This window comes from Stegostoma tigrinum, chromosome 7, assembly GCF_030684315.1.
Source record: "Stegostoma tigrinum isolate sSteTig4 chromosome 7, sSteTig4.hap1, whole genome shotgun sequence".
In the NCBI taxonomy this organism is placed as follows: Eukaryota; Metazoa; Chordata; class Chondrichthyes; order Orectolobiformes; family Stegostomatidae; genus Stegostoma; species Stegostoma tigrinum.
This window is the reverse complement of record NC_081360.1, coordinates 70,696,369-70,954,402: the sequence shown is the minus strand read 5'-3', so window position 1 is coordinate 70,954,402 and position 258,034 is coordinate 70,696,369. Positions and strand designations below refer to the sequence as shown.

At 41.3% G+C, this 258,034-nt stretch overlaps 2 protein-coding genes across 5 annotated transcripts; one reads left to right on the top strand and one right to left on the bottom strand.

Annotated features, from left to right (window-relative positions):
- Nucleotides 1-22,291: 22,291 nt before the first annotated feature.
- LOC125454397 (solute carrier family 35 member F5-like) lies at nt 22,292-126,878 on the bottom strand. Of its 4 annotated transcripts, none has more exons than XR_007247984.2 (17): nt 126,768-126,878; nt 118,703-118,841; nt 114,972-115,106; nt 114,290-114,352; nt 113,441-113,513; nt 111,077-111,267; nt 107,087-107,168; nt 103,669-103,756; nt 103,426-103,487; nt 80,960-81,010; nt 75,796-75,900; nt 51,749-51,908; nt 50,484-50,574; nt 42,492-42,646; nt 31,379-31,470; nt 28,303-29,255; nt 22,292-22,666 (listed from the first exon to the last, which is right to left on the bottom strand). XR_007247984.2 is itself a non-coding variant. In XM_048535111.2 (17 exons), the coding sequence occupies exons 3-16, from the start codon at nt 118,832-118,834 to the stop codon at nt 31,386-31,388; spliced, it is 1,473 nt and encodes a 490-aa protein (XP_048391068.1). In that variant the 5' UTR covers nt 118,835-118,841; nt 123,292-123,394; nt 126,768-126,876; the 3' UTR covers nt 27,836-29,255; nt 31,379-31,385. The 4 variants fall into 4 exon arrangements, 3 of the variants coding, with proteins under 3 accessions (XP_048391068.1, XP_048391065.1, XP_048391066.1); XM_048535111.2 differs by lacking the exon at nt 22,292-22,666 and adding an exon at nt 123,292-123,394 and having other exon boundaries at nt 27,836-29,255; nt 126,768-126,876; XM_048535108.2 differs by lacking the exon at nt 22,292-22,666 and having other exon boundaries at nt 27,836-29,255.
- A 363-nt stretch (nt 126,879-127,241) lies between these two features.
- actr3 (actin related protein 3) lies at nt 127,242-185,891 on the top strand. Its single transcript, XM_048534315.2, has 12 exons — nt 127,242-127,427; nt 135,384-135,439; nt 145,130-145,254; nt 146,402-146,512; nt 156,878-156,973; nt 161,382-161,489; nt 173,639-173,782; nt 178,626-178,799; nt 178,908-179,000; nt 180,720-180,845; nt 182,542-182,625; nt 184,576-185,891. The coding sequence occupies exons 1-12, from the start codon at nt 127,384-127,386 to the stop codon at nt 184,669-184,671; spliced, it is 1,257 nt and encodes a 418-aa protein (XP_048390272.1). The 5' UTR covers nt 127,242-127,383; the 3' UTR covers nt 184,672-185,891.
- The last annotated feature ends 72,143 nt before the right edge of the window (nt 185,892-258,034 follow it).

Sequence of the window (258,034 nt, the reverse complement as noted above, 5' to 3'; positions counted from 1 at the left end):
TGACTCTCTTAAGTCATCAGCAACAGTTTCACTTTTAAAATTAGTAAGCGCATACAGAACTTGGGAGATTTCTGATACTTCTTTCAGAATTGCGACATGCTGTCCATTTGAAGCAATCATTTTATCAGGATAGAAGGATTATTAATAAATAGCAAACAATTCCATTATTTTAGACCCAGGAAAGTAGGATTTATGGATAATAAATCATATTTATTTTGTTGATGACAAAAATGTGATGAACTCTGAAACATTAAAGACACAAGAAAACAAAACTATTCATTTTGTAGAAATTAAACGTCACTAAATAACATTATCAATAATACAATAAAGATTTGATTTCAATTTAAAGGTTCAAATATAAATTTCTTGAATGTTAGTAAAACAAATTTGAAGCAACGTGCATGAATACTGACAATGTCAACATGCCGGCAGGCCTAACTAGTAACCAATTCTTACCATCTACTTTTAAAAGATTTGTTTCTTGTTGAAGGGTCTAGGCCCAAAACGTCAACCTTCCTGCTCCTCTGATGCTGCTTAGCCTGTTCTGTTCATCCAGCTCTACACCTTGGTATCTCTTCAACAAGAAACAGAGGGTTTTCAATGTGAATATTGTTGGGGTGGCACAGCAGTGAGTACTGCTGCCTCACAGCACGAGGGACCTGGGTTTGATTCCAACCTCGGGTGACTGTGTGGAGTTTGCATATTCTCTCTGAATCTGTGAGGGTTTTTTCTGGGTGCTCCAGATTCCCCCCATAGCCCAAAGTTGTGCAGATTAGGTGAATTGGTCATGCTGAATTGCCCAGAGTGTCCAAGGATCTGTTGCTATGGGGAATGTAAGATGACAGGGATAGGGTAGGGGGTGGGTCTGTGTGTCAGAGGGTCAGAGTGGACTCAATGGGCCAAATGACCTGCTTCCTCACTGTAGGAATTCTACGATGTACAATGCTGCTTGCACAAATAATATCCAAAGGCACACTTAGATTTTAAAGACCAAAGCTGTCATTAAGGTCAATTAAAAATCATTTTGGAACATTTTGGCTAAAGGCCTAATTATTTTGGAACTTATATAAGGAATAATCAGGCTACTATCCCTACGCTTATATTTGAGGCACTATGTCAAGTGAAATAGGCCTCCATTTAAAAAATATGTTGACCAATAGTCTAATGGAAGTGATATTGCAATTTATTGCAATGACAACTATAAATACAGACTGAAAACATAATGACAATTGGTTTTTATTATGTCCCCGTTGGTGACAAAATCAAATAGTCAAAATCACATTAGTTCAAGTTCAACACATTTTAAAATACTTATTTTGAGAAGGGCACCTACAACTTTTAAAATATTTATTTCAAAAGTATGCTTTATTCATAAAAATCATCTATTAGCACATACAAACATTCTAATTCATATCTGTGCAATATTTGCAGAGAGAAATAAAAGCAAACAAAACGCTGGAATTTTTTTATTTCTGGGATTCTCTACGTTCAAAAAATAAAGGCATTTCCTCCTTATGCAGGTAGCTATTTATGTTAATTTTGAGGCACCGACAGGGTCTAGTCACTGTTGTACTTCTAGTTGGTGGTCTTTCCCTGCCGCACCTTGGCAGAAGCTGCCCAAGATTTAGTGCCATGCTTAGCATGTAAACATGGACCTTGGAAAATGACAGTCTGCAACACTTGGCCAAGGTCAACATTTTATACTGGAAGACAGGATCTTTAAGCACACCAAAGAACGTCTTTCACCGAGTTGATGGCCCTCCAGGTGCAGTCAATGCTTGCCTCATTTTGTGTCCTGGGGGCAACAACCCATAGAGTACAGAGTTCCACGACGTCGAGCTGTTGGGGACAACAAAAACCATTGCATTTCTCACCGGGCCTGCTTTGCAAAAGCACATTCTAGAATGAGGTGAGTGATAGGCTCCTCCAAATCCCGCAGCCACTCTGAGGTTAACATGTGGTGGTGGAGAGAACCTGGGCGTGCATGAAGAATCCGACAAGCTGTGCCCACTCATCATTGGCCAAGTGACATCTTGGTGCTTGTTTGAAAGTCCTGGTTATGAGGTATTTTGCTAAATGACTTTGACAGTCTGATCAGGGAGCAACCCAAAAGGATTGGGGCTGTCCTTTTCATGCAGGGTCTAAGCACGCTATGTGCTGACCACTTCCTGATAAACTTGTGGTCAAGGAGTTTTCCTTTGTAAACTTTCCCATTGATGGAGAGGTGACATGGAATGGTCCAACTGCTGGGCGGGGAGACCAGGCCTATTTTTTGTAACACCAGCCACAGGAGGCATGATGGAACAGGGCTTTTGAGCTCATCCGCCCCGTCAGCTTTTCAGTTATTTTCTTGCTTATTTCTCTTTTTTATTTTACTCATCTGTTGAAGAGCTCAGTTGCAGTGAAGGCATTAGTGGCGGCAGGCAGGCCCAGCACAGGCTTGTGGTGTTGGTGTTGGTAGTGGTGGAGGTTAGTCTGTGCCCCTGGCAGCTTCTACATTCATGGGACAGTGTTAGAGCCGACTCCTGGCCGCATGCAGCAGAGGCGAGTTGGGGTTTCCTGCTGGTGCCTGGGTGCAGCTCAGATTCGTGGAGGTGGTGGCAGAGGCGGGCTTGGGCCCTGTATGAGACAACGGTGGCATCAGCAGTGGCTGCATTGGTGAGGTTGGCCCGAAGCAGACTCACGTTGGTGGTAAAGTTGAGTTTGGACAGCGCAGTACCCATTGGCTTTGACGAGGTCTGGCGAGGGCTCATAATGGTGAGGGAGTTGTTGGGGGTGAGATAGCATCAAAGAGTGGTGGCTTTTGTTCCTGTGGCCGTGGCACAGCGAAGGGGATTTGTGCCTGGCCATCAGGCCCATGGCCCATGGTATAGCTCTAACAAGAAGGGCTGTAAAGTTGGATATTTTTTCTTTAGTTCTTTATTTTTCAGCTTGTATATTCTATGTTTTAGTTTATTTTTTCTGTGTTGTAAGATGGTGTCGGAGAGCGATAACACTAAACAACACTTTTCACCATATTTTGTGAAAAAATACAAGTGATAATAAATAAAATCAATCAACTCAACCTACCAAGATCACGATTTGTGTGTAGAGATTCTATGCACAGCTGATGCAGCAACACACAAAGGTGGCCGTCAGGATAAGGGTGGCATTTGGTGTGTCCTTTTTGACCCTTATACAGAATTTTGTACATGGTGTCCCTTCAGGTGTGGTCAAGATTTGATCTCCAGTTGAAGTGGAAGACAGCTCAGGTGATTGCAGTGACATAGGTTTCAGCAACAGGCCAGCCCTGCTCCTCAAGAAGCAACACCGAAAGTATGTCACTACTGATGGCCAGCTTTTTACCCACAATGGAAAGGGAGGACTGGTCCAAATTGTCCAGTTTCTGCCACACCTTGGTGAAATGTTCCTCCCAAGTTCTGGCGCATATTCCTGGCTCTCCAAACCATATTCCGAGCACCTTTAGATGAAGAATCCTGACAGTGAAAAGGATCAGTTGGCCCAGTTCTCAAAGAACATAGCCTTGCTCTTGCCTCAATTTATCTTGGCTCACAAGGAGAATTCAAACCAGTTGCAGATTTTCATGAGTCTGCACACTGACAACAGATCCAAGCAGAAAACGGCATCGTTTTCACTGCCTGGAATAGTCACCTCTCTCACACTCACATTCTTCATGATGGACTTGGTGAAATGTTTCATGCAATACATAAACAAGGTAGGAGAGAGAGAGAAAACAGCCCTGCCAGATTCCAGTTCCGATCAGGAAGCTTTCTGATACCTGCCCATTGATTGAGACTGCACTAACAAAGATGGTGTAGTGCAGTCAGATCAAATGACAGATTCCCTCTGCAACGCACATTTTGAACAACACATCTCTCACGTTGCTGTGCGATATCCTGTCAAATGCCTTCTCCCGTCCAGGCTGATGAAGCAGGTGTCCATCCCTTTGTCTTGCACGTAGACAAGCGTATTCTTGAGTTACAACAGGCTCTCAGAAATTTTACTGCCCGGTACAGCACAGGTTTGGTCAAAGTGAATCACTGATCCCACAAATCACCTGACCCGGTTGGCAATGACCTTAGACAAGATTTTGTAATCTGTGAGACTGATTTCCTCCTTCTCCCCCTTCCACATGTAGATGAGGGTAACAATGCCCTTCCTCATGGATTAGCATACACTACCCACAAGAAGCATAACGTCCACAGACCTCCAGCAGGTCTCAGTCAATCAAGTTGCATAGAGCTGAGTATAGCTCAGCTGGTAAGCCATCACTTCTGGAAGTTCTACTCCTCTCAAAGAACCTGTGGGCCTTAGCCAGCTCCTTAAATTGTTCTTTTGCATTTTGTTATTCCAGTGATTGGAGCTCGTAATCCGGACTGCTGCTTCAAAGCATTTCAGAGGGAGTGCTCCACTGCTGTAAGCACTGTTGTCTGATAAGTACACTGAATGTATGAAATTGAGGCAATGATGTAAAATGTCATATTTCTTAGAATGGCATGGGACTTCTCTCTGGCATCTGGGTCGATATTTATTCCTCAACTAACAACACAAAAAAAGTTTATCTGGCAATTAACAATGTAGCTATTTGTGAAATCCTACTGCATGCAAATTCATTACTGCACTTCTGATGTCATCGCAGTGATTACACTTCACTTGTGATTTCTTGGCTGTAAAATCCTTTGGGACACTCTAAGATCATATGATGTAAATACAAATGTTTCTGGTTGTGTGTGGTATTTGCATGCAAAATGCTGCTTCTGCTACCAGGATTGATTCTAATCTCTACCGGTTTGGTGGGTCAAGACCTGCACAGACTGTATGGCATCCCTCATTGATACAATTGAAGAATACCATGAGAATTGTGCATTATCTGGCACATTGAATCAACCAGAGTCAAATAAATTTCTCCACTTTTTCTTTTCTTTAGTTTGTGTGACACACATATTGCACAATGATCTAGTTAGATCCATTCTAGTAGCTCAATTTGTCATCTTGCAACTAGAGCCAGTCTTTTTCACATCTTTGTCATCGTACAGATACTCACCTACATTTATTATCTTAGTTAAGTAGAATATCAAGTTAGTGCAGTTTCAAGAACTGCAAAGAGTACTCAATGTGAGATCAGACTAGTTCTTCAAACTAATTATGTTTCCAAAGATTATGCCTTATCTGTATTAGCTATGGCTTAAATGTCCTCCAAGACTAATAGTTATGTGTTTAAGTTCTATCCAGACACTTAGGCACACGTCTCCAGGCTGATATTCCCAGTGTAATAGTGAGTACACCATTAATATAGCAAATAGTTTAGCAGTTGATTTAAGTTAATAAGCTAATTGATTAGGTAGTTATCTCCTGTAGCACAGGGGTAGTGTTCCTACCTTTTAACTGGATGGGCCTCGGTTCAAGTCCCACCAGCTCCAGAGATGCATAAGAGGTTCCTGAACCAGTTCATCAGGAAAAAGAAATAAGATTGAGTACTTAATAAACTCTATCCAAAGGAAAGGTGTCTTAGTGAGATAGAAAACTAACTGCTTGGATTCAAATTGACATTGGCAGCAAAGAGCGTTTGCCTAAAGGTGAAGATCATAAACTAAGACCTCATTTCAGACAGAAGTTGTAATTGGATTTACTTGGAAGAAGAATGGCTGAAACTAAATGAAAAATGTCAGGATATGATTTCACACTGATGTTTGTGAAGCTGAACCTTACAAACAAAGGAAAAATGATGTGGCTATGTGGACATGGATTGTATCATTACCAAGAACAACTTACTATCACTTCCTACAAAGCAAGACAGACGTACAGTCAGTGGACTTGCAGAATTTTACAAAATAATTTGTTTCATTTCAATTAGTTTTGTTCAAGACTTGTTTAAAACTAATGAAAACAAAGAGTCTGTTATACTTGAGGTAACGGCCAATATTTATCCTTCCAACAACACCACTAAAAATAGATCGCTTGACCAATATGTTACTGTTTTTTGTGCATATGCTGGCTGCTCCTCCTATATTAGAACAGCGACTATGCTAATAAAATGCTTAATAGGCTGTAAAATATTTTGGGGTATCCAAAACATATAAAAACAATGTAGCTGCAGGCCTCACTTTCCTATCCATCAATCTATATACTTTATTTGCTCTATCTTCAAGGCCACATATGGCCACATTGATTAGGATGTTAAGAAGTCTGCAAATGACACCAAAATTGGAGGTATAGTGGATGGCTAAGAAGATCACCTCCCAGTACAATGGGATCTTGATCAGATGAGCCAAAGGGCTGAGGAGAGGCAGGTGGAGTTTAATTTAGATAAATGTGTGGTGCTGCGTTTTGGAAAGGCAAATTAGGGCAAGACTTATACACTTAACAGTGAGGTCCTGGGGAATGTTGCTGAACAAAGAGAACTTAGAATGCAGGTTTATATTCCGCAGGTATATAGGATAGTGAAGGCAGTGTTTGATACACCTGTCTTTGTTGGTCAGTGCATTGAGTGTAGGAGTTGGGAGATCATGTTGTGGCTGTATAGGAGATTGGTTAGATCACTATTGGAATACTATCTGTGATTCTGGTCTCCCTGGTATAGAATGATATTGTGAAACTTGAAAAGGTTCAGAATAGATTTACAAGGATGTTGCCAGGGTTGTAGGGTTTGAGCTATTGGGAGAGGCTGAATAGACTGGGGCTATTTTCCCCGAAGCATCAGAGACTGAGGGGTGATCTTATCAAGGTTTATAAAATAATGAGGGGCATGGATAGGTTAAACAGATGATGCTTTTCCCCAGGGTGGAGGAGTCCAAAACTAGAGGGCACAGTTTTAAGGAGAGAGGGGAAAGATTTAAAAAGGGCCGAAGGGGCAATGTTTTTTCACACAGAGGGTGGAGCGTGTATGGAATGAGCTGCCAGATGTAGTGGTAGAGGCTGGTACAATTAAAAGGCATTTGAATGGGTATGTGATGGGAAGGGTTTAGAGGAATAAGCGCCAAATGCTGGTAAATGGGACTGTATTTATACAGAATAGCTGGGGTTGGCATGGACAAGTTGGACTGAAGGGTCTGTTTCTGTGCTGTATATCTTTATGACTTTACAACTCTAACACAATTTTTATCTCTGCTCATTTGCTGTTGAAAACCTCATATATAATATATCTCGAAATCATATACCACACATAACTTGAGTTTATCTAAATTTCTGCTGCCAATATTCTACATACACCAAGTCCCATTTACCCAGCATGACTTACACTGGATCCCATTGCAGCAATGTTTCCATGCTAAAATTCCCATCCTTTTATGACTGTGCCCCTTCCTATTCTGTTATCATCATCTGAGATTCTCTTGTTCTAGTTCACTTGTATCCAAGAGTGTGATCACGAAGCTTACATGAAGCGTTTAAGTTATAAAGAAGCTTGAAGTTTTACATCTTATTTAGCATGATAATTCCTAACTGTGTGCAGGACAAGATTTCACATGAGGTTTCAGGATAGAGCCACCACCCAATAGTAATCTAATCATCTGACCTCAAGGTAGTTTTTCTTTGATGACTTAGACCCATTAACTTCTCCAGCTGTTTTACAATGCTCCTTATAACACATTTAGCTGATCAAGCATTTGGTCAAATGTCCACTATCTCTTAGCTTGGTGCCAAAAATTGTTTGGTAACACACCTGGGAAAAGTTTTACTGTGTTAAGTATACAATATAAATGGATGCTGTTGTTGTCGTCATGGGCTGAATCATGCCTACAATTATACATTAGACTCACAACCATCAGCCCTCAAAGTGCATGTGATGCTTTTCAGTTTCCTTTACCTCATCATTGCTTTGTGTCTCTTTGTGTTGGCAGCATTGTCCTCTTTCTTCTTCAAAGTGACACTGTGCTTATTTTTCTCTAATTCTCCATTACTTCCTGTATTTTGAAGCCTTTCTAACCGGTGTACACAGATATTATTCCCAATTCTCATAATCAGTTCAATACCCTGTTTTTATGCCCCACTTTGTTGTTTTACTGTTGTGGGATTGATTTCTGGACTTACGCTCAAAAGACTTGCTGGTTGTAAAGCTCTGTTCTCCCTCTAGCTATTTTTTAATGCTAGGACAGTGTAACTGGCAGCAACCATTAAAAAGAAATTCAATACCAAGTTAATAAAGTGCCCAAGAAATACAATAGACCATCTGAACACATATTTAAGTTCAGCCTTGCAGAGGATTCCAGTTACATTGCAAACCCAAACACTCTGAAATGGCATTTCTAAGATGTCTCACACTTCTTGTTTTCAGTGCATTAAGAAAACAGATTGAAACCTAACCCCATGGTTATATCAACATCCTTCTATTCATATCAGGCAGCAGCATAGCTTGAGCCTCCAAGTTAAGGGTCCCGACCTGAAACATCAACTTTCCTGTTCCTCCAATGCTGCCTACCCTGCTGTGTTCCTCCAGCTCAACACTGTCTAATCTCCATTCAAAAGTGGTCTAATTTGTTTGAGACAACCAAAAGAATCAGAACAATTCTAATACAAATGATGGATATTATTACCAGTTTTTCAATTAGCCTCTTTATTTAATACTTCCTTTTAGTGCCTGTGATGGATTGTTTCCTTCACTGACAAAGTTTTGAAAATATTCCATACTTTTCTGCAGCTCCATGGAGTTTCAGGCAGTTGGTTTATATATGAAAATAAGTGCTGCAGGTTGCAGTTGTGGGTGGATTGTCAAAAATGAGGACGGCTGCTGTTAACATGCTTTTTCCATTTAATTTCAATTCTTGCCTAATTATAGATGTTTTTCTAAAACCCTGTAAAAATGACTAAATAATGTGGGCAGCTATATAACTCAGAAAATCCAGATCTAAGGCACATACTTATATATTTGAACATAGGAATAGAAGTAGGCTATTGAGCACGCTCCTCCATTTAATGCAATTATGTCTAATCATTCATTATCTTTTACCCACACTTCAAATATACGCAAAAGACTGGAGTTTCCACAGCCATCTAGGGTGGAGAATTCCAAAGAGTCACCACATCCAGTGTAAAAATCAACTCTTCATCTCAGTCCCAAATGATATCAGCCGTCTTTTAACTTGAGCCCCCTTGTTCTAGATTCTCCAATCAGGGGAGACATCTTATCTGCATCTACGCTGTCCATCCCTTTAAGTATTTTATAGATTTCAATGATATCACATCTCATTCTTCAAAACCCAGAGAATACCTTCAAGAGAAGATCTTGCCATCCCAAACAGAAACCTGGTGAACCTTCTTTTTGCTCAGTCTTTGACAATAATATTTTTCCTAAGGTAGGGAGACTGAAACTACATGTAGTGTTTTAGGTGTGGTCTAACCAATTTCCTATACAATAGAAGCAGGGCTTCACTACTCCTGTACTCATCCTCTTGTGATAAAGGCTAACATTCCATTAAAATTCCTAATCACCAGCTGTACCTGTAGGTTAGCCTCCAGTGACTTATTGGTAAGGCCAATGAGGTCCCTTAGCACATCTACACGTTCCAACCTCTCATGATTGAAGAAATTATTTATTTATTTATTTCATTCACTCACGGGATATGTGTATTGCTGGCTGGGCCTGCATTATTGCCCACCCCTAGTGGCCCCTGAACAGGTTGTGCTGAACTTCACATTTTTCTCACATTATTTTCCATCTGCCATATTTTTGCTCAATCACCACGCGTGTGCAAATCCTCCTCAAAATGTTTTACCTTCTCCTCACAGCACACACCTTCTCGCTGGGCGTTATATATTTTGAAATATTAATTCTGATTCCCATATCCAAATCATCAAATGCGTTGTGAACAGCTAGGGCCCAAGCACTGATTTTTGTGGTAACCCACATAGTCACAGTCTGTCAAAGCAAAAATCATCCATTTATTCCTACCATTGGTTTTCTGTCTTCCAGCAACTCCTCAATCAATGCCAGTATATTACCTCCTACACCACGTGCTTTAAGTTTGTTAACTGCCTTCCTGTGGGAAACCTTTTCAAAAGCCATCCAAAAATGCATATATACTGTGACCATTGAGATTTCTTCTTCAACGTTATCCAATTTTTTTTTGTCAAACCATTTTCAATTTGAAAATCCACACTGACCATGCCCATACAAATCATTTTTATCCAGGGTCCATTTTTCACATAAATATGATTCATTCCAGCATTTTCCCTACTATTGATATAAAACTAATATATATGTAGTTTCCAGTATTTTCTCCTCCTTGTTCCTACATAACAGAGTGTCATTTGCAAGCTTCCAGTCTGCTGGATCTCTGGAATTGTGGAAGGTGATCACCAACACATTGACTATCTCTATAGCCAATTCCTTCTGCACTGGCTTGTAGAATATCAGGTCCCAGGGGCTTAATCCAGCGCCAGCCTATTCAGCCTCTCCCTACAGCACAAACCCTCCAACCTTGGCAACATTCTTGTAAAGCTTTTCTGAACTATTTCAAGTTTCACAACATCTTTCCTGTAGCAGGGAGATCAGAATTGCATACAGTATTCCAAAAGTGGCCTTACCAATGCCCTGTACTGCTGTAGCATGACCTCCCAACTCCTGTAATCAATGCACTGACCAATAAAGGCAAGCAAACCAAATGCCTTCTTCACTATCCTATCTACCTGCAAATCTACTTTCAATGAACTATGAACCTACACTCCAAGGTCTCTTTGTTCAGCAAAACTCCTCAGGACCTTACCATTATGCGTATAATTCCTGCCTGATTTGCCTTTCCAAAATGCAGCACCTCACATTTATCTAAATTAAACTCCACCTGCCACTCCTCAGCTCATTGGACCATCTGATCAATATCCCATTGTACTCTAAGTTAACCTTCTTTGCTGTCCATTATACCTCTAACTTTGATGTCATCTGTAAACTTACTAACCATACTTCCCTATGTTCACATTCAAATCATTTATATAAATGTCAAAAAGCCGTGGACCCAGCACCGATCTTTGTGGTACACCGCCGGTCACAGGTGTCCAATCTTAAAAGCAAGACTCCACCACAACCCTGTGTCTTCTACCCTGGCGCCAGTTCTGTATCTAAATGGCTAGTTGGCCCAGTATGTCAGTTTCAGACTCTCAATCTAACCTTGCTAAGTGGTCTATCACAAGGAACCTTGTCGACCATCTTTATAAATCCATATAGATCATGTCCACCGCTCTGACCTCATCAATCCTCTTCATTACTTCTTCAAAAAACTCAATCAAGTTAGTGAGACACGATTTCTCACACACAAAGCCATGTTGACTACCCTTAATCAGTCTATGCCTTTCCAAATACAGTAAATGCTGGCCCTCAGAATTCCCTCCAACAACATGCCCACCACGAAGGTCAGGCTCACCAGTCTATAGTTACATGGCTTTTTCTTACCACCTTTTAGATAGTGACATTATGTTAGCCAATCGCCAGTCTACCGACTCCTCACCTGTGGCTATCAATGTTACAAATATCTCACTGTTTTAAATCTGACCCCTTACCCTAAAACTATGACCACTCATTCTAGATTGTCTCACAAGGGGTAATATCTGCTCTGCATCTACATTGTCAATTCTCTTTAGCCTCTTGTGCATTTCAATTAGTTATGCTCATGCTTTTTAACTCTAATATCCTAGAGTATTCAGTTCTCACTCCTTATGACTGTGCAGCCTTGTTTTTATATTGGCATTTATATCATAACAACATAACTTGATTTATGCTTTTAGATTATCTATCTTATTGTGAATGCTATTGTGTAGATGAGCAGAGAGATCTTGGTGTCCATGTGCATAGATCCTTGAAAGTTGCCACCCAGGTTGACAGGGCTGTTAAGAAGGCATACAGTGTTTTAGCTTTTATTAATAGAGGGATCGAGTTCTGGAACCAAGAGGTTATGGTGAAGCTGTACAAAACTCTGGTGCGGCCGCACTTGGAGTATTGCATACAGTTCTGGTCACCGCATTATAAGGAGGATGCGGAAGCTTTGGAAAGGGTGCAGAGGAGATTTACTAGGATGTTGCCTGGTATGGAGGGAAGGTCTTACGAGGAAAGGCTGAGGGGCTTGAGGCTGTTTTCATTAGAGAGAAGAAGGTTGAGAGGTTACTTAATTGAGACATATAAAATAATAAGAGGGTTAGATAGGGTGGATAGGGAGAGCCTTTTTCCTAGGATGATGATGGTGAGCACGAGGGGGCATAGCTTTAAATTGAGGGGCGAAAGATATAGGACAGATGTCAGAGGTAGTTTCTTTACTCAGAGAGTACTAAGGGAATGGAATGCTTTGCCTGCAACGGTAGTAGATTCGCCAACTTTAGGTACATTTAAGTTGTCATTGGATAAGCATATGGACGTACATAGAATAGTGTAGGTTAGATGGGCTTGAGATCGGTATGACAGGTCGGCACAACATCGAGGGCCCAAGGGCCTGTACTGTGCTGTAATGTTCTATGTTCTATGTATTATAAGGCAGAGTACCCTTAACTTTGTCTTTTTGTCATCATCTGCAATGAACTAAACGTTCTGGATATTGCTTCTGTGATATGAGATTGTAAAGGTTACTGAATTATAGGTTCAAGGTTATAGTCAATGAAAGTGCAGAAACTACTTCATAAACAGAAATTACTACAGAAACTTGGTAGGCCTGGCAATTTCTGAGGAGCGAAAGCAGACTTAATATTTTGAGTTCATTGCTGTGTCTTTAGAATAGTTCTAAAGAAGTGTCATTGGAATCAAAATATTAACTCTCTTGAGATAGTATCAAACTTGCTGAGTTTCTTCAGCAATTTCTGATTTTGTTTCTTTTCAACATCTAAAATCTTCGTTTTTTTTGTTTTGCAGAAACAATTCATTACATTCTCAGAGAAAACTAAGCATAAAACAGTGAAATGCCTGCTATTTTGCTTCCATTTTAACTTGTTATAAGTTGCCCTTGTAATTGAAACATTTATAATTCATATCAGAAATAATGAGTTAAGGTAACTATTACAAAATTAAAATTTATACCACAATGAAGTTAATAGTAACTCTATTGCAAAATATGAAAATCTAATTCAAACATGTTTCAGAAACATACAAAATATAGAAGATACAACTTGCAAACAGGAGCAATTAGGGATAGCTGATAAATGCCTGAGGGAACAACAAACTCACCCAAAAATGAATAAAAACATGTAATTCAGTCCAATCAATCTATATCAGTTCTTACCATGAGGGCAAAGATACTTCAAATAAAATCTATAACTCTTTTGTGTCCAAAGTAACATTCTACCTCATAATAGTGGAACAAGGGGCAGTTTAATAGAAAAATAATATTTTCTGTTGCACAAGATTGACATAAGTGAACATTTGTAAAGTTTCACATAAAGCAACTGAAAGAAAAGAATAATCCAAAAGTAAGAACATTTTAAACTATTTTTATTTTAAGTCTGCTTAAAGCAATGCTCTATTGGTACATTTAATTCTTTGGCTGAAAATAACTGATCCACCTTTTAAAATTTACCTGAAGGCAAGAAAGCTTAATCCAATTGAAACCTTGTTCTGTCCTCCAGTGCTACATATTTTTTTTCTTGTGGAAATAGCGTAAGCAATGTTTAGATTCAAATAAATCATTAAGGGTTCTGATTCATATTTTAAACAAGATTGAAGTTTAAATTTTTGACAAAAATATCATTACTTTCAAGTAAAGACTGCACTTCAATTACCTAAATTCCACCTACAAGCATTTTCCAGTTTAAAAATGTCATTACGTCTATAAGTTTCTTTTCAATTAATGTAATGTTGCAGAGAAAAAAAAAATCAGTCAAATGGTCATAAGTAAATATTTGTGGATTTATTTAAGGCTTCAGAAGATTTTGTGCATTTTTAAAATTGTAGCTTCTAAGTTACAAAAACATATAATTCAGTATATTTTTGTGAAGTAATAACTTATTTTCACCCTTACCTGAGGGAAAAATTACACTGCACTGATCAATGAAAGTATTCATCTGGGAGTTTTCTTTTATTTCTTAGTTCCCTTTTAATTAGCATTCCATTAAACTGAATATCATTTTCATTGCTTTCTTATATTTTTGATTCTTTGGAGTGCAATAGAATGTTACTTGTTAAAAAAAAGGCACAGTTGGCATTGCTGCATCAGTTAGAGGGCTGCTCTTTCATGAACTAGAGAGAGAGAGAGAGACGATTGGTGGTGGTTTTCCTGAGGGTCACCACACCACAGACGAGGGGAGAGATTGAGAAGGACAGTCCTTCATGGTGACTTCAGACAGTGTGGGAATTGAACCCATGCTATTGGCAACACTGCATCACAATCCAGCAAACCAGCAATTTGTTCCTAGACCTCTGCCAAACCTACCCAAGTTCAGCCACAAGGACATGCATCAGAACATATGGACAAGGTACCTTTTAAGTTTCTCAATCTGCTTCAAGAGAAGCTGTCTGGGTCCACTTGCTCTCTGACCAGATAGTCCAGCTGGATGTAATGGAACATAAAATGTTTACTTCTCTAACACACGTGGGGCATATTTTCAGTGCAACATTCTTTTGTATATTAGGTTCATTTTTGTGGGGTTTCCATCCCGCTGTGGGAGTAAAACATAGTCAAGCTTTGGGCCTCCATGCATCCACAGGCAGCTACTTTAAATATGCGCGAATGAGAAGACCTGGCTTATAATGCATCAAGTTAAGTTGATTAAATAAGTACAGGTATATGTAATGCCAACAGTCTTTAAATTTGCAAAAAATTGGCCGATTTGGATTTTTTTTTCTTAAGAGGCTTTGGAGAGAATCACTGGAGTTGAAGAATAAGTTTCAAAATTCCTGTTCTTTTGCCTTAAGCCTGGAGTGAATGAGATTTATTGCTACTAATCTGAAGGCTTGTGAGTTCACTGCAACTTTTTAGCACACTACATTCAAACCAAGAGTATTGAAAAACAGTAGGATTGTTGTCGTGGGTGATTTTAACTTGCCCTGTATTGGCTGGGACTCACTTTGTGCAAGGGCCTTGATTGGGGCAGAATTTGTAAGGGCCATTCGGGAGGGTTGTATGACGCAGTATGTAGGCAGTCCAACTAGGGAAGGGGTTATACTGGATAAAAACTGAAAGAACTGTGAATGCTATAAATCAGAAACAAAAACAGATGTTGCTGGAAAAGCTCAGCAGGTCTGGCAGCAACTGTAAAGAGAAATCAGAGTTACTGCTTTGGGTCCGATGACCCTTCCTCAGAACTAGTTCTGAGCTTTTCCAGCAATGTCTGCTTTTGTAATATATTATACTGGACTTGATTTTGAGAAATGAGCCCAGCCAGGTGATTGAAGTTTCAGTGGGTGAGCATTTTGGTAGTCGTAACCATAATTGGAAGACATCTGGATATAAATTGTCCCATTGGGAACACCCAGCATGGGTTTATGAATGGTAGGTCATGTTTAACTAATTTGGTGGAATTCTTCGAGGACATTACTTGCATGGTGGACAATGGGGAACCTGTGGATGTGGTGTATCTGGATTTTCAGAAGGCATTTGAAAAGGTGCCACATCAAAGACTGCTACATAAGATAAAGTTGCACTGTATTACAGGTAATGTATTGGCATGGATAGAGGATTGGTTGACGAGTAGAAAGCAAAGAGGAGGGGTAAATGGGTGTTCTTCTGGTTGGCGGTCGGTGGCTAGTGGTGTGCCTCAGAGATCAGTGTTGGGACTGCAATTGTTTATAATTTACATAGATGATTTGAAGTTGGAGACTAAGTGCAGTGTGTCAAAATTTGCAGATGACACTAAGGTGAGTGGGAGAGCAAAGTGTGCAGATGACACAAAGTCTGCAGAGGGATATAGATAGTCTAAGTGAGTTGGAAAAGGTCTGGCAGATGGAATACAATGTTGATAAGTGTGAGGACATCCATTTTGGTAGGAATAACAGCAAAATGGACTATGTTTTAAATGGTTAAAAAAATTGCAGCACACTGCTGTGCAGAGGGACTTGGGTGTCCTTGTGCATGAATCGCTAAAAGTAGGATTGCAGGTGCAGCAGGTAATTAAAAAGGCAAATGGAATTTTGTCTGCCATTGCTAGAGGGATGGAGTAAAAAAACAGGGAGGCTATGCTGCAGCTGTATAGGGTCCTGGTGAGCTGGAGTACTGTGTGCAGATTTGGTGTCCTTACTTGAGGAGAGGTACACTAGCAGTGGAGGGGGTGCAGAGGAGATTCACTCGGTTGATTCCAGAGTTGGGAGGATTAGATTATGAGGACAGACTGCGTAGAATGTGATTATATTCACTGGAATTCAGAAGGATGAGGGGAGGTCTTATGGAAACATATAAGATTATGAAGGGAATAGATAAGGTGGAGGCAGGGAGGTTGTTTCTGCTAGCAGGTGAAACTAGGACCAGAGGGCATCACCTCAAAATAAAGGGAAGCAGATGTAGGACTGACATCAGGAGGAACTTCTTCACCCAAAAGGTTGTGAATTTGTGGAATTCCCTGCCCAGTGAAGCAGTTGAAGCTACCTCGCTGAATGTTTTTAAGGCAAGGTGAAATAAATTTTTGAACAGTAAACGAATAAAGGGTTATGGTGAGTGGGTAAATGGACTGAGTCTCAAAAAAAATCAGCCATGATCTTATTAAATGGGGGGCGGGGGGCAGGCTTGAGGGGCCAGATGGCCTACTCCTGCCCCTAGTTCTTATGTTCTTATAATTGTGAGTTTTAAGATACTCACGGATAGGGATAATGGCAATCCTCAAGTGAACTTGTTAAATTAGGAGAAGGCAAACTACAAAATTATTAGGCTGAAACTGGAGAATGTTGATTGGAGGCAGCTGTCCGAGGGTAAGTCTACTTTGGGCATGTGGAAGTATTTCAAACAGCAGTCAATAAGAGTTCAGGTGTGGCATGTTCCTATGAGAATGCAGGATAGGTATGGCAAGTCATGTGCACTTTGGACAACCAGGGATGTTATGATCTTGGTCAAAAAGAAAAGGCAAACATATGTAAGGTCGAGGAGGAATGGAACTTGTGAAACACCTGAAGTATCTAAGGAAAGTAGGAAAGAACTTAAGCAAGGAGTTAGAAGAGCTGAAATGTGTCAGGAAAAGTTGTTAGCAAATAGGATCAAGGAGAATCCCAAGGCTTTTTACACATATGTTAAAAGCAAGAGGGTAGCCATGGAAAGAGTTGACCCACTCAAGAACAAAGAAGAGAATCTACGTGTGGAGCCATAAGAGGTAGGTGAGGTCCTAAATGAACACCTTGTGTCAGTATTCACCAAAGAGCAGGAATTAGTGGAGGATGGGAGTGTCGAGTTTCTGAGCCAAGTTGCTGTTGAAAAGAAAGAGGTGCTGTGCATCTTAATAAGTGTTAAGATAGGGTCCTGATGGGATCTAATCCAAAATACTGAGAGGCAAGAGAACAAATTGTTGGAGCATTCACAGACATCTTTGCATCCTCTTCGCGCACAGGTGAGATTCCAAAAGACTAGAGAAAAGCCAATGCTGTCCCACTGTTTAAGAAGGGTTACAAGGATAATCCTGGAAATTACAGGCCTGTGACCCTCATGTCAGTGGTAGGGAAATTATTGGAAAAGATTCTCATGGGCAAGATCTATATACATTTAGAAGCAGATGGACTTATTAGCGATGGATAGCATGGTTTCGTGTGGAGAAGGTCATACCTCACTAACTTGATTGAGTTTTTTGAGGAGGTGAACAAGATGATTGATGAGGGAAAAGCAGATGTTGTCTGCATGGGCTTCAGCTACACTTTTGACAAGGTCCCTCACGAAACAAAAGGTACAAAAGGTGAGGTTGTATGGTATCAGGGGTCAGTTGGCAAGATAGATTCAGAACTGGCTTAATCATTGGAAGCAGAGGGTGACGGTGGAAGGATGTTTTGTTGTGCCCAGAAGTGTTCCATAGGGATCAGTGCGGGGACCTCTGCTGTTCATGGCCCACATAAATGATTTGGAGGAAAACGTAGCTGGTCTAATTAGTACATCTGCAGACAATACAAAGATTGATGGTGTTGCAGATAGCAAGGAAGATTGTCAGAGGATACAGCAAGATATAGATCAGTTGAAGGCATCGGCAGAAAAATGGCAGATGAAGTTTAATCTGGACAAATCTGAGGTGATGCATTTTGGAAGGTCAAGTATGGGTGGAAATTATACAGTGAATGGCAAAACCCTTAGGAGTATTGATAATGCAGAGGGATCTGGGTGTGCAGGTCCACAGATCACTGAAAGTGGCAGCACAGGTAGATAAGGTGGTTAAAAACAAATAGGCCTATGGCATGCTTGCCTTCATTGGAAGGGATATTGAGTACAAGGATAGCCAAGTTATGTGGCAGCTTTATAGAACTTTAGTTAGGCCACACTTGAAATATTGCATACGGTTGTGGTCACCACATTACCAGAACGATGTTGGTGCTTTGGAGAGGGAGCAGAAAAGATTTACCAGGATGTTGCCTGGTATGGAGGATTAAGCCATAAATAAAGGTTATTTAGACTGGATTTGTTTTCATTGGAATGCAGGAGATTGAGGGGCAACCTGAAAAGAAGTTTAAGACTATGAACGGCATGACTAGAGTGGAAAGCATGAGGTTTTTTCCCCATGATGGAAGGGTCGATTACTAGGGGGCACAGATCAAGACGTTAGGGGCAGAAGTTTAAAAGGGATGTGTGAGGCAAGATTTTCACACAGAGTGCGATCAGTGCCTGGACCACATTGCCAGAGGTGGTGGTGGAAGGAGACACATTAACAGCTTTCAAGAAACACCTGGATGAGTACATGAATAGGAAGGGAATAGAGGGATTCGGATCATGTAAGTGAAGACAGTTTTCATATGAAAGGGCAAAATGTGTCGGTGCAGGCTTGGAGGGCCGAAGGAACTGTTCCTGTACTGTATTGTTCTTTGTTCCTTGTAATATATAATAGAATACAACACAGGAACAGGGCCAACCAAGCCCACGCCAATTCATAGTCCTTATTTCAACTCACTAATTATTGTCCCTGTGCAGTGACTAGCCCTCTGTTTACTTCCATTCATGTCTCTGTCACTTATACCTTTAATGTTGCTAACATGTCTGCTTCTACGACCTTCATTGGCAGTGCATTTCAGGCACCCACAACCCTCTGAAAAATTATCCCCACACTTCTCCCTTAAACTTTGCTCTTTCACTTTGAACCTGTGCCCTCTTGTAGTTGAACTTTCCACCCTGGGAAAAAGCCTCTATCAATCTACTCTATCCATGCCTCAATTTTGTAGGCCTCTATAAGGTCACCCCCTCAGCTTCAGTGTGTAAACAGAGTTTATTCAGCCTCCCCTTATAGCTAAAACCCTCTAGACCAGGCAACATCCTGGTTTACCTTCTCTGCACCTTTTCCAAAGCATGCACGTCCTTCTGGATTTGTGGTGACCAGAACTGCATGCAATATTCCAAATACGCCCTAACTATAGTTAGATCTGTTTTCACACTGTAGGAATTCTATGACGACGACGATAACTTGCCAACTTTTATATTCTATGCCCCCGTCAATGAATGCAAGTGTACTGTATGCCTTCTTGACCACTTTATCCACGGGTATTGCCACTTTCAAGGATCTGAGGACCTATATGTGTGTATATGAATACTTGACTTGAGCTTTCCAGTATATATTTACTTACCTGAAGTTTTAATGGGAGAACGTGAGAGATTGAGTGCTAATAATTCTAATTCATTTTCAAGGTAAGTAATGTGTTGTTGTTCACTGTACCCAAGAAACAAACCAGATAAATAATTTATTCACAATATTTTTGCAATGAATAAAGATGTTGACTTTTAGTTTTTGATTTTAAATGGAATTTTAAGTAGAATAAATTCTGTAAGGTGTTGGGGTTAACTTTTACTTTAATTGTAAGATCCAGTCAATTCTAATTAAGGTTTTGGGAGAAAGCCAGTTTAAAAGATTCCCTCGTCCTGATTCATTACAAGACCACTGCAGGTACAAGTTTGTTTTCAGAAGGTCCAAGGAATTTACGAAATTTACTAGAATAAGTAGAAAATGCTCAATACTCAATGCAGTGGATTCAGTTGATGCACAACAAAATACTCACTTGTTGTTGTGGACGTATGACTCTGTTTAGTTCTGTCGACACTGTCCTGTCTCATCACCTTTTATGCACATTGGATTACTAAAACTCACAGCACACTAAACTTTGCTAAGCACAACTTCTCACAAAAAGAGTCACCCTAATCTCTTATTAGTTTGCCAACTCATTAGTGGCACGTAATTAATTTCAGACAGGCAGAATGTGCTCAATTCCTGATTGATTTCTTCAAAAGTGATCGCCATCTTACTGATATAATTTCCTCCCATCTCCTGACTTGTTCCTTGAAATGTCAATAATTTGTAGAATCACCATTTTTAAGACAGCTTTCCCCCCACCTTAGCTTATGAACTTCAGAAGTATCTAACAAGAAAATGAGGCTTCAAGGGAGTAATCTGTGCACCTGAAGGTGTGCAATGTTATCCACAAGTGATTTCATCTAAATATTTTTTCAAATTCCGAAGCTTATTGATATACTTTAATTAATGAACCATTTATTAAATAACCACTGTCACTTTCAAAAGATTATCCTGGCTTCTTGTTCTCTAAAGGAAAAAGAAGGAGTCACATTTGCAAGAGTCACACCTTATCACTATATTGAAATACATTAACACTGAGTTACACAAGTACCATTGGAAGATCCAAAAAAAAACAAAGCTCAAAACAGCAATACAAATTAATAAATGTAGTGTTGTTACACACTGAGTTACAAAATGAAGCCAAATCAAAAAAATACACAGAACTGTCTTTGCAATAACAAGTGCTTTACCTCAAAACATTTTCACATCTGTTAGCCTGAGTTTATATCAGCTTAAGCCATATAACGAAAATGTAAAGTTATAAACCCACAACTGAACTTTTGACCTGGCCAAAGAGCTATTCTAACCAGAATTAAACAGAATAGTAAAGTGGTTCCAAGTTTGATTAATTCAGTTAAAACTATGGAAAATTGCTCAACTCAAAAAATAACTTTCACATTGCTGTCTGCATGGAAACCACATTCCTTAGACATCCTTGCTGTTGAATTTGACTTGACAGTATAACATAAATTGTGCAATTTAGATGTCTCTTCATATCATTTAGTTAGATTTTGAACTTGTGGCACAGGGCTTTAAGTGTGAGTATGACTACGGTTATTGACTAACTTGCAAGCATTTTTAGAGTCATTACTCTTTAGAACCAGTATATGAGAGAGTTCCTGAGGAATGATGGAAATTTATTTGCATTGGGAGAGGTTTATGAGCAGAGTAAACAGTTTGTTTTCAGAGGAATCAGGAACTGATTATTTTAATACTTAGAAAAAAATCCCACAGCCTGAAAGTGGAGATAGTAAGAACTGCTGATGCTGGAGTCAGAGTTAACACAGTGTGGGGTAAAACACAGCAGGCCAGGCAGCATCAGAGGGACAGGAAAGCTGACGTTTCAGGTCGGGTCAGCTGTGTCTTACAGCTTGGAAGTAATTTTCTTTTGCAGTTTGTAGAATCATAGAATCTCTACTATGCGGAAAGAAATCATTTGGTCCATCGAGTCTGCACCAACCCTCCGAAGAGCATCCCGCCCAGACCCAGCCCACCCCAACCTAACACCACAACCATGGCTAACCCATCTAGCCTACACATCCTTGGATCCTACAGGGCAAATTACCATTGCCAATTCGTCTAACTTGCACATCTTTGGGAGGAAACCAAAACAGCCAGAGGGAACCCATGCAGGCACAGGACATGAAGACTGCACAGACAGTCACCCAAGATAATTGAACCTGAGACGCAGCAGTGTTAACCCATTGAGCCACGATACCATCTGATCTAGTTCAACTTAGATGTAATGAAACAGTTACTCTTAAAGAATAGAGTTAATTTGGAAAAGTTATGAAATGAATTTCCTCAGTTTAAGGGTTTTACTTGAAAGCTGCAGACCAGAAATCTTTGAGTAGAGCCATAAAGGGGTATTTGAAGTTGAGAAAGTCTAAACTCAGCTGTAAGACTAATAATAATAAAAAGTTATCAAACTCTCAAGACTGGGTATTGAAACTGATAAGTCAAATCTATAGTGACAATGGGAACTGCAGATGCTGGAGAATCCAATATAACAAAGTGTGGAGCTGGATGAACACAGCAGGCCAAGCAGCATCTCAGGAGCACAAAAGCTAACGTTTCGGGCCTAGACTCGCTCTGATGAAGGGTCTAGGCCCGAAACGTTAGCTTTTGTGCTCCTGAGATGCTGCTTGGCCTGCTGTGTTCATCCAGCTTCAGACTTTATTTCTAAGCCAAGATAGAGAAAGGAACTCCCCCTGGTGTTCGAGTCCTGTAAAGTGATGGTGTTGGAAAAGACAGGATTGTATTTTACTGTAGTTTGAAATATTTCAAATTGTGCTGTACATAAATCGCTTGCTTTAATGTATCTTAAGATTTCTATGTATAATAAATTTTGGTTGAAACCAAATCGGCAAAATTGCATGCTTGTGTTTCACTGAAAGACCATCTCGTCAAATTTTAAAAAAACAAAACATGATCTATAAGCCAAATTGAAGTCTGGGATCTGGGTTGCTTGGTAAGAGCATCAGTTGAGATTGTTACATCAGTCAAAATTTTCAGTCAAACCTTGGCCCTGAGAAACAGAAAAGGAATGGTGAGAAAATTCTGCCTTTGATACTAGCACAGTAATTGTTATAGTTATAAAGGGGAAACATTGGTGCTAATAAAAAGGGTATTATGACAATAAAGATGATACATATATATAGATGATAGCATATATTTGCTATTATGTCATCTCCAATGAGGAAACATTAGCACAAAATTAATAGTCTAAGCTCATTTTACTGAGGTGTAGAAGATTTAGCATATGAAGTGGGGGCAAGAAAAGTCATTCCACCTCTTCACATCCACTTATTAAATGGAGCGGACAAGCTAATTGTGATAACTCCTGCCTTGCTGACACCTTTGACTGCTTTCTTAGTCAAAAACCTATCTATATACACCTTCAAAATATTCAATGATCTCGCCTATGCCAACCTCTGTGGAAGAGAATTGCACAGACACATGATCCTCACAGAAAATGAATCTCATCTCCATCTTAAATGGGCAACCTCTTATTTTTAAATGGTGTCATCTAGTTCTAATCTCTGCCACAAGGGAACACAACCTATCAACATTAATTCAGTTAAGTACACTCAAGTTCTCAAAAACAGACATTGCTGGAAAAGCTCAGCAGGTCTGGCAGCATTTGTGGACAAATCATAACAGTTCTGAGGAAGGGTCACTGCACCCTAAATGTTAACTCTGAATTTTTCCTCACAGGTGCTGCTAGACCTGTTGAGCTTTTCCTGCACCTTATGTTTTTGCTCCTGATTTACATTCACAATTTTTTCGGTTTTTGTTGCAATCCTGTTTGGATATATATTCTTTTGGCATTGCTATGCAAAGAAATTTCAGGCAGATATAATATACACAGGTTATTGGGTGGACAATCTGCAAATTCAACACCATTAGTCAAGTAAGTGACCATTGCTGCAATTTCCACTGTCTATACTGGTCGTTTTTCTCAATTGTAGGCTTGTTGAGATGATGTGCTAATATCACAGTTTAAATATTCAAGACTACGTCTGCATAATTTTTTATTGAAGTTAGTTTTTTGAGTCATACCATTGTTCAATGAAGCTTGAAATGGTCTTCTCTTTAACTGTTTCTGCCTTCCTTTTATGCAGAGCTGTGTCTGATACACTGTGCCACTGCACTGCCCTCTAGTAACTAGATGAAGAACATTCTCTCTTTCCACCACAAGAATACTGTCAAATTAGCTTTGTCTTTTTTCAACAGTCAAGGACTTTTAATTGACCCCAGGGGGATGGGGAACAGATTGTAAGCTTTTGAGAAGATTGCAGTATTACTAAAAGAACTGATGGCAGAAGCACCGACCAATGAAAACATGACTGAGTGGCATGCCGGAAGAAGGCACCTAGTACAGTTGCAAAACTACATGTAACAAACTCAAGAACAGCATTTGATGAGCGAACTGTAATTGGAGAAGATAGCCTTGGCTATCAATAATGAAAGTATGCAGTAGATATTGCTTTGCTCAGATTCTCAGGCACAAGTTTGGGGAGGTCATCATGTTAAGGTTATACAGGACATTGATTAGACCTCGTCTGGTATCCCATTCTGGGGAGGGAAAGGGAAGGGAGGGAGAGGGAGGGGGAGAGGGAGAGGGAGAGAAAGGGGGGAGGGAGAGGGAGTGGAGGAGGGAGCAAGAGACAGCGCGAAAGAGAGAGAGAGAGAGAGAGAGAAGCGGGGGGGGGGGGGGGGGGGTTGGGGGGCAGAGAGCAGGGGTCCTAGAGTTGAGAATCAATGTTCAGTGGTGTATATTGAAGGCCAGAATTGTCCTCATGGTATGTATAAGCAGTATAAAACATGAAGAAACCTTGAAGCATATAATTTGTTGAGGACCAATTGGAATGGTCATGCAATTGAAGGATATAACTAAACTACAGGAAGCCCATGTGTGACCTCTAAAGATGTATAAAATGGCATGCTGTACAGACTCAAGTAGATGGGCACAATATGGCACAGCAATAGTTTACTAAACCTCTGAACCAGGAGGCTAAGGTTCAAGTCCCATCTGCTCTTGAAGCAATTCCAAACACTTGATTCGAAAATACCCATAAGGGAAAGCTCAGAAACTGTTTCTAAAGAAAGCGTCCATCCCAGATAATACTAGTCATTTTTGGAGGGAACTTAATGCATAATTGTATTTTCTGTAGTTTGCAATAGATTGGTGAATTGTGACAATACAGTAGAAAGAACCTCTCAGTGTTTAAATAGTATTGAACAACATTGTCTCTTCTAACTTACTTGCATTAAGTATATGCCCCTGACAAATGTGCTTTGGAAAAAATAATGCCAATAGAAAGAACCTCAATATATTAAATATTTCTGATTCCATTGTGCATAGCTTTCTTTATATAATTTGACACATAACCAATAATCCATTCTAATTAACAAAGTGTGGAGCTGGATGAACACAGCAGGCCAAGCAGCTTCTTGGGAGCACAAAAGCTGACGTTTCGGGCCTAGACCCTTCATCAGAAAAGGGGGATGGGAAGAGGATTGTGAAATAAACAGGAAGTGGGGGGGAGGCAGACCAAAGATGGATAGAGGGGAAGATAGGTGGAGAGGAGAGTATGGGTGGGGAGGTAGGGAGGGGATAGGTCAGTCCAGGGAAGATGGACAGGTCAAGGAGGCGGGATGAGGTGGTAGGTAGGGAATGGAGATGGGGCTTGAGGTTGGAGGAGGGGATAGGTGAGGGGAAGAACAGGTTAGGCAGGCAGAGATGAGCTGGGCTGGTTTTGGAATGCAGTGGGGGGAGGGGAGATTTTGAAGCTGGTGAAATCCACATTGATACCATTGGGCTGCAGGGTTCCCAAGCGGAATACGAGTTGCTGTTCCTGCAAACTATGAGTGCCATCATTATGGCACTGCAGAAGGCCCAGGATGGACATGTCGTCTAAGGAATGGGAGGGGTGTTGAAATGGTTCGCGACTGGGAGGTGCAGTTGTTTATTGCAAACCGAGCGTAGGTGTTCTGCAAGCCTGTCCCCGAGCTTTGGACTAGGGGGATTTTCTTTTGGTGGTTATTGTGGGGGCAGGGTGTGAGATGAGGTACAGGAAATGTGGGAGACACGGTCAAGGGTGTTCTCGACCACTGCGGGGGGCAAGTTGTGGCCTTTGAAGAACGAGGACGTCTGGAATGTACGGGAGTGGAATACCTCATCCTGGGAGCAGATGCGGTGGAGGCAAAGGAATTGGGAATAGGGGATAGGGGATGGAATTTTTGCAGGAAGGTGGGTGGGAGGAGGTGGGCGGGAGGAGGTGGGCTTGAAATGGACATTGGTTTGTAGGTGGTAGCTTGGAGATGGAGACAGGAAGGTGAGGGATGTGTTGGAGATGGTCCAGGTGAACTTAAGGTTGGGGTGGAAGGTGTTGGTGAAGTGGATGAACTGTTCGAGCTCTTCTTGGGAGCATGAGGCAGCGCCGATACCATCATCAATGTAACGGAGGAAGAGGTGGGGTTTAGGGCCAGTGTAGGTGCGAAAGAGGGAGTGTTCCATATAACCTACAAAGAGGCAGCCATAGCTTGGGCCCAAGTGGTACCCATGGCCACCCCCTTTGTCTGTAGGAAGTGGGAGGAATCGAAAGAGAAGTTGTTGAGGGTGAGGACGAGTTCGGCTAGGCGTATGAGTGTATCGGTGGACGGGGACTGGTCGGGTCTGCGGACAGGAAGAAGCGGAGGGCCTTTAGGCCATCTGCATGGGGAATGCAGGTGTATAGGGACTGGATGTCCAAGGCTAAAAAGAGGTATTGGGGACCGGGGAATTGGAAGTTCTGGAGAAGGTGGAGGACGTGGGTGGTGTCACAGACGCAGGTAGAAAGTTCTGGACCAAGGGGGAGAAAATGGAGTCCAGACAGGTGGAGATGAGTTCAGTGGGGCAGGAGCAGGTGGAGACAATAGGTCGGCCAGGGCAGGCGGGCATTGCATCCCAAAACCAACCCAGCTCGTCTGTGCCTGCCTAACCTGTTCTTCCTCTTACCTATCATCCCCCGACACATGTGTAAATGTAGTCTCTCTGGTGGTAGTATCACTGACAATGACACCTTGGTCAGCCGGCTGCCTCCATTAAGTGAACCAAAACAATACCAAAAAAACTTCTCTGGCTATTCCCTTGCATCCACCTGCAGCTCCTGACCATTCCATCACTGTTACCTCTTGTATCTCCTGTGTCCCCTTGCCACTCCCTCCACTGCTTCTCCTTGCTTATCCTCATACGCTCATCTTTTTCCTTCCTCAGCTCCTTCCCATGGCTCTTTGCTGCTTCCTTCACCAGTGGCTTGCTTCTGGATGGATGGCAGAGATTCAAGGGGAGAAACGAAAGCACAGGCAAGGAGCAATGGAATGGAGCAGAGGAAAAGTAGGCTGATGTGAGGAGAAGCAGCAAGGTATTGCATGGGGCCATGGCAAAAGCAAGGTTGGCAGATGAGGTTATACAACATATAATTATGTCATAAATGGCTGGAGAAACCATGCCTGTAGAAGCAGCTGCAGTAGGAGTTAGTCTTTTAAGTGAAATATAACACATTGAACACTGGAGAAAACAGAAGCTTCTTTACAGCAAGATCTTATACCATAAATCTACTGTTAATACTGCGCTAGAATCACAGAAATTTACAGCAGAGATGGAAGTCATTTTATTAAAAGAGGCCTTGCACTTAGTTCCACTTCTCTACAACTTTTTTGTAATCACGCAAGTTCCTCATCAAGTAAGTGTTTAACTCTGTTTTGAATTACCGATGCACCATCTTTTCAAGTAACCTGCCAGGTTCTGACAACTCTGGGAAAAGAAAATTACATTTCCCCTCTAGATCTTTTGCTTGTTATTCTAAATCAATGACCAGGCTATTGGCCCATATTAGAGGGAACATTTTATTTGATCCATTTACTTTAGTGAAATTTCTCATCATCCTGAAAATCTCTATTAGGTCACATCTTCATTTTCTCTGCTCTTAGGAGAAGAGTGTATTTTTCTCTGCACCTTAGAACACCTTCTTTTCACCTTTACAAAGGCCTTTAAAATATTCCTAATATACGTTGTCAAAATTATCCACAATGCTCAAGCTATGACTTAAACAGTGATTTATAATGTACCACTTCTAACAAAGTTAAACCACTGCTTGTGTCTCTTTACTAATAAGATATGTACAGAAAATATAGATATTCACAAACTGAAAACATTTCACAACAAATATTTATATTTCACTGGAATTTGCACTGAACTAACTCGTACAATGTACTAGTTTCACCAACATACAAATGCAAACACCTTACCAGAAGAATTATACAAGGTATTTTTGGGTTGAATGATGACTGGGGATTAAGTCCAATCCATAATTCTTTGCTAACTGCTAGGTGATTGCAGTCACTAAAATTTTGATCAACAAAATAGTATTTTACCCACAATGAACTAAAACCATATTTTTGTAAACCTATTCTACTTTGTATATGAATTAGCACTGAAACACTTGTTTGAAATACAGCATATCACTGATTGTTCTTTTTAAAAGAAACAACAAAACCTCAACTTTGAACCATTAAGTACAACACTCAACCATGAGTGAAAGCTGGTCATTATTTAAAAACAAAACTTCAGCACATCAGTAAATTTACATGATACGATTTAAAAAAAGGGTTACTTACTTGACTGTACTGAGTTCCTGAGAATCAAAGACAAATGGTGTACATAATAGTAGAAACACCATAATATGAACACATACGGAAATATATTTGACTAGTACAAGAATGCAGAAACTGCAGCTTCTCACAAACAATAAAATTGTGGTTTCCATTCATGTTTTAAAACCACCAACTCATGGAATTCAACATATATGAAAAAAATCTTACTTATTCTCATTCAAATTAAATGGACGTATTTGTGGAGATCAGAGATAGATTAATTTTGAAACATACAGTATTGAGAATACTGAAGTCTGAATCAGTCTTTTCAGAAAATATGGATTCTGCAGTGTATCCACTGTTTAACCAGGCAATTCAAAATACCTTAGTAATATTGTCCTTTGAACTGTGTTTCAAAGTTGTAAATTCTCTTTGCTTCTGTGAACATTAATTTGATATTTCCTCTTGGTTAGCTTAATAGGATGTGCACACAATACTAAAATTGGATTGGTTCTATATCAAAGTCATTTCTATTTTCCCCATAGGTGAGTCAATACAGCATTACTGATTTCATTTGTTGTACTTTAGATTTGTAGCTCTTCAGTATCAATGTTCGCTAGTATTTTCCAAAAATCTACAGATAGAATTATGATCCAAAAACAATTTATCCTCACATTCACAGAATAGTGTTCTATTTTCAAGTTGAATTGAAAGTTTGATACATTCAGTAAGGCAGATAGGTTGTGTTGAAAGCTGAGTTTTCCACAACAATCTCTAGTGAGATACTAGTAATTCTGCATTTTTTTTTGTAATCCACAGATGTTCCCAACATGTAGCATTTCTAAATGTATGCAGTGTCTTAAGAGAATTGAAATTTCCTGGATGGAACTTTTGAACAGGCACTGAAAGAATACGGATTCATCAGAACTTCAGGAGACTGTCTGAGTGAAAAAATACTCTGTGGATTTATCTTCGGTCTAGGGACAAAAACAATAAAAGGAAACAAATTGAATTTCTTTAACCTTGACAGAGAGATACAGGTATTCAAACTAACTTATATTCATATTTCACATATCAATAAATTTCTTAGGGCTTTGTACAACTATAAATAGAATGCAATTAATAAAAATAAAATATCAACTCAAAAAAATACATAACGCCTTTAGATTTTTTGTCACTTTTTATGCGCATTATCAGCTTGTAATGAAATAAAGGCCAACAGAACCTCCTGGAAATGCAATGAAGGAAAAACAAAACAGACATCAATACATTGAAAGTTAGGATGGGTTCGTTTCCTATTTACAAGATAAGTAGGGTTTTTTTTTTAAAGAGTAATCTCAGTTTCCCAACGTTTAGAACAGTTAGAAACATATTGCATTGTCATCCCAGTAATATGACTTACTTTAAAGATTTTACTGTGTAACCAACATTGTGTACAGCATGACCAAGATTTAAAAGTATAGGAGAGAAAAAGGAGATCATGAATCCGGAAGTACTAATAAAACGATGCCAGGAGTTAACACACTGAAGACAATAGTTGAAGGAAAAGTGAAACAGTTCCCGTTGTCCAGTTCTATTTTAGAAGTTAGACTTGAAAATACCTTAAAATTTGAACAATGAACATACTGAAAAAAACAAGCAGGCAGACAGAAATTAAATTTTACAAAATAAAGAATAACTATCATACGACAGTCAACAAGAGAAATTAGGAGATAAAATACAATTCTGTGCAAGGGGACTAAAATGGAATGAGGAATTGTCCACAAGATTTCAAACAAGGGTTTGTAGTAATTCTCTGTCTTGGGTATTTCATTTTGCTCTACCCAAAACAGAGAATTACTAAAAACCCTTGCCAGATATGGAAATAATAGGGATTGACAGAAAATCTAAACTTCCTATAAGGAAAATAAAGAGACGTAGGCAGGTGGATGCTACAGAGATAGGAGGAGGTTAGGCCATAGAATGACACACAAGCAATGTTTTAAATGTGCAAGCATTTAAAATTTAAAGAAATACATTGTATAAATATGTCATATATATGAAATAAATATATAACACAGAATGCAATGTGTGATGCTAGCTTGGAGATCAGTGGAATGCTTGGCAAAGGTAATCAAGTCATGGATGAGAGTTCCAGCCTAGATTAGATTAGATTCCCCACAGTGTGGAAACAGGCCTTTCGGCCTAACAAGTCCTCATCACCCCTTGAAACATCCCACCCAGACCCAGACCCATCCCCATCCCCTAGAACCCACACACCCCTGAACAATATGGGCAATTTAGCATGGCTGATCCACCTAGCCTGCTCATCTTTGGACGACGGGAGGAAACCGGAGCACCCGGAGGAAACCCACGCAGACACGGGGAGAATGTTCAAACTCCACACAGACAGTTGCCCCAGGCTGGAATTGAACCCAGGTCTCTGGTGCTGTGAGGTTGCAATGCTAACCACTGAGCCACCGTGCTGCCCCAATGAAGAGCTGAGGGAGGGCTGTGCTTTAAGTACTATGAAAAAAGTGCCAAGTAGAATTAATCATTTGAAAGAGCTTCATTGCTGTATTGAAAGCCACGGAGGCAATCAAGAGAAGTGGAGGCTGTGTTGAGAAAATTTGATCTGAGGAAAGTTGACAAATATGGTCTGGAGTCTTCATCAAATGTGTAGCTAGGTGAACTAATATAATTTACAACATATATAAATATACTAATATTATCATGCATTTCTTTAACAACTGAAATATTTCCAAATAAGATGGGGCAGAATTACAGCCATCTTAAAAATATGAAAGTGACATGCTGATCAAGGTTTAAAGCTGGTAGCTGCCCAAAGATCATCAGAAAAGGGCACAACTCACAGCAGCCTTAGGCATCTTCATATCGTTCTTGTCATTTTAAAATGCACAAATATGTAAAAAAGATAAAATTCAAAAGCAGCAACATGGAGATTTTCCTTCTGAAGTTGGATGAGGGTAATCTGCCCAAGGTAACTAAGCGTTACATATCTTCCATGGATATACAGGCATGGAATGGGTTTTCATATATTCAGGTAGTTAGCAATCTGCAAATGGTAAATATGTTAAGGTGCAGCAGTATAATCTCATACCTGTGCTTCAAGAACAACAACTAGTTCCTTCCTCCTGCGAAACACCATGCATTGGAATGAGGCTTTCACACTGCTCACTGTCGTCTGGAGTTCTGAAAAGAGATTATACTCATTTATTGATTAGTTGATTACTCTTTGTGCAGTAGAATCTGAGAAAGATTTGAAATTAGCAAGTTTTGAGAAGATTTGTAGCTCAGGTTGAGGTTCTGGATGTGAGTCTGCTCGCTGAGCTGGAAGGCTAGTTTTCAGACGTTTCGTCACCATTCTAGGTAACATCATCAGTGAGCCTCCGACGAAGCGCTGGTGTTATGTCCCGCTTTCTATTTATCTGTTCAGGTTTCCTTGGGTTGGTGATGACTTCACTAACAGATAAATAGAGAGCGGGACATAGCACCAGCGTTTCCTCGGAGGCTCACTGATGATGTTACCTAGAATAGTGATGAAACGTCTGAAAACTAAGCTTCCAGCTCAGCGAGCAAACTCACATCCAAAAGATTTGAAATGCTATTTGTTAAAAAGGAACACCAAAGCTAATATCAAGTTATAATATACGCTAGTCGTGGCAACAAAACAGTGAAGAAATAACAAAAAATGTTTGCTTCTCGGCATGCAAATAAGGAAAAGAAAATTTAAAATAACAAAGTGTGGAGCTGGATGAACACAGCAGGCCAAGCAGCATCTCAGGAGCACAAAACCTGACGTTTCAGGCCTAGACCCTTCATCAGAGAGGGGGATGGGGAGAGGGAACTGGAATAAATAGGGAGAGAGGGGGAGGCGGACCGAAGATGGAGAGAAAACAAGATAGGTAGAGAGGAGAGTATAGGTGAGGAGGTAGGGAGGGGATAGGTCAGTCCAGGGAAGACGGACAGTTCGAGGAGGTGGGATGAGGTGGTAGGTAGGAAATGGAGGTGCGGCTTGAGGTGGGAGGAAGGGATGGGTGAGAGGAAGAACAGGTTAGGGAAGCAGAGACAGGCTGGGCTGGTTTTGTGATGCAGTGGTGGAAGGGGAGATTTTGAAGCTTGTGAAGTTCACATTGAAACCATTGGGCTGCAGGGTTCCCAAGCGGAATATGAGTTGCTGTTCCTGCAACCTTCGGGTGGCATCATTGTGGCACTGCAGGAGGCCCATGATGGACATGTCGTCTGAGGAATGGGAGGGGGAGTTAAAATGGTTCGCGACTGGGAGGTGCAGTTGTTTGTTGTGAACCGAGCGGAGGTGTTCTGCAAAGCGGTCCCCAAGCCTCCGCTTGGTTCCCCCAATATAGAGAAAGCTACACCGGGTACAATGGATACAATATAACACATTGTCAGATGTGCAGGTGAACATCTGCTTGACATGAAGGTCATCTTGGGGCCTGGGATGGGGGTGAGCGAGGTGGTGTGGGGGCAAGTGTAGCACTTCCTGCGGTTGCAGGGGTAGGTGCCGGGTGTGGTGGGGTTGGAGGGGAGTGTGGAGCGGACAAGGGAGTCGCAGAGAGAGTGGTCTCTTCAGAAAGCAGACAGGGATGGGGATGGAAAAATAGCTTGGGTGGTGGGGTCGGATTGTAGATGGTGGAAGTGTCGGAGGATGATGTGTTGCATCCGGAGTTTGGTGGGCTGGTATGTGAGAATGAGAGGGATCCTCTGGGGGCGGCTGTTGTTGGGGGCGGGGTGTGAGGGATGTGCTGTGGGAAATGCGGGAGATGCAGTCAAGGGCGTTCTCGACCCCACCACCCAAGCTATTTTTCCATCCCCACCCTTGTCTGCCTTCTGGAGAGACCACTCTCTCCGTGACTCCCTTGTCCGCTCCACACTCCCCTCCAACCCCACCACACCTGGCACCTTCCCCTGCAACCGCAGGAAGTTCTACACTTGACCCCACACCTCCTCCCTCACCCCTATTCCAGGCCCCAAGATGACTTTCCGTATTAAGCAGAGGTTCACCTGCATATCTGCCAATGTGGTATACCGTATCCATTGTACCCGGTGTAGCATCCTCTACATTGGGGGAACCAAGCGGAGGCTTGGGGACCGCTTTGCAGAACACCTCCGCTCGGTTCGCAACAAACAACTGCACCTCCCAGTCGCGAACCATTTTAACTCCCCCTCCCATTCCTCAGATGACATGTCCATCATGGGCCTCCTGCAGTGCCATAATGATGCCACCCGAAGGTTGCAAGAACAGCAACTCATATTCCGCTTGGGAACCCTGCAGCCCAATGGTTTCAATGTGGACTTCACAAGCTTCAAAATCTCCCCTTCCACCACTGCATCACAAAACCAGCCCAGCTCGTCCCCTCCCCCCACTGCATCCCAAAAACAGCCCAACCTGTTCTTCTTCTCACCCATTCCTTCCTCCCACCTCAAGCCGCACCTCCATTTCCTACCTAACACCTCATCCCGCCTCCTTGACCTGTCAGTCTTCCCTGGACTGACCTATCCCCTCCCTACCTCCTCATCACCTAACTTGTTTTCTCTCCATCTTCGGTCCGCCTCCCCCTCTCTCCCTATTTATTCCAGAACCCTCTGCCCATCCCGCTCTCTGATGAAGGGTCTAGGCCCGAATCGTCCGCTTTTGTGCTCCTGAGATGCTGCTTGGCCTGCTGTGTTCATCCAGCTCCACACTTTGTTATCTTGGATTCTCCAGCATCTGCAGTTCCCATTGTCACCAAAAGAAAATTTAAACTTTGCTGTTGTTTAACAAGTTGTTAAACACATTTTCATATATTTCCATAGATTTAGGTTATGATGGTGATAGAACATTTGTGTACAAGGATAACCCCACAAGTCTTGTAAATTGAAATTACTTCAAGTAAAATTACATGTTAACAAATTGCAAACAAGCCTAACACGCTAAAAAGAAACAATATTAATTGGTATCACTTGGTAGCCCATTTTAGTCCTTAGAGTGATTAGTTAGAGGCACATGTTGTGCCATCATGGGGCTTTGCTTCTGGTGGCATCAATAAGAGGCAATTTTAGTGTGCCTGTTTTGACGTGAGTTCAAGTCAGTATTTCTAATGCATGAAATACAGCAATTAAGGTAACTAGGTAAACAGCTGTTTTTCCCTGTGACTTTTAGGAATGCTCAGTCATTCCTTCTAATTCTTTCTTTTGAAGATGTCAGCTTTTGCTGAGGTATTTGCCACATGTATTGTCTGCTCCCTAACTTAGTTTATCATACCTGGGGCTGGTTAGTGAACAACTTGGCCATGGTGGACATCACAACTATTATTGCCCATATGTGCATGCTGTTATAAATAACTTTTTATATTCTTTCACAGATTGCTGGCTAGAATTTACTGCTTGATCCTAATTTGTGATTGAGAAAATGATGATGAGCTGCCTTCATTACCTGCTGCAGGCAAGGTCAAAGGAGATTTAGTGAGTTGCAGTGCACTTTGTAAATGGTACAAAACTATGTTGACAATGTTGGGATTGAATACTGAAAGTGCGTGATAATGCACCAATCAAGCAAGCTCGTGGCTGGTATCAAACTTCTTGAGTGTTGTTGGAGCTACATCATCCAGCTAACTGGGGAGTATTCACACTCCTGATTTATGCCTAGGAAATGGTGTTCAGATTTTGATCCACTCTTGTAGCCATAGAATTTGTGTGTTTGCTCCAATTCTGGTCACTGGTAATCTCCAGGATGCCGGCAGTCGGAGATTCAGCAATGATAATGTCATTGAATGTCAAAGAGTGAAGGCTGGATTCTCTCTCGTGGAGATAGTCATTACCTGGCACAATATTATGTGCCACATTCAGCTCAAGTCTGAATGATGTCTAAGTCTTGCTGCACTTGGACACAGACTGCTTCAGTAGCTGAGGAATTATGAATGGTCATAGGGTCATACAGCATGGAGACAGAGCCTTTGGCCCAGCCAGTCCATGATGACCGTGTTTCCGAACTAAATGAATCCAACCTGCCTGTGTTTGACTCATATCCCTCCAAACCTTTCCAATTCATACATTTATTCAAATGTCTTTTAAACATTGTAACAGTGCCTGCATCCATCTTGGGCAATTCATTCCACACACTAACCACTCTCTGCATATAAAAATTGCTCCTCATGTCCTTTTTAAATCTTTCTCCTTAAAAATATGACATCTGGTTTTGAACTCATCCACTGTAAAGACCTTTACTATTCATCTTATCTATGCTCCTCATGATTTTACAAACCTCCTACTCTCCAGTGAACAAAATCCCAGCCTATCCAGCCAATTGTTATCATTCAAATCCTCCATTGTCAGCAAATCTTTTCCAAACCCTCTCCAGTTCATGAAATCCTTTCTATAACAGGGTCACCAGAAATGCACATACTAGTCCAGAAGAAGCAACACCAACATCCTGTACAACCTTAACATGATGTCCTAATTCCTATACTCAAGGTCTGAGCAGTGAATGCAAATGTGCTAAATGCCTTCTTAAGCAACGTGTCTACTTGTGTTGCAAATTTCAAAGAATTACGTACCTGAATCTCTAGGTCTCTCTGGTACTGAATATTATGCAATCATCAGATAAAGTCCACACTTCTGACCTTACAATGGAGGGAAGAAGCTCATTGATGAAACAGCTGCAGGCAGCTGGGCTGAGCTCATGGCCCTGAGGAACCCCTGCAAAGATGTCCTTTGACTGAGATGATTAGCCTCCAAAAACCACAACCGTATTTCCTTGTGCTGGTATGACTTCAACCAGCAGAGAATTTGCCCCTAAATTTCCACCAACTCCAGTTTTGCATGGGCTTCTTAATGCCACATGGTCAAATGCTGTCATGATAAAGGGCAGTCACTCTCACCTCTTGAGTTCAACTCTTTTGACTACTATTGAAACAAGATTGTAATAAGGTTCAGAGCTATGTGAATGTAAACCTAGAAATTAGTGAGCAGTTTATTGTTGAATAGGTGCCATTTAAAAGCCGATGACTGTTGATGACCCCGTTCATCACTTTACTAATGATTGAGAATAGACTGATGGGGTTGCAATTAATTTTTCTGTGGGTGATTTCTTTGCCTGGTGTCATGGCATCGGAACTTAATGTTGAAGACTCCAAGAAAATAAAACTACTGTTCTCCCAACTGTATGTTACTGCTGTGTGGGTCTGTTATGTCTGGGCAGCACATTCCAGGGATGATGATGACACACTCTCATGTAGAATGAACTACAATTTTGTAAGCATGGCTATAGTTTGGTCTTTACTCAACTAGTCTATGGTGCAGCAGTACTAAGTTTTGACAAAAAAACCCCCAGATGTTAGCAAGGAAGACTTTGCAAGGTTGAAAGGTCTGTATGTCAGGCAGATTAAGTCAGCAGTGGGATGGCCTATGACAAACTTCCTTCCCTGTTGTCAAATTTAGGCCCCTAAAGGGGGCATTTAATGCTTACTTTAGGACCTCATCCCATTGTTATTAGTGTTAATCCAATGGCAGACAGGTGACTTGTTATTTGGCAAGTACGACAAGGAAACCTGTGCCAGGTATTTGCAGGTTGTCCTTGCAGGATGTGGGTTATTCATTCAAAGGCATTTGCGGAGGAACAAGGATGCCAAAAGTCACCCACTTGATCTTGCTGCTGAGCCTTCCTTATGACACTTCTTTAGCCATTATTCACCTCTAACCTGGGATTCATTAACCATCCTGCATTTTATACAAGTGTCATACTTACAGAGATTATCACCTCCTTAAAAAAAACCTTTCAATAAATGAGTTCTTACCACTGGGGTTAGGCCCTCTGCTAGTCTATGAAATGCCTGAATAGTACAGGATACGATGGATTTTCCTGAAAAGAGGCTTCCAGATCTCTTGGAGGCTCACAAGCCAGCAGCAGAGATCCTGATCAGGTCTGAGATATTGCCTCTAGTGTCAGTACTAATTAGGAATAAAATCTGGGATGCTCAGATTTTTACTTGGCTTCATAGTAAACCATTGGGGCAACTGTAAAAATGTAGTTTTCCTTTACTGATTCTTTAATTTTAACTTCAAAATTCAAATGCACATCAAAGTACTTTGAAAAACTTATAGGGATCAACACTTCTGGCACAGCTTATTTTTACATTTTAGAGAAGTCAATTTAAAATCAATGAATAAATTCAAGACCATGCTGAAAGTAGACCAACTAGATTTACAGCAATGGTGACAAACCCTCTGGTTGACATGGGAATACATCTTCCTTCTTAATTAATTTAACAAAATTAATAAAGGAGATACGCAATTACATTTTGGAAGAGAAAAATGCAAATTACAAATCTAGGTCAAGTGTTTAATCACATCACTTAACCTTATGGTTAACCTCTCTCTTGGTAGGCTACGCATAACATTTCATTAAACAACACTCTGGAGTTTAATAAATGTGCTGCCCATTATGTTAGTTGGACAAGTAAAGTTATTCACTCTGCTATCAAGAGACAAAGGACTTTGCACAGCTTTTGTCATCTCACAGTTATTCTAGATGAATGATTCATTCAGGATGAATGATTCAATATGCTTTTCATCATCTGCTTCAGCTTGCACAAGATTGCAACTCTTGGTGGATTGCACCTAAAGGAAGATTTTTGTAGTTAATGTGTGCCAATCAGCTAAATCCTAACAGTACCAGTGCCACAAGCTTCTCCATTTGAGCAAAGGCAAAACAGGGAGGTCACATGCATGGCTTGAACAGTGGTGTAAAAAGAGAGGGGTTTAGATTTTTAGGACATTGGTATCATCTTTGGGCAAGGAGAAAGCTGTTCAGAGGAGATTGGCTTCGCCTGAGCAAAAAAGGACCTAATCTCCTGGATGAGAAAATAAACAACCTAGTGGGGTGGATTTAAACTTGTAAGGCAGGAGTAGGTTGACAAATGGACCTAGTTTTGGAGGGCAAAAAAGAAAAGACGGTGAATGGGGAAAAGGGAAGGAGGAGAGGATTCAGTGTTGACAGTGAACAAAGCAATAATCACCTTCAACGGGCAAGGAAGAAATAAAGGTAGGGTTAAATTGTAAGTAAGTATGTAAATACACAGAATGTAGAGAACAAAACTGGGATACTGGAAGCTGAAATTTCTCTAGGGGATATGATATGGTAGCATTGTCAAAAACGTAGCTCAAGCCCAGAACAGGACTGGAAACTTAACATCATGGGCTATAAGGTTTTAAGTAGAAACGGGGCAGGTAAAAGGGGAGGAGGTATAGAAGTTTTGGTCAAAGATAGTATCATTGGCATTGAATGAGATACAATTCCTAAATTAGAATCTAAATGGTTGAATGCAAGAAACAGGTAGGGACCAGTGACCTAGTTGTGTATTTATTATAGATCCCCAAATCGTGGGAAGCAGAAGACAGCATTTGCAGGCAGATTATAGAAACCTGCAGGACAAGTGATAGTAGTGATTTCAATTACCCTTGGGTAAACTGGGAAAAAGGTAGGGCACTAAAGTGGAAACATTCTTGCAATGTGTGGTGAATTTCTAGAACAGGACATTTCTAGTCCTACCAGAGAGAGGGCTGTGCTAAATCTGATCTAAGGAAATAGGGCAGGCTAAGGGAAGAACATTAAAGTTGGAGGATCCTTTGGGAAATAGTGATCATAACATAATAAGGTTCAACATTTCAGTTGGAAAAGGATAACAATTAGTCAATTATTAAGATTCCAGACCGGAAGAGGGCAGATTTTAAGGGTTTAGTAATTGAACTAGAGCACATTGATTGGAAACACATTTTGGTGGATAAAACAACAGATGAAAAATGGGAAAAATTGAAAAGGGAGATGGTTAGGATGCAAGCTAGGTATATGCCCCTGAGAAATAGATACAGGTTATTCAAATCTAGAACATCTCAGGTGACTTAGGATATTGATGAGAAAATATGGAACAGAAAGGAGACATATGATACATACTGGAATATTAATAGAAATAAAAATCAGGGAGAGTATCACAAATGAAGGAGAAAGATGCTAAGGCTGGAATAAGGCAGGCTGAGGCTAAGGCATGATGAAAGAAGGGCAAGGTGCGCTAAAACAAATATTTCAATATTCTTGAATCATATTAACAGTAAAGGATTAGTGAAGGATAGAGTGGGGCCCATAACAAACAAACAAGATAAACTACACACTGAAGCAAAGAATATAGCAGAGGTACTAAATGAACATTTTGCTTGTTTTTTCCAAATTAAAAGACAGTAACAATGGCCAAGTTGAAAACGTGGATGTTGAGTAACTGAACAGTAAAGTGATAGAGAAAGAAGAGGTGCTAAAAAAGGCTGGCAGCATTCCAAGTAGAGAAGTTGCCAGGCCTTGATAGGATGTATCCTAGACAGAAATTTTAAGGGAGAAAATTGTGGGGCTGTTAACAGAAATTTTCCAGGTCCTTTCAAAAACAGCATTAATTCTGGGGAACTAGAGGATCTTAAATGTGACAACGTTGTTTAAGAAAGGGACAAAGGGTAACCCGGGAAACTACAGACCTGCCAGCTTCACATCAATAGTGGTAAAACTGGTAAAAGCCATAATACAGGAAAGGGTACATATAGAGTTAGAAAAATAATTTACTAATAGACAGTCAACACAGCTTTGCCAAGGGCAAGTCATATCTGACAAACTTAACTGACTTTTTTTGATGAGTGTAGTGCTGTGGATGTTGTAATTTTGAATTTTCAAAAATAATTTGATATGGTGCCACATGGGAGGTTAGCAAGTTAAGACTGTGCCGTGATGGATTTCACAGGCTTCAAAATCTCCCCTTCCCCCACTGCATCCCAAAACCAGCCCAGCTCATCCCCGCCTCCCTAACCTGTTGTTCCTCTCACCTATTCCCTCCTCCCACTTCAAGCTGCACCTCTATTTCCTACCTACTAACCTCATCTCACCTCCTTGACCTGTCCGCCCTCCCCGGACTGGCCTATCTCCTCCCTATCTCCCCACCTATACTCTACTCTCCTCTCCACCTAGCTTCTCCTCCATCCATTTTTGGTCTGCCTCCCCCCTCTCTCCCTATTTATTTCAGAACCCTCTCCCCATCCCCCTCTCTGATGAAGGGTCTAGGCCCGAAGCATCAGCTTTTGTGCTCCTAAGATGCTGCTTGGCCTGCTGTGTTCATCTAGCTTCACACTTTGTTATCAAGGCTGTGCCGTGGCTCAGTCTCCCCTCAGCCTCACAGTGTCAGGGACCCAGGTTCGAATCTACCCTCAGTTGAGCATCTGTGTGGAGTTTGCACATTCTCCAGGTATCTGCTGGGTGCTCCAGTTCCCTCCCATAGTCCAAAGATGTGCAGGCTAAGTCAACTGGCTATACTAAATTGGCCTATAGTGTCCAAGGAGGTGCAGGCTAGGTGGATTATCAATGTGGAGTTAAGGCGATAAGGTGGAAGGCTGGGTCAGGATGGGGTGCTCTTCAGAGCGTTGGTGTAGATTCTATAGACTAAATGGCTTCCTTCCATGCTATTAGGATTCTACGAAATTAGAAATTTTTGGGATTGATGGGTCCTTGGCGGCATGGATTAGAAGTCACCTAAAAGACAGGAAATTGAGGGTAGGTATAGACGGGTATTTCTTAGATTGGAGATGTAGTGAAAACGGCGCTCCCGAGGGAAGCTTGCTTTTTATGATTATATAAATGCTTTGGAAAGGGGCATTGAAGGCAAAATCTCCAAATCTGAAGATGATAGGGAATTATGAGGATGACAATGATAGGGAATTATGAGGATGATGATGATAGGTAATTATGAGGATGACGATGTGCAATTTCAGAGGGACATTGACAAGTTGATCAAATGGACAGACATCTGGTAAATGAATTTCAATACAAAGAAATGTGAAGTAATGAATTTTAGTAGACGAAACATGGAGAGACAATACACGCTCAATGATACAACTTTGAGGGGAGTACAGGAGCAGTGGGACCTTAGGGTTCATGTTCACCATTCTCTGAAGGTGGCCAGACAAGTTGAAAAATTGTTAAAAAGGTTTATAGGATTCTTGTGTTTATAAATAGAGATGTATAAAAGTAAAGAAGTGATGCTACACCTCTACAAATCATTGGTCAGATGATATTTGGAGTATTGTCTTCAGTTCTGGGCACCTTATTCGAGGAAGGATGTTAAAGCCCTGGACAGAGTTCACAGGAGATTTACTAGAATAATAGCGAGAATGAAAGATTTTAGATTTTGAAAGAATTTAGATTTTGGGCTTATTTACTTTGGAGCAGAGAAGATTAAAAGGTGAGCTTGTTGAGGTGTTCAAAACCGAACAATTTTGACAGAATAAAGAAGGATGTTCTGTTTCGCCTAATTGGTATGCAAGACTGCTAGGAGAGAGATGAGGAGAAGCTTCTTTACTCAGAGAGTTCTTAGGATTTGGAAAGCATTGCCTGTGAGAGTAATGGAAGCGTATTCTATTAGAGGTTTCAGAAGAGAGCTGGATATATATTTGAAAGTCATGATGTTATACAGCTATGGAGATTGAACTGGAGAGTGGGACTATCTGGTAACTCAGGAGGCTGTATAGGCGTGATGGATTAAATGGCCTCCTGTCCTGTAAAATTGTATGATTCCATGATTCTAACAATGTGTTATGGCAGTAACATAAAACCATAAGGAACAGAAGTAAGTCAAATGGCTCCTTCAGCTTTCTCCACCATTTTAGAAGATCATGGGTGATTAGATCATGGTCTCAGTTCTATTATTCTGCCTTACCCTCATGATCCTGGACTGCTTTATAAATCAAAAACTGTTCTGAGATAATGGCAACTGCAGATGTTGGAGAATCCGAGATAACAAAGTGTGGAGCTAGATGAACACAGCAGGCCAAGCAGCATCTTAGGATCACAAATATATTCAATGTACTTTTATAAAACTCCAGTGCAGTCCAACATCACACCAGCAAAGTCCTATCAACACTGAATGAAGAAATTTCTCTAAACCTTGCATTTTCCTTTTAATAGCACAAAGTGAAATTTTTTATAGTTCTCTTACGTCCCAAAAAGTTTGTAAACATCATTTTTAATTGATAATATAAAACATGTTTGTGGCCATTAACAGCTAAAGCATGTATCAATGCAAAGAGCACTGCAACAGTATAACTCAGCACTTCTGGCTCCACATTGCTCTAAGTAATCTCTAATCTTCAATCAGTACTTGCAGTGTGCATAATATAAAAGAAGGCAGTACCTCTGAATGCGATGCTTCCTGCATATAAATGCAAATATCCGCCTAAGGCCGACCATTACTGGATCCCAGTTATTATAGTGACATAAAAGAGTTGCAATGAAGAAAGAGAGGAAGACTGGAACTGATCCTGCAAATAATAACCATGAAAACTCCACCTGACAAAAATAAACATAGAATTTCTGAAACAACATAACATTTTATTTAAATTTCATTGATGACATTTCAAAATATTTCCAATTTATAAAAAAAACTTAAATGGGGTCAAGGAAGAAGTTATAAGTCAAACTTATTTAATAGATGTTGCCAAGAAACATTTTACAGTATGATGATATGGGATTGTGTTGCTTTATTTCAGGATTAAAAACAACCCTTGTATAACATTAAAATATTTGTCATTGACTCCAACAATTATTGACAGTATCACCATATGCTCAATGAAGGCCAGCAGAACTTAAGGATTATATATATGGAGGTTATCATGATCAAACTAATGATAGGGATTCTGAGGGAACAGGTAGAGTCTATAGTATGAAAATAAACTATTTGGCCAAACTGATCTAAGCTTTTCTATCTGGCTCTAAAAGGAACTTTTCTGAGAAAGTGTCACTGGAACCGAAACATTACTTCTGCTTTCTCTCCACAGTTATTCCCAGACCTGGTGCGTTTTCTTTCCAGCAATTTCTGCTTTTGTTTCTGATTTCCACCTTCTGCAGTTCCTTTTCTCCAACCCCCCCAAAAAAAATATAGGTAGTTCTCCTGTAAAGCAACAGTTGTGTTTTTGTGTCGCCTCGTGCTATAGAAAATTTCTATAACCGTACAGCAGGAAGTTCGTGCTATCCAAACAGAATCCACTATTCATCACTCATGTTACAGCTAATTCATGATAACGAAACATGCGTTATAGCAGAATTACCTGTATTGAGAAGAGCCATAATGCATCACCATTTAGACTTGTGGGCAGAATAGTTCAGTTCTTACTCTGCAACAGAAGCTAGTTATTTGGTGACTATTTTGTAGACAAAGGTGGGACAACCTAATTGTTGGTAATAAAGTGTGAAGCTGGATGAACACAGCAGGCCAAGCAGCATCTCAGGAGCACAAAAGCTGACGTTTCGGGCCTAGACCCTTCTGAGATGCTGCTTGGCCTGCTGTGTTCATCCAGCTTCACACTTTATTATCTTGGATTCTCCAGCATCTGCAGTTCCCATTATCTCTGATACAACCTAACTGTTGGATTTTCTCTTGAATTATGAATTTGCCCTGACAACAGCATGATGAAAAGCTTTAACAAAATGTGCATTATTTTTCAGCAATACTCAAGTTCTGTCCGACAAAACAATGTTAAATTTGTTTTACTTTGCAATCTACAGACTTGTTAAAAGAATAATCAATTATCTTTCATTCAAAAGTAATGAAGCGGAAGGATATGGAAGCATTTGAAAAGAATAATGAGAATTTTAATATCTAAACCTGACTACATTTGCAACTAATGCAGGCCAGCAAGTACAGAGCTGATGGTGTAAGATAGGGCATGGGTAGTCTCTTGGATAGCCTCAAATTTATAGTAGGTAGAATACAGAACATCAGCCTGGAATAGTCCAAGGTTGTTTCAGTGAATTTGAGAAGTGCCCACATTGTATTCTTGTTGAAGAGTAGGTACAGCAACTAAAGGGAAATCAGTTCAAGTTTGGTATGGTAAAACTGCTAGAAACAGTTATCCAGGCCAGATTTCATAGTCACATTACGAAACATGGAAATGATTCAGAACAGTCAGCATGGATTGCTGAGATAATGGGAACTGCAGATGCTGGAGAATCCAAGATAACAAAGTGTGAAGCTGGATGAACACAGCAGGCCAAGCAGCATCCCAGGAGCACAAAAGCTGACGTTTCGGGCCTAGACCCTTCATCAGAGAGGGGGATGGGGAGAGAGTTCTGGAATAAATAGGGAGAGAGTGGGAGGCGGACCGAAGATGGAGAGAAAAGAAGATAGGTGGAGAGGAGAGTATAGGTGGGGAGGTAGGGAGGGGATACGTCAGTCCAGGGAAGACGGACAGGTCAAGGAGATGGGATGAGGTTAGTAGGTAGGAAATGGAGGTGCGGCTTGGGGTGGGAGGAAGGGATGGGTGAGAGGAACAACAGGTTGGGGAGGCAGAGACAGGCTGGGCTGGTTTTGGGATGCAGTGGGGGGAGGCGACGAGCTGGGCTGGTTGTGTGATGCAGTGGGGGGAGTGGACGAACTGGGCTGGTTTTGGGATGTGGTGGGGAAAGGGGAGATGGTGAATCTTGTGCGGTGGGGGAAGGGGATTCTTCAACATCTCCCCTTCCCCCACCTCATCCCAAAACCAGCCCAGTTCGTCCCCTCCCCCCACTGCATCACACAACCAGCCCAGCTCGTTCCCTCCCCTATTGCACCAAAACCAGGCCAGCCTGTCTCTCCCTCCCCAACCTGTGCTTCCTCTCACCCATCTCTTCCTCCCACCTCAAGCCGCACATCCATTTCCTACCTACTAACCTCATCCCGCCTCCTTGACTTGTCAGTCTTCCCTGGACTGACCTATCCCCTCCCTACCTCCCCACCTATACTCTCCTCTCCACCTATTTTCTTTTCTCTCCATCTTTGGTCCGCCTCCCCCTCTCTCCCTATTTATTCCAGAACCCTCTCCCCATCCCCCTCTCTGATGAAGGGTCTAGGCCCAAAACGTCAGCTTTTGTGCTCCTGAGATGGTGCTTGGCCTGCTGTGTTCATCCAGCTGCACACTTTGTGAGCACGGATTGCTGAAATTGTTTTTAAAACAAAGTAATAGAGAGGGCTGATGAGGGCAAGACTGGTGACGCGGTATACATGGACTGCTAAAAAGTTGTTCAATATCGTGTCACACAACAAAATCATGAAGAAATTATAAGTTATGGTACACAAGGGACAATAGTGCTGTGGAAACAAAATTGTTGAGATATAGGATACTAAGAGTAAAATTTAATGGTACTTTTGGACTGAAAGAATGATCTTGGCCTTGGTATACAGCGGACTATCTCAAAGTTTACAGAAAATAAAGCATGGGGGAGTGTAACCTGTGACAGAAGACAACTTGGAACTGTATTTTAAGAATGACAGTGCCTAATGGCTTTTTTTTAAAAAAGGCCTGATCAAAATGAACACAAGAAGACAGATGTGCTTTAATACAAGGCATATTTATTAGCTTAATCTAATTTAGGTATATGCAAACCTATGAGTTAATCTGTTAGCTTGAAATACTTTAGTCTTATTCAACAAGTTTCACTGTCTTCTGCCTGTCAGGGAGTCCTGTGGCAGCTGCTACTTGGAGTTCTAAACAGTTTCCTCAGTCCCAGTTTCGCAAGCCCCAGTCTGACGATGGAAGGTCCCCCACCATGGTCTCACAAACTCGAACCCCATGGTTAAAAGATTCCCCCAGCTGGGAAAAGTCTGTATTATTAATATTATTCTGATTCCAGTGCTTCTTGCTGTATAGCCATTCTGCATACAAGCATTCCCCTGTGCCTGATGCTCGCAGATGCTGCTGCAAAACAACCTGTTCCCAAGTCAAGGCAAGGCACTTGCGGTTACCTCCTCGCCAAAACAAGCTGCTTTTATATGAAGAGGTAGTAGGAACTGCCGATGCTGGAGATAACAAGGCATAGAGCTGGATGAACACAGCAAGCCAGGCAGCATCAGTGGAGCATGAAAGCTGACGTTTCAGCACTGGATGCTCCTTCAAAGAAGATTTGACAGACGTTTTCAAAATCATGTATGGGCTGAATAGAGCAGAACTGAAACATTTTCCTGTTTGTAAATGGATCGAGAACCAGAGTGTACAAATTGTTTTGCCAGAGAAGCAAATGTAAAGTGAGGAAAAAAAAGTGCTCTCAAAGAATGAACCAGGTTAACAGTAGAAAGTGATATCAGTAAGTGACTATTTTTCTTTATATAAAGAATTGGGCACTTACGATTTAGTCAACCTGAGATTGTTCATGTACTCATAAGCCAGTTTGAGTTCAGGATGTTTCTGATTATGCACAAGAAGGAAGATTGAAGATAGAAAAAGAATTTCAATCAACAGAACAGATCTAAAGACCTATGCCAAGTCAACCCAGTGTTGCAAACTGATGTCTGGAAGTGGATTGCCTGAAAAACACTGATTTTGTTTTTTAAGTATTATTACTCTTCTAGTTTTTGATAATTTAACAAGTTCTATTAAATTTGTATCAGGAGTGAATCTTGTAACTAATTAGGACTAACAAACATTTAGATTGGGTGTCTAAAACTTAATTTATAAATGTATTTAATTTAGAGCTTACAATTAAAGAGCAGCCCAAAATCTTAGAATATGGAGGTAGCTTCAGGGATCATGCGTGCACATGGTCAGAAGCTCATCTTCGATCAAATGTAATCCCTAAAGCTTACTCTTCAACCCGGGATCATAAACCCAATAGAAGGACAATTTCTGGATGCTGACTTCACATTGCAATGGGCTGGTGGCAAGTTCAGTGATTTAGCGAATCGGAGGGTTACAAGTAGGTGGAAGCTTCCCACACCTGAGAGTGGCACAGGCAGTTGACGGCCCTAATGCGGGCCTGCTGCTACCAAGAATTGACACGGCTCAATAAATCAGAAATCCAGAAGGCCAACAGCATACAGAAGGAACCAAACAGACAACTGAGGTGTCAAAATTTAACATTTAGAACAAAATCATTGAATTGTTCCTCTTAAATGAGCCATACAGCTACGCACTTATGTGTGCCAGACTGTTCAGTAGATTTCAAAGACTCAAATTGAAAATCACTTTCTGGCCATCCCCTGCTTCTTAATAAGCTTCTCAAGTTCTTGAATCTGTGACAATAGCAAGGAAACTGTTCAAATGGGGGAAGGATCAATAAGTTTGGTAAGTTTGGGAGATAACAGTCAGGTAGTTTGATTATGTTTTCAGCAGCTACAGGTGGAGATTTCAAACAATCCGTTCTTTCTCCACTGCTAGGGTTAAAAATATCTCCTTGTCACTGAAGCTAAACTTACTCCGGACGGAACTAGTAGTAACATGCAAGATCAATACAGCCAGAAATGGAGGTTCTGCTCAGTGGGATTCCAAGAGCTAGGTTAGAAATTAAGCCATAGTACCTTGTAAGCATCACCAAGAACACAAATAACAGGAGCAAAAATAGGCCATTTGGCCCATTGAGCCTATTCTGCCACTCAATAAAGTCATTAATCTGATTCTGGCCTCTACTTCACTTTTCTGCCGATCTCCCATAACCATCAACTCCTTGCAGGTCAAAAATCTATCTAATTCAGCCCTGAATATATTCAATATCCTGATCTTTATTGTTTGCAGGCAACAGCTCCTCAGAAATCACCTCAAATTTCAGTTTTAAGTGGGAAACCCTTTATTCTGAACTATATTTCCTTGTTCTAGATTTACCACAAAGAGAAATATCTTTCAGCAGCTAAACATCAAGCCCCGTCAGAATCTTATAATCTTCTGGATGTGAGTTTGCTCGCTGAGCTGGAAGGTTCGTTTTCAGACGTTTCGTCACCATTCTAGGTAACATCATCAGTGAGCCTCCGACGAAGCGCTGGTGTTATGTCCCGCTTTCTATTTATCTGGTTAGGTTTCCTTGGGTTGGTGATGTCATTTCCTGTTCTTTTTCTCAGGGGATGGTAGATTGGCTCCAAGCCAGAGAAAAAGAACAGGAAATGACATCACCAACCCAAGGAAACCTAACCAGATAAATAGAAAGCGGGACATAACACCAGCGCTTCGTCGGAGGCTCACTGATGATGTTACCTAGAATGGTGACGAAACGTCTGAAAACGAACCTTCCAGCTCAGCGAGCAAACTCACCTCCAGAACCTCAACCTGAGCTACAAATCTTCTCAAAACTCGCTCTTATAATCTTCAATAAGATCATATCTTGCCTTTAAAACTACAATAAGAAACAGGTCAATCCACTCAACTCCATCACAGGAATCAATCTTGTGAACTTTCTCTGAACTCCCTCTCATATTGCTGATTAAACAAGGATTTCAAAACTATATGCTGCAATGCAAGTACAGTCACATCAATACATTATGGAAGAAACTTCCCTAATTATACCGTATTTCCTTGCAACATTCTATTTGCCTTCTTATTTTTCTTATTTCTTGTTGAACCCATGTGCTAACATTTTGTGTTTCACGTATAAGGGCAGCTGGATCTCTCTATATAGAGAGAGACTAATAATGCTACAGTTAAAAATAATATCCCGTTTTTCACATGTTGCAAGTAGTGGATAACCTTACAGTTTTCCATATTCTACTACATCTGATAGTTCTGGAATCTGTAAAAAATGATCTAAATCCCTGTCAGCCTCTGTGCTAATCACTAAATAAAAACCAAAAGAATGGCAGAAACTATGTAAGTCAGAAACAAAAATCAGAAATTTCTGGAAAAGCTCAGTAGATCTGGCAGCATCTGTGGAGAGAAATTAGAGTTAACATTTCAGGTCCGGTGACCGTTCCTGAGAGTCTTTTGGAAATCCAAGTATAGTACACCTACTGGCCCTACATAAATTTATTTTGCTTGTTATAAACTCAAATAAACTGCAATAAAAACCATGCTGACTGTGTGATTGCATGATGATTTCCTAAATGCCCTCCTACTTTGACTTTCATCATGGATTCCAGTATATTTCCAAAGACAGATTTTGGCATAACTAGCCTATAGCTTTCTGCCAGCTGTCTTCGTCCTTTTTTTGAACAGGGGCATTATTTTCAAAGTATTCCAATCTGCCGGTAACTTTCTAGAATCTAGGGAACTTTGGAAGGTCACAACCAATGCATCTACTATTTTTGAACCAATTTTGACAACCAAGGATATGGGCCTTTAGGCCACTACTGACAGTCAACTACCTGGTCATCCAATTTCTCTTATGTGACCTGGTGCCATATATTTTAGAATACGCTCTTCTAAAGTATTGAAGGATGTTTTACAATGATGAAGGTTTCAAATTGTTGTCATTGTTATTTCCTATAGAACCAAGACATCTTATTCATACATTGAAATGAGGAAATTTAATATCTTTGAGCAGCAGTTCCAGAAAATAGAATTAGAACAGCAGTCCAATTCGAACTATATCATTCAGAATAATCCTTAGTTTCTAATTATCTAGCTGTGTGATTATCCAATTTTCACTTTAATCCGAGGTCCGTTGAGCTTTTACTTTAGTTATAAATCTCCCATGATGAACACAATCAAGATTATAGATATAACAGTTATCATAAAATTGTGCTAAAATGAAGATGTTCTCACTTTTAACTTAGATGCCCAGATATATATATCACAACCAAAACACAAAATGTTGGAGACACACAACAGCTCAGACAGCATCTGACCTACAATGACTCGCAACATTTTGTGTTTTCACTTCACGTGTATAGTGTTAACTTATTTTCCTGTAATGTGTACCTCATATTCTGGACAAAAATAAAAATTCTAGTTGTCAGTTGGTGCATTCATTTCCAGCTTTAATGAGTTGGAAAGCCATGCACTACAATATTCCTTTTCCTATTTCTAACCTTTCCAGGAATCTAATTCTCTATCGATCTGTTCTCCTGCATTCCTCCTTTGACCTATTAGCCTTCATACTCCCCTTTTCACAAGGATTTCAAAGCAAGTACTGGCAGGTGGTAAAATAATTAAATACGTCTTAGGAAGTCCTAATCTACTGGTTCTCAAATGTTTCCATGTCAGAGACTCTCCTATAATTATGCAAGCTCTGAAGGCCTTTGTGCAAAAATTGATATACCGAAGAACATTTGTTCGAACTGCCAAAAGAAATCATTGTTTTCTTCACAGCTGATAATTGCTAGTATACAGCAAAGGAACTCTGCATAAAATACTCAACACAGAAATAGAATCATTCAAGTCTTAGACAAGAAGCAATAATTTTTATAATTTAAAAAAGGCCCAATACTGCTTTCAAAAACTGGCTGAATTACCTTTCTCATATAAATGTCTGCTATCATGGAAAAAGGTATTGTGAGGCTTAACGCTAGCGTTCCAATCAGTGAAGATGTAAGGAAACAGCCCCTGAAAAATAAAAACAGTTCTAAATCTTTATTTTTAAAAAAAAGAACCGGCTAACTGCAAATCATTAATTCAATTAGTTCTAAATGTCAAAGATAATGTTCTAACTCGCTACAAATAGCCCATACATTGCTAGGGATATCCCATACATTGTAAAATTCTAAGTCCACAGGCTAAACTACACTATACAGATAAAATGCACGAAGGAATAATAGCTAAAAATCAACAATGTTTAATCAACTTCTGGACAAGTCTTAAAGATTTTCACACAGAATTATTTTGAAGCCTAATAATTGTTATTGGGGCATCCAATTTGGGCAGTGAACATTTCCACAAATTGAAATGAGACAAATGATCCACTGAGCTATCTTCATTTAATATTTGTTGTTATGAATGTTTGCAAACACCACTAGGAGAACTTGCTGTTTTTCTTGGATTACTCTCATTGGATTTCTAACATATACATGGACTTGTGAAACAGGTAGACTATACCTTGCTTTATTAATTTGAGTGATGAGATTTCCAAGCACATAGCAAGCCCTCATGACTGAGCCGAAACATGGCATCAAATTAAGTCCTAGAATAGGCCATGAACCACAAGTTTCTACTTCAGAAGAACAATACTAACCATTTGCCCGAGCTAACTGATCAGCAGCAACTGAAAGTCATAATTTGTGAAAACTGTCAAGTTAAATTCATATAAAATACACCAATGTGAACATAACAGAAAATCTACAAAGCATACTCTTAACTTTAACTGACCCACTTGCAAATCAAAAAGCAATTATCTATTTGTTAACATCAAAAGGAATTTGAGAGATTTGGACAGTTGCTGAAAAATTCAGGTCACAAAAGGGCAAACTTAGACTTCTTCATACATTCTGGTTGGGGTTGGATGAAACAGAAACAGAAGGGACAATGAGGCTAATTAGGAGATGTTAAATAGTGCAGATATGCAGTTCTTCATTGCACAATATCTACACCAACAAGGAGTTTAGCAGATTACAAACAGTGATCATCTTGGAGAAACAATATTTTGTTTTAACGTGAACTTTTATTCTGGCTGTTTGAAAATATTTGAGCAATTAGTAGATTAGCAACTTGACAGTTTGTATATGTAACCTATGGTTTTCCTTTAAAACTTACATTCCAATAATAAATTATATCATAATCATACCACAACCAGAGAAATTCAGAAAGCACTGTTCCTATAAGTCCATTAATAAGGATGTACATCCAAACAGTTTTGGTTGGAAATTCAAAAGCCTCAAATCCCGTATAATGAAGTAAGAAAAACCCAGGCCACAGCAGGAGGAGATTAAATAATCCCACGAACCCTAAAAATGGAAAACGAAAAGAAGTGAAATACAAAGTAATACTTAAAACAGAAACTAGCCAACAAGTGGTTTTAAAATATACTCATTACTCCTTTTAATAAGTTACAGTATCCGTCAGACTTTACATCTCAAAGTGTAAAGCCAATGATCCTATGGTCAGTGTTGAGCTGTGCCTGAGGGGAGTATGTTCCGTGTATAGGAGCAAGGATGGCTTTATTCAGCCTTTGAGAAATTTAGCGCTGCTTCAATTTTCACTGGGGAAGAGTAAAGCTGGGATGTGTGCAAATATTTCAAATCGATTATTCTACTGAGAAGGATAATTGCTGGTCTTACTTGGTCTGGCTTACATGTAACTCCAGACCCACAGCAACATGGTTGGCTCTTAACTGCCCCGTAAACCCTCAGTTCAAGGGCAATTAGAGACAGACAACAAATGTCCACTTATCAGGGACACCCACATCTCAAATATAAAATAATACTGCTGTCCCTTTTTACAGGTGGTCCTTTCAAGCACAGCACATTGGTATGGATGCTCAAGATTCATGGTTTTTCATCTGTGTAATAATTATACATTAGATAACAAAGATTTGTTACAGGCCCAATGAGTTCAAACATCCATTTTGAACTATCAGAGAAACATTCCAAGAATGATGAATTCCAGGTGCTAAAATTTGAATCTGAACAAAATACTCCATTTCGAAAACATACTGATTTTGCCATGTTTCAAATATTTCAAATTTTTCTTAAGTCGTATCTGATGGAACTTATGAAAATTGACTTGTAAGATAATGCATGCCCATGTGAAACCCTTTTAATTTCATGGATCTTATCACTACACAGGCATCCCATGTGGCGTTGGCTAAACACTTGTGGAAACTAGAAAAAGAATGTTTTTAAATTTAGTTTTCTTTTAAATGAAAGCAATGTCACATGAAGCAATGGAAATTTTTACAATCTCTAATAAGTTTATCTGCATTATTAATTCTATAATATAAGAAGTTTCTGAAGAAGAAAACATAAGGTGGGACTCAAATTAAAAAAACTGTTCTTATCAAAAATAGCGTGAATGCAAGAAATGAGGATTAGTATAGTCTAAGACGGATTATAGGTTATGCTAATAGAAAAGCACTTTCTTCCAAATCAAATCTAGCTAGTATGAAATTGGAAAATGGAGTTTAGTAGCAATCCTGCATAAAGAATGCAGTGAAGCATATTATTGCTTTCATTGTCGAGACTTAATTTATATATGGCAGGAAAAGATTATAATACATCAACAGAACACTGTTTCAGTACAGCAGTTTATTGCACAAACAGAAAAGAATCTTCTGATTGAACCTATGCATTTTGGAAAAGCAGGGAGATTGGGGAAAGTCACTGGACTAGTTTGATAAGATTCTTAGAATACAAGTGCCACAAACTAAAATAGTCATCTCTCAATAGAGGAAAATAAAACATAGAGGAAAATAAAACAAAGTAGGTTCTCTTGTACATAAAGTTGTAATTTCATGTTCTTGAGGTCATTTCAATAGCCAATTGTAGTTTAATAAAGCAAAACAGATATTTGTGAAGAGGTACTGATCAAAGTCTTCATACTGGCTCGTACAAAATTGGCACAACTGTAATTATGTAAAAGATGTACTTATTTTCTGCATGCTTCCTTTGATTGAATAGAAACCCACATGATGCAAATTTAAGATAACAAAGTGTGGAGCTGGATGAACACAGCAGGCCAAGCAGCATCTCAGGAGCACAAAAGCTGACGTTTTGGGCCGAGACACTTCATCAGAGAGGGGGATGGGGAGAGGGAATTGGAATAAATAGGAAGAGAGGGGGAGGCGGATCAAAGATGGAGAGAAAACAAGACAGGTAGAGAGGAGAGTATAGGTGAGGAGGTAGGGAGGGGATAGGTCAGTCCAGGGAAGATGGACAGGTCAAGGAGGCGGGATGAGGTGGTAGGTAGGAAATGGAAGTGCGGCTTGAGGTGGGACGAGGGAATAGGTGAGAGGAAGAACAGGTTAGGGAGGCGGGGACGAGCTGTGGGCTGGTTTTGGGATGCAGTGGGGGAAGGGGAGATTTTGAAGCTTGTGAAGTCCACATTGGGCTGCAGGGTTCCCAAGCGGAATACCAGTTGCTGTTCCTGCAACCTTCGTGTGGCATCATTGCGGCACTGCAGGTGGTCCATGATGGGCATGTCATCTGAGGAATGGGAGGGGGAGTTAAAATGGTTCGCGACTGGGATGTGTAGTTGTTTGTTGCGAACCTAGCGGAGGTGTTCTGCAAAGCGGTCCCCAAGCCTCCGCTTGGTTTTCCCAATGTGGGGGAAGCCACACCGGGTGCAATGGATACAATATACCACATTGGCAGATGTGCAGGTGAACATCTGCTTGATATGGAAGGTCATCTTGGGGCCTGGGATGGGGCTGAGGGAGGTGGTGTGGGGGCAAGTGTAGCACTTCCTGCGGTTGCAGGGGAAGGTGCCGGGTCTGGTGGGGTTGGAGGGGAGTGTGGAGCGGACAAGGGAGTTCTGGATGTGAGTTTGCTCCCTGAGCTGCAAGGTTAGTTTTCAGACGTTTCGTCACCATTCTAGGTAACATCATCAGTGAGCCTCCGACGAAGCGCTGGTGTTCTGTCCCACTTTCTATTTATCTGGTTAGGTTTCCTTGGGTTGGTGATGTCATTTCCTGCGTTGGTGATGTCATTCCCTGTTCTTTTTCTCAGGGGGTGGTAGATTAGCTAAAATCAATGCGTTTTTTGATGGAGTTCCGGTTGGCATGCCATGTTTCTAGGAATTCTCGTGCGTGTCTCTGTTTGGCTTGTCCTAGGACAAGGGAGTCGCGAAGAGAGTGGTTTCTCTGGAAGGCAGACAAGGGTGGGGATGGAAAAGTAGCTTGGGTGGCAGGGTCGGATTGTAGATGGCGGAAGTGTCGGAGGATGATACGTTGTATCCGGAGGTTGGTGGGGTGGTATGTGAGAATGAAGGGGATCCTCTGGGGGCAGTTGTGGCGGGGGCGGGGTGTGAGGGATGTGTTGCGGGAGAGGCGGTCAAGGGCATTCTCGACCACTGCAGGGGGGAAAAGTTGTGGTCCTTGAAGAATGTGGACATCTGGGATGTGCAGGAGTGGAATGCCTCATCCTGGAAGCAGATGTGGCGGAGGCGGAGGAATTGGGAATAGGGGATGGAATTTTTGCAGGAGGGTGGGTGGGAGGAGGTGTATTCTAGGTAGCTGTGGGAGTCAGTGGGCTTGAAATGGGCATGAGTTTCTAGCTGGTTACCTGAGATGGAGGCTGAGAGGTCCAGGAAGGTGAGGGATGTGTTGGAGATGGCCCAGGTGAACTTGGGGTTGGGGTGGAAGGTGTTGGTAAAGTGGATGAACTGTTTGAGCTCCTCTGGGGAGCAAAAGGCGGCGCCGATACAGTCATCAATGTAACAGAGGAAGAGGTGGGGTTTGGGGCCTGTGCAGGTGCGGAAGAGGGAATGTTCCACGTAACCGGATATCCATTTCAAGCCCACTGACTCCCACAGCGACCTAGAATACACCTCTTCCCACCCACCCTCCTGCAAAAATTCAATCCCCTATTCCCAATTCCTCCTCCTCCGCCGCATCTGGTCCCAGGATGAGGCATTCCACTCCTGCACATCCCAGTTGTCCACGTTCTTCAAGGACCGCAACTTTCCCCCCCGCAGTGGTCGAGAACGCCCTTGAGCGCGTCTCCCGCATTTCTCGCAACTCACCCCTCACACCCCGCCCCCGCCACAACCGCCCCAGAGTATTCCCCTCGTTCTCACATACCACCCCACCAACTTCCGGAGACAACGTATCATCCTCCGACACTTACGCCATCTACAATCCGACCCCACCACCAAAGCTATTTTTCCATCCCCACCCTTGTCTGCTTTTCGGAGAGACCACTCTCTCCGCGACTCCCTTGTCCGCTCCACACTCCCCTCCAACCCCACCACACCCGGCACCTTCCCCTGCAACTGCAGGAAGTGCTAGATTTGCCCCCTCACCTCCTCCCTCAACCCCATCCCAGGCTCCAAGATGACCTTCCATATCAAGCAGATGTTCACCTGCACATCTGCCAATGTGGTATATTGTATCCATTGCACCCGGTGTGGCTTCCTCCACATTGGGGAAACCAAGCGGAGGCTTGGGGACCGCTTTGCAGAACACCTCCGCTCGGTTCGCAACAAACAACTGCACCTCCCAGTCGTGAACCATTTCAACTCCCCCTCCCATTCCTCAGATGACATGTCCATGATGGGCCTCCTGCAGTGCCACAATGATGCCACCCGAAGGTTGCAGGAACAGCAACTCATATTCTGCTTGGGAACCCTGCAGCCCAATGGTATCAATGTGGACTTCACAAGCTTCAAAATCTCCCCTTTCATCAGTGCATCACAAAACCAGCCCAGCCTGTCTCTGCTTCCCTAACCTGTTCTTCCTCTCACCCATCCGTTCCTCCCACCTCAAGCCGCACCTCCATTTCCTACCTACCACCTCATCCCGCCTCCTTGACCTGTCCATCCTCCCTGGACTGACCTATCCCCTCCCTACCTCCTCACCTATACTCTCCTCTCTACCTACCTTGTTTTCTCTCCATCTTCGGTCCGCCTCCCCCTCTCTCCCTATTTATTCCAGTTCCCTCTCCCCATCCCCCTCTCTGATGAAGGGTCTAGGCCCGAAACGTCAGCTTTTGTGCTCCTGAGATGCTGCTTGGCCTGTTGTGTTCATCCAGCTCCACACTTCGTTATCTTGGATTCTCCAGCATCTGCAGTTCCCATTAACACTGATGCAAATTTAAATTGATTTGTCTCATAATCAGCAAGAATAGTTCATTTCCTGTTGACCTTATTCAATGTACTCTGTAGGACGGACAAGCAGCACACAAGACAACTGTAAGGCAAACTTTTTACACAGAGGGTGGTTCATGTGTGGAATGAATTGCCTGAGGAAGTGGTGAATATGAGTACAATTACAACGTTTAAAAGACATTTGGATAGATACAATGAATAGGAAAAGTTTGGAGGGATATGGGCCAGCAGCTGGCAGGTGGGACTAGTTTAGTCTGGGATTATGTTCAGCATGGACTGGTTGGGCCGAAGGGTGAGCTTCCATGATGTACATCTCTGACTCCATAACTAAATATTTTTCAAAGATCTAAAAATGTTAATCCACAATTAATTAGTCATCTAAATTGTTTAATTTCTAATTGCTGTACAAGACCATTATTCATTTCAAGTATACTTCTGAATTCTACTTCTAACAAAAAACAGGTAATTCTAAGTGGTCTTATGCCAAACAGGGTGCTTCATTATTCCATGATTATCAGTGTAGTAAATTTTGTAGCTAAGATAATAATGCTGTGTTAACCTGCAACATGAAAAGAACTAAAATGCAGCTCTTTCTAAAGTTATGTGCATTATAAATAATGTGCATATACACACACAATTCTATTCTTAAGAGGAGTTAAATGATTTCTTTACATTTCATATTTAGAGATCTTTGTGATCCAAAAATCCCATTAATTCAATTACAAAAATCAATTGTATCAAAGTTATTTACTCCAAAAGCATGCATACTTTTTTCATTGTAGATTCCACTCAACCTGAGACAGCGTGATTTTAAGACTCTTGCCCCAGTTTTATCATCCACCTCCAAATAAATGGGCTTATTGCAGCACGACAATAACATTAGTGAGATTCAAGATCATTTTAAATTATTCACTTCTGTTTCCATCCCTTGACATGATACTTCAATGCACCCTGCAGCTTAGGGAACATTATCTTTGAATGGACCAGATAACTATCTATATGCTTGATTAATAATTTAGTTACTATTAAGTTTTCCAGCTTACAGTGTTAACTACTCTCTTGGTAACCTATTTAGGGAAAAACTTTCTAATTTCAAATATTGTCTAAAGATAGTTATTAAGTAACCTATATAAATTTATGACTTTGCATTTTTAGTACTGAGACCACAATATCTTAAATTTTCTTTTTCCTCCTATGAGAAGGAGTTCACTTTGTAGTGCCTATTACCTTTGCAGTTAGTCTCCCATCATTGGAGGTGTTACATCAAGTCTCAGTACCAATGTATATGTAGTGAAAATACTTAAAAATACAAAAACGTCACAGAGTGGGCAGAGGCACGATCCAGTGCTTACGACAGGATGGGGGAAACACAGACATGCAAGGCGTATCATGACAGCAGATCTCCTGGCAAGAGTAGCTATAAGCTGGAGCAGCAAAAAACATAAGAACAAAAGAAATAGAAGTTTGAGTAGGTTTTTTAGCCTCTTCAAGACTGTTGCGTCACTCAACAAAATCATGGCTGATCTTCTAGCTTAACTGCTCCATCCTTATATCTTTTAATTCCCATCCCATCTTTAATTCCCAAAATTCATTTAGCGTCAGTTCTGAATATTCTCAATGCCTGATTATCCATCACTGTCTAAAGTAGGGAATTTCAAAGATACACATCTCCTTGAGTGAAAACATTTCTCACAGCTAGATTCACTAGATAGGGGAAACATTTGTTTAGTATCATTCCTCTCAAGCTCCATAAAGGCTCTCTGATGAAGGGTCTAGGCCCGAAATGTCAGCTTTTGTGCTCCTGAGATGCTGCTTGGCCTGCTGTGTTCATCCAGCTTCACACTTTATTATCCATAGAAATTTTATTTGTTTCAATTAAAACAACTCATACTTATAGGGAAGAGGGGCCTGGTCTATTCAACCTCACCTGAGGACAATTCTCTTATTCCAGGAACCAGTCTACTGATTTATCATGGCACGTCCTCAATGAAAACACATTCTTCTTTCAGAAAAGAAACAAAAATTGCACAAAGAACTCCGGGAGTCACACCACCAATGGCACTTATTGTAGTAAGATTTCTCTTCTCTTATATTTGAATCCTTTTGCAATTAAATCTAACCAACTCTTTGCCTGTTTTGAAGAAGTCATATCTGATTCATAACGTTGCAATAATATAACAATTTCTTTAGACATGTAAGCCTCTCACAAAAATTGGTCCAAGCTGAGCTAACAGACAGAACAACGACTGAGACAACAAGGTGTAGAGCTGGATGAACACAGCAGGCCAAGCAGCATCACAGGAGCAGGAAGGCTGATGTTTCAGGCCTGGACCCTTCTTCAAAATTTTCTGTAGAAGGGTCTAGGCCCGAAACGTCAGCCATTTCTGAAGAAGGGTCTAGGCCTGAAACAACAGCCTTCCAAATCCTTTGATACTGCTTGGCCTGCTGTGTTCATCCAGATCTACATCTTGTTATGTCAGATTCTCCAGCATCTGCACTTCCTGCTATCTCTGAAACACAATTAATGACTGTATTGGTTCAAAAGAATATTTAGGGAGCATAGGATGGGGAAGGAAACTGCAGGGGATGGGACCATTGGAAATGTGGAGCTTATTCAAGGAAAAGCTCCTGTGTGTCCCAGATAAGTGTGTACCTGTCAGGCAGGGAGGAAGCTGCAGAGCGCAAGAGCCGTGGTTTACGAAGGAGGTGGAATCTCTGGTCAAGAGGAAGAAGGCGGCTTATGTTAGGATGAGATGTGAAGGCGCAGTTGATGTGCGTGAGGGCTACGAGGTAGCCAGGAAAGAGGAGCCAGGAGGACACACGAGAAGTTGTTGGCGGATAGGATCAGGGTAAACCCTAAGGCTTTCTATAGGTATTTAAGGAATAAAAGAATGACGAAAGTAAGATTAGGCCCAATCAAGGGTAGTAGTGGTAAGTTGTGTGTGGAGTCAGATGAGATAGGGGAAGCACTAAATGAATATTTTTCAACAGTATTCACTCTACAAAACGACAATGTTGTCGAGGAGAATACTGAGATACAGGTTACTAGACTAGGTGGGATTGAGGTTCACAAGGAAGAGGTATTAGAAATCCATCAGAGGGTGAAGATAGATAAGTCCCCTGGGCCGGATGGCATTTATCCTAGGATCCTCTGGGAAGCCAGGGAGGAGATTGCCGAGTCTTTGGCATTGATCTTTAACTCGTCATTGTCTACAGGAATAGTGCCAGACGACTGGAGGATAGCGAATGTGGTTCCCCTGTTCAAAAAGGGGAGTAGAGACAACCCTGGTAATTATAGACCAGTGAGCCTTACCTCAGTTGTCGGTAAAGTGTTGGAAAAGGTTATAACGGATAGGATTTATAATCATCTATAAAAGAATAAATTGATTAGGGATAGTCAGCATGGTTTTATGAAGGGAAGGTCATGCCTCACAAACCTTATTGAGTTCTTTGAGAAGGTGGCCAAACAGGTAGATGAGAGTAAGCCGGTTGATGTGGTGTATATGGATTTCAGCAAGGCGTTCGATAAGGTTCCCCACAGTAGGCTATTGTACAAAATGCAGAGGAATGAAATTGTGGAAGATATAGCAGTTTGGATCGGAAACTGGCTTGCTGAAAGATGACAGAGGGTGGTAGTTGATGGGAAATGTTCATCCTGGAGGCCAGTTACTAGTGGTGTACCGCAAGGGTCGGTGTTGGGTCCACTGCTGTTTGTCATTTTTTATAGATGACCTAGATAAGGGCGCAGAAGGATGGGTTAGTAAATTTGCAGACGACACTTGAATCGTGGATAGTGACGAAGAATGCTGTAGGTTGCAGACAGACATAGATAAGCTGCAGAGCTGGGCTGAGAGGTGGCAAATGGAGTTTAATGCAGACAAGTGTGAGGTGATGCACTTTGGTAGGAGTAACCAGAAGGCAAAGTACTACGCTAATGGTCAGATTCTTAGTAGTGTAGACGAGCAGAGAGATCTCAGTGTCTATGTACACAGATCCTTGAAAGTTGCCACGCAGGTTGACAGGGCTGTTAAGAAGGCATACAGTGTTTTAGCTTTTATTAATAGAGGGATCGAGTTCTGGAGCCAAGAGGTTATGCTGCAGCTGTACAAAACTCTGGTGCGGCCGTACTTGGAGTATTGTGTACAGTTCTGGTCACCACATTATAAGAAGGATGTGGAAGCTTTGGAAAGGGTGCAGAGGAGATTTACTAGGATGTTGCCTGGTATGGAGGGAAGGTCTTACGAGGAAAGGCTGAGGGACTTGAGGCTGTTTTCATTAGAGAGAAGGTTGAGAGGTGATTTAATTGAAATATATAAAATAATCAGAGGGTTAGATAGGGTGGATAGGGAGAGCCTTTTTCCTAGGATGGTGATGGCGAGCATGAGGGGGCATAGTTTTAAATTGAGGGCTGAAAGATATCGGACAGATGTCAGAGGTAGTTTCTTTACTCAGAGAGTAGTAAGGGAATGGAACGCTTTGCCTGCAACGGTAGTAGATTCGCCAACTTTAGGTACATTTAAGTCGTCATTGGATAAGCATATGGACGTACTTGGAATAGTGTAGTTTAGATGGGCTTGAGATTGGTAATGACAGGTCGGCACAACATCGAGGGCCGAAGGGCCTAACTGTGCTGTAATGTTCTATGTATGTTCTATGTTCTAATAGACCGATAGTGCTGGTATTGGAGGTCGCATATTAACTTGGATAAAAGATTGGTTAAATAATAGAAGACAGAGAGAGTTGGGATAAGTGCTGGAATAGCACAGCAGGTCAAATGGCATCCAAGGAACAGGCAAGTTAACTTATCGGGCTGAAGCCCTTCTTCACGGGCTGAAACCCTTCTTCAAGACTTGGGGGGAACCTGAACGTAAATAGAGGGAGGGGATTGGGGGTGGTGAAAGGGTAGGTGGGATGGTGATAGGTGTTTGGAGGTAGTTTATTGTGATTGCTCATTGGGAAGGATGGAGCAGATTAGCGTGGACAGGTTAGGTCAGGTCAGGGAGACCAGGAGGACAGGAACGGCTAGACATGGGTTAAGGATGATGGTGGATGGATTTTGAAGCTGGTGAAGCCAATATTGAGGCCATTGGGCTGTAAGTTTCCAAGACAAAATATGAGGTGTTGCTCCTCCAGTTTATGCTTGGCCTCACTTTGACCGAGGAGGTAGCCAAGGGTGGACATGTCACCAGCCAGTGGGTGGGGAAATTAAAATGGGTGGCAACTGGAAAGTTGGGTTGTTTGGTGGGTTGTTTCTGCGAACGGGTCCTTGAGGGAGCAAAGGCAGACTCCAGGGCTGCTTCGTGAAACATCTGTGTTCTGTACACACCAACCAACCTGACCTTCCGGTTGCCATCTATTTTAATTTCCTTCCCACTCCCCTGGCGACATGCCCATCCTTGGCTTCCTCCACTACTAGAATGAAGTCAAATGTAAAATGGAGAACAACATCTGATATTTTGCCTTGGGAGCTTACAGCCCAATGGCCTCAATATTCACTTCACCAGCTTCAAAATCCCTTCACCCCAGCTTTATCCCATGTCCAACCCTCCGGCTCATCCTCACCTCCCTGACCTGACCTAACTTGTCCACCTTCTGATTCATCCATCCACTCCACCATTCCCACTGGGCAATCACAAGAATCTCCTACCTGCAACCACCTATCACAATTCTACCTACTCTTCCCCCAGCTTCACTTCCCTCCCTCTCTTTACTTCTGGGGTCCCCTCCCGTCCCCAGTCCTAACAAAGGGCTTTGGCCTGAAATATTGACTTTCCTGCTTCTCGGATGCTGTGATTCACGGTACGCTTTTCTGCTGTGCTTTTCCAGCTTTACATCTATTGACTCTGGCTTCCAGCATCTGCAGTCTTTACTGTCTTCGAGCTGGGATAATAATTAAAGCATTTTCAAGATGACAACTTGCAACTAGTGGTGGGACCGACAGATCAGCGCTGGGATCACAATTAATTACCATATATATTAACGGCTTGGGTGATGCAAGTAAATGTGCTATAGTCAATTTTGTGGATGCCACAAAAATAGTGGGCAAGTGCTAATGACGATGAGAGGAATCTGCAGAGAGATACAGACAGATTGGGTGAGTGGGAAAGAGCTTGGCAGATGGAATATTATGTGGAAAAGTGTGAGATTATACATTTTAGTAGGAAGAATAGAGGAGATGAATTTTATTTAAATGGACAAACACTGCAGAAAACTACAAAACAGAAGGATTTGGGAGTCATTGTCCATGAATCACAAAAAGCTGGCATCTAAGTTCAGTAAGCAAGCAAGCAAGGGAAATGGAATGTTGGCCTTTATTTCAAAGGGAATGGAGTAAAAAAGGAGGGTGCTTTATAACACTATATAACTATATGTTATATAAACTATATAACACATGATTCAGACTACTGCTGGAACATAGTTTTGGCTCTCTTATCTAAGCATTGGAGTCAGTTCAAAGTAAGTTCACTTAGTCAAAAGTTGTCATGGAAAGAGTGTCTTTTGGAGGAGATGTTGAGTAGATTGGGTCTACACTTGTTGGAATATAGAAGAATGAAAAATGACCATATTGAAACACAAGATTCTTATGGGACTTGAAAGGGTAGATACAGAAATATTGTTTCCCCTTGAGGGACAATCTAGGACTCTCAGAATAATGTTGTGCACATTTAAGACACTGATGAAGAGGAACTTTTTTTCTCTCAGGACATTGTAAATCTGTGGAATTCTCTACAGCAGACAGTTGTTCAGACACAGTCATTATGTATATTCAAGGATGAGACAGATTTTTAAATAAGTAAAGGAAACAAGGATTATGGGGGAAAACGGCAGGAAAGTGGAATTCTGGATTATCTGATCAGCTTGATTTCACTGAGTAATACAGCAGACTCGAGGAGCTGAATGGCCTACTTGTCTTATGGTCTTACTTCCTTAAGTACTAGCTGTTGTGAGTACAAGTGTATGTTTCATTGCAATTTCCTAATCCATCTTAGTCAACTGGTACGACTGAGGTACGATTCAATGCAGTCCCACTCCCCCACTGATTACAGCATATATTTAAATCTTTATTCAGTCACCAAAATGGCTAATTATGTACCTTATCTATATTACCTTCAGAATAAAAAGTTCAATTAATCAGCTATAAAATTATTGAGCATAAAAACAAATTATTTGGCCAAGATACAAAGATGATGAACAGGGAAGGCAATGGCCTAGTGATATTATCACTGGGCTGTTATTCCAGAGACCCACCAAACATTCCCGGGACCCGGGTTTGAATTCTGCCACAGCTGATGGTGGAATTTGAGTTTAATAATGTCTGGAATTAAGAGTCTAATGATGACTTTGAATGCATTGTTGATTGTTGGAAAAATCCATCTGGTTCACTAATGTCCTTTGGGGAAGGAAACTGCCATCCTTAATTGGTCTGGCCTACCTGTGACTCTAGACCCACAGCTCTGAACTGTCTGCTAGGCAATTCGAGATAGGCAATAAATGCGCCTGGCCAGTGATGTCCTCAAACCATGAATGGAAAAAAAATCCCATTTTGAAATATGAAAGCATAAATAATCTCAACACATTGACCTAGAAACCAAGAATTTGTCCTCCAGATTCTTGCCGCAATCTGAAAATTAAACACTCCAATGATTAACTGTATTATCAAAATTACATATACCTCTACTTTCCCACATTACAAACATTATTTGAGACCAGGACATCTAACTCTCTTCTGTTTCCTCAATTGTGAGCCGAGTACGATTTTATGACAGCAGAAACCTATTCATTTTCAATGGATTGACACGCAACTAAAACATCTAATTGCAAGATTGTGTTTGCCTAATCAAAGCATCTCAGGATTTTATTAAAATTCCTGGTTTATACGATGTTCATTAATATGTTAACAATCACCTCCAATTACATTTCTTTTTAGCTTTGTTGATATTTCCTGCTCAAATATGCATACCAGATGAATTCACATTGATTTCAATCTGCAGTTCCTTTAGCCTGTTTATGTATTTAGCTCACGATCCTTTCAACATTACCAGCTTTCCATCAATTTTTGTTCTTCTGTGTTGACAAAACTGTAAATGCAGATCTAATGGGAGTTTCTGAAGAATTTAAACTTCACAACCGATCTTCCAATCAACCCTCAGACACTTGAATAACTCCTGATCTGATCATCACCCTGATCACACTACACCCCCAAAGAGATCAGGCCACACAACTCTTACTCTTGTACCAACCCAATCCAAACTGAATATATGCTCCAACTCGACTATCCTCTCAGTCTCCTCGCCCACAGTGAAATAATAGACCTCTAAACTTGTAGTATAGCAGCTGTGGCTATAAGGAAACATGCCTTGTCTTCCTCTGACTCAACCCTACCCCCTAATTAACACTGTGCTGTCTATTTCTTTTACACCTGGAATTGGAAGATCATAGAAAAGATGCTTGGCAGCATCGGGTTAGAGAAATCTTTGTGTGCAGTGGTAAGCTGTTCATCATGGTTGCTGCTCAAAAGATTTGGGTCACTATTCCTTGCATTGACAAAGATTTAAAACCTAATTTGCTCCCTCTGCAAAAAGATTGAACCCTGGCTCAAGGATATCTTTCTATATAAATGAAGAACTAATGAAGTTTGAACTGGTCAGTGGGGTCTGATCAATAATGAGCTCCAGTCTGTGGATGCCTATTTGTTCAAGATTGCCACTGTTTGGTACAAATGTTACTACTCATCAGTCCAAGCCTAAATGCTGTCATGTCTTTCTGCATGAAAATACGCATTTTTTGAGCAGTTGTGAATTGAACTAGACACTACACTCATCAAATGAAAATTCCGACTTCTGACCATCTCTTGTTCCCTCGTCATGAGAAACATGGAAAATTGGAGCAGGAAAGGGCCAACTGGTCCTACAAGATGCACTATTATTCAATATGATCATGGGTGATCATGCAACTCTATCCTGTGCCTGCTTTCTCTGCATAGCCTTTGAACACTCTAGCCCCAAGAATTATATCTTGAAAGCATTCAAAGTTTTGGCCGCACCCCTTTCTATGGCAGAGAATTCCACAGGCTCACCACTCACTGGTTGAAGAAATTTCTGATTATTTCAGTCCTAAATGACCTAGCCTGTATCCATTAAATTGTAATGCCTCAGTCATCATGAACATTGAATTCATCATTTTAACCACTCAGCCACAACTACATCCTTCCTGTGTTGAGCCTATCTAATCATGTTAAAATCTTATGGGTTTCTCATTCTACTGAAGTTCTCTGAACATGCTCCTAACTCATCATGTCTCTTCATACGTCAATCTGGCAATACTGGGTGAGCCAGGCACTTGTTAGGACCTGGCCTGATAGACCATAATCATTTAAAAAGAGTAATATGCATGGAATAGAACATAGAACATAACAGCACAGTACAGGTCCTTCAGCCCTCAATGTTGTGCCGACCTGTCATACCGATCTCAAGCCCATCTAACCTACACTATTCCATGTACGTCCATATGCTTATCCAATGACGACTTAAATGTACCTAAAGTTGGCGAATCTACTACCGTTGCAGGCAAAGCGTTCCATTCCCTTACTACTATCTGAGTAAAGAAACTACCTCTGACATCTGTCCGATATCTTTCAGCCCTCAATTTAAAGCTATGCCCCCTCATGCTCACCGTCACCATCCTAGGAAAAAGGCTCTCCCTATCCACCCTATCTAACCCTCTGATTATTTTATATGTCTCAATTAAGTCACCTCTCAACCTTCTTCTCTCTAACGAAAACAGCCTCAAGTCCATCAGCCTTTCCTCGTAAGACCTTCCCTCCATACCAGGCAACATCCTAGTAAATCTCCTCTGCACCCTTTCCAAAGCTTCCACATCCTTCTTATAATGTGGTGACCAGAACTGTACGCAATACTCCAAGTACGGCCGTACCAGACTTTTGTACAGCTGCAGCATAACTGCTTGGTTCCGGAACTCGATCCCTCTATTAATAAAAGCTAAAACACTGTATGCCTTAAATAACCTTGAGTAAGAAAATAAATGGCAGGATTCCAGGATTAAACTGAAATACTGAAAAAAAACTCTTTACTCTCCAAACATGAATCTAACAAGCACAAACAATAATGGCTAAACAGTTATACTGAACGAGGAAGGTAGGATTCTCAATAGTAAAAGCTTCATCCTTAAACTCAATCCAACAGACTTAATCCAGCATCATCTGACTTTTAACTATGGCTTTATGCCAATAAACTTGTAAACATACTAACTTTGGAAGGCAGCTCCTTCACCGAGTCTTGTTGCATAGGTCATTATAGTTCAAGAATTCTGCAAAATTTTATCAATGTGACCTTGTGATCCATGTATTGACATCAGGGACAGTCACACTCCACAAGTCACAAGTCACCGGACACACAGGCGTTGCCTTGGCTTTGAATTTTCCCCTCTTTACAGAGCTCATTGGCCCAACCAAGGGATAAGCATTGTGTTACGTATCACTCCAACCAGTAGAGAGTGTTTCCTTGTTCTCTATAAAACTCAACATTACTGGGACTCTTTAGTGCCATACTCAGTCAAATGCTGCCTTAATGTCATGGGACACCATCATACTTGACTTCCGAATTCAGCTTTTTTATCTACCTTTGCCTCAAAAGTGTCATTAGGTCAGAAACCAAGTGAAACCCAAATTGAGCACCGGTGGGCAAGGATTGTTTGACAGTACAAAGAACAAAAAACAGTCCAGCACAAGAAGAGACCCTTCAGCCCACCAAGACTGTGTCAACACATGATGTCTTTCTGAAGTAAAAACCATTTGCTTCAATGTAGACCATATCCCTCTATTCCCTGTCTATTCATAGAGCAGTCAAGATGCCTCTTAAACATTGCTATTTTATCTGCCTCTACCATCTCCTCTGGCAGTGCATTCTAGACACTTACTGCTCTGTGTGCAAAAAAAATTACCTCTCACCTCCTTTCAACTTACCCCCCTTTTACCTTAAACATTTGTCCCTTAATAATTGGCATATCTATCCTGGCAGTAAGACTCTGACTATCCATTCTGTCCATGCTTCTCATAATTTTGCAAACTTCTGTCAGGTCACACCTCATCCTTCAAAGTTCAAGTGAAAACAAGAAATGTTTGTCCAATCTCTCATCATAGCTAACACCTTCCAAACCAAGTAACATCCTACTAAACTGTTTCTGTGTCCTCTCCAAAACCGCCACAACCTTGTGGTAGTGTGGCAACCAGAACTGTACAGAATATTCCAAATGTGGCCCAACTAAAGTTCTATACAGCTGTATTGTTGGCGACCCCCTCCGTTATCTTGCTGATGATCAACAACAAGCTGAAGAGATGGCAATTGGCTACAATGGATCTGGCCTTTATTTTGGCATACCTAAGCAATTTTCTTGCTTGATGCTGCTGTTGTAGTTTGGCTAATTTTTAAGCACAAACTTTCAGCATTACATTTGACTCTGATATTGATGTTTCCAATTGCAAATAATAATGGGACAGAACACCTTAAAAAAATCTTACAATGTTTATAAACTTGTCAAGTATACAAATAAATGTCAAAATACACATCAATTCTAAAGAGAAACCTTTCAAATAATTTGAATTTATATCATGTGCATGTGAATACTGCATACTCTCAAGTGGTGATGGGCTTTCCACAAGTGAGACCTTGTGGAAGTGAAGCAGGTCCCATCATTGAATAGGCTTTAGGGAGACTGACAAGAGGTGTGACTCCCCCTGCAATTGAGCTAGGCAAGCGATTCAGAAATTGCTGGAGGAGGAGGTGGCCAATTATGAATTGCTGACATGCCTGGAATGCTGCCAGCATAATCAAAGGGTCAGCAGTTCTGGAGTTTTCTCAGAATCACTCAGAGGGGTAGCCACTGCGTGACAAAACAAATCTGAAGTGTCCTTAAAAATAAATTATTGCATGCTCATTTTTCTATGCAGGCCAAGCAGACAGGGGAAGCGAGGAAGAACCTACACCTAGTGATAGCTTTGATGCCACCTCCATGACTTGGTATCCCCCTCAAAGCAAGGGTGATTCCTGGTGAAGTGCCAGAAGCTGGAGAAAAGACACTTAGCCTTTCTTTCAAATTGGGTGTTCACTTCCATTTGGTGGAGAGCTCAGCCTCCGCCTTTCCCACTCATGGGAAACTTCCTCAGTGGTGGTACTGTGTCTAAGAGCTGGACTGATGTGATTCTCCAGCATTTTATCAGGTCATCCCCACCCCAGCCCCACAATACAGTTTTCCAAACTTGAGGACTGGCAAAATTCCAGCTCCTAAGTTCACAAGGGTGATAGCACATGTACAATCGTGCAGAAGTATAACGTACTGTTTGAGTTACAGGATAGAGTCAGAGAATCATACAGCATGGAGGTAGGCCCTTTAGCTCAAACTGGTCCATGCCGACCAAAATGCCCATCCATACTAACCCCATTTCTCTGCATTTGACCCATATCCCTCTAAACCTTCCCTATCCATGTATTTGTCTAAATGCCTTTTAAATGTTGTTAATGTACCCACCTGAACCACTTCCACCGAAAGCTCATTCCATATGTGTACCACCACAAGCAGGTGACCAAGAGGAAGTGGCATCATTTTGGTGCATACATTAGAGCCTGGAAAGAGTCAGCTGCACCGAGGAGCAGATTGTCTGGCAACAGCCCCCATGTTCAGCAAGAGGAAGAGCGTCCAGGAAAGAGCAACTGAGCGGGAGAGGCATCACTTCAGCACATACATTAAAGCCTGGAAGCAATCTCTTGCACTGAGGATAAGGTTTTCGTGGGCCTGGTATCAAGGACATCACTGGAGTGTTTCCCTCCCTTCATCCTCCTCTAACCAAAAAGGGGGAAGAGAAACGTGCTTTTGAAAATTTGTTGGCAGCAGAGTGAGAAGTAAGGCGTTGACTCAAGAGGCTTTGGTGAGCAGCGGCTCAGCAAAAAGTACAGGTAAACTCAGGTAAAGTCCTTTTAGCTTTCTTCTTCAGTCTAAGAGCATTTGAGATGTTAGTTCGGGCAGTGGCATGATCCTCCTGCAGGATGTGGGAGCTCAGGGACGCTTCTATCGTCCCTGCTGACTACACGTGTGGAGATTGCACCCAGCTACTGCTCTTGGGAGCTGGGAGCTGGAGGTGCATGCACTCAGGATCACGTGAGATGCTGAACACATCAATAGATTAAAATTTTAGTGTGAAGCAGGCAAAGAGTAGCTGCGTGACAACCACCAGGAAAGGCAAAGGGAGTAGGCAGAGACAGCAGGAATCCCCATGGCCATTTCCCTTAGATAAGTATAACATTTTGGATACTGTTGGAGGGGGATGACCGTTCAGGGGAAAGCAGCAGCAGCCAGATCAGTGGCACTATGGCAGTCACTGGGCCACAGGCGTTTGATAAGGTTCCCCATGGCAGGCTGATGGAGAAAGTGAAGTCACATGGGGTCCAGGGTGTGCTAGCTAGATGGATAAAAAATTGGCTGGGCAACAGGAGACAGAAGGGAGTTTCTCAAATTGGAGACCTGTAGCCGGTGGTGTTCCACAGGGATCTGTGCTGGGACCACTGTTGTTTGTGATATATGTAAATGATCTGGAGGAAGGTGTAGGTGGTCTGATCAGCAAGTTTCCTGATGACACTAAGATTGGTGGAGTAGCTGATCGTGAGGGCGACTGTCAGAAATTACAGCAGAATATAGATAGACTGGAGAGTTGGGCAGATAAATGGCAGATGGAGTTCAATCCGGGCAAATGCGAGGTGATGCATTTTGGACGATCAAATTCAAGGGTGAACTATACAGTAAATGGAAAAGTCCTAGGGAAAATTGATGAACAGAGAGATCTGGGTGTTCAGGTCCACTGTTCCCTGAAGGTGACAATGCAGGTCAATAGGGTGGTCAAGACGGCATATGGCATGCTTTCCTTCATTGGGCAGGGTATTGAGTACAAGAGTTGGCAGGTCATGTTGCAGTTGTATAGGACTTTGGTTTGGCCACATTTGGAGTATGGTGTGCAGTTCTGGTCGCTACATTACCAAAAGGGTGTGGGTGCTTTGGAGACGGTGCAGAGGAGGTTCATCAGGATGTTGCCTGGTATGGAGGGTGCTAGCTATGAAGAGAGGTTGAATAGATTAGGATTATTTTCATTAGAAAGACGGAGATTGAGGGGGGACCTGATTGAGGTCTACAAAATTATGAGGGGTATAGACAGGGTGGATAGCAAAAAGCTTTTTCCCAGAGCGGGGGACTCAATTACTAGGGGTAATGAGTTCAAAGTGAGAGGAGGAAAGTTTAAGGGAGATATGCATGGAAAGTTCTTTACACAGAGGGTGGTGGGCGCCTGGAACGCGTTGCCAGTGGAGGTGGTAGACGCAGACATGTTAGCATCTTTTAAGATATATTTGGACAGGTACATGGATGGGCAGGGAGCAAATGGACACAGACTGTTAGAAAATAGATGACAGGTTAGATAGAGGATCTTGATTGGCGCAAGCTTGGAGGGCCGAAGGGCCTGTTCCTGTGCTGTAGGCTTCTTTGTTTCTTTGTCTGAAAAGGTAAAGGTAAATAGACCGTTTGTGATAGGAGACTCAGTAGTTAGGGGGACAGACAGGAGCTTCTGTGGTCAAAGACAGGAATCCAGAATTAGCAAATCTGATCACCAGGAATTGGTTCCCCTCCGCTTCAGGTGCAACCCATCCCTCTTGAACAGAGTGTTGCTTCCCGGGTTTCAGGGTCTGGGATGTTTTAGAGCGGCTGCAGAACGCTGTCAAGGGAGAGGGTGAGCAGCCAGAAGTCACTGTGCTCTTTGGCACAAATGACATAGGTAGAAATAGGGATGAGGTCCTGCGGAGGGATTGGAGAGAGCTAGGAGAAATGTTAAAAACTAGGACCTCGATTGTGGTACTCTCCGGATGACTTCCAGTGACATGTGCCAGTGAGGTTAATAGGAGCAGGATATGGCAGATGAATATGTGGCTAAAGAACTGGTGCAGGGGGCAAAGATTCAGATTCCTGGATCATTGGAATCTTTTCTGGGACAGAAGAGACCTGTTCAAGAGGGATGGGTTGCACCTGAAGCGCAGGGGGAGCAATTCCAGGTGGTCAGATTTGCTAATGCTGCATGGGAGGGTTTAAACTAGATCAACAGAGGTGGGGGGGGTGGGGAGATCTTCAACTGCAGGTAGGCAAGTGCAATGCTGGAAGAAGACTCAGTAATCAGAAGGAGATTCAATAATCAGCAAGTTAAAAAGATGGGTCAGGCAGGAACAGGACAGGGAGCCAGGAATGCCAGTTGGATTAAATTGCTTCTATTTCAATGCAAGAGGGTGACGGGTAACGCTGATGAACTCAGGGCGTGGATAGGTACGTGGTGCTGGGCTATCATAGCTTTTACTGAAACATGGCTAAGGGAGGACCAGTACTGGCAGCTTAATGTGTCAGGGTGCAGATGCTTTAGGTGGGACAAAGGTGGAGGAAAGAAGGGGAGGACAGTTGCATTTTTGATTTAGCGGAATATCACAGCAGTAGTCGGAGATGACATAACTGAAGGATCATCCAGTGGGACTTTGTGGGTGGAACGAAGAAATAAGAAGGGGATGGTCACATTACTGGGATTGTCCTAGGCCCCCCAAATAGTTAATAGGAATTAGAGGAACAAACATGTGGGGAGATCATGGAGACTTGCAGGAGAAATAGCGTTGTCATAGGGGGACATTTTAGTTTTCCTAACATAGACTGGGACTGCCAATAGTCTTAATGGTTTAGATGGTGGGAATTTGTTAAATATGTTGCACGAAGTTTCCTCAAGCAGTATATACAGGGGCCTATGCGGGAAGGGGCGAAACTTGACCAACTCCTGGGATACAGGACAGGACATGTAACTGAAGTGACAGTGGGGGAGCATTTTGGGAGAGACCATTGTTCTATTAATTTAAAATAGTTATGGAGAAGGGCAAAACTGGTCCACAGGTTCACGTTCTAAATTGGGGCAAGATGAATTTTGATGGAATTAGACAGGACCTTGCAGGGGTTGATTGGAGTAGTTTGTTTGCAGGCAAAGGGACCTCTAGTAAGTAGGAGGCCTTTAAAAGTGAGATAGCTACAGCTCAAGGTCTATGTGTTCCTGTGAGAGTGAAGGGCAAAGTTGGCAGGAGCAGGGTACCTTGGATGACGAGATATTGAGGCTTTGATCAGTAAAAAAAGAGGCGGCATTGTTCAGGAACAGGTAGCTGGGAATCCCTGGAGGTATATAGTGGATTCAGGAGTTTAGTGAAAAAGGGAATCTGGAGGGTGAAAAAGGGACATGAGATAGCTTTGGTTGAGAAGATTAGGGTGAATCCAACGAGATTCTTTAAGTATATTAAAGGAAAAAGAATAACTAGAGACAGAATAAGATCCCTCAACGGCCAAATTGGGCATGTATGTGTGGACCCGCAGGAGATGGACAGGGTCCTCAATGACTATTTCTCCTCTGTGTTTACCCGTGGAGAAAGACATAAAGACTTGAGAGCTTGGGAAAGTTAGTGATGGTATCTTGAGAACTGTCCATATCACAGTAGAAGTGGTGTTGGAAGTATTAGAATGTAATTTATCAGAATTCGCTAGACTCCGAGCAGGTCCGGGCAGATTGGAAGGCAGCCAATGTCACTCTACTGTTCAAAAAAGGCCGTAGGCAAAAGGCAAGTAACTACAGGCCAGTTAGCTTAAATGTCTGTAGTCGGCAAAATGCTTGAGGCTATCATTAAGGAAGAAATAGCGAGACATCTGGATGGAAAGGGTTCCATCAGGCAGACGCAGCATGGATTCAGGAAGGGAAGGTCATGTTTGACAAACTTACTGGAATTCTTTGAGGATATAACAATCGTGATGGATAGAGGGGAACAGGTGGATGTTGTGTACTTGGATTTCTAGAAGGCGCTCGATAAGGTACAGCATAAAAGAAAGACTCATCCTTTAGTTAAGAATGCATGGAGTTGCAGGGAATATATTAGCATGGATAGAGGACTGGTTAACCAATATAAGGCAGAGAGTTCAGATAAACGGTGTTTCTCTAATTGGAGATCAGTGATGTGCGGAGTGCCACAGAAAGAGGTGTTGGGACCATACCTGTTCATGATATAAATTGAAGATTCGGAAGAGGAGACTGAGTGTGATGCATCCAAGTTTGCTGATGACACTAAATTGAATGGAAAGGCAAATGGTGCAGAGGATGTGGAGAGTCTGCATAGAGATTTAGAAAGGTTAAGTGATTGGATAATGATCTGGCACATGAAATGCAATATTGGCAATGTGAGGTTGTCCACTTTGGAATTAAAAATAATAGATCAGATTACTATTCAAATGGTGAAAGGCTGCAGCATGCTGTTGTGCTGAGAGACATAGAAGTGCATGTATATGAATCGCTAAAAGTTGGCTTACAGGTGCAACAGGTAATCAAAAGGGCAAAAAGAATGTTGGATTCATTGTTAGAGGGATAGAATTTAAGAGCGGGGAGGTTCTGCTGCAATTGTACAAGTTACTAGTGAGGCTGCACCTGGAATAGTGTGCGCAGTTCTGGTCTCCGTACTCAAGGAAGGATATACTGGCTTTGGATGCGATGCAGAGGAGGTTCACCAGGCTGATTTTGGAGATGAAGAGTTACCCAACGAGACAGGTTGAGCTGCCTGGGACTGTACTCGCTAGAATTTAGAAAAATGAGAGGGGATCCTATAGAAGCATATTATAATATGTAAGGGATAGATAAGAAAGAGGCAGGCAAATTGTTTCCACTGGTGGGGCAGACTAGGACTTGGTGGCATAGCCTCAAGATTAGGGGGAGTAGATTTAGGACAGAGATGAGGAGGAACTGCTTTTCCCAGAGAATGGTGAATCTGTAGAATTCTCTGCCCAAGGAAGCAAGAGGCAGCTTCATTAAGACACAGTTGGATAGATTCGCACAGGGTAGGGGGATTAAGGGTTATGAGGATAATGCAATGGGAGGAGCTGAGACCACAGAGAGATCAGCCGTGATCTTACTGAATGACGGACGTGGCTTGATGGGCCGAATGGCGTACTCCTGCTTCTATCTCTTATGAACTTATGTATGAAGGCTGATAAATCTCCTGGTCCTAATCAGATATATCCAAGAACCCTGCAATTGGCTAGAGAAGAAATTGTAGAGGCTCTGGCTGATATATTTGCATCATCGTTAGCCCTGGGTGAACTCCGAGAAACTGGAGCATAGCGAATGTTGTGCCCTTATTCAAGGAGGGCTGCAAAGAAAGAAATCTGGGAATCATAGACCAGTAAGCTTAACATATGAGGTAGTTAAGTTACTTGAGAAGATTCTGAGGGATAAGATATGCATGCATTTAGAAAGACAGGGTTTGATTAGGAGTAGTCAGAATGGCTTCATGCATGGGAGATCATGCCTCACAAATTTATTAGAGTTCTTTGAAGTGACGAGGAAGGCTGATGAGGGCAGGGTGGTAGACGTAGTCTACGTGGATTTCAGAAAGGCCTTTCACAAGGTTGCACATGGTAAGCTTCTCCGAAAAGTTAGGATCGCATGAAATTCAGAGAGAGTTGGCAAATTGGATACACAAATGGCTTGATGGTAGGAAGCAGAGAGTAATAGTAGAAGGATGTTTGTTGGACTGGAGGCCTATGACTAGTGGTGTGCCTCAGGGATCAGTGCTGGGTCCATTGCTGTTTGCTGTCTATATTAATGATTTGGATGAGAATGTACAAGGCATGTTTGGTAACTTTGCAGATGACACTAAAGTAAGTGGTATCGTGGACAGTGATGTGAATAGGTTTAACAGTATCAGATTGAGATCATATGAATTGTACTAAATACTTTCCATAAAATGACTGCATTAGAATATAAAATCAGCATTGTTTAAACGATCTCAGAAATTCCCAGATTTTAAGGTTTCCATTTTCCCAGCCTAAAAATAATCATTGACATGGATATGCCTACTGTAGGAAAACTTGGAGCAGCTGCAGTTAATTCAAAACATGCAACATAGTTGATCTTATCATTCAAAAAAATTATAGTGTAAGCTGTGTGACTGTTAATCTTACCAAAAAACATGGGTATGTCAATTTTGTCTTCGCGGTCAACTTTTCTTTTAATCATGACTATATAGATGGCGTACAATACAGCTCCTGTCAATGACCACAATGAGCCTGCAACAAAATAAAAAGTTATGGCTGTAGACCTCATTACAAAAAAAAAACCAAGTTTTAACTTATCATGAATAAATGTTTAAACAGGAAGTCTCTATTTATTCTAACCTTGGAAATCTACTTAAACATTTTTGTTTTCAAAATACATTACTAAACTATTGATCAGTTTCAAACTACTGCTCAGACTGTGGGCATACTGTTCACAAACCACTGTCAATAACAGTTTAACATCTGACCAATATATATGGAAGAACCAATCCCCAACACAATTGATTGGTTATTCCAATTTTCCTTCACTTCCCAGACTTCCCCTAAATGTCCAGAGATTTTGTATAAAGACGACAAAAGACTTTTGCAATCATGAGGAATTTTAAATGACATTTGAAAAGAATAAGACCATTCAACAGTAGTATCAACAATGATTAAGCAGATGTTGGGGTGAAATTGGAAGTGGCTGGAAAAGCCAAGCAGGTGTTAGCACATTAATTAGTTATTATACACTCTGCTCATTATTCAGTTTGACTGACTACAACAGAAGTGGCCATCAGAAGTGAGGTGTAATGGTTGGTCCAATGTCCAAGTTCATACACAACATCTCAAAGAATTTGATTTTGATATCACAGGTCGATCAAATTGGCACAGTACATGTATATATGCATCTTGGAAAGTAAGCAAAGTACTACACAGCAGATTTAAGCCTATGAAATTATATGTATCTTTGCAATATGCATGCAAAATCGATGCAGTGACAGCAAGCAAAGGATGGTGATGAATGGACATTATTGGAGCTAATTGGTAGTTTTGGCTGGAAGGGTCAGTTTAGGGTCCAATACGCTTTCCAATTTTCCATTCAACAAACTTACCCTTATTGTATGGAATGGCATTATAAGGTTTGCATGTCACTCAAAACTTGGTATAGTGGATAGTTGATAAGGAATAAACAGCTACTGGCAGTAACTGGCAACATGAAACCACTGGTTTGTCACAAAAATCCATCAGGTTGACGAATATCCTCTAGTGAAGGAAATCCACTATCCTGACCTGGTCTAGTCTCTGTATGATTTCAAACTCCGAGCAATATAGTTTGCTCTTAAGTGGCCTCTGAAATGATCTAAGCAAGTCGCTCAGTTGTATTCAAGAGGTAGTTAACAACTACCTTCTCAATGATAATACGAAGTAGGCAACAAATCCTGGTCTTGCCTATGACAAGCCACATCCTGTGAAAGTGTTAAAAAACAAGAATAAACTTCATGGGGACACAGATAGCTTGGTGAACTAGGCAAATCCAGTTCAATGCAATGTGTGTGAAATGACGTATTTTAGAAAGACCAATGTATAAAAAAAAGCATTTTGTACTTGGGCTTAAAAATAGAGGATTGCAAAGTAAAAGCAACAAGATTGTGCTCAACTTTATAAATCACTGGCTGGGCTTTAGCTGGGATATTGTCAATGGGCACCATACTTCATTAAAGCTGCAAAGGCCTTTGAAAGGTGGGTAGATGTTTTATCAGCATGTAATCAGGAATGAGGAATTTTATCATAAATCACAGAATCAAAGAATCCCTACAGTATGCAACCAGGTCTTTGGAACCAACAAGCCCACACGAACCCTCAGAGCATCCCACCTAGACCCATGCCCCTATAACCCACCTAATCTATACATCGCTGACCACGACAGGCAATTTAGCATGGCCAATCCATCTAGCCCGCATATCTTTGGACTGTGGGAAGAAACTGGAGCACCTGGAAGAAATCCATGCAAACATGGGGAGAATGTGCAAACTCCACACAGACAGTCACCCGAGGGTGGAATCAAATCCGGGTCCCTGGCGATGTGAGGCAGCAGTGCTAACCACTGTGCCACCATGCCGCCCCAAAGGAGGACTTGCATTCCCTGACCGGGAATCAAACCCGGGCCGTGGCGGCGAGAATGCCAAATCCTGACCACTAGATTACCATAGAGGGTGCCTAATAGGGATGGGTTGAAAAAGTTAAGACTGTTCTCTTTTGAAAAGATTCAGAGGTGACCAAATAGAGGTTTTCAATTAGAGAAACTTTTATAAAGAGAAAAAAAAATTTCACTTGGGAGGTAAGTCAATAACTAGAGATTTGAAATCACTAGCAAGATATCTAGAGAGGATATCCCCCATTTTACAATTCTTATGATCTGGAAAACATCACCTGAAAAGATAATGGACGTTAGTTTTGTGAAGAATTTTAAAATGATTTGGAAAGTATTTGAGGAAAAGCAACTTATACAATTATTAGCAAAAAGTATAGACATGGGGCAAAACATGACTGCTCTTTCAAAACAGCCAGCACAACACAACAGGCTGAATGGTGTCCTACTGTGCTACATGTTTCTATGATCATTTGTCAATTATGCTACGTGGGTATCATGCTTCAAAATTATTGGGGATATAAAAATTATCCATGGCAGTTTCCACTGTGAGCTGAAAATGATACGCATCATTCATTTACAAATGCAAGGTAAGGATAACCTCAAATGTGTGATGGTCCCTTGCTCCCAGTAATTTTAATAAAGGCATATTTGCTAAGTTTCTCACATCAACCTCTCTGAGATCACCAACAATCAGTTATAACAACTGTCATGTCAAGAGCAGGGCAGAGAAAAGGTACTGTGTGACAAGCAGCTCACATCTGATCTCTAAACTCATTTGCATGATTTACAATATTACAAAATATTCGATTGTTGCTTGGATGGATGTTGTTACAACAAAATACAAGCAGCTTGGCATCATCTAGGTTAGAGCAGTTTGCCTGATTAGCTCTCCTGTACTACCTTGATATCCACCTCTCCATTGCCATTAGAATGTAATTGCTGTATACTTACAAGAGACACAACAGAAGCTCCCTAAGCTTGCTTTGATATGATCCCAAGCCCAATGACCTATTCTACCAAGAAGGTCAAGAACAGCAATGTTACTACCAAGCTCTCCTGCAAGATAAACTACATCTTGATTTGGACACGGATCACTTTTTTCAAAACTGATAATACAGCAGAAAGAATAGAGCAGTTCATGGAAAATATTTATCTTTTCATCTCATTAAATGCTGTAGGGAAATAAATGCATTGCAGAGAATGTATTGAATAAAAAAAAGCACCCAACTAAATATTCAGGGTTTTCAATGCAATATTTTATATGTTTACGTTATTCAGTACATAAGTGCAATATGGCATTGGTGTAATAGGACATTAAAACTACAGCAAGTAGTAGGCTAAATGACAAATGAGCACTGTTGATTTATCCAAATTTATATTGGAAAATGACTTGAAATGAAAGCAGTTAAACTTATTGATCAACTTATTTGCATTTCACTAAATATTACTTTCAATTCATTTACACAGACCGAAATATGCTTTAGAAATTTTCTTAAGTGCAAATATTAGGAAAATTAGCAAAACCAATTTCCATGCATCTTATAAATATACATTTTAATGTATTATATTAGAACACAATTAACAGCTATTACTCAATTTTATCTATTAAAATTACAAAATCCAAACTTCGAGTAGAAAAATATAGCTCCAAATTTGTTTTTACACAAAAAATATTTAAAAATTAACTGAACTTTAGCCAGACATTGTCCACTTACCAATGATTTCTAAAAATTAAAGAGTCACGAATGTTACGTTATAACTCTGATTGAACAAAATGCACTAAACCTGTACAAAACATGCCAGAGAGTCAGAAAGTGTGACAATTTAGGGGATCTAAGATAAAGTTGTTAATAAAATAGCCATCACTCCACAGTGCAACACTAATCTCCTCACTTCAGTGGTTTATGGTAATTCAATTGCTTATTCATATTTAAGCTTAGAAATAGCTGCCAGTTCCTCCCTTAATGTGTCAATGATTTCCAAATAGACAGGCAGTTATCAAAAATATTAATTAAGAATATTTTAATTGGTTCAACTGGAGCACTGATAGCTTATCTCTTTTGACACTTTAATATGTATGATATACACTGCTGTTACTTTGTCAAATAATGTCAAGACCCAATTCACTAAATATTAAAAATGGAAATTGTAACACAGATAAAGGCCATATGACCCAACCAGTCATTGCTGATGGGCATCAAATTTCTACTTGTTTTCTATGAACTCACAATTCCACCCAAGACTCCTCCTCACATTTCATTCTATTTTTAGCAATATAATGAATTATGCTGATACTGTTCACTATTTAGAAATGTTAATTATGATTTTCCCTCTGCAAACATGGCCAGATTGCTGAGTATTTCCAGCATTTCCTGTTTCTGTTTCAGCTTTCCAGCACTATAGTATTTTGTGCTAGATTGAAACATTATACATTTTACAGTACAAATATTTCTCTTTTTATATTGCTTTGTTGCTTTCCTTATCCTGGTCATAACTTCTTTCCTATTTACTTTTTGCTTGGTCTTTATAATAATACTTCGTACTAATTCAACATCGTTTTCCTCAGTGTTGTTTATTCCTAACCATTGCAGAAGTAACCAATCTATAACAATTATTACTGAAGGTACAATAATTTCCTGATGGTGTTATCACAAAGATTTTGAACTACATTGCATCAGTTTGTTGAAATCAAAATATCTTCACCACTACCATTCGAACAAGAAGAACCTCAGTGTTTAAATGGTAATTTTATAAGACCCCTGTTATCATGTGCACATTATAGCAAAACAAAGAGTGGGATAAATCAGAATAACAAAATAGTAATAAAATAATAAGTTTCAAAAAGTAGGGAATCTCTTTATGGCCTATAAATTGACAGTAGATTTGACTAAATTTTAAAAAAAATCATGGAGATCTATTTTAGATACCATGCTATGGTACTGAGGCACAAAGCACAGCACTCCAGGGAAAGGTCGTATATTGTGTCACATCAGCAAAGAATAACAGAAATCCATGATTCTCAATAAGGGACATTTGGCCATTAGGCAGGCATCCAACTTATGAATCCATTTGGCTTACAGGGAAAGTCCATGTTTAAAAATCCAAATAACCTTTAATTTTCTGGTTGCGATGATGGTTCTGGCCCTAGAAACTTACCTAGGGATGCAACCCACTTTCCTAGGATGGTTGACGACATGTCCCACCTTGCTGTCATGTGGGCATTAAGGAAAGAAGAACCACGTAGTTAGAAATATGACAAATACTAATGCAATATGGTGTCAACACTTGAGGATGGAGCTTCTGCAACTTAAATTCATGCAAAGACTCAGTGAAGATCAAAGTTCATAGCTCCCAATTCTTCAATTCCAGACCATCAACACATCAACAATTAACTTCAGGTTTACTCAGCTAAACTTACTTTTGTGACTTTATCTGTGCCTTCCATTGTGTTATCTCAGTAATTTTTTTTTCCATTGTGCAGTACTTTATTGCATTATCACAATACTGAAATTGGAGAAGACCCTGGAAACTGAAAACATTCAAGTGTATTCATGTTTTGCTGAAAGTTAAGAAGAACCGACAGTCTGTAGTTTTTCAGAAGCATAAAGAAGGTGGCCTTATACTGTTTACTGGTACCAATATATGTGTTTCTAAAATGCAAACAGAACTGTACATTAAATATATTAAAAAATACAGGAAATGAAGGACAGCTTGTTAGAGAAAATAAGGCACAATAACTGATTACAATCAGCAAGTCGAAGCTTAATTTAAAGTTGAGGGCTGATCATATTCTAGCATATTCATGATGAAATAACACAATCAATTATACAGTGCCAATCATGCCCTGATTAGCTAGGGAAGAAGTTCTGATGTATTAGCATATAAATTTAGTTTACTTTGATCCAGCTGACATGCTCTAACCTTGAAAGATTAGGACATTAGATGAGATATATTACAATATCAAATGCTGGAAACAGTGTAGAAATAAATGGAAAATGTTTTCTTATTTGGAATTATGTGACAATAAATTGATTAGCATGCAAATAATTTGATTAAGCAAAATTTGGAAACATTGGTACGCATTACATATTGGAAAAAGATTGATTTATGAGTTACTTTCCCTAATAGAATGATGGCAGCCATGAAATGCACCACAGCTGCAATATGGCAGTTTCAAAAAGACAATTTTGACAGGAGGCGAATTACAGTATCTGAGGAGAGGGAACCACTTAAAGTGCCAGCTAGCACGAGGCTCACCAAGATAATTCGCATGGTTAGCAAATTAATGGAAATTGGATTTTGTAAAGAAGAAGAGAAAGATTGCTTGAGGTGAAATAGATGAGCATTTTAAGTGTCGGGCAGGATGGAGTCCAGGGAATAATTCAGGTTGGTCAGCAAGGATGAATGATACAGACTACTGAACAGATAATCTTAATGAGGAAGAGGTCCCTCAACTCCTTATGATTTTATTGGAGGAGTTCAGACAGACAGAGGTTTAAGAAGAAATGAAGCCTGAGGTTATATTTGCTTTCTAGGGCAAATCTGAAACAGCCCTATCAGAAGAGTGTGAGCCTAGATAGTATTGTGAATCAGCAAGGTCCGATGATGGACATTAAAATAGTCCAGCTAATGTACTGCTTGACATAGTTTTATGTTCATACACAGTACAATGTCTCAAATTTGGCTACCTGAAAATCAGTGGTCTTATTTTTGATGTGCCGCGCTCAAATTGATTAGTGTTAGATAAACGCTTCTCTTTTTTTTCCCCCAAGTGATCTGAGCAACTCTTGATTTGACACTGAAAACCTTCAAGATCTGAAATTTGGCATGGGTTTGGTCCCGAGGTTGCCACTTTTTAGACTCAGTACCTGGACAAATTGCTTGTGGAAGAGGTACCATAGAAGTTTAAAGATTCAGTTATTTGTTTCTTATTCATTCTATCCTATCAGAATCAAGACACAAGCTAAGTAAAATTCCCTAAAAAAAATTTCATTATTCTTACTAAATTCCACAATTTATTCAAAAATTTTATTTTCCATTTTCAACCAGTGGTCGAGGGAGCATGGTACAAGCCCACCAATATAAAAATCCCGTTCAAGTTTTAGATTTGTAACCAGACTGACATTGTCTTTTGCTTAAAACAGTTTCTGATACTGTATGTATTCCTTCTTTCACCAATACAGCCACATTTCATTCTGAAATGTTTATCTTTCAATTCTGTCCAATTAGCATAGAAAAAAAGGATCTTGTGTAAATGGTGAGAATCATTTTTAATATTACAGTTATCAAGAATTCTGAAACTGAGATTCAGTCATCAATCTGAGCATCCGTTTCAGGCCTTGAGTCATCAATAGCGAAACGGTAACCACCCAAATCTAATATATCCTTGATATCATCATTGAGTTCTGTTCTAATTGAGAGTGCTGAAGGGTGTGCTAGGACCAATACAATAAGTTTTCACTCAGTTGAGTCTAAGCTCCTGAGAAAAATCACTGTATTCCCTAGGAATCAACATTAAAAACAGAGTTAAGATCCTGTGGACATTTCCTGCCTGGTAAGAAAGTAATATACAAGTTGAAATATTGTACCATAGATCAGCAGCATCATGCATGCACTCCTAGATGAAATAACTTGCAAAATGGATAATGATGGGATAGTGTAGGGGGAGGGGCTTAGATTAGTTCACAGGTCAGCGCAACATTGAGGGCCGAAGGGCCTGTTCTGTGCTGGATTGTTCTATGTTCTATAAAACAAATCATTGATTAGAACAGAGATGCAGAAGAAGTTCAAATTAGACAAACAACCAGCCTCTCTTAAGCAGCCCTTCGAGCTTTGGGGTGATTTGCTTTTGCACCAGCTGGTACGTCCAAAGCACAGTTTTCAGACTCTGTCATATATGAACAGAGGTTGCTGAGAAAGTCAGTGTCTCTCAGCATTGTTAAAGTTCTCAATTAACCTTCTAACGTTTTGACTGATCACCACAAATTGCTGTTTGATATCTTTGGAATGTTCAAGGATATGTCAAAAGCATTTCAGGGGAGTTTGGTCTTGAATGACTTTGAACCTCAATGCTGGGCATTTGCCTTGGGGGAAGGCCTTGCTGTTGCACAGCCTTTTTGCTACTGTATTTTAAAGACAATGCTGGTTTTGATTTGAAGGTTGCATACAACTGCAAGGTCTGGGTGGAATTAATGGGATGGAATCAGGATCACTAATAGCCTTGAAAAATTGATCCCAGGGACTACTGGGCAGCTCTCCTTTCCTTTTTGCAGAAGGTTTTCTTATGTGAATAGCATCATTGATCCCTCCGTTGACTCTGGCACTACACTGTCTGTTTGGTCAACCTCTGCAAAGTCTTCTATCACCGCTTCTTTGAGTTGGAAAGCCCTTGCCAGTTTTTCTTTGACAAAACTGGAGTGGTTGGTGTTTCAATGTAGTCTTCCTCTTCAGCTCATTAACTCTTGCTCAGCATTAAGTCCACATTGGGCAATTCCTCTCCATGGGATACAAACACTTCCACCAATGTTTGCCTCATCTGTTTTGTTAATGACAGTCTTCCTCACCTATGTCATAACTTCATGTGGAACCTTAGAGGCAGTCCGATAAAATGCTCCTTGGCCCGAGACACACTTAGACCATACACAATTCAGGCACAATGGCTGACGTCATCTCAGGCATCAGCAATATTATCAAAGCTCTTGAGAATGTTGTAGCCAATCCAAAATTCCTCACCTGATGATATGTTCTCTCCATTTATTGCTTCTAGGAAAAGGTATGGTGGAGATATTCAACCTTATTGGCTTTAAAAATGGCTCCGCTGCCAAGCTGCTCCCTCACTCGCCTTAACATGGCTCCTCCTGCTGACTGCACTCTCACTCTGCCTTACTTGCCCTCTCATTGGCCTTAAAATGGCTCCTATGTCTGTCTGTTCTCTCAGTGGCTTTATGTTACAAAGGACATATTGAATCTAATGCCAAAATGGGAAATAAAGCCTTTAGTCAGAGACACTAGGCCTAAAACAGATTAAATTGAAATGACATTTTTTGGTGACTTTTAACAAGGTCACAGTATTACGCAAACAATAAAATGAGGTAGCAGCCTGCTGAGGCTATAATACCTGCGAGCTACAAGAGAAAGCAAGTTATTACAGATAGAATTAAATGGTTTCATAACCAACAAGTCAAGGTAAGGCAGTAGCGCCCCATCATATTCTATTTAAAAATGGTGGACAAATCACACAAAATAAAAGGACAGAAGGCTCCATGAATACTCGTAACCACAAATACAGCATTTTTCAGCATCAGCGTAAGGTAGAAGCAATTTTCAAGTATCTTTAGCTAAAAGCAATGAAATTACTCAAAATCATCCAGTGGGCTTCAAAATTACTGGTGCCACAAGCCAGCCAATTTGGTTCACACCATGTAACAGACAAAAGTGGGTACACTGAATATAGTGTAAGTTGTATGTCCTGACAACATTCCAGTCTGTATACTTGATGTAGCCAAGCCTTTCCAGTGTGATTATGGCACCAACATTGGAAAATTGTACATTTGTATGCTTTCTACAAAAATAAGCCAGATCCAGAACATCCAAAACCAGTCAGCCTCCCACAAATTGTCAGCAAAGTAACTGAATAAATAATCAATACAGAGCCATCAAGTAATACACATCAACTAATAAATAACCACCTCATTGACTCTCAGTTTGATTTCTTTCAAAAGGACTGAGTTCCAGGTCTTCCTCAACATTAATTCACACATGGGCAGAAGAGCTAAATGGGAACTGAGGACTGAGAATAATTGTCCTTAACACAATATTTGATGACTGCAAAGCAGCCCTAGCAAAGCCACGGTTTTCCTTTCATTGGAGAAAAGCACTGTCCTAATAAACAGTGTCCAAGCACCGTCATCAGATTTGGTTGCAATTAGACAGTTATGTCTAGAGCACTAAGACAGGATATGCTCAGGGCGATGTCTTTGGCATATACATTTTCAGCTGCTTTCAAAATCCTATCTTCTGTCATAAGTCAGCACTGCGTGCGGAAACTGCTGAATAAGTGAATCCAAAGAACCAGCATTTATTTAACTCTTTTCATGTTCTCAGGATTCCCCAAAGTATTTCACAGTCAATTAATTACATTTGAAGCTTGTTACAGCGTATACAAACATGGAAGTATTTCACTACAAAAGCAACAAATGAGATTAAACTTTTTGTGATAACAAAGTGTGGAACTGGATGAACACAGCAGGCCAAGCAGCATCTTAGGAGCACTAAAGCTGACATTTCGGGGCTAGACCCTTCATCAGAAAAGGAGGATGGGGAGAGGGTTCTGAAATAAATAGAGAGAGAGGGGGAGGCAGACCAAAGATGGATACAAGAGAGTTACAATGGGAGAGAGATCCCCAGAGATTGGTCCGCAGGGTAACTTCTTCAGGTTAGGCTTCCCTGGAAGAGGCTTCGCAGTGAGGTTAAAATCGTGATCAGAGATAATGGGAACTGCAGATGCTGGAGAATCCGAGATAACAAAGTGTGGAGCTGGATGAACAGAGCAGGTCAAGCAGCATCTTAGGAGCACAAAAGCTGACGTTTCGGGCCTAGACCCAGAACCCCTTCCCCATCCCCCTTTTCTGATGAAGGGTCTAAGCACGAAACGTCAGCTTTTGTGCTCATAAGATGCTGCTTTGTCTGTGTTCATCCAGCTCCACACTTTGTTAAACTTTTTGTGTTGGCTGAAGGATAAATGTTGGCCTGCATTGTTTCAAACACACCACAGAATCTGTATATATACACATGAATAAAAAGTTGAGGCCTTCGTGTAACATCAGATCAAAAACAATACAGTAGCATTACTCTAGTTACTCAGTGATACGCTAAACAGACTAGATGATGTGCTCAAGTTCTGGACTGACGCTTCATACGAACATGAGAACTAGGTGCAAGAGCAGGCAACTCAGTCCTTGAGCCTGCTCCACCATCTCATACTATCACAGCTGATCTCAGCTTGGCCTTAATTCCATTTTCCTGCTTGTTTCCCATGACCCTCCAACCCATTACTAATAAAAAAAATCTATCTCTTTAAATTTATTCAGTATCATGGCATCCATGGCACTCTGATGTGTTGAATTCCACAGATTCACAATCCTTTGACTGCACTAATTCCACTGAGTTGTTTTAAAGCTGCTACTCCTTAGCCTAAAACTATGACCTCTCAATCCAAGTTACTCCTTAAGGGGAAACATCAACTCTACATGTATTTTGTCAATCTCCTTTAGCCACTTATATACCTCAATTTGATCTCCTTTCCTTCTTTTAAACTCCTCTATCTCTACTCAGAAGACAAGCTTTTTATCTCTGGAATTAATGTAGTGAACTTTCTCTGAACTTCCTCCAATACAATTATATTTTTCCTCAAGTAAGATGTCCAAAATTTCTCTGCAGTGCTCCAGACATGCTTCACCTATGCCTTGTACAGTTGCAACAACACTTTCCCACTTTGAAACTCCATTCTGTAGCAATAAATGTCAAAATTCTATTTACCCACATTACTACCTGCATACTAGTTTTCTACAGCACATGCACAAAAGTGCCCAGATCCCTCTGAACAGAAGCATTTTGTAATTTCTCTCCATTTAGATGATGTCAACTTTTCATACTTTTGAGCAAAAGTGACCACTTATCCCCACTTACTCATAGTACCTTCTGCTAAATTTAAGTTTGTTCACCTAACCTATTAATTTCCATTTGTAAAGTTCTTATTTCTTCATTGCAGCTTATCTTCCCACCTATTTTACTGTCATCTTTAAATCCCTAAATTCAAGTGATTAACACAGAATGTAAATAGTTAGGGGCCCAAGGGCTGAACCTGTGGCATCCAACTAGTTACAGCTTGCCAATCATAAAATGACCCATTTAATCGCACCTACCTATATTTTATTAGCAAGACAACATTCTATCCAATATACCATCCTAACTCAATGTTCTTACCCTCCAAATTAACCTTTTGTGGAGCACTTAATCAAATATCTTCTGCATGTCCAAAAATACTATGGCTATAGGACCCCCATTAACCACTTCGCTCATTACATTTTCAAAGAGCTCTAGCAAATTAGTCAACCTTGATTTACTCTTCCAAAATCCATGCTCACTCTCCGGGTTTGCATCCTGACTTTCCAAATGTCCTGCTACTATCTCCTCAATAATGGATTCCAATAATTTCAAAACAGACATTAAACTAAATGACTTGATAGTTTCCCACTTTCCAGCTCTCTCCCTTTTTGAATGAGGGCATTACATTAGCACTTTTCCAAACTGCTGGAACCTTTTCCAATGCATTCACTATCCCTGCTGCCACTTTAAGACCCTAGGGTGTAGGCAATGAAGGCCTGGGGTCTTAACTGTTTTTACTCCCACTAATTTGCTCAGTGCTTCTTCCCTGGTGATGGTGATTATTTTAAGTTCCTACTTTACAATATTCTCTGCATTACTTGTTACTGTTGGGAATTATTTCAGTCTCCTCCACCATGAAAATGAACACAAAGTTTTGATTTTGTTTCTCTGATGTTCATGTTCCTCACTATTAACCCTCTAATCTCATTCTCATATATACATACACACACACATACACATACATATGCCTATATGTATTAAATATATCCGCACACATATACATGTATAAACACAAATAAAAGTTTTTTTTCCTCTTCTTTTAGAGTCGGCTCTGCTATAACACAAATTGGCATTAACTTGACTGATGAATAGGGGAACACTATTTCTAAAACACAAATGTGTTCTCAGGATTCCCCATAGTGTTTCACAATCAATTAATTACATTTATTATTGCGTCCACAAACATGGAAATATTTCATGGCAAAGGCAACAAATGAGATTAATGTTTTTTGCATTTGCTGGGAGATAAATGTTGGCCTGCATTGTTTCAAATGCTCCATGGAATCTGTAAATATACATTGGTGCACGAGGAGTACACAGCGACATCACATGATCGTTTTTGTGAGCTTTGTCCTGAATATGCATAACTTATGAAGATCTAACAAAACAAAAAAAGCTGAAAATCCTGCAGATGAGCCTGCCTTTAGTGCTAGCAGTGGCTGGTTTGCTGATTTTAAGAACTGCCATGCTTTTCATAATGTAAAGTTATGTGTCAAAGTTGTCAGTGCAGATGAGGAGTATGTAATGTCATTTCCTCTCAAAGCAAAAACAAAATTAGTTGACGGAGGAGGCGACAACTTAGATCAAATTTTCAATTTGAATGAGGCAGGTTTGTACTGGAAGCTAATGCCATCAAAAGCCTACAATTCTATGAATGAAGCACATGTTCCAGGCTTTAAGGTGGCAAAGGATTGTACGACTGTGCTGCTGGGTGCCAATGCTGAAAGTTTAAGCCTGTGGTGGTGTATCACCGCCAACCAAGCAGTCCAAAATGCAGAACCACGAGAGTTTTCCACTTCGGTTTTCTCTTCTATCCTGAGGGAAACTGAGCAGCAGTTGCAGCTCTTAGAGGACAATGATTATAATGCAGAAAGCTGAACAGCTTCTTTGTGAAAGAAGAAAAAATAAGCAGCAAAACTTTGTGTTTTTTTTAAGCAAACCCTAAAGGAACTGTCAGAAGACAATGAACCACAGCCATCCACTTCTGGATTGACTATTTTTCACCCTAACCCTGCAACCACAACTGCACCTGAGGGTGCCGATGAAAATGATGATGACCCTCAGCCCTTGCATTAACAACAGAGCAACCTCAAAACCTCCAACCCCATCTAGTCATCTTATCATTTTTTCAAGGTAAGGTGTTAAATTTACGTTTATTTCATTATTAGACATCAATTAAACATTTATTTAAACTGTGTTATTCTTTGTGTTAGGCTTTTGAGTAATATTTTGTAGCAGTCTGCCCCTAACCCCACTTTTCCCACTGGCTCCGTTATTTCTTTAAGTGCAAAGTCACACAAGAACGCAACTATCACTTTATAGCAGAACTGACTGCATATTTTGTGCTAATCTTCTTTCAAAGTTTGTCTTGCTCTTTTTGTTACTTTTTCAGTAACACATCGTTGATCTTTAAACATTTCCCAATCCCCCAGCCTGCCACAAACCTATTTATTATGGTATGCCTTAGTTTGGCAACGTCATCTTTAACGTTCTTGCTTAGCCATCAATGACTTTTCCCACTTTACAAGCTTCTTTCCCCTGTGGAATATCTTTCAGTCGGGAGGAATTGATTATCTCCTTAAATATCTTAAAACGCTCGTCAACTATCCTATGTTTTAGTCTTTCTGCCCAGTCAACTAAGGCTAAGTCTATCCTAATACCTATGTAAATACCTTCAAATTAATCTCGGGAATAAAAGTGCAGCCACAAACAATGTCAGAATTCTTTAAAATGTTATGGTGCAGCAAAAATCTCGTGTCATCAGAAAATTGCTGGTTTACAGAAAAGACACTTCTCATTGTTTGGCAAAATTTTCTACAAATTAAGTAAGTTAGCGGCATGCAATGATCCCCAACCTTCTGGATGTGAGTTTGCTCGCTGAGCTGGAAGGTTCGTTTTCAGACGTTTCATCACTTTTTTTTTTATTTGAAAAAATATACTTTATTCGTAGAATGTACAAAAACTAAAACATTTATACACCTACCCAGTCATGCAAGCCACTCCGGGTTACCCGGGGGTACGTACACCAACTAAAGGAAAAAAATCAAAACAGAGAAAAAAAGAAAAAAAAACAAAGCAAAGAAACCGCCCCGGCAGTCGTCACCCCGCACAGTCCCAGTTGGCCCCCTGACCAGTTGGGGAAGGCGCCAGCTGGGCCCAGTTACCAGATAGGATTCTTTTCCCTTTTCTGGACGAGGGGGCTCATACGGTGGTCTTTCCCCACCGCGCCTTGGCGGCGGCTACCCCAAGTTTTAGCGCATCCCTCAGCACGTAGCCCTGGACCTTGGAGTGCGCCAGTCTGCAACACTCGGTTGGGGTCAGTTCTTTCAGCTGGCAGACCAGCAAGTTGCGGGCAGACCAAAGAGCGTCTTTCACCGCATTGATGGTCCTCCAGGCGCAGTTGGTGTTGGTCTCGGTGTGCGTCCCCGGAAACAGCCCGTAGAGCACGGAGTCCCGCGTCACGGAGCTGCTCGGGACGAACCTCGACAAATACCACTGCATCCCCCTCCAGACCTCCTGCGCACAGGCACACTCCAGAAGGAGGTGATCAACAGTCTCGTCGTCCCCCCAGCCACCTCGAGGGCAGCGTGCGGTGGTTCAGAGATTCCGGGCATGCATAAAGGATCTCACTGGCAGAGCCCCTCTCACCGCCAGCCAAGCAATGTCCTTGTGCTTGTTTGAAAGTTCTGGCGATGAGGCATTCTGCCAAACGACTTTGGCAGTCTGCGTGGGGAACCACACGACGGGATCCACCCTCTCCTTTTCCCGAAGGGTCCTGAGGATACTACGTGCTGACCACTGCCTGACGGCCTTGTGGTCAAAGGTGTTTCCTTTCAAAAATTTCTCCACGAAGGACAGGTGGTACGGAACGGTCCAACTACTCGGAGCGTTCCGCGGCAACGAGGCCAGGCCCATCGTTCGCAAAACCAGGGACAGGTAGAACCTCAGTAAGTAGTGACACTTGGTGTTTGCGTACTGAGGATCTACGCACAACTTGATGCAGCCACATACAAAGGTAGCCGTCAGGGCAAGGGTGGCGTTCGGTACGCCCTTTCCCCCATTTCCCAGGTCTTTGTACATGGTGTCTCTGCGGACCCGGTCCATCCTCGACCCCCAAATGAAGTGGAAGATGGTCCGGGTGACCGCAGCGGCGCAGGTCCAGGTAATAGGCCAGGCCTGCGCCACATACAACAGTACCAAAAGCCCCTCGCACCTGACAACCAGGTTCTTACCCACGATGGAGAGGGACCGGAGCGTCCACCTGCCCAGCTTCTGCTTCAATTTGGCGATACGCTCCTCCCAAGTCTTAGTGCATGCCCCAGCTCCACCAAACCAAACACCCAGCACCTTCAGGTAGTCTGTCCTGACGGTGAAGGGGATGAAGGAGCGGTCGTCCCAGTTCCCGAAGAACATGACCTCGCTCTTACCCCTATTGACTTTGGCACCCGAGGCCAGTTCAAACTGGCCGCAGATGTCCAACAGCCTACTCACTGACCGACGATCGGTGCAGAAGACGGCGACATCATCCATGTACACGGAGGTCTTGACCTGAAGGCCTCCGCTGCCTGGGATAGTCACGCCCTTCAGGCTCACGTCCTTTCTGATGGAGGCGGCGAAGGGCTCCACACAGCACACAAACAAGGCAGGAGAGAGCGGGCAGCCCTGCCCGACTCCAGATCTAACAGGAAAACTGTCTGATTCCCACCCGTTGATCGAGACTGCGCTAACGATGTTGGCGTAGAGCAGCCGGATCCAATTGCGGATGCCGTCTCCGAACCCCAATTTGGAGAGGACGTCCCTCATGTAAGCATGAGAGACCCTGTCGAAGGCCTTCTCCTGGTCCAGACTGACGAGGCAGGTGTCCACCCGCCTGTCCTGTACGTAGGCGATCGTATCCCCGATGAGCGCGAGGCTCTCAGCGATCTTCCTGCCCGGCACAGCACAGGTTTGGTCACGGTGAATCACTGACTCCAGGCCAGACCTGACACGGTTGGCAATGACCTTGGCCAGGATTTTGTAGTCCACGTTCAAAAGTGAAATGGGACGCCAATTCTTAATTTCTTCCCTCTCCCCCTTCCTCTTATAAATGAGGGTGATGATGCCCTTCCTCATGGACTTGCACATTTCCCCTGCCCGAAGCGCACTATCGTACACCTCTAGCAGGTCCTGGCCGACCAGGCCCCACAGAGCAGAATACAGCTCGACCGGTAAGCCGTCGCTTCCGGGAGTCCTATTCCTCTGCAAGGACTTGAGGGCTCTGGCCAGCTCGTCCAGGGATATCGGCCGGTCCAGCCACTCCCTCGTGCCGTCGTCTAAGACCTCCGTGATAGACAACAGGAACGACTCGGAGGCCGTGCTGTCCGTGGGCTTCGTGTCGTACAGTCCGGCATAGAAGGATCTGCTGATCCTCAAAACGTCGGGCCGAGACGACGTCACCGAGCCGTCGTCCTCCATCAGCCGGCTAAGCACAGAGCTCTCTTTGTGCACCTTCTGAAAGAAGAAACGCGAGCACGTCTCGTCCTGCTCCACGGAGCAGACCCTGGACCGGAAGATTATCCTGGAGGCCTCCGCGGCGAAGAGCGAGGCTTGCTGGCCCCTCACCTCGCGGAGGTCCTCCGTGACATCGACCCCCATCAACTGCAGAAGGAGCAGGTTCTGCACCCTTTTCTGGAGTAGCGACAGCTTTCCCCGCCTCTCTCTTGCCTTCTGAACACCCTTGAGGACAAAGAACCTCTTGATGTTCTCCTTCACCGTCTCCCACCAGTCGCCTGGAGACTCAAAGAGGGGTTTCACGGTTCTCCAACCGGCGTACTCCCTCTTAAGCTCCTCGACGTTCTCTGGGGTCAACAGAGTCGTGTTGAGCTTCCACGTCCCCTTGCCGGCCGGCTGGTCGTCCTGTAAGTGACAGTCGGCCAACAGGAGGCAGTGGTCAGAGAAGAACACCGGCTCGACACCGGTGGATCTGACCGAGAACGTCCGTGACACAAACAGGAAGTCTATCCTTGAGCGGATAGACCCGTCTGGCCGCGACCAGGTGTACCTCTGCTGCGCTCCGTCTGCAGGGGTGCTGAAGATGTCGAGCAGCTTGGCGTCCTTCACCGTGCCCATCAGGAATCTGGACGTGATGTCCAGTTGACTCCCCCCACCCGCTGTCCCCACGCCGGATCTTCCATCTGCATCAATGATGCAGTTGAAGTCTCCGCCTAGGATGACCGGCCTGGACGTAGCCAGCAGGGGTGGAAGCCGCTGCAGGACGGCCAACCGCTCACTCCGTACCGCTGGGGCGTACACGTTGATCAGCCTCAGGGGAGCATTCCTGTAGGTGATGTCCGCCACTAGGAGGCGCCCCCCCCACCACCTCCTGAACTTGAGAGATGGTGAAGTTGTGCCCCCGCAGCAGAACAGCCAGGCCCGAGGAGCGACAGTCGTTACCCCCTGACCAGATCGAAGGCCCACAGGTCCAGGCGCCGGACCATTTCCTGTACCTGCCGAGGTGCGGTATCCCGCACTCCTGCAGAAACAGGAGGTCCGCCTTGATGGTGGTCAGGTAGGCCACCGTGGACACACATCTAGCGGTTGATTTGACGCTGCGCACATTAATGCTCGCAACTCGTACCCCCATTGTGGGCAGTGACCGCAGTACCCTCCCCAAGTCCAAGGTCCAGCCCCTCCATCTGTCCCTTCATGCCCATTGCCCGGGCTAACTGCTGGACGCTCTCTGGGCTCAGGAAACCGTCCGTGCTGCCTTCCGGGTGGCATCCCCCCCGTCAGGGGTGCGGAGGCAGGAGAGTCCGGCTCCGGGTCAGGCTGGGGACGTGCTGTTTCCTCCTTCCCGCCTCGAAGTTCCGGGGGGCCCTCCAGTGCTCCAGCGGCACTTGACTGGGTGTCAGAGGGAGCCTCAGGACGCCTCCCGTCACCTGGAAGCGGGGTGCTGCTTTCCTTCCCCCTCGAGACCTTTAACTTCTGCTTCGGGTGGGCCCTCTCCGAATCCTCCTCGTCAGAGGAGCTCTTATAGCCCCCCTGTAGCTGCCTCTTCCCGCCTGATTGTTGCGGTTCCTGGACCCGTCGACACACCTTCCTCCTCGCTTTCCGGACTGTTGTCCACTCCCCTGGGTCGCCTGTCGCCGCCTCCATTGGCTCCGGGTTGTCGGGGGGGGGAATCGGAGCCTGCAGGGGTGCTTTGCTGGCCTCGGGCCCATCCTGCAGGGCTGGGCCCTCCTGCACGGCCTGGCCCTCCTGCACATTAGTGGGGTGCTTGCTGGGCCCTGGTGCCTTCCTCTCCTCCGGAGGGGCTGGCCCCGCATTTCCCCTGCCGGCGACCTGGGCGTAGGTGGTACCCCACCGCGGGCATGCCCTATAGAAGTGGCCCGCTTCCCCGCAAAGGTTGCAGCTTCTCTCTCGTGGGCAATCCTTTGCAAGGTGACCCTCCTCCCTGCAGTTCCTGCAGATGGTGGCTTTGCAGTCGGCCACCATGTGACCTGACCTACCACAGGCATGGCAGACTTTAGGTTGCCCTGCATAGGTCAGGTAGCCCCTGCTCCCGCCGATCACGAAGCTGGACGGTGGGTGTGCGACATCCCCGTCTGCGCCCATCCTCAGCGTCACCTTGACCTGCCTCTTACTCGTCCAGATGCCAAAGGGGTCCACGATGTCAGTTAGGTCCCCTTCCACCTTCACATACCTTCCGAGGAAGGTCAGGACATCAACTGCTGGCACATGCGGGTTGTACATGTGTACAGTCACCATACGGCTCCTCTGTGCTGGCATCACAAACAGTGGGGCAGCGGTCAATACAGAGAGGGCGCCCTCACCTCCTTTCTCCTTGAAAACCTCCAGGAAGCGCTTGCAAAGCTTGGCACTCCGGAAGGTCACATCGTAAAAACCTCCTCCGGGGAAATCCTGCAGGCAGTAAATGTCCGCAGCAGCAAACCCACAACAGTCCAACAGGACCCTCTTCACGAAGAAGGTGCAGTCCACAGGTGCACCTTCATCCACCTTCTTTACAGAAACACGGATGGTGTTCCGGACCCCCTGACCTGGGGCACGAGCACTTGCCGCAGCCATCGTTGCAGGTTGGCTGCTCCCCTGAACCAGCGTTAGGCCGAAGCCAGCATTAAGATCCACTGGTCGCAAGGGTGCACAGCCAACCCGACGTCCTCCTTTCACCTCCAACACAACGCTCTCGTCCTCTCGGTCCACAAGAGAGTGGGTCTTTATTGTGTTCGAGATGTAAGCTGGTTCACTGAGCTATAAGGTTTGTTCCCAGATGTTTTGTCACCATTCCAGGTAACATCAACAGTGAGCCTCCGACGAAGCGCTGGTGTTATGTCCCGCTTTCTATTTATCTGGTTAGGTTTCCTTGGGTTGGTGATGTCATTTCCTGTGTTGGTGATGTCATTTCCTGTTCTTTTTCTCAGGGGATGGTAGATTGGCTCCAAATCAATGTGTTTGTTGATGGAGTTCCGGTTGGAATGCCATGCTTCTAGGAATTCTCGTGCGTGTCTCTGTTTGGCCTGTCCTAGGATGGATGTGTTGTCCCAATCAAAGTGGTGTCCTTCCACATCTGTATGTAAGGATACGAGTGATAGTGGGTCATGTCGTTTTGTGGCTAGTTGATGTTCATGTATCCTGGTGGCTAGCTTCCTGCCAGTTTGTCCGATGTAGTGTTTGTCACAGTTCTTGCAAGGTATTTTGTAGATGACGCTCGTTTTATTTGTTGTCTGTATCGGGTCTTTTAAGTTCATTAGCTGCTGTTTTAGTGTGTTGGTGGGTTTGTGGGCTACCCTGATGCCAAGAGGTCCGAGTCGCCTGGCAGTCATTTCGGAAATGTCTTTGATGTAGGGGAGAGTGATTATGGTTTCTGAGCCCGTTTTGTCTGTTTGTTTGGGTTTGTTGCTGAGGAATCGGCGGACTGTGTTCATAGGGTACCCATTCTTTTTGAATATGCTGTATAGGTGATTTTCCTCTGCTCTGCGTAGTTCCTCGGTGCTGCAGTGTGTGGTGGCTCATTGGAATAATGTTCTAATGCAGCTTCGTTTGTGGGTGTTGGGATGGTTGCTCCTGTAGTTCAGTATTTGGTCCATATGTGTTGTTTTCCTGTAGACGCTGGTTTGAAGTTCCCCATTGACTGTTCGCTCTACTGTGACATCTAGGAATGGCAGTTTGTTGTTGTTTTCCTCCTCTTTTGTGAATTTTATGCCAGTAAAGGGTATTATTGATGGTCTTGAAGGTTTCCTCTAGTTTGTTTTGTTTAGTGATGACAAAGGTGTCATCCACACAGCGGACCCAAAGTTTGGGTTGGATGATTGGCAGAGCTGTTTGTTCGAGTCTCTGCATTACTGCCTCTGCTAAGAACCCTGATATCGGAGATCCCATGGGTGTACCGTTGGTTTGTCTGTAGGTTTTGTTATTGAAAGTGAAGTGACACCTTTGTCATCACTAAACAAAACAAACTAGAGGAAACCTTCAAGACCATCAATAATACCCTTACTGGCATAAGATTCATTGCTATAAACGGAATTTCAAATAAACTGACTTATTTAACTTTGGATTGTGGGTTAGATGCACAGACAGCAGTGTCCTGTCGCCAGCATAACATATTATTACCCCACATAATTAACTGAGTTGCCTGCAACACTGTATGACACTCTAATCCATAAAAAGCACTCGAGGGGTTTGAGCAAAGTGCCTTGGTTCAAACAGAGAGTGTAAATTAGCGGGAATGAAATGCAATAACCCATAGACAAAAGGGCTAGCTCAAGTCCTCTTTTGCTGGAAGTCCTGTGATGTGAACATTGTGAAGGTCTATGTTTAATTAGAGCTACTATATAACAATCAATGATTTTTTTTTAGTCAGTGATGTAGCCGGATGGCAGAGACATTTATACTGGGGTATAAAACTAGTACAGAACATCCATTACCTGTTCCAGGTAGCCATTCTAGAGCTCCAAGGTTAAATGAGCATTAGGTGTTATTTTGTCATGGGTAGCCTGTGTGATAAAAGATATACAATACTCAAACGTCACTTGCCATTTATCTTCTAATGTGGGTTTTTAAGATGGCAATGATTCAGAATCATAGAATCACTACAGTGCAGTGAGGGGCAATTTGGCCCATTGAGTCTGCACGGTTGCTCCCACTCAGGCCCAGCCCCCTAACCTACCCCACATTTCCCATGACGAATCCATCTAGTGTGCACAACTTCGGAGTATGAGAAGAAACAAGCATCTGTCGGAAGCCCTCGCAGACATGGGGAGAACATGCAAACTCCTTACAGTCACCTGAAGCTGGCACTGAGCCTGCGTCTATAGTTGAGGCAATAGTGTTAACCAGTAGGCCACCATGCTGTCCACTTACTTAGATCCATTTACTTTAAATCATTAGCAGCAGGCCAGCTTTTTGTTCTTTAGCCAAAATGCTGGCTTACAGGAAGCTAGAAATAAAGTCAGGAACTTCATGGTTTCAGAAATGCCCCTGTTTGTCTCTGTTTGGCCTGGTCCTAGGGTCCTGATGTCATCCCCATCGAAGTTCTAGCGGCTTGGTTCTCCACTAAGGCCATCAATAAACACATAGAATTAGACCCTATATATACATCACTGTGAAGGAAAATCAGAAATGCGGTAACCAATTCCAATGGACCCCAGAGTTTAAATACCAGGTGGGAAAACACAACAATGCTTCATCGGAGGTTGCACTGATGAAGTTATCCAGCAGGGTAATGAAACATCTAAACTAGCCAACCGCTCAGCAAGCCAACCAAACACAGCATCCACAACCCATGCGACAAATCTACTCAAACATAAATATGTTGGGTTTGGTGATAGAAGATGGAGAGTAAGGATAATAAACATATATTGAAATTGGAAGAAAATAATTAGTGTTGTTCCTCAATGATCAGGAACACGCAACGTTTCCACTAAGCTACACAGCTTTGTCTGTGTGTGCAATTACTCCACCATTCCGCATATGATGACCGGCGTGCTGACATGGATCACAGCAGTGACTTCCAGTTCCAGAAGTTGCTGCTGCGTAAAAGAAAAGAAAAATTAGAGGGAACACTGATAATAGGGTCTCAGTTATTCACCGTTATTAGTTTCTTAAGTAACATAACGGAAAGTCATTTTGGCAAGTGTGCCAATGACACAAAGACTTGTGGCATTGTAAGTAGCACAAGTACATAACAGCATTGGAAATTAGAGCAGGAGTAGGCCATTTTGATTTTCAAGACTGTTCTGTCATTCAGCCTGATCATGGCTGATCTGTGATCCCAAACTACAACTTCTCACATTATGCCACATCATTTAATAGCTACATGTTTATCAAACTCCACCGTATGCTCAATGACTCACTGTACACAACCCTCTGGGTTAAGAATTCCCAAGAAACATAATCCTTTAAGTGAAGAAATTACTCCTGATATTACTGAAAAAACAGGCATGCATTGTTGAAGTTGGTCCGCTCTCACGATGAGGCATTCCACTCCCGCACATCCCAGATTTCCAAGTTCTTCAAGGACCGCAACTTTCCCCCGACAGTGGTTGAGAACGCCCTTGACCGCGTCTCCCACATTTCCCGCAACACATCCCTCACACCCCGCCCCCGCCACAACCGCCCTAAGAGGATCCCCCTTGTTCTCACACACCACCCCACCAACCTCCCGATACAACGCATCATCCTCCGACACTTCCGCCATCTACAATCCGACGCCACCACCCAAGACATTTTTCCATCCCCATCCTTGTCTGCTTTACGGAGAGACCACTCTCTCCGTGACTCCCTTGTTCGCTCCACACTGCCCTCCAACTCCACCACACCCGGCACCTTCCCCTGCAACCGCAGGAAATGCTACACTTGCCCCCACACCTCCTCCCTCACCCCTATCCCAGGCCCCAAGATGACTTTCCATATTAAGCAGAGGTTCACCTGCACATCTGCCAATGTGGTATACTGTATCCATTGTACCTGGTGTGGCTTCCTCTACATTGGGGAAACCAAGCGGAGGCTTGGGGACCGCTTTGCAGAACACCTCCTCTCGCTTCGCAATAAACAACTGCACCTCCCAGTCGCAAACCATTTCCACCTCCCATTCTTTAGATGACATGTCCATCATGGGCCTCCTGCAGTGCCAAAATGATGCCACCCGAAGGTTGCAGGAACAGCAACTCATATTCCGCTTGGGAACCCTGCAGCCCAATGGTACCAATGTGGACTTCACCAGCTTCAAAACCTCCCCTTCCCCCACCGCATCGCAAAACCAGTCCAGTTCGTCCCCTCCCCCCACTGCACCACACAACCAGCCCAGCTCTTCCCCTCCACCCACTGCATCCCAAAACCAGTCCAAACTGTCTCTGCCTCCCTCACCTGTTCTTCCTCTCACCAATCCCTTCCTCCCACCCCAAGCCGCACCTCCATCTCCAACCTACTAGCCTCATCCCACCTCCTTGACCTGTCCGTCTTCCCTGGACTGACCTATCCCCTCCCTACCTCCCCACCTATACTCTTCTCTCCACTTATCTTCTTTTATCTCCATCTTCGGTCCGCCTCCCCCTCTCTCCCTATTTATTCCAGAACCCTCACCCCATCCCCCTCTCTGATGAAGGGTCTAGGCCCGAAACGTCAGCTTTTGTGCTCCTGAGATGCTGCTGGGCCTGCTGTGTTCATCCAGCCTCACATTTTATTATCATGCATTGTTGAAGTTTTTTGTATTGTACTCATCCATTCAAATGCTAGAACACCAAATCTCAAAAGGGGCACCAATTTATAATGCATAAAAGGAGGGACCTTTTTCTCACAAAATCAAAATTAATGGTCCATTTGAAATGCAAGAGAAAAGACAACAACAGCAGGACCTGTTTTCCACCCCAACAATACCCATGTCCTGTACTACGATACAGAAATTGTTCACCTAAGTCATAAATGTTTGCTTCCTTATTCTGAGGCCGAGAATGTCTTTTCCAGATTTTTCAGCATTGTGAATGAAAGCATAAAATTCCAAAGGGACAGTGATAGATTGAGTGAAGGGGTGAAGCTTTGATAAAAGGATTTTATTAATAGGAACATCTGAGTTCTTTCATTTTGGATAGAGGGGCAGCATTGTATCATAGAATCATACAGTCAAGAAGAGGCCCTTTGGCTTATTAAGTCTAGACCAAAGAAACTACTCTAAACCTACACCAGTCCTATTTTCCACCAATAGCCTCATAGCCTTGTACTTCATTAATAGTGACAAGCTCGCAAACAGTTGACATCCATGTATACAGATCACTAAAACCCAGTAGATTTTAGTAAAATCTACTGAATCCTAACAGATACAATAAAAAGACTTATATCATATAACTAGAGGACTGAAGTGCAAAAGGGAAGAAGTATAATTATAGCTACATAAATCCTGGTTAGATCACAGCAGAAGAAGGAGTACACCCATTCTAGGCACTGCACCTTAGAAAAAGTGATTCTGGTCTCGTAAGGAGTGTAATGCAGATTTACTGAAATATTAACAGTCTTCCAAGGATTAAATTATGCAAAGAGATTAAGTAAACTAGACTTGTTATTCCCTCAAATATAGAACATTAATAAACAATTGGATTGATGTTTTCAGCATTTTCAAAGGAATTGACCAGGTATAAAAGGAGGAAACTTGAACCTTCATCTATATTTGAGGCAATAGTGCTAATCAGTAAGCCACAATGCCTTCCACTTACTTGGATTCATTTACCTTAATCGTTAGCAGCAGACCAGCTTTTTATTCTTTAGCCAAAATGTTTTCTGTTACATTGAAGTGTCTAGGGCATGAGCGCAGAACTTTAAATTAGAGCCAATCCATTCAGCAAAGAATTTATGAAATACTTGTTTGCACAAAGGATGATAGGTATATGGAATATTTTCATATAAGAATCAGAGGTAGCTAGCTCGACTAATTACTCTGAAACAAGAGACTGAAATATTTTTGCTAGCCAATGTATCAAAACATAAGGAGCTAAGAAGTTGAGATAGAGATCAGCTATGATTTCACTGAAACGAGAGAGTTCTGAGCAGCTGAAGTGTCTCCTTCAATTCCTGTGCCAGATACTTACAAGATGGTGATGGGAACATAGATTGGGTTGGTACTCTTCAATGGAAAGTTCAGTGGGGAAGGAGCTCTCACCAGGTCTTTATCTGGGGCTTCATGCATCATTAAATAATTAATCTACGGTCAGCATTTCAGTCTGGTGAATCAACTGCTCAACATTTTAGACCACGTCAGGCGAAAGAGAGTTAGGTCAGATTGTTGAGAAAGGAAGTGAGTCTTCTTTTGATGAAGAACAGTAATTTGGTTTTATTGTTCACTATTAATTTCATTGAGCTAAAATTGTTTTATTTACATTGCATGAAGTCTGCGTGGCAGTATTGACAGAGTTTGTATGCAATCCATTTTTGGAGGATTTGCATGTCATATAGCAGAACATGATGTATTTCAAAAAGTTACTAAAAGGTAGAAGAGTCATTAGTTTCAATTTTCAAGTCTTGCTTCCTTAAAAAAAAGGAACTTTTAATCTATATCAGAGATATCAAGGTGTAGAGCTAGATGAACACAGCAGGCCAAGCAACTTCAGAGAAGCAGGAAAGCTGACGTTTTGGGTCTAGACTCTTTTTCAGAAATTGGGGGAGGAGATGGGGATTCTGAAATAAATAGGGAGAGAGGGGGAGACAGATAGAAAATGGATAAAAGAGAGGATAGGTGGAGAGGAGACAGACAGGTCAAAGAGCCAGTAAAGGTGAGTGTAGGTGTTGAGTTGTGGGGAGGGGGAATAGTTGCATTATAAAACGACATCTTCAACTCTTTTTAAACTCTTCAATCTAAACTCATTTGTCTCAGCAGCCTAATCAATATTAACTTGAATTTTGTAGTCAACGGCAAAGGAACAGTACTTGCCGTCAGCTTTGATTCAAAGTGCCCACAAATATCTAACAGTCTCTGTAGTGCTGCTTTACCTTTTCCTGGGAGTAGTTTAAATCTAGCATGAAGGCATAGTGATTTCTTGGAGCACAGCCATGATTTCAGCAAGCAGCTGAGTAGGCAATCACATAAAACCACAGCAAACCAGTTACCCCTGCTTGCACAAATTTTCAGATATCAAGGTAACTAATTATGATTAGATTAAGACAGACGATAAGACAAAGATAAATCTTTTACAGAAATAAGAAAACTGCTTGTCTAATGAATAGTTAAGTTTCTCAGGGCAAGGAAGTGTGTTTAACAGTAATATTGGAATTAGTCCTCTGTTAGAAATCCTGCTACAATTCATTTAACAGATTTATCTTTTTCCAGCATTCTTACAGTGAGACGAACAGTGTGAAAGTTTTAGTTCTCAGCAATGCAATTGATTTCTGATTAATTGCAGTCTGGATGGTGTTTCCACAGCATATGCTTTAGAGAAGCATAGATACATCAACAGCAACTTTTGAATTTCTCTTTCACTCCACAAAAATGTGGACTTTGGAAGCGTGGTCAGTTTCAGTCAAATAATAATGCTAAATGCTAACAGTTTCAGAACATACCTTGGCCAATATCTGCTTCATAACAATAAACAACCACTACTGATGCTGTTAAATTTCAAGATCTAATAAAGATGGGGCTAAATAATCTGTTCATATTTGCCACTGTCTTGAAGGAAGAACACTTAAATTACATTCCTTAAATATTAAAAACATAGTTAACATTATAGTCTAAATACCAATCACTTGAGTTGAATGAAAGCATTTAACTCATTACTGTTGTCATTTCCAAGTCTGTTATTGTACATTAATAGAATTACTGTACTTAACTGGTAAATAAAGTCATTACTGGATTTTGTAATGGGAATACACAAGTAAAATGGATTTTGAGCAATCCACAAGTTGGCACGCAGTAAGTACATAATACCATAAAAATAGTTACTTTCAAAGCAATTTTCTACAACAGAAGCACAGTATCTTACCTACTGTGCCTTTTCCTTCTGTATCATTACTTGAGAGACTTACAAGCGTAACGCCACCAATACTAAAAGAATAAACCAAAAAATATATTAATTTCGCTTAGAAGAAATTACTCCTTTACGGATGAGATTAAAGCTGTAATGTACAACAAATAAACACTTTACTTGAGGAAACGGCAGCATCTATAGCCAAAATCCAACAATTTAACAAGTTTTGATATTTATTCAAATTTTAGTGATACATACCTTAAAATCACTGCTAATAATTTGGATAATGTAAACCTGTCTCCACTGTTGCTAGGAAACATTGCAGCCAGAAGTAAAGTGAAAAGACCTGTATAAGAAAAATACAAAATTGACAAGCAAATTATTTTAGAAATGTAAAATGCTGTAAATACATGTAATTGAGTTTCCTGAGACCGTATTTTAACAGAATCAATTGTTGTTAGATTATAAAGTTCAACATGTCTGAAAAAATCATAAAAATTTTTATGAAAACCAACTGGAGAATTACAATTACAGTTGAACAATTATTAATTAATACTGCCTTGACACTCAGAGATAATCTAGTCATTCTGGCCGCATAAGCATGTGGAAACCAAGAAGGAAGTGGTTAAAAGTGCAGAATGGTAATAATGTGTGAAATAGTTTCATAAAATTCATAGCATTTTAAAGGCATCCTAAAAAAAAATCTACAGACAAAAAAAGAAGAGTTAACAGTGAAAATTATTTGGGTAGCGAGTTTTGAGAAGATTTGTAGCTCAGGTCGAGGTTCTGGATGTGAGTTTGCTCGCTGAGCTGGAAGATTAGTTTTCAGATGTTTCGTCACCATTCTAGGTATCATCATCAGTGAAGGGGCTTCGTCGGAGGCTCACTGATGATGTTACCTAGAATGGTGACGAAATGTCTGAGGCTTTGTCGGAGGCTCACTGATGATGTTACCTAGAATGGTGACGAAATGTCTGAAAACTAACCTTCCAGCTCAGCGAGCAAACTCACATCCAGAATTATTTGGGTAACAGGAATGTATAAAGATGATACAATATTGAAATTGAGTTAAAATATTATATATTGGGAAGAATGTTTAAAGAATTCACATCTTACTAACTACACTGCTTTTCAACAGTATTAACTTTGGCATTTCCAATTTATATATTTAATATGTGGACTATTTGTGTACACACTTTAAATGACCAATTACAAACTTTTTCAGGTAGCTGAAACTGAACACTAGATGGCACTGTTAGAAATAAAAAAAATTCTTCCACGAACACTAAATACTTTGAGATGTTTTTAACTATGATAATCTATATCAACAGGGTATTTAAAATAAAAACAACTGATTCCCCACACCAGATAGATTTGTGTGACTTTTTTCTGAGTAATTGTCTTTTGTTCCTGTACAATGGATAACAGTTCCATCAGGCAGGAACTTGAACCTGAAGTATCAAAAAGGAGTTCTACAGGATACCAAAACCATTCTTCTTAAACAAAACAGTACAATATGTAACAAAACACTAATGGCTGAAATGATAATTACTAAGGAAATAAGGTGGTTAAGAAATAAGAAGATATGCCACTCTATCATTTTAAAAGAGGGAGACTGAAACTGGATAATTATAAATACATCAGGTGCTGAAATCTGTAATGAAAAGATCAAACATTTGAAAAGTATGAGCTAATCCAAGAGGTGGCAATATGCGTTTCCGAAATTTAACTTTCTTACGTTTTGAAGAGGTTATTAGCATGATGCGTAGGTGGTTTTCTGTTCTGTTGTCTCTTTGGTTTATGGAACCAAACTCAATGGGCAACAGGGATAAAATAAAGGTTCTCTGGAGTAGCAGCATGTGACAAGCTATGGTCCTCAAGAATATCTATTAGGGCCTTGACATTTCAATATACGGAGTATCTTCGGGGAAGAATAAAAATACCCACACAGGTTTTCAGATGACTAAGTTAAGGGGAAGAGCATATTGTGCCAGAGGGTGAGGTAGCTTAGAAGTCTTATGACAGACAAAGCAATTTTCTAATTACAACCCCAACTGCCGGAGGATTGGATCTTCCAATTGTTTTTTTGCTAGAGCTAACAAATTCAAAAATTTCTCGCCTTCCCAGCAAATTAGGCTCATCTATAGGCTGACAGCTCATCTTCTCAGAGAAATTACTTCCAACTGAAGGAGCCTTGGCATGCATTGAAAAAGAGAGTTTGGGAATAGTGGCCATCAGATCTCCCACTCTTACTTGGAATGATCTAAAGTGCTGCAGCAAGGCCGTGGTTTGTGTCCCAAATGTAGGTGGGCAGTGCCCGGACCAAGGGGGACAGAATGGAATCGAACTAGGGCTGAATTGGCAACATTTAGTTTTGTGTGATTTTCTTGCCCTACTCCGACCACACCTTCCACCTTTTTGGAAACTTCCAGTTTCCTGGTCCCCAGCACTTCATCTTTACTATAGCTGTGCAATCCCTGCACATGTCCATACTCCACAAGGAAGGCCTGCAGACCTTCAGTTGTTTCCACTCCAAAAGACCTATCAAGTCTCCACCCCCTGCCCCCCCACCACCAATTGCTTGAGAAAACTCTCCTCACTAACTCTGTTCCTCCCGCTTTAGATACTGCCAGAACTCCTAATTTTTCTCCTGATTTTCCTTTCAATAACACTGCACAGATGTACAAAACGTAACAAAAACTACGAACACTGTATTAGTATTTACTCAAGGAGTTAGAATTCAAAAGTGAGGAAGGTGATGCTTCAGATTTACAGTTTTACTAAGACCACAGGTAGAGTATACATTCCACTTTGGGCAACAAATCTTAATTTAGAGATAATAGGAACTGCAGATGCTGTAGAATCTGAGGTGACAAGGTGTGGAGCTGCATGAACACAGCAGGCCAAGCAGCATCTTAGAAGCAGGAAAGCTGACATTTCAGGCCTGGACCCTTCTTCAGAATTTCTGATGAAGGGTCTAGGCCTGAAACGTCAACTTTCCAAATCTTAATTTACATTATTCCTGAAGGGATATATTATAGATTCGCCAGAATGATATTAGTGCTGAAAAGCTAAAATTATGAAGGCAGTTTTCATAAATATCCTTTGGATTCCCATAGGCTTGGAAGGTTGAGAGGTCATCTAATCAATGTAATTAAAACGATAAGATGGACTCAATACATTACACCAATACTAAGTCCTCTGGCAGGAGTATCTACAGCATGTAATGTTAAAATTAGAGCCAGATAATTTAAGGGATGGAAATCAGAATGCATTTGGTTATACACACTGTGGTAAATTATGAACTCTTTCTTGTAAAAGGTTACGCATGCTAGGTCAACTGAAAATTTCCAAGACAGAGACCAATGGATTTAAAAGAGATGTGGACATCAAGGAATGTTGAGCCAGCATAGGTAAACTGAGCTGAGGCATAGTTCAGCCATAAACTGAATGGTGAAACAGGCTTGAGAGTTGTGATGATTTGCCTTATGGTGAGACATGATTTAAAATGGTGTTTTCATTACACAGCAACAGACTTTTTCTGATGCATTAAGCTCTGCCAGGCAAAACGTATTCTGTAAAGCTTACTTCCCTTGTATGAGCTGATACAAGTAAATACATTTCTTATTCTGTACAATAGAATGGACAAGAAAAATACATTTTGCACGTAACTTACCTGAAGTTGAGGACAATATGTTAACAATAGCAACCTGAGTATCCGAAAGCGCCTCCTGATAGGAAAAGTTTGCCAGGAACCACTGAAAAATTAATGCACATTTGAAGACAAACATATTATTGTGTACAATTTATTTTTGTTACATTAATAATCAACTTGTTTAACAACATGCCTGATTGAATAGTTGCTGATATTAAACAAAACTATTTACAAAGATAAGAGCCAGATTTGCACTGTCGAGTAGGAACCCCTTCGCAAGGTTGTCTTAGACTGTGTGCATGGCCAAATTTCAGTCACAGCCACAGAAGGGTGGAGAGAACTTGAAAGGTGAAATGGACTGCTGCAAATTGCTCAGCGGTAGGAACATGCCCAAAAAAATGGTACACCCATCAATATTGGAAAACTGTGTATTGCTGCTTGAAAATTTGACCATATGTCCAAATTATCCTAGCCTAAACTGCGTTCACTTTTGACTTCTCCCATAACAAACTAAACTACACAGATTATATGTCATTAAGAGCATGTGTTAAACATTTCTCTGAGCATATAACCATTACAAAATATATTAATTTTCCACAATTATTTCAAATACAATGTTTAATACAAGGAAGAATGTGCTCATGTGCTTTCAAATTCGACTAAGAAAAGTGATTTAGTATGTAAATGTCCCAACAATTTTGAACATAAAGAACTTGGAGCAGGAGCAGGCAATTCAGCTCCTTGAGCTCACTCCACTATTTGATACAGCTCTGGCTGATCTCATCTTGCTCAACTCCACTGCTTGGTCCCCATAACAGTTCAACACATTAGCAATTAAAAATCTATCTTCTCTATAAGTTTAATTTGTCTCATGTTGTCCACCACACTCCACAGTAGTGAGTTCCACAGATTCATGACTCTTTGACAGAAGTAATTCTTCCGCAACACTATTTTAAGCCTGCCACCCTTTCGGTTAAAACTATGAACTCTTGTTTTAGATTGCCCACAAGGGAAACATCTGCCCTATGTCTGCACTGTCAATCCTTTTTAGCATCTTATATAGATCAATTGGATCTCCTCTCATTCTTCTAAGCTCAAATCACATAGGCTAAAAGTAGACTCAATCTTTCCTTGTAACACAGCTGCTCCATGAAAGGACATCACTAAGGGCTCATCCAGTGACGCCATATGGGTAGAACTTAGAACTAAGACAGTTGCAGTCACTATGATGGGGTTATAACATAGGCCTCCTAAGAATGAGTGGGAGAGAGAGGAACTGATATGTAAATAAATCATGGATAGAGGTAAAACCACAGTGTTGTTGTAGTGGGTGATTTTAATGTCCCTAATATTGATTGGATTCCCTTAGTGCCAGAGGCTTAGATGGGGCGGAATTTGTTAGATGCTTCCAGGATGGCTTCTTGAAACAACATGGAGATTGTCCAACAAGGGAAGGAGCCAAACTAGACCATGTGTTGGGGAATGAACCTGGTCAAGTGATCAAAGTTTCAGTGGGGGATCATTTTGGGAACTGTGATCATAATTCCATAAGTTTTAGATTGTTTTGGAAAAGGATGAGACTGATCCTCAGGTGAATATGCTAAATTGAGGGAAGGCAAGTTACAATAGCATTAGGCAGGAACTAGGGAAATTAGATTGGTGGTGGCTGTTTGAAGGTAAATCCACATCTGACACTGGGTGTCTTTTAAAGGCCAGTGGATCAGAGCTCGGGGCCAGCATGTTTTCAGTGAGGATGAAAGATAAGGATGGCAACATTTAGGTACCCTGGAATACAAGAGACACTGAAAGTTTGGTCAAAAAGAAAAAGAAAGCATATGTAAGGGTTAGGAAATTTAAATCAGACAAGGCCCTTGAGGAATATAAAGGAAGAAGGAAAGAGCTTGAACAAGGAATAAGGAGGACGAAAAGAGGCCAAGAAATGCCTCTGGTAAACAGGATTAAGGAGAATCCCAAGGCGTTTTACACATATAAATGAGCAAGAGTGCAGCTAGGGCAAGGGTGGGTCCATTCAAGGACAAAAGAGGGAATTTATGCATGGGGCCAGAGGAAATGTGTGAGGCCCTTAATGAGTACTTCATATCATTATTCACCAAAGAGAAGGACATGGATGTTGGCAAGATTAGGGAGAGTTATGGTGATATTCCACAGCACATTAATATTAAGGTGCTGGTGTTGTTGGATGACTTGAAAAACATTAAAATTCAGTAAGCCTCCAAGGCTTGATGGGATCTATTCAGGATACTGAGAGAAGCAAGGAAGGAGATGGCTTGGGTTTTGACAGAAACCTTTGTATTCTCTTCAGCCACAGTTAAGGTCACAGGAGACTGGAGGCAACTGAGAAGGGCAGCAAAGATAATTCAGGAAATTGTACGTTATTGAGTCTTACATCAGCGATAGAGAAGTTATTGGAGAAGATTCTGAGGGATAGGATTTACTGATTGACTGATTAAGGATGGTCAGCATGGCTTTGTGCAGGCAAAGTATTGTCTCACAAATTACAGTGAATTTTTTGAGGAAATAACGAAGATGAGTGTTGAGGGTACGGCAGTGGATGCTGTCTACCTGGGCCTTACTGAAGCATTTGACAAAGTCCCTAATGATAGATTGGTTCAGAAGATGGTGAACTGGTAGACTGGATACAAAGCTAGTTCAGTTACAGACGATAGAGGGAAGGTGTGGAGGGTATTTTATGACTGGAGGTCTGTGACCAGTAGTGTTCTGCAAAAATTGTTTGTAGTAAATATAAATAATTTGCTTGAAAATATAGGTGATTAGTAAGTTTGCAGATGACGTGAAAATTGGTGCAAATGTGGATGGTGAGGAATTGTCAAAGCATACAGCAGAATATAGTTGGGAAGTTAGGAGGAGAAACAACAGATGGACTCTTATCCAGGTAAGTGTGAGGTGATGCATTTCAGGTGGTCAAGCACAAGATCAAAGTACACAGTCAATGGCAGGGTCCTTAAAAGTGCTGATAGACAGAGGGATCTTGGGGTGCAAGTCCACAGCTCCCTATAAGTGGCAACACAAGTGGGTAAGGTGATAAAGAAGGCTTCAAAGCATTTTGAAGTTTCTCTCCACTTAGATAATATATAGCCTAATAATCATCCGATCAAAATGATAACCTCATCCTTAACATTGCACTGCATTTACCAAATTTTGGCCCATTCAGCCATCCTATTGCTCTCCATTTGTAAGTTTCTTATTTCTTCTTTGCAACTTACTTTCACATGTGTTTCAGATGAGGCACATTCTATCCCTGCATCCAAGTCATTAGTAAGATCATAAATTGTTGGTATCCGGTGACAAAATCCTGTGTTACCCCACAGTTTGCCAACCAGAAAATACCCATTTTTCTGACTCTATCCAATTACCCCTAAACCTGTGTGATCTTACCTTCTGCATTAAGCTTTTGAGCTGTACTTTATCAGATGTCTTCTTAAAGTTCAGATATACTATGTCTAAAAGAGCCCCATTATCCATTTTGGTTGTTACATCGTTGAACAACTGTAGCAAATTAATCCAACATGATTTAACTTTATAAAACCATGCTGGCTCTGCTGGATTGCAGCTTGACTTTCCAAATGTCCCATTACAACTTCATTAATTAGGGATTCCAACAATTTCCCAACAACAGAAGTTGAAGTGACTGGTCTAGAGTTTCCTATTTTCTGCTCCCTCTTTTTGAGTAAGGACATTAGCATTTTTTCAAACCACCAGAATCTTTCCAGAATCCAGAGAATTTTGCACCCATCATTACTGCTGCCACTTCCTTTAAAACATGAGGATGTAGGCCATCAGGCCCTGGGACTTATCTGCCTTTAATCGCAGTAGTTTGCTTAGTATATTTTCCCTAGTGATAGCAATTGCTGTTTTTTTTAAAAAAAACGTCCTCCCTTTATAATCGCTGCAAAACCTATTACTACTGGGATGAAAAAACAATGGTTTATCCTTCGATTTTTAATGTAGTGCATTATAACAGGTACTAACCACAAAGCAGAAGAAAAAGCTGATTTTTGCTACTTGTGATACTGTTAATTTGCCAACAGATTTCAGCACTGCTTCATGGTCCTTTGCTGCTGGATAGGACATCCGTGAGAGTTTTGCTTCAAACGCATGATGAGCAGGAAGTTGCCGCACCTCCATTATGTTACTGAATCTAACGCGTGTTTTTTTTAAAGCTACAAAAAAGGGTAATTTTAAATAAAATCTTTAGATAAACAAAGTTACATCAGCCTAAACAGGAGGATGCAAAATATCCTGGGTAAACATGTTCAGAAAGGTCATACACAATCAAAATTATTACAGTTCTGCAATAATTATATTAGTACTATTAGCTTGCTATTGATGATCAAAGCAAGTAGAAATAATCTGTTGATCCTGTGTGTTGCTATGATTTTAAGAACCTTTCTTTTAGGCAAGGTTAGTTACTGCCTTATTATGTATCTTGTGACAAGTATGTTAAAATAAAACAACATTTCCTATTTAAAAATGATCTAATTTCAAGTAACAACAGTGATTAAGTTAGCTAAAATTCATTGAGCATTTAGAACAGACATTGAACTGATTTAACAACAATGGACAGATAAACATTGGCTTCTCAATGCAAAATGCATTAAGTTGTTTAGGGTACCTCTAAAAATGTTATGATGACATAATGTTTACTTGAAAGAAAGCAGAAACACCAAAGTATGTTCAAAACATTAATCACCATCTGATTAAAGATCTGAAGATCAATTTCTTTTTGTCAGATGGAGATTATGTAGGTGTTACCGCTCCAATAAAAGAGACCTTTTTATATTGAGATTCTGTATACTCATTATGCTGAAAATTGCCACAAAACATGAAAAGTCAGAATAATAAAGATCCTCCAGGAGGTGAATTAACTCACTGAGTCCACATCTGTCGCTGTCTGACAGCCCTATGTTGTCTAAACACAAAAGGTGTCATCACAGATCCTTTAGCCGTATTAAAACAAAACTCATACTGCACAAATTTTTGAAAATCATTTGTGAAAAGGTGTCGTATGTTTTAGACAGAACACTCAAGTCTAATTGGTCCAAGGGCACATGATGTAGACTGTTTCTAACATATCAGCAATTTCAAGAGGCTCCATGAGGAAAATAAAGATTTTCCTATTATAACAATTTAATTTTTAGATAATATTATTGTTACCCAGATGTGAATAAGTTGCAATGCCAAAATATTTAGTCTACTTGTTGGTAACATGCAACTCTAACTTAATTCCATGAAGTAACCAAGTCAGCAAATAGGTCAAGGTTATGGGAACTCTTGGTTAACACTGCAAATGTATTTTAAAAATTGTGGCAGGCTCTTAGATCTCAACTGAAGACAACAAATTCAGGAGATCACAGCAGGTCAGACAGCATCCATGGAGAGAAAGCAAGCTAACATTTCGAGACTAGTTGGGTCTGATGAAGAGTCATCTAAACTTGAAACGTTAGCTTGCTCTCTCTCCACTCATGCTATCTGACCTGCTGTGATCGCCAGCATTTGTTGTTTTTGGTACAGATTCCAGCATCTGCAGTAATTTCCGCTTAGACCTCAATATTTAGACAATCAAAAATCATGGACAATGTACAAAACCGATAGCTGAGCAAAGCAATGCCCTTCTGGATTTTTGTTCTGCTTAGAGCAAGAAGGAGAACACTAAACCAAAATGCTACCATCTCAGCAGCTCAAGACTTATTGTGGTTTTATCATTACCTTTTTAGCAAAACCATTTCTGGAAGCACTGATGGAGACCTTGTTATTGCTGAGAGTTTGTGTAAAAGTACAATTTAAGAATAATTCTTTACATCCAATCATCTGAAGATTACACAAGAGTAAGTTAATTCATTGGGTACAGATATAACACCTTTAAAGTCATAAAATGTTCAAAGACATTTCACAGAAGGGAAATCTAACAAAAACTGACACTTAATTAAAGATGGAGATATTAAAATTGGTGACTGAAAACTTTGTGAAATGAGACATTTTAATGAGGACCACTTCAAGGATCAGGGAAACAATTTCAGATATTTAGTGTCTAAATGGTTGAAGATAAAACCAGATGGGTATCTCCAAGAAGCTAGAGTTAGAGAAACTGAATTTCTGAAGTTTTGCAAGCTAACAAAGTGGCGTTGAAGTAGGGAGGGCAAAACAATGGATGGAGTCAAAGAGAAAGATGAGAATTTTCAAACTGGTTGACTGTGATTTAATGCATGCCAGAGTGTATTGGAGTCTTGAGTCAATGGAACTGGGAAAAACCTTTAACAAGATAACAAGATAATCTAGTCCTTATATTGGCCTGAATTTCACAATGTAAATTAGGTATTTCAAGTTAAAACCTACCTGTGTTATTATCGTTACTATTTTTTTCATTGCCTGAATCATGAAATTTTACTGGGATGTACAGTGGTTCACTCTGTAAAATACATTAGAAATTCATTTCTAGTGACAAGATAAACAATATAACAGTAAATAGCAATAATAGTTTTAGAAATGGATCTGCATACATTATTTTAAAGCAAAATAATGTAGATGAAATAAAAGCAGAAATGCTATAAATACCCAGCATATTTGGCATAATCTTTTGATAGTGCCTAGAGTAAGGTTCGATGGCTTTTCTTAAAATTAATTATATTATCCTTTCTTCAGCAATGAGTTTTAAAGAAAATATTGTTGCGCAGTTGAACATTTCTTTTTCATATTAAGAATTAGGAGTAGAGTTTTTGTTTTGCGTGTCATCAGCAGTCTGGGTAAAAATTCTACTGGATCTTGGAAATGAACATGCAGTTCACGCACTAGCTTAAAATCACCTGCCTAACGTCATGGGCAAAAATCTTCCAGAAACTATTGCAATTAGGTAATGTAATAGGATGTAATATTGTTTTTCTTTCCACACTGATGAAATTAAGTGGTTCAGGGCAGCAGCTCACCACTGCATTCTGAAGGGCAATAAATGCTAGCCCATCCAGCAATGCCCACGATCAATGCAGGGATGCTAAACAAAAATCACTGAAAATTTGACCCATTTCAGTAAGCAACTAGGCTCTAAACTGAAAGACTCAAAATATGTAAAGAAGTGTGTGCATATGCTCCTGCTACCAAAGAAAACTGCCAAACTCTCATCAGAACTAAACTTCTGACATATGAAGTGACCTTATAAATGGAAGGTTGTGGACAACACTGAATGCTTACCAAAGAATCATTTACACTCGTGTCTGTAGTACAAGTTGCAAGGTAGTTTTCAGCATCTGAAAACTTAAAATATTGAAAAATTTAACAAGGAAGCACCACGAAATAACATTGATAAAGCACCTCTACTAATATGGATACCAGAAAATTACACTTTCTTGTATAAGCATAATTCAGATAACACATTTACTGGAAGTTACAAATTATACAACCTTAGACATTTAAAGTCAGAAATCACACAACACCAGGTTATAGCCCAGATAACAAAGTGTGAAGCTGGATGAACACAGCAGGCCAAACAGCATCTTCTGTGCTCCTGAGGTGCTGCTTGGCCTGCTGTGTTCATCCAGCTTCACACCTTGTTATCTTGGATTCTCCAGCATCTGCAGTTCCCATTATCACCAGGTTATAGCCCAACAGGTTTATTTGAAAACACAAGCTTTTGGAGCTTCAGTCCTTCTTCAGGTTTTAGTGAAATGCTGGACTATAACCTGTGTCACATGATTTCTGACCTTATCAAATGCACACCAGCACCTCCACACTATTTAGGCATTCAAACAATATAAATTTGTCATAGAGTACACTGAAAATATATAATACCATAATGCAAGTAAATTATTATTCACAGGTCTGTATACAAAGTCAGTTGCACTTGATTTTTCCCATACTTAGGAGGACTACTTACCAATGCACCATGTCTTCTATTGGTACACTGTTCCCGCCAGGGCTTCCAAACAAGGAATCCAATGAGGTAAAGTACAAACATAGATGTTTTAGCAAACGTACTAAAGAATGGTTTCTCATATTTTTTAAACATATACTGGAAAGAAGAAAAGAATCAAAACTTACTAACGCAGTAAGTAATGCAAGTAAAGCAATAAGCAACAAGAATCATTTCTTTCTCAAGCCACCATTCATAGATGCTACCAAAGGTATTGGATATAAATTATATTTCGGCTTTTACTTCATCTGCAGTAGTTTTCTTTGATATAATGTCTGCAGACCGTTTATAAAACTATCATTATTATATACTGTCATATACTATATCTTGTCATGAGAGATGAATTTCTAATTTATTTTGCAGAGTGTATATCCCAGTAAAATTTCATGATTCAGCCAATGAGGAAAGCAATGATGACAGTAACACAGATGGGTTTTGATTGGAGATCACTTCAACCATTTTATCTGTCACCCAAACCCTTGATTCCTATTTCTCCCAATTGCACACTATATAAAAATGCAGACTGTTTGAAGCAGCAAACTACATCACACACATTGAATAATCTATAAACACTTTACCCCAAACCCTTTCAATATCACAATACAATATGGCAAATCACTTATTACAAGTAATCATATGATGATCCTAAGCTTATAGTATCATATAAAATCAGTTATCTTCCTAATACTGACATATTAAAGCATAGACATAATGGAAAAAATGTAATCACAGTGAAGGGAAAAATAATATTAGGACATTATAGAGCCTTTCTAAAACTGTGAAAAATCTTAATATCATGGAAAAACTTACAGCTTTTCAAAACAAGGTTGCACAAATTTAAGATGGCCACTAATAGATCAAAAATATTTCTGAAGAACTTCTCTGCATTGAGCCATCAGATCATGGAAGGCATAGCCATAAGGAATGGTTGTAGAAAATGTACCTGTTCATCATTCAGGGAGCTTTGAGTCTAGCTACCCTAATCTTTCTCCTTTTTAGGGACTCTACTTTGATTACATTAGAGTTACCTCCTCTTTAAAGAGAGTTGATTATTATTTCTCCTGACATTCTTTGATATAAGTTCCATTCTCAACACAATGAAATTGCTCCTCCCCCAATTTTTTTTAAAACTCTAGAGTGCTTCTTGTCCTCCTCCCAAGCTAATCTAAATTTTGTAATACTAAAATCATGGTTTGTAAAAGATCCCCTCCTGGTACTTAACCTAACTCATTCTGAAAACTTGTTCAGCAATGCCTCCTTCCCTGTTGTGCTGTAAATACACTGATGAAGAAAATGCTCTTCAATGCACTTCAGATTCTGATCTTTCTTTGCCTCTGACAATTTTTGCCTTCCAAACAATATTACGATCATAGCTTAGTTTAATTAAAATCAAAATGAAACAAGTATTCACAATGATCAAACGATTTGTCCTTCAAATTAACATAATAAAATAATATGCCAAAACTATTTGTTAATGCAGCGGCAATGCATCAGTATTTCTTAGTTATGATATTGAACTTCTGCAGGTATTTTAACAGCTTCCAGCTTCTTAGCATTAACCCATATTCTTTTCAACATAGTTATTCAACTCTGTATGTGTATCCACCACCTGGGCAGTCTCAGGGCTCTCTATTTGTTCCTTGAGCAGAAATCCCACTGGTACATTTCTCATGTGGATGAAATAACTTTCATGCTGAAAAAAACTCAGGTAACACCAGTTACTTCATCCAAAAGAATGGTTATAGGAGCGCATGTAGGTTTTAGCTGTGGCTGCATTTTGTGGAATATATGGATAGGTTTTTATTCAGATTCTACTAAAGTTTACTTACTCGCTTTTTTGCTGGTACATTTGAGTGCATTGGTGCTATTTATTGCTCTTGCTGAGTTAAAACATTTCATCAACTACATTTTGGACTGCCAACTTTTTGTTCACCTACACATGGAACCGTCTCTTGATTCTTCCCGTGCTCAGCTTCTCTGTCTCAATTGCTTTGAATAAACTGACCGACTCGTAAAATTGCCTGGACGACACATCCTTGCACCTTGCTTTGCAAAATGACTCTATTCCATTATTCCAGCATTTGTTCCAATATAAATGCCATTGTGCCTGTTCTGATGATGCTGAAGATCCTGCCAGCATTTTTGACATGTTTTGCTTTTTCCTCAACTGAGGACTCTTCTAGTAATCCTTGACAAGACCGTATCCATTCATTTCCTGCACTTCTGCTCACCTTCCCCCGAGAAACACAGGAACGGTTCCCCTTGCCCTCACTTTGCACATTATCAGCCTCCTCATCCAAAGCATAATCTCCACCAGCTCCAGCCTGGTTCCATTGCTGAACACATCTTCCCTTCACCCTAATATTCCAAAGGGACAGTTCCTTTGTGACATCTAGTCCACTCCTCTATCAGTCAATCACCTTCTGACTGCACCTTCCCATCCGAGTGCAGGAAACATTATACCTGCCCTTTTACACACTCCTGCCTCACTGTCTAAAACCCCAAATGCTGGTTCCAATTTCTTTCAATATTGTAAACTATCTTCATTGTTCATGAAGTGATATTCACGCAGGTGCTTGGTTTATAGAACACCTCCCTTCAGTTTGTCAGCATGATCCCAAGCTTGCAATTGCTTGTCTTTTTTCAGTCTCCACTAATCCAAACAACAGAACCTCGTCTCCCTATTAGACATTTTACAGCCTTCTGGACTTAAGCTTGCATTCAATAATTTCAGAACATAGCTTGTAAGAACTCATTTTTTTCTTCTTTTTAGTTATCACCTATTGCTAATGATTCTTTATTTTTATTTTGTTGCATCCTGACAGAGGTAAATCCATCTGACTCAGCCTTTGTTTTTTGTTACATTCGCATTAACTTCTGCCTTACATTTACATCTGTTGCCATTTGACATCACCTCTAATCCTTCGTAAAATTCCCTTTTGTGTTGAGGATTCATCTGGAGATAATTCTTACAGTTTATATTCAGAACTGTATACATATTTCTTTATTTAATCAACCTGTTCAGACATGTTACGAAACCTCCAGACAGGTGGGTCTGGCCTAGTGACAGGGACATTATCACTAAGCCACAAGACCCTTCCAAGTTCACATTTTCCAAAAGACAAACAGATTATTTTTATTTCTCACTCGAGGCAAAACTAGAGGGGAAGGACATAAAAGGGAGGTAAAGGGCAACTTTTTTCACACTGAGGGTGGTACGTGTATGGAATTTGCTGCCAGCAGAAGTGGTGGAGGCAAGGCTGGTACGATTACAACATTTAAAAGGCATCAGAATGGGTACATGAATAGGAAGGGTTCAGAAGCATATGGGCCAAATGTTGGTAAATAGACTAGATTTATATAGGATATCTGGTCGACATGGACGAATTGGACTGCAGGGTCTGTTTCCATGTTCTATATCTCTATGACTCCACGAGTACAGGAAACGTGCGCCTTAATAAATCATACATTCCAAAGAAGCATGGTAATGTAAATTAATGGTGGTAGTAAAAGCCAAAAGATTCTATAAATGATAGTCAATAAAATTTCGATAGTGTGAAATGGGTGTTTGAAAGAACTTTAGTTTGCTCGGTTCAATGTGTCCATGTATCTTTTACAACAAGCCTGCTTTAAAATAATGACATTAAGAAAACAAAGCTTCACAGAAGACAATATGCTACCACAGCAATACTCACCGAGGTAAGTTCAGAAGATACAACCCAGATAATATCAACAGCCAACAGAACAATAATTCCAAGGATCATACGTCGTCTCTGGGGCGAACTGCCCTGTGAGCTCATTCGATTCATGATAAACAACCACACCATTTGTAATCTATAGAAAAACCAGTCATATTACCAGACATAAACAGTGAATATTTAATTTTTCTGGCATTTATGAAACTCCCTAATTTCACTTCTGTTCGCTCCTCTTCTGTAGAATTTTGTCTCAAACTAGTCCCCCCCTTTTACTCTGCTGTGATCTATTTTAATGTTTAATTCATTCAAGGGTTGTAAGCATCACTCACTGAGCAAACATTTATTGTCCATTCTTTACTTCCCTCAAGAAGGTAGTGGTGAGTTGCCCTCTTGAACTGTTGCAGATCATTTGATGTAGCTACAGCCATAATTCCATTAGCAATGGAGTTCCAGGATTTTTGATCCAGCAACAAGTGATGGAAAGGTAATAGGTTTTCAAATAATGATGATTTGTCCCATGCATCTACTGCTTTTCTGGGGAGCAATAGTATGTGCTTAGAAAGCACAGTATAAAGGAGCATTGGTGAATATCTGCATCTTGAAGATGGTTGACACTGCTGCGACTGTATATTGCTAGTGAAGGGAATGAATAATTGTGGGTCTGATGCTATCAAGGAGGTTGCTTCATCCTGGATGGCATTAGGCTTCCTGACCGTGTTGGAGCTGCACTCACCCAGGCAAGTGAGGAGTATTTCATCACGCACTCCTGACTTGTCAAGACATTGTGGCCTGGGACTCAGGTGGTAAGTTACTCACTGCTGGATTCCTAGCGTTTTCCAATAAGCAGGATCTGTGCCATGTATTAAAGTCTCTCTCACCTCTGTAGTTGTTCCTAGCATGTTTTACAATTTTAGGTTCTGTACTACCAAGCAATGAACTATTGAATAGCGATCATAGTGTGATCAAGTATGATTCAACAGTTTTGCTTAAACAGTTCTGAAACTCTGAAACAGTTCTACAATTCTAAATCTAGCCAAGTCTGACTTTCATGAGATTATGTTGGGCACGCTCATAGTAAAATGGGTAAATCTGTTATTACATTAGATGACAAAGGCTGCTATTGATAAAAAAACAACTTAATGTGATCAAGAACTACTTTATAACAAAGTTAAGAGTTTCATTTGCAAATTAAATCTAAAGGGTCCTGGAACCAAGGAGAACACAAAAGTCACGTTAGATCCAGATTTCCAAATTGATTTGGTTATCAGCCTATTGATGTGTGCACATTTATGAAGTCCTACCAGAAAGAGACAAAAATCAAAGCTTTTCTTTGGCACTTTTGGACTAACATTCAAGAATCCCAAATTAGAATGGAAATATCAACTTTTCTACCACACGCAGAAGGTGTTAACAGTTGGACCTTGTTTAGCATAGAGAAGCTGCAGGAGTTACTGACTGTCATCCTAATTAGCTGGTTTAACTCAGATGAGGTAGGCAGGCTTTGGTCAGGATGTTGCCATGGTGAATGCAGCAGAATTAGTACTTCCCATAATCTTATCCTCAAATGACAATGTATGGACGAACTCCTCTTGTCTCCAAAGAACATGGTGTTACATGTGCGTAAATAAAGTTTCCCAGCTTGCACAAATATTAACAATCAGTGTTTAGTGTTTGGTCATGCTGCCAACTTTAGAAATGGCATGTGGTAATTACAACCTATACCGTCAGCTCATAACTTCAGCATGTTCTAAAGGATATTTTATATCTAATTTGTTGTTGGCCACCATGAATCAACTGGCATAGCAGAAAAAAGTTCGTATTCATCACGTCTACAAGGAGGGGTTCTGCCACTACAGGGTTCAAAACTGTAGGTAAAAGTCAGCAAATCCGTTCAGTGCAGGTGGTCTGTGACAATACAGTGTGGAGCTGGAGGATCACAGAAGATCAGGCGGCATCATAAGAGCAAGAGAGTTGACGTTTCGGGCCTAGACCCTTCATCAGGACTGTGGAGAGGGAAGGGAGGTGAGAAATAAATAGAGGGATGAGGAGTGGGGCAGTTGAGGGTGGGGGGAGTGGGGGGGGGGGGGGGGGGTGAGGGGTGGTAGGTGGGATGCCGATAGGTGGATACAGGTAAGGGTAGTGCGGATTGATCAGTGGGAAGGGTGGAGCAGACAGGTCGGGAAGGCCTGACCTGCTGTGTTCCTCCAGCTCCACACTGCATCAACTCTGACTCCAGCATGTGCAGTCCTTTTGGGGTAAGAAGTACACACTTATATAAGCATTTTAAAACATTATATATAGCTGGAGTATTTTAAAAATATGAAATAGAATAAACTTATAGTGAATCTGTAAAATTTCTAAAATTTGTATTTGGTATCTAGGACACATCCCTGAAGTCTCCTATCTTTGAACTATCTGTCACACTTTCATGAATTCAGATAACAGCTGTCTTTAAAATTAACTGTGATCAGTTGATCAAATGGGCACTGATTAAATCAAAACAATCAAAAAGCATTTATCAGTTAAAGCTACAAATCCACAATCAAAAACAAACTCATAAAAATCAACAAAATGTCCAAAAAATAAACATTTGCATGACTATTTTAGTGCCCTCCAAAACTCACTTTGCAAAGATGAAATATCTGAAAAATACATTAGATGTCATGAACAAATAAGTTTCCACAAATTTATAATGTGTGATGTTAGTAAGTGGGGCAGGAGTGAGGAAGGAGAATGTATCTAAATAGGTAGCTCAACAGTGTGCATCAAAATTGAACAAAAGTATCTCCACAATCAAAATATCTACAATAAAATAAAGTCTCAGGATAAATTATACAAAACAAAAACAGACACTGCTGGAAAAAACTCTGCAGATCTGGCAGCATCTGTGGAGAAAAAGCAGAGTTAATGTTTCAAGTCCGTGCCCCTTCCTGAGAACATTTTAGATTAGATTAGATTAGATTCCCTACAATGTGGAAACAGGCCTTTTGGCCCAACAAGTCCACACCGCCCTTTGAAGCATCCCACCCAGACCCATCCCCCTAAAACCCACACACCCCTGAACACTACAGGCAATTTAGCACGGCCAATCCACCTAGCCTGCACATCTTTGGGCTGTGGGTGGAAACCGGGGCACCCGGAGGAAACCCACACAGACACGGGGAGAATGTGCAAACTCCACACAGACAGTCGCCCGAGGCTGGAATTGAACCTGGGTCCCTGAGGCTGCAGTGCTAACCACTGAGCCACCGTGTCGCCAGTGATCGTTTTTGTCCATTCTGAAGAAGGGTCACTGGACCCAAAATGTTAACTCTGCTTTCTCTTCACAGATACTGCCAAACCTGCCATGTTTTTCCAGCAATTTTGTTTTTGATTCTGATTTCCAACATCCATGCTTATTTTTTTGGTTATAATTTGAATGAATATGGTTTAATGTATATGGGATTGAAATTTTTTTTTCTTTATTCATTCACAGGATGAGGGTGTCACTGACTAGAGATTTATTGCCCATCCCTCATTGCCCAGAGGCAGTTAACAGTGGCAATGGATTCGTGGTCATCATTAGATTAATTCCAGGTATTTATTGAATTAAAATTCCACCATCTGCTGTGGCGGGATTTGAACCAGGGTCCCCAGAACACCAGAACATTGTCTGGTTCTTTGGATTAACAGTCCAGCAATAATACCACTAGGCCATCACCTCCCCCACATTGTAATCTTTGTTCAATGTGTTTTGCTGTTAAATGAGAAATGAATCACGGACTAGACATTTGAATCAAGGGGATTTGCCTTTAGGAGGGAGACCACTCAGAACCAAAGGAAATTATGTCAAAACAAAGGGCAACCATTTAGAATTGAGATGCAGAGGATTTTATTCACTCAGAGGGTAGTGCATCTTTGGAATTCTCTGCCACGGAGGGCTGTGAAAGTTTAATCATTGAGTTTATTCAAGAAAGAGATCAGCAGGTCTCAAGGTATCAATTATATCAAACGTAGTGTGAGAAAATTGCATGGAAGTAAATGATCAGCCCTAACCTAGTCAAATGTTGGAACAGGCTCAAGGGGCAAAATGGCTTAGCCTGATTCTACATTCTTACATTCTTCATGAAAAGGTTCAAAATCAAAGCAGAATGCCCCATTTCATATCAAAACAGATATTCCAACTTGTATCTCTTTAAGCACTTCCGAAGCAGCCTTCTGTACTCGTACTCAAAGGCATTACCTTGTGTTAGCAGAGGTTCTCATACCTAATGAGTAAGATAGATCCCCATTCAGTGGGCACATATATCTCTTGGTCTATATGCACCTATATTTATTTCAATTTAATGCTAAAATGATGCAAGTTGTAAATTTAGGTCTGTTTCTAGTTCAGTCTTCAGAATCAGAGGAGATTTCAATTGAACATCTTAATTGCCTTTAATTTCAGTACTGGAGTACAATTAAACAAATGACAACAGAAAAATAGTCAAAACAACTCTGAATGAGAATATTTGAAGGGTTTTGGGGAAAGGTCAAGGTAGGAAGATTTCGATACAGCTGTGTGAATATGATTTCTTCAAACGGAAAAAAAAATAATTCAGATGTACCTGAAGTACTTTTTTCACACAGCCAACTTCAAAGGTTCAAGTGAATTTATCTTATTCCTTCAGTCACTTTTCTTTTCCATGTCAAACTTTACTTGCATGTTACCTGTATCAGGTAGTTCAAACCAAGACTGTTAATAATATTGCAGAAATGATAATTCCAAATAAGAATGATGCAGTGATTGTAAACTATCTACCATAACATTTGAACAGCATCTGTATCAGGCAAGATTTCCTAGAACTAAGCCTATATGGGTCTGTGAATAGATCTTGTCCATATCTACTAACTGCACGTGGACTGCAGTGGGTCACGTTCTGAGCCAAATGGCTTCCTTCTGTGCTGGAAATGTCAATGAATCTACCGTGACTTTGAACTCTCAAACAGAATAAAGAAATTAATGATAAAATCTGTACTTTATCATTTAGATTATCTAATTGATAACTAGATAATTAATTAATAATTAGATATCAGTTAGATGATTAAAAATGAACTGTAGGGGCTTCCATGCTTAAAAAAACCGCTAATGGTGAAAATCAGAAACAAAAACAGAAATTCTTCTGAAGGAGGGCCACTGGATCTGAAAAGTTATTTCTGCTTTCTCTCCACAAATGCTGCCAGACTTGCTGAGTTTTTCCAAGTTTCTGTTTTTGCTGGCTTCCATTCTTTTTGGCCAAGGAAGCAACTTGAAGCCTCAAAGATCTGACCACATAATCCAAGCTCACATTTTAATACTGCATTGTCAAAGATGTTGTCATTTGGATGAAACATTAAAACAGCCTCTCCCTTGACTTAGATAAGAGCACATGAATCCCTGATACTAATTAAATAAAAACATGAGAGCTCTTCTAATGTCCCAGTCAACTTAAACTATAGTGAAAGAATTAAAAAGCAAAATTATGAACTGTGCTTTTGTGGGACTTTGGTATGTATGAAATGGCTTTCATAATCACTTACATAAAGCAGAGAATGGATTTTAAAAGTAACACAGAATTAAATCTAATGTGAGAATATGGGTAATTGATATTGAACTCTGTCGTAGCCCTCAACTGCAATTTTACTGTCAAAGTCAATAAATCCTGAAAAAGTGGATCATACCCTTTATCAATCTAGACCACTCAAAACTTTCGACTTGGAAGTTGTAATATACTTATGTAATAACTCTATATAATGAGAATTCTCTATTCATAAAATGCTTACTACTCACCTCAAGCCCCACCTCCATCTCCTACCCACCAACATCCCGCCTCCTCGACCTGTCCGACCTCCTTGGACTGAACTTTCCCCTTCCTAACTCCCCACCTACAGTCACCTTCACTGGCTCCAACCCCGCCCCTTTGACCTGTCTATCTCCTCTCCACCTATCTTCTCCTTTATCCATCTTCTATCTGCCTCCCCGTCTCTCCCTACGTATTTTAGAATCTCCTTCTCCTCCCCCATTTCTGAAGAAGGGTCTTGACCTGAAACGTCAGTTTTCCTGTTCCTGATGCTGCTTGGCCTGCAGTGCTCATCTAGCTCTACACCGTGTTATACCTTCCTAAACCTCTACCCCTTGCTAACCTTTTTCTCTCCATTGGAAATTTTGCTGGAAGTAACTATTTTCACACCTGCTTTAAGTGACATCAATTTTCACCTTTTAAAAAAATCACTTGAATATGTTATAAATTTTATGTAAAAACAAGTTGTTTTGTTGATAATTCCTGCATTGAGATTCCCAATATAAACTAACCTATTTCAACCTCATACTATATTGTTAAGCAATAAGTTGAAATAATAATAACACAACCATGCATGTTACATTTTGACTGTATTACTTATGGCAATTTAATGCTTTCATGATGCAACCAAGATTACATTCAGATTTCTGCAATGAGGATTGAAAATTCCAGCATTACTTGAAAAGGCCTAGGCAAGGTCATATTCAGCATGAGGTGAATAACATGTTTGCTTCCTTTGTGTAATTTGTATTATCAGAAGAATAGTGTAACAGAACAAAATCAATATTTGATTAACTTATACTGCAAAAGTTTTAAAATTAGGTGTCCCTTCACTACCTCCGTCCAGGAAGTCGCTCAACTAAAAGACAAAACTTAATTGTGCTGAGATAGTGGGAACTGCAGATGCTGGAGAATCTGAGATAACAAGGTGTAGAGCTGGATGAACACAGCAGGACAAGCAGCATCAGAGGAGCAGGAAGGTTCTAGACCCGAAACGTCAGCCTTCCTGCTCCCCTGATGCTGCTTGTCCTGTGTTCATCCAGCTCCACACTCTGTTATCTCACATAATTGTGCTATTGTGCTCTGTTCAGCACTCACCATCCAAGTATATCTTCAGTTTTCACTGCTCTTTGAAAATGATATAAATCCTACACTAAAACAGCAACTTTTCACCTTAGTAAGCTACAAATCAATGCAATGAAATGTCTCTGATCTACAAGCAATGTTATATTGTAGAAAACACTACAGCCAAACTTTGCACAGTACTGTCCCACAAACTTCAATGGCCATTCACATTGTTCCTGAGCACTGGCTTTGTGTAATACTAGTCAGGAAATTGACAAACTTCCCTACCTCTTCTTTAAATAATGCTTTGGAATTTTTTTGTTTACTCACTTGAGAAGGTAGACATTTAAATGTTTCATCTGAAGTACAGTTGCTCCAACTATGCAACTCTGCAGAGTGTTAAACTGAAGGTACAGTACCAACCTATATGCGACATTCAAAGTCAACCCGGTGAACACCTATTCGGCAAATATGAACCAGTAAGTATAGCAGCCTATTTCACAACGGAACGGATTTCCAAGCGATCAAAAAAATCGGGAATGAATGCACGACTCGGTGACCCAAGAAATACATGTCACAACTGACACATACAGTAAAAGGCCCTGACTGCCTCTAGTTGGCGAGATAACAAGGTGTAGAGCTGGATGAACACGGCAGGCCAAGTAGCATCAGCCTTCCTACTCCTCTGATGCTGCTTGGCCTGCTGTGTTCATCCAGGTCTACACCTGGTTATCTCGAATTCTCCAGCATCTGCAGTTTCTATCACCTCTGCCTCTAGTTAGCTTTGTGCTGAGTTTATGAGAGTTCAATGACTTCTTGACCAATGCATTAACCTTTGTTACAGTTGTCTCGTTTAATTCTAAAACAACATAGATATTGTCTTAATCGAGAACAATTTCAATTTCACCTCGCCTTAAGTAAGTATTGCATTGACATTTATGATAATAACAAGGGTCGCAGCAATATTTAACTCGATTAGTCAACACGGCGAATGCCAGCAGCGTGCGTCAACATATCCTGGTGCCTTGTGCTCGTTGACTACTGACTGGACCTAGACCTGGTGCTGGAACTTAACTGCCAACACGTCCTCCTCCCCGCACCCCGAGCATTTTGTACACAGTCACCAAGCCGCCCAAAACTGCTCGTTCAATAACACCACAATAATCACTGCCAAAAGACAATGAAACGTTGAAACTTACGCAGAGACGTAAATGAGAATATCACACATCAAAGGGGATAACCTAAGAAGCGAAATGTTGTAAACAAACCCCCCGTCATAGTTCCTGGTCAGATGACCGCAAAACATCGCCACTTACAACCCAGCGCAGACGCACGCTTCTCTGGGAATTGTAGTCCGCTCTTCCCAGTCAACAGAAGATTATTTGACTGGAGCTTCCTCCGCGAACAAACTACAAACCCCATGAAGCAGGCCAACGTAAACGTCACGTGACAAAGACACAGCGAGCGGGCAGGCGGCCTGCTCTCAGGCGCGGCGTACGTTCCATGACGTTTTAATGATTGACCGGAGTGCTACCTAATCCTCCAAAGGGTTTAGGGATCTCTGACCAATGAACAGCCTGCCGGAAGTGTGGGCCGTGCTGACCAATCAAATTGGGGAAGCTGAGCCGGATGGGCGGGCTTGACGGGTAAATGAGGCGCTGAAGGTTTCCGCCATTTTGATGTCAGTGCGGAAGTTGTAATTGTTGGGCACGGTCGACGGTTCCGCCTTTTCATGGTCAGGTAGCTGCCGGTGTATCGGCTCCCTTTTTTTTGTTTTTTTGTTTGGCCGCTTCGCCACGAGAAAGTTACCTCAAAATGGCAGGCAGATTACCGGCTTGTGTCGTGGACTGTGGCACAGGGTAAGCGGGCAGAGATCTGATTATGGGCCTGGAACTGGGTAGTGGACCCTCCCGAGCATCAGGGGTGTGATTCCTGGGTGTGGGGTCGGCCGTTTTCCGCATCCTTTCGATACACGCCCCGTGACAGGCAGAGGAATGCGAAATCCACGGCCTCCGAGAAGCCGGTAGTGGCTTTGACAACGGTCGGCGTGCGGCCGCCGCTCTGAGGGCTCGATTACGGCGCCCGGTCCCCGCCCTTCCGCTGGCACCTTCCCGTCCCAGGTGATGGGCTTCCCTTTCGGTGTAAGGCCAGCATTTTTCTGGCGCCTGCCGTCACCCAACAGACCCGTGTGAGGCGCGGCGCTGCTGTATTTTGTCCGCAAATAAGCATTTGTAAGAGTTGCCCCATCGGCGCAACGCCAAAAGTGAGCGGACACGGAGCAATTTCCTCGTTGTCAAAGCCTCTTCCTCCTTTCGTGCATAATTGCCTTATAAGGGATTTTTGTGGGGGTAAAGCGACTAGCGAGTTGATTCTGGGGACCCGAAAGCTTTTCTGTCATTGTCTCGGTTTAACTTTTTAAAAATAAGATTCCAGCGCCGACTGAGAAATGCCTGTTGCTTTTTTTTATAACGTTACAGACTTTTTTCAAAAGAGCAGTAGATATTTTCCCGTTGCACTTCTGCTTTTCCAACCAGTCTGTCTTTTGTAAGAAGTGTTTTGATGAAGCGCTGAGTTTTGCTATTAATATCAGACTGGAACATTTGTAGAGCTTTTTGAGCTGTAAATTCTAGTATATCTCCTGCCGGACATTGACGCTTGCTGTGCAGCCAAGAATAATGGATGTGTTTTTTTTAATATGTAGGCGTATTAATGTATTTTGCTTTGTGGATGAGTTGTTGTGCCTATACGAATGTGTCAAATGCCTCACTGACTTGCGGCAGCCGCGACTCGAATGCGTTGTTTGCAGTTGTTTCTTACTGATCTACAGTACAGTTGCGCGCCATTTGTCACAGAAAACATGCAGTAAGGTGCATGAGAGCAACAAAGCGTCAGAAGCTTTCTCATAGTGTTTTTAAATTCGAGGTAAATAAAGGATATATTAAAATTGGGTGAAATTCTTTGATTAAAGTATTGAAAATTATTTTTAAAAACTCTGATCATGAGTTTGCAAGATTTTGTTAATAGACTTGGCAGAAAAGTGTTTTAGTGAATTTTCATTGGGGCTATGCAGGTTTCAGTCCTGGGTTCCTTTCTTCCATTGTACGTGTCAATAGTTTTGACTGAACTGTAAGGAACGTGATTAAGATGTGTGCAGATGGTCATGTGATTGGCCATAAGAAAGATATAGACTACATAAGGTACCAATGTACTAGTCAAGGGAAAGGTGGCAATTGGAATTCAGTGCAGAGATGTGATGATGCATTGTGAAGATAGAAAAAGCAAGGTAATGTGCAATAGATTGAAAATTCTGAAAAATGTAGAGAACAGGATGAACTTTAGGGCCTGTACTTACAGATTCTTAAAGGGAGCAAGACAGGAAGTTAGCTCTGGGTACTTTATGTCTGGCACAGAGCAGATAGGAATAGGGAGGCTACGCTGGAATGGTATGAAACAATAGTTTGACCACAGTACTGTCTATAATTGCCATCACACTGGATACAAAAGCTTATGAGGATGTTGCTGCAAATAGAAAATTTCAGCCAAAAGGATAGATTTATTAAAACTGGTTTGCTTTCTTTTGAATAGAAGGACATTCAAAAGTGGAAGAAAAGGTCCTGTTCCAGAGAAAGATGGACAGCCAGATTTATGAAGTTTAAGATATTGGTAGAAAGAGTTTTGTTTGGTAATCCAGAGCAGAAAATCATTGCCTGAAAGGCTGGTAAAGATGGAAATATCCATTTTTAAATAAGACTTGTATGTGCACTTCAGATGCTGTAACCGACAAGGCTGTAAACCAAGACCTGGTAATTGTGATGTCGCAGGATTTTTCTTTCAGCCAGCAGTGACAAAATCTCCAGGCTGTTGTGCTGTGCATCTGTTTCCTTTGTGTTTGCCACTAAATCCTTATTGACACACTATTTGAAACAAAGTCTTCTGGACTCCGAGCTCTGTAATTTTCTTCGTGGAAGTTTGTGTTGTTAGCAAGACATCGTTTGTTGACCATTATTTGTTGCCTTTGAATAGATTTGCTGTCCAGGCAGTTTCAAAGGGCACTTAACAGTCAACCACGTTGCTGTGGTTTTAGATTTTCACCATCCATGTCAAATGATGATGGCAGATTTTCTTCCGTAAAGCTACAAGTTTTGACAATGATTATTAGGTTTTTAAACTCTCATTTCATTGGCATAAAATAATTAAAATGTCACTGCAGAGGGAATAGAACTCATGTCAGAACTTTAGCCTGGGACTCTGGTTTACTAGGCTAGTGATGTTATCCTAATGCCACTGCTACCTCAGATTATTGCGAAGCATCATTTCACAGAAAAGAACTCTTCTTAAATTGGTAATCTGAGTTGCCCAGAGGCTATATTTAAAGTGAGATGGAAAAATGCAAACTGCATTTGAAGCTGAATTGTATTGGCAGAGTACCATGGAAGCTTTCTTTGACACTTGATTCCAACTTTACATGACTTGGGAGTGTTGTGTTTGTGTTTGAACATACTGTTTCACACTTCAGTGAGTACAGTGCTCAATAGGAGAAAAGTTTGAGCATTATTTATACTTTGAACACCAATTTGTTTTGTATCAAAAATAATCTTGGGTCATTGTTGCTGGCATATTTTGCTTAGAGTTAGATCATTAAGATTGAGAAGCAATAATGACAGCTATCCGTCAACTTGAGAAGAACAAGTACTGTTGTATTTAAAATAAGGTCATTGAATGTAGCATGATGAAAATCCATGCCCCTTGAATGGATGACTATATCTATTATTCTTAGATCTTGTTTCTGTTAAATTTTACCCCTCATGTAATCAAATCCTTAACATTACTTAGTAAAATAAGTATGAACGTAATTTTAAATGCACACATGATTGGCTCATGCCTTATTTTTCACAGATCAAAAATACAAAAACCTTTGGATATTCAGAATAATTCCAATTTCATGCAAATCAATTAGTCTATTCAGTCGATGCATTGAAGTTTCAAATCTAATCAAATATGTATTGAAACACTTTGCATATTTATATATTTACATGACTGAAAAGTTAACAACTTATAAAGTATGTACACTGCAGTCGGTTGGTATATAGAGTCAGACAGAGATTGTACCTGATAAGACACTTACTCAGGTATATCTCATTTCTTTCTTTCAAGCATGCAGAAATACTCCATGTTGTATGCTACAGCATGTTAGTGAATGTAATTAGTTGTCATTGTTGAAAAATATTCACGGACCTGACAGGTAATGGAGATGTCAGTGATATGAAAAGTAACGGTGTAAGTCAGGCATGCTGTTATATGTTTGTGATGAGGTTTAGAAAGAAAATCCAAGCAAAAGTTTTCTGTAGGGGAGCCATGATGAACAATCTGTACACGTGAATAAATGCAAGACACTGCTGCATAGAAAAGCTTGGGATGGTAGATAATTACATTTAAAAATCTGACAAAATATTTCAATAGTATTCCTCAATGCAGTGGTGTACGTATTGAGAGGTAATTTTCAAGTTATCTTGAATCAGTGAATGCATATTTGAAAAGCATATTATGCCTCAATAGAATTTTATTTGAGAAGCGTTGTTAGTATGTTACTTGTGTAATTGTGCATATTTCCATATTTCCCTTGTATGTTTGTAAACCATAAGTGTTCAAATTATTTTTCATTGCACTTCAGGCATAACTTCCAGTATTGGTATTGCAGTTACGTTTTTAAAGATATTTATGGATGCCATTAGTAGCTTAAAGCTCAGCTTACGGGGGAAAAAACTCTTCAAAAAAGTTTTGTATTCAACTTCAAAAATGAACTGGATGGAGTAGTTTTTTAATGACCCCCAGCAGTTGTCCCATAGCCCTCGTGGTCAATCCTAAAGTGAGCTGTCATCAGCCTATTATTTGTATTAACGATCTGGATATGAATACAGAAGGTACAGTTAGTAAGCTTGCGGAAATCACCAAAACAGGTCATGTAGTGGACAGTGAAGAAGACGCCTCAGTACAATGAGACCTGAAACAGATGGGCCAGTGGGCTGAGGAGTGGTGGAAGAATTTTGATTTAGATTTTTAAAAAAGTTACATATTGGTGAGGCAAAACAGGGCAGGGCTTGCACAGCGAATGGTAGGCCCCTGGGGAGTTGTCATACAACAGACCTAGAGGTGCAGGTGCATAGTTCCTTGAAGGTGGGGTTGTAGGTAGATAATGAAGATTGTGTTTGGCACATTTCCTTTCATTGGTCAGAACATTAAGTGTAGGAGTTGGAACGTCATTTTGTGGCTGTACAGGATATTGGTGAGACCACATTTAGACTACTACATACTTTATACTCCCCCTTTAGGAAGAAGAATGTTGTTAAACTTGAGAGGGTGCAGAAAAGGGTTAAAAGGAGATAACAAGGTGTAGAGCCAGGTGAATTCAGCAGGCCAAGCAGGAAAGCTGACGTTTCGGTCCTAGACCACCCTCCAGAAATAGGTGAGGGAAAGGGGATTCTGAAATAAATAGGGAGAGAGGGAGAGGTGGATAGAAGATGGATAAAGGAGAAGATAGGTGGAGAGGAGACAGACCGGTCAGAGAGGCAGGGGTGGAGCCAGTAAAGGTGCGTGTAGGTAGGGAGTTACTGAAGGGATAGGTCAGCCCAGGGAGGACAGGCTGAGGCTAGTAGATAGGAGATACGGGTGGGGCTTGAGGTGGGAGGAAGGACAGGCTAGGGAGGCGGGGACAGACTGGGCTGGTTTTGGGATACGGTTGCGGGAGGGGAGATTTTGAAGCTTGTGAAGTCCACATTCATGCCATTGGCCTGCAGGGTTCCCACGTGGAATATGGTGCTGTTCCTGCAACCTTTGGGTGGCATCGTTGTGACACTGCAGGACACCCAGGATGGACATGTCTAAGGAATGGGAGGTGCAGTTGTTTGTTGCCAACTGCATCTGCGGTTCCTACTGGCTCTAGACTTAAAAGGATGTTGCCAGGATTGGAGGGTTTGAGTTATAGGTTGAGACTAAATAGGCTGGGGCTTTTTTTTCCCCTGAAGCTGAGGGGTGACCCTCAAGAGATTTATAAAATCACGAGGGGCATGGTAGCCAAGATCTCTTTCCCAGGGTTGGAGAATCCAAAGCTAGAGAGCATAGGTTTAAGGTGAGGGGAAAAATTTGGAAAGGAGTTGAGGGATAACTTTGTCACACAGAAGGTGATGCATGTGTGGAATGAGGTGCCAGGGGAAGAAGTAAAGGCAGGTAAGATTACAACATTTTGAAGGAGTCTGGCTGGGTACAGGAATAGTAGAGATTCAAGCCAAATGCTTGCAGATGGACCTAAGTCAGATTGGAATATCTTGTCGGCACAGACAAGTTTGACCAAAGGGTCTGTTTCTCTGCTGTATGTTTCTGACTCTGTAACTGGAATGCAAAAATATTTTAGGAAGTAAGGGCATAATTTTAAGATGGGGAGCAATATACGTAACAATTTTTGTGGAATTAAAAAGAACGACGCATCATACAGTAAAACTTGGTTTAGGACATTCAAAAATCGACAGGTAGTAAATGGTGCATATGACATTGTTGAATTTTCCCATTTGAAAAAATAGAATTTAGTTTGTGCACTGAACTTGATTTTAGTAAAATATATAGAGACGATGGACTTTAGTTATGATTATCTCAATGGTAATTTTTGTGGATAGAATTTCAGCTCCAGCGGAGCCTGCTGTGACAGGTTTGGTATTTTGGCTTGCGTTCCAGGCAAGTTCGATTTTGTTCCCATGTAAGAAGGAATTTATATTTTTCTTCTTTCCCAGCTTATTAAATGCTCATTGTTATTGTTTATATTTAAAAGGAAATCCTTATTACATTCCCAAAGTAAGTTGACACTCCTGCAGATAATTCTTTGCATGGTTAATTCATAAATACTGGAATTTTGCACCAAATTTACTTGAGATTGTAAAAGAAAGGACTTCTCTACGTTGTAGGAATTTTCAATTTTGAACAAATTTGGTTATTAGAGGGTGAATGGTGAGCACCAGCCTTGTCCTGTGTCTGTTCCTCCAAAGTATTATCTTGGCCTAACCACCTTCAGTTGCTTCATTGGTGAAGTGGAGATATTTGCAAATAATTGCACAGAGTTCCAGTCTCTCTTGAGATTCTGAAGACATCCATGCCTGAGTGTAAGAAGACCCAGAGAATGTTCAAGCTTGAACAGAGCAGTGCATGGAGAAGGGAAGTAGTAAGTTCTTTGAAAGCTATTGTCAGACCATTCTGCAATCTAAATGTAAAATTGATTATGACATGTGCCACAGTTCTGAAGATGGGTTAAAGTTATAAAAGGTTCTCCAGCCAATTGTTACATATCCCCCTTCAGCAACTGATAATTCCTCCTGGACAGGCTGTTGAAAGCTTTGATATATGCCAAAATATGTGCACTATTTCTAGTTATGGTGTTGTGTCAATGTTTAACAAGCATGAAAGTTTGCTGTTAACCCCTACCTGTTACTGTAACATGCCAATTGATTATGCTCTTTTAAATATATAATGAAGTTTTTCAGCAAATACTAGTCATAAAAATACATAATTCACAACTAATATAAAAATGCATTAATTGGCAGTTTTATGCTGTTTATTCCTTTTTAATTAAGTTTTTATTTATTGGCAATGGGCTTTCTCAAAAGTTGTTAACACTCTTCTAGCAACACATTTACCTTTTTAATAAGGGCTGACTTCTATAAACTGCACCAGTTATTCACCAATGAGCAACTGAATCTTTAGCTATGATTTTTTAACAAAGCACTTTCTCATGCTTACCTATGTAAAATTGTTGAAAATCTCCTCTCCATTTTTAAAGCTTGTGGATTTTTTCTTATGTAAAAATCTGGATGGGTAGGAAAATATGAATTTTGGCATGTTTCATTTTGAAATACTTGTGTTAAAAGATGATGTAAGTCAGCAAAATAAGTGTGAATAACTATCTGGTAGGCTTTATGTGCATCTTGATGCATGAATCTGCAGTTCATACTCAATGCATTATAAATAGAATCATAACATTTAGGCTTGAATGCTCTTGAAGCAGGTGTCCAAAGACACTGGTTGACAATGGAAACTTTTGCTATAGTGAGGATGCAAGTTCAAGTAACTTCAGGGGTTAGAGTTTGGAGAACGTATTAGTGAAGAAGTTAAGGAAGTAGAGGGAAAATAGTTTTGTTTTGTGTCTGGAGGTTAGAAATATATGTAGTCTGATTGTATTCTTGTAAGCAATTCTCCTCCTTCTAATCAAATTAAGTGGAGATAAACAAAAGGTTCTTAAAATAAGTAAAAATTTGAAACTCATTGACCTGTATTGGAAAACCCTAATATCATTTCTGGTACAGTTACATGACTTGATTGTTTCCAGAATTTTCTGTTTCTGTTTGAAGTGTGCGGTTCAGCTGAGCTGCTGGTTTTTATTGCTGAAGTTGCAAGCCTATCCATTGGTCAACTGAATTAATTTGGACATGTCTTTATCATTTTGTCACTTTTTGGGCTGCGGGTATGTGGATTTGGTTAAACGTTGGCAATAATGATTTGCTTTTTTCCTTCTGAAACTTGTGAATGCCAGTCAGACCCCTGACCATTCTGCCTGAAAAAATATGGCTTTGCCACACCAAGTTCCCGAGATAAAACCATGTGGGAGAGGAACTTGTTTACTTTCCTGAAATTACTGATGCAACATTTTTTGAGTTCCTTTAGCTGTGCAATAAAAGTCAAGTAAGTAGGTTTTACTTTAACAATTGTAGTAGCCAGGATTATTGAATAAAAGCATTGTTTCTGAAACAACTAAACTATCTTTTTTCAACTTGCAGGTATACAAAGCTTGGATATGCTGGGAATACAGAGCCACAATTCATAATTCCATCATGTGAGTTCAGTAAATCAGTCTTGCAAAATGTTTCATTTTGGTACAATATAAAGTTTTTCATGTCTTTCTTTGGTCAAATGTACGATTTCTAATTTCAGATTCTCTTGACCTCGTGTATACAGAACTATATCTGATTTGTTTAGAAACAATATTTTTGCTTCCGTTGCATGGAAGCTGTAAACTGTTAACAAGAATTATTGGTACTGTAATACTTGATATGAAGCAGTAAATGATTTAGCAAACCACAAGTATTTTAGTAAACAATTTTTTTTGTAAGAACAGGGTTAAAGCTTGCATATTGATTTTTAAAATACAACAATGTTGAGCAATGAGCAGGACTTGAGGAAACTTAAGCTCCTTTCTTGCTAAATTTTGTTTTTTTACCCTTTTTATAGTTGGGCTTTTGATTTTCAAGTGGACTGATAATGATTGCTGGTTAAGTTTGTCTGCCAAAGGAATCAATAGGAATAATTGTTTAATGTTAATGTATAATGGATTTCAGGATAAATACTTACTAAATCAATCCTGAGATATTTGCTAGATGTGTTAAATCTTGGGTGTGCTGGCTGTACTCTCTGACCATTTCTCCCACTTACGCTGTCAAATTTGTTTGTAGCTTCAGCAGAGTTGAAGAGGTAGGGGACCTGTTCAAGTAGGTAGGAAGCTGCTAGTAAGATGCAATTTTGTTTAGTTTTAAAGATTTTTTTTCTTAGGAAGTCAATTTTGACTACCCATCAAGGCAAGACAATCAAATGGCTCAAGTTTTGGAAAATGTTTCCTGCCATTTCCATAACAGGAAGTTTTAATATTGAAATGATGTTTGTAACATGCTCCAGAGGCCCTATACTTGTATCATTTGAGTGCAGATGTGGCAGCAATATGTACATTATCTGAGCATCTTTTCATTAAACAGCAATGCTAGATTTCCCCTAATATCAGCATCCTCCTTGCTCCTGGGCTAATCAAACAACATCCTGTGTCAGATCAGAAATCTCTTTTCAATGTTGTTAAATCTGAGTGTCTAAATGCAACTGTACTGCACCCAACAATTTGGCCGGATTCGTTTCAATCTCTCGTGTTTCCAGATCCTTGGCCTCATCTGCTTTTTCTAAATACATACTTTGCAGCTATTTCCTGCCACAAGAGGTATTGTACTCTGCATTTCTCCATTGGATCCCAAGAATCAACCAATTAAATTGCTCTGGTGTTTCACCCAATCTGACTGAGGACCATTAGAGCTGCTTTCCATTGTATTTCAAATGTTAAAACTCACGCGTGTGTAATTGAAAAATCTTGCAATGCAGTATGATAATAAACCTCTGTTTTATATTTCCGGATTGCTTGCTATGCTGGACATCCTGTCCTTTTTGGCAAGTAAAATATAAAATCATTTATGATTTTAAGAAAAATGGTTGGATCTGGAGAATTTGATCTTCAAAACTGGTATAAGAATTTAATAGAATCAAGAATGGAGAAATTAGATGTTAAAAATCACCAATACATCTGTGACCTTAATGTGGTGGCATTGTACAAACCTAATGTTTAAAATCTATTTCTGTGTCGTTCTACGAGAAATGTGTTATTAAATGTTTTGACTATAGCATGTACTAATTTAACATCTAATACATCTTACACTTGAATGCATACCAAATATATCAGTTACCTGCCAATTGTAGCAGTTGTTAAATAATTGGTCACTAATGGGCTTGATAACTGGGTTTTAACAATTTAGCTTCAGGTTAGAGTTCCTTTTCGTACAGGCAGTGGCCATATCCCAAGGTTACTGAGATGCAACTTTTATTTTGTGAAATGCAGCTATGTCCTTTGCTTTATTGTCAAATTTATTTGATCAGTTTGCTCAATTTCTGGGCTGAACTTAGTGGAAATGGTATCTTAAACAAATCCATGAACTCAGCAGGGAAATCTTACAGTATTTCTAACCAGGTGGGGTTTTCCTATTCACTATCAGGAATGCAGAAGCTGGTAAAATGGACAGTTTCATTTCCATCAAAAATAAATTGTCATAGAATAATATAGCATGGAAACAGGCCGTTCGACCCAAACTTGCCCATGCTACTGTGGTGCCCATTCACTTAATTCCAATTGCCTGCATTTGGCCCATATTCCTCTTAAACCCTTCTCATCCATGTGCTATCCAATTTTTTTTTCCAAATGTTGCTATTCTAGCTGCAGCCCTATTCTCTGGCAGCCCATCTCTCATACACACCATTTGCTGAGTGAAGACATTGCCCCTCATGTCCTTATGCAACTGTAAATGTAGTCCTCACATTGGAGGTTACTGTTTGGTGCTGCGCACTTAACCATTTGCAAATTAATTTCTTCAGTGACGGATTGTTGAAAATAATTTGATCATTAAGATGGATGTTAGAAGATTCGAGATCCTGAGCTATCTACCATGCAGCTTCAACTGAGAGGATTGCTGTACTGTTTGAGTAAGCAGTAACAAAAAATTAATATTACCAGAATAATAACCGAGGCCCAGGTTGATGTTCTGGAAACATAGCTTCAAATCCCACAATTGCAACTAATTTAATTTAAAGTCAATTAATGAATCAAGAATATAAAATTTACGTGAAAAATAACGTGATTCTTAATGGATTTCTGAAATGGCCTAGCAGGACATTTGGGCCAAAAGCAGGTAGGATTAGGCAAGAAATACTGGCTATAGAAGAGTAAACAGAAGTTATTTCCCCATAGTTTTTCAGTTGAGATTGTCAAAAGTTTTATTTAAGAACAAAATGGAACATGGTGGACATTCCATTTGTTTCCAGTCATCAAACCTGGGTATTATTGCAAAGTCAAAATTTATTGTCCACTGCTAATTAACATCAATACTGTGATGGTGAGCTACCTCCTTAAAATATTATAAAATAAAGGTGAGGTTTCATGGTTTGCATCCAGCGATGCGTTTCTCTACAAGTCAGAATGGTCAGCAACTTGGTGATGGTGTATCCTTGCATCTGCAGCCCTTAGGCACTAAAGGTCCTGGTGCCGAACAGGATAATTGTGATGTTGTGGCGTCAGAATTTGTCTCTGGTACACAGCACTGGTGATGAATTGGTTATCAATAAAGTGGGCCACTATGTCTTGCATAACTGAGTTTCTTCAGTTTGTGAACTGCATGCATACAGGCAAATGGAGGATATAGTTTGTTCCTTTATATGTGACCTTGTATAATGCCCACTTTGTAATCAATAAAATAATTTGTTGTCATAAGCCATCTTGCATATTGCATTAATAAAGTTTATTAATTGGGGATTGTATTTTTGAAAATGATCAATTGTTAATGAAATGTCAGGAGACTGTTTTGGAATAACAAAAATACTGACAGTATAATTTGACTGGCTTCACTTTTTTGTTAAAAATTTTTGTTAGCCATTTAGAAGAGGAATTTTTCTCTCTTTAAATATCTAAAATGGCTGTTCCTGTATATTGGCTTCTAGTCACACGCATATTAGAGTTCATTGCCGGCATCGACAGATGGAATTGTACTTGATTTCACAAAGTAGATTTGCGTATCCATTCAAAGTAAATAGGATGTTCGTAAGGAATATTTTGTGTGTTTGTTCTAGCCTAATGAATGTATTCATTATAAACTGTTCAGAAATGCTATGACGCTTCTAGAGCAGGTAGGACCTGAACCCAGGTTTCTTGGTTCAGAAGAAGGGTCATCTCCAACATGCCACAACCTTCTGTTTCTTGGGTTAGACATTTTCTGTGCAGACATGTTAATATACACCTGGGGCAGACTGAACTTGAACTGGAGTTAGGCACCGCACTACATGACCGCTTTGCTGGCATAATAGGTTGTAATCGTAGATTTAATTCACACTTTAAAGCAAACTGTGGTTGAAGAGAGAACTGAGGGCTATTTAGAGAAAAATAGATAGCGTAGGTGTCATTCCTTTGTCCAGCTAAATTGAGGAAATTTAGCACATGGGAGAAAGCTTTTGGTCTCTTATGCCCGTAATGACTCTTCACACCTGTTTTTTTTTCTCTAAAGCATTACGCATTTGCTTTTGGAAATTGATTGAATGAACTTTCATCATTCTTTCAGATGGTGAATTCCAGACCACAACATATTTTAAAAAAAAAACTTCTGTTCTCCTGTCCCAATGTGATGCCAATTTTGTCTCTTGTATTAAATCTTGATTACAGGTCCTTTTGCAATGTAGACTTTTTTTGTCTTTAGTTGATGGAAACAAGAGTTTTGCTGAATAAAACAATTTGTTGAAGCTTTTCATATTGCACTTATCAGGATGTTTCCCAAGAAATTCAAATTAAAGGAATAACAACAGTCGAGGTGTTGCAGTTAAGAGTGTGCTACTTAATGATTGACAGTTGACAGACGAGCTCGGTTTGAATTTTAAATTAACAGGTTGATTCTCATTGATCAAGGCATTATCCTGGTAATGGAACCAATTGCTGTCACCTGTTTTATTGAGTAGAAATGAACACTATATATATTCTTTGACTGCAAAGAACAGTGCATTAATATATGTAGCTTAGAGTACTTGGTCATCATACTGCAATTCAACCAACAACCCTAAATTTACGGTCAACATAACTCTTGTCACCACTAAGATTATTTATCAAATGTTTTTCAATCATGAAATTGCATCTATGTTGGACAGTTTAGAATTTAGCGAATATGGGCTGATAGTGTGGTCCATACTTGTTGCGAGCAGCCAAAGGGGTATGCTGCTCAGTTTTCTTTTCAGCAATACCCACATTCTATACTCTGACACAGTATTTACAATCAAAGCCTATTATGTCAAACATTACTTCTGTTCAGCGCTTGTTTATATTTCAAATGCGGTATATTTCCTTTTCTCCTAATTTCGCGCACCCTGATTAAATCTCCCTCTAGCCAACTTGCACAAAGGAGAACAATCTCATTATGCCTATTTGCTCCAGATAAGTTGAACGTGTCCCTGATACATTGCAATAGAACTCCTTGGTATCCATTCCAAAACCAAGATCCCTCAAAAAATGGGTCTCAGAATACTTAAACTGGAAATTAATCAGTGACATACTAAGTGTATTTTTGTACCTTCTGCTGTTATTCATTGAAAAATATAAATGATCATTTTAAAATTGTTTCCCATAAGGGCTCATGTGAAATGTCAAATGTGCCTGTTCCCGCATCTGTTGCTGATGCACCACTTAGTTTAGATATCACTTTTCTTCCTTCCAAAGTGGAACACATTACATTTGTCTTTTTTTTAAATTTCACATGCGCTGTACTGGGTTACCTCACCAGTTTCAATACATAAAAAGGAACAGACAACCACACTCCTCAAAAAGCCCCTGAATCTGGCCAGAATGTAAACAATGGGTCATATTAGCAAAGTGAGGAGATTTTTGTTTTTTGTAAGGAATAATTGTACTAGGTTGAGTTGATTAAGATTTTTACTAGTCTTGCACTGGGTGGCGGGGGGAAGGCCAGCAGTTAAAGGATAACCTTGATCTCATGTTGCCAATTTCGTTTTGTGTTGCATATTGTATTGTATATCCTGTTGTGTCTATCAAATTTAAAATACATTTATCAGTCATTCTTGTCCCGTTTGGGCTCTAAGTGCAGTATTTTCTATCTTTAAAAAATGAAAACTGTGAGAATAGCTATTTTCAGGATAAATAGAACAACTGTTCTCTTGGGATGTACAATCTGGGTAATGCACTTCAAACCACAAATAATGTTGCACTTTGAAACCTGATTTGATCATTGGAAAGAAAATGGTACTTGACAAGAGAGGATGGGATTTTTTAAATTATGTAGAGTGTGTGGGTTCCATTGCCAGGGCCAGCATTTATTGCCACCCTTAATTGCCTTGAATTAAATGGTGGTCAGCTCCCTTCTTGAATTGCTGCAGTTCCCATTTGGAATAGTTAGATTCAATGTTAGAGGAAGTTCCAAGATTTTGACCCAGTCATAGTGAAGGAATGGCAACTTGCCAAGTCTGGATGATGAGCAGCTTTAAAGGCCAGTTTCAGGGAGCAATGTTCCCTTGATTCTGCTGCCCTTCTAGATCGATGTGGTCGTGGGTTTGGAAGATGCTGCCTGAGCAGCCTTTTAAATTTAAGCAGTGTACCTTTATAGATGGTACACACTACTGCAACAGTGTCTGTGGTGGAGGCAGTAAATATTTGACAAGGTGGTGCCATTCGAGCAGACTACCTTGTCTTGTATGGTATCAAGCTTCTTGACTTGGAGGTGTATTTATCTGAGCTAGTTTGAAATAGTGGGGAGTCAGGAACTGATTTGGCTGCTGCAGATTTCCAAATTTCTGACCTGTTGTCTTAAGAATATTTAGTTGGCTAACCCAGTTCTCTTTATTTAATGGTAAGCCCCATAATACTGAGAGTGGAGGAAATGCCAAGAGACAATGGTTAGATTTTTTTCTTTGAGATGGTCATTGCTCGCCACTTGGGTGGCATGGTGTGAATGTTGCTTGGCACTTGGGCCTAGATATGGACCCAGTCATGCTGCATTTGGACATGGACTGTTTCATTAACTAAGGGAAGCAATTGATGTTGAATATTGTGCAGTCATTAGTAAACATCCCCACTTCTGACAAGTGATGGAAGGAAGGTCTTTGAAGCAGGTGAACGTGGTTCTGTGCGGGACCTTGCCCTGAGGAGCTCTGCAGAGATGTCCTAGAACTGACATGACTGACACCCACAACCATTTTCCTTTGTGTGAGGTTTAACTCCAAACAGCAGAGAGCTATCCCTGATTTCCATTGACTTCAGTTTTGCTAGGGCACCTTGAGACCCCACGTGGTCAAATGCTACCTTGATTATCTGAGGATTGCCACTAACACCTGACTTCTGGAGTTCAGCTGTGTTGTCAATCTTGGAACCAAAGATGCTCTGAGGTCAGTAGCTGAATGGCCCTGGCAGAACCCAAACTGATTGTCAGTGAGCTGGTTACTGCTTTGCAAGTGCTGCTTGATAGCATGGTTGATGACTCCCCCTCCAACATGTTTTATTGAGTGATAATAGATTAATGGTGCTTTAATTGGCCAGGTTAGATTTGTCCAGCATTTTGTGCTCAAGACATGGGCAATTTTCCACATGATCAGTCGTACCGGTTTTGTAGTAGCACTGGAACAACTTGACGAGGGACATACCACATTCAGAAGGACAGGTCTTCAGTACTTGTTCAGATGGGCTAGTGTAGAGGGAGGGACTTAGATTAGTTCACAGGTCGGTGCAACATTGAGGGCTGAAGGGCCTGTTCTGCACTGTATTTTTCTGTTCTACTATTGCCAAAATGCTGTTGGGGGCTCGTAGCTTTTGTAGAGTCATGTTCCTTCAGCTATTTCTTTTCATGTGGACTGAATCAAATTGGCTGAAGAATGGCATCTGTAATGCTGGGGAGACTGAAATGGTTAGTCCAATTGACACTTCTAGCAAAGATTGTTGCAAATTCTTCCTAATCTTTTGCATTAAATGAATTTTATTAGAATTGAGGATGAGAAAAAATGTGACACTATTTGATACAGAAATCTGTGATAGACGTTGACAGGTCAATACTCCTACTGTAAGTTCTGCCACTTTTAATACAAGTTGATAGGAGGTGAGCATCTCTGGGAGAGCTGGTATTTAGTACGATCCCAAAATATCCAGAGGGCAGTTGCGATTCAACTGCGTTGCTGTGGTGCAAAAGTTGCAAGTAGGAAAGACGAGATAAGTGCAGTGGATTTTCTGCCTTGAAGGAAGTGGTTAGTTGCTTTGTATGACAGTGCTAACATGGTCACCATTTGGCCAGCTTTTCACTTGAGAAGATCACAATGATTAAAGTCGTTGAACTGTGTATATCATGCTAGTAAGTCATTTCTTAAAACTCGTGCGCTTACAAACCTGACTGGACAGGCCACACAGATGGGCCAACTCCAAGCAGACACCACACCCATATTTCCTTTCTAATGCTGCTAATTCAGAAGAAAAAAATATTGCTTTTGCAGTGGCAGGGGCAATGGAAACAGCTGCAGGAACAGTCAGTGTCTGACTGCATTTGCAACTTTCACATGAACTGTAGATTTTCAGACTGTTGAATTCAGTAAAAGTAGCAATGTTCCTGACCAGACTTAACTTGCCCATCTAGGAAGGGAGGGACTGATGTTTAACAAAAAAGGTGCTGCAAGTTCTCAATCTCGATTATTCCTTCAAATTCATTTTACTCGAGTTTAATAAAGAATTAAATGTTTCACGAGGTCAAGAAAGCTGAATCATACATGAAGCCTTTTGATATTCTATTCCATGTATTTTCACGGCTAACTTTAATGCATCCTGTACGGGCTAAAGTCATGAATTTAGTGAATTCTTTTGTTGGAGTTACTAATTCTTAAAATCTGCTGTCAGTCCAAAATCTGACGTTGTACTTAGGGAAGTAGTTCTTTGTGAGCATTACCAGACAGATTTAGAATGTTTAGTCTCAATATTTCAGAAGATAAGCGTTTCCAGAAGTTTGTCAGTAGAAACTGCACAAGTTTTTCTTCAACTGTAAATGGCACGCATGATCCATGAACACTAAGTGAATCTTCAATAGTGCAGCCTTGAGTCTTACCCTAACTAAAGTTGTAGGGTTCTGTAATATCTGCTTAATGCTTTGAAAAGCTTTCATTTCAATTTTCACTAAATCACCAGGTATAGAATTATTTTGTTGTGAACATTACATTTTCCTACTGTCTGTATTGGGAACTGAGAGGCTGATATTTACCTCCTAAGAAGTATGGAATATCTGCAGTGAGTCTAATAAATCACAGTCGCTTCCACACCCCCCCCCCCCCCAAAGTTCTTCTAGGTCCCTACCAACCCCCAACTTTGCCCCACATTTTGGCAGTTTTGTTTATTCCCAATTTTCTGTACTTTGGAAAGGCATTCAATCCTTGCTTTAGTTTTTTCCTTAAGCACAATGCATCCTCTAGTTCATTGATTTCAATGAATGTTGACAAAACCTGGACAGTATCAGCCACTTAATTATTTTCAATGGCAGGGGAGGTAGGGAAATTACAGCCAAGCCATGCCCAGTCTTTATGGAACTTGTATGGAACAAAATATTAAACAATTTCTGCTTTTTGAGCGTTTACCAGAGCCCACTTAGAAGTTGGTGATAGAAACTGCTGCCTGTCCCTGCACTACTTGTCATTGTATCCATTTTGCAAATTAAACAAGTTTTCACTTTTTTTTTTACCCTTTTGATCTTAAAAAATAGAACTATACAATCCCTACAGCGCAGATAGAGGCCTTTTGATTTATTGAGTCTGCTCTGATCTCCGAAGAACCTCCCACCCAGACCCGCATGCAATGAATAACCAGTCAAAAGATCTGTTATCTTTGGAGATAAAGAATTGACTGTGAAAACTGAATTCTCTATATCTGAGAACAAGCATAATTAGGATGTTTATTAGCATCTGATCTTATGGATAGCATCCCTTTTCTGTGCAACAGCTCTTAGACATTTTTGTATTCAGTTGTGCTTCTGCTGTACGGTGTATATGTATCTAGTGCACTTTTATACAAAATACACATTTACATACGTATCCTTAAGGCAATCATACTTGTATGGCATTAAATTCTGGAACTGACTAAACTGTTGTTGCTTTGTGCATTATCTTGTGTGACATTGAATAGATTTGTTGTTTATCTCCTCGCTACCCTAAGGTATTGCCATCAAGGAGTCTGCAAAAGTTGGTGACCAGGCACAAAGGAGGGTGATGAAAGGGGTTGATGATTTGGATTTCTTCATAGGCGATGAAGCAATAGATAAACCTACTTATGCAACAAAGGCAAGTTTACTTACGTACACATGTGCATAGACAGACTTATCTAATTATTACATAAAGTACTGAATTGCAATTTCAATGCTCACTGCAATAAACTAGTCAGAAACAATATGTCTCATTTCATGTACCTTTTGATATATTTAAAGTAATGACCATGAACGCTTTATGGTACCTGGCAGGTGATCAATTTATATGATACTGCTTCACAGAAAATAAAACTATCTAATTTAATTCAAAGCAATGCCTTCATCCCACCTCAGATGAGCATACTTTATACACTAATACGTTTATTTTTCCATTACCTAAGTAACCCACTCGTTGACCATTGATGAAATAAGGACAGCTTTATATTGTAGTGCTGTATCCACTTGACTTAGAATAAATGATCTTAAAGATATTTCTGGTATGCCACTTAGAAGTCTTTATATCGATAGTTTGATTTTGAATTTGGGTCCCAGAGTTTGGAAGTTTCATCTAATTGATTTTGCTACCCAGATCCTTGTGTGGGGGGAAAAAAAAAATGTGACCGCCATTGCAGTCTTCCCTTGAGCTGTAAGTTGAGTATTGTTTTGCCAGTTATTAGTCGTGGAATGCCAGGCTCTCAGTAGTCCTTTGGTGTTAATAAAATTATGAATGACATATTTGCCGTGATTAACATTAGTGTTTGTCGTAATGTTGACCTCTAGCAAGAAACTAGAACACTTGTATGGTTTTAATTACAAAGTGTTTTAGTGGAAGCATACTTGGTATGTTATACATCCAACATTTGGACTTCAGGTAGTTAAGCTGAATTGTAATTTGCACATCTCATTGAATTGGTAATCAATTGACATGAATAATTTCAATGTGAAGTTAGGCAAATCTGTGGAAATTGAACAGGAGTTCATGGCAGTGCTAGGTTATACCTAAATTGAGAATAAGTTACACTTGATAAACTTTGCTTTCTAAATCTATGTTTGAGTAGCTTTCGCTAAGTTCTCAGTATTGGCAGCAACTTGTTTATCTGGCCTCATGAAAAGCCACACTTGTTTTCTAGTTATAATTTATTAGATTTTAAATTTAAACTTTTTACTCAATTTGTGAATTTCAATACATGACCAATTTGAGGCACACTTTCAAAATAAATAATAAGTATAATTTTCTGCTACAGTGGCCTATTCGTCATGGTATAGTTGAAGACTGGGATCTCATGGAGAGATTTATGGAACAAGTCATTTTTAAGTACCTTCGAGCAGAGCCAGAAGATCATTATTTTCTTTTGGTAAGTAAAGCTGTATCATTTGACGTGGATTTAGTAACTCAAAATTCAAAGCTTATTCGATACAATGTGCTAGAGCTTGATTCTGCGATATAGTAGTAGTGTCAGTGGCCCAAATGTTAAGGTCCGAGTTGGAATCCCTCCTCCCAACCTACATCATGCAAATAGCTACCTATCAATCTCCCAGATTTTTTCAGGTCTGATCTCTACAGGTTTCATCCAATTCACTTGGTGCAGAAAAGTCTACAAGCAGCAGTGAAAGTGAAACTTCCCTGAAACCAGGCAATTGTTTCACAGCGCTCACTGTCCTGTCCCCATTTTTGGAACAACCTCTAAAGGGGGAAGTGTGGCGTATGCATGAGTGAGGAGGCTAGGGCAGCAGTGAGTGGTGTGAAAGTGTTGAGCAGAGGGGTTGGGGACAGCCAGGTGTTGTTAGGTTGTCTGTAATTGATTGTGTGTAGGAGGTGGGAGGAGGTTTCAGTTTTATAACTGTGAAGGTATTACGAAAGTCCTGTATAGTTTCCAACTCAGTTTCAGAGCTGAAAATCCCTGAAGGTTTTGGATAGAGTATCATCGCCCATCAGAAACTTAAACTTTCTGGGTAATTCCCGTGTAGTCAGTGTTGAGACTTTCTAGCAGACTTAATGCGCATCTTTCACCAGGCTGAAGATCTGGGCCAGTGTTTCAAGTGAAGAATTAGAACGAGATTGTGAATAGCTGTTAAATAATAGGTGAAAGCTTGAGAGCATGTTATCAGCCAAGGAGACTGAATGTAGTGGGAGTGATTTGGTTTAAAAATTTTTGGGATTTATTAAACTTTAAGGGAGAATTTCTTGGAGAAAATAACTAACATAATTGAGAAAACTGGGTTGCTTTCGCAGCTGAACGTTACGACTGAGACAAGTCTGAAGGTCTGAAATAGCTAATTGGTTTATAAATAGGCTTAGTATGATAACTTTGAGTTGTGTTTCAGACCTTGAAGCTATATATGGAAAACCCGCAGTATTACGTTTGTGAAATGAGACAATACAAATTGGCTAAACTTGATCGTTTGCTAACCTGATAACCTTGAGTTGTCATTGAGATATCATAGAAGACACTTGAAGCCCATATTACTGAAGTAAATTGCTGTAGTGTTTTGAATTTTGTGCACAGATTCATGAAATATGAATCGAAGCATCCTTGCAACACAGGAGTTGGCTTGTCACCTCAACTGCCTGCAACAGCAACTGATTTCACTTCATCCTATTTCACTGCATTTTCTCTACAGCATTTTTTCTCTATAATTCCTCAACAATTCTTTTCAGAGATTACATAGTTGTGGCTTGAAGGCTTGAAATGAATGACACGGTATTCCAAATGCTAACTACTTGCTGTATAAAAAATATTTTTCTTCCAGTTACCACTTTTTATTTTCTTCTCAATCAGCTTAAAAAGGTGCTTAACTTGATGTGAATATTTAAAAACAACTTTGAGTCTTGGTGTTACAGAACTTGGTTAAGCTTATGCTGGAGACACTTGATTTTATAAAAGTCCACCAAGGTCCCTTCTCAAATCTCCTGAGCATAACACTTCATAGTTTTTATAGTTCATTTGTCATTGACAATCTCAACATTTAACATATGCAGCGACAAGGAGAGCAATGTTGAAAATGTTCCTTTCATGTTCTCATTAATCCAATGAAGCATTGATATCACTAAATGGGTGTCATTTAGGTCAGTTGACTGGATTGTAATGCAGAGTGATGGAAAAGCATGGTTCAATTCCTGCAGCAACTGAAGTTACTTCGAAGGATTCTCCTTCAGAATCTCTTCCCACATCTGAGGCCTGTTTACCCTCAGGTTAAACCACTACCAGTCTTCATTGTCCAATGAGTGAGTAGCCCTATGGTATGGTAAGACTACAATGTCATAACTTCAACCTTGTTATCATTGTGGCACCCCCAAACCTCCCCACCACTAGTCATTTTAAATGCATTACTAGCTTTTTGACGATCACTGAGTTTTAATATCTTGGCTGGGTTACCACGGTGTTGGTTACATTCCACATCATGCTTAGAACAAGTGCTCATAGCTTCAATTTCTCAATGCTAAATCTACTAAGAACAAAATAATTAAAGAACAATCTTAATTGTCTGTTAAGTCTTTTAAACAAATGCAGATTAGTTGAGAAAAGTCAGTGCATTTATATAAGGCACATTGTGATTAAGCTAGTTGAAATTTTTTATCAAGGGAGGATACATGCAATAATGCAGTTACTGCATAAAGACATGGACTTCTAAAAGAAATTTGATAAAAGTGCAACGTAACAGATTTTTCTGCAAAACCATTGAATGTAGAACAGTGGCAGCATGGATGTGAAATTGGTTGAGACACAAACACAATAGCTGTGAACACAGCTATTTTTCAATTTAAGCAAGTTAATACAATAGAATCCCCCAGTGGTTGTCATTAGGACCTCTGAGAAAGTGCTGAGGCCCTAAAATTATTTAACTTCATATCGAGTCCTGAAGGCTGCAAGACCCCAAGCAGAAAATGAGATGCTATTCTTCCAGCTTGCATTGAGCTTTGCTGGAACACTGCCGTAAGCCTGAGTCAGTAGCCGGCTATGGTGGAGCATGTTAATGTATTGAAGTGGTAGGCAACGGGAAATCTGGTGATTTTTGTGGACAGAACGTGGGTGACCACTTTGCTGAACACCTCGTCTGCACTACATTTCATGAAAGAAGAGACCAATTTTGGAAGGACAAATTTGAAAGCAGAATACAGGTTAACAAAGATTCTTGGTGGTCTGGAAGAGCAGAGGGATCTTGGGGTTCATGTCCACAGTTTCGTGAATGCTGCCACCCAGGTGGATAGAGTTGTTAACTAGGCATATGGTGTTTAGCTTTCATTAATAGAGGGATTGAATTCCAGAGCTGTGAAGTTATGCTCCAGCTATACAAAACTCTGGTTCGGCCACATCTGGAGTATTGTGTCCAATTCTGGTCACGTCATTACAGGAAAGCTGTGGAGGTGTTAGAAAAGGTGAGATTTACCAGGATGCTACCTGGAATGGAGGGAAGGTGTTACGAGGAAAGGTTGGAGAGCTAGGGCTTTTCCTTTTAGAATGACAAAGGATGAGGTGTGACTTGATAGAGGTGTACAAAATGATCAGAGGTATAGATAGAATGGACAGCCAGAGACTGTTTACTCGGATGGAGATAGTTATTATGAGGGGGCATAGTTTTAAAGTGAGTAGAGGTAGATATAGGGGAGACGTCCGAGATAGGTTCTTTACTCGGAGTGATAGGGGTGTGGAAAGCATTGCCGGAGAGGGTAGTGGAGATGGCCTCATTAGGGGCATTTAAGCGGCTATTAAATAGACATATGGATGGTAGTATAAGATAGGGGTGGAGGTTAGTTAGACCTTAGGTTTATGGTAAAAGTTCTGCACAACATCGTGGGCCCAAGGGTCTGGACTGTACTGTTCTGTGTTTCAATTTTGAATAGTGAATACGTAAACTATATTGAGTGAAGTGTAGGTAAATCACTGCTTCATGTGAAAAGTGCCTGGAGCTTTGGATAGTGAGGAGGGAGGAAGTAATGGGCACATCAATACAGCGTGGAGCTGGAGGAACACAGCAGGTCAGACAGTGTCAGAGGAACAGGAGAGCACTGATGAAGGATCCTGACCAAAACATCGACTCACCTGTTCCTCCAGCTCCACGCTATATTGTCTCGGACTGCAGTGTCTGTTGTTCTTGCTATTTCTTTGTAATGGGCAAATGTTGCACTCTCTGTGCTCACATGGTAAGCTGCCATGGGGGTGTGGAGGAGGAATAGACCAAGGTGTCCTGGAGGGGATAGTCAGAGTAATGTTGAGAAGGGAGGTGAGGGGAATGCATGGATGCTGGTAGGGTGGCAGGTGAGTCGGAGGGAACAAAAGGGGTGAGGGCCAAAGAGCGACAGACCGATTGAACACAGCTGAGGGCCCTGTCAACCATAATTGTGGGGAATCCCGGTTGAGGGAGAAGGTCGACACTTTGGAGGTCCCCTTGTAGCAGTTGGCATGAGAACAGATGAGTTGAAGTTGGCAGAATGCCACAGTGTGTACAGGAAACAATGTGAAGATGTATAGTCCAGGTAACTGTAGGAGGTGGAGTGATAGCTTATACCTAGATATAGATACCGATGCCAAGGAAGGGAGGAGCCAGAGATGGACAAAGTAAGAGCTCTTTGGAAATTGGAAATGAAATTGATAAAATTGTCAAATTCCAGACAAGAGGTGAGGGAAGCAGAACTGACGATGTCATTGATATACTAGACAAGAGTTATGCTTGGGGGCCTGAATGAGACTGGAACAAGGAATGTTCAAGGTACCCCACAAAGATGGGCATAACTGGGGCCCATGAGGATACCAATGGTCACATCTTTGACCCGACAAAACTTAGAGGAGTTAAAGGAGAAGTTACTTGAAGTGAGAACAAGCTCGGTTAGGCCTTTTTTAACCAGGAGAGAAAGTTCTTTGAGAAGGTGACCAAACAGGTAGATGAGAGTAAACCGATTGACGTGTATATGGATTTCAGCAAGGCGTTCGATAAGGTTCCCCACAATAGGCTATTGTACAAAATGTGGAGAAATGGAATTGTGGCAGATATAGCAGTTTGGATCGGAAATTGGCTTGCTGGAAGAAGACAGAGGGTGGTAGTTGATGGGAAATGTTCGTCCTGGAGACCAGTTACTAGTGGTGTACCGCAAGGGTCGGTGTTGGGTCCACTGCTGTTTGTCATTTTTATAAATGACCTGGATGAGGGCATAGAAGGATGAATTAGTAAATTTGCAAACGACACTAAGGTCGGTGGAGTTGTGGATAGTGACGAAGGATGCTGTAGGCTGCAGAGAGACATAGATAAGCTGCAGAGCTGGGCTGAGAGGTGGCAAATGGAGTTTAATGCAGACAAGTGTGAGGTGATGCACTTTGGTAGGAGTAACCAGCGGGCAAAGTACAGGGCTAATGGTAAGATTCTTGGTATGATAGATGAACAGACAAATCTCAGTGTCTATGTACACAAATCCTTGAAAGTTGTTACCCAGGTTGACAGGGCTGTTAAGAAGGCATACAGTGTTTAGCTTTGATTAATAGAGGGATCGAGTTCTGGAACCAAGAGGTTATGGTGAAGCTGTACAAAACTCTGGTGCGGCCGTACTTGGAGTATTGTGTACAGTTCTGGTCACCGCATTATAAGAAGGATGTGGAAGCTTTGGAAAGGGTGCAGAGGAGATTTACTAGGATGTTGCCTGGTAAGGAGGGATTATTTTATGAGGAAAGGCTGAGGGACTTGGTGCTGTTTTCATTAGAGATAAGAAGGTTGAGAGGTGACTTAATTGAGACATATAAAATAATCAGAGGGTTAGATAGGGTGGATAGGGAGAACCTTTTTCCTAGGATGGTGACGGCGAGAACAAGGGGGCATAGCTTTAAATTGAAGGGTGAAAGATATCGGACAGATGTCAGAGTTAGTTTCTTTACTCAGAGTAGTAAGGGAATGGAACCCTTTGCCTGCAACGGTAGTAGATTCACCAACTTTAGGTACGTTTAAGTCGTCATTGGATAAACATATGGACGTACATGGAATAGTGTATGTTAGATGGGCTTCAGATTGGTATGACAGGTCGGTTCAACATCAAGGACCGAAGGGCCTGTACTGTGCTGTAATGTTCTATGTGCTTTGACCCCTTAGACAGTCCTATTTGAAGTGGCATGGCGGAGGTTGGGTGTGCACAAGGATTATACATCCATGGTGAAGCTGAGATAAGTGGGAAGCAACTGGACAAGGAGAAGAAATTGAATTGAGGGGGGAACAGGGAGAAACAATAGGTCTGCCTAGGCAGTTCTGTTTGTGGAGATTGAGAACGAGGTAGACACTGGCTGTATAGGGTTGGGAAACGATGAACTGGAAGGCAGTGCGAGGAAGGTGAAAGACATCACCAGATTAAATAAGATTAGTAACCGTAGCTGGACAAAGTTAAGATAGGATCCATAGACTAATGTGTCCTCAGATATCCAGAACTCCAGGATATCGATGACATCATCAGTGCTGCTTCCCTGTCACGTCTGGAACTGGAAAAGTTCATCAGTTTTGTTTACAATTAACATCCTGTTCTCCCCTCATCTGACCCCTCTGATTTCTCCTTCCTCATCATTTTCTTGTATTTCTGTGGGTATGCCAGTGACTGATGTCCCCTACAAACACACTGAATTGCACAGTCACCTGGACTATACATCCTCCCACTGAACAAAGAAGAACAGCACTGCACAGGAACAGGCCCTCTGATCATCCAGGACTGCTCCTGCACAGATGTCTTTCTAAACTAAAAACCAACTAGCTTCCATGTGCTCTGTATGCCTGTGTTCTCTGCTTATTCATGGATCTGTCCAGATGCCTCTTAAAAGTTGCTAATTTATCCATCTTCACCACGTCCATTGGCAGTACATCCCAGGCACTTACCACCTTCCATATCAAAAAATACCTCTGCCCCTCTCGTCTCCTTTAAACTTCCCCCATGTCTCCTGATAATTGAAGTTGACTCTGGGAAGAAAGACTTTGACTGTCCATTCTGTCTGTAATTTAGTAAACTTCTGTCAGGTTACCACTTATTCTTTGACATCCAAATGAAAACAAACCAAGTTTGTCCGATCTCTGCTTGTATCTAAAACCCTCCAAACCAGGCAATGTCCTGGTAAGCCATTTGTGCCTTTCAAAACCTCCACCTCCTTCACTACCAGAACTGTACATTGTTTTCCAAATGTAGCCCAACTAAAGTTCTAAGCACGGTGACTTGCCAATTGTTTCACTTCAAGTCCTGACGAAGGTAGAATGCCTTCTTGACCACCTTATTCATTTGTTTCCATAGAACAGAATAGAATCCCTGCAGTGTGAAAACAGGCCCTTCAGCCTAACAAGCCCACACTGACCGTCGGAGCATCCGACCCAGACCTGTTCCACTAAAGTCCTCCTATCTACACATTGCTAAACACTACAGGCAACTCAGCATGGCCAATCCACCCAGCCTGCGCATCTTTGGACTGTGGGAGAAAACCGCAGCACTCGGAGGAAACCCACCCAGGAAGAACATACAAACTCCACACGGGCAGTCACCCGAGGGTGGAATCAAACCTGGGCTCCTGGTGCTGTGTAAGGCAGCAGTGCTAACCACTGAGCCACCATGCTTCCCTTAAGGCTGTCGCTTTCAAGGATCTGTGATCTTGTTCACCTAGATCTCTGTATGTTGATACTATTAACGATTCTGCCCTTTATTTCGTTCTTCCCTCCTGTATTAGATCTTCCGAAATACATCACCTCGTGTTTGTCCTGATTAAACGTCATCTGCTATTTCTCCAACCAGTCTATATATCCACTGACAATCCTCCTCACTCTCCACAGCTCCCCAAACCTTTGTCATTCTCAAACCTGCTAATCGAGCCACTGACGTTCTCCTCCGAATCATTTGTACAAATCGCATACGCAGAGGTTCCAGCACAGCTCCCTGCAGAACACCATTGGTCGTCTGCTCCTTACCACCCTTTTTGTTATTCATTTGTCCATGGAAGGCTTTTCATTTACATTTTGATTAGCTGCCAGTCTCTTCTAATACTTAATTTGCTGTTTTTTTTAAACCACTGTCCACCTTGATCGGGCATTGATATTAAACATAATTCTCAATTATAGTTTCCATTTGACATCTGTCACAGACACCCTTTTTCTGATCTATCTTACTCATCGCTTGTTCTGAGAACCTTTGGATTTGTTTGCCCTTCCTTTCTATCCCACATGACCTTGACTGCACTTAATTGATCGCCTTTAAAACCAGCCTCGCTTGTCATTCATTAATTCAAAGATTACCTGGATCAAGTGCTTTGTCACCACAATGAAATTGGCTGTCCCCACTTTACCATGCATTGTTTCTTGCTGTTTTCCATAGTTCAGTTAAACATTACAATGCCACAGTCACAGATTCGTAAATGTATCCTCACTGGCACTTGATTCAGCTTACTATATCATTCACCAGGACCAAATCCAGCAATGCCACTTTCCTATCTGGACTGGAGGATAATGATTTGAAAATGTGCTTGAATGCACTGTACAGTCTTGCCCCTCTCTGCCTTCTACACTGTTGCTATTTCACTCTATATCAGGATTGTTATGCCCCCTTATAATTGCTTTGTAATTTTGCCCCTCTAATATCCTAGCAAATATAATCCCAACAGTGTTCTTTCACTAGTTTGTGGCCTATAAAATGCATCTAGTATTGTTAATATTATAAGCAGTTTCTTTGATCTAATCAAAGAAATTCTGTCCACGAACCTTTAGGAATACTTCCTGTTTCCAGCACAGTAGTGTTCTCCTTGATCATATTGCTACCAACCTTTTTTATTTCCTTCCTTATATTTTTGATCATCTTGTATCCAGGAATACATGGTCCCCTGTTCTGTCTTCCTTTCCCCTAAACCAGCCTACTATCAGGTTTCTAGCTGGCTATCTGCAGCTTCAGTTTACCGATATTATTTTCCTCATACTTCTACTCTTCTCACATATATGCTCATTAAGTCTCATTTAGACTTGATCTGCCTTACTCACTTTGAAGCTTCCTGTTCTTGTGCTGTGACTGTGCCATTTTTCTGTGCATCATTTTTTCCCCACTCTAACATTATCAACTGATGACAATGCCTCACGTGCAAGACTGACCGTCCTGTACGCTCTCCAGTTACTTGTTCTTTTTGCCATGTGGCACTTGGAGTAATCTAGCAATGACTACCTTTTGAGGCCCTGTTAAAAAGCGTATTTCCTAGCTTCCCAAACTCAGGATGTGAGTTTGCTCGCTTAGCTGGAAGGTTAGTTTTCAGATGTTTCGTCACCATTCTAGGTAACATCATCAGTGAGCCTCCAATGAAGGCTTCGTCGGAGGCTCACTGATGATGTTTCCTAGAATGGTGACGAAACGTCTGAAAACTAACCTTCCAGCTCAGCGAGCAAACTCACATCCAGAACCTCAACCTGAGCTACAAATCTTCTCAAAATTGCCAAACTCAGTCTACAGAAACTTGTCCTTCTTTCTATCTATGTTGCATGTATCAATGTGAACCACCACTGCTGGCTATTCCCCTTGTACTGTCAGAATGCTTTGCAGCTGGTTGGTAATGTCCTTGACAAGCAAGATACCACCCTGGATAAAAGTCTGCTGTTACTGAAATGCCTGTTTTGTTCTCCTAACTATCAAATCCTGTACGCTCTCTGCAAACTCCTTCCCTGTCCCCACAGTTCCCAGAACAGCTGAGGTGCCATGAAGCAGGCTCTGGCCCTACACCTTGTGAGAGCCATAACTAATGCTAAGAATCAGAACATGAATACTGGTTTAAGTATGAGATGTTCTCTGGATTTCCGCGCAACCTGTTTATCCCTTGATTATCTGGCTGTTAAACATTCTGTTTCAGTCATTCTGTCTGTGTAGTTGCTGGGTGATCATGGCAATTTCACTGATGTCCCCATTATTGCTAACTGCAGAAGTGATGCCAGCTGGTGCTGAAGTTCTAAAATGTGGCGCTTACGCTGATTGTAATTTTTGAGCATTTTGAACATGATCAAAAACACGTGTCCTTGTGCTCCAGCATGCATGCTTATCTGAGTTGCCCTTCCTTATCTTTTTGTTAGGCTGTGAAATTTTCTGCTTGAATGACTGAAGACACAGTGACTATACCAATTAATCATGTGATCTGAATCATACAGGACAGGACCAGTCGTCTGTGCCAACCAGACATTCCAATCTGATGTCTCATTTTCCAGCATTTGGCCCATATCTCTCAAAACCCTTCCTATTCATGTATCCATCCAGAGGCTTTTTTAAATGTTGTAATTGTACCTGCCTCCACCATTTCCTCTGGCAGTCCAATTAGCTGCTTCTCCTGTGCTGACATTGCTGTATAGGAAGATTAACAATAATGTTTTGACTTGAATCTTACCAAAGTGCCTTTGAACTCTTTTGGAAATTAAAATGAGTTCTTTTTTGGTTTTTACTATCTTGTTTGTTCATATTCTTTAGATCTGTTTGACTAATTGAGCATTGGTTTTATTTGTGTTAAATTATCAAATTGGCTTTAGCTTTTATGCTATTCTCATCAAATCTCAGACCATGTCTCTTGCTTACAATGTACTGAAGTGTTTAAGCTATTTATTTTACTTGTTTCCTGTGGGCTTGCGCTGCAAAAATACTCATGTCCATAATGTTGTATTTAGCCTGATTGAAAACTTTGATTCCTCAGCACTTAGTATGAACGGATGCAGTACTTCAGCTGCCATTTGTTAAATAAAGTGAATGATATCTTCAACAGACTGAACCGCCACTCAATACTCCTGAAAATAGAGAATATACTGCTGAAATCATGTTTGAATCCTTCAATGTGCCTGGCCTTTACATTGCTGTCCAGGTAAGGTGAAATGTTCTTCTTGTAAAACAAAGTTTGTTTGTTTCTGATACTGCGCTATATTGACATTCTTTTACACTGGGTATTCTTTTATACTGAGAGCCCAACAAAACAACAAAGAAAATTACAGCACAGGAACAGGTTCTTCGGCCCTCTAAGCCTGCGCTGATCCAGGTCCTCTATCTAAAGCCGTCACCTGTTTTCCAAGGATCTGTATCCCTCTGCTCCCTGCCCATTCATGTATCTGTCTGGATACATCTTAAGTGACGCTGTTGTGCCTGCCTCTACCACCTCCACTGGCAACACATTCCAGGCACCCACCACCCTCTGCGTAAAGAACTTTCCAAGCATATCTCCCATAAACTTTCCCCCCTCATCTTGAAATTGTGACCCCTAGTAATTGTGTCCCCGACTCTGAGGTAAAAGCTTTTTGCTATCCACTCTGTCTATACCTCCCATGATTTTGTAGACCTCAATCACGTTCCCCCTCAACCTCTGTCTTTCTAATGTAAATAATCCTAATCTAATCAACCTCTCTTCGTACCTAGTGCCCTCCATATCAGGCAACATCCTGGTGAAGCTCCTCTTCACCCTCTCCAAAGCATCCACATCCCTTTGGTAATGTGGCAACCAGAACTGTATACAGTGTTCCAAATGTGGTCGAACCAAAGTCCAATACAACTGTAACATGACCTGCCAACTCCTGTGCTCAATACCCCGTCCAATGAATGAAAGCATGCCGTATGCCTCCTTGACCACTCTATCGACCTGCGTTGCCACCTTCAGGGTACAGTGGACCTGAATACTGAGATCTCTCTGTGCATCAATTTTCCCCCGGGGCTTTTCCATTTACAGTTTAGTTGGCTGTTGAATTGGATCTTCCAAAATGCATCACCTCGCATTTGCCTGGATTGAACTCCATCTGCCATTACCGAGCCCAGCTCTCCAATCTGTCTATATTCTGCTGCATTCTCTGACAGCCCCCTTCGCTACCTGCTACTCCGCCAATCTTAATGTCACCTGCATACTTGCTAATCAGACCATCTATGCCTTCCTCCAGATCATTTATGTATGTCACAAACAGCAGTGGTCCCGACACAGATCCATGTGGAACACTGCTGGTCACAGTTCTCCATTTTGAGAAACTCCCTACCATTACAGATAGCTCCTGTTGCCCCACCAGTTCTCTACTTGTCTAACTAGTACACCCTGAACCCCATGCGACTTCACTTTCTCCATCAGCCTACCATGGGGAACCTTATCAAATGGCTTACCGAAGTTCATGTATATGATATCTACAGCCCTTCCCTCGTCTATTGACTTTGGCACGTCCTCAAAGAATTCTATCAAGTTGGTAAGACATGCCCTTCCCTGCACAAAACCATGCTGTTTATCACTAGCAGATCCATTTTCTTCCAAATGTAAAGAGATCCTCTCCCTCAGTATCTTCTCCAGCAGCTTCCCCACCACTGATGTCAGCCTCACCAGTCTATAATTACCTGGATTATTATTGCTACCCTTCTTAAACAAGGGGAACAAATTAGCAATTCCCCAGTCCTCTGGGACCTTAGCCGTGCTCAAGGATGCTGCAAAGATATCTGTTAAGGCTGCAACTGTTTCCCCTTTTGCTTACTTCAGTAACCTGAGAGAGATCCTATCTGGACCTGGGGACGTGTTCTCCCTAATGTGGCAACCAGAAGGGTGGCAAGGTGGCACAGTGGCTAGCACTGCTGCCTCGCGGTGCCAGAGACTGTCTGTGTGGAGTTTGCACATTCTCCCTATGTCTGCTTGGGTTTCCTCTGCGTGCTCCGGTTTCCTCCTGCAGTCCAAAGATGTGCAGGTTAGGTGGATTGACCATGCTCAATTGCCCGTAGTGTTCATGTAAGTTAGGTGGGTTATAGTTTGGATGGGTTTGATTGAGATACTGAGGGATTCAGTGTGGACTTGTTGGGCTGAAGGCCTGTTTCCACACTGTAGGGATTCTATGATAATGCCTTTTAGAATACCCAACACCCTCTCTTACCCCGCTCCCAATACCAACTTGACTTGGTGTAATCAAACATCTGTCCCTAACCTCAACATTCATCATGTCCCCCTCCTCATTGAATACCAATGCAAAGTACTCATTAAGAATCTCACTCATTTCCTCTGACTCCTTGCGCAACTTCCCTGCTTTGTCCTTGAGTGAGCCAACCCTTTTTCTAGTTACCCTCTTGCTCGTTATGTATGAATAAAAGGCTTTGGGATTTTCCTTAACCCCGTTGGCTAAAGAATTCCATTGAAACAACCAATAGCATAAGCTTTCTTGTTTGCTTCTGGTGCCCCTCTGAGATAATTATTCAATTGTTCAATGGAAGAATTTGAAACATCTGAAAATGTGCATTGGGGGTTGCACTGCTTACTGCTGTACCTAATTCTTAAATTCCTGTATCAACAAAGCTGTTCTGCTCCACAGAAATAAAACAATATTACAAACACAGGCACCTTCAGCAGCAAAGTGGGCATAACTATCAGCAAAACTCTTGATTCCCTTACTGATCTGTCTCATCCTTGAACATTCTTAATGATGACCTCATCTCTACAGCCCTCTGGGAAGAACTCCAGATATTGACTCAGAGATAATGAGAACGGCAGATGCTGGAGAATCCAGGATAACAGTGTGAAGCTGGATGAAGCTTGGCCTGCTGTGTTCATCCGGCTTCACACTTTGTTATCCAGATATTGACTACCTTCTGAAACAATTCCTTCTTATGTCTCCACTAATTGACACCTGATTGAGATTGTATCCTTTGGTCCTGGACTCTTCCCAGATGAGGCCACAATCTGTCCACATCTCCTGCAAAACTCCCTGAGAAATTTGCATGTTTCAATAAAGTCACCCCTTGTTCCTCTATACTCAAATGAGTACAGATGCAACCTACTCAACCTCTTATAAGACAATTTCGCTCCTCCCCAGCAACATCTCCCCCCCCCCCCCCCCCACCACCACCACCACCACACGCACGTGAACACAGGCCAAAATTCTGTTTGAATTCACAATCATCTGTTGAACGTAAATGTGATCTGAACATAAATGCTGAACCTTTTTGTTATCTGTGTGAGGACTTCGACATCCCTCAGTGCTTGTATTGCTGCTGAAGTGCATGACCTCTCATTTTCTCTCAATATATTCCGTCTGCTAAGCTTTTGCTTACTTGTTGAACTTGCCAAATCTCTCTGCAGACTAGTTTCTGTCTCATCCTCGCCACTTACCATCCAACCCATTTTTGTCATCTGTAAACTTGGATACAGTACATTCACTTTCCTCTTTCAAGTCACTCATATATATTGTAGATAATTTATTTTTGTTATACTCAACTAGTTACAAGTTGTTATTCTGAAAATGATCTCTCAATTACAAGGCTGTCTTATATTAGTTAAGAAATTATCTATCTTTACTAATCCACTACTCCACCATAAAATGTTAGTTTATTTAGTAATATGTGGACGTTTATCCCAATCCTTAAATGTATTGCATCCGCTTCCCTTTACCCCAATTGTTTCTACCTCAAAGAATTCTAATAAATTTGTTAGGCATGATTTTTCCCTTCATGAAATCATGCAGTCAGTGCTTGATTAGTTATGTATGTCTAAATGTTCTGCAGTTATCCTTTATAATAGATTTTAACCTTTTCCCTGTGACAGAATGTTAAGCCAACTACCCTGTAGTTACTTGTTGTCTGTCTCCTTCCTTTTTTCGTGTTACATTGGCACTTTTCCAGAATCTAAGGATTCTTGGAAGATTGTCATCAACACCTACGCTATCTTGTTAACTCTATCTTGCAATGTCTGAGGATACATCCCATCAGGCCCAGGTCTTTAGCCCCATTAGTTTTCCTAGTACTTTTTTCTAGTAATATTTGTTATATTTTTCCATACTCTTTTGTTCATTGGCAGCAAAGTGTGATGTAAAATATTTATTCAGCTCCTCTGCAAGCTTGTTTTCTTGGTTCCCCGTTATTATATCTCTAATCTCATTACTCATGACCATGTTGTGGTCATTATTCCCAAGGGGATCTTGAACTCAGATTATTGATCAAGCCTATCTCATTATAGATTACTGATCATTGTGTTTTCGGTAGAGTGCATTAACTTGCTTGACCTATACTGCTGAAAGAATTAAAACAGTATTGTGCTTTTCCCTAACATGGTATCTCAACTCAAGATTAGGTGAGCTCCTCAAGTATTTTAGGACAATTAACTCATGCTTCTACCTGAACAATTTAAAAAAAAATCCAAATCATATCACTCAAGACGTTTGTCTATGCTAAATCCTTGTACCTTAATTCTGCATTTTTAGCACTGATGTTAATCACAAATCATTTATTCACTACTGAAGCATAACACTTCTTTCTTTTTGGTTTACCTCTAGGCTGTCCTTGCGTTAGCTGCCTCGTGGACATCTCGACAAGTTGGAGAGCGAACATTAACTGGAACTGTAATAGACAGTGGAGATGGTGTTACTCATGTCATTCCGGTGGTATGTACTGCTGAAACTGTTGCTAAAAAGTATACAAAGTGAAACAAGTTGTCGGAACTTCAGCTCTGCATTTGAACAATGAGGTAATTTTTGCACCATGCCCTTCAGCCAAAAATTTGTCATTCCCCCCGCCCCCAGTGGCTGAAAGCTGTACAAACTATGGAGATTAGCTGAACTAATTTTAACAACTTCTTTTGGACAGTCACTCTGGATTGAGAAATAAAAACCAAAACAACTGTGGATGCTGCAAATCAGGAACAAAAACAAAGTTGCTGGAAAAGCTCAGCAGGTCTGGCAGCATTAATGGAGGAGAAAACAGTTGTTTTGGGTCTGGAGACCCTTACTCAGAACTCTGGATTGAGGATGGCTTGCATCTGTCTTTGTTTGCTAGGTTGTTAAATGGTTGACCCTGACTTGTGATCTGCTCACTCACCAAATGTAGGACAAGAAGTGCTTGAGTGATTGGGTAGTTCGTCTATTTGGACATTTGTGCATTTCTTCTAGTACACGGACTTTGCTTTTGGTGTTCCTGATGAAGTCTGTTTGCATTCCTATGTGGCATTTCAAGATTTAAAAAGGGTGTTTCACCTCTTCAGGGATGCTTTCAAGACATTAAGTTGTTTCTACTGTCCTACTGGGAGGTTTCCTGTTGCAATTTAGTTTTGGGTAGAGCATTTGCTTCATAACTCCAGTGTTATTTGTACAAGTGACATGGTCCACACAGTGGAGTTGGTGAGTGATGCTGGGCTAGTTGGCATATAGTGGTCTTGGCCCAGTTTTCTTGCCTCTGTTCAAGTAGGACGCTAGTGTTAGTACCCACGTTTGTTGCAGTAGTTCAAAATTGAGGCAGAAGGAAATCCGTAGATGACTTTCATTCATATTCATTCACAGGATGTGGACATCGCTAACTAGATTTTAGTCTTTTCTCCTCTCCTGGCCAAGTTCTCATGCCACCCAACACTCCCCATTAGAAAATTATATGTTTGGGCAGCTAATTTTGAGGTCAGGTTCACAGGGCAAGGAATTCTTCATATTTTGCACACCCGAACTGGGATCTAAAAGTGGCAGCTTCATCTGCAGAAGATATGCAAAGTAACTCAGATCATTTCCTTTTATTCATTCATGGAATGAGGGCATCGCTGCCCAGGTCAGCATTTAGTGTCCATCCCAAAGGGCAAGTTTGCACATTGCTGTGGAAATAGTTTTGAGTTTCGAATCCTTTATAGTTTGGAATGATAGTGTTAAAAATTCTCTTGGCTCTTGCTACCCATTAAATAATAGCACTGGCTGGTGAGCTGATCTCCACGAACCCATACCAACAGATTTTCACCAGCTAAAGGTATAATGTTGTGTTGAGTAGCGAATGGTTAAAGGTGAGATTGTCATACAACAGGGATACAGACCAACCAAGATAATAAAATTAGACTGGATGAACACAGCAGGCCCAGCAGCATCTCAGGAGCACAAAAGCTGACATTTCGGCCCTAGACCCTTCATCTGATGAAGGGCCTAGGCCCGAAATGTCAGCTTTTGTGCTCCTGAGATGCTGCTGGGCCTGCTGTGTTCATCCAGCCTCACATTTTATTATCTTGGATTCTCCAGCATCTGCAGTTCCCATTATCTCTGATACAGACCAACCAGTCCATGCTGACCATATTTCCAAACTAAACGAGTCCCATGTGCTTGTTCTTGGCCCACCTCCCTCTAAACCTTTCCTATTCATGAACTTTTGCAATGTTTAAAAGACAGTTGGATCTGTACCTACATCTACAACTTTCTCTGCCAGTTCATTTCATACACGAGCCACTGTAAAATGAAAAACTTGCTCCTCAGTCCTTTTTAAATATTGGCTTAAATTTTCCCTTTTTGATGCACAGAGTTGTTAAACCATTTTCATGTTCCCATGATTAGTAAAGCAGGAAACATCTTAAAAGAAAGTTGAAATGAATTAGTTGAGGCTGAGAGGGATGATAGAAGAATGATCTGCATTTAGAGATATGGTTGACAGCAAATGGTGGCCAGCTGCGCCCTTTGTAATTTGAATGTATCATCCTGCGCAGGACTTCTGCCCCTAATTTAAATAATATAAAAATTCTTCTCTGTTTCAAGCTTTGGTTTGGACACTTACCTGCCTTCTCAAACATTGTGGGGAGTGCACAAATTTGTAATGAGTGTGGACTTCCTGCTTGTTAGATTTGATGATTAGAGAACATTCTTGTTCCTAAAAGGGGGCAGCATGGTTGTTTTCTGTTGATCATTATTCCTGTTCTTGAAATCTAAATTTTAGTGTATTTTTGATCAGCTTCATAACACATTCCACACTATTTAATATTTTTCACTTGACTAATTGAGGAATTCATTCCATAAAGTAAATGCAATTAAGACACAAATCGAGTGGCCTTTGTATTTTTTTCTCCTATAGTACTTGGAGAGGAAAGTTCATCAGAAATAGCATTGACAAATAAAATTTTGCTAATTCAAGAACTACTGGAGGTTGCTTTTACAGTGGATATGATGTAATTTCCTGTGGTTTGGAGGCCAGTTGATTTTTAAAACCTGTCCAGTAAATCCACTTGTCACATTTTGATCAATTTCAAGTCTGTTAAAGAAATTTTGTTTTATAACTTTGCCTGGAAGCGAAGGGATTTGTGAAGATTAAAGGTTACTTTGTATCTTCGGATAATACTTTACAGAGTTTATTCTGTAACCAGTCACTAAGAAAATTCATTTAATAGGAACAAGATTTATAATGCTTTAATATCTTGTGGACACATCTGATAAAAATGACCTTCTTTTATACCTTTTTGAATAGGTTTGTATTTGCTGCCAATAAAAGGTACCTATACAAAACTTGAAATACCAAATGCAGATCTTTTAATTCCATTCACAGGGGATGTTTTCTTTGTGTCTGTAGCCTCGTGCTTGATAGGGAAACATAAACTGAACAAATTCTGTGGCATTTTAGAGCTGCTGTAAAGCTTAGCCACAAAGGCCAAGATGCCGCGAGGCTGTGGAGAACCGAGGCCCTTTGTCATTTTGATGTTGATTTCCTATTGAGCTCATGGTAAAATGTGTGAAAAAGCAACATCATAATGCAATTTTCTTTACTCTTTGTCGAGTTTATTACCTGCTGTGTTTTCTTTTGCTCCAAGTTATTTTTTGTGTCTTGAGTTTTTAATATTTGCTTTGATTTTTAAAAATCATTTAATAAAAGAAGGGAGAACAGTGGTTGACGCGTTGAGAGTTAGCACCACTACTATTGAAAGGGGGAAGAGTGGGAAGAGCCGTTAAGATTCATGCTGTGGGTAGAACAGTAGATTTTGTAACAGTGGAAACTAATAGAGATAAATAAGTGCAGCAAGGGCTTGTCTTGAGTACATGGAGATAGCTGACATTAAGATAAGTATTACAAAGGCACAAATTCTGCCAACTGTTAGACTATGACAAAGTGAAGTGGAAGCAGTAGGGACAAGGCAAAGTACGGGAGCTCTTATAGATGGTATGTGCAAGAGCAACAAAGCTGAAGTAAAGTGAAGAGCAAGTAGTGAATAAAAGCAGTAAAAGGAACAGCAGACACTGAATGGAAGTGGAACTAACATGGCCAGTGATGTAACCACTAAGTTAGCTATTTATTCTATTGAATGCATCCTGACCGAAAATGAAATGTATCTTTCATGTTCATGCTAAATTGAGCCATAATTGATATTGTTTTCCAACCTCATTGTTTGTTGATGCAGCCATTGGTTACTATTTGCAATCTGTTTCAAGTCTAGTCTTTTCCCAGAAATGGTAGGAATTTGAGCTGGTGCATTTGTTTTGCATACTTGTTGAAAAATCAATGTTGATTTAAAATTTAACTGCAGTTTTCATTAACGAAAATGTTACATTCAGCTCCCTTTTAACCACTTTCTTATTTGCTTTGCTTCCAAAAGCAAGAGAAATAAATGGATGTTCTTGGCTGGTGGAAGGTTGGAAAGTGAAACAAGGAAGTTAACAACCATTTGGTAAAACAAATGACTGAATGGACGTCTTTCTGCTGGCCTGCTTTGACCTTGGCCAAGGTTAATTTGATCTTTCTGGGCCAATGCAATTGATGTTAGACTCTGGGTAGGGAGGTGTATTTGCCCCAAAATGTGGACAAACATTCAGACCTGAGGACTTCAACTGTTGCTGCAAAGGGTGAGAGCTAAGCAAGACTGCAATGGTATATTAAGAACCTATGCCACTGGAACGGATCCATAAGGAGAATCACCAATTTGACTGAGACCAGCAAAGTAGAAGCAAGCACAGGAATTCCTAGAGGCCTGATACTCTACCAAAAAAGTAATCAAAAAACACAGAGCTCAACCCCATATACACTGCACTGCAAAGGGAAACCGGAAGTAAGGTAATCCAGCTCAGTGGACTCCAGGGTTTAAAAACCAGGTGGGAGAAAACAACGGCGCTTCATCAGAGGCTGCACTGATGATGCTAGCCAGCAGGGTAACAAAATATCTGCGGAAAAACAACAAACCAGATCAGCAAGCCGACCAACCACAATATCCACACCCCAAGCTGCAAATCTACTCTAGAACTGATCCACAGCAACCAAGTGACTGCATTTCTGGGGGCAAAGGGGTTATTCATTAATTTTTTTATCGTAGCCTAAGTGATTGTGTTTGCATGTTTTGCTTCTTCAGTTTTCTTCAAAGTTTCAAATTTTTTTTTTGAATACTTCCTCTTCTGTTTTTCTCTCCATTGTCCTGGCAACAACAGGAACAAATAAAGTTGTCTAGTTTTTGTTTCTATCTTGTCTAGTTAGCTACCTTTGACAGTATTCAGTCTATGCTGTGAATCCTGAATTTCTTCTCTTGATCTAATCTACCTTTATGTTCATCCGGCTGAGTCCGCATCCTTCACACTTCCATATTTCATACCGGAATCACTTATGCTGCTGTTCAGTATAGAAGTGGGTATGTGCAATTCACATTGACCTGATGTCATTGTCAGAACTTCCTTGCTACGTTTTTGACTCTGCAATTGATTGAATAACATACAGCATTTCTAAAGTAGCAAAGTAGCACAACTGAACCATTATTTCCAGCTTGTTTCTTGGTGACTTGGAATTTTCTGATTCTCCAAGGGGAGAGTTACGTATTTATGCAGGTGCCAATTTAAAGACGGATCTTGCTGAGCAGCAACAATTAACCTTGTTTGACACTCGGCTAAGTCTATTTAAGGCACATGTCTTATTGGAGTGGTTAATGGTTTAAAGATCTGATTTCTCCTCTGGATAAAATTGCACATTTTTACCATCGAGGCTTAAAACAAAGCTGTACTTAGGCAGCAGTTATCTTTTCTCTAAGCAGTCTTTGTGATTATTAGAAGGAAACTACCTTGAAATGAACAAAACATACATTTTATGCAGTGCCTTTTAATTTAGTGGTTTGTTCTAGGTGCACATCACTTGAGCATTACTTCACATATTTTTGACAGGTAATTAAAGAAGAGTGACCCTGATGTCAGTGGTGGGGAACCTGCTGGAGAAGATACAGAAGGATAAGGTCTATTTACATTTGGAAGAAAATTGGCTTATTAGTGATAAGCAGCATGGTTTTGTGCTAGGAAGGGCATGTCTTAACAATTTGATAGAATTCTTTGAGGAAGTGCCAAAGTTCAAAAATGAGGGAAGGGCTGTCGATGTCATATACATGGACTTCGGTAAGCCGTTTGATAAGGTTCCCCATGGTAGGTTGAAGGAGAAAGTGAAGTTGCATGGGTTCTTGGGTGTACTAGCTAGATGAATAGAGAACTGGCGAGGCAGCAGGAGACAGCTGTAGTGATGGGGGGTTTCTCAAAATGGAGAACTGCGACCAGTGGCGTTCCACAGGGATCCATGTTGGAACCATTGTTGTTAGTGACGTATATAAATGATCTGGAGGGAGGCATAGATGGTCTGATTAGCAAGTTTGCAGACAACATTAAGATTGGAGTAGCAGATAGTGAAGGGGACTGTCAGAGAATGCAGCAGAATATAGATTGGAGAGTTGGGCAGAGAAATGGCGAATGGAGTTAAATCCAGGCAAATGCGAGGTGATGCATTTTGAAAGATTCAATTCAAGAGCCAATAATGTGGTAAATGGAAATGCCCTGGGAAAAATTGATGCACAGACACATCTAGGTGTTCAGGTTCATTGTACCCTGAAGGTGGCAACGCAGGTTGATAGAGTGGTCAAGAAGGAATATGGCATGCTTTCTTTCATCGGATGGGCTATTGAGTACAAGAGTTGGCAGGTCATGTTACAGTTGTATGCAATTTTGGTTCGACCACACTTGGAATACTGCATACAGTTCTGATTGCCGCATTACCAAAAGGATGTGGATGCTTTGGAGAGGGTGCGGAGGTGTTTTGCCAGGATGTTGCCTAGTATGGAGGGCGCTAGCTATGAAGAAAGGTTGAGTAGATTAGATTTATTTACTTCAGAAAGATGGAAGTTGAGGGGGGACCTGATTTGAGATCTACAAAATCATGACAGGGTGGATAGCAAGAAGCTTTTTCCCCCACAGTGGGGGACTCAATCACTAGGGGTCACAACTTCAAAGTGAGAGGGGAAAAGTTTAAGGGAGATATGAGTGGAAAGTTGTTTACACAGAGGGTGCTGAGTGCCTGGAATGTGCTAGCGGAGGTGGTAGAGGTGGTCACGATAGCGTCATTGAAGATGTATCGAGACAGATAAATGGGCAGGAAGCAGAGGGGTGAAGATCCTTGGAAAATAGGCGACAGCTTTAGGTAGAGGATCTGGATCGGCGCAGGCTTAGACGGCTAAAGGGCATGTTCCTGTGCTGTAATTTTCTTTGTTCTTTGACAGTGCCACATTAGGAGCTGCAGAAAAAATGCATGTTCAAAAACATAAGTTTCAAAGAGCACCTAAGAGGAAAATAAGTGAAAATTATGGCTTGGGCAGATGAAGGTGTAAGTTCGAAATGAACTGATTGATTTAAATCCAAGGGTGAGCAGGAGACCAGAATTTGACTGTAGATTTGTTATAAAATGGAAGCCAAGGTGTTGAGGGGTGAGCAAGATTAACATCCAGTTTGCAGATAACACCATGCAGCAAGTTAGAAAGTTGCTGCAAATGAAAATGCAGTGCAGCCAATGAGGTGGTTCTGCTTTTTATTTTGCTTTTGTCCAATAGGTGGTGAGTGGTTCTCCCCCCGCCCTGCTGTTGGGATACTGTAAATTGTATTACTTCTTAGAAATTGAAGTGACCTGGTAAAGATGTGCCTGATATGCAGGGTAGGTGGTTTGCTGTCACTGCATTAACACAAGTGCTGGACAACCAAATCTTTGAGTCTCTGCAACTTGAGCAACTTGCAATGTTGTTGAACTGTGTAGACATTGTGGTACATCTTGGATAAGGAGGGTTATCTGGATACTTTGTCTGAGGTGGCAGTCACATGATATAGGCTAATTAAAAATTTAGAATGGATTGATGGACAGGGCCAAGAGGCTGTGGCTTTGACTTGAAGGACATAGAGATCAGTAAACCTCACTGCTTGCCTATGAACATTAAGGACATGATCTGAGTTGGAGGAGCAAACTGATCAGATACAGGTTGTCACATGTGATTGGGTGGACTTGGAAGGCATGCGATCGTGATATGGGACAGTTTCGTCAATGGGATAGATCTAGTTGCAGAGAAGATAAGAGTTCTAAAGGTTATGTTGTCCGATGCAATCGATGCCATGGTTAAAGACCTCCAGTACATCTGGGGGAAATTTGGAGTGGGGGGTGTGAGGAATCCAGTTGTTCTGGTCCGCGAAGGATCCAATGAAATGGGAAGAATTAGGAAAGTTCTGAGAGAGCTTGAGGATTAGGTTTGAAATTAAAACATGTAACGTCATGGATAGTATTCTTTGAATTGTTGCCTGTGCCACATGACATGGATCAAGTGGGTTACAAAATGAAACGTATAATTTAAAATGTGTTGGGGGGAGGGTGTGGTTGATTTGTGGGGTGCTGCCACCAGTTTTAGAAAAAGAACTATTCCATGATGAGTGAGTCCACTTAAGCTGGGCTGGAATCAATATCCTGACGCAGTGCATGTTTACTGTGATAGAGGTTTTAACAAGTAAGTGTGGGGCAGAGGGTTCAATTCAAAAGACTTAGTAATTGATGAGAAAACAGCAGTATTGCGAATTGAATAAAAACCAGAATAGGACAAGAAGCACAGTTTAAGGTGAATGCATGAATAAATAAGACGCTTGTGAATAATAGGTTAAACAATATTAAGGCTCTTTGCCTAAATGCATGAAGAATTCGCAATAAGATGGACAAACTAGTGGCATAAATTGTATTAAATAGTTTAAGTTTAATTGCTATTGCAGTGAAATGATTACAAGATGAATGAGGTTAGGAAATATTCCTAGGTACAGCACGTTCTGAAAAGACAATGGAAGATGACAGGTAATGCTGGTGGTAATGAATGACAGGGCGACAGTGGAAAAAAGGAAGAATCAAGATTGGTAAGGATTTGGATTAACAAGAGCATGACAAGATTGGTACAGTAGTTTATAGACCTGGTTGCTAACTGTACTTAAGCAGGACACTATTACATGAGAAAAGGCTGATTCTTGTATAGAAGACAAATGCATGATTTTGGTTGTTTTCTTAATTTGACTTGCCAATTTATTATTAACAAAGATAGTAGGCAGGTTGTTTATTTTTACTTTTTTCTTACACAAATTTCTGAAACAATATGTCGTGGAATCAACTAGGTGTAAAGCTATTTTACATCTAGTTTTGTGCAAAGAAGCACCCTTAATGAGTAATCTTACTGGTAAAAGATCTATGGTAGGATAGAAATGATGCTGAATCCTGTGGGCTGCGTTTCACCAAAAAATTGGGGCCCGCTGACACATGTCAACTGCTATGCAGCAATTAAATGGCTGCTTGGTTGTTAATTGAGAGAGATAATGGGAGCTGGAGAATCCAAGATAACAAAATGTGAAGCTGGATGAACACAGCAGGCCAAGCAGCATCTCAGGAGCACAAAAGCTGATGTTTCGGGCCTAGACTCTCCTTCAGAGAGGGGGATGGGGAGAGGGTTCTGGAATAAATAGAGAGAGAGGGGGAGGCGGACCGAAGATGGAGAGAAGAGAAGATAGGTGGAGAGGAGAGTATATAGGTGAGGAGGTAGGGAGGGGATAGGTCAGTCCAGGGAAGACGGACAGGTCGAGGAGGTGGGATGAGGTTAGTAGGTAGGAAATGGAGGTGCCTTTTGCCTGTCAAACAGGATGTTCAGCCTCTTTGCTGCCAGGAGTGTAAGAACAGTTTATTGAAGCTTTGAGCATATAAAAGAAGAGTATCTCAAGCAGATAATGGTCCAATAAGCAGGATTAGGCAAAATTATAATGCAGTGAAGTGGTGACGGGGCATTGAAACAATATTTTGTCTATCTTCACAGTAATGTCCATAAATTATGTTACCATGGTCTTTGACTATCTGGCAAGTTAATCTGAGTTAATTGGTAGCAAGTTCTAAAATGTCTTGGAGAAACTCTCAAGACTTAAGATCCTGAGGATTTCCAGATTTGTTTGCCTACATCTTCAGATTCTACAAGCAGTACCTGCAACCAGAGGATGCATTTGTTATACTTTTCCAATTTTCCAAAATGAGCAAGTATAACTCCTCAAATCAAAAAGCAGGGAGGGAGAATATAACAGAGTTACAGGCAAATCAGCTTGATATTAGTTAACAGAATGTTGGAATCTTTTCAGAAAATTTTAACAATGTAGTTAGAAAATCATATTTGCCAAACAAGAAAGTACATTTAACAACTTTATTAGTTTTGTGTATGAGATTATAGTCGTCAAGGGAGCCAGTTGATGTAGCATATTTGCATTCCCAGAACACACTCAAGACAGCATAAAATTTGAGACACAAGATGAGGGTGCATGAAATTTAGGCAAATGTATTCGCATAGGTTGAGGATTGGTTATCAGAGATGAAGCGGAGATTTGATATGAATAGACTGTTTTTAAGTTTGCAGACTGTGACTAATAGATTTGTGAGGTGGATGTGTGCTGGAGTCTCAACAATTTCACAATCGAACATACATTATGATTTAGAAATAATGTATGCAAGTTGGCTGACAACACAAGTAATGAGAATGTAAGCGTTGAGAAGACCAGAACCTGCAAAGATCTAAGCAGGTTAATTGTTTAGACAACATGATAGAAGATGGAGTATGTGGTGGGAAGCAAGGTTATTCATTTTCATAGTTCAAGTAGAAAGGTGAATATTCTTAGAACAGAAATTTGGGGGGGAGAAAATCCTGCTTAGACATGGCTAATTCATAGAAGGAACACAATATAAGCAGGTATAGCCAGCAATTAGGATTGAAAGTGATCTTTATTGGAAAGGGATTGAAAACCAACTGTAATCAAGTCCTGATGCAATGGTTACAGGGCTTTGTGTGCAGTTTTATTAAGGGAGGATGTATTTGCATTGAGTGGTGCAGTGAACGTTCATTTAATTCCTGAGATGAAAAGATCATCCTCTTGTGAGTAACTTCACTGAATACACGAGTTGAGAAGAATAAGGGATCGTCTCATTTAAAAGTGCAGAATTCTGAAAAGACTTAACTGGATAGGCATTGAGTGCCTTCCCACAGGTTTGGGAATCTTGTATTCGGGCACAGCCTGTGGATCATGTCTGATCATTTCAGACAACAATGAGAAATTTCTTCACACAGTTGTAAATTTTGAAGTGCTCTGTCCTTGAGGGGTGTGGATGCTGTATCATTGAATGTATTTCTGATTGCGAAGGTAAGATTTTTATTCTTGTATCAAGAGGTATAAGGTGAGACAGGAAAGTGAAGTTGAGGTCAGTGGTCAACCCTGATCTTACCAAATGGTAGCGGTAGCTTGAGGGATCATGAGGCCTATTCCTCTTAAATTCTGATTCCTGTGGCAGAATTTCGAAATTGTGACATAGGAATTGCTGGAGCCAACCTCAGTCAATGATTCTGGATGTATTAGACTTAATGGAATAAGTTTAGGCTTGTAAACAGACTCTGGCTAAATAGCACCTCATTAAATTCTAAAGATATTACATCCATAGGTTTTGTCATTCATATTACTTATTACTTCCTAATAATGTTGTCTTTGTCTGTTTTTTTTCAACGTTCTCCTGTAAAATTTCTTTAATGAGTGCTAATGTTTTCCCTGTACCAAATGTTAACTGGTTGCCCATCACTGCTTTCTGTCTCCCTAATTTCTCGAAGAGAGCTGTGACATTTGCTGTTTCCTAACATAGTTTAAAATTTTCTGAAATTTAGGGCATTTTGGAGTTCACAGTTCGTTATGTCTAATATCTTCTGCCCCAAGTTTGGCAGAGTCTGCAGAAGCCCCACACAGGACCGTATAGCCACTTATGAACTCAGCCTGAGTGTAGAAGAAACTCATCCTCATCTGCAAAGGTCCATCAATAACTATGATCTAATATCTCTGCAGCCATTTATTTTAAGACTCTATAGGACAAAGATTGTTAAATCCAGGGGACTTGTCAACCTTTAGCTGTAATTCCCAGTATTTTTTAACATACTGATTGCTGTTTGCAGTTGTGGCTTCCCTTTTAGAGAGAGCTCACTGTCTCCCTACATCCTGATTTGGTTGAGATTTTTAAATTTCAAATTCTGTTGATTGCAAGTTCATTGATTTCTCTCCTAATACTTGTTAGTTTTTAAATTATTGATGAGATATATTGAGGGATGGTTAGAGGGATTTGTATTTGTTTCAAATTCAACATTAAGTCAGTTTCACACCGAGTAAACGGTGCTGTCAACATATCTATAAACATAATACGGGTTATGAATGTGACAGCACCACACAAGATCGAGTAAGACGAGTCTTCTTGATAACATGTAGATTCTGCAAGTATTGTTTTCCCCCAAAGACATTTGGTAACACTTGTACTGTCTTGAAACTGAATTGGTTATTCTGTAATTTGTGGGCCAATACTTGTGCCAAAATTATGATAAATCAATGTCTAATGAAAATCTGATAGGTCTTCCAGCTATTGTGCGTTAGGAACAAGTGTGTCAGTGTCTGGACTAACAATATTTAACATGGCTTTCTCTCTTGTTTTTCCCTTTTTGAACTAAAAGGCTGAAGGGTACGTGATTGGTAGTTGTATTAAACACATTCCAATTGCTGGTCGTGATATTACATACTTCATCCAGCAACTTTTGAGAGATCGAGAGGTGGGAATACCTCCGGAGCAGTCCTTGGAAACAGCAAAGGCTGTGAAGGTACAGTAACGTGTATTTATACAAGTTCCTTTTACATAGAGAAGATTATGGGGTGCTTCCTGAGCATTATTTATCAAAGTTTTGCACCGTATCACGAAGAATTAGCAGAAATGATCAAAAGCAAGACCCGCGAGGTAGGATTTATGCTGTTCTTTAAAACGAAAGTGTGAGCGGGCCAGAGTAATCTAAAGTTCATTTTGGGTTGGAGACTGACCAGAAAAGCACTGGACTAATTCGGTCTCAAGTGCAAATTGCCTGAGTCCAAAAACCTAAAAAATAGATTTGAATTTGCTGGCTGTAAGACGTCAAATTGGCTGCAGATCAGGTATTTGTAATTTAGAATGATGTTTTGCTGAATTCACAGCTCTCACCTCTTAGTCATGTAGTGACTGAACAATTATTCCAAATTAGTCGGCATCTCTGTCCAGTGCTGAGTGTGTTATGATCAGATGGTACTTTCTTTTAAAAGAGACTTGGGTCCAATGTGTCTGTTCAGTTAGATGCAGAAAAAAACAGCCTAGGAATTTTGTTTGGAAAATAGCACCATTCTTCAGGGGTTGTTATTTGTTTTGGGACGTGGTGCATGATTAGCCAGTGCTGGTTTTAATTGTTAATGTATTGCCAGCCTGACAGAATTGATTTAGCATTGTGAAATTCTGGGACCTGGTCCAAATTGTATTTTAGGAACTCTAATTAAAAGAGGATCAAAAAGCAGCCTTTAATAGTTTATCACTTAATTCAACACTGACCATGACAAAGTAGAAACAAAGCACTGAAAATACTCTGGTACTGCCTGTGGAGCAAGAAAAAGCTGATGTTTCAGGTTTGCAACTTTGCATCAGAAATGCTGACTATCACCTTGATTATGGTTACCTTACCGATTCTGGTCTGGCTCAAGACTTTGAAACCAAAATCAAAAGTAGGAATATGGAAAGACTTGAGTAATGGAAATTGACAAACAGAAGAGGTCCCTTAAATGGAAGCATCTCTTGCCATTTGTGGAACAGGATTCCAAATCTCTACTGCCAGTGAATACAGCTTTCTATTTATCCTATGTGAATCCTCTTAAAAACCTTGACAAAATCGCCTTTAAACATCGTAAGTTCCAGCGATTCAATCATAGTCTGAATTATTACTCCCTGTGGTTTTGCAATTTAATTCTGAAAGCAATGTTTTATACTGGAGATCTCCAGCGCGCGCCCCCCCCCCTCCAAAAATGTGTGGAGACTACAGTTCCATTTCTTGATGTTTTTCTTAATTTTTGTTTTTCCACATTTCCCACCCTCTCCCTTATTCCTCCTTTGAATGTGAATGTAGCTGGCAAGGCCAACACTTGCCCATCCAATTGCCGATGGCAGAGTGGCTTACAAAACCATTTCCTAGGGCAGTTAAAAACCAAATACTTTGCTGTGGGTCTGGAGTCATTTGTATGCTAGACTGGGTAAGGGTGGCTGATTTGCTTCACAAAAGTATTCTATGTACTTGGAACTCCCAAGTGAGATTTCTACCTTATTGCTGTTTTAGAATGCGTGCTGGCTTATTCTTTTTAGGCCCAAAATGGATAACATCCAAGTTTGCTTTTGTTGAAATCTATTTGTGATAATGTTGCACATTCACTTAATCTGCCAATACCTTCCTAATTTTACACTTCGAAGTCATTGGCAAATTTGGAGGGCTTCCTATCCAGTCATTTAAATTATTAACAAGTATGATAAACAGTTGTGACTTCAAACTCAATTGCTCAGGATGTCACCAGTCATACTTGACATGTTCGAGTCACTACTTATTGTCCCCTGTCACTCAGCCAATTTTCTTAGCTTGTTAATAACTTACCATCGGTTCTGTCAGCTTCAGCTTGGCATCTCCAGGGGCTTCCATCAGATTTCTTCGAGGTCCCTAGAAATAACAGGCCGAGGTGGCACGGTGGCTCAGTGGTTAGCACTGCAGCCTCACAGCACCAGGGACCCGGGTTCGATTCCAGCCTCGGGCAACTGTCTGTGTGGAGTTTGCACATTCTCCCCGTGTCTGTGTGGGTTTCCTCCGGTTTCCTCCCACAGTCCAAAGATGTGCAGGCTAGGTGGATCGGCCCTGCTAAATTGCCGGTAGTGTTCTGGGGTGTGTGGGCTATAGGGGGATGAGTCTGGATGGGATGCTTCAAGAGGCAGTGTGGACTTGTTGGGCTGAAGGGCCTGTTTGCACACTAGGGAATCTAATCTAATCAAAATTCCCTTGCCCCACATATTCCAAAAGTTTAAATCAAGTTTATCAAACATGACCTGTCCCTTACAAATCAAATGATACTCCTATATTTGCAGGTGGACTGCAGCGGTTCAAGAAGGCTGCTCACTACCACCTTCACAAGGGCAGCTAGGGATGGATAAGAAATGCTGGCCAGCCTGTGACGCCCACATCCCACAAATGAACAGGAAAATGAAGTACCAGATAAAATGCATTAGTACACTTCATTTGCTGCAGTAAAGTTCAGTGACTACACTGTAACAAATCAAGTGTTGGCAAAACTCAGCAGGCCTGTAGTGTCTGTGGAAAGAGAAGCATAGGTAATGTGAGAGTTCAGTAGTACTCTTTCCTTCATTGTTTTTGGCTCAAATCCCTAGAAATCTCTCCATAGCATTCTGGATGTCCCTACACTACAAAAACTTCAGTTCAAGAAAGCAGCTCTCTACTTTGAGGGCACCAGGGATGGACTATGAAGCGAAGCTGACATCCTGTGAATGAAGAAAACAAACTTGCACTATGTCAACAATTAATGGAAGACTTATTTGAATTTAATTAATAAATCTGGAATTGAAAGCTAGCCTTCGTGGTGACCAAATCAACTGACATTGTCATAAAACCTCATTGGGTCGTTAATGTCTCATGGGGAAGGAAATCTGTTGATCTTCAACAATCGTGACTGGATTGCAGAGTTTGACTGTTAACTGCCCTCAAATGGCCAAGCTGCTTTCTCAGTTCAAGAGAAATTAGGACTGGGCAACAAATGCTGGCTTTGCACGTAATGCTGCTAACCAATGAAAAAATAACTGAACATGTCATTATTTCAGCAAGCAGTAGCAATACACTGTGGCTTCATATTTTAAAATATCTGGCACTTGACACCTGTTACAAGAAGTTTACCCTCGATTGTAATTGCAATCACAGTTTAGCCCATTTAAATTTTATTTTATCGAATGAAGTGCACCTTTTCAAATGTAAGCTGTAAGAACAGTGAAGTGTTTGATTTTGTGGTACTGGGATGTTGGTGATTTTAGTGCATGATTAAAGAATGCTTATTTTGTCAAACCAGAGAAGTACAAACAAAAATAAACAATTGGGCAGCAGCCAGTTTTATACAGTTTATGCTCTATTGTTACAGGTTTCAGTGTACAGTGTTCAGTTGAGCTTTAGTCATCTCTTTCCTCTGTTCTCCTCTGGGGTGGCACAGTGGTTAGCACTGCTGCCTCATAGCACCAGAGACCCAGGTTCAATTCCAGCCTTGGGCGACTGTCTGTGTGGGGTTTGTACATTATCCCCGTGTCTGTGTGGGTTTCCTCTGGGTGCTCCGGTTTCCTCCCACACTCCAAAGATGTGCAGGTTAGGTGGATTGGCCCAGTTAAATTGCCCGTAGTGTTCAGGGAGGTGTAGATTAGGTGGGCTATGGGGGATGGGTCTTGGGTGGGATGCTCCAAGGTTTGGTGTGGACTTATTGGGCGGAAGGGCCGGTTTCCACACCGTAGAGATTCTGCTCTATTCTATTGCTAACCAGGATAACTTCTTTTCAAAGATAGTAGGAACTGCCGATGCTTGGGGAATCTGAGTAAACACAGTGTGAAGCTGGATGAACACAGCAGGCCTGTCTGAAGATGGGTCCTGACCCAAAATGTCAAGCTTTCCTGCTCCTCGGATGCTGCTTGGCCTGCTGTGTTCATCCAGCTTCATACCGTGTTATCTTAATTTCATTTCAATATTAAGTTGCTTTTTGAATGGTATGTCAAAGCAAACTGGATCAAACAAACTGAATTCGTCTGTCTTTGTTCTTTAATGGAAAAAAATTCACCTTCACTAAATAGGTTTATCATAAGCCATTAAAATGGGAATTTTGGAGGAATTGGTCGATACACTGAGGAAAATCACTTTTTGATAAAAGTTGCAAGATTTTATTCAGATGTGTCTTCTTATAAGGAAGTGAACATTTTCAACAATGTGATGATTAAATCCCTGTTTGCTTTCCCTTGTTCTTGGGTTTTCTCCCCACCCTTTCTCTTGAGGTTAGTTACTTAATTTGGACATCTAAGAAATCTTGCAGTCATCTTGTATTTCAGTCAGGTTCATTATTCTTTGTCCGAATCTGTGGTGAGTTGTTTTTGCAAGTTGTTGGGCCATGAAAGGTCAATACCAAAGTTACAGCTTTCTTCATCCAACACTACACGTGCAATTTTCCGGAAGAGTAGTCTCGCAAACATTTTCCTGTCCCTTGCTGTAGAGCTCCACAATCCCACGTTCATGCTGATTATAATCAATCAACTCAGACTGGACAACGAGACCTGTATGACTTGAGATACATTGAACCCCAAGGTCTGTGTTTCTTCAATGAATGAACAATCTCAGAATTACTTTAACATTAAATATCTTTGGACAGGACTGTTAAGCTTGCTATGTAAACGAACCCCTATTGGCATTTCATCAAATTTAGTACTGGAATATTTGTGGGAGGGATTCATGTTTTCAGCAAAAATTGTTTTAATTATTTCAGTGTTTACTTTTTCTTTGAAGATAATTATGATAGCTTGTAGTGACTTTGTAACGATTGATTAAGTTTTCTGTCTGCTCTTTCGTTGGATTAAAGGAACGTTTTAGTTATGTCTGCCCAGACTTGGTAAAAGAATTCAACAAATATGACACAGATGGCACAAAATGGATTAAACAGTATACTGGAATCAATGCCATCTCCAAGAAAGAATTCACTATTGATGTAGGATATGAACGATTTTTGGGCCCTGAAATTTTCTTCCATCCAGAGGTAAATTTTTATTTGTTGTACTCGAGTTTTCACAGCATGTTGTAATCACTGAGGTTGTATTATCCCATTTGATCACGTAAAACTAATGTAATGCTTTTCCTTATCCAGTTTGCAAACCCTGATTTTACACAACCCATCTCTGAAGTAGTAGATGAAGTCATTCAGAACTGCCCCATTGATGTTAGACGCCCACTGTATAAGGTTAGTGGTCTAAGTATGTGGTATTATTGCTTTGTACATTTGAAAAATAATTGATTTTTACAAGTACTTAAGGGTACTGTAAATTTTAAATTCGAACCTTTTTTATGCCTCAGAATTCTAGCAAGACAATATAGGCTAAACACAAAAAAAGGATGTTCCCAATTACTGGAAATGTAGAACGAGGGATTAAATTCTAGAGTCAAGGAGTAGGCCACATAGGATTGAGATTTCTTTAACCAGAGAGTAGTAAGCCTCTGGAATTCTTTGCTGCATTAAGCAGTTGATGCCAAAACATTGAATGTTTTGAAAGAGGAAACGGGTATAGTTCTTGGAACTAAAGGGATCAAAGGGTATGGTGAGAAAGCAAGAGCAGTGTACGGAGTTAGATGACCAGTCATGATAATATAGAATGATGGGTGGGCTTGAAGACTTGAATGCCTTATTCATGCTCCTTTTTTTTGGCTTCTATTAAAACACGTCTGCTTTCTGTCATTAATTTTACTTGTGGAATTATTGAAGGGAAATTAATATCTAGTAATTCATGATGCACTGAATAGCACTGAAAAAAGACATTTTTTCCCTGATACATGATTGTCAGTGATATCTGAGACTTGTCACTCCCGCCCCTTTTGTGTCCTTTCATTTTTACATTTCTTGTTTTGTTGTTGTTCTCCTGCAAGTTGACTAATTTTCTGAAATTCTTAGTTAATATACACAAGGCTTTATTCATATAATTTCTTTGCTTTCTACCTTTGCATTGCAATAAGCCATAGCTAAATTTGGCAACACTGACGTAAAGAGAAATTGTGATACTGGGAATTAATGTTTCTAGTGTGAAAGTTTGGGGTGAGTGCCTGAGAAAGAAGGCTGACTGGAGTTTAGAAGATGCATGTTTTCTTCCATACGGTATTTTTGCTGCATTGTCCTCTGGTTTTACTGATTGTGAATGTTGCAGAGAGGTTTTGCACAAAGCCACAATTTTTATAATAAATGTTAGTCTTTATAAGCGCGTGGTCTGTTCTATTTTGGTAATCCAACTTCTGTTTTCCAAAGATAATGGGAACTGCAGATGCTGGAGATTCCAAGATAATAAAATGTGAGGCTGGATGAACACAGCAGGCCAAGCAGCATCTCAGGAGCACAAAAGCTGACGTTTCGGGCCTAGACCCTTCATCTGATGAAGGGTCTAGGCCCGAAACGTCAGCTTTTGTGCTCCTGAGATGCTGCTTGGCCTGCTGTGTTCATCCAGCCTCACATTCTGTTTTCCAAAGTTTTGCCTTTCCTCTAGCAGTCTTACTACTTTTGTGTTGGGTTTAGCCCTTTAAATAAACTTTCTTCTTGGTACTCAATCGGCAGTCGTATTTTGGTTTGACTAAATGTCGCAGTTGTTTTTTCCCCAAAGGTTTTGCAATTTCATTGTTCTTGAACGCTCCAGAGACTGTTAGGATTTTTTAAAAATAAGTATTCTCAATTCTTTCTATTCCTCAGCTGAGTTTTTCATCTTTGATAATCTGTCTTAGTACAAAGAAGCCATGCTTGAACTGTCCTTAACTATGCCTGCGCGAATGCACAGGTGCATCGATTTTCTTCAAAGTACATAAGTACAATCTCATGCAATCTCTCAACACCTTATGAATTTTGTGCATCCTTTGGATAAAGACAGAACTTATGCAAATTTGGTGCCTTTAAGGTTGAAAATTAATTTTGTTTCATTTCCAGAATGTTGTTCTTTCTGGGGGTTCCACCATGTTCAGAGATTTTGGACGTCGTTTACAAAGAGATTTGAAGAGGACAGTAGATGCCAGACTTAAACTCAGTGAAGAATTGAGTGGTGGAAAACTCAAGGTTTGTAAATTTTTAGTAAATGAAATCAAAATGGAGATCCAAAATAGAATCTAAATTTTGTTATGCATTTGTTATGTGGTTAATATTTCACTCCAATTAAAATCATTTACTTGGAAGCTTCCCACGCTGTAGGGATTTTATTCTATTGACTTCAAGACAAAACTTGTCAATAATTGCTTATCATGCTTCACTTTGTCTTTGACTAGTAGCTGCAGTTCTACTAATTTGTATCAAAATTACTCAAGTTTATTTTGAATTATCTCCAGGTGACGTTTTCTTGCCATCTGTAAAATCATAGAAGCCATACACTGCAGACAGAGGCAATTTGGTCCATCAAGTCTGCACTAACCCTCCAAACAGACTTAAACCCACCATCTGAATTCCCCCACCCGATTCCCGAACCTTCCTTTGCCATAGACAATCCACCTGGCTGGCACTTCTCTGGACTGTGGGAGGAAACGCGAACACCCCAGACAAAACCCAAGCACAAATTGGAGGAGCATGCAAACTCCACACACGGTCACCAAAGGCTGGAATTGAACCTGGGCCCTTGCCACTCTGAGGCAGTCGTGCTAACCACTGTGCTGCCATGGAGCCTAACAAGGGTGGCAAGATCAGGTGTGGAATAATGAAACAAATCGTAAAACAAAGTATTACTGTGTAAATGAAGGTCAGAGAAAGCCAGAAGTCAGACATAAAAAAGAAAACATGAAGAATATACCTGTAGTCAAGACTAAACGTTACCAAGATAACAAAAAACCTATAGTTCAGTATCTGAATGTATGTAGTATTCATAATGAGGTACATGAATTGATAGTGCATTTTTGAAGTTAATAATAAAACAACCTGATAGTAGGGAGATGTGGTGGCAGAATAATGCAGATTGGTACTTAAATATATGCCACTTAAGGCAAATAGGAAACTAGATAAAGAGAGCACTCCTGATCAAAGATGATATTGATACAATAGAATGTCCTTTGTGCAAGAGATCAAGTTAATGAAACAGTTCAGGTGGAGATGAGAAATAAGAAATAATTATGGGATGGGGATGTCAATTGTAGGTGGCATCTACAGATGTCAAACAGTAACAACCATATAGGAAGAGGTATACAAGAAATAATGCTGGTGCTTGTGATAAGTGATTGGCAATATTTGAATGATTTTTAATCGACGTGTAAATTGAAGAAGACAGATTGGTAATGTCGCCTCGATAAGAAGTTCAGTCAGTGCTTTTGAATGAGTTTGTTAGAGCAGTGTGATGTGGAACTGACTAGAAAACAGGTCACATAAAATTCTCGATCTTCAGTGACCATGTTTAACTGTCTTAACACCACTCTTCTCTAACACAACAGCTTACAGCAGGAGACCAAGGAAGTAAAATGAGGGCCTTTAATCAAATATTGGTAACATTCTACATCACTTTTCTGCCATGTCCAAGTTTGTTCATAACTTCCCGTTATAAAGTATGATCGGCAGTAATCAGTGTATTGGCTAAGATGAAAATCTGGCAACCTGATTACTTAAATAGAATCCTGCTACAGTAATGTGTCCAAACATTTGGGACAAATGAGGAACAAATATTGATTAGTGCAACATCTGTGTTAAGCTTTTTTTAAAAAAATGTCCTGACAGTTTCTTGGTACAGCTCATTTTATTGTTAAAGTTTTAAAGATTCTTCTGTTGCATTTTTTTGTAGCCTAAACCAATTGATGTTCAAGTGATTACACACCACATGCAGAGATATGCCGTTTGGTTTGGAGGGTCAATGTTAGCATCCACTGTGAGTAAACATTTTGAAATTTGTGTATACTTAGTATGTGAAAGCGCTTATCTTCTGTAACATTTCAAGACTTAAATTTAACTTTCTGGTAAGTACTAGAATTCTCAGCAGAATGGCAGAGCATCTTTGTTAATCCTGGCTTCCACCAGACAAAGCTATTTTTGTCAATTTGTTTTGAAACAAAGTTTGCTGCTTGTAAATCCTTGAATACCACAACAGTCATGTCTGTATGCTGCAATCCCTGGATAATATTCAGATTGTACAGCTGAGTGGCAAGTTGCATCCACACTATTAAAGTGTCGGACATTGATCACGTCCAACAAGAGTGAATGGAATTATCTCTTTGTTACTGTCATTGAATTCCACAATGTCAACATCCTGAAGATTATAGTCACCAGAAACTGGACTAACCATATAACTACTGTGATGAGATGGTAAGAGGTTTGGAATCTTGCAGTGAAGAACTCACTACCTGACACCTAAAGCCTGGCCTCCATTCACCAGTCAGCAATGTGATAGAATTCTTTGAACCTAACAACAAAGTTGCAGCTTCTTCAATGCCAAAGATGCTTTGTATATTCCAGGACAAAGCAATCTATTTGACCAACCCCTCCATACCAAAGCAAATTTTCACTTTCTGCACTGCTAATGCCACAGTGCCATTGGTGTATACTATATACCAGATCCCCAACAGCAACTCGAGCTTCTTCGACAGCACTTTCCAAACCTACAATGTGTACCTTCTTGAAGAAGGGAATATATGGGAACACCACCTGCAAGTTCCCCTCCTTGTAGCATCCTGACTTGGAATAATATTAACTTTAATTTATGTTGCTGGGTCAAAATCCTGGAAGCCCCTTCCCAACAGTTTTATAGATGCACTGCACCAATTTAATGACCAATAACTCCTTGCCTTGCTAGAGACACCCTCTGCCAATTAAATTACTTTTAAAAAGTAAACAATGGTATATTGTGGTATGTTATTTTAACCAAAGAAAGATGTGGTCCAAAGGAATAAGTTGTTTTTCTTAAGGCAATCCGCTTTTAATGTTTAATGGCAAAGTGGGTGTTTACAATATAAATTATGCTAGTAAGTACAAGTAAGAAAGATTTACAGTGAGTTTCAGGATGGAAAGTGCTGTTTTTGGGCAAAGTTTTGAATGTATGCTCTTTGTTCAGATAATTTCAGTAGAGTATAGATTTCTTCTAGTACGTGTAAATGAGCAATGTCACAAGCTCAACTAATTATCTTGAATTGGTTCTTGTAGCTCTTAGTATGTACGATTGTTCAAGTGCTGCCAGTCATCGAATTGTATCGAATAGTGCATGTTTTGTTTTAGTTTTGCAAATGTAGGCTGGTTGAATGCAGTTTCACTAAGTAATTTGAGGCAGTATTATTCACTCAGTTCATGTAGGCTGTACAGCCTACATAACCCGGCATTGTACCAGCACTGAAATTACATGGGGGTTTGGGGAACCTGTAGTTCCCCATTGCTTTTGTCATTGGTAATATTTTGTTTGGCAAATCAATTTTGAATGGCCAATTAGCACCCTTTTTCTTCCAGTAGCGCACATTATTAAATTTTAACCAAACACAACATTCTTAAAGTCCATCTGTGAGCAAGATGGAGAACTTTTGCAACGGGTTTTTCTTTTCATGTTATTCAAGTTGTGTACCACTAAGGAACTATTAATTAATCTGCAGTTCAGGTTTAAGTAAGGTTCAAAATGTAATTGTATATTATGAATGCCAAGAAGTAAAATAAGAAAAAGCATTCATGCAGTGAAACATAAGTTTATTGGGTAGCATATGACATTAAGTAGTGTTACAAGTTTTGTTACTGACACCATCTTAAAATATGTGTTACTAGAACAATTTGCAAATGCAAAGGAGTAAAACAAGCATTTTCTTTTGAACCTTTAACTGAAGAATATTTTTGTCTCTTGCAGCCGGAGTTCTACCAAGTATGCCACACCAAAAAGGATTATGAGGAGATTGGCCCCAGCATTTGTCGCCATAACCCTGTCTTTGGAGTCATGTCTTAAAGCTGATCTTGATATTGTAAGGGCTGAAGGGAGCCTTGCTTTTGGGGGCTGTTATGTCTGAATGACTGGTGTTGCATTATTAAAAAAAAGGCTTGTCTTTTAAAAATGGATGACCAAACAGTGTGTGGCTGGCTAATTTAACAATTGAGTGTCTTAAAAGGGGCTATGTTGAAAAGCCAAAATATAAACTTTTTTCTTTTATTAAACACTTTGGATTAATTTGTAAGAATGTTCTATAATGGTTTTAGATCAGATTTTGCCCTAAGATAATGCATTTGTTGGTGGGAAATCCAAGACTAATGGAATTTGAGAGAACTGAATGTCAGCTCTACCATACTTGAATTGTACACTTAAATGTGTTCAATGCAAGACCTTGTTATATTTCATACTGATTTTTTTATACATCAGGTGGGGAAAATGAGAGAATTAGATTGTCTATTAAGTAAAATAATAAATGGCAAGAAAACTAACATTTAGTGAAAGAGTGTGAATGTACCGTCAAATAGAAGCTGTACACATCAGTTTAGAGAAAAAAATCAACACAAAATGGAATGATTGCTGAGAATTTGAACCAGAGATACACTTACCCTTTAGTTAATGTTGGAGGCGGCTTTTTACTTTTTGAATGGTATGTTTTACTGTTAGAACATCTTGCTGCTATGTCTGTATATAAATAAATTACGAACATTTCATCAAGCCCTGCTTCAACAGATTGGAGCTTTCTTAGCAGAAGACGACTTTGCGGCACTAACTGTGAGAAGGGTTAAATTGTGAATTTTCATTTTTTAAACATTTGGATTTCTTATTTGTGTACAGCAGTGACTAGTGTATCTATGCTCTTTCTAAAAATAAAATTCCACAAAAATCAAAACAAAATTGTATCAGCATCTAAGACGCTGTGAAACAGTTTGTAAAAGTCATATGACTGTTTATTTGTGACTTCAGTCTATCCCCAAAAGAATAACAAACTGTTTTCTAATATCAAATATGGCTAACTCCACAAGTGCTTTGGGAACTAAGGAACTATTTCTTATTTGAACTAACAGATGCCTGCTAGTGCTTTCTAAATGCTGAATGCATTTCTTCTGTTTCTTCCTGCAAAAAGACTGGACCAGTATTGTAGTTTTAGTACATTTTGATTTAAATCAAATAATCTATTGATCAAAGTGGTGTATTTAATGCCTTGCACCATTCCAATAAAGGCACAAAATTCTTTTTAAGCTTTTTGGCGGTGACTGATTATTTTAGAAATAGAAACTTATTTACACTTGCACTTTTTCAACTAAGCTTAAAAAGAGAACTGCACTTATTTTTAAATTGAATCAACCACTCGTGAAAGTGAAACTTCATTTGAGTTCCACAAGTTGCATTTGCACACGTGTCCAGATGAATTTTATAATATTATCTTGTTCCAGCTTATTAGTCTTATCACTTGCCTCCTCTGTTTTCCTTGACTGAACGTCAGCAGACCCGCACCAAGCCAGACAAAATTGGGCTACAAATGTAGAAGATGCTTTGTTTAAAAAGTAAGACCATCAGCAAAATTAAATACCTGGAATTAAGTCAACTAACAAGCAGAAAATTTACTTTTACAGCTGCCTTACTAAATTATATACTGTCGTGATGGTCTTTATGATGGTTTGAATTAATAGAAAAATATCTCCAGGTGCAGATTCTCCAATTTGAACTAGCCAAGATGAGAAAAATTAGCAAAAAAAGCTGAGAAATTAAATACAAATAACAATGTTTGAACAACTTCTTTTAAAAGATATTTATTAAAAAGCCCATTGTTTTAATTGAATAACTTAGCTTCTCCCAACATAAAACAAACAATTTTAAAGCAAAACTTTAACAAATTTTTATGTAGTTCACACAAACCTCATTTTATCATTTTTTTTCCCCTCTGGATTTTTTCACATTTCAGTTTACTTCCAAGTTGAGCTATATCTTTGAGTCCATAGTCACTTTTCATCTCTACGTCAAAATCTTGAATTTCTTTGGGAATACTGTAATCCCAAGGACTGCGGTACTTCAAGAAAGCCCATTGCTATCTTAGGAAGTGAATGTACTATTGACATTATCCTCGTTCCCAAAATAATTTTGTTTCTACAGTTTTGTTTTTGGAACCATCAGAAAAGGCCCTGTTTTCTGTTTGGTTTCATTCCCACGTACCAACCTTCCCTTTTATTTATCCCACTTCCTACAGACTAAGGGGGTGGCCATGGGCACCCGCATGGGCCCCAGCTATGCCTGCCTCTTTGTAGGTTACGTGGAACAGTCCCTCTTCCGCACCTACACAGGCCCCAAACCCCACCTCTTCCTCCGGTACATTGACTGTATCGGCGCCGCCTCTTGCTCCCCAGAGGAGCTCGAACAGTTCATCCACTTCACCAACACCTTCCACCCCAACCTTCAGTTCACCTGGGCCATCTCCAGCACATCCCTCACCTTCCTGGACCTCTCAGTCACCATCTCAGGCAACCAGCTTGTAACTGATGTCCATTTCAAGCCCACCGACTCCCACAGCTACCTAGAATACACCTCCTCCCACCCACCCTCCTGCAAAAATTCCATCCCCTATTCCCAATTCCTCTGCCTCCGCCGCATCTGCTCCCACGATAAGACATTCCACTCCCGCACATCCCAGATGTCCAAGTTCTTTAAGGACCGCAACTTCCCCCCACGGTGATCGAGAACGCCCTTGACCGCGTCTCCCGCATTTCCAGCGACACATCCCTCACACCCCGCCCCCGCCACAACCGCCCCAAGAGGATCCCCCTCGTTCTCACTCACCACCCTACCAACCTCCGGATACAACGCATTATCCTCCGACACTTCCGCCATTTACAATCCGACCCCACCACCCAAGACATTTTTTTCCATCCCCTCCCCTGTCTGCTTTCCGGAGAGACCACTCTCTCCGTGACTCCCTTGTTCGCTCCACACTGCCCTCCAACCCCACCACACCCGGCACCTTCCCCTGCAACCGCAGGAAATGCTACACTTGTCCCCACACCTCCTCCCTCACCCCCATCCCAGGCCCCAAGATGACATTCCACATTGAGCAGAGGTTCACCTGCACATCTGCCAATGTGGTATACTGCATCCACTGTACCCGGTGCGGCTTCCTCTACATTGGGGAAACCAAGCGGAGGCTTGGGGACTGCTTTGCAGAACACCTCCGCTCAGTTCGCAACAAACAACTGCACCTCCCAGTCGCAAACCATTTCCACTCCCCCTCCCATTCTCTTGATGACATGTCCATCATGGGCCTCCTGCACTGCCACAATGATGCCACCCGAAGGTTGCAGGAACAGCAACTCATATTCCGCCTGGGAACCCTGCAGCCATATGGTATCAATGTGGACTTCACCAGTTTCAAAATCTCCCCTTCCCCTACTGCATCCCTAAACCAGCCCAGTTCATCCCCTCCCCCCACTGCACCAAACAACCAGCCCAGTTCGTCCCCTCCACCCACTGCATCCCAAAACCAGTCCAACCTGTCTCTGCCTCCCTAACCGGTTCTTCCTCTCACCCATCCCTTCCTCGCACCCCCAGCTACCTACTAACCTCATCCCACCTCCTTGACCTGTCCGTCTTCCCTGGACTGACCTATCCCCTCCCTACCTCCCCACCTACACTCTCTCCACCTATCTTCTTTACTCTCCATCTTCGGTCCGCCTCCCCCTCTCCCCCTATTTATTCCAGTTCCCTCCCCCCATCCCCCTCTCTAATGAAGGGTCTAGGCCCGAAACGTCAGCTTTTGTGCTCCTGAGATGCTGCTTGGCCTGCTGTGTTCATCCAGCCTCACATTTTATTATCTTATTCCCTTTTATTTTGTCTTTGCCCAGCAGAGACTGCAAATAACATCAGTCGTCAAAGATATTCTGTCAAGTCCTCATGAAACAAACCTGTTGGCTATTTCCTGAAATAATTAGCCTGAATTTTCATATGCCTCTATCTCAGTTTTCAAAAAGGTGGCTCAAAGTACTGCAAAGAGCCAACCAAGAGTTGGCTATGCTAAGCTTGCGTGTAGTGTTCAGGGATGTGTAGATTAGGTGGGTTATAGAGGGATGGGTCTTGGTGGGATGCTGAGGGTCGGTGTAGACTTATTGGGCCGAAGGGCCTGTTTCCACGTTGTAGGGATTCTATGATCTATGATCTAACATCTGCAAGATCTCAAAGTACTCTTCCATTCTGATATGGAAATATATTGCAATTCCTTAACTGTTGCTGGGTCAAAATCTTGGAACTTCCTTCTAATACCCTTAAGGCGTACCTACATTGTTCAAGAAGGCAACTCACCACAAACTCCATGAAAAAGTGATTGCATCTAGGATCCCTACAGTGTGGGAACAGGCCCTTTGGCCCAATGCGTCCACACCAACCCTCAGCATCCCACCCAGACCCATCCCCCTATAACCCACGTAATCTACACATCCCTGAACACTATAGGTAATTTAGCATGGCCAATCCACCTAGCCTGCATATCTTGGGACTGTGGGAGGAAACCTGATCAGACATAGGGAAAATGTGCAAACTCCCCACAGGCAGTCACCCAAGTGTGGAATCAAGCCAGGCCCCTGGCGCTGTGAGGCAGCACTGCTAAGCACTGAGCCACCATGTTGCCATTATCATGGATCGGTGACAAATTCTGAGCTGATCATCAAAACCCACACCTTCAATTTTTAAAAGTTCAGTTTTCAGCAAACTAACTTTGCTCTTACAGAAATAATTAATTTTTATTTCAATAGCACTTTTTAATGTAGTGAAACTTCACAAATGTTAGAAAACAAAATGTGATATGAGTTCTCGAGGATATATTAGGTCAGAAGAACAAAAGTATGATTGAAGAAGTAAGCATTAAGCACTTGAAAGGAGAAATCTTAGGTGGAGAGAGTATTCCAAAGCTGACAGCCCAGGCAACTGAACTTGAACACCATTGAAGCAATTGATATCATGGATGCTCAAGAGGCTAGATATCAAGGGCTATGTACCTTGGAGAAGTGTGGGCCTCAAATAAATGATGATAATGAGGGTGAGGCAATGGACCAATTGGAGAACAAGGATGAGAACTGTAAAACCACCTATGAGAGTGTAACGGATAAGTATGGCTGTGCTAGAGGACTGTGGCTTTCAAGTTCGGAACAGGCAGCACAGTTTAGGGCAAGTTCAATTTTTCAGAGAACAGTAAACGGGACTAGTAAAATCCAGAAATCACAAAAATATGAGTGAAGGCTTCAGTAAATGAGCTAATGTAGGTGTGAAGTTGTGAGATACTGCAAATATTGCAAAGCTAAAAATATAGTCAATCTGTGATTTTTGTGAATATACGTCAGAAGTTTACTTTAGGGTCCTCAAATATGAGACCAAAGTTGTGAAGAGATTACCTTTGTCTCAGACTGTTGTCAAGGGCAGGGATGGATTTATTCGAGAGAGTTGAATTTAGAGTGGGATTAACAATGGTTTTAGTCTTCCAATATGTAATTGGGAGAAATTTGTTTATTCACTACTCATAATTACTAAGAGCAGAAGTAGGCCATCTGGCCCCTTGAGCCTGCCCCACCATTTAATAAGATTATGGCTGATCTTTTTGAGACTCAGCTCCACCTACCTGCCTGCTCACCATCACCCTTAATTCCTTTACTGTTCAAAAATTTATCTAGCCTTGCCTTAAAAAAAAACTTTCAGCGAGGTAGCTTCAACTGCTTCACTGGGCAGGGAATTCCACAAATTCACAACCCTTTTGGTGAAAAAGTCCCTCCTGACCTCAGTCCTACATCTGCTTCCCTTTATTTTGAGACAATGCTCTCTAGTCCTAGTTTCACCTGCTAGTGGAAACAACCTCCCTGCCTCCACATTATCTATTCCCTTCATAATCTTATATGTTTCTATAAAATCTCCCCTCATTCTTCTGAATTCCAATGAATATAATCCCAGTCTACTCAGTCTCTCCTCGTAATCCAACCTCCCAACTCTGGAATCATCCGAGTGAATCTCCTCTGCACCCCCTCCAGTGCTAGTGTATCTCTTCTCAAGTAAGGAGACCAAAACTGCACACAGTACTCCAAGTATGGCCTCACCCGGTCTCTATACAGCTGCATAATGAACAGTCAAGTTTTTATATGTTCACAGGATGAGGGTGTGGTTGGCTAAACTAGCATTTATTACCCATCCCCAGTAGGCAGTTATAAGTCAAATGCATTGCTGTGGGGCTGGAATCATATGTAGGCCAGACTGGGTAAGGATGGGAGTTTCCTTCCCGAAAGGGCATTAATGAACCAGATGGGTTTTCTCCCCCAACAGTTGGTAATGGATGCATGATTATCATTAGACCCTTAAATCCAGATATTTATTGAGCTTAAATTCTACCACCTGCCATGGCAGAATTCAAACCCAGGTCCCAGATCATTACCTGGGTCTCTGGATTAACAGTCCAGTGATAATACCTCTAGGCCATTGCTTCCCCCTCATGCCTTCATCATTCAGAGGTCAGAGTACAGAAGTTGGTATATTGTGTTCTAGCTGTATCCCTTTCCCCTTTCACCTTAATTTCCTGACAAGGCACCATCACCTGACTCTTAATGATCATCCTGACCATACCTGCATCACTTGATTCCTTTCTGACCTGGCCTAATGCACCTTAGACCTGAAAATCTCTCCTCCCCTGATCTCACTGCACAATCCACTAACTATCATCAAATTGTTAGATGTTTGGACAGGTTACAGCGTTCCCACTAGATGAAAGCAGAGTGTGGCTTCGGGGCATAGCGTGGTCAATGATATCAAGGCTACAGACAGAACAAGAGGATGAAGTGTGAAAGTTTACCTTTGACATAGTCTATTAGAATTTCATTTGATTTTGGTGAGACCTCAAACTAGTTTGGCAAATGAGACAGTGAGAATCATTGTAGTTTTGTGCTTCACAATCTGACCTGGACCATCAATTGCAGACAATGTAATGCCTTTTGTTACATGAGACTACTTCATCACCAGATCTTTCACTACTCTTCGGCTTGCACTGACTCAATTTCAATTCCATAACCTAAAGGCCAATCAAAGTCATCTGGTTTATCAGACACTAATAGTTTCAAGGGCAATGGCAGACCAGCACTTTACGGATGGCAATAAACGCCAAACAAATAGGTTTTTTTTCCAGAAGTAACAAATAGATTTTGATGAGTTGATGTTTGCATCTGAATTTGATGCCCTTGGCCTGGAACATGGAGTTGAGATAAATAAACAAAAATAATCTGAAACTCATAACAATTACATATAATAAACTAAGGAATGAAATTGGTTGTTAACCCTGAAGTATCTTCACAGAATTAAGAAAGAATGAATATAGTCTGAGTCCTTGAGATTTACTAAGATATTTTATAACTAGTAAACTATCATTATTGCTTCCTTGGCAAATCTTGCAACTAATATGCAGATAAGATCGTGCACGTGGTGATAAGACATTTGAAAACATAAGCTTTGCTGTTGGTCTTTGGGGTAAATTTTGGCGAGGACATTGGAGACTACTTTGGATTTTCTTCGTGTGAATTTTTTGCCTGCCTGCCTGCATGGGCAGATATGATTTCAGTTTGGTACCTCGGCCACAAGATGGCACCTTTGTCAATCCAATGTTCAGTACTGCACTAAACAATTACCTGATTTATGTGCCCTGATCCTGAAGTACTAAAATACAGCTTTTATACGTTACAAATAACAGGCAAAGATGCTTAATTTTTATTGTTGGGATATCATTATTTTTAAGACGTTCTAAACAGGACTTAACTGCTGTGAAAATGTTTCCAAACAATGATTGTTATTGACCATAAGGAAACCTTTCTCTGTATATTGAGTGCTTTTCTGTGAGAGTACAAGCAATTTTGATTTTCCTTGTACAGATTTAATATTCTCTATACTCTAATGTTTTTTTCTTACATAAACTGGGGCATCTTTTCATTTACTTTTGTAATGTTTTGATCAAAGTAGTGCAAGCTCTATTGATGGAGCTATGTTCACTGATGTACAAAAATTGCAAAATGTAGATGCTAGAAATCTGAAATAAGAACAAAAAATAGCTGGAAAAACTCAACAGGTCAGGTAAAAGCTGTAAAGATAAATATTTAACTGATGTTCTGATGAAAGGTTATCATGTTAACTAAAATGTTAACTCTTAATCTTTCCACACATGTAGCCTGCCCTACTAAGGTTGTTTTCTTTTTGCCAGCTGTTTTTGTTCTTAATGCAATAATTACCTTGTAGATTATATTTTGACAGTGCAGCTTCTGTTTGAAGTTGCTTGAAAAAAGACATTTGCTGCACTGTTTTGTCTTGGACTCAGCAGGATATTCACAGGGATATAAAGGGGAGCAACATTTTACAAGGTTTGTAAACACAGTGCTGATTGAAGTATGAAGTCTATTTGGTAAAGGTGTTGCCCTAATGAATGGTCCAGTTAATGATGACTGACATTTCATTGATAATTTCCATTAAAATTTTAACTAGGCAGTTTGACTCTGGTCAAAGCACTGTCCTGAGTAACTTAGCTATGTCAAAAGGAAGTTACAATATTAAAATATTATCTATAAAATAATTGTTGCGTTAAGAACAAAACGAAAACCCAACTGGCTGATTTTCTCCAGCACTTTGTTTAAATTTCTTTTTATAGTTATTTCACATAATAGGATGATTCCAGATATTCAATTTGATTCACAAATGTTGTGTTTTTTTTAATAATATAGTGGGCATTTTATAAGGGTCTGAGCAACGTGGGTTATGGTGAGATGAAAGTGCAGCAGGGCCCTTCTAAGCATCAAAATCATCTTGCTCCATCACTTTGTTTGGCATAACCGACATGGCAAGATTCTTGCTAGGCACCAGTAATATGCCAATTGACAGGTATTGTCACCCATTAAAAGCTTGGTTAATACCATTAATTGCCTTATTAATGTTCAGCTTGGAGTGGGGTACACTCCATGAACACAGTCTATACCCAGTGCACCTCTGCAGAGCTTGGATGTGCAATCTTTAAGAACCCTCATGACACATCGCTGATTCACATCTCTTGCTGACGCAGCAACAATCATAATGATGCTATAGCCTTACACTTGCACTTTGCACTGAGGGACAAAAACCCAATTCTTGGACTGGGCCAGGCAACACCTCCAAATTATTTAATTTGCTCTCTTAGTGCTCACTCACTTTGAATCTACGTGGATGTTCACAACATCCCAACTTGCATTTCCTTGGCTGGTCGCACTTAGCCCCTCAGCCAGAGTTACCTGACTCACATCTTTCCAGTATGCCATTTAGTACAGACAGAATGCCAGGAAGCTTTACATAGCTGTCTGCAGTCCTCGGTTGTGTCAAGGAGGATAGCTTTTGTTCAGAGATTCCTGGCACAGCGTGTCAGAAACAGCCTCCAATGTAAGTCCAGGCCCGGCTTGCGGCAATCGGAGTCAGGATTCACGCCTTATAGTGAGTGAGCATCTGAATTCTGTGTTACACACTATACAACTTGACTGTTTGTTCCCTATGGTGGATTGTTTTCCTTTCGGAATGAGAATGAGGCAGGACTAAAATGGGTGGCACAGCTATTACTGTTGGTTCATGTGAAGAGAGATCTTGAGCAAGTGAGCAGGCAGTCAAGAGGTTTGTGGTGTCAGAGATTTGGATGGCTTACAGTGAATGAGGAAGGCGGTGCATGAATCTTGGTGGGAGGTAGAGAAAGAGTGAGAGTGAAGTATCAAGGAGAGGAGAATGAAGAAGCAAATATTGTCCTGCTTCCTATACACCTTGGTGGCCTCTAGAAGCCTAAGACTGCTGTATTTCAGGTAGCAAGCCTAGGCCGGGCTTACATAGTCTGATGTTGTGGCCTTATTGCTGAATGTTGGAAAGAGGAAGTCCCATCAGTGCACCACCCTGTCCAGCAGATCAGTCAGGACCCTGCCTGTAAAACGAGCTGTCAATTTCCATCATTTGCTACTTCATGGGCAAATGTCAGGCACTACTGCAGGGCAGCAACAGACTGACCGTGCTTGACCAAGTGCACAACAACCTTGTAAAAGTGGCACAGGGACAGGAATATAGATCTCATTTTCATTGATTCATTGGCATGATGTGGGCATCATTGGCTGTCACTGGCTGGCCAGCATTAATTGCCCTTGTGAAGGTGATGATGAACAGCCTTCTTCAACCATTTGCAGTCCACATGCTGATGCTGACCAACAATTCCACTAGGGAGGGAATTCCAGGATTTTCATCCAACAATGGAATGGTGATATATTTTCAAGTCAGGTTGGTGAATGACTTGGAGGGGATCTTGCAGGAGGTGGTCTTCTCGTGTATCTGCTGCCCTTGTCCTTCTAGATGGAAGTGTTCATGGGTTTGGAAGCTGCTGTCTAGGAATCTTTGGGGAATTTCTGCAGTGCAACTTGTAGGTAGTACACACTGCTGCTGCTGACCATTGGTGGTGGAGGGAGTGCATGTTTGTGGATGTAGCGCCAATCAAGCAGGCTGTTTTGTCCTGAATGGTGTTGAGCTTCGTGTGTGTTGGATCTGCACCCATCCAGGCAAGTGGGGAGTACTTGAGCGAACTCTTCACTTGTTCCTCGTAGATGACGGACAGGATCTGGGGACTTAGGAGGTGAGTTACCTGATGCAGTATTCCTAGCCTCTGACCTGCTCTTACAGCCGTTGTATTTATGTGGCAAGCCCAGTTTAGTTTCTGTTCAATAGTAACCTCCAGGATGTTGGTCGTGGGTGATTCAGCGATCAGAAAATCATCTAATCACTACCGTGTGGGAGCAGGCTATTCAGCCCATCGAGTCTACACTGACCATCTGGTAAGCATCCAATCCAGACTCACCTGCCTACCCGATGCCTGTAGCCCTATATTTCCAATGGCTAACCCACCTAGCCTGCACATTGCAAGTAACACCATTGAATGCCTTGGTTCAAAGTTGGATTGTCTTTTAATGGAAATGGTCATTGCCTGGCTTTTTTTTGGTGTGATTATTACTTGCCACTTGTCAGGCCAACTCTGGATATTGTCCAGACCTAATTGCATTTGAACATGGACTACTTCAATAACTGAGGAGATGTGAATGATATTGAACATTGTGCGATCATCAGCAAACATCCTTACTCCTGACCTTACGATGGAGGGAAGGTCATTGGAGAAGTAGCCGAAGATGTTTTGGTCCAGGACATTACCCTGAAGAATTCCTGCAGAAATACCTCGGAGCTGAGGTGACTGACCTGCAACAACCACAGCCATCTTTGATATGTGAGAGATAGTGAGAACTGCCAATCCTGGAGAATCTGAGAATGCAAGGTATAGAGCTGGATGAACACAGCAGGTGAAGCAGCATCAAAGGAGCAGGAAAACTGACATTTTAGGCTTGGATCCTTCTTCAGAAATGGGGGAGGAGAAGGGGATTCCGAACTAATAGGAAGAGAGGGGAAGCCAGATGGAAGATGGATAAAGGAGCAGATAGGTGGAGAGGAGACGGACAGGTAAAGCAGGTGCGGATACAACCAGTAAAGGTGAGTGTTGGTGGGGGGTTAGAGTGGGGATTGGTCAGTACAGGGAGTCCATCTCATCTCAGCTATGGAAATCAGCTCTTTTGTCCATGTTTGAACCAAGGATATAGAGGTCAAGAACTGAGTAGCCCTGGCGAAATCCAAACAGGGTGGCAATAAGCCGGTTATTGCTGGCCAGAAGTTGCTTGATAGTGCTGTTAATGATCCCTCACACCACTTTACTGAGATCGAGAATAGACTGATGGGGTGGTAATTTGGCTGAGTTGGGTTTGTCCTGCTTTTTGTACACAGGATATAACTGGTCAATTTTTCACAATGGTGGGTGGATATCAGTGTTTTGTATGTACTGGAATGGCTTAGCTGGGGGAGTGGCAAGTTCTGGAGATTTGTCAGGGCCCGCAGCCTTTGAAGTATCCAGTGCCTCCCAACTGTTTCTTGATATCACGTGGAGTAAATTGAATTGGCTGATGACTGATATCTGTAATTCTGGGGATGACTGGAGGAGGTTGCCTATAAATGCTTAAGCCTTGTGTTTTGCACTGATGTGTTGGGCTCTTCGATTAGTGAGGATGAGGATGCTTGTGAAGCCTTCTCCTCTGGTGAGGGTTGTTGAACTGTCCACCACCATTCTCAACTGATGTAGCGAGGCTACAGAACTTTGATTTGGCCTATTGATTGTGGATTACTTAGCTCTGTATATCACTTGCTGCCTATCCTGTTTGGCATGCAAGTAGACCTGTTTGGTAGCTTCAGCAGGTTTTAAGTATGCCAGTTGCTGGTCTTGGCATGCCCTCCTGCACTCTCCATTGAACCAGGATTGATCTCTTGGCTTGATGGTCATGTTTGATTGATGGATGTGCCAGGCCGTGAAGTTGCAGATTGTGCTGGAGTACAATTCTGTAGCTGTTGATGACACACTGCACCTCGTGGATGTTCATTCGAGTTGCTAGATCTGTGTAAAGTCTGTCCCATTTAGCATGGTGATAGTGCCACACAACATGATGGAAGTTGCTGTCAATGTGAAGGCAGGACGTCGTCTCCACAAGGACTGTGTGCTGGCCTCTTACCCATACTGTCACAGACAGATACATCTGCAGCCGAAGGATTAGTAAGTAAAAACCGCAACGACTGTGGATACTGTAAATCAGGAACAAAAGCAGAAGTTGGTGGTAAAGCTCAGCAGGTCTAACAGCACCTGTGAAAAAAAAATCAGAGCTAATGTTTCGGGTCCGGTGACCCTTCAGTTCTGAGGAAGGGTCACCAGACCCGAAACGTTAACTTTGATTTTTTTCTTCATAGATGCTGCCAGACCTGCTGAGCTTTCCCAGCAACGGCTGTTCTTGTTGTTGTTGATGGATTAGTAAGGATGGGGTCAAGTATGTTTTCCTCCTTCTTGTTTCCCTCATCACCCGGTGCAGATCCATTTGAGCAGCTATGTCCTTTAGCAGCCAACCACTCATCAGTAGTACTGCTGCTAAGCCACTTCTTGGTGGTGGATATTAAAATCTCCCGCCCAGAATGCATTTTGTGTGCCTTCCACTTTGTGTTATTCAAGATGGAAGAGCAGACAGGACATATCTGGGGATGGTGATGGTGGTCAGATATAATGGGAACTGCAGATGCCGGAGAATCCAAGATAACCAAATGTGGAGCTGGATGAACACAGCAGGCCAAGCAGCATCTCAGAAACACAAAAGCTGACATTTCGGGCCTAGACCCTTCTCTGGTCCTTTATGGCTGTTTGGTAGTATTCCATAACTATGACTATACTGGCTTATTGCTTGCATAGCCTGTGAGGCAGCTCTTCCAATTTTGGTACTAGTCCCAAGATGTTAGTAAGGACAACTTTGCAGTGTTGACAGGGCTATTTCTCTGCCATCGCCTTTCCTAGCACCTATGTTGATACAAGGTGGTTTGTTCAGTTCTATTTATTTGTTGTGGCTTCACAGCAATTGATACAAATAAATGGTTTGCTATGCTACTTCAGAGAGTAGTTGAGAGTAAACCACATTGTTGTGGATCCTGAGTCACATGTAGGCCAGACCAGGTGAGGAACGCAGCTTCCTTCCTTAAAGGACATCAGTGAACCAAATAAATCCCAACAATCAATCATGATTTCATGGTCATCATTAGACTCTTAATTTCAGATACTTTTTATTGAATTCAAATTCTGCCATCTGCTTTGGATACATTTGAATCCAGATCTCTAGAATTGCTGGAATAATAATCTAATGATAATACCACAAGGTCATCGCCTTCCCTATTTGCCAGTGATTTCCAGGATATCCGTTGAGTGGCGAGTTACGGGAACAGCACATGGTGAAATGAGGCAGAAATCAGACATGAAGGACAGCATAGTGGTTGGGGAAGTAACTACTGAAGTGACTTTATTAAAGCACAGTGAGAAACCTTCCAAAAAAAGACTCAAGGTAATTCAGACTTAATCAAAAAAGAGTAAAATTTACCTCAATAATTTTGCTTGAATTTAAAAGTGGCCCTCTTTTCCTAACTTGACTGTTGAGTTTGTGAACAATTTTAGAGTTGCCCATTAGATGGTGCTGTTGCACAGAAACTGCTTCTCATTTCTAAATGTTATATGTGCCTATGTGACTCATTCCTCCTTACAATTCAGGCGCAAAAACTGCAATGAAATATACAATAGCTTGTTTATTTCTCAATTTTAAAAGTATGCATGCTCTGTAAAAAATACTTATTTCTGTTTTCAATTGCATCAAAGGTACAGTACAGAAAGGGGAATGAAAAGATGGATCCATGCCTCGCTATGGGCAGTTATAAAATTGTTTACTAGTTTTGCAACATCGTTTGTCATTGCAGGAGAGCTTAAAGAATAGATTGAGTATTTGACATTTATCGAGACATCAATGGAAAGAAAAATCAATGTTTGATGTATAACACAATAAAGTTATGATCTCAGACAATGTTTCTCACTCCCTCCTCCATCTTTGGACAATGAAAAGAATCTTCCACACCTTCTTATTTCTGTTGATATACTTCTGTAAATGGTGCAGTGATGTCTTAAATATTCTTGAAAATTTAGATCAGTCTGTTAAGTTATTTAATTAAACATGGAAATTAACTTCCTCACACCTTAGTTTTCATGATAATGTAATACATTTGCCTGTCTTACTCACAGAATCAGTAAGATATATGATTCTGCCTTGCAATTCAACACGCTGAAAATGGCCTCCTTTTCTATGCCAAAAGCACAGTACTGTGCACAGTAGAAATGAGAGAAAACAAGTAGAGAATGTGGGTAATACTTCAGATCAGGCAGCATCAGTGAAGCATAAAACAAAGTTAATACTTTATGTTGCTGACTTTTCAATTTCTGTCTTATCCCATGATATAATTCTGATTTAATAATGCTTCAGAAAATTCTAAATGACATTAGTTGCAAGGGACAATTGGTGCAGTGTACTAATATGGATTTTTACAGGCAACTCACATAAATTATGTTATTGATATAAAAGAAAAACAAACGTTTCCACAGGATGAGTTTAATTTCGGCATAAGTTTTGTTTGGATGTGTAAAATTGTCTGTCCACTTGGCACTACTGTTTGCTCATGTGTTTGGTAACTGAATTTATTGTTTTGTTAGCCATGACACATTGTTGGAAGTGTCATTGGTATAGTTGTAACTATTGATATTTATTTCAGTTAAGTTATGGTAGTGAAAGTAAAAGCCTGAGAGGGCTAAATGCTGCACTCATTACAGGCAGGTTACGAGTGGTGAGTTTAGCTTGAGGGCCACCATGCCTCAGGCAAGGAGCAAAGACAAGAAGGCGGGACCTTCATGGTGATCCCAACCTGATCGCGTGCAGTTGGTGTCATTCTGTGTTTCAAAACAGCTGTCCAGCCAACTAATGATAATGAGCTAATGATCAATCACTTATCAGAGATTAATTAACTTCAATGGTTAGTTTATTCACAACAGGACAATACATTATAAATTGTAAAGAAGACATTGTGCTCATGTATGTGCGTGTAAACCCAAGCATACTAACTGCCAGGCAGAGTTACAACATTGTATACACAGAACAAGAAGACTTGAAAGCTGGTAAAGGCAGAGTACACATATAATAACTAATATTGAAATTATTTCACTGTTTGGCATGTGGATTTTTGTATGATACTTTAGCAAATTTCATCGCCTGTTCAAATCTAGGGAGCAAGGAGTTAATAATTATAAAACAAAATTTATATTAGAATCGTATTGTTTTTTTTTACAGCTTGCCTTGTAAATGGAAAGTTAGTAATTATTTAAAACGAACAGGCAGCAAAGTATCAATGAAATAGTCATGCTAGGTGTCCAGCAAATATCCACTGAATGTTAAGAAAATATAACGTTATTTAGTCCTAATTAGGGTTAGCCTCAGTATTAGCATTAAAAACAAATACAGCTTGTCATTCACTTTCAAATTCCTCACTGATCAGTCTTTATCCCTCCAGTTGCTACAATACATCTGTAATTGCTGATTGACTCAATCCAGGCTTTACCTCCATCTTTGATTGCCTTGTCCCAAGTAAAACCTTTATTTTCTCATGCTCAATGATCCCCCTCAGTGCTGACACCATTGTGCTGCTGTAAGCCCAAGACGCATAGATGCCATTTGTGGTTTTCTATGTGTTAGTGCACAAAACATATAGCACAGACAGTCTGATTCTTCTGGAGTCAGATTTTTACGTACAACACTGACTATTTACAAGGCTATGATATCACAAACCTATACAAACGTGGCCTGAGTTCCACACTTGCTGATGTTGCCAATACGTTATACATATAACCAACTAACGACACTGTCTCTGTTCCATAGATGGGGTACCTTTAGATGAGGCAGGTACCTTTATCGGAACGTCCTGTCATTAAGTCATGTAACTGCCTTAAAGGTACAGTGCACGTGTGGTAAGAAATTTATTTCATAATAAAACATCCTTTCCCCCTTGAATAACTGGAATCCTTTTCTGCTAATATGCACAGGATATGCATACAGCATTGTCTCTACCTTCATATAGGCTTTGGTAGATGTATGACAAGATCATACCTGATTCTTATACAGTTATCCTGACCTAGTGGTGTAGCTTCACATGGCACTGTCCAATCTGCCATCATGGATAGATATGTGTCATTTGTCATACATGTATGGTTGTTGTCTGGCATAATATCTTCAGTACTCATGTCATCATCCTGTGCATAGTAAGTAGCCAACATAATCAAAGATCCCTCCCACCCCAGTTTTCCTCTCTTCCAACTTCGTCTGTTGAACAGAAGACACAAAAGTTTGAGAAATGTGTGCAAACAGATTCAAGAACTGCTTCTTCTAAGGTTTTGGAGTAGATCTGTAGCTCGGGTTGTGGGTGTTGAGGTTGGTTGGCTCACTGAGCTGGTTTATTGTTCCGCAGATGTTTCATCACCGTGCTGGGTAGCATCCTTACTGCAGCCTCTGAGGAAGCGTCAGTGTGTTTTCCCACGTTGTTTTTAAACTCTGGGTTCAGTTGCAATGGATTGCCTCACTTTCAGGTTTCCTCTATAGCAGAATGTATATGGGGTCAAGTTCAATGTGTTTATTAATAGCTTGCTTCGTGGAGTTCCATGCTTCCAGGAATTCTCGTGCTTGTCTCTGCCTAGTCTGTCCCAGGATCTGGATATTGTCCCAATTGAAGTCATGGTTCTCCCTGTCCTTGTAGATTGAAATGAGTGAGTATTCGTCGTGTCTTTTTGTAGCCAGTTGGTGTTCATGTATAGTTTAGGTTGGATTTGCTGAAGGGCAGTCCTTTCCAGTCTTTGCATCACTGCTTCTGCTATGAGTCCGGATATAGGCGATCCCATGTGTGTCCCGTTGATTTGCTCGTATGTTTGGCCGTTGAAGGTGAAGTGGGTGGCCAGGCATAGGTCTAGTAGTTTAAGCATTGTGTCCTTGGAGATGGTTCCACTGGGGTCGTTCTCTTGTTCAAGTAGTGTTGTCATTGTTTCCCTTGCTAATGGTATGGTAGGACGTGAATAGGGCACTGACATCACATGACATCATGGTCTTTTCGTCCTCTATCTTTATGTCTTTGATGGAGTTGAGGAATTCTTGGGCTACATGAACACCAACTGGCTACAAAAAGACACGACCAATACTCACTCATGTCAATCCCAATGGACAAGGAGAACCACGACTTCGATTAGAACAACACCAAGATCTTGGGACAGGCTATGCAGAGACAAGCATGAGAATTCCTGGAAGCATGGCACTCCACAAAGCATGTTATTAACAAGCACATTGAACTCGACCCCATATACATTCCACTACGGACGAAACCTGGAAGTGAGGCAATCCATCGCAACAGACCCCAGAGTTTAAAACCAGGTGGGAAAACACACCAATGCTTCCTCAGAGACTGCACTGATGTTACTAAGCACAATAACAAAACTTCTGTGGAACAACAAACCAGCTCAGTAAGCCAACCAACCTCAATAGCTTCTTCCCTGCTGTTATCAGACTTTTGAAAGAACCTCTCATATTTTAGAGTTGATCTTTCTCTGCACCTGTAATGCTATATTCTTTATCCTCATCCATTACCCAGATGTACTTACATAAGGTCTGATTTTTCTAAACAGCATGCAAGACAATACTTTTCACTGTATCTCAGTAGATGTGACAATAATAAATCAATTAATTATTCATGCATGTGCAACCTACAAATAACTTTGTCTTTTTCAGTCAGTTCTTTCATAACTGAAGAATCCAATGAGAGATCAGCATTGCCTTTCATAGAATGGGCAATTTATTCTGCTGTTCGTAAAACCATAGAATCCCTACAGCGTGAAAACAGGCTTTGCAGCCCAACAAGTCCACACCGATCCTCAGAGCACCCACCCAAACCTATTCACCTATATCCTGCCTAATCTACACATCCCTGAACGCTACGGGCAATTTAGCATGGCCAACCCACCTAGCCTGCACATCTTTGGACTGGGGGAGGAAACCGTAGCACCCAGAGGAAACCCATGCAGGCACAGGGAGAATGTGCAAACTCCACACGGACAGTCGTCCGAGGCTGGAATTGAATCTGGGTCCCTGGTGCTGTGAGGCTGCAGTGCTAACCACTGTGCAATGATTGAGTGATCTTCTGCATTTGTGACCTCTGAATATCCTTTGGCATTTTGGATGTTGAGAGTTTGGTGAAGATAGTCCACAAAACATTCCGAACCAAATTTCATTGTTTGCATTCATCTGGTCTGATTGGCAACAGGGCTTTCCAGTCACTTTTTTATCGGATGTCCTTGTATCATTGTTACTGAGTGCTCTGAGTTCATTTGACCTGAGATAATTTTCCATAGAAGACCTGTTTGAACATTCTGTAGCCATCCATACAGGAGACATGGACTGCAAACTCTGTTGAATTTTCTGTAGAGTGACTCTGTTGAGTCAGCACAATGAAGGAACCTGCCCTCCCAGGATCAAAATGTGGCTTTAGAACTAAGCATAGGGCAGCCGATTTGTTGTTTGCAGCAAGACAGCCAGCAGAAAAGCTTAGATCGACCATGTACCAGATGTGTTCACAAATTGGCCCATGAGCTAAGAAGTAGTATAAGCTCCATTGTGGTAATTATCAAGTGTTTCATTCAAAATGAACCAGAAACAGAGTTTTATGTTTTGAACCAGCAAAAGATTTATTATGCAACTATTGCTTAAGTTAGTTCAGTAATAAAAAGGTATAGTTCTTGGATAAAATACAGAGCAAAGATTTAAAGTAGATAAGGACAGAATATATTTATGAAGATGAGAGTAAGATCAGTCACTAAGATAATTGCAGACCTGTTACATGCTTGAAGGTTCTCTTTCTGAAAAAACCCTCTTTTCTCTCTATGGACAATGCCGGACCTGTTGAATTTCTCCAGGATTTTCTGTTTTTGCTTCAGATTTGCAGCGTCCACAGTTATTTACTTTCTTTTAACCATTAGCATTAGGTTATATTCAGGGAAGCTATTCAATCTCTCAGATGTTGTGATTCCATTGAAAACACAGAAGTGATTAAAGAGATTCTGAATGGTGCAGAATCCTAAGTCTTCCAAAGTAGACATATCAAATGTAATGGTTTGGTTGAAGTTGAGCATTCTCGGGAAACCAATAAAGGGAGTCAAAGTCACAAGTGAAATAAAATGATTTAAGCCGTTCATCATTAAGCAACAGTATAAATGTGATGTCCACAGAGCTTGGGCAAAAGTATTTGGCATTCTAATTCAGTCTTACACTGCCTCCTCCCTCACAATGATATTAGGAAGTGAATATTGTGATTAGTATGAATAAAGTTCTGCACTCATATTTACATATTTATTTGATATGGAAAAGGAGAATTTATGATTTGATTGTAAATTTTCATTGTTCTACACTTTTCACAGATTATGTACCAGAACTACGTTATACTGTGTAATATATCTCACATGATGCTTTTCTGCAGCAGTTACTAATATTTTTATGTACAGTTTACACAATCAATAATCATCATGACAGATTAGATTAGATTAAATTCATCCTTTGATATTATTTAATGGTTCACAGTTTTGGGGAACAGTCATGTTGATGTACACGTTTGTCAAATGTTTGCATAAACAGAACGAGGAGCTGACTAGGAAAGGCTCCAATGCGAATATATGGAATGCAGTATGTATGTCACAGGAGGAAAAGAGGGTAAAGACAAAACAACTTGAAAATTAGTGTCCAGAAATTAAAGGCCTGAAATTCTTTGTTGATAACGAATCACATAGTTATAACACTTTTCATGAGCTGCAGTGAAATACAAAAGCATCTAGGCCACATTAATTGGATGAATTAATAGACTTCAAGTGGACGGGGAACTTTATTTTATCCTTTGTTTACCTTCTATAACCATCATGACCAATGTGGACCAATGTATCTGCATTTCGTGTAATGTAGGTCAAAATATTACTTCACACAAATATGAGCATCTGTTTTTTTAAGTACGTTGTAAGAATGCAATTTTACATGAGCATATAGGTTTTAGTCAAAAATTTCATATTGGGCCGTGATAGAACACTCAGCGAAACCCCACCTCTCTCCAACATATATTATTCTCAGGTCATCGTGCTCTACTGCACACACACACGGACACACACACACACACATACCCTTCTTCCCAACATGCCTGCCCAACCACCACCACCCTTATACAGGCACACACACATTCACATATGCACATGCACATAAACACACACAGACACTTCTTCCCAACATGCCTGCCCTACACACACACACACAACATACACACACACACACACACACACACACACACACACGCAATTGCACACATATGCTCACGCACACATACACTCACACATAGATATGTACACACACCACTGCTTCCCCTGTTTGTGAGAGGTTATGGCTCCTTCTTAGCCTGCACCACTGAAAGGAAAAGACAGGGAGCTATAGACCAGGGACCCTGACATCAGTGGTGGGTAAGTTGTTGGAGGAGATTCTATGAGACAGGATCGAGATACTCTTGGAAAGGACAGGGCTGGTTGACAATAGTCAACATGGCTTTGTGCTTGGGTAAGCTAACTCGATTGAGTTTTTTGAAGAGGTGACCAAGGAGACGGGTGAAGGCCAGAGTGGTAGATGTTGTCCACATGGACTTCAGCAAGGCCTTTGACAAGGTTTTCCTCATGGTAGACTGGTTAGATCACATGGGATCCAGAGAGAGCTAGCAAACTGGATACAAAGTTAGCTTGACATTGAAAGACAGAGTGTGGTGTAGCGGGTTGTTGTGCAGGTTGGAAGTGAGACACGAGGATCAGTGTTGGGTCCACTGTTGTTTGCCATTCACATAAATGATTTATATGAGAATATAGGAAGCATTGTTAATAAGTTTGCAGCTAACAACAAAATTGGTGGTAAAATGGAGAATGAAGAAAGTTATCCAATAGTACAACAGGATTTTGATTAACTGGGCCTGTGGACAGAGGACTAGCAGATGGAGCTTATCTTAGATAAATGCATTGCATTTTGGTGAAACAAACCAGGGCAGGGCTTATACAATTGGTAAGGCCCTAGGGAGTTTTGTCAAACAGAGAGACCTTGGGACATAGTTCCTTGAAAGTGGTATCACAGGTAGGCAGGAGAGTGAAGAAGGTATTTTTTCTTCAATTTATTCATGGAATGAGGATGTTACCCATATCTAATTGCCCAGAAGAGTCAACACATTACTGTGGGTCTGGAGTCACATGTAGGCCAGACCAGGTAAGGATGGCAGTTACCTTCCTTAAAGGATGTCAGTGAACCAGATGGTTCTTTTTTCCAACAATCAACAATGGATTCATAGTCATCATTAGACTCTTAATTCCAGGTATTTATTGGATTCAATTTCCACCATCTGCTATGGCAGGATTCAACCTGGGTCCCCAGAATGTTATCTGTATCCTTGGAATGACAGTCCAGGGATAATACCATTCGGCCCATTGCCTCCCGCTCATGCTTTCATCATTCAGAGCACTGAATGCAGGAGTTGGGACATCATGTTACAGCTGCGCAAGGCATTGGTAAGGCTACATTTGCAGTACTGTGTACAATTATGGTCACCCTGCCATAGGAAGAATGTTATTATGTCGGAAAGGGTATAAAAAGATTTACAATGATGTTACCAAGACTGAAGGGTTTGAGTTATAAGGAGAGGCTGGATAGGCTGGGACTTCTCTGCCTCTAGCATGGGAGGCTGAGGGGTGACCAAAGAGACGTTTTTAAAATTTTAAAGGGCGTAGATAAGGTGAATAGCCAAAGATTTTTCCCGAAGGGGGAGTCCATAACAAGAGGGCATAGGTTTAAGGTGAGCGGGGCAAGATTTAAAAGGGATATGGGCAACTTTTTCACAAAGAGGGCAGTGCTTACATGGAATGAACAGCCAGAGGAAGTGGTAAAGGTGAGTGCAATTACAACATTGAAAGGGTATTTGGACAAGTACATTGATAGGAAAGAGTTAGAGCCATATGGGATTAGTTCAGTTTAGGAAACCTGGTCAGCACAAATGAGTTGGGCTGAAGAGCCTGTCTCTGTGCTAAATGACTCCATGACTGCCAAGTTTTTGTCTCATCGCTTAATCTTTCTATAGCCTCTTTCTGTCATCCTCATCACTTGTTTTCCCATCAATTTTTGTGTCAAATGTGAAATTGGCTATAGTACATTCACTCCCCAAATCAAAGTAATCACTATATATTGTAATGTTTAAAGAACACATTCACAGGATAGGGCTTCACTGGCTAGGCCAGCATTAATCCCAAATTGCCCAGAAGGCATTTAAGAGTCAGCCATATTGCTGTGGGTCTGCAGCCGCACGTAGGCCAGACCAGCTAAGGATGGCAGTTTCTTCCCTTAAAGGGACATAAGATCATAAGAACTAGGAGCAGGAATAGGCCATCTGGTCCCTTGAGCCTGCCCGTCATTTAATAAGATCATGGCTGATCTTTTTGAAACTCAGCTCCACTTACCTCTCCACTCACCATAACCCTCAATTCCTTTACTGTTCAAAATTTTATCTAACCTTGCCTTAAAAACATTCAGTGAGGTAGCTTCAACCACTTCACTGGGCAGGGAATCTCACAGATTCACAACCCTTTGGGTGAAGAAGTTCCTCGTGACCTCAGTCCTACATCTGGTTCCCTTTATCTTGAGACAATGCCCTCTAGTCCTAGTTTCACCTGCTAAAGGAAACAAGCTTCCTGCCTCCACCTTATCTATTCCCTTCATAATCTTATATGTTTCTATAAGATCTCCCCTCGTTCTCCTGAATTCCAATGAGTATAATCCCAGTATACTTAGTGTCTGCTCATAATCCAACCCTCTCAACTCTAGAATCAATCGAGTGAATCTTCTCTGCACCGCCTCCAATGCTAGTCTATCTCTTCTCAAGTAAGGAGACCAAAACTGCACACAGTACTCCAGGTGCGGCCTTACCCTATACAGCTGCAGCATAGCCTCCCTGTTTTTTTTTACTCTATCCCTCTAGCAATAGCAGACAAAATTCCATTTGCCTTTTTAACCACCTGCTGCACATGCAATCCTACTTTTAGCGATTCATGCACAAGGACACCCAAGTCCCTCTGCACAGCAGCATGCTGCAATTTTTTACCATTTAAAACATAGTCCATTTTGCTGTTATTCCTACCAAAATGGATGACCTTACACTTATCAACATTGTACTCCATTCGCCAGGTCTTTTACCCACTCACTTAGACTACCTCTATCCCTCTGCAGACTTTTAGTGTCATCTGCACACTTTGCTCTACCACTCACCTTAATGTCGTCTGCAAATGTTGACACACCACACTTAGTCCTCAACTCCAAATCATCTATGTGAATTGTAAACAATTGTAGTCCCAACACTGATCCCTGAGGCATACCACTAGTCACTGACCGCCAACCAGAAAAACACCCATTTACCCATCCTCTTTGCTTTCTACTGGCCAACCAAATCCCCTATCCATGCCAATACATCACCTGTAATACTGTGCAACTTTATCTTATTTAGCAGCCTTTGGAGTGGCACCTTGTCAAATGTCTTCTGGAAATCCAGATACACGACATCCACAGGTTCCCCATTGTCCACCATGCAAGTAATGTCCTCAAAAATTTCCACCAAATTAGTTAACCATGACCTACTCTTCATGAATCCCTGCTGGGTGTTCCCAAGTGTACAGTTTATATCCAAATATCTTGCTATTTCTTCCTTAATGATAGATTCAAGCATTTTCCCCACCACCGAAGTTAAGCTAATGGGCCTATAGTTACCTGCTTTTTGCCTAGTTCCTTTTTTAAACGGTGGCGTTCACATTGGCTGTTTTCCAATCTGTGGGAACCACCCCAGAGTCCAGTGAATTTTGGCAAATAATTACTTGTGCATTTGCTGTTTCCCCCATCACCTCTTTTCGTACCTTGGGATGCATTTCAAGAGACTTGTCTACCTTCAGCCCCATTAGCTTGCCCAGCACTGCCTCCTTCATGATAATGGTAGTGATAGGGACTGTAGTGAACTAGATTTTTTTCCCTGACAATCAACAATAGATGCGTGGTTATCATTGGACTCTTAATTCCACATTTTTATTTAATTAAAATTCCACAATCTGTACTGGTAAGATCCAAACCCTGGCACCCAGAACATGACCTGGATCTCTGGATTAACAGGTCTAGTGATAATATTACTAGGCCGTTGCCTCGTCAATTGACTGTGGGTCCACTAGTGCCAGAGTGCTCTCTGGTACTCCACTAGTTACAGGGTGCCATCCTGAAAATGACCCCATTAGTACAATTCTCCGTCTTCTATAAGTTAACCAATCCTCTATGACTACTAATGCACTCCCTTCAACAGCATGGGCTCTTATGTTATTAAATAGCCTAATATGTCATAGCTTATCAAATACCTTCTGAAAATCCAAGTCTTTTACATCTACTGCTTCCCTTTTATCATTCTGCTTGTTACCTCTTCAAAGAATTCTAATATATTTGTCAGATGTAATTTTCTCTTCATGAAGCCATGTTATCGTGTATTTCTAAATATACTGCTATTACATCCTCTATAATAGACTCTAAGACTTTCCCAACAACAGACATTAAGGTGATTGGTATTTAGTTGCCTTTTTTTTGTCTTGTTACATTTATAAATAAAGGCATACTCTTTCATTGGCAGAGAGGCTTTTTTTTTTCTGGGAATATACATCTAACAAGCCAAATGTGGTTTCCTGTGCTAGCACATAATGAACTTCCTAATGTTTGCACAAACAAAACCTTGTAAAGAACGCTAAAATGAAACAAATAAGTGTGGGTACTGGAAACTGAACTAAAACCAGAAATTGCTGAAGCAAATCAGCAAGTCCAGCAGCATCTGTGGAGAGAGAGCAGAGTAAGCATTTTAAGTTCAGTGACCCTTCTCAAAATTGCTCCGAAATGAACCCTAAATGTTGTCTTTGCTTTCTCTACATAGATGCTGCCAGGCTTACTGAGTGTCTCCAAAAATTTCTGGTTTAGTTTCTAAAACATCACGACTGTATTACAAGTAATGAAGCAATCCCATTAGAACACGAGCTCAAAAGAATCCATTACCTGTCTGAAAACCCATAGACCGTGATGAAAAACTCATGAAACCCTACAAAATGATGGAAGCTGCATCTCACAATGGTGCTTTTCCTGGTTCATTGCAAACACAACTTTTCACATTCCATATGCTGTTGAATGCATTGTTAAACTTGAGTTTGAACTATGACTACTTCCTCAGCCTCATGAATAAACAAAAAATTGCTTGGGCCCTGAGCTCTGGAATTCTTTCAGTAAATGCCTCCATCACCCATCCCGTTAACAAATTATTTTGCACCTGTTGAATATTTATACCTTTGGCTCGTTTCTGATTTTTGACTAATTATGTAAATTTGAGTTATTTTGTGCACAAAACTACTATATTATTGTAGCCAGTTTGTTTAATTAGTTGTTAATAGCATGTTCCAGAAATACAAATACAAAGCAAATTAATTCTGCATTATCATTTATAAAGTGAATCAACCATGCCAATTCGCACTATCTTGGCATTATTGAACTTTCTTTAAAAATTCTCTTTTATTAAAGGAAACAGAACATGTACTTTCTTGCTTTTGCTAAAATTGGTACAAATTCTTTCCATTTTTACTAATGTATAATTTATTGCACCATAGATACAGCTTGAACTATGTATAAATATTGTATTCATTTTCCATAATAAGTTCTAATCACAGACTATTAGATTTCAAGAACATATATACTCTCTTGTAGCCCTTCCAGACCTGCCTCCAAAGCCTAAAGGGCTAGCACCATGTCCTGCATCAACAAAATTTCAGAAAACATGTCCCCAACAAAATAATCAAGTGGTTTATGCAACATTTGGTATGTATACTGTGAAATATCATAATTGTTGAAGCTAGTGAAAGCTACTTTGTCAGTTCTTTATTCAAGTTCTGCTTCAAGAGACAAAATTCTCCAAAGGGCTTCCCTAGCGCTGAGTTGCTCTAATTTAAAATACAACTTTATGCAAATTGTCTAATGGGCCTCTATCTTTCCTTTGCTTTGTACCTGGAAGATTGGCCTATGTAGGTACAAAACAATGGGAATATTTGCCCCAGGCTTATTTAAATTAGCAGAATGAGAGTCAGCTCTACAGGCAAATGCCTTTCTGCTCCAGTAATTATTTTGAAAATGGAGCTCTTTTTAATTTCATCTATATTCTCCTTTTGCATGTTGGTATCTGGAGATAAGCAGCAAAAGTAAATCTTGACAATACTAAGACGGAATGATTTTAAAAAATACACTGTTTTATTAAGTTATCTATAAATCAATAAAGAGAGACACTGAGCATTGTTGTGTGCAGTCTCCCAAATTTATTTTGCAGCAGGGGAAGATTCTCTAAGAACATGCTGGAGAATAAATATTTAGTATGAATAACAACTTTATTATAATTCTAGCTGTCTTCTCTGGCCTGTTTAGGCCAAATGAATTTGAGAAAAATGTGGTGTAATGGCAGAGATTGTAAACCAGATAGGCCCGTACTGTTAAATCAATCGCATGACATTACAACATGTGATGTTTCATATAAAGCTTCCCGCTTTAACATCAGTCACTATTTCTGTTCAAAGAATTAATGTGGTGAATTAGATCATTCAGTAAGCTACATTTATGTAATGTACAGTTACATTAATAAGCATAACAACTGAGTATGTTTACAGTACTGTTGACATGTAAATTGTTGGTGTTGTAAGTAAGCTTCCAGAAATCTGCTTCAACAAGAATCCAACGCTTTCTGACACATGTTACACAGGCTTTTATTCAGAAGGCCACAAATTGCATTGTCTTGGAAGCATATGGGTATTTAAAGTTAATTATGACTGCTAGTCACAAGAAATAACGTAAAAGGCTGAAAAGGTGGTAGCAGCTAGCCAGTTGTGAAAAAAAAAACATTTTCCTAACAATCCGCCAACAAACTGTCCAAGTTTAGCTGCTGTAACATTGGCAGGGTCCCCAAGCAGAAAATGAGATGCTGTTCTTCTAGCTTACACTGAACCTTGCTGGGACACAGCAGCAGAACTGAGTCAGAGATGTTGCCTGGGAACATAGTGGTGTGTTGAAGTGTCGGACAGCTGGAAGTTCAGGGTCATTCTTGTGGTTAGAATATAGGTGTTCCAGAGAATTGTTGTCCAGACTGCATTTTGTGTTCCCAGTATAGAGGAGACCACATTGTTAGAAGCAAACCTGGACAACTGCCCTACGTGTCACAAGATATCTTTCATAGAATTGGGCTAACTGTCCAATCTGACAAGATATCCTGAATTAATCTAGACCCGTTTGCCAGCATTTGGCCCATATCCCTCTAAATCCTTCCCATTCATATATGTATTATTGAATTTAATTTCCATCATTTGCCTTGGCAGGATTCTGACACATGTCTCTAGACCATTAGTGATAATGGGAACTGCAGATGCTGGAGAATCCAAGATAACGAAATGTGAGGCTGGATGAACACAGCAGGCCCAGCAGCATCTCAGGAGCACAAAAGCTGATGTTTCGGGCCTAGACCCTTCATCAGAGAGGGGGATGGGGTGAGGGTTCTGGAATAAATAGGGAGAGGGGGGAGGCGGACCGAAGATGGAGAGAAAAGAAGATAGGTGGAGAGGAGATAATAGGTGGGGAGGCAGGGAGGGGACAGTTCAGTCCAGAGAAGACAGACAGGTCAAGGAGGTGGGATGAGGCTAGTAGGTAGGAGATGGAGGTGCGGCTTCGGGTGGGAGGAAGGGATGGGTGAGAGGAAGAACAGGTTAGGGAGGCAGAGACAGGCTGGACTGGTTTTGGGATGCAGTGGGTGGGGGGGAAGAGCTGGGCTGGTTGTGTGGTGCAGTGGGGGGAGGGGACGAACTGGGCTGGTTTTGGGATGCGGTGGGGGAAGGGGAGATTTTGAAGCTGGCGAAGTCCACATTGATACCATTGGGCTGCAGGGTTCCCAAGCGGAATATGAGTTGCTGTTCCTGCAACCTTCGGGTGGCATCATTGTGGCACTGCAGGAGGCCCATGATGGACATGTCATCTAAAGAATGGGAGGGGGAGTGGAAATGGTTTGCGACTGGGAGGTGCAGTTGTTTATTGCGAATCGAGCGGAGGTGTTCTGCAAAGCGGTCCCCAAGCCTCCGCTTGATTTCCCCAATGTAGAGGAAGCCACACCGGGTACAGTGGATGCAGTATACCACATTGGCCGATGTGCAGGTGAACCTCTGCTTAATGTGGAAAGCTATCTTGGGGCCTGGGATAGGGGTGAGGGAGGAGGTGTGGGGGCAAGTGTTGCATTTCCTGCGGTTGCAGGGGAAGGTGCCGGGTGTGGTGGGGTTGGAGGGCAGTGTGGAGCGAACAAGGGAGTCACGGAGAGAGTGGTCTCTCCAGAAAGCAGACAGGGGTGGGGATGGAAAAATGTCTTGGGTGGTGGGGTCGGATTGTAGATTGGGGCCGCTGTAGATGGCGGAAGTGTCGGAGGATGATGCGTTGTATCCGGAGGTTGGTGGGGTGGTGTGTGAGAATGAGGGGGATCCTCTTGGGGCGGTCGTGGCAGGGGCGGGGTGTGAGGGATGTGTCGCGGGAAATACGGGAGACGTGGTCAAGGGCGTTCTCGATCACTGTGGGGGGAAAGTTGCGGTCCTTGAAGAACTTGGACTTCTGGGGTGTGTGGGAGTGGAATGTCTTATCGTGGGAGCAGATGCGGCGGAGGCGGAGGAATTGGGAATAGGGGATGGAATTTTTGCAGGAGGGTGGGTGGGAAGAGGTGTATTCTAGATAGCATGGGAGTCGGTGGGCTTGAAATGGACATCAGTTACAAGCTGGTTGCCTGAGATGGAGACTGAGAGATCCAGGAAGGTGAGGGATGTGCTGGAGATTGCCCAGGTGAACTGAAGGTTGGGGTGGAAGGTGTTGGTGAAGTGGATGAATTGTTTGAGCTCCTCTGGGGAGCAAGAGGCGGCGCCGATACAGTCATCAATGTAACGGAGGAAGAGGTGGGGTTTGGGGCCTGTGCAGGTGCGGAAGAGGGACTGTTCCACTTAACCTAGAAAGAGGCAGGCATAGCTGGGGCCCCATGCGGGTGCCCATGGCCACCCCCTTAGTCTGTAGGAAGTGGGAGGAATCGAAAGAGAAGTTGTTGAGGGTGAGGACGAGTTCGGCTAGGCGGATGAAGGTGTCGGTGGAGGGGGACTGGTCGGGCCTGCGGGACAGGAAGAAGCGGAGGGCCTTGAGGCCATCTGCATGCGGAATGCAGGTGTATAGGGACTGGACGTCCATGGTGAAAATGAGGTGTTGGAGGCCAGGGAATAGGAAGTTCTGGAGGAGGTGGAGGGCGTGGGTGGTGTCACGGACGTAGGTAGGGAGTTCTTGGACCAAAGGGGAGAAAATGGAGTCCAGATAGGTGGAGATGAGTTCGGTGGGGCAGGAGCAGGCTGAGACGATGGGTCGACCAGTGCAGGCAGGTTTGTGGATTTTGGGAAGGAGATAGAAGCGGGCCGTGCGGGGTTGGGGAACAATGAGGTTGGAGGCTGTGGGTGAGAGGTCCCCTGAGGTGATGAGGTCATGAATGGTGTTGGAGATGATGGTTTGGTGCTCGGGTGTGGAGTCATGATCGAGGGGGCGGTAGGAGGTGGTGTCGGAGAGTTGGCGTCTGGCCTCGGCGATGTAGAGGTCAGTGCGCCATTCTACCACTGCGCCCCCTTGTCTGCGGGTTTGATGGTAAGTTTGGGGTTGGAGCGGAGGGAGCAGAGGGCTGCCCGTTCTGCGGGGGAGAGGTTGGAGTGGGTGAGAGGGGTGGAGAGGTTGAGGCAGTTAATGCCTCGACAGCAGTTAGAGATGAAGAGGTCGAGGGAGGGTTGGAGGCCTGGGGGTGGTGTCCAGGAGGAGGACTTGTGTTGGAAGCGGGTGAAGGGGTCAGTGGAGGGAGGGTTAGGTTCCCGGTTGAAGAAGTAAGCGCGGAGGTGAAGGCGGCGGAAAAACTGTTCTATGTTCAATCGTGACCCCGCCCACGGTCGACGCCGATCGAACCCCGCCCACGGCCGACGCCGACGGAACCCCGCCCACGGCCGATGACCTCACCGCTCCGCCCACAACTTCCACAGCCAGCAACCCCAGAGAAGACAGCCATACTGAACCATGCCGCATCTTTACCATCCCCCCAGACCTCCCACTAACTGAGGACGAACGGTCAGTCCTTAGTAAGGGGCTCACCTTTGTCTCCCTACAACCACACATCAACGAATACCAGTCACGATTCCTACAGACTAAGGGGGTGGCCATGGGCACCCGCATGGGCCCCAGCTATGCCTGCCTCTTTCTAGGTTACGTGGAACAGTCCCTCTTCCGCACCTGCACAGGTCCCAAACCCCACCTCTTCCTCCATTACATTGATGACTGTATCGGCGCCGCCTCTTGCTCCCCAGAGGAGCTCGAACAGTTCATCCACTTCACCAACACCTTCCACCCCAACCTTCAGTTCACCTGGGCCATCTCCAGCACATCCCTCACTTCCTGGATCTCTCAGTCTCCATCTCAGGCAACCAGCTTGTAACTGATGTCCATTTCAAGCCCACCGACGCTCACACCTACCTAGAATACACCTCCTCCCACCCACCCTCCTGCAAAAATTCCATCCCCTATTTCCAATTCGTCCGCGTCCGCCGCATCTTCTCCCACGATGAGGCATTCTACTCCCGTACACCCCAGAAGTCCAAGTTCTTCAAGGACCGCAACTTTCCCCCCAAAGTGGTCGAGAACGCCCTTGGCTGCGTCTCCCGCATTTCCCGCAACACATCCCTCACACCCCGCCCCCGCCACAACCGCCCAAAGAGGATCCCCCTCGTTTTCACACACCACGCCACCAACCTCCGGATACAACGCATCATCCTCTGACACTTCCGCCATCTACAATCCGACCCCACCACCCAAGACATTTTTCCATCCCCACCCCTGTCTGCTTTCCGGAGAGACCACTCTCCCCGTGACTCCCTTGTTCGCTCCACACTGCCCTCCAACCCCACCCCACCCGGCACCTTCCCCTGCAGCCACAGGAAATGCTACACTTGCCCCCACACCTCATCCCTCACCCCTATCCCAGGCCCCAAGATAGCTTTCCACATTAAGCAGAGGTTCACCTGCACATTGGCCAATGTGGTATACTGCATCCACTGTACCCGGTGTGGCTTCCTCTACATTGGGGAAATCAAGCGGAGGCTTGGGAACCGCTTTGCAGAACACCTCCGCTTGATTCGCAATAAACAACTGCACCTCCCAGTCGCAAACCATTTCCACTCCCCCTCCCATTCTTTAGATGACATGTCCATCATGGGCCTCCTGCAGTGCCACAATGATGCCACCCGAAGGTTGCAGGAACAGCAACTCATATTCCGCTTGGGAACCCTGCAGCCCAATGGTATCAATGTGGACTTCGCCAGCTTCAAAATCTCCCCTTCCCCCACCGCATCCCAAAACCAGCCCAGTTCGTCCCCTCCCCCCATTGCACCACACAACCAGCCCAGCTCTTCCCCTCCACCCACTGCATCCCAAAACCAGTCCAGCCTGTCTCTGCCTCCCTAACCTGTTCTTCCTCTCACCCATCCCTTCCTCCCACCCGAAGCCGCACCTCCATCTCCAACCTACTAACCTCATCCCACCTCCTTGACCTGTCCGTCTTCCCTGGACTGAGCTGTCCCCTCCCTGCCTCCCCACCTATTATCTCCTCTCCACCTATCTTCTTTTCTCTCCATCTTCGGTCTGCCTCCCCCTCTCTCCCTATTTATTCCAGAACCCTCACCCCATCCCCCTCTCTGATGAAGGGTCTAGGCCCGGAACGTCAGCTTTTGTGCTCCTGAGATGCTCCTGGGCCTGCTGTGTTCATCCAGCCTCACATTTCGTTCTCTAGACCATTACTTTGGACTCTGGATTAACACTCCAGCAATAATACCAATAGGCTGTCACCTCCCCTATCTTTTGGACATAATGCTCAGCCTGAATTCACTGTCACATAATTGGGCTATTCAAATCGCCAGACTCACTACTTTCATTCTCCATAGAATTCCTACAATGTGGAAATGGGCCCTTTGGCCCAACAAGGGTCCACACTGACCCTTGGAGCATCCCACCCAGACCCATCCCCTTATAACCTACCTAAGCCACACTTCCCTCAACACTACAGGCAATTTTCGATGGCCAATCTACCTCACCTGCACATCTTTGGACTGTGGGAGGAAACCAGAGCAAACCCACACAGACACGGGGAGAATGTACAAACTCCACACAGACAGTCACCCAAGGGTGCAATTGAACCCAGGCCTCTGGTGCTGTGAGGCAGCAGTGCTAACCACAGTGCCGGCCCCCATCCCTGCTGCCTAATCTTCAGCTCATTGACAAATCTGCTGCCAGAATCCTGCTCACTTCCCCGACAATGACCCCAGACCTTGTTGACCAATGGGATATTGGACTCGGACCTACTTTTTCCTCTCAGCTCAGAATATCCCAAAATAGTGTTTTAAAAGAAAGGAGCAGGGGTATTCTCTCCAATGTCCTGCACAACATTTGTCCTCTTTAAGAATGACCCAAAGTCTGGTTATCTCGTCATTGTCATGAGTGCGAGCTTGCTGAGTGCAGAATGGGCAAATGCATTTCCTACTTTACAGCAGTTACAGCATGTTAAAAGAAAAATAGTTAAATGGCTATTTGGGATGATCATGGTAGGTGTTATGTAAATGTGTTTCTCTTTTTCTTCACCCCAAAAAGAATATTCTCCTTCTGCTGAGTAACATGAATGAATGCCCCCACCGGGGCGGCACAGTGGCTCAGTGGTTAGCACTGCAGCCTCACAGCGCCAGGGACCCAGGTTCAATTCCAGCCACAGGCAACTGTTTGTGTGGAGTTTGCACATCCTTCCTGTGTCTGCATGGGTTTTCTCCAGGTGTTCCAGTTTCCTCCCACAGTCCAAAGATGTGTAGGTTTGGTGGATTGGCCATGCTAAATTGCCCATAGTGTTCAGGGGTGTGTGGGTTATAGGGGGATGGTTCTGGGTGGGATGCTTCAAGGAGTAGTGTCGACTTGCTGGGCCAAAGGGCCTGTTTCCACACTGTAGGTAATCTAATCTAATCTAATCTTTGGTTTCCTCACAACATCCACATGACAGAACAACAGGATCTGATCCTACTCCCCTCCCTCATGGTTTCACTGTCAGCTTTTAAACCCACCACATTCATGAGAATCAACTGAAGCATTTTCCAGCACACATTGCCATTCACTGGGTGGCACTTCATAACTAGTACTGGAAGGGCACAGCATAGCTGGGACCTTCTTAGAACTCCTCCATGAACCTATCCAATCTGAATTTATCCACAGAGTGACTGAACCTTGCAGAGAGGCAAATCCCAAGGTAATGCTGATCTCACCTTGAGTGATGTAATTAATTTGAAATTAGCCTCAGCCTTATTAGTTTAGAAAGACAGAAAACAAAAGCAGGAGTCAGCCATTTGGCTCATTGAGTTTGGTTCTCCCATTCAACATGATCATGGCTGATCCTCTATCCTAATGCCATACTCTCACCTACTCCCCAGGCCCCTTCATATCTTGGCTTCTAGAAATATATCCATATTTTACTTACATATGTTCAGTGATTTGGCCTCCACATATATCTGCAGTAGGGAATTCCATAGGTTCATACCCTGTGAGTGAAAAATTCTTTCCTAACCTCAGTCCAGAATGACAATGATGTATTATTCTGGACCTCCAGGGGAATCATCATTCCTACTTTGAGTGTGCCCGGCCCTGTTGGTCTTTTACAAGTTGCAATGAGATTTCCTCACATTCTTGTGAATATAAACACAGTCAACTAAATCTCTCCTCATGCAACGAGCCGACTGTAATAACTCCACAGGGATTGGTACCCTGTCACAAAGTCACCCTTTATTTACACGAAGAGAGTCCTTGACACTGATCCAGCTCCCTCAGAGCGACCATATAACCAGACATTTATTTTAATTGAGATAACAAGGTGTACAGCCAGATGAACACAGCTGGCCAAGCAGCATTAAAGGAGCAGAAAGCTGACATTTTGGGTCTGGACCCTTCTTCAGAAAGGATTGATTCTGGTTTGGATGTTGCTAAGCAATTTAACTATTCCAAATTAGATGTAGGTGGACTTTAAAGGGTGTGCACACTCCTGGATACCAGCCTATGAGTTCTCTTGCTCAATGTAGGTCTAGTGGGGCTCTTTTGCTGTCTTGAGTCTGCATAACAGCAGCAATTACAATAGCTTGCTAGCATAGATCCTGAAGGAAATTTCAACCGTTTGGTCAAGGCTTAGCTTTGTTTGGGGTTTTGCTGTAGGATACCCTAGAGTCCCTCTGTTCAGAATATGGACTGAATTGGGCTATGCAATTGACTTCACTTAAGTAGTGTTCCCCAGCTTCATTTGGACTGGTGAGGGTGCCCACTTCCATCAGAACACCCTGCAACTTATGTGCTTCATTTGCATTTTCCAATGTCAAAGCCAGTTGTAATCCAGTTGGGCTTCAGCTATTAGATGCTTTTGCATGGTTACATTGTTAATCCCACATACCAAACTGTCTCTCAGCATCTCATTAAGGGTTAAATGATCACACACCTCTGCCAGTCATCTTAACCTAGTCAAAAACCATGGTATCTATTCCCCGGTTCTCAACTTGCTGAGTAATTCTGAGATATTATCAGTTTTAGAGGAGATTTAGAGTCATAATATTCCTTAACTAAATCTGTTAATTCTTGAAGGGTTTCAGTATTTACTGCCTCACTAGAAAACAAAGGCTCCTAATAACTGAAAAAGCTGTGGGTCCACAAGCTGTCTGGAGACTCACTCATTGATTTTTATCTGTTCTAATGTCATTTGCCTGGAAAACCTGATGCTTTCTTTCCAAATACTGGACATGGCAGGATTGAATGAGTCAAACTTCCCAAATAATAGCATGATGTCAGAAATGTTTATCACAACTCAAAGACAATTATAGCAAGCAAATTTCTTCAGGAGCATGCTTTTCTCTCATTGCCACCACAATCACTCTATACAGGCCAGTATCCTATTACCAAGTCACTATATATTTTTACACATGGAACATCTTTGACACTGATCCAACTCCATCAAAACTAGCTGTCAGAGTGAGCAGAGCCTCTGATACTCCTTTTTATATCAGTCAGCCAGGGTTTCCTGATTGGTCCAAATTAATTGCCCCAGTCAGGGAACACATATTCTATGATGTCCACCTGGCTGATCTAATTACATGTCCCTACTTATCAGCCCAGGAATCAAATTTGTGAGTTGTTGTTAAGATCCATCAATGGCAAATCTATATTTTCTTATAGCAGGAGACCAAAACTTCAAGTATAGTCTTACCAAAGCTCTGTATAGTTACAGTAAAGTTTCTCATTTTGTACTCAAACTGCAATGAAAGTCAACGTACCATTTGGCTTTCTACCTCTTTGCTATACCTGCACACTTGTTTTCAGCAACATTTAGGAAAGGAAAATAATAACACCCCCACCACCACCTTGGGCTTCTGTCTCTGAATGCAATGCAACAAATGCTGCTGTTAAGTGTTTAGAACTGGAAGGTGAGATCAGGACAAATGGCGATTACACAAACAGCTTGTGGATTCTTAACTATCAATATAAAGAAGAAATGATCCCTTTAAAGAGGTATCACACCCCCAGTGTTAAGTCAGCACTTTTATAAAATGAGGGATAGGGCACAATTACTTTTACATTCATTCTAACAATGACGAAACTAATTTTCTTTTTGATCCCTTAAGTTTTATGACAACTTCCTCCTCTATCTTCTTCCTTTAATAAAGCTCTTCACTGTCAGGTCATAATGTCAGAATGATCTAAACTGTAAACTGATTTGGCATTCTGCCTTATAGGTTGTGGAAAGGCTAAACGTGCAAAGGTGAAGAAATATGAATTATCAAAGAACTATAACAACACACGAAAGGAAATATATTGGGCTACAACTTATGGAGCACTGTAATCATTACAGTCCCTACTAAAAGATGGGATCTCAACCAAGACACTGTCTACTTGGAGCAGTATTAATTGCTTTAAGGTGAAATGTTTGCCTCTTGATTATGAATTGTCTCAGAGTGGGATTGACCAATCAGATGGTGTAATCCCAGCAAAGGCACATCAGCTGAGATTGGTGGCACCTGCTGTGAGCCAGTTCCACTGCACTGAGCAGTCCTGGTATGTCTTGGTTCAGGGTATCAGTGAAATGGGGTGTGGGTTAGATTCAGAAGGTCTGGAAGGATTTTTAAAGAGGGAAGGCTGCATTTTCTGGGCTCAGCACTCCACACAGCCTGCAGAGATAAAGCTGCTGATCTCCCTCCAGTGGCAGGGATAATGGAAGCTGCAGAATCCAAGATAACGAAGTGTGCAGCTGGATGAACACAGCAGGCCAAGCAGCATCTTAGGAGCACAAAAGCTGATGTTTTGGGCCTAGACCTTTCATCAGAGAGGGGGAATGGGGAGAGGGTTCTGAAGTAGAGAGGGGGAGGTGGACTGAAGATGGATAGAAGAGAGGAGAGTATAGGTAGGGAGGAGATAGGTCAGTCTGGGGTGGATGGACAGGTCAAGGAGGCGGGATAAGGTTAGTAGGTAGGAAATGGAGAAGCAGCTTGAGGTGGGAGGAAGAACAGGTGAGAGGGAGAACAGGTTAGGGAGGCAGGGATGAGCTGGGCTGGTTTTGGGATGCAGTGGGGCAAGGGGAGATTTTGAAGCTTGTGAAGTCCACATTGATACCATTGGGCTGCAGAATTCCCAAGTGGAATATGAGTTGCTGTTCTTGCAACCTTTGGGTGGCATCATTATGGCACTGTAGGAAGCCCATGATGGACATGTCATCTGAAGAATGGGAGGGGGGAGTTAAAATGGCTCACGACTGGGAGGAGCAGTTGTTTATTGCGAACTGAGCAGAGGAGTTCTGCAACCCATTGTGGCTTCCTCTACATTGGGGAAACCAAGCGGAGGCTTAGAGACCACTTTACAGAACACCTCCGCTCGGTTTGCAATAAACAACTACACCTCCCATTCCTTAGACGACATGTCCATCCTGGGCCTCCTGCAGTGCAATAATGATGCCACCCGAAGGTTGCAGGAACAGCAACTCATATTCCACTTGGGAACCCTGCAGCCCAATGGTATCAATATGGACTTCACAAGCTTCAAAATCTCCCCTTCCCCCCACAGCATCCCAAAACCAGCCCAGCTCATCCCTGCCTCCCTAAACTGTTCGTCCTCTCACCTATCCCCTCCTCCCACCTCAAGCTGCACCTCCATTTCCTACCTACTAACCTCATCCCTCCTCGTTGACCTGTCCATCCTCCCTGGACTGACCTATTCCCCTTCCTACCTCCCCGCCTATACTCTCCTCTTCACCTATCTTCTTTTCTCTCCATCTTCGGTCTGCCTCTCCCTATTTATTTCAGAACCCTCTTCCCCATCCCCCTCTCTGAGGAAGGGTCTAGGCCAGAAACGTCATCTTTTGTGCTCCTGAGATGCTGCTTGGCTTGCTGTGTTCATCCAGCCCCACACTTTGTTATCTTCCCCAATGGCATTTGCCTCTCTCTCTGCTAGGGTTTAAAATACTGGTGTGGGTAAGACAAGGCTCTTAAATGGGGATTAATTGGTCAATTAAGGTCCTCCCTAGGGTCAAGGAGCTACCTGCTGAATTTTCATCAATCAAGCTTTGAGCAAATAAAAGAATACAAAAGTAAGAAATTCATATCAATCGCATACACTGTTCTATTAACTTCCAATTTGCTACAATTTTATAACACAAGCAAAGTTTTAAAACAGAAGAATTCATGCAAACTTGTAGTTTAAGTCATTATTTTTCTTCAAACTATTAGACAGAATACATTATCATCACATCATCTCGGTGGCTCAGTGGTTAGCACTGCAGCCTCACGGTGCCAGGGATCTGGGTTTGATTCCAGCCTCAGGTGACTGTGTAGAGTTTGCACATTCTCCCCGTGTCTGTGCGGGTTTCCTCCAGGTGCTCTGGTTTCCTCTCAGTGCAAAGATGTGCAGGCTAGGTGGATTGGCCATGCTAAATTGCCCATAGTGTTCAGGGGTGTGTGGGTTATAGGGGAATGGGTCTGGGTGGGATGCTCCAAGGGGCAGTGTGGAGTTGTTGAGCCAAAGGGCCTGTTTCCACACTAGGGAATCTAATCACCCTAAGAAACTTATTAAACATATCGCTAACTGAGGCATGTAGACTTTAGAAACATATATATTAGGCAGCTCAATTTGGGAGTGGGAACACAATTAGCAATTCTCTATTGTGCATTTCTAGTACCCCTTTTAATAATGATTAGATGTTGATTTTAGGATACAATTCACGGGTCTCTTCAATTTTATAAAATGTCATGTCTGGCTTCAACATGTCAGCAGATAGATAATTATTCAAATGCTTTCCTGTACTTTACTCCCACGTCTTGTCTAGAAGATCCATGAGACTGATCCTTATCAGTATAAATGCAATAATGTTCAAATGATAGAAATGACTTAGCCTGAATACAGAAGCTGGCAGGACAATCTGGAATCAGAGTACTTTGAATTGAAGCTCAAATTTGTTTATTATTCAGAGATAAGTGCCCAAGAAATCCTTTGGGAACTTCAGCACATTAAGGAGGAATATTAAATTGGGATTAACTTTAAACTATTCATGAATATAGGATCTTTTAATTTCCAATATTTCCTTGCAGCGCAGTGGGAGCGTGCAAATCTTTGATGCAGAAGCTCTGCGTTCCAGTCTCCCTTCAAGGGTTCATGCTGATGGTGGGGCCATTTTGTAAAATGCCCATACGGGGGAATCAAATCCTTCCAATATGTATATAACATATAGCAAAAGTGGGAGAATCTCTTGATCAGCCATACTTGAAGCAAAGAAGCACCCTTCAAGATGGCTTTGGAAATAGGTATAAGAATGTGCTTTGTCTGCCTCACTCACCTACCTAATGTTAGAAGAATCTTCTTTTGGAATTATTCATTCACAAGCATGAACACAGTTCTGATGATATGCCATGACCTCAAAAGTAACTCTGTTCACCTCTCCACAGATGCTGCCTCACCTGTTAATTGTGTTTCCATTTCTGAATTGAGCTGCCTAATAGATACGTTTCTGAAACCTACTTGCCGCAGTTAGGGATATGTTTAATAATTTCTTAGGATCATAATGTGATGACAATGTATTCAGTTTAATAGTTGAAGAAAAATAATGACTTAAACTACAAGTTTGCATGAGATCTTCTGCCTTAAAATATTGCTTGTGGTAGAGAATTGTAGAAAATTGGGAGTTAAGTTACTCGGAAGTAACCATATTTACCTCTCCACCGATGTTGCTTCACCTGTTGTTTCTAGCATTTTCCGTTTTTAATTCAGACTTCCAATATCCACTGTACTTTGATTTTGTATAATTAAAACCTTGTTTATCTTGGCTCTTCATAAATTAACTGGACCAGATTTGCAAATATTGACAAATAGTTTATATCTAAATGGCTAAAAACATGTTCTACACTTAAGTAAGTGCAACTGTGTGATGTGAGCGCAATCTTCTCAAGTTACCGAGTTTACTGTTATATAATCTAATAATTGTTGGTTTTACAAAATTGAATGAATGAATGATTTTATTGTATCTTACAGTAAAATACAGTGGCAAAATACAGTGATAAAACTTTTCCAACTGCACCATTTTGAATAATTTAAGAATAAGTAGAAAAGAAAACAGAAACGCCAAGCTGGAAAGAGTACATCAGTCCTGAGTAGCACATTTCCATCAATGATGCTTGCACTGCCATCCCTCCTCTACTGCCTTCTACAACCGACATCGAAGTCACTGATCCTTGATGCCATATTTGCTGCTGGGCTGTTTCTCCTCTATCACAACCTTGCAGCTGCCTGCACCAGATCCACCAACATCTGTGTCACATCTCTCACCGCTAGGCCCACCTTGCTGTCAACGTGATGCCCTTCACCACTGCCTTGCCAATGTCAGTGCTGGGCCCATCCAACAAAAAAGTTGCCAATCCTCAGGCACAATCTTTCACTGCCAGGCCTACCTTGCTGATGTTGTTTCCTCTGATGTACCAGCTGCCGATTTCAATGCCAGGTCCCATACTTGCCCCACAAAGGAAGTAAGAGCTCACTCTCCTCTGTGCTGGCTCACTCAAGTTTTGTGCTGGGCCCACTCTCCTCAGTCCTGCGCTTACTTGAGGTCTGTGCTGGGGTCCTCTCCTTTATGTTGGGTTTGCTTAGGGCCTCGGACTGGGCCCACTCTCCTCCACGCTGGCCTGGCCTGAGGTCTGTGATGGGCTCACTTGAAAATGGTGTTTTATTGAAGCTTTTCATCTAACACTTCTCAGGGTATTTCACAAGAATATTCTTGCAGCCCGCATTTGCAAAACAAGCAACCCGGTGTCAAACATTTGCTGAATAATCTTGAATGCATGAGGAATATGCTGACAACTAATTTAGGATTATCAACTCACCTCAAGTGTGGTGCACTTTTATGTTCTATAAACTACATTGTTTAATACATAGGGCTCTGTTCATTGAACACAGATGAACATGTATATGCAAAGCACCTATTTCAACTCAACAATACCGGTAACTGTCATTTCCTGGCTCATTTTTCAAGACAATGACAGAGTCAGCCTGGCTAATGTAAAGTTTAATCAGTCTTGGCTGTTAACTGTTGTTCAGCATTAATAGATACATTTTCCATTGCAGCACATTAACAAGAGTCCACTTGAGGCTCTTTTGGTGAGATTCAAGTCATACCCACTCCAGAGATCTATAGTAATATCTATGAACAAATTGAGGAGAAAAATATCTACAAGAATCCACTTGCAAAACAACCACCCCTTCACACTTGGATATCAGATGTCCATGTCCCAAAATTCATATGACTTTATACTTCTGCAGGAATTTTAATAACTACAACTCCCATCCCGCGGCATAAGCTACACTAAACACTTGATGGCACATACGAGAAACAATTACCCAGTTATCATGAGGTAACAAGGTGTAGAGCTGGTTGAACACAGCAGGCCAAGCAGCATCAGAGGAGCAGGAAAGCTGATGTTCCAGGCCTAGACCCTACTTCAGAATGCCAGTTATCATAACAGGGAAGAGGCTGAAATTTAGAATGGATGGAATGTGGTAGGTATTCAAGTTTCTACTTTACGACCTCAAATAAATCCACATGCCACAGCTACTGCTAAGTAAAATGTGCACCGCTATTGTCCTTAAGCATTAGTCTTCTAGTCTGGTGATAGAACTTCTAGACTTGGGATATCCTGCACAAGAGCTGAAAGGAAATACCACAGACCTGAAATGTGAACTTTGGCTTGGATTTTTCACTGGCCAGAATCTAATTCAATAGGAGGAGTACATGGGGACGCTGCAAAATCCTTACTGTAGCAGACTGGGAGCTCGAATATTCCATTGGGGGGCTTGGAAACTTCTGAAAGTCTCTATTTAAATCAGAGACTTTGAATAGTTCTGATGAAATTAATGAAAACAATTACTCAGGCAAAGTTAGAATATTAAGTATGTAAAGTAACTCTTAAACTGACCCAATAGTTAACTCACACACCACCAAGTAAACCAGCCCCAGATCCTGACCCGATAATCCACCTGGGACCTGATACCCCATTCCTCCCTTGTGGGTCTGGAACTAAGCAATCAAAAATGGGTATTGCCTCAAAACCAAACCCCTTTTCCACCCCAAAACCAAAGGTTCCCCAGCCCAGGATCTGATCCTGACCCCACCTCCACTGAATTGGACCTGACCGAACCTAATCTCCTGTGCTGTTGCACCTGACCAGATACTCACCTCACCACCAGACTCAACCGACCTGGGAGCCTGACTTCTCTACCACACTGACCCCCAACCCACCCCCACTGCAGCCCCCATCCCTCAACAGCCAGTCACTTCTGCCAACTCTAATTAGATCCCAGTGCGCAGAACATTTTCCACTCTCCACCCCTCTCTGCCTTCCGCAAGAACCATTTCCTTTACCACTCCTTATTTTGCACAGACTCCACACTACAACCCACTCTGCACTGCACCCCTCCCCCAGTATCTTCCCTGTAATCTACAAGATGCAACACCTGCCCACACACCACCTCCATCACCTTCATCCAGGGCCCTAAACAGTCCATCCGGATGCGACACAGCCTCACCTGCTTCTTCTCCAACCTAGTCGATTGCATGCGGTGCTCCCAATGTGGCCGTCTCACATCGGTGATACCAAACATACACTAAGTGATTGTTTTGTCGACCCTCTCCATCTAGTCTGTAACAGCTAACCTTACCTCCCGGTAGCTGCCCATTTCAACTCCCCGTCCCACTCCCCCTCCCCCTCAGACATGTCCGTCCTCAGCCTCCTGCAGTGTCATTGCAACTCAAAATGCAAATTTGAAGAACAACACCTTACCTTCCGCCTGGTCATCCTGCAGCCTGGACGGCTCAACATTGAGTTCTCTAATTTCAAATAACCTTCCCACCTATTCCCCAGCTTCCCTTCCAGTCCCCACCTCCTCCCTTCCATTCCACCCACTGACACTCCCTTCCAGCCACCAACCGGATTCATCCGTCCCATTGACCAAAAGGCTTGTACCTACTACTGGTGCCCACCTATCACCACCATTCCGCTCTACCCCTCACTCCTGCCCCTTTATCTGCAGCTCCCCCTAAGCCCACATCCAGTCCCTGAAGAAGGGTAATGCCCAAAAAGTTGACTACTTCTTTCCTCCAAATGCGTTTTCTCGGCCTCCTGTTTGTCTACCTTGGATTCCAGCATCTGCAGTTTTTTTTGTCTCTACTTGTAATTTAAGTAAACAGTTAATTATAAATTACAAACAAAATGTTTTGAGAGGGGCTGCTGTGTGGTGGAAGTGCTGCCGGCTATGAGTAGGTGAATACTGAAACTTCAGTGAGAAAGACGAGGAAAGGCCATGGCAAGGCAAGATTCTTTTATCTTTCTTCATGTAAAAGGGCAGTGATTGCAGTGAAGGCAGATTTTGGGGATCAGGGAACAGTTTAGTGTGCCTGACGACTATGTCTGCTGGATGTTTGACAACTGCAGCTTCTCACTGACTGCATCTTTTGGTTGGAGTGACAATCTGGCTCACAGAGGAGCATACAGGGGGCAGAAAGTGTGATTGACACTAGTTACAGGGATGTGGTCACACCACAGGTTCAGTCAGATAAGTGGGTGACCGCCAGGAGAGGCAGGTAATGCAGAAGTCTCCTGTGGCTATTCCCCTTTCCAGCAGGTATACCATTTTATATACATTTGGGGGAAGATAGCATCTCAGGGGAGTGTAACAGCAGCAGACAGGCCTGTGGCACCATAATTGGCTCTGCTGCACAGCAGGGTTGGGCAAAGTGCAAGTGAGTGTTAGTAAGAAACTCATTAGTTAGGGGCAAAGACAGATGTTTCTGTGGCTGTGTTCGAGACTCCAGGATGGTGTGTTGCCTCCCATTTGCCAGGGTTAAGGACATCTTCAGCGGTTGCATAAAATTCTTGATGGGGCGGGTGAGCAGCCTGAGGTTGTTGTGCACATTGGTACCGATGTTATAGGAAGAAAGAGGAATAAGGTCCTGCGGAGTGAGTACAGGTAGTTAGGAAAGAGGGTGAAAAGCAGGACCAGGAGGGTAGTAATCTCTGACCTATTACAGTGCCACATGCTAGTGGGGCACGGAATAAAAGATAGGACAGATTAATGCATGACTAAGTAGCAGGTGCAGGGGCCTGAGTTTCAGGTTCTTGGATTATTGGGACCTCTTCTGGGGCAGGGTGACCTGCACAAGAGGGATGGATTGCGCCTCAACCAGAGGGAAACCACTATCTCACAGGGAGGTTCGCTCCTGCTGCTTGAGAAGGTTTAAACTAGAGTGGCAGGGGACAAGGAACCAGAATGCAAGCCATCAAGTGGAGGAATTGAGGGGAAAGTAGATGTTAGGAACAGTAAGTCAGGAACAGGCAGAGGCAGGTAAATGAACACGATGGTACTAATGGGCTGAAGTGTGTTTATTTCAATGCAAGGAGTGTTAATGGTATGGCAGATGAGCTTAGAGCCTGGATCAGTGCATGGGGCTATGATTTTGTTGTCATTACAGAGATGTGGTTGAGAGATGGACAGGACTGGCTGTTCATGGTTCCACAATTTTATTGTTTTAGATGAGATGGAGAGGAAGGTAAAAAAGGTGGAGGAGTTACATTACTAATCAGGAAGAATATCACATCTTCACTCAGAGCGGACATGCTGGAGGGCTCATCCACTGAGGCAATATGGGTAGAGGTCAAAAATAAGATGGGTGCAATCACTCTGGTTCGATTATACTGTCGGCCTCCCAACTGCCACCAAGAGATTGAGGAACAAATACTAGACTATTTAGCAGATTATTAAGCAGATTATGGGAAGATGCAATAACAACAGGGTTGTCATAGCCAGTGACTTTAACTTCCCCAGTATTGACTGGGACACCTTCAGAGCAAGAGGCTTAAACGGGGCGGAATTTGTTAAGTGCATCCAAGAGGATTGCTTGAAACAGTATGTGGATAGTCCAACTATAGCAGGGGCCATACCGGACCTTGTATTGGCTAATGTGCCTGACCAGGTGTCTGAGCTTTCAGTGGGACAGCATCTTGGAAATGGTGATCACGACTCATTGCGTTTTAAGATAGTTGTGAGTATGGATAAATCAGGACCTTGAGGGAAGGTAATAAATTGAGGGAGAGCAAGCTACATCAGTATTAGACGGGTGCTAGAATGTGTTAATTGGGAGGAACTGTTATTGGGCAAGTCTACATTTGACATGTCGGAGTTGTTTGAAGACCTGCTGACCAGAGTTCAGAACAAGCACATGTTCCAGTAAGGCGGAAGAATAAGGATGGCAGGGTAAGGGACCCTTGAATAATAAGGGATGTTATGAATTGAGCCACACAGAAAACAAAAGGCTTGTGTAAGATTTTGGAAGTACAATCAGACAGAATCTTTGAAGAACATAAAGAAAACATTAAACAACTCAAGCAGAGAATTAGGAGAGCAAGAAGGGACCATGGCATTACCTTGGCAAGTAGGGTTCAATCCCAAGTCATTCTATACATACATTAAAAACAAGAGAATATCTAGGGGGAAGGAGGAGCTCTCAAGGATAAAGGCGGGAACTATAGAAACTATCGACCCGTGAGTCTCACCTCGGTGTTTGGGAAGGTATTGGAGAAAATTCTGAGGGATAGGTTCATCAGGGGCAGCCAGCTTTGTACAAGACAGGTCATGTCTTATGAACTTGATTGAATTTTTTGAGCAAGTGATAAAAGTGATTGATGAGGGATGAAGTGGATGTTACTTATATGGATTTTAGTAACACTTCCAACAATGTCCCTCATGGTTGGCTCATCCAGAGGAATAAGATGCTTGGGATACACAATGACTTGGATTTAGAATTGGCTTGCCCGTAGAAAGCAGAAGGTAATGGTGGAAAGATAACAAAGTGTGGAGCTGGATGAAGACAGCAGGCCAAGCAGCATCTCAGGAGCAAATGGTGGAAAAGTATTTTTCAGACTGAAGGTCCATGACTAGTGGTGTTCCACAGGGTCCTGTAATGGGATCACTACTGTGTGTGATATATATAAATGATTTGGATGAAAATGTGGATGGGCTGGTTTGTAAATTTGCAGATGACATAAAGATCAGTGGAGTTGTGAATAGTATAGAATGTCGTTAAAGGATACAGCAGGATATTGATCGGTTGCAGATATGGGCAGAGAAATGGCAGTTGGAGTTTAACTCTGCTAAGTGTGAGGTGCTGCACTTTGGGAGATAAAATATTAAGGAAAAGTATACAGTTAATAGCAGGACTTTGAACAGCATTGATGTGCAGAGGAATCTTGGGGTTCAAGTCCATGGTTCCCTGAAAGTGGCCACACAAATAAGTAGAGTAGTAAAGAAGGCATATTGTTTGGAGACCTTTATTGTTTGGAGAATGGAGTCCTAGAGCCACAATGCCATGCTGCAGCTTATAAGGCTTTGGTTAGGTCACATTTAGAGTATTGTCTCCAATTGTGGTCACCACATTACAGGAAGGATGTGGAGGTTTTGGAGAGGGCGCAGAAGAGGTTTATCAGGGGGTTGTTTGGATTAGAGAGTATGAGCTATAAGGAGTGGCCAGAAAAACTTGGTTGTTTTCTCAGGAGTGGAAGAGGCTGAGGGGAGGCTTGAAAGAAGACTATAAAATTATGTGATGCATAGATAGGATTCATGGTCGGAAACTTTTTCCCAACGTTGAAATGTCTAATTCCAGGGGGTATGCATTTCAGGTGAGAGGGAGAAAGTTCAAAGGAGATGTGAGGGCCAACTTTTTTACACCGGAAGAGGTAGGTGTTTGGAACGTGTTGTGGTACTTTACGTCGGTATTCACTAAGCAGAAGGATATGGACAATAGTGATGTTAATGTGAAGCATGCAAATATGTTAGGGCATTTTGAGATCTAGAACCACCACCTCTGCTGTGGTGGAGGCAGATATGATAGGGGCATTTAAGGGGCTTTAAGATAGTCACATGAATAAGCAGGGAATGGAGGGGCACGGAACAGGGAATGGAGGGATATGGAGCAGAGGCAGGTAGATTTGTTTATTTTAGCGGCATGTTTGACACAGCATGTGGGCTGAAGGGCCCATTCCTGTGTTGTATTGTCCATGTTCTATAAACCATGAGCTTGGTGTCGGATCTCAGCCGTTGATGAACAGGTCCAGAACTGCCTCCAGTGTGCTAGCACAGCCTTCAGCCCCTTGAAGAAAAGGGTGCTTGAGGACGACGTAACTGGAATTACCAGTCTAATTATGACTACGAAACCAAGGTTGATTGTCTGAAAAAGACAGGTGGTTCACTAATGTCCTTTAGTGAAGCAAAGTGCCATCCTTATCTGGCCTGGCCTCCATGTGACTTCAGACCCACAACAAATCTAACAGTGAGCAATAAGCACTGGGTAACAAATTCTGGCCTGGCCTGTGAAACCCACATCCTGTGAATGATTTTTGAAAAATTCAGAATACAGCAACTGACTGCTGTAAAAGTGGATGTGGTTTGCCTTCCTTTGACAGTTCTGTGCTACAAAATAACAATCAAATTGAAATTACAGTACTACATTTCTGAGGGAACCTTGAACAGAATCTCCTTTCAGAAGTGTGGAACTCCCTTCGGTAAATGAGGAAGCACCAGGGTGGCAAGAGCCTGTGTATAAGATTGCCACTCACCAGATAATTCAGTTCTTTATTTTCTTCTCCACAATACAGAACTCCTGAGAACTCCTGGACTATTCAGTTATTTCAGACTTTCTGAAATATTTTGTTTTTGTCTGGGAATTTTTAAAGTTTCTGTTTTAAATTATGCCCATAATTCTTGTCTGCTATTTCATTTACCATTTCCAGGGAATTATGCAGAAGGAATAGTGGTTGATTGGTGCCCAAGATGATACTGTCTGGAAGTTGCACCGGGATAATGTGAAAACAGTATTGGGCTTTTCCTAAACGTTGTCATCGTGTTATAGAACAACTGATGCAGATGGAGTTTTGAAATAAATTGCAATCAATTCCTTCCGATGTTGTCTATCAGTATAATAAAGATATTTTATGACAGAAAGGGATACAACTTACATTTCAAAACTAATCAGGTGCAAGTTAGATTAATGCAGGACTACGTCAATTCTGAATAGTATTTTAATTAATTGTAACTCCGTGTGCATATAGTCAATAATTTACATTCATATAAAATCATTAATGCTTGACAATTACCAAAATAACTAACTTCTAAATAAATTATTAATTCTATTTCAATGCAATAACCGTTACAACATATTAGTTTCAAAAGTTGCTTGAAACTCCATATCTGCTTTAGTAAACTGCATTGATGTCCATGATTAATTTCTCAAAGAGCTACACATAAATCGTACTGCAATCCTTAACAAGGAATGTCAAAGATATAAAGGTAACACGTTAATTCACTGTGCAGTAGAGGAACGTAACATGGATAAAGTGAAGAGAAGGCCCATGATCTGTTTTGCTGAATGGCTTGGAATTTCTGATAAGTTTTACAATGTCAGGGCACATGCTATGATTCTATGGGGCAGCACGGTGGCTCAGTGGTTAGCACTGCAGCCTCACAGCACTAGGGACCCAGGTTTGATTCCAACCTCGGGCAACTGTATGGAGTTTGTACATTCTCCCAGTGTTTGCGTGGGTTTCCTCTGGGTGCTCCAGTTTCCTCCCACAGTCCAAAGATGTGCAGGCTAGGTGGACTGGCCATGCTAAATTGCCCGTAGTGTTCAGGGGTGTGTGGGTTATACAGGGATTGGCCTGGGTGGGATGCTTCAAGGTGCGGTGTGGACTTGTTGGGACGAAGGGCCTGTTTGTTTCTGCCTAGTCCATTTATGTCCTGTTTTCAGTCATCTTCTGAAGTTTACCAGAGTCTTGCCTCCACTGTACAACACCATATGAGATCATCTAGTTACGTGATTAAAAATGAACAAACGTTTGAGGAAATTGTACCATATATTCTCGGAACAAACATAAAGCTCAGTGCTCTGCAGGATAACTCTTTACCAAATTAGAAATGAAATTTTTGCAGAGCCTTTTTCTAAAAATAACACATAAATAAGGGCTATGAGGCTTACTCTTTTGATTTTCTAGCTGAAGAAAACTTCAGAGTGCAGGTAAGGTATGTATCACCAATAAACTTGTAAATTCTTTATTATTAGTGACACCTATTGTGGTAGAAAATGACCATGAGGACCTAATTTTGGCAAGAAATTTGACTTTCATGTCAAAAATATGTAGACTTCAATATAATATCTTTCCACAAATAGGAAGATACCATTAAATATTTAGTTTCAAATGCTTTGTTGTTATATGCCTTAAGCAATTCTTTCATACTTCCTGAATACTTTATTCATTTCAACAAGTTAAGTTAGATATTAACATTAATGTTGTATTCTTTATTCTGTCTTATCAAGACATCAACCACACATCAACCATTGCACTCACTTCTTGTCTATATCCTACCTGTCCATATACACACTATTTAAAATGCAGCAACAAAGCAGAAACTGCAATTAAAAGCTTGGCAGAATCATCAAAACAAATCCGATTTCCTGAAGTCACATTTTATATAATCTTGTATTTTCACAGCTGCTTCTCAGAGTTTTGCCTTTGGTAAAGTTGCTGCATAAATGTAAAATAAATCCAATCATTTCCACTAGCTGCTTAAAAATAGATAAATATTCATATTCTATAACACCCACCAGTCTCTGTGTGTACCTTCAGAATACACACTTGCAAGTACAGTGGATGAATCACAGTTTGATTCCGGATTATTTAGAATGCTTCTTATTTAAAATGCATGAGTATTTCCCTAAAGAAACACAATATAAACTTGTGAAGTTACAAGTTTGTGACACAATTAGACATTGGTCCCAAGTTTTCTTATGATGCCAAAGTAAATGTGCTACTTTTGAGCTAGAGTGTTTTCTTGCACACACCTTTAGAGGACGCAATGGTCCCAATTTTGCTGTCAACAGTAACAATGAGGCTAATAATGCCCACTGTTATTTAGGCATAAATGGTGCACCAATCAGATGAAGGGCAGATGTACAATTAAGCACAAATATCCAAAAATTGCTGTCTGAGTTTATACTGTGCCAATTCATTGACTGGTTCATCATAAAAATACATCGAATGCCATGAAATAGATTAAAGTTGCCACAAAGAAAGTCAAAATACAATTTTAGTAATGAGATACTTATTCTCTGCAAATTAAAAATAACGGCTACAAGTGTGAAATTTCATTAATTCATACATTTATTGTTGGAGATTTCATAAAAAGTTTAAACTTGATTTTTTTTTCTTTTTTTTCTCTTTTCCTTCCTATTGTTTTCTCTCTCAAATCAATCTCTTAAATTAAAACAGTGCGTAAATTGCAAAAGTGCATTGTTAGCTGTAAAGAACTTTGAAATAGCTGGTTGTCATGAAAAATAGTAGATAATATCAGTCTTGCTTTTCTTTCTTTCTGCTTTCTTCATTTCCCTGTTTTGCAGCTAGATTTTAACTTGCAGTCGATGAATATGGCAGATTAATGAAATGAAAGATGATTCTGTTTTAGGAAACTTGCCAGAACCCATCAGCTTCTGTTTTTAACATGTGACATTTGTCACTCATTGGAAACCCCAACAGACAGGCAGCTCTGTGATTGATGTGGGTTAAAATACAAGTGACTGCGTATGAAATTTTGGACTTTGGTATTACTGCCTGCACATTGATTTCCCATATTGTTTGAAAACTCAAAAATGTGAACAAAGCAAGAGAAAAACAAACATTGGCAAGGCCTCCTATCCTCCCTCGACCCCTTCCTTTCCAACTGCTGTTGTGATATTGATCACCTCAACCTCTCCATGCCTCTCACTCATTCCAACCTCTCCCCCATGGAACGTGCAGCTCTCTGCTCCCTCCGCTCCAACCCTAAACTCACCATCAGACCTGCAGATAAAGTAGACACAGTGCGCTGACCTTTACATAGCTGAAGCCCAGCTCCAACACTCTTCCTACTGCCCCCTCAAGCATTACCACACCCCTGATCACTGAAACATCATCTCTCAAACCACTCATAACCTCAGGTGACCTCCCAACCGTAGCCTCCAACTTCATCATTCCCCAACCCTGCACTGCCTGTTTCTATCCCCTTCCCAATATCCACAGACCTGACTGTCCTGACCGACCCATTGTCTCAGCCTGCTCCTGCCCCACTGAACTTATCTCTGCTTATCTTGACTCAGTTTTCTCCCTCCTGGTCCAGAAATTCATCTACGCCTGGAATACCACCCACGCCCTCCACCTCCTCCAAGACTTCCAATTCCCTGGCCCCCACACCTCATTTTCAGTATGGGCATCCAATTCCTGCACACTTATATTTCCTCCCCAGATGGCCCAAAAGTCCTCAGCTTCTTCCTCTTCCATAGTCCCATACAGTCCCCCTCCACCAATACTCTCATCTGCTTAACTGAACTCATCCTCACCCTTAACAACTTCTCCTTTAACTCCTCCAACTTCCTAAAGCTGAAGGGGGTGGCCATGTGAACCCACATGGGCCCAAGCTATGCCTGCCTCCTTACAGGATATATGGAATAGCCCCCTTGAACTGCCACACTGGCACTATTCCCCACCTCTTCCTCTGCTACATCAATGACTTACTCCCATGAAGAACTTGAACAGTTCATCAACCATTCACCCTAACCTCAAATTCACCTGGACCATCTCTGATACTCCCTCTCCTTCCTGGACCTCTCTGTCTCCATCTCTGGTCACCGCCTTGAAACCAACATTTATTTCAAGTCCTCCAACTCCCATAGCTGCTTTAGATTACACCTTCTATCACCCACCTCCCTCCATGAGTATGATGCTCTACTCCCAAGTCCAATTCCTCTACCTCCACTGCATCTCAAGATGGGGCATTCCACTCCCAAACATCCCAGATGCCCTCCTTTTTTAAGGATCGTACCATTCCCCCTTCGGTGTCAAAAATGTGCTCAACTGCATCTCTTGCATTTCCCACACCTCTGCCCTCACATCCCCTACCCCCGACAAAATGCAAAGACAGAATCTCCCTGTCCTCACTTATCACCCCACTAACTTCCGGATCCAATGTATTATTCTCCACCACTTCCGCCACCCACAATCTGACTCCACAATCAAAGAGGCATTTCCCTCTCCACCCCATCTATATTTCGTAGGGACCACTCTCTTTGTGACGTTCTCATTCATTCCATGTTCCCACAAGCCCCACCACCCCCAGCACCTTTCCCTGCAACCGCAGGAAATGCTACACCTGCCCCTACACCTCCCCCCTCACCTCCATTCAAGGCACAAAACAAACCTTCCGCATTAGACAGAGGTTCACCAGCACATTGTCAATGTGGTCTATTGCATCCGCTCTTCCCGATGTGGCCTCCTCTACATTGGTGAGACCAAGCAGAGGCTCGGAAACCGTTTTGTAGAGCACAAACAACAACACCTTCTCATTGCAAACTATTTCAACTCCCCCTCCCACTCCCTGGGTAACATGCCAATCTTGGGCCTCCTCCAGTGTCACAGTGATGCCACCCACAAACTGGAGGACCATCACTTCATATTCCATTTTGGGAGCCTACACTCCAATGGCCTAAATGTGGATTTTACCACTTTCAAAATCTTCTCACTCCCAGTCTCATCCCATGACCAACCCTCCCTCTTTTCTCCGCCCCTTAACCTGACACAACCTGTCGATCTTCTCTCCCACCTACCCATCCCTCCCACTTCACTGACCAATCCCTACCACTCCCTACCTGCACTAACCCATCACGATCCCACCTACCTTCCCCAGACCCACACCTCTTCTCTCTATTTCTTTCTGAGCTCTCCCCATGTCAACCCCCAGCCATAATTTCTGAAGAAGGGTCCCGACCCATAACTCCTGCTTCTCTGATGTTACCTGGCCTGCCATGTTTCTCCAGCTCCACACTGTGTTACCTCTGACTCCAGCATCGGAAGTTCCTTCTATCTCTCTTGAAAAGGCTGAATAATCAACTAGCCTTTAAGCAGAGAATTCTGACAGTTATTCCTTTTTAGGGGAAAGACATTTATTTGCAGGGCTTGTTCTGTGTCTGTGATTCCACTGCTTTAGAGATGAATTCCAAAAAAAAACCTCAGATCATTACTTCTGGATATTTCTGACTTTAATTTGCACCTCCATGCTGTCAGCTTTCTCTGAAGTGTCACAGTGATGCCACCCACAAACTGGAGGACCATCACTTCATATTCCATTTTGGGAGCCTACACTCCAATGGCCTAAATGTGGATTTTACCACTTTCAAAATCTTCTCACTCCCAGTCTCATCCCATGACCAACCCTCCCTCTTTTCTCCGCCCCTTAACCTGACACAACCTGTCGATCTTCTCTCCCACCCACCCATCCCTCCCACTTCACTGACCAATCCCTACCACTCCCTACCTGCACTAACCCATCACCATCCCACCTACCTTCCCCAGACCCACACCTCTTCTCTCTATTTTTTTCTGAGCTCCCCCCATGTCAACCCCCAGCCATAATTTCTGAAGAAGGGTCCCGATCCATAACTCCTGCTTCTCTGATGTTACCTGGCCTGCCATGTTTCTCCAGCTCCACACTGTGTTACCTCTGACTCCAGCATCGGAAGTTCCTTCTATCTCTCTTGAAAAGGCTGAATAATCAACTAGCCTTTAAGCAGAGAATTCTGACAGTTATTCCTTTTTAGGGGAAAGACATTTATTTGCAGGACTTGTTCTGTGTCTGTGATTCCACTGCTTTAGAGATGAATTCCAAAAAAATACCTCAGATCATTACTTCTGGATATTTCTGACTTTAATTTGCACCTCCATGCTGTCAGCTTTCTCTGAAGCACGGGAGTTACTTGGACTTACTGGAACTGCAAATGAGTAACAGGACAAGCTGCTCCAACAGCAGCTGAATTGTGCTAAGAAGAACAACACATTACTTTTCAGTTCCTTGTTGTTCCACATTACAGAGAAGATGAACACAAACTCTAGGTTGGAGGGGGAACTATACCTAATTCTGACTGCTGAGGTCTCTGGACATGACTGAGTACCATCCAATGATTAATTGCAAAGACTGAATGTGCAGTTTATTGTTCTGCATTTCTTTGATTTAATGCCACATGTAATACTCCAAGCTGATAGTCACTCTTGCCACAGATTGAATTGCCAGTGCAAAAGACTGAGACACACGGCATTCATGTTAAAGAGTGATCCATCCAATCTGTAACAGTATGCAATGTCTCCAGATTGAAAATACCTCAAACAGTGCCTTCCATTTCTCCTGAATAATCCTCTTCATGGATAACCCCTGAAGTTGCCTACTGCAACCACATCCATCTAAGCAGACCTCAAGGCCAACAGGGTCTTTTCACCATCTTCCTTGACTCAAGCAGCTGCTCCTGCTCACTTGCAATGTGTGACTCACCTTGCGACAACCCAATGACCTTTCATAAGAGCCTACAAGGTGCTTGCACTTGGATTGGTGGACGATACTTCTGAAATTTATTTTGATGCTACATCAGAATGCACAACCATTTTCTCCTCCTTTGGCACCAGTATTCGAATGGCACCTAAAGGACTTGTGAACAATAATAGGCATGTTTTCGAACTGACCAGGTAAAAGGATGCCAAGTCAACAAAGACATAAATGTAATCATATTTCACTGGCTGTTAATATCAATTCAAAATAAGTAAGTGTTGAGTGCTATGTGATGGTGATATTTAATTCTAGATCAGTTATTCATGAAGTTCCAATCTTTCCATTTCTCAAGACCATTCATTCTGAGTACTTGGTTTATCCAGTGCTTTGCCTTCTGGAGTAGCCAGCTGATTATCACTGGAGATCCAGTCCTTAACCTCTGCCACCCTCTGGTGTCCTTTGCTCTCTCTTACAATGAGAAAAAGAAGTGTTTGAAGTGTCAGGAGTAAAATTTCTTTGGAGGATAGGAAAACAACATTTGTAGAGGATTCTATGAGGGTTTGATGTGAGATTGCAAGAAGATGAGGTTGACCGTCAATGGTTACTGATCGGATTGAGTGTAGTGACGTGACAGGATGAAGGAGTAAGTCTACATGTATATTGGGCTGAACAGAGCTCTGCAGGAAAATGTTGCTGAAATCAGAGTGAGTAGCTTTGCACGTGCAAGTGGGATGCCTTGACTAATTTGTCCTGATTGTCAAACCTTTTCAGCCCTACAAGTGATCACATTCTGTTGCTCATCTCCTCAGGCATTTTCAGCTTAGCTGTTCGTTTCAGAATGAACTTCCTTCCTCCAACCTTTTGGGGACACTATTCTTTTGTAGGTCCTTGTTGTCTACGACCTAATCTCTAGGAATGCTTCAAAGTGTTTTGGTGGGGAAAAGTCCTTCTTTGAGACTGTGCAATTCCATAATTCCAAAGGCAAGTTTTGTTGAAAATAAAGGCCAAGAAACATAGAATTTGTCAAGATAGGGTTCAACAATGTGGTTTGAACAAAGCATTAGATGCCTCATTGAACAATTGTCGCTTAAGGTAAATTTTCATATGGCAAGCGTAGCCACTGAAAAGTAAATACTTACCTTGGCAAAAGGACATAAAGATCATAGGAGCTAGCCATCACATGGCACCAGGTTATAGCCCAGCAGATTTATTTGAAATCACAAACTTTCAGAGTGCTCCTCCTTAAAGGCACTCCAAAAGCTTATGATTTCAAATAAATCTGTTGGAGTATAACCTGAAGTTGTGTGACTTATGACCTTGCCCACCCAAGCCCAACTCTAGCACCTCCACATCATAGGAAATGGTGATCTGGGATTGCATCAAAACAAAGCAACTCAGTAACAGTAGATGAAGAGTATGACCAATGGGGAGTGAACAAGTGATCATTTTTTGGTGAAAGGGAAAAGGGCTGCTCTTTCTGGAGAGATGTACAATGATAGTCTGCACTCACCAACAATACAGTCGAAGTAACAATATGGATATCTACATAGAATAAAAAGTAATTGGCAGGTACATTTTGTAGTCAGTATGCTATCTCCTCGCAGAGGTAAGGTTTAAATAGTACTGAAGGAGTTCAACAGGAGTCAAAACAGCCACATTTAAAATTTTTACAGAGATAGTAGAAACTGCCGATGCTGGAGAATCTGAGCTAACAAGTTATGGATAATAAGGTCCAGACCCAAAACGTCAGCTCTCCTGCTCCTCTGATGCTGCTTGGCCTGCTGTGTTCATCCAGCTTCACACCTTGTTATCTCATATTTAAAATTTTGACAGGATGCTTCAGAAATTATTTGACTTGCTTGAAAATCGTGAAAAGGGTAGTATGAAACAGGAAAGCCAAGAACATGCTGGTAGAAGCAGCATCCAACTGGTTTTAGTGACATGTAAATACTTAAATGGAAATTGATTTGGCTGCCATTTCTTGAAAGATGCATGCAATTACCTGTCTATTTTGGCTCAGTGGGAGCACTTTTAAATCTGACCTAGGAAACTTAAGAGATTTCGATGACTAAAGCACATAATTTAGACTGACAGTCTATAGCAGTGCTGATTGAATTGGCAGAGCTGGGTATGACATTAAAGTGAAGCCGTCTTCCCTTCTTAGAGGGATATAAATTATCTTTCACTATTCATGAAGAGTAACGAAGCTTTCCTAATATCCTGAACAATATTTACACCTGAAGTGATGCCACCAAAACAGATGATCTGGACATTTGCCTCATTGCTGTGTGAATTGCCTGTTGCATTTCATTACATTACAACAGTGCTTGCCCTTCAAAGTAACACATTGTCAATGGTCACCTTGGGATGTCATGACATTGTGAAAATATTCTATAAATACAGAGAGCCAAGTACACAAGAATCATTAGACAGCATGGAGTATGCAATCAAAGGCTAAAAAAATGAATTAAATTGTGTGTGAAGTGCATATTAATACATATGGGACTCAATCTAGCTGCTGTTGAAGCAACTGAGGATAGGTGGGTGCAGGAGACTAAATAACATCCCTGGGATTCTTGTGATATGGATAGTGTCACTACCTCTGGATCAGGAGACCTGGGTTCAAACCCCACCTGCTCCAGAAGTTGGTAATAATGTCTCTTGAAAGCTGCTGTGCTATATTTTTTAAATTGTGTGTTATCTGGTATGTATTAGACCAGTTACAGATTCATACATTCATAGAGCTGTAAAACATGGAAACAGACCTCTCAGCCCAACTCATTCTTGCCAACCAGAAGTCCTAAATTAACTAGCCCCATTTGCCAGCATTTGGCCCGTATCATTCTAAACTCCTACTATTCATGTACCCATCCAGACGCCATTTAAATGTTGTAATTGTACCAGCTTTCACCAATTCTTCTGGCAGCTCATTCCATACATGTGCCAACCCCTGAAAAAAGTTGTCCCTTCAATCCCTTTTAAATGTTTCCCCTCTCACCTTAGACCTATGCTGTCTAGTTTGGTTTCTCCCACCCTGGGGAAAAGACTTTGGCTATTCACTCTATCAATGATCCTCATGAGTTTATGAACCTCTATAACGTTACAATTCAGCCTCTGATGCTCCAAAGAAAATAGCCCCAGCCTATTCCTCCCCCTACAGCTCAAACCGTCCAACCCTGATAGCATCATTTTTTGAACCCTTTCAAGTTTCACAACATCCTTCCTTTAGCAGGGAGGCCAGAATTGAATGCACTATTCCATAACCAGCCTCACCAATGTCCTGTATAGGTGCAACATGACCTTCCAACTTCTGTACTCACTGCACTGAGAAATAAAGGCAAGCATACCAAATGCTTTCTTCACTAAAATAAAAACTGAAAGGACTGTGGATGCTATAAATCAGAAACAAAAAACAGAAATTGCTGGAGAAACTCAACAAATAGGACATTTCTTTATCGATATATTGATGATATCATCAGCTTCCCTCTCTTGTCTGGAATTGGAAAGGTTTATCGATTTCACTTTCAATTTCCACCCTACCCTGGTTTATCTCTGACTCCTCCATTCCCTTCCTTGACATCTCTGTTTCTATTTTTGCGAATTAACTGGCCACTAAAATCCAGTATAAAATCACCAACTCCTACAGCTACTTGGACTGTATATCCTCGCACCTTGCTTCCTGTAAAGACTCTATTCCATTCTCCCAGTTCCTCTGTCTCTGTCACATATGTTTCGATAATACAAACTTCCAATTCTGGAATGTCCACCTTCTTCCTTAACTGAGATTCCCCAGCACTGTTATTGACATAGCCCTCAACCAGACTTGACCTATCTTCCACAATTGACCCTCAACCCTTCTCTTCTCTCCTGCAACAGCAGTAGGACTCCCCTTGTCCTTACCTACCATCCAACCAGCATCCACATCCAGAAGATTATCAGGTGCCATTTCAGCCACCTCCAGCGAGATGCCACCACCAGGCACACATTCCCCTCCCTTCCCTTGTCTGCCTTCTGTAGGGACTGTTCCCTCCAAAACACCCTGGCCCACTGTTCCTTCACTCCCAACACCCCCCACAGCACCACGGCACTTTCCCCTGCAAATGCCAAAAGTGTAACATCAGCCCACTTACCTCCAACTTCCTCAGTATCCAAGGGCCCAAACAAACCTTCCAAGTGAAGCAACACTGTACCTGCACTTCCCACTATCTAGTCTACTGCATTCACTGCTCAAAATGTGGTATCCTCTACTTCGGAGAAATGAGGCGTAGACAAGGCGACTGCTTTGCAGAACATCTATGTTCTACTTGCAAAAATGACCTTGAGCTTCCAGTTGCCTGATACTTCAACATGCCACCCTATTCTCTGGCCAATATCTTTGTATCAGACTTGCTGCAATGCTCCAGTGAAACTCAGTGTAAGCTGGAAGAATAACACCTCATTTTATGCTCTGGGGCCCTGCCGCCTTCAGGACTTAATATTGATTTCAATAACTTGAGGGCTTGAACTCTCCTACGTCCTGGCCTCCAATCCCACACACTAAACCGTGTAATCACATAGTCTACTATCACACACAGCCTATTGTTAGCCAACAACAATCTCCATTAACAGCTATGCACCTTCTTACTGATCCACTCCTCCGTCTGTCTAACTGTTTTTTTTTTCTTTCTTGGGGCTCTATTTTTGGGCCTACCTATCATCTATATCCTTGCTCCACCCTATCTTCTGCATAAAAACCCCAAAGCTTCCTAGCTACTGTCAGCTCTGGGGAAGGGTCACCCAGCCCAAAATATTAACTCTGTTTTCTCTTCACAGGTACTGCCAGACATGCTGAGCTTCCTTCACTATCCTCTAACTGGGGCTCCACTTTCAAGGAACTATGTACCCTCAGTCCAGAGATAATGGGAACTGCAGATGCTGGAGAATTCCAAGATAATAAAATGTGAGGCTGGATGAACACAGCAGGCCAAGCAGCATCTCAGGAGCGCAAAAGCTGACGTTTCGGGCCTGGACCCTTCATGAGAGGGGGGGATGGGGAGAGGGAACTGGAATAAATAGGGAGACAGGGGGAGGCGGACCGAAGATGGAGAGTAAAGCAGATAGGTGGAGAGAGTATAGGTGGGGAGGTAGGGAGGGGATAGGTCAGTCTGGGGAAGACGGACAGATCAAGGAGGTGGGATGAGGTTAGTAGGTAGATGGGGGTGCGGCTTGGGGTGGGAGGAAGGGATGGGTGAGAGGAAGAACCGGTTAGGGAGGCAGAGACAGGTTGGACTGGTATTGGGATGCAGTGGGTGGGGGGGGGAAGAGCTGGGCTGGTTGTGTGGCGCAGTGGGGGGAGGGGACGAACTGGGTTGGTTTAGGGATGCAGTAGGGGAAGGGGAGATTTTGAAACTGGTGAAGTCCACATTGATACCATTAGGCTGCAGGGTTCCCAGGCGGAATGACATGTCCATCATGGGCCTCCTGCACTGCCACAATGATGCCACCCGAAGGTTGCAGGAACAGCAACTCATATTCCGCCTGGGAACCCTGCAGCCTAATGGTATCAATGTGGACTTCACCAGTTTCAAAATCTCCCCTTCCCCTACTGCATCCCTAAACCAGCCCAGTTCGTCCCCTCCCCCCACTGCACCACACAACCAGCCCAGCTCTTCTCCCCCACCCACTGCATCCCAATACCAGTCCAACCTGTCTCTGCCTCCCTAACCTGTTCTTCCTCTCACCCATCCCTTCCTCCCACCCCAAGCCGCACCCCCATCTACCTACTAACCTCATCCCACCTCCTTGATCTGTCCGTCTTCCCCGGACTGACCTATCCCCTCCCTACCTCCCCACCTATACTCTCTCCACCTATCTTCTTTACTCTCCATCTTCGGTCCGCCTCCCCCTCTCTCCCTATTTATTCCAGTTCCCTCCCCCCATCCCCCCCTCTCATGAAGGGTCCAGGCCCGAAACGTCAGCTTTTGTGCTCCTGAGATGCTGCTTGTCCTGCTGTGTTCATCCAGCCTCACATTTTATTACCCTCAGTCCAGTTCTCTTTGTTCAGCAACACTCCCTAGGACCTTACTATTAAGTGTATAAGACATGCCCTGATTTGCTTTTCCAAAATGCAGCTTGATTAGAAAATATCTACCCGAGGCTGTTGTGGCACAGTGGTAGCGTCCCTATCTCTGAACAAGGAATTCTGGGTCCAGCCTGCTCCAGATGTGTGTTACAACAAACCTGAACAGTTTGGTTAAAATAACTATAATAGTCATGTCAGATCACATGGAACTAATGCCTGTGTCTGTGAGGCTTCAGCAGCCTACAGAGCTCTTATAGCATAGTTGGTAGTATCAGTATCTGTGGGTCAGGAGGCCTGGGTTCAGGTCCAATCTGCTGCAGAGATATATCATAACATGTCTGGACAGGTTGATTAAAAATAAATCCTGGGGGACTAAGCTCTTGTGGTAATGGTAGTGTCCCTAGCTCTGAACCAGGGGGTCTAGGTTCAAGTCTCACCTGTTCCAGAAACATGTAATAACAACTTGGAAAATCTAATTAGAAAATATCTACCCAGTGAAAGTTCTACAGAGAGGTCCTTGGACTAAGAAAACTGATCTCCAACAATTATAAACATTATCCATTGCATCAGTTCGGACTCTAACCTGTGTTGAGATGACTCCTTGATTTCCATTGATTTCAGTTTCTCTAGGGCTCCTACATGCCACAGTCAATTAAATGCTGCCATGATATCAAAGAATCACTCTCACCTCATCTTTAGAGTTCAGTTCTTTTGAATACAGGGAGTCATTGGCCTAGTAATGTTATTGCTAGACTATTAATTCAGAGACCCGACTTCAAATCCCACCATAGCAGATAGTGAAGTTGGAAATCAAAGAAATTTGGAATTAAGAGATTAGTGGTGGCCATGAAACCATTGTTGATTGGCCGCCATGTGACTCCATACCCACAGTAAAGCGATTGACTCTTAACTGCCCTCTGGGCAATTAGGGAAGGGCAATAAATGCAGGCCGAGCCAACAGTGCTCTCATCCTGTGGCTGAATAAAAAAAATTATGGAATTACGAGGCTGTAATGAATTCAGGAGCTGAGTGACCCTGACAGATAGTGGGAACTGCAGATGCTGGAGAATCTGAGATAACAAGGTGTAGAGCTGGATGAACACAGCAGGCCAAGCAGCATCGGAGGAGCAGGAAAGCTGATGTTTCGGGCCGAGACCCTTCTTCAGAAGTCAAACTTAGCAAGTTTCTGCTGAAAAAAATAATGTGGAGGTGCCAGACTGGGATGGATGAGGTCAGAAATCACAGCACACTAAAAAAAGTTATATGTGTAAAGTTGAGAATTGGGTGTTAATGAGAATTCAGTAAAAGACAAAGAAGTACAACTGTTATTTTTTAGCTTCAAATGTTTTACTGTTGTTCCTGAGCTGGGTATAATTAACTTTTAGTACTTTATGAAATTAATAAATTAATTTACTAATAAAATAAATAATGATATGACTTGGCAGATAGTGTGACATATTTGCAGCAGGTGACAGTTTTGGAGAGCAGTATACTGATGGATAATCGTAATGCATTAAGTGTCTGTAATTTGTGACTTGGGATTTGATCTGAATTGCTGAATTCAAAATCTGAAATCCAAGTTTATGGAATGGCAGGGAGGATGAGAGTTTTCTGGACACTTTGTTCTAGGTACAGAAATCCCCTTAGGTGAGGAGAACTTCAGAAATGGTCAGTGTACCAGGACAGAAACATATGACTGCAAGTCAGGCAGGTGCAGAGACTCAGGTTGTTGAGTTTATGACTCTTTGGATTATTCATCAGGTATGATGAACTTGTTGCCTGTAGAGATGAGAACAATATCTGCAGAATGGATGGGCAAACAGATAATAGTACCAGGGTGCAAAATTTAATTCAAGTGGGAAGCCGAAAGAAATGTAAAATATAACCAGGAAGCTGCATACTGTTCTCGACAAATATAATAATTCTGAAGGTTGTGTTGGCAAGCTGATGATGGGATAAAGGGCAATTCATTGTGGTTGAAGTGGAATTTGGACTGGTAAGAGAGAAAATCCCATGGTCATTGTCCACATAAAAAACAGTGACATAGGCAGATCTCAGAATTATTATTCTAAGAGAGTTTAGACAATTAGGCTTGACACTAAGACACAGACCACAAAAGTAATAATTTCTGAATCATTACCTTAGCTACAAATCAATTTGTGTAGAGTTAAACAGATTTGAAATTTAAAGGCATAGCTCGCAGAGTGTTGTGGGAAAAAGGGATTCTGATTCATGGCTGCTGGCATCAGTTTTGGGAGAGAAGGAGCTGTCTATATGGGAGCACCTCACTTAAACCAGGCTATGTTCAGTGTCTTAGTGAATTATAGGGCTGATCAGATTTCAAACTAACAGTGGGGGGAAGGGGAAGCAACCTGGTGAGGGGAGATGTAGAAGTTTAAAAGAAAAAAGATGAGCACTGGAACAGAGTAGATATTTTGGTAAAGGTAAGCAGAGAAGGGCAATGGTGAAATAACAAGTTTAATGGTAATAATGCAGCAGACATGGAGCCTATTCAATTATAACAATAAAACATCTGAATTAAAGCCACTATATCTAATTGTGAAAAACATTCTTAATACTGCATTCAGTTCTGGTCTCCCTGCTATAGGAAGGATATTGTGAAACTTGAAAGGGTTCAGAAGCGATTTACAAGGATGTTGCTAGGGTTGGAGGGTTTGAACTGCAGGGAGATGTTAAATCGGCTGGGACTATTTTCCCTGGAGCATTGGAGACTGAGGGGTGGCCTCATAGACGTTTATAAAATCACGGTTGGCATGGATAGGGTGAATAGCCAAGGTCTTTTCCCCGGGCTGGGTGAATCCAAAACTAGAGGGCACAGGTTTAAGCTGAGAGGGGAAAGGTCTAAAAAGGATCTAAATGGCAACGTTTTCACACAGAGGGTAGTAAATGTATGGAATGAGATTCCTTAGGCGGTTGTAGAGGCTGGAACAATTACAACATTTAAAAGATATCTTGATGGGTATATGAATAGATGGGGCTTACAGGGATATGGGTCAAATACTGGCAAATGGGACTAGATTAATTTAGGATACTTGGTTGGTATAGATCAGTTGGACTGAAATGTCTGTTTCTGTGATGTACATCGCCATGACTCGAAGACAACTGAACGAGTTGTACAAATAGAGATAAATACATTTAATATAATTGTCATTACAGAGGCATGCTGCAAGTAGATCATGGTAGAGAATACTTTGAAAAGGCAAGTAAGCAGAAGAGGAAGAGGAATAGCCTTGTTAATAAAGCCCGTTGTACAGGACCTTCGTGAGGTCACACTTGGAATATTGCGTGCAGTTTGGGTATCCTTTTCTCAGGAAGGATGCTCTTGCTCTCGAGTGAGTGAAGCGAACATTTACCAGGCTGATTCCAGGAATGGCAGCTCTGACATATGAAGAGAGATTGACTGGGTTGGGATTGTTTTTGCTAGCGTTCAGAAGAATGAGGTGGGGGGATCTCATAGAGATTAATAAAATTCTAACAGGACTGGACATGGTAGATGCAGGGAGGAGGTTCCTGATGGAGGGTGTGTCCAGAACCACAGAGTGCATCCACAGAATGAGGATTCAGGGTAGACCATTTAAGATGGAGATGAGGAGCTGCTTCTTCACCCAAAGAGTGGTGAGCCTGTGGAACTCATTACCACAGGAAGTACTTGAAGCCAAAACATTGAATGTATTCAAGAGGCAACTTGACATAGCAATTAGGGCATATGAGATCAAAAGTTATGCAGAGAAAGCAGGCGTAAGCTATTGAGTTGGACGATCGGCCGTGATCATGAAGAATGGTGGAGCAGGCACGAAGGGCTGAATGGACTCCTCCTGCTCCTTTCTGTGGTAGCACAGGATGGTGGTAGGAAATGATTTTGGATTAGAAGATCAGGTCTCAAGACACGTAGAGTTTAGGATAAACAAATGGTTGTAAATGTAAATGGGAATCGTTTATAGGCCCGCTAACAACTGTTACACCGTTGGACAGAGCATTAAACTAGAAAAAGCTGGAACAAAAGCAAATTTGCTGATAAAGCTCAGCAGGTCTGGCAGCATCTGTGAAGGAAAAAAACAGAGTTAACATTTCAGGTCTGGTAACCCTTCCTCAGAACAGACCCAAAACATTAACTCTGTTTTTAACTTCACTGATGCTGCCAGACCTGCTGAGCTTTTCCAGCCAATTTGCTTTTGTTCCTGATTTACAGTATCCACGGTTCTTTCAGGTTTTATTAAGAAATAATTGGAGCTTGTTGGAAAGGCAATATAATAATAATGTGGGACATTAATTTTCATGTAGATTAGATCAATGAAATTAACAAAGATGTTTTGCAAGATGAAGTTGTGAATTGGTTTTGTACAAGTTTCCTAGAATAATACACTATCTAACCAATGGGAAATAAAGTTACTTTAGATCTGGTATTGTGTAATGAGGCAGAAATTATTCATAATCTCACAGTAAAATGTCATTGGGGGGAAAGTACATTTGGGAATTCCATACTAGCTTTGAGGATGGCACATTCTTAAAATAAGAATCTTAAACTTAATAAAAAGCAAGTTAAGTACTTAGGTGAATGGGATTATACGCATTGGAATTCAGAAGAATGAGGGGAGATCTTACAGAAACATATAAGATTATGAAGGGAATAGATAAGGTGGAGGCAGGGAGGTTGTTTCCGCTAGCAGGTGAAACTAGGACAAGAGGGTATCACTTCAAAATAAAGGGAAGCAGATGTAGGATTGAGGTCAGGAGGAACTTCTTCATCCAAAGGGTTATGAATTTGTGGAATTCCCTGCCCAGTGAAGTGGTTGAAGCTACCTCGCTGAATGTTTTTAAGGCAAGGCTAGATAAATTTTTGAATAGTAAAGGAATTAAGGGTTATGGTGAGTGGGCGGGTAAGTGGAGCTGAGTCTCAAAAAGATCAGCCATGATCTTATTAAATGACGGGGGAGGCTCAAGGGGCCAGATGGCCTACTTCTGCTCCTAGTTATTATGTTCTCATGTTCTTATGTGAGAGGGGAGAGCCAGTTAAAGTTGGTTAGGCAAGCTGAAAGGTGTGACATTAAACAACTAGTGGGAAACATTTAAAGAAATGATTCAACATTTTCAGCAAAAATATCTTTCATTAAAAACTCAGCAAGTAAAGCCCAATTTTGGTTTACTAAATGAGTTTAAGGCAATTAAAAGACTTATAATGTTGCAAAGAATAATAGTAAACCTAATGATTGGGAGACCTTTAGAAACCAGAAAGCGACGACTAACATTTGCAAAGAGTTACAAAAAATTTCAGTGAGTAGGCAACAAGGTGACAGATGGAGCATAATGTTCTAAGTGTGAGGTTATTCACTTTGATAGGAAAAAGGAGAAATGCAGAATATTTTAGATAGGTGTGAAATTTAAAATGTTGCTATTCAGTGAGACCTGAAAGAAATAAAAGCAAACTCGGTTTATGTAGTGCTTTTCACAATCACTGTTTTCAGGGTAGTTTTTTAGAACAGCATATTCTGGTGCCAACGAAACAACACCGTATATTAGACTGGGTATTTGTATCAAGTCAAGCTTCCCAACTAATGGCATGATGCCAGAAATGCTTACCCCAACTCAAAGATGACTTTTGTGAGTGAATTTCGTCAATATCTTTAAATCATGGAATCATACAGTGTGCAATATGATATATGATATGTATTGATAGGTTATGTGAGCAAAGATGCGGTAAATTGTGTTTAATATGGGAAAGTGTGAAGTTGTCCATTTTTGCAGGAATTAATAAAAATGAAATTTATTATCTGAGTGCCGAGAGATTGTAGTGTTCTGACTTTCAGAGGGATCTGGCTATCCTTCTGCATGAATTGCAAAAGGATGGTGTTCAAGTACAACAAATAACTAGGAAATCTAATGAAATATTATCAATTTTCTTGAGGGAAATTGAAAACAAAGGTAGGGGTATAATGCATTTGTTATAAAGGGCACTGATGAGATTGCATTTAAGGTTTGTGCACAATATTGGTCATTTTATTTAGGGAAGGATGTAAATACATTGGAAGCAATTCAGAGACAGTTTACTAGAATGGATGGATTCTTACGAAGAACGTTTGGACAGGTTAGGCTTGTCTCCATTAGATATTAGCATAATAAACAACAAACATAGCAGCAGAGTAGGCCATTCAGCACCTTGAGTCTGTCCTGCCATTCAATAAGATTATGGCTGATCTGTGGTCTAACTCCAAATCATAGAACCCCTATAGTATGGAAGCAGGCCGCTTGGCCCATTAAGTCCACACCCACCCTCCAAAGAGCATCCTGTCCAGAACCATCCCCTATCCTATTCCTGCATTTCTCACCCTAGACATTATGGGTAATTTAGCATGGCCAATCCACGTAAGCTGCACATCTTTGGACTGCGGGAGGAAACCAGAGGACCCGAAGGAAACCCATGCAGACTCAGGGAGAACGTGCAAACTCCATACAGACAGTCGCCCGAGGTTGGGATCAAACCTAGGTCCCTGGTGCTGTGAGGCAATAGTGCTAACCACTGAGCCATTGTGCTGTCCAAATACCCAGCCAAGGAATCTTAATAGGGTAGTTAGGTACAGGACATTTCTTATGAAAAGAACCAAGACTATGGGTCACTGTTTAAAAATCATGTCACCCATTTGAAATAGAAAGTAAGCAAAATGTTTTATTAGAGGGCTGTTAACCTTGCAAATCTCTGCCTGGAAATGTGATGGAGACAAATTCCAAGCATATTTTTAAAGCAAGGTAGGTAGATACTTGTAAGGCAAGAATTTGAAAGGTTATGAAGGGTAGATTGGAATGTGGATTTAAGGTTACAATCAAACTAATCATGGTTAATGAATGGCAGAGCAGGCTCGAGGTGCTGAATGGTTTAATTTTGCTCCTGATTCATAGTTTTATTTGGATATCTCAAAATTTGTTTCAGCCAATAAAGCATTTTTAAAGTATGTCACTTATATAACATAGAAAACACAACATTAATTTGCAGACAACCATTTGCACCCTGCCACAAGCAGAGGAAGCATCACCAGACCCAAAACATTAACTCTGATTTCTCTTCACAGATGCTGCCAGACCTGCTGAGCTCTTCCAGCAACCTGTTTTTGTTGAAGTGGATATCAGCTCACACGGACTGCATTACATGAAACATTCAAAATTGTATTAGCGCTTACACCAAGCACTCACTTCTAAATGCATTTAATTCCCTGAGTGAAATGGTTAAGCCACCTGTAACAAATCATAAAGCAATCATACTGTTAGGAAATAAACTGATATTTCTTCATTAACTTGCTAATAACAAAAAAACAGCATATACTAACAATAAAGACCAAAAGTGGAAAAGCTATTGGGATAGACATAGATTAATTGATAGCACAATAAGCCAGAGAGAATACTCCTCATTATTTCATATTATCTTTGTTTCAATTATTATAAACTGATATTAAACTACTCAATGATCTTAAGACACTAGGATAACATTATATGTGGGCTTTTAATAGATGATAGATTGAAAACTTTAAATATTATGTTTATTGGAAATATTTACTGTTATTTAAGTCAATTTATTGCTGATACACTGACAGCTTTAGGAATGATTCAATTAACATGTTAAACCTTTTACTTTTGAGACTGTATCTTTGAGTTTGTTGGCTGATCATCTTTTGTGATATTCACTCAATCAAATCTTACTTGCTTTATTCTCAAGGTAAAGTCTTTTGTACTTAAGTGATTCACCTAAATAAGCGCCTACATATAGTGTGTATAATCTGGACATTTCTGTTAACGTCTCCCTCTCTCTTTCCCAACAATTATAATCTACCTTTGTTATTGCTATATTCTTACTGGCTCCACCTTTATGTCTCATGTTTGACTCAGTATGCACTTTATTTCTCAGATAAATCTGCTGTACCTAATCTTGAAGTAACCCCAGGAGTATATGTACTACAAAAGTTCAACTCTAGGTGCCAGACAACTGTCAAGAAGTTACAAAGATTCAATTTTCACTCTGAAATAAAAACTAGGCATGTTAAGAACTGATGATAACAAAGTGTGAAGCTGGATGAACACAGTAGGCCAAGCAGCATCTCAGGAGCACAAAAGCTGATGTTTCAGGCCTAGACCCTTCATCAAGAACTGATTATGGGTTTACTCCTAAAATTACTCAATCATCAATGATTAAAGAAAGAAACAGTTCCAGATATTTTGTAGTTTCCCAGATTGTTGTATGTAAATGTGACATTAAAAATTGTGTCTGCAATTTCTGTTAATAAGCTGTTTGTTTGTGTTGTATCCATGATGCTTAACAATTTGTTGCCCAGTTTTGGATAGATTGCTGAAATCTCCATTTTGAAGATTTCTTTAATGCACTTTCCCCACAATACAGCTTAGATGTGTAGCCTCTAAACAAATAACTGAAATAAAATTGAATGGATAGATAAGACCAAAGCATTCATAAAACAGAAATTTTCTGTCTGACAGGCTCAGTCACTGATTTGTAACAGCAGGAGTGCCTAGATTACAAAGCAAAAATGCAGAATATTTACAAAGCAACTTGCAACATAGTGTTCTATATCTGCAGGTAATTTATGGTAAATTATATGTGCACTAACATTTTCTTAAATAGATTTTTTTAAAAAGTCATCCAAACTGGTATAATTTTCATGTATGAATATGAATGAATGGAAATTTGGCATTTTGATATTAGGATTTCCTATTCAAAAACTTGTGTTATATTTTATGTTGTACAGTGGGAGGAGCATAATAAACAATAGTCCAGATTTTCTGGGTAAGCATTCTGAAATGTAGATGAGAGTTCAGCATGGGGATCCTATGGAATTCCAGTCATAACAAACTCTGAGGGAATTGCCTGGAAACTGAAGATTCCACATTCAGTCATCTGTACTTAGATCCCTCTGAAATTCTGATTATTCCATTGGAATTAAGTAAATAGTTACCTAGGAAATGTTCATCTATTAAATATCTAGTAAAACTCCAGAGTACTTATTAAACTAAAACCCCAACTTATCTCACATTCATCACATACTGCACCTCCCTCAGCTTATGCACTTAATCTTTATCAGCAGCTGCCAAAATGGCTGGCTGAGATGCTGGACCTTTATCATACAGAATACAGCAACTGATTGCTATGAAAACGAGCGATGGTTTGCCTTCCCCTTAATGTTCTACTGTGCAAGGGGCCCATCAGAATGAAAGTACAGCTCCACATTTCCGGACGAGCCCCATTGTGAAACTCCTGTCAGAAAAGTGGAGCTCCTACGTTTTGTAGTAAAGAAAGGAATGAAGTAACAATCTGTACGTAATTGCCACTCAGAGATAACCTACAGTGTGAAAGCAGGCCATTCAGCCGATTGAATCCACACCGCCCTTTCAAAGAGCAGCCCAACCAGTCCCATCCCATCCCTGCATTTTCCATAGCTAATCCATCTAGCCCAAATATCCCTGGGCACTGTGGACAATTTAGCAAGGCCAATCCACCTCGCCTGCACATTTTTGGACTGTGGGAGTAGACTAGGGCACCCGAAGGAAACTGACCTAGACACGAGGAGAATGTGCGAACACTACATTCGAGCATTTGAGCAGTTGGGTCCCTGGCTCTATGAGGCAGCAGTGCTAAGAATATGAGCCACCATGCCACTCATTGGGAAATCTAGCCCAACATTCTACTAAACAATGCTAAGGGGTTTCTGGAAGAAATTTGAAAGTGTAAAATGCCGATTGGCTGAAATTGGAGCAAAGTGAGGAGGGGAATGCATGAGGCCAGAGGCATTGGAGAATGTAATCACAGACTTGTTACAGTACAGAAGGACGGCATTCAGGTCACTCTGTTAGTGCCAGCACTCTGAAGAAGTAATTTTGCTATGCCCACAACACAGATTTCTGTACATAAAGCATTATTTTCTTTCCCTTCAGATCCTTGTCTAAATTCTCTATTTTCAGCCACAATTGAATGTGCTTCCACTCAGGCAATGAACTCCAGATCCCAACAATACAACATTGGAAAGCTCTCCTCCTACTCCTAACTCCTGGAAAGAAAGCTGGCAGCTATCAATCTGCTGGTTATAAATTTAATCAAAGATTGCTAGTTGACTGCTAGTCATTATTACTGATGCATTGACTGATGTAATGTCTTTGCCAATTGTAGTCAACTTAACTTTGCCAACTAACTAGCACACTCCTCTTTATACAGAAAAGAAAGTGTTGTTTCCTGCCAATTTTGGCAATTATTGCATTTCTTGTCCTGATGCAATCAAGATGAAAAGCTTTGACAAAAAATATTTTTCAAGCAACACTGAAGTTTTGCATGACCAAATTACTAATCCAAGTAATGACTGCATGAATCAACAGTGCAGCAATCTTTTCAGCTCTGGCTATACAACATGCTGACAGTTGTGAAAGATCCCAAATACTTAAAATACTTCTGTAAGGAAGATAACAGCCCGACCTGAAAAAGTGACACCAATATTGCAGAATCCACTGAGAGAAAATTGAAAAATTGTGGAGATGCTCCATTTTTAAAGTGGCAGCATTGAGAATCAGAAAATTAACTTACAGTGTCATTTATCCATATACGACAGAAACACAGTGGCCCAAGAAGAAAATCCTGAATAAGTGATGTCTGACTCCAAGGTGGAGAACAAACAAAAGGTCATGGAATTGGTGAGCACGAAAAGAAAAATTATTTCAGTGGCACACTGAACAGGCAAAAATGGGAAAATTCAGACCCAGGTCCCTCATAAGAGTGACAGTCTGGTTCCAAGGATTACACCATGACACATGTAAATAAAAAGTTTCACTGAAACATAAAAAAGCAGCTGCTACCACTTGATACCCCAGTGGAAGGGGGTGAAGAGATTATTGAAATAATTAAACAAGACCAGTTTTCAAAAATTTTGGACTGTTAAAGACAGAATTGCCTTGGATAGATGAAAGACTCTCCCGGGAAAGGCAGAAACTGCAGTGGAGTCAGTTCAAGTCTCAGCAGCAGAGGAAAACTTACAATATCGAAAAAAAAAACGTAAACCTCTTAAAAGTTCCCCGAAAAGCCATGAATCCTAAATTTACAAAATCTGGGATGTTTGGACACATATAAGGACTCATTGAACTTACTTCAAGGTGGGACAACAAATCTGAAGCTGAAAAAAGTCACTGCTTCACCTTACTCTACAGAAAAGTTACAGGTGATTTTAGTTCAAAGAAAGACATTCATGATACATCTAATAATTTTGAAAAAGCCTTAAAGCCATCACAGATAGTAGGAACTGCAGATGCTGGAGAATCTGAGGTAACAAGGTGTAGACCTGGATGAACACAGCAGGCCAAGCAGCATCAGAGGGGCAGGAAGGCTGACATTTCGTGCCTAGACCCTTTTTTATGAAGAAGGCTCTAGGCCTGAAATGTCAACTTTCCTGCTCCTTTGATGCTGCTTGGCCTGCTGTGTTCATCCAGCTCCTCACCTTTTTTTCTCTTAAAGCCACCACAGACTATTTCAAGCTATGGAGCAATAGATTAAGCAAAGGCCAAATTCAACAAGTTTCCAGAAACAAGGTGAACCAGTGAATACTTTTTATTAAAGCTCTTCACAGGCTGGTTAAAGGATAGAGACCTGTATGCAGAATTAATGTGAGAATGAAGTGGAGTCAATGTTGCTGATGTCTTCTCACAAGAGTTATTGTGATCACCCTGGAAAAAGCAGTGCAACTGGTGAGACAAACATATGAAAGTAACACTGAAAGGTGAAAAAAAACTCTGGTTCAGGAAATGCCCCATCACCGTAGGGTATTTTCACCATATGAGTGTAAAAGAAGTACCAGAGAAGATGATAAAACTGGGAGGGCAATTGTATATACTGTAATACTGCGCCAGTGTTATGGCACCAAGAAGGTCCACCAGTGTGAATAATGACCGGCATATATTGCTGAATCCTTTCTATCCAGGAACATTAGTTGTTTTGGGAAAATGTGATGAAGCAAGGCTTGCAGCGTCCAAAGGAAAAAAAAATCTTCAAATATAAGGCAATTAATGAAGTTGAATAATATCTGCCAAAGAGGAACAAAAATATTCTTGGTGAGATAAATGACCCCAATTAGGCATTCTGCATTGCAGTTATAGGCATACCCCAACTTTGAACCAGCTACAATGAGAGTATACTAGTTCTACCAGACATTTAACTTTATTACCAACATGCACAACAAGAACCAAGTTACATGGTCAGGAAGGATCAAACTAAATGTCAAGGCAAAGTTACTGAGAGAAGTTTTATCAGAAACAACAGGCTTCCAATATAGTGAAATCATAGAATCCCTATATCATGAAAGCAGGGCGTTTAGACCACAAAGTCCAAGCTGAGCTCCAAAGCGTATCTCACCCAGATTCATCCTCCTACCTTGTCCCTGCAACCCTACATTCACATGGCTAATCCACTAGCCCTACACATCCTTGGACACCATGGGCAATTTACTATTGCCAATCCAACTAACCTACACATCTTTGGACTGTGATCTTTCCTCAGAACTGTTCTGAGGAATATTCATAAAATATGTCCTAAAATGTTGGAAAT

Bases quoted from the DNA above. Each gene is read 5' to 3' on its own strand.
- actr3 (XM_048534315.2), top strand. From the start codon at position 127,384: ATGGCAGGCAGATTACCGGCTTGTGTCGTGGACTGTGGCACAGG. The intron at 145,255-146,401 runs GCAAGTTTACTT...TTTCTGCTACAG, and splicing joins AACCTACTTATGCAACAAAG to TGGCCTATTCGTCATGGTAT. The intron at 161,490-173,638 runs GTATGTACTGCT...TTGAACTAAAAG, and splicing joins TTACTCATGTCATTCCGGTG to GCTGAAGGGTACGTGATTGG.
- LOC125454397 (XM_048535108.2), bottom strand. From the start codon at position 126,874: ATGTTTTGCGGTCATCTGACCAGGAACTATGACGGGGGGTTTGTTTAC. The intron at 107,169-111,076 runs GTTAGTACCTGT...TTAATTTTTCAG, and splicing joins GCTTTTTCTTCTGCTTTGTG to TGGTTCCTGGCAAACTTTTC. The intron at 81,011-103,425 runs GTAAGATACTGT...CCCACATGACAG, and splicing joins AGAAGGAAAAGGCACAGTAG to CAAGGTGGGACATGTCGTCA.